The sequence below is a fragment of the Rhinolophus sinicus genome, chromosome 6, assembly GCF_057876585.1.
Source record: "Rhinolophus sinicus isolate RSI-liver-muscle chromosome 6, RSI-T2T, whole genome shotgun sequence".
Taxonomy (NCBI): Eukaryota; Metazoa; Chordata; class Mammalia; order Chiroptera; family Rhinolophidae; genus Rhinolophus; species Rhinolophus sinicus.
The window spans coordinates 4,669,789-4,958,146 of record NC_142506.1 but is presented as its reverse complement, the minus strand read 5'-3'; the positions used below and the strand labels follow the sequence as shown (position 1 = coordinate 4,958,146).

The 288,358-nt window shown below is 43.8% G+C and overlaps 2 protein-coding genes across 8 annotated transcripts in view; both read left to right on the top strand.

Annotated features, from left to right (window-relative positions):
• Positions 1–112,767, top strand: part of LOC148757826 (uncharacterized) — a 279,544-nt gene extending 166,777 nt beyond the window's left edge. Inside the window, exons 5-11 of one of the 3 annotated variants that reach the window (XM_088798938.1) lie at positions 61,359–61,477; positions 89,514–89,602; positions 107,305–107,441; positions 108,260–108,344; positions 111,470–111,749; positions 111,864–111,961; positions 112,654–112,767. In XM_088798938.1, the coding sequence (XP_088655064.1) occupies positions 61,359–61,477; positions 89,514–89,581 (187 nt within the window). In that variant the 3' untranslated portion in view covers positions 89,582–89,602; positions 107,305–107,441; positions 108,260–108,344; ... (1 more) ...; positions 111,864–111,961; positions 112,654–112,767. Of the gene's footprint in view, positions 1–61,358; positions 61,478–75,748; positions 75,871–89,513; positions 89,603–107,304; positions 107,442–108,259; positions 108,345–111,469; positions 111,750–111,863; positions 111,962–112,653 lie in introns of those variants that run through there. The other 2 variants (XM_088798939.1, XM_088798940.1) reach the window with 2 other exon arrangements.
• A 5,506-nt stretch (positions 112,768–118,273) lies between these two features.
• On the top strand, positions 118,274–283,953 carry KHDRBS3 (KH RNA binding domain containing, signal transduction associated 3). 5 transcript variants are annotated; one of them, XR_002136731.3, is made up of 11 exons: positions 132,646–133,157; positions 177,737–177,855; positions 197,552–197,668; positions 202,458–202,604; positions 206,439–206,578; positions 216,523–216,718; positions 239,011–239,093; positions 273,155–273,213; positions 275,034–275,167; positions 276,589–276,647; positions 283,481–283,953. XR_002136731.3 is itself a non-coding variant. In XM_088798937.1 (9 exons), exons 1-9 carry the CDS (start codon positions 118,289–118,291, stop codon positions 275,123–275,125), a joined length of 1,035 nt encoding a protein of 344 aa, XP_088655063.1. In that variant the 5' UTR covers positions 118,274–118,288; the 3' UTR covers positions 275,126–275,656. The 5 variants fall into 5 exon arrangements, 3 of the variants coding, with proteins under 3 accessions (XP_088655063.1, XP_019579851.2, XP_074172452.1); XR_002136730.3 differs by having other exon boundaries at positions 275,034–275,179; XM_088798937.1 differs by lacking the exons at positions 132,646–133,157; positions 276,589–276,647; positions 283,481–283,953 and adding an exon at positions 118,274–118,370 and having other exon boundaries at positions 275,034–275,656.
• Positions 283,954–288,358: the final 4,405 nt, after the last annotated feature.

Sequence of the window (288,358 nt, the reverse complement as noted above, 5' to 3'; positions counted from 1 at the left end):
CTAAATATGGAAGGCAGAACTACAAATGTAGAAAAACGTGGGACATTGTCTTCAAGATGTGGATGTGGAGAATGATTTCTTTAAAAATCCATAAAAGGTACTATAAAAGGAAAAATAAATGAATTTGATGACATCATGTAAAAGATTGCTGTTCAATGAGTGAAACCATAGCCAAAGTTAAAAAAAAAAAAAAAAGACTCGTAAGAGTGAGGGAATATATTTTCAAAGTATGTAACTGACGATTTTATTTTTAATATCTAAATTCTGAAAATCAGCAAAAAAATGTCAGGCACCCCTGACTTTTTCCTTGAATAGTGGGAAAAGAATATAAATAAGTAATTAGAAAATATAGCAACCTGAAAGGCCAGTGAATATATGATGGGTTGATTGAGTTAATCAGATAAATGCAAATTAAAATGGTAATGAGCTGTCCCTTATATATACCTACTCAGCATAAAAAGCACCAGCATCGAAACCTGCAGTATTCAAAGCTAGTCCTGTGTGGTTCAGATAAGTGTGAGATGGAGGGAGTGATTGGTTCAGTGTGATAAGAGCAGGGAGAGCCTGTCTCGAGGTGACGTGTGTGCTCAGTTTTCCAGGATATATGGAAATCAAGCAGATTCAGGAGCTGGATCAGAGAAACAGAGCTGTAAATACACCAATAGAAATGGTTATTCATGAAGCCTTTGGCAGGGAAATGCTAGTCACCAGTAGTCCCCGCCCAAAGCTCAGGGACTAGTTGGAAGGCCAGGTGTCCAAGGATGACGCCTGGAAGCAGCTAATGTATGGAAGGTAAGCCCAAGGGCAAAGCTCCGAGGACTAAAGATAGTGTGTGACTCATACAACTGGTGGTGTTGCCACCCCTGGGTCAGAATTCCTCCTCCAAGGAGTGAAGGCAAGCAGGTGCTTCATAGAATGAGTGAGGGGTGCTTAAATGGCACTCCAGCCTCCCCAAGATCCCGACGAGGTGTCCCACGCTTGTGATTTGTGCCACCATGTGTTTTGAAGGCCCTGGTGCCCTCAGCTACATAGGAACAGTACCTGCCCCGAGTAAGGTATGGGTCTGTTTTGAATTGTGATGAAAGAGGAAAGTCTGAATTTGATGGGACCTGTATCAGTGAGGCCGGGGAAAATTCTCCAGAGCAAAATTTTCACAGCTGCTGGGAACACTGGGCACAGAGCTAAAAAAATCCTACACGAGGAGTCGGGAGGCTTCTGAAACGTGTTCTGACTGAGTGACCTTGAGTGATAAATCTGCAAACTTCAGATCCCTCATTTATGTATTCATCCATTCATCTCTCAATCTATTCATTTATCAAATATTTATTGAACACTTTCTGTGTTCTAAGCAGTTTATAGGGCATCTTGACCCTGTCCACATAGAACTTACAGATAATAGATACAAGTATATATAATTAGGTATAACAATCTATTAGCTATAATCTATATATGAGGTATATCTATTATACCGTATAAAACATACATAAAATATATTTAATCATACGATTGCCATCATGAAATACATGCTTGCACCTCTGATACAAGATTGGGTTGGGGAGGTCCTTAGTCTCTTAGAGTGTGTCATGGGGAGCTTTGTCCTAACCAGGGCTAGCTGGGAAGGCTTCCATCAGGAAGTGGCAATTGAGCGGACATCTGCAGGATGGAGAAATTGACTAGGTGAAGATGGCAGGAAAGAACCTCCATGCAGAGAGACCAGCCTGTGCAAAGGTCCTGTGGCTGGAGGGAGCCTGGTGCTTACTGGGGACATAAATGAGACCAGATGGCTTGGGCAGAGAGGGTAAAGCAAACGATTGTGAAAGAGATCCAGAAGAAAAAAGGAGCCAGACCTCACTGGCGTCGTAGGCCATATTACCACATTTACAGTGATCTCAAACACGAGAAGCCACTTCAGTATTTTAAGCAGAGATGTGACATAGATAGGCTTACATCTTGAAATGATCTCACTGGCTGCTTTGTGGAGAAAAGCTAGGAGGAGGCCGAGCTGGGAGTCGGGTGAAGGGAGCATTGCGCTGTTTACCTGAGCGGTGGTCACGGTTTGAACCAAGACGGTAGCTGAAGCAGTAGCATGAGGTGGTGGACGAATGGGAGAAATACTCCAAAGGTAAAATTGCCAGGGCTTGGATCTGGCTTGGTGAGGGAAGAGAGATACCAAGGACTTGTAGATTCTGGCTTGCCCAGCCCGATGGCAGGGGTGTCATTCTCTGAGCAGGGGTCCTGGAAGAGGTCTGGTCGTCTGTACAATAGGGGGGACCCTGCCAACTCTCTCTCCTCGCAGACCTGCTGCCAAGCACCAATGAGCTAAAGTGTGTGGCAATGCTCTGAATCCTGTGACGCTGTAGACCTGCCAACTCTTATTTTCCCACCTCCTGTCGTTAATGGCTCAGCTGTGCCCTGCGACCAAATCTTCTAAGAAATCTATGTTCTCACTGAGGAACAAACAAAACAAGTTCATCCCATCTTGGCAACAATCAGAAAAATGAGACATAATGAAATCCTGGGGACAGAAAAATGTCTTTTGCCAAAACGACAGCCCACTCAAAGTTCAAGCTCCAAGTTTCCAATTCAACTGGAAGTTTTTCCATTTCTAGTTTTTCTTCCAGTTGCCAAATGGCAATGTAGTGAGTGGGAGACATGCCTCTGATTATCAGACATTCTGGACTTTGTGCTCTTGTAAAACAGGAGGGGTCATACAATAAGGGTCCAAATGCCGGCAGCTGTGATACTGCAATGTGATATTGGCCATGTATTTAACTTTAGTTTCCTTATCTGAGAAACGAAAGCCTTGGATTCAATTATTTCTGTGCTTTCCAACTCTGCCATATCATGTCTTGTAACCTGTGAACCACCCCGGTTAACCTGCCTTCACCTCCGTTCTCTAATCCCAATCCACCTAGTCCTACCAGCAATGGCGTTGACCAGGGGACACTTCCGCTTTTACACCACCCACCAAGGGCCCGAACTTGCTGAGACATGTCAGAACTAGGAACAGAAAAATCACGTTAAGTTTCAGAAGAAAAAGGTTGCTGCATCCTGAGACATAATAAAGACCACAGAGGAAGACCAATAAAAGATGTTAGACCCCTAGACCCAAGGAAAGGGAACATGCTTGAGGGGAAAGAGAAACAAACACATAAGAAAAGATGAACTCAGCTGAGGAAATGATCAAGATGCTGAAATGGAGCTTATCCCGTTCCAGATGGAAACACGGTAAATGGACTGTTGTAATCCATTTTCCCAAGTTAGGGAGCTCCGCGCCTTCAGAGAACGTGTTTCGGATACTCCAAAGGCCCCCAGCCATTACCCCATTAGTACCTCTGTGCGTGTGAGTGTGCTTGAGACGTCGTTGCAGCTGAAAGATCATTAAAACGGAGAGCTCTGTGCAGCCTGAAGATCTGAGGCAGCTCAAGTGCTTACGCGGCTCCGGCTGCGATCAGTAACCACGGAGGTGCCTGGAATCAGACACAGAATTAATTGAACGGTGGGGAATTGACGGCGAACGGAGAAGAGGCACAGAACAGGCAACCTGGAGAAACACTGACGCTTTGATGCCACTTTCCATTTGCTTGCCCCCTAAGGGCCGGGCTGTATCGTAGGTGCTTCCTTGTTTTGCCCCTCGCAGCAGCTGGCATGGTGCCAGGCACAAAGAAGCACATCTGTATGCTTGTGGGTGGAATGTGCGTGTTGGAATCGCAATGCTGAGTGTGCCTACAGGACACTGCCAGCTCTGGAGAGCCTCCCTTCGCACCTCTTTGGTCCAGCGTTGCCCTCTGGCCACCCCGGGATTCTCTAGGGTTCTCACACTGAGAAGACTTCATGTGTGCTATTGAAGTCTCAGTAGCTGGGAGAACACATTGCCAGTGAAGCTTCGTTTAACATTGGCCTTAGAAACTTCCTCAATTCTCCTTGGAAATGCTTTACTAGCTCTTGATTATCCTTGGGATAAAGTCCGAATGTCTTAGCATGGCAAGCGGTGCTCACCACACGCGGCCTGTGGCAACCCCCAGCCCCCCGGCTCAACTCGTGACACTTTTCCATTTCACATCTTGAAGGCCTTGAACCTGCCCTACTTCTTCCAGCCTCTGAACCTTGCTCATTCTGTCCCCACCTTTCCAGGAAGGCGGCCTCTCCTCCCTCACCTGCCTTATTGATTCCTTTAGGGTTCATGCTCGTCCCTCTCTGTCCTGTCAAGCTCTTCATTTATCCCTCATCACAGCACTCAACTCATCATTCTGTGCTAACATTCATCTCTTTCTTTTTTTTTTCTATGCTATACTAGAAGCTGCTTGGGGACTGGTCTGCTGTTTTATGCATCGCTATCCCCTCCGTGCCTATGACCATGCCTTGTGTGCATGAGGCATTCAATAAGTTGTGTGTTGAATGAATGAATGAGGTGATGGGCTCAAGATCAACCCAGGAAGATGGCATAAGAACCCCCCTGTGTTAAGGACCCCACTCTCTTCATTTCTTCGTTGATGGACTCCACGAATCACTATGCTTGAAGCCACACTCTAGACCTCTGAAATCCACAGCCGTTTGATCAGAGTTTATCTAGGGAAAGAATCAGAATCGACTGAGAAGAACCAGAATCAACTTGAAAGCACAACTTGAAGCTACTTAGGGAGACCACAGGGAAGCCTTGTGAGCAGATGGAGGTCCTTCTTCCATGGCTTCCTTCTTGACCCTGAGCTAAGGCCACAATATTGGTGATACTGAGAAAGAATTCAAAATACAGGAAAGAAGTAGCTGATCCTGTATTTCCTGCCAGTGCTGGCCATTGGTGATATATAAGTCAAAAACTTCACGCACTGCAGCGCTTCTCATTTTGGGAGTGGGGTGAGATTGGGGAGGGTCCTATCCCCGCCCACAGGGAAGTCATTTCTCCTATATTTTGAAGTCCAAGTCAAACATTGGCTCTCCAGGGCTTCACAGCTCGTGATGGAAGCGGTGGGAAATGGTGTGTGTGGATGAATAGATGGACGGACAGAAGGATGGGTACATGTATGCGTGAGTGCACGCATGGACACATGGGAGAGAGGGGTTGGAAGTAGGGAGGGACATGGGGCTCGAAGAATTGACTGAAGTTGGTATTTCATTATATATTGGGGACAGAGGAGGCAGAAAAATCAAATAGAATTAACAATTTTCAGCCTAGGAGACTAAGAGAATGGTGATAAAAAAAAAAAAAAAAGCGAGGGGAAACAGAAGAGTAAACTTGTTTTAAGGACACTCTATGCTTAGGAACAGAGGAGAAGTGATTTTCTTTTCCCAAAATGGAGGGATCTATTCTGATTATAGACATAAGAGAGAGTTTTATCAGAGAAGGTTACCATATGTCGCCATCGCTCCCGTAGGACCTTCAAATTTGTTTCCCACAATATTTTACTGTACTCACTAAGTTAGTAGTGTGTGTGCACATGGGTGTGTGGGCATGTAACCTGGAAACGGCTCAGGTATTCAGGAACACAAGAGGTTCTGGTATTTCACTTATATATTTCTGGTTACTGGTTACTTTCTGGCCATGGCCATAATAGGAGTGTGAAAAGTGGGTAAAATCAACCAGGAAAACCCTTTTACAGTCCAGAATTAATAGCTGTTGTTATAGCTATAGAGAGCGATATAAATGAAACACTCCCAGAGAGCAGCAGAGACAAGCGTTAATTGTGACCTAGGACAGGAGGTGAGCTAGAGAGGAGTCTGGGGGACAAGCGTCACTCATGTTGTCATCCTCCCCCTCGGCTGCCTACACAACTCGGCAGCACTCCAGCTCTTGCTAAGGAGTGTCGTGCAGTAGGGCTGTGCGTGTGAAAATCATGAAGTCATATGGCATTTGTATTCATCAGCATTCACACTCATACCCCTGGGGCATGAAGCCATCCCTGCCAACCTCCAAAGAGAGTAGCTTAAGGGCATGTTAATATTAAGTACAAATTGGGGCTGAAATCATGCCAAGAGGACAATTATCTGTAAGATGAGCCATTTGTCAAGTAAGGTGGCCCAGAGTTCAGAGAAGCAAGTAGACCCTATGGCTAGGGACTGGGAGCCCAGCAGGTGGTCTCTTCAGGCCACTGGCTGTCACTTCTTGAGTAGAGGATGGGGACATTTCTCGAGTCACCAGAAAGCACTCCTGTCATCAGCTCACCTGCCTGTAAACCCAGTGAGATGCTCAAATGTATTCATTATGGATGAGGGTTTGTTGTTCCTCTCCCCCTTGTTCTGGGGAAACCAGGATGAACAAGAGCAACCAGAAGCCCATTTTATAGAAACCAAAAGCCTTACCTTCATTCTTGACTGATCTCAACAGTTTGGGGGCAAAATCATTTGCAACTCAGGGAAATGATGGAACCTTAATTAGTGTTTTGAAATTCAACCACAAGATGGGGTGGGTGTGAAGGGCGGTTTTGAGGTTTCCAGAGACAGAGAACTGAGGTGAAAGAGAGTGTTTCTGGGGAGAAGAAAGTGGAGAAAGGACCCCGAGAGTACAAGAGCACTCTTCTGTGTGCTTGGGGAAGGCTCTGGCAGAAGAAAACGCTGCTTGGCTGAGGAACTGCCTAGGCAGAGTGGTGCTGGGGACGGGACCTAAGATGGGGTGCAAATCCCAGCAGGCCACTCGCTAACAGGATGGTGGAGGGTGGGTAGTTTATTTAACCTCTAAGCCTCACTGTCTTCATCTGTAAAAGATAGAGCTGAGTAGCCATTTTTAATTGCTTCATGACTAATTGATTGACAGAAGCAAGGGCTAACTGGATAAATGAATGAATAAAAGAGTCAAATGACTACCCAGGACCGAATGCATTGAATAAATTAATTAATGATGTGACTGAATGTTTGAAAAGTTGTTGACTGACTGACTAAGTTGTTGACTGAAAGACTGAGTCATGAATAAGTGAATGAGAGAATGAATGACTGAGGGTAGATTCAAGGATCAGATGACTTACTGAGTATGTGTGTCTGAATTAGTTGACTGATTGAATGACCAGTGTCTAAAACAAAGTGATTGATTACAATAAATGAGAGAATGAATGAATGAATGAATACGTTGGAGGCAGAGAGGGCCTCACTGGAACTCTTGTCCTTGAAGTTGCCAAGTCTGTACCTTAGCGCTGCGTCTTGCACCCGGCCGTGTGTCCCCCTCCCTGCACCTTCCCAAATACCTCAGACCCTTGGGTGCCAGAACCCAGGACCCTCCTGGTTGCCTCCCCAGCTCGCTCTTTTCATTTCATTTTGTGAATGAAACCTGGCGCCTCCCGTGTAGCCTATGCTTGTTCTTTGGATTTGTCAACCAATCTTGACTTTTTGGCTTGCTCCCCAAGGTATCTACGAACACTGAGGGAGTCTTGAGTCTCGGGTCTTCGTTCCTGGGCACCTTGGGAAGGATCCAGACCCCGGGAATGCAAATCTCTCCCCGGGTCCTTCCCAGCCTCTGGAGAAGGCTATTCAGGCCTTAGAGCCTGTTGGGTGAGACGCTCTATTGCACTAGCAGCTCTGCGGGGACCTGGAGTTGGTCCATCTCAGAGCACGTGGTCTGATGACCTGACCCATGTCTGTTCTCAGGACATCAGGGCTGAGAGTTTGGAGGGATGGCATGAACTTGCACAGCTTTCTGACCACGTTCTGTTGAGGAATTCCAGTGTTTGCCCGCTCGTCCTTTTATTGTCGACCTGCCTGGTTTTGCCCATATTTCTCAGGCTTACCGGAAATGGACTGATCCTTGAAACGGTTGTTGTTGAAACAGACTCCTTTCCGGTGACCCGTTCAGACTCAGCATCTGGGAGGGCAGCCTCCCACTCCTGCTCTCCTGCCAGCTTGGAGCTGCCTCCATGGACAGGACACTGTGCTGAAGGGGGCTCTGTGTGTCATCAAGGGCTTGCTAATTGGGAGCTCCCTGTAGGCCTCTTGGGCACCAGCTTCAAATCGCAGTGAGTCTGTTGTCTATTTGCATTTGTAAAAGGAGCCTTTCCGAAGGATATTTATTCTTGAAGGAGTGCTCAGAGGCTAGCTTGAATTTCAGAGTGAAGATCTGCCAAAAACTATGGCACAGAGGCTGAAAATAGACAGAGTGTTTACTTGTCATCAGCCTCTCTGGGCGTGTTATTATCTGGTGGCATGGAATTTGAACATCACCTGGGACTGCCAGGCTGGAATGAAGGTGGGGTGACATGGCCATGGAGACAGGGCCTGACGACTGTGTGAGACATCATCCTGCTTGGTTCAAAGCTAATAAACAAGAAGACATTCTAATTAGACATCAAGTTTTCCCTCAGGTTTTACAGAGTGGACTTAACTCCTCAAGGATTCACATGTGTGAATATTCACTGGGACCTGGATGTAGGGCGGGAAGAATTAAACCAAGTTCATCAAGAATTGAACCTCTCTGTCTAGGGGGACTTCCTGCTTCCCACCCTGCCAGTTTCCATAATCTGATGGTGTTTCATAAACACTGGTTGATAAAATCAATAAATGAATAAATGTCCAGTGCAATTCATCCTTTAAGGCTTGGTTCAAATTCCACATCATCAGCTAATCATTCCTTGAATTTGCTTATCACATGGCACCAAAGAGAAACTAACAGCCTTGGAGACAGGCCAGCGTGGTTTCACACCCCAGTTCCTTTACTAACTACTTGTGCGTTTCTCTCCAGCCTGTTTCTTCTTCACCATCATCACCATAATCCTGGTCACCACCATCACAGTGATGACTACTCTTAAGTGTTTACCATGTAGGAAGCACATGGCACGCCTCATCTTTTAATCTTCACAAAACTGCATGATGTGAGTTCTAGTATCTTCCATGCACAGATGGAGAAATCAGGGCACAGGGAAGACTGGCAGTAGTAGTAGCTACCTCTTTGTGAAACGTACCGTTTGCCATGCATCGTGCTAAGCGTTTGGAAAGCCACTCCACCATAGGCTGACCAATGTTCCAGTTTGCCTGCAGCTGGTCCGGGTTTAGCAGTGAAAGACCCTTGTTGTGGGAAAACCCTCGCTCTAAGAAACCACCTGTGTGCCAACTGATCCAACTGCCCCAAACTTTTTTTTTTTTTTTTTTTGGTTTAGCTATTTGTGTCTCTCTTTCTTATAAAAGAAATCCCGAAGGAAGAAAGGAAGGCAGGTCAAAGAAGGTTCTCCGGAGCCAGATGCCTGGGTTCAATTCCAGCTCTGGGGCTTATTAGCGACTTTCACTGGAGTCCCCTTGCTTCTCGTGCCTGTCTCTGCATCTGTGACATGGGGACCATGTAACCTGCCTCAGTGGGGGTGGTTGTGAAGATGCAGTGAGTTCGGATATGCAAAGCCTTATAATAGGTCACGGCGCATCTGCCCTTTGTAGGCACACAGACTGCCCTGTGTACACAGCCATTATGTGGCTGGTAGTTTTCCTGAAGACCTGGGCGCTGGGCTGAGACGGCGGGTGGGGGGGGGGCGTGACTGCGGAACCGAGCAGCCCAGGGTTCTTCGGCCTCCCCTGGACCCGTGATGCCCCAGCTGCGTTTCATTCACAGCTTCTCTCTCTCTCCACCTCTTCACTGATATGATGTCAGCCTGGAGGGATGTGCACTTGGGCCAGAAAACAGTTCTCTGCTTTCGGAAGAAGCCCTGGATTCTCTGTGGTCTCAGGGAGCAACAGGGAGGACTCGCCAGTATTCTTCCAGACGGGTTGCCGGAAAAACAAAAAAATACAGAATGTCCAATTAATTTGAATCTCAGAGGAACAGTCAATTACCTCTTCGTAGCATAAGTCTGTCCCAAATATTTCGTGGGGTGTACTTACACTAAAACTCATTTGCGGTTTCTCAAAAATTAAAATGTAACTGAGCAGTCTATGTTTTTGTTTGCTAAATCTGAAAACCCTATCCGTCAGGCCTTTCTGTTTTGCTTTCAACATGTCATTTGTTGATTGCTTCTTTATTTCTGACTCCCCAGCCCCACGAGGGCACTGACGGCATGCCACTCATTTTTGTATCCCCAGCATCTAAACCATCCCCAGCACTTAGTAGGCACTTTGTAATGTGTCTGCAGGACAGATGATGCAAGGGGTACCGTTTACTCTCGCTCCCACTCCACCTCCGGTGCCCACACTCACACACACATCAACAACTGTCCAAGTGCAAGGGTTTTCTTTCATTCCTTAGGCATCCCGGCGACATTTTTATAATGAGTCTTCTCTGCCCCGCCCCTTCATGGCCTCCTGTCCTCCCAGTGCCTCGGCAAGGACTTCAGGTCCTGAAAGGTCACAGCCCTCCAACCTGTGCTGATTTGGGTCCCCATTTCCTGCAGATTTCCTCTTCCTCTTCTTTGATGAAAGCTGTGTTTGCCTCACCTCCCGCTTTTTTAGCAATTACGCTAATTAAGCTAATTTTTCTTTGTTCTCTCTTTTGCAATTTGCATAAATGGCAAATTTATATATAGTGTCCCTAATTCTCCTGTAACTGCTCTGTAATTAACAGGATGCGCAGGCTAAATATAAATAAGTGCAGAAGGAAAAACAGCCTTCGCTTAAATGCCGATAAATGCTGGGGGGAAAAGAAAGGCCGAGAGAAAAACAATTCTAAGCCTTGTTCGAAGCTCATTATGCCTGATTGGGTCGCATGTGGAGGAGACTAGCTAAAGGTCAGCTGCTGCAGCAGTGTCTCTTTGAGTGCCCTACCTCCTGGAGCAATTTCAGGGCAAAATTTGGGCCATTTGCTTGTGATAATAATAATACAGTTTTTCCAGGGGGCGGAGCAGTGAGGTACGAGGGAGATGGTGGTACCACGGTCAGTGGGGCCGGGTCTGAGGTTCTGCTCTAATTTTGATCAGCTGGGTCGCCTTGAGCTAAGGAACAACAAAATCCAATACCTGGGCTCCAGGAGCTTTCCAGTCACCACATACTAGACAGACACTCAGGAACCCATTAACCCATCATTCCCCAGATGTGAAACTATCCCGATGGCGGAGATGTGCTTAAAAGATAGTACTAAACAAAGATAAAAACGTTCTCCCGCAAATATTCATTACTGTTTGGATACATGGCTTATATCATAGTACTTTGTGACTCGGTTTGGTATAATGATTAAAAAGGTGATTTTTTTTTTCATCCTGGTCTGCATTCCACATCTAGCTCTGTGACTTTGGGAAAATTGCATCATGCATCTAAGCCCAAGTTTCCTTTTTTGTAGAGTGGGGTACAACAGGCAGGTGATTCCCTAGAAGAACTCATTCCCAGGACTCAACATCTGGTCTTACTCACACCTATGACTTATTCCAGGAAAGACTACAGAGCAGAATCAACACAGGGAAAAGGTGCATGGGGCAAAGCATGAGGGAGCCAGGCACACGCTCCCATGCGGCCCCTCCCGGTGGAATCACACAGAACACGCATAATTCCTCCAGCACACGTGAAGTGTTGTCTACTGGGGAGGTTCATTAGAAGCTCAATGTCTGAGGTTTCTACTCGGGTCTGGTCACGTGGGCACCCTCAGCCTGGTGCCAAAATTCTAGACTGCCTGACGGGAAGCAGGTGTTCAGCACAAACCACATTGTTTGCACAAACCGCTTGGGCACAGTGTGTCACTCTTATCAGTTCAGGGATGGTGGGCACCTTCTCAAAACCAAGTTCCCAGACAGTAGCCAAGGGGCAACTTAGCCATGGGGATGACAGAGATAGCAGGGTCAGGCATGCGGGGTTTACTCTGTCGAGTGGTCTTCAGCGTCCTTACAAAGCAGCACCCCGCAGAAGACCTTATAAAATAGAATACACAAATGGAGTGATGAAAGCTACTCCAACTTGGGTTAGACTCCCAACCCGGCTTTCAGGAAGTCACTCCAGCTCTCCAAACATCATAATGCTGGGTTCCTTAGTGAAATGGGATCTACGGTCGTCCGCCGTATATTTGTGAGGGTGAAACGGGACAATGTATGTAAGGTGCTGGTTTGTTCTGGCCTCTGGACCCAGCACGGTGTTTGACATAGGAAAGGCTTCCAGTGAATGTTTATTGATTGGCCGAGACCCCTTTCAACAGAGGGTCAGCGGGGTGTCTTTTAAAAGACTAGAGTCAAGGCTGGCATCAGTCAGCGGAATTTCTCCACGAGTGGGTGTTTCCAAGGATCACTGGGAGAGTCTCACAGACACTTATTTCTCTGTTGGATAGAATTCAGAGAGCCTTGTTTCAACAATACATCCATGGGCAAGTACTCAATTATATTTTTTTTTAAAAGTTTTTTTTTTCTTTTTGATTGGGGAAAATATTTTCAATAATTTGGGGGAATAAGGGAAATCACTTTTACTAAATTGTTTGGTGAGAAATATTTTAATGGTGTCAGAAAGGAAATGCCTTTTGTACTGAATGTAGCTCATTACAGGCCCTCAAAGGAAGCCTTTGTTTGCACCCCCAATAGCTGACAAGTGCTACTTTAGCATGATGTAATGTACAGATTTTGTCTGAATTCTAGAGCTACTTCAAATCCTGGCCATCCTTTGTATGACTCCGGACAAGCCAATTAAACCTCTCTGAGTCCCTTCTATAAATGGGCATAGACATGCTTCCTGCATTGTTTTCTTAAGAAGGTAAGCTGAGAAAATGCATACATAGCTTCCTAGGAGAAAGGGGCACTAAATATTATTTCTCTCACTGGAGGGAAAAGTTTGATTACTTAGGATCCCAACTGAAGCAGTGGTTTCCCCCAAGACCAGTTAATTCCAAGAGACCCTCAGGAAATCTCCCTTGATATTTGGTTTAAAATCGTTGTCATTGCTTTGCCCCTGTTAAAAGGTGAAGTACTCACACTGTATTAGACAGCTTTGCTGAGTGACAAACGGCCCCCAAATCTTAGCTGCTTACGACAACAGACATTTATTTCTGGATCTCATCACGTGTTGGAAGCTGTGCTTTGACTGTGACTTCTTAGCTCTACTCCACGTGGCTTCTCGTTCTGGGATCCGGGCTAAAGGAGCAGCCCCCACGTGAACAGGTCCATCCTGAGACTGAGGAGAAGAGCAGACAAGTCCGCGCCAGACCAGACAATGGTGTTGCAAGTTCATGCTCAGAAGGGGCACGGTCCCTTCTACTCACATTCCGTCAGCCCAAGCCCAAATCCACAGAGCAGAAAGGCCAGTGCTCGCACAAGGGAGGTGGAGTGAACACCCCGAACGTTACTGTGATGTACTGTACACGCTCTGCGAAACTCCTCTCACGTCTCCTTCTCCCGATGTCCATAAACGATTGGAGCAAAGGAAACTGGACTATTTTTTGGGGTCTGAATTCAGAGTAGACTCTGGGGCCTCCAAGGCCCCACTGTGTGGCAGAGAAGCATTTCCACAGTGTTCAGTGCGATGCTATTAGTGTTTCCTGAGCTTCCTGGGCTGCAAGGTGCCCCTCTCCCTTTTTATCTCATCACCTCATTGTGACTTGGAACACACTCTAGGAGGCATTACTTTGCAGCCCTTAAGTTTTAAAAGGCTGTGAGGTGCAGAAATCCTCTCCCCCTTGGCTCTGGGGACCAGGAGGCTGGGGTCGGGGGCAGACAGACTCACAGGGCCAAGGATGAACGTGAGGAATTCCCTCTGAGCCCAGCTCAGGATGCGGGGCCTTGGCTCAGCGACTGCTGGAAAGTCAGGAGGGCAAGGACAGAGCCTGCGCAGTGTGGAGGCCAGACTCGGTCGCAGCTCTGCGCCTGGCTCCCAGCGCACCGTGAACACGTGTTTACTGAATGCCTGAATACGTGCATGAAGCTGGAATCAGTGGCAGAACTCGGGAGGGGCAGGGTTGTCGGGGCCTAAAAGGAAATCCAAGGGCACAGGAGAAGCGGAACTGAAAGGCGAGGGGGTCTTGGACCCTCTCGTCCAGCTCCTCAGCCTCAGGTGACTTCTCCTTGGCTTATGCTCCAGAAGTCGTGTTTTGTCTTCTTGGTAATTTCCCAGCACAACACTACCTGCTCCCCCACCTGATGCCCTCCCTGCCCCCGCCAGAGTGCAATGTTGGGGCTGAGACTCAGACCCAGTGGTTCTGAGCTGTGTCCTACGCTGGCTTTTGCCTAATCCCCTCCCTGTTTGATCGAGTTGCTTGCTGTTACTTCTCCAAATCATGGTCTCCGATAGAGCAGTACATTGGCAGCACGAGAGCCGGGCCTCGGGGCTACCTGGGCGGAGTCCCCGCTCTGCCAATTCCTGGCTATGAACCTGAGTAAGTTACTCAGAATCTGGGTCAAGCTCAGTTAACTGAAGCGAGTGAGGCCACGCAAGCTGGAGCCCAAACAGAAGCTACTACGAGAACTCCCCGTGGAGAGGAGGCGGCAGGAGCTTTAAGGAAAGGGACACCGAATTTCCAACTCTCGGTTGTTTGTGGTTCTGCAGGGTAAACCCCTCTGTTGATCTAACTGTCAGCAAAAGCTGGCCATGGAGCCCACCTTTTGGGGACGAAAGGAAGGGGAAGAGAACCCACAGAGAACTGTGGAAAGTTCAGCCAAGAAACCAAAGCAGGATGACGGAACCAGGAATAAGAGACAAAGAGGAGAAGCAGCCCGTACACCTCCTCCCACTGCCAGAGGAAGCAGAGATGAGAAGGATGCTGGCTTAGATGAATACAGCCGGGTTGTGAGAGGTGCGTCCTGGCAGGAAAGACAAGACACACGCACACAATGGGTGTGTGTGAGGCAGGGAAATAAAGGTTCTATTTATAGAGGTGTGGGCGGGGTGTAGGAAAACCCACAACGAATGAATGGAACAGTAGGCTAGAGATGGTAATGCTGAGGGATTACTTCCCCCAGATGGGGCGATAAGCCCAGATCCCAGGCAGAGAGAGCCATGTGGAGAGCACCACTTGGCAGGAGATGTGACTTCTGGTGGCACAGGGTCCTCTGGCCCAGGGAGCCTGGAAACACCCTGACCTCTCTCTCTAGCACCCCTTGCTGTCCTGTGTGTGGCCTACTTCTGTTTCCCTGTCTAGCACTGTCATAATACTATTCACCGCATTGTTTCACACTTGCTAAAATTTCTCCTGAAACTAGCTATGTAACTTTGTTGTTCTTAATTTTGCTTCTGTCTTCTCTTGAGCAATCTTGTCAGAGACTATACTGTGAACCTTTTCAATGAGCTACTTTTTAAAAAACAAACATTTTTATAGTGTCCTTATTTTCTATTGAATTGATTTTTTATTTTATATTGATATTATCTTTTTAAGTTTCTTTCAGTTTATTCTGCTTTTTTCCCAACTCCTCAATGAAATATGTATCATCTTAAGATTTCATTTTTTTCTGATACGTACATTCAAGACAATATATTTCTCTCTAAATATGCTTTTAGTTTTACTACTCAAGTTTTAATATGTAGTACCTTTACATCATTTGCTTCTAGGTTTATATTATGATTTCGGACTCATGAATTATTAATTGTATTTTTTTCAATTTCTAAACATATGTTGTGTTTTTCACACAATTTCACTCAACTAAGGTGGTGGCAGCCTATTCTCCTTAGAGCAATAAAGCAGAAGTTTCCCGGAAAGAACTATGAGGGACATAATAAACTCATCAGGTTTATCTCACGTACACACACAAACAGGCATAATGTTCTTATAAGTAGACAACTGCATGGAATGATGTGTAGTTCTCACTGCGTTTCATCTGATGTTTTTAATGGGCGTGTTATCATTCAACCAACATTTAGTTACCACTTAATATATGCAAGGTGCGTGGAGCAGGGGAGACAAATCTGTGAAAAAGTCTGTGCTGGGGCCTTCAGCGAGCGTGTGGAGCGAGTAGAAAAGGGGCACCTGACCCAGAGAGATGGCAGGTGAGAATGAGGAGACTCCAAGGCTCCTGGGAGGGGATGGCTGACCTGTACCTTGAAGAAGCAGCAGAAGTCAGCCAGATGGTGGAGCGTGCCTGGGACAGCCTGGGAAAATGCATGGAGAACCCCAGAGTTGGTGGATTTACCTATGAGGCAAGAATGGTTGGAGCATTGAGTCATTTTCAAACAGTGCTGAGAAATAAGGCCAGCAGAGCGACAGGATCCAGAGTAGGGCGGACTTCTTGTGATGCTTTGACAGTGGAACGTAACTTCTATCCATCGCCCTCCAGTCTCTCCAGGAAGGCTGCTTCCTTGGCTGGGAGGGCCAGGCAAGTGGTCCTTACCTCTTTCTAACAGAAAACAAGAGCTAGCCAGTGTCAAAGCAACTAAAGATCGTCCACCTTGCTCACAAGTGGAGAACAGAAATGATGGCACAGCGGAAATGGAGTTCTTGCCGCATGCCAGACTCGGTCCTTACGTGCCTCCTGCCATTCAGTTCCACTGTGAGTTAGAGTAAGCCCTGACACTTACGTGCTTCAGATTATAGCTGAGGAAATTGAGTTTCAGGATGGGAATACTTGCCCAATGTCACACACTAGAAAGTAGCTGAGATAGGATTCAGTCCCTTCAGGTCCAACAAAAGGCCTATCTTCCTTCCTCGTCGTCTCTCTGGAAAATGAGCACATCTATTTTTCCCGTGATATACAACAGAATATCACGGTGACCAAAGCAACGGTTAACTCATCAAACAGTTTAATCAATCAGTATGCTTTAGCTAAAAATAACAGACTATCCAGCTAAACATGACTTAAACAATAGGTTTTTGATTGTTTGTTTTTTTCGGTAACGAGGTATCTAGAAACAGGGGGTTCCAGCACTGATTCAGTAGCTCAACAGTTTAGCCATCCAGAACCCAGTGTTCCTCTCGCTCTGAGCTGACTTTCTCAGGGTACAAATCATATCACCACTGGTGGTCCGAAGATGGCAATGCTGGAAGGAAAAGGGGGCAGAGTGTTTTTTGTTGGTTGGTTTTGTCAGTCTATTTGTGTCATGGAATAGAAGGAGTGCTTTCTGGAAGGCTCCCCCAAACACAGCAAAGTCCTGCTTATGTCTCATTAGCCCTAACTGATTCCAGTAGACACCCCTCCCTGCAAGGAAAGCTCAGGGGAAAGGATCTAGCACTTTCATCCCCCATCAGGAGAGGCGGGCTTTGCTGGGACAAGGAAGGGGAAGGAGCATTGTCACTGGTTTGGCAGCCAGCAGTGTCTGCCACAGAAGCACGGTTTAAAAGTGTTTTATTGCTCTTTCCTGTTTCGCGTTTATCGTCTGCTGATGTACACACGTGTATGATCAGTTTAGGAAGGGGAAACAATTACTTATTACTTAGGAAATAAAATGTGTCTGCTGGAAACACTGTCAAAGCCCAGCGTCAATCACATTTCTTCCACTGAGCTTCAGCGTTCTTCGCTAAGGATTCTTCCTATTGGTCCGATTCCTACCTGGGGCCGTCCAGAGAGTCTTCATAATAACACGTTTGATTCGAGGAGCCATAGGGATGGCTAAGAGGACACGGGTTGAGGCACTAGGAGAGAGACAATTGACAGAAATATTCCCAGCATGCCCTGCTGTCCAGATGAGCTGGCAGCGCTTTGTAGGTGAGGCCAGTGCTGTGGCCCCCACCCCATCCCCCAACCTCTGTCCCCACCCCTGACCTATCGTATGTTACCCACAAGTTTCTCCTGATGAAGATTAGCTCTGACTCCAATTTTCACACCAATTTCTACATGCAGGACTGGCTGCGTGGGTGGGGTGGCAAGATGGGGTTTCACCAAGTGAAATTACGTAATAACTAGGTGACACAGTTTTTTGAAAATGTGTCCCTCATGCAAAATGCAAGAGGTGGCAACTTTCCTGCACAGAACTGCCCGAGAATTGAGTTTGTTATTGCTGAGAAAGAGATGGTTATTTTGTTTTCTGCTGGACTTTTTAATGTCTTGATGCTTGTAAGTGGATATAGATTTTTATTTGTTTATTTTTTATTGCCTCCTTTGAAGTCATTGAAGACGGATGTGCCCATTCTGAATTTATTCTTTGCCCTGTGCAGTGAAATGCCATTTAATTTTATCTCTCCGAATGTATTCTGTTTTTCCTGTCCTCTGTGCTTTCTTGAAGGTTTGCAGGGATGGTTGTCTCTGGCCCATATAATCCCAAATTATCAGGCGCTTATGGAATTCATGCCTTATCATATATACCTTTGGCAGCTGGTTTTCACTTATCGTTTGATTCCATTCCTCTAGTTAATAGCAAGGGAGCATGACTTTGAGAACGCCGAGGTGTACTTAATTCTTGATCACAACTTACACATCAGGAATAAGTTGCCGGCTTCCACTGGGTGTGGCATGATCAGGCATTTTTGATTACGGACAGGGATGTGTGTGCAGTGCTTGAGTGAGGAAGACACATAAAAGAGAGAGTGCAGCTTGTTAGCAGCGCCAGCGTCTGAGGAACTGAGAGCATTTTCATTTACTGAATTGGTAAAATTATTGGCAATATGTTGCTTTCAGAGAGGACAGAGAAGACGCAGGTATTTCTCGGGCATGTGCTATGACGGAAACTAGTTTTCCTATGAGGTCAAAGTCAGAGGGAATGGGTCCTATTTACTCTTTCCCTTTCAGGAAGCCTGTTTCTGGGGAAGCAGGAAACAGTCCTTCTGTAGCTTAGGCCCCGCTGGCCAATTCTAGGACAAGGTTACAAGGGGCCAAAACACCCAGGAAAGGAAAAGCCAGAGCAGCCATTCAGTGGTGTCCTGAAAAGAGGGAGTGGTCAAAACACCTTGGCCACAAACCTGCCTTGACCCCACCTCCACCCGTGCCCTCACCCACCACCCAAATGTACCTGGCAGTGTCTGAGACATTTCAGTGGCCCAGGGCAAGCCCAGGGGAAGCTGGTCTCTTTGTTTGGCTGAGGGAGGTACAGGGATATAGGCAGATGGGATATGGAGTGGGAAGAGGGTTCCAATGGCCAGAGACGTCAGCTGCCTTAAGAAAGGAATGTTTGAGAAAAGAAAAAGATGCTTAAAGAAATAATTCAGGTGTGGGCATGGGTATGTGTGATTTATTCCTCTTCTTTGTAACTTTGAATAGCCTTTGGAAAGAATACTTAAAGCACACAAACAAAAAAAACTACCTTTCTCTTCCAGGTTTTAATTGATTTGGCAGAGGAGGAGGTAGTTTGGGTGCTATATGTGTGATAGCTTGTTTTTTTTTTGATGCTTATGGGGTGAGAGGAGATTTAAGTGTAGATGGGGAACCAGGGTTTTAGTTAAATCCAGGTTACAGCGATAGACGGAGCTCAGAGCCCTTGAAGGTGGCTCAGGTGAAGGCGGGCAGTGGAAGAGCTGTCCTCGTGATTTTCTGACCTAGATGTGCCCCCTCCTGAATATCCTGGGGCTTTGCACGACTGAGCGCTCAGCCTTAGCTGTGTTTAGCTGCTTAGATTCGGGCGTTGTTTGTTGCTGCAGCATAATGTAACCTATGCTATCTAATACATAGGTGAAACATTTATCAAACATTTGCTATGGCTAATTTTACACAAGGCCATTAGGATAAATGATGGCAAAGATACTTGTGAGCCCTGTTTTCATTTAGCTAACTAATGATGATACATACTCAAGTACAATTTGCTCCGGGAGAATCGAGCAGGGACATTTAATATTGTCTGGGGTCAAGAAAGCCTTCCTAGAGAAAGTAACATCTAATCGGAATCTGGAGAGTGAATGCTAGTTAGGAACCACGCAGACTGGTTTTGAGGATTAGGTGATACGCTGTATGTGACGCTCCTGCCAGCTCAATAAACAACTCCATGTCTCACTTTAATTTTTCCAAGTGCTTTTACCTAGATCTAGTCACCATCTTTCCAGAATAATGCAAAAGTCACTCTCCTTAATTCTTAGCACACAAAATCGTCTCTCTATTCTGAATCGCTATTCCCTCTACCTGGAATTCTAGAATATCCAGACTTACTTTAGTATAGCCATCTGTATTTTACGGGCTTCAGTGATAGTCCAGACCAGGCATGAGTCATTCCATCTTGTGATTTAGAAAATATGTCTTAGAGACTGAGTAATAAACTCATAAATGCATGGAACATTTGGATGAGAGACCCAAAGGAGGAAAAATCAAGGTTCCTCTTGGCAAACAAATCATCTTGATACAAATCTGTAATAAGGTGTAAAAACCAAAGGCTCTGATAAGCAGCATGAAGTAATGGATGAACAACTCAAAACCAGATCCCCACGTTTGGGATTTGCAAAGGAAATGTCAGAAGACCTAGCTGAGGGCTTAGGGACCTCTTCCTCACTGAAGGATGGAAGGAGGGAAATTATCAAGGTGAATTCTTCAGAGATGCCGTTGTATTTTCGGGGCCAGCTAAGGTTTGTAAGCATCTTCAATGAAATCTTTCCAAGAGGTCTGAAGTGTGTCCCTACGGTTGAGTCTGATTCCTAGTCAGGAAATGCAGAGGTCAGAGAAAGGCTGCTGTGCTGCTTTGGGGGGAACCTGGGGGGCCCTGCTGTGTGGGGACCCTGCTATGCAGGTGTTGAGAGTGTTTCCCGTGAGTCAGTGTGGGACTCTTTGGGGTGAAGGAAAGCCAGCATGGGAATGTTCCAGTTAATAGGGCTCCCTAGGGGGGTGAGATCCCATTATCAAGAACCTGGGTTCCTGGAGTCTGCGTTGCTTCCAACTGGGTTGGGGGGGGGTCTCAAGGGGCGTTCTCAGTAATAGGGTCTCCTGGGTGATGCTTTCCTCTCTTTTCCCAAAATAGTGCATTTTACGTTTTTCAAATGAACAATAGGGAAGTCGGATTTCTTTGATAGACTTACTTCTGGCAACTCTGTTGAGTGCGCTGGAGCAAGGTAGGCGCTGGATGAGAGGAGGGCTGACAGATGGGACCAAGTCCCTGGCCTCTAGGCATTCGGGTGGGTCCCTGTGACAGTGGCCCTTGGGAAGGTAGGTGTCTGGAGTAATGTCGGTGCAGAGACGAAGCTGCTGAGGGAAAGGAGGGAAAGGGGATTGCCCTTGTCAAGGCGGTTTGCAGTAGGAGAGGCTGGGATTCAGAATCAACGACTATCGGTGTGTGATGGGTTCTGAACTCACGGCCCAGTGCTTTCTGAACTTAGCGTGGCACAATGGAGGGGGTGCTGGCTTTAGGATGCCCCAGCCTTATCCCCCACTCTGCTGCCAATCTGTTTTGTGACCGAGGACACTTTCCACTCTGAGGCTCAGCTTCCCGGGAGCTAGACACCTGGGAAGCAGGCACGGCAGGATGTATTCTCCTCACCCCGAGGACCAGTGTCAGGGGAGTGAGGAGAGAATGTTCTCATCTGAACGTTGCAGTTGCCCCACGAGATCGGTTATTGTCACCACCCTCGTTTCGCACATAAGACAACATGCTAGAAAGATTACGTTATTTCCCCAACCTGCGCCGCTGGCTTAGGTGAGAGCAGATTCCAAACCATGCCGCCAGCCTCCAGACAACGGATCTTTCCACTTCTGCTCACACATTTGCGGCACAAAAGCTTGGGTGTGATTTTCAGAAAACGTGAAACATCATCTTCACCAGAGTGAAGCCTTTTCATACTGTAAAAAACATGTAAGCCATTCTGCTTCCTGTAGCATCTGTCCAGCTGAGGCCACTTCACAAAGGGAACGCTATGCAAAAGGCCACCAGTCTTTACCTCCCCTTGCCTTTCAGGAACCAGTATCTTCCCCCCTTTCTAAAGCAAATAAAATATTCCATCAGTGTAGCATAATTGAATCAAACTGTGAGAATTCAGCTCTGCCTCTCATTAAAGTGAGACCACGCACTTACTTTGTCATCATTTGGGGACAGTTTCCCGGGACATACCGGATCCTGACCCACCCCAAAGCCTTCAATCAAAGCCATCTATTAGACTCCCAAATTCTTCTTTAAATATTATTAAGTTTATAAAATTTTGAGTGGGATGGCTTTGATCTAGTATTCCAATACAGAACAACCCCATTAACTGAGGTGGGACCAATCCACAAAAAATGGAAACCTGGGCTTGAGGTGGGCTGAAGTTGACTTTGTAGTGTGTATTTTTCTAAAAGTCAAATGTTTACAGTTACGTGAACTCATCTTACTTCTGACGTTAAGTTCTGTTGGCACTTATTCCCAGTTTTCCCTCGGCTTGGTCCCCCTTCTCTCCATCTTGACTGCTTCCTCAGGAGCTCGGTCACCATTTTGGTCCAATTGCTCTAGCCTCCGATTTTGCGATGCCCAGATCAAACCACGAGCTGTCCTTGCCTATGAATTTATCTGTGTCCCTTATGCGAGCATAAGCTCCTATGAGGTTGGAACCATCAGAAGGTGTTATCAGGAAAGTACCTGTCAGTGCAGAGTAGATTCACAGTCTGTGTCATTTGGAGGAATAAGTAAACAGCGGGACGCACCATGATGAAAGCACACGTGACGTTGGAGGAGGCTGCAGCTCAGATCATAGTGACTGTCCCAGCGAGTGGTTTCTAACGTCACGCCATGCTTGATCCAGCTCTGTGACTCCAGCACGGCTACGTGGTACCTTGGACGTGCTAAGTGCTCGGCGAATGTTTTTACACCAATAGTGAACGGTATGGGACATGCTGGGTCTGGCTATGAGCACGTGGTTTTCTAGGAGCTAGAATCAAGTGTGGCCGTGGGGCTGCAGAAGGATTGCTCGGCAAGTTCCAGTGACCTAAAAGTGAGTCCCACTGTCTCCGTTTTTGTCCTCTTCTCTAGGGTCACCTCATGCAGGATTGGGAGAGAATCAAAACAGCTGGGTGATTCCATTAACCACCAATAATCTGGGAATGCTGCTGAATGCTTTTGAAACTGAAGTAGCAATAACTCCCCATGGGTCCATTAACCTGCAGCCGAAATTTGATTATGTAGAAATACCATTAAATAAAGAGCCACAGTCCTCAGTTAATTGAAAGGCAAACTTGTGAATTATAAGATCATTCTCTTTGAAAGGCTGAATATTCCATCGCCCCAAGACCATTGGGACCACTCCTGAGTGTCCAGCTTGAGGTTCATTTTAGAGAAAACACATTTCCTATAGGGGTACTTTAGAAATCTATTTGTCCTAGAAAACAGCTTGAAATGGGAAAAATTAAAACCTTTGGAATGAGACCTGGGGAAGGCGTTTTAACTCTTGGATCTGCCACATGCTTGCTCTGTGACCGTAGGGAAGTTACTTAATGTCTCTGAGTTTCAGCAGTCGTGTCCGTTAGCCGGAGCTGGTGGCGGCGGTGGTGATAATAATACGATCTTCCAGTCTGTGAGGAAGGTGGGCACATAAATAGATTGTTGCCGCACAAGGAAGGGAGTACACTGAGGGAGAGAGTGCTGTGGGCGCATCCATGGGGACCACCTCACCTGGCCAAGGTTAGGAAGGGCTCCCCAAAGAGACACCACCTGAATTGAACCATGAAGCATGAGCAGGTGCACGTAGATTAACGGGGGGCCACCAGTACTAGCCCTGACTATATTTATTAGTACTAGTGCTGATCACTAAACAAGTGAGGGGATGGAGGTCGGGTTCCTGGTCAGAGTCCCGCCCTTCCTCTCTCCCTCCCCGACTTCTTTCCATGCTTCCATATTTATTTCCCTCCATCTTTCCTATGAAAATTCCCATAATCCTTCTCATCTTGGCATCAGTAAAGCCTGAAGCAAACTGTTGGCGGCATTTCTCGCAGGGTTGAGGGGAACAGATCTTGTTCCGTCCCTTCCGGATGGTGCCAGTTCCTGCAGAGGACAGGACATAGTCTCCATATGCCTCCGCCTCAGGCAGATGGCGGGGAGTATTGTGTGTTCCCACTGGGAGCTCACGTTCCCTCCTCCAGAGTCTCTAAGTGCCCTGTTGTGGAAGGCATCCAGCAGCCTTTGGAATACCTGCCTTTTCCAAACACAGGAGCATTCGTGAGCCACAGAATCACAAAGCTGACCCATGTCTGGGTGGGTCTGAAGCACTAGGGACCAAGGTCCTGTGACAAGTGGCTCCTGAGAATCTCTTCACCTCGTGCATTGTGGGTGGGTGGGTGGGGGTTACCACTATCTCTATGGATTAGGAAACTGAAGGGCAGAGGGGCCTGGTAATTTTCCTAAATTACACAGCAAGTATTGGGTAGACAGCGACCACAGGCTGGGTCTCCTAAGTCCAAATCCAGTGCTCTTTCATTACGATACATTGAAACATATTTACAAATATCTAGATTTTGACCAAGTGTAGATAAATAGTCCAACAATTTGATTATATTTTTACTTTCAGTGTTGACTTCACTTCTATCTAAATTAACAGCCAACCTCTTCAATACAAAATCTTCTGTCATTCTCCATCTTCGGTGGGGGCACAGCTATCAACCCATCATCCAAGCAAAAACCTAGTAATCATTTTCAACGCTTCTACTGTTCGTATCCACCCAATCCTCTGCCCACTGCTTACAAGGAGCTCCAGGTCCCGTAGCTTTGGCTTTACAAATACCTCTTGCATTAATCTCTCCTCTCCTTTTCCCTCCCCCGATCGACTGCCCTACCTTAGGTTCTTGCTTGTCCAGTAAAACACAAGGACCTGCTGACCTGGCTGCCTTTCTGGGGAGTTTCGTAAATCAGTGCTCTGTGCATCTACAAGGTGGTATTTCAACACCACAATAAACCCTTTAAATGACCACTCATTTCCTAAGAAAAGCAGCTCTTTACAGCAGAACGTCCCCGAGCCAGACATGGTGCCACCGTGTTCAGACAGATCTCGAATCTGCACAACTATACAACAAAAGTTTTGTTATCCCAAGTTCACAGTCAGAAAGTGGCAGGGCTGGACTCCGCTACAGGAGGATGTGATCTGTCCAGTACAGCACACCAGCTACCAGATAAAACCAATCTCTTTCGCATCAAACGTGGCCTTACTTCATGCCGCCAGACACCCTTGTATGCTCTGCAGACATACCTCCCTTTCCTGTAGTTCTCCAGTCTCTCCACATGGTTTCCTGTTCTGTGGCTCCCCACGTGCTGTACCTCTGCCTGCAGAGCTGTTTCTTTCCCACTGTCCTCCCCCCTCAGCAGCTAAGGTTAGAACTCAGGATTTTCCCACTCCAGGTTCTTCCCTTTTCCACCATGAAGACCTGCCTCCCTCCCACGTGGACCATTTTCACTTCCTTCTGGGTCGTGATGCTGTAACTGGCATGAATGAGAACGGAGAAGGGCTCCTGGGCACTGCTTCAATTGGTCGTTAATGTAAAGGGATAGGTCTCTGTTGGCTTCTTCTGGGAAATTATTTCAAGATTTAATTTTTAAAATGTGAAGGAAACAGGACTTGATTCCCTGGTCAGACTAATTATTGCACTCCTCAGTCACGTCAATGCAATGGCTTCAGACAAACCACGTTTCTCCCACCGAGCCCAGGTCAGAGGGGGCTCCATGTTACTTTGAAGGGGAGTCACTGCTGGGCTGTGCTGTTTCTTGAGGAATGAAGCCCTCAGAATTAATCTGTTATTTCTGTGTGGTGAGTGGGTCTTATTCCCAGCAGTGGATGACTCAGAGAAAGACAGGACATATGTGGTATGTGTGTACCATGCTGTCAGGCTTGTTGATACCAAGTTCAAGGACCAAAAAAAAAAAAAAAAAAAAAAAAGCTCAGTGAAAAATAAGTTTGTCTTTACAAAGTCATTAAAAGTGAAAATGCTGGCTGCTGACCAAGGCGCCTGAGAATTTAGAACCCAACATACTCCTGCTGTGTGATGGAGAAGGACCCTGAGTGTGGAACCCGGGTGCTGTCCCTCACATGTGAGCGGAATGTCGCGATACTGACCTACAGCGAGGGCACCTGATTCTGGTTCAGGTCTCTGCAGAGCCACTAGGGGACCTTTGGGTGGTCCCCTCTCCTCTCTGGCAACCACATTTCTGTTCTGTGAACAAAGGGGAGTGAACTGTCTTCCTAATTATCGCCGTTGAATCTACCCGCACGCTACTTGTTTTCTAATTTAATGTTTTTCTTTTAATTTAACTTAAATCAATCCGATTTAAAGGCTTTCCTATTTCCTAAGGAATAATATCCATAAAATCACTGGTTTCATTTGCTAATTACATGTTTTCACATTGTATCAGTTAGAAGGTCCATGGGGGAAAGCCATTGAAAATAATTCCAGCCGTCTTGAGCAAAGCAAGTTTTCAGTGGAGGGATACTGGGGCCTCAGGTAATTTTCAGGAGGTTGGAAGGTCGGGCTTGACGGTGGTAGAAATCAAGGAAGCGCTGATTGACCAGGCAGAAGCCCTGCAGCACAACCACCCTGGTCCCTGCAAAATGCCACCACCATACCAGGGCCATGGCGTAGATGAGACCATCAGCCACCCTCCAGCCACCACTCTGCCTCACCTGCTCAGAGTTAACAATCCTGGCGAGAGTATGTGGTTGGCCAAACCCAAGTCACATCTACACCCTACCTACGTTAGGACAGGGGTGGGGACAATGAAGGTGCAGTCCCTTCAACTTCCGGAGGTAGCCAGTGACCCCCAGACAACTCAAAATGGGAGATTCCCCGGTAGGGAGTTGCTAGTTGGAAGGGAGATTGAAAGGTGAAGAGTGGAAAAGAACACAAAGCTAAAGAAAACACCAAAAACAAATATTGATTATACTTATTAAAATAAACAAATAACTGTGAACATAAAAAGTCCATTCCTGTGTCATCACATCATAAACTTGGGTGCCAACTCACCCATGTACCAACCCTCAGGAAGCACTGTACCAGTTCCTCTCTAAGGACTGTGCAGCTTTGCCCTTTATTGTGTACAAGTGAGCACCATTGTATTAGAAAACATAGACTCTTCTGTACCTTTCTGCAAAAAAGATGACCTTTGGCTATTTCTGTGTGTTTTGTTCGGTAGCTACTCTTTATTTGCAGCTACAGAACCTGTATAGAACCTTTCGTTAACTCTCTCTTTGACCTTCCACTTCCATTGACAATTTTCTGTAAGGATCACGCCCAACCATTAGTAGTAGTTTTTTGGGGAAGGGAGTGGGTCGAAGTGGGCGAAGGCACGTTTTACCTTTTTATTTAGGTAGGATTTAAATTTCTCTATAACAACTACATACTTCTTTAGACACTTTAAAAACAATATTTTTAAATGATGGGTTGAGCTATATATGTACCAACTAGACATGTTTCTAGCTCATCTATTCTGTTGTTTTCAAATCTTATCCTCCAAGCAATGGGGAACCATGGATGGTTTCTGAGAAGGACGTTGACCTGGTTACAACTATAGGAATTCTTGACTGAACATCTACTTGTCTTGTTCTGTCTTACTTTCCTCACCTACCCTTCCTAGTGCCTTCATAGTCCTTTCTTTTCTCCCCAGCAAGCAGGGGTTTTCCTTTAATTTTCTCTTAGTCAAACACTCAACACTCAAGTTTATTTCTCTCTTAAGGTCTTTGTTGTTTTCCTCTTTTCAGACAAAAATTGTTTTCTGAAGACATATCTTCTCTGTGGCTTGCCGAGCCTCCGGAGAGGTTGCTTACAGCAACTTACAGCTAAAAAGATTTATTTCCTCCTCCCTCCCCCAAGGTGGTGAGGGTTCATGAGAAACACCAAGCCTAGAACTAGGAGAGCAGGCTCCTGGCCCTGACCTGGGGCTGGCCTGGGGTTTCACCCTCTCTGAACTCCAGTTTCCACACTGCCTATGTGGAACCGTCAAAGCAGAGATCCCGTCTAGTCGTGTTCATCTAAGATCCCAAGGCCATTATAGGACATTGCAGCCCAATTGATCATAGAGAAAGAACTGTAATTGGTGCCTCCATGTCTTTGTATATCGTATCCCTCTACCTGGGATGTAGTTCTCCTCACCTTCCACCTAGCTAATTCCTCCTCATTCATCTAATGATTCAGCAAATGCTGAGCACCTACTAAGTGCTAGGCGCTGCCCTAAGCATGGCAGTACAACACTGGACAAGACAAATACGGCTTCGTTGCAGCTTGCAATAAATATAGTGGGAAGACAGACATTACTCAAGTAACCACAGAAATATGACACTCGTGTATGTGTAGTGATGGCACTTATTTGGTACAATGAAGAAATGTAAGTGGTGCTATGAGGCAGAATCAAAGGGTGTCCTCCTCTAGGGGAATCAGGAATGTGTTCCAGGCAAAGGAGGGGCGAGTTTGACATGTCTGAGGAAGAGAAAGACAGCCATTGTGGTTGGGGCACGATGAGTAAGGGGAAGATGGTGCTAATGAGCCCGGGAGGCAGGCACGTGGGCAGGGGACTGGTCATGAAAAGCTCTGCGGGACGTGGTTCCGAATCTGGGTTTTCTGATAGTGCAGTGGGATTTTAATCAAGGAAGTGACTTATGCTGGTGCACATGTTTAAAATATCATGTCGTCTTCTATGTGATGAATGAATTGGGGGTTGCAGTAATAGGAAACGGGAAATTATTTACAACACTCTTGCTGTTGTCCCAGGAGAGGAAATGATTGCTAAGACTAAATCATGGTGGAAAAGATAAGGGAAGTGGACGGACTCAAGAGGAAACCAAGATGTACCTTGCATCTCAGGTTTTCAAAAAGCCTTTTTGAAAAATGCCCCCAGCATTTGTATACACACATATACACATACTTGTATATACACATGCCCTCTGTGCCAGACAGTGAATCCCTTGTAGAACTTGGGGCCGCCATGGCCAGAGCATCTGCTTTTTTTTCCCAAGGAAACCCATTTGTGTAAGCTATACTGTGTCTCTCTCTCTCTCTCTCTCTCTCTCTCTCTCTCTCTCTCTCTCTCTCCCTCTCTCTCTCTCTCTCATTTTATATATATATATATATTGTATATATATGGCATGACTCAGTCCATGAACCACTGGTTTATAACCCTTCACCTAGACAAGCCCCAAGAGGTCACACAGAGTCCACTGGAGAAGGAAAAAAACGGAGACCAAGGACACAGCTAAACATTCCACAACGCGCAGGATAGTCCAGAGCAAAGAGTGACCCACTACAAAATGTTGTTAGTATCCAGGTTAGGAAACAAGAAGCCCCGCCCTAGAGGTCGGCCCTGCAAAATGGCGTGGCAAACGGTGTGAATATGGATACTTGTAATACAATGACAGAGTGAGGAGTTGGGGACAATGCAGCCTGGTTTGCCACGCTCCCAGCCACTCTCCTCAGACAGAGGAAAAACTCACATGGTATCTTTCCAGCCCTCTGCTTACAAACCTTTAGTGGTTCCCCATGAGCTCCAGCCTCCAACTTGGAGACTTAAACAGATCCCATCATGAGCTTGTCTTCTTCACCAACCTCGCTTCCTGTTAGTCTCCTCATGATTTTATATTCTGGCCACACACACACACACACACACACACACACACACACACACACACTCCTTTCTTGATTTAACAACAGGCAGCTCAGATCTTCACTGGAGCTGTTCTCAGCCAGTTTCTCCCGTTTGCTCTCCCCCTTGCCTGTATGCACCTTGCCCTCGTCCTGAGACCGTTCTGTCAGGGGTCTCTTCCCCTCTGAAGCCCTGCGCGCCTCTTCCAGGCAGGTTTGTCCTCCCCTCCTACATTCGTCGTGTGTCCTTTAGTTAGTTCCTCGCTCACACTGGGCTCCAGTGCTGGTTTTCCGTCTCCATCTCCCAGGCAAGAGGGTGAGCGAGTGGAACAGAGCCTCGCCTTACACGTGTCCACAGCAACCGGCACAGAGGGAGTGCTCAGGGGACAGTTTGACATGTGCGACTTACAACCCCATACTCAGGGCCGTGGGAGCACAGAGGAGAGGATGTACCCATGGCCGGCTCCCTGCATTTGTAAATTCCCTTGGGTGTGGAATGCCTGCCTGGCGGGGGCTGAGCACCGTGCTGTGCACAGGTCATTTTTCTCCTAATGATAAATGAGGCGCTTCAGATGTAAGTTGTTTCTATCAGTCATTTACACCTTAGTATGAAGCAGACCCTTCCTGGCCTGCCTTTTGGGGATGTTGGCATCTTCAGTTTCTTTCCGTGTGAACTTAAAAGCTTGTTCAGGATCAAGCATCAATGAGCAGGAGGGGAGGGGAGGACAGGCAAAGGGGAATCAGCTTCTCTGAAAAGGTCAGGTTAGCCCCTGGGTCCATGCTGGCCTCTCTTCCCAACTCGGGGTCTTTCCTTGCACATTCTACCCCTCTGATCCTCTAGGAGACCAAGAAGCTCAGCAGGGAAGTTCCCTCACAAAGTACTCTATCCTGGGCCTGCCAGAGGCAATTTATTTAGTTGTTTATGTGCTGACACACAGCCCTTATTTGGAGGGAAGTGTGAGCAAACAGACCGGAGGCGGTTTCTTTCTTCACAGCCTCCCCCTGGAACAACTGTCACTCCTTCCCCCGCCCTCCCCCTCTCCCTCAGTGTGCTTTCGTGCCAGAACCCCAAGTGGAGATCACAATTCTGGTTCTGAGTCCTCGCTTCACTACTGGCCTGGTTTCTTCATCTGTGAACATGGGCCAGAGTCCCCGTCATCTCCTGCACTAGGCAGTAAGTTCAAGTCCATGTATCCGTTCAGATAATGAGTTCAGATAAGGCATCACAGCTTTGTTGATGGCAGGCCCTGCAGAAATGCCTACGACAGAGTTCGTGAAAAGCATGAAATGAACAACGTGGAAGAGTGATACAGGTGTGGGGTGTTATTTCAGAAGACACTGTGTTCCTGCTCTGGACCTAAACCTTGCTAGTCCATGGGGGTGGGTTAGTTTCCCGGAGAGGATTGTGGTGCAGGGGTGACATGTGTGCTTCTGCTCCAGCCAACCCCGTGGCAGACATGACTAATCAACCCCAGATGCCATCTCAGTATTCTCAACACCAGCTACCTGGGAGCCACTGACCAGCAGCCAGAAGCTGAAATCTATGTGCCATTATAGGAAGAAATATCAAGCAAATTCAGCATTTTCTTTACAACTCAGTGGCCCGTCACATCTGTAGAAAGAATATATTTTTACTGACCTCACAGATTTCCTGTGATAATTAAGTACCATTAAATGGTAAGGGGGATGGGGGGTGGGAGATGAGGGTAAGGGGGAGCAAATATATGGTGATGGAAGGAGAACTGACTCTGGGTGGTGAACACACAATGGGATTTATAGATGATGTAATACAGAATTGTACACCTGAAATCTATGTAGTTTTACTAACAATTGTCATCCTAATAAATTTAAAAAAGTATTGTAGAAACTATTACATGGCACATAGTAGGTACTTGATCAATACTCATTTTAACCCCTTCTCTTCTAGTTCTAAATAGACCTTCCTTCTGATCCTTAGTTTTACCATCTCTAAAATATCATTATGGATGCCATTCTCACAAGGTTACCTTGGGGATTCAACATGTTGCCCCCAGGTCATACTGAGGTAGGAGGTCTGAAGTCGGGACTCTGTTGTCCCAACGCCCCCCTCATAGTTTACTTTCCTCACAGCTATAGTTGTTGGGTCCCAGCTGAGAGTCCCCCCTGCATCAGTTTCCCCGCCATCCTCTGGCTTGTTTGGAGAATCAGTCAGGGTGAGTAGGGGAAGGGTCATTTTCTCCAAGCAAATGAAAGTGCTAGATCTTGGTCCAAAGTGTGTGTGTGTGTGTGTGTGTTGCTGGGCATGGAGGCCAGAATCCAGATGCTACTTTGAACTCCTAGGCGTCTGTCCTTCCATCAGCCCCCTCAGGCTCTTCCCTACCCCAGGGAGTAAATGGCCCCACTTCATGTCCCTTTGGGAGGAAAGACTGGAGAAGAGGCCAGCCGTTCTCAGCCTTCTCACCTCTCCGGTTATTTCTTCCTCCCTAATGGACCCCGCTGGGGCCAGAGCAGGGGGGTTAGCAGAGACTCCAGGGCTCCACGTTTAAGGAGGCCCTTGCTCTCGGGGCTGTGTGAGGCCCATCCTGCCTGTGGGAGTCAGCACCTCCTTAAACGGAGCACAGGCAACTCCATGCTTGTCACAGACTAGTCCCCTAGGTTCCTTCAAGTAGGGAAGGAATGTGATAAAAGCATCATCTGCCAGAGGAGAGCATTTGAGGAGTCAGGCCTTCTGTAGTCACATTCCAACCCCACCGCGAGAGTTGCGGGATTTTATATAGCTTAACGTAACTATATACATATATGTTTTTCCTCATTTGACAACTGGAGATAGTCAGAGATAGTCAGAGTGGTGTTGGTGTGAGGATTAAATGAGGGGCTGCGTGAGTGATGACCAAGGATGCGTTAGTTAAGAATAAAGGCACGGTTTTTATTAGACTGCGCGGTATTGAAAATAACAGGGACACTAAGAAAAGAGAAAGGGATCAAAATCCTATGAGATGTTGGTGCTATGTTGAGTGTCTTATATATGTTTTCCCATTTTAAGCCTCAAAACTATTCTGTAAAGCACAGTGATCCCCACTTTACATGTTAGGAAATCAAGGCTGCAGAGGGTAAGGAACATGCCCCAGGATGCTCCCTTGGTATGAAGAGGATACAGTATTTAAACCATGTCCCCCAAATTCTTTGCGCTTTCCTTCTACCCTGAAGCCATCTGTGAGTTGAAATCCATGGACTAGCTATGTGGTTCCTTCAGCTGCCTGTTCATTAGAATCAACTGTGGGGCTTCTTATACAGACACTTGCCGGAGCTCCACTGTTTGCTAGAGTTGGCTGGAAATCTGTGTTTTTAACAAGCAGCCCTGGGTTAGCATGAGCTGCCAGGTCTGGGCTCCCCGCCGGCCGGGTGACCTGGGAGGTCCCTACCACCGCACACTGCCTGACACAGCCTCAGGAGAAACTAAGATGAACGTGATGATCAAATTGCAAGAATAAAGCGCCTGGCTAAGAAAAGACTGGCACTTTCTAAGGGACATATAATTAAAGCCCAATAGATTAACATTTCTTTAAGAAATGAGTAGTACAAAGATTAAGGCACATCTGATAACGGCTTCTTGAAGGGCTGCTCAAAGATTTATAGGCAGAGGATAAATCAGCCCTGACTAGAGAGAAAGAGATGGGTCTTATCGCTCAATCTTGCAGTGGAGAGGGAAGCGTGCAGGAAAGGAGAGCTGGAGACCATCAAACAAGACACCAGAAGGGCTCTTGCAAGTGTAATCCTAACAGTGCAACAGAAAATCCCTTTCAAGGGAGCGGGGAAGCTTTGATTGTCAGTCAGGAATCGAGTGGCTCGGGGCGTCAGATCCCGTTCTTGGGCGGGCTTTTTATCACACACAGAAAATGAGCAAAGGAACTTAGAGTAATTAGGAGGTAATGAAGTTGTCAGAATAAGCTATTGACCAGAGAGCAGACAAGGGAATAGATGAAAAATTTAAACGTTTCTAATTTAGCCGACCTGGAAGCTTCGCCTCCTCTGCCCGTATGGGAATTATCCTCAGTGTCTAATGAATGAGCTTTTCTGGGCAAAGCGGGGAGCAGCCCAGAAGACAAAGGAAGAAGGAGTGAGAACCAAGGTCCAACATGGTAATAGTGATAGCAATAGAAATGATAATTAATCCCTTACATTTTTATCCATCTTTACAACGCACTTGAACACATACCTTATTCAATTTGCACAGGAACCTAAGGGAGAAACATCTACAGATGTAAGTATGGAAACTCAAGTTCAGAGAATGCTCGAAGGGTCACACACTTACATTTACTAGAGCAGGGCTGAGACTTGAATTCTGCTCCTTCCAGCACAAATCATGTGTTCCATCCAGTACAAATGAACCCAGGGTCGCAGAGGGTATTGGAATATAGCAATTGATAGACCAGTTAAATTTGACCTGTGTGGCTAAAATGTCAAGAACCATGGCTCCTTGCTTTTTCCATCTTTCCTTTCCTGCCTCCCTGGTTCCTTCTTTCCTCTCTTCATTGTTCAAGAATTTTAAACGAAGGAAGTGATTTTGTCTGAGAAGAACCTGGCTGTCCTCTGTTTATTCTGGCTGGTGCTGTTAGTGGGGAAAAGAAACCAAGAGAATAATCATTTATTCAGTCCAGGTCCTGTGCTCTCCCCAAAGGATCTCATTGAGTCTCAAAATCGCTCTGCAAGAGAGGGATACGTGTCTTCTCTGTAGCCGGTATACTAACCAAGACCCTGGAAGAGTAGGCGGTGCCCTAATACAGCCGCTAAGCTGTACAGCCCCACTGGGGCTCTCTAATATGCAAATCCTTGTTCTTTCACTGTTATTTCTACTTGCCAGACCATCGTGGCTGGAGGACAATAGGCCACAAAGATTACAACGTTTGTAAGAGGTCGCAGGAATACCCTATTATGCGCTGCTCACTGCTCACCCCCGCGTGGTATTTTCCAGGCAGAGTGTGGCCAATGGAAGCCATTGTCAGGAGATTAAAGGGCAGAAGGACAGGAGCAGGCAGAGGCTGCATCTCCTCTGTGGCTCTAGCTCTTTCCAGAAGGCTCTTCTGCACTTTCCGTTTTTTGTAAGTAGAGGCGGCTTTGCCAAGTGGGCCCAGCCGCTGTGCTGTAGTACATGCCTCCCGGCTCTGTCCCTCCAGCCAGGTGATGAGAGTGGCTTCCTGCTGTTGCCCACCAAGGTCCCAAACTTTCGTTTTCCCCAATTCTCCCATCAGTGGTGTCATTTATGCCCTACATGAAATTCCCTCTGTGGACAATAAATAAGTAATTTCTGTGATCTTGGTTGGATCCTGAGGGATACATCAGGGGTTACAGTCAGTGAATGACCCCTGTTCTCTTTTCCATGCTCATTGTTTTGCTGTGCTCTCGAGCCCCCATCAGAATACAAACATAGGCTCATCCCTGGCCGCTGGCCCCTTCTGACCTCTCTGATACCTCTCCGCACTCTCTCATCAACTCTTCACTTTGCCCCAGGGCCTTTGCACTGGCTGTTCTCTCCCCTCCTCCCATCCTCTGCTCAGGTATCACCTCAGTGAGGCTCCCCTCCATCCTGCTTAAAGCGTCAGTGCACCCCTGCATCTCCTCCTATAGTCCCATCCCCACCCCCGTTGTTTTATTCCCCATAGAGCTTATTGTTTTTGAACAGACTCTGTCATCTTCTTGTTTGTCATGTTTATTATCCATCATCTCCTCCTCCTACACCAAGTTCCATGAAGTCAAGATCTCACTTCTTCTGGTCACGGATTTATCCCAAGTACCTCGAACTGGGCTAACACACAGTGGGTGTTCACTGAATATTTGCTGAATAAACAGGTGAATGTTTTATGCAGAATCTCAACGTCCAAAGCAGAGCAAAGCTGAACCTTTCTGGCTGAAGCAGAAGACAGGCGCTGAGACCTCATACTGCTCACAGCCCACCCTTCTCTCTGGGATGCGCTGTTTTGGGCCTAATGGACTCCTTTTAAAACCCACAGCCGCAGGGGCCCCAGACAGCCCCAGGTTGTTTTTGTCTGCATTCCTACTGTGGGTTCATAACTTGTTATGATATGCTACAAAGTTTGTCTCACCAACACTTCCCCTGACTTTTAAGAGGCGATATCCCCAAAAGATGGTTTGGTGGGCAAATAAAAACATAGAAACAAACAGATTTCTTTCCTGCAGTATTTCTCAGTCTTTTAATATACTCATGGGTGTGGCGAACTTCCAGGAGCTTCTTAGAATATGTATATTTGAACACAGAACCTTCTTTCTGTGGAACGTCTGGTAGGACACACTTTGGGAATCTGCTGGCTGTTAGTAGCCTCCAACTTGTTACTGTGGTAACTTAATCTCCATAAATATTTAACTCATAATGCATAACTCAGTTTCTAATACAGTTACCGTGTTTCCCTGAAAATAGGACCTAGCCGGATATCAGCTCTAATGCGTCTTTTGGAGCAAAAATTAATATAAGACCCAACATATATTATATTATATTATATTATATTATATTATATTATATTATATTATATTATATTATATATTATTACATTAATTATATTAATTATATTATATTACATTATATTAATTATATTATATTACACTATACCTGGTCTTATGTTAAAATAAGACCGGATCTTATGTTAATTTTTGCTCCAAAAGACACATTAGAGCTGATTGTCTGGCTAGGTCTTATTTTCGGGGAAACACGGTAGTAACTTGATATTAATCTCACACCTCCATTCATGTTATCACAATTAGTAACCATCCATTATAGAATGATTGACTGTAGGTGAACCTTACCACACGTTAGTTACATTTCAGTCCTGAGAAGATGTCGAGATGCTGGACATGTGGGATGACCGTTCCGATCGGATTCAAACAATCTGCTCCTAGTCCTGGCTTTGCCACAGTCGTGTGACAGGGGACAAGTGACAGACTCCCGAGCCTCAGTTTCTTTTTGGTTAACTGAGCTGTTTAGACCCAATCTGGGTGTTGAAGCTAATAAGGTCCCTCAGACCCATAACAAGGCTGCTCAGAGACGCACCCCGAGTAGCTCTGCTGCCTTTACCTGGTTCATACCAGCTGACATGCATTGTTCTCTCGCTGTCTGCCTGGCCTTATCCTGATGACCGTCATAACACCCACAAAAACTGGTGACACATGCGCTAAGTAAATGAAACAGTAATGAAGTAGAGACTGAATGGAGATATTTTAGTCTATGTAGTTTTTAACATTCTCTATGTAGCAGCATCCCTACACCCACAAACACGCCGAATGTGTATGCGTGTGTATGCCCATGTGTGCACGCCCGTGAGAGAGAGAGAGAGAGAGAGAGAGAGAGAGAGAGAGAGAGAGAGAGAGAGAGAGAGAGAGACTGTGTGTCAGGACTGAAAACCGATATGTTACAAAAGCTTAAATGAGAGTGTGAGCGCATACAAGCTGAAGATGTTTGGAGAAAGAAGAGACGACCTTCCTAAGGAATCTCGTCAGGTCAGCGGCTTGAGGGTGTCCCCTCTTCAGCCACAGTTTTTCCATCTATAATGAGAAGCAGTTCCCAAAGGGTCAGAGGAAGTCAACAGCCCAGAGGTAAAATGTCAGTTGGATTGGCTTGGTTGTTCAGAGCTCAGACTAGAAAAGTGGCAAGAATATTTCCTTCTCCAAATTTTGCCTCGAGTCCCTGACAAATCAGATACTAGTTTAATGTCCTCACACTCTGGGTCTAGTCCTTCCATGTGGTGGCAGCTAATAGCTGAGCCCATCATTTTGTGAAGGAGAAACAGAGCACTTGAATTGAAGCAGGTCAACCCACAGTATTTCCGATCTTTGAACCTCTCTGAATCCTATAGGTGACATATCAAATACATCTAGAGATAAGAATCTAGCGTCTATACTTGACTCATCTGGAGATTATAAAGATGCTTCCACAAATATTAAATCTAATTGTGTAGATGAAACAGCATCAAATAGAGACTTGTCCAAATTCTCTTTTCAAAACCTAATGAGGTTCTGACCTAGCAAGATGGAAACCAAGATTGAGTTCCAGCACTTGAGGAGAGATTCTGAGCTAAAATCCTTAAAAATGTGCCATATGTCAAAGCCAAGGTTGTAAATCTTAGTGTAACAGGCAACTGCAGGGTCACGAATCTGAACCCCATGGTAAATGGGAATGGAGAAAATAGTACAGACAAATCAAGAAGGATCCTTTAGGCAAGATCCGGCCCTCCCACTAATTCCCCATGACATTCAACAGGTCCTTTCCACAAACTAGGCTTCTGTTTGCCATTTGTAAAGAGTTGGAACAGGATAAAACATGGTAGATGCATAGCATGGATTCCTCTTGTTGCAAAGATAGGTCGTCATCATTCAATCAAAGCACTGCCCTCCACCAAGCTCAGATTGTACCTCAGCATCTTTCTCAACACTTTGCTTCAAGAAACCATGCCAGAGGTGGCCTGGGCATCCCTGAATCAATTAAAAATTCCTTCCAGTGCAAACATGCTTTTTAATTCTATGAAAATAGGCTTCTTTGGGTTAAAGCACTCTGGTAATCGCATTTTCCTTTCACCCCATCACTGCCTCCTCCGTGTGCTTCCTTCAGGTTTAGAATTGCTGCCCCAAATGTCCTCACCATGAGCCATCCATCTCACGGCATTTTCACCTGAAGGTCACCTACAACCCAAAGTCCTCGATGCGATGAGCAGTCTTCCCGATGAAGAATACATTGTGAAGACAAAGTCATGAGTGTTGACAGGCATCTTAATGGCTAAATCGTGGCTGCTTTTACAACCAAACACATTTTTAATTGGACTTCCTTGGAGACTACCTCCTCTGTGATGTCTTGAGGAACGTTCTTGCCTGGCATCCTTGTGTGAAGGGCACATCACAGCTCTCCGTGCTAATTATCCTCTGGAGGAAAGAGGGGAGAGACCTGGCCAGCAGCTGATTTCACAATCTAGGTCACCTCTCTGGAGTTGGTATTTTGTTATTTCAATTTCCTCCAGTTCATTATCAGGAGGAACCTATAAACTCCTGATTAATCGTGCCCTCACTGAACAGAACACTTGATCGCCAGTGAACTTTTCAGAGCTCTCTGCTCAAAGGACAAGAGGCAAAGGAGAGCAAAATGAGTTGATCAGAAGGAATTCAGAACAACAAACGATGTGTAGGGAAAAAGCGTATATGACCTTATGGCATTTGTTGTGTTATTCTGTAATTTTTTTGTTTTAGTTGCATAAAACATCAGCCATGTTTTTGCCCATGCTTCTGTGGGTCAGGAGTTCAGGCTGGGCTCAGCAGAGATGGTTCATCTCTGCTCCACATGTTGTCAGCTCAGGCAGCCTGACTGGGGCTGGAGTATCCAAGATGGCCTCATTCATGTCCGGGGACTTGGTGCTGGCTGTTAGCTGGGAGCCTCACTTCATCTCTGCCAGGTGTCTCTTTCTCTCCAGATGGTCTCTCATCAATCAGGAATCTAGACCAAGCCTTTTAAATATGGCACCTGGATTCTAAGAATGCACACCATTTTCCAAGCTAGCATTTGTACTCTCCCTGAAACATCAGTCTCAGAAGGAGCATCAGGAAGTTGTGGGCACCAGTAACCATGGGAAGGAAAAAGAGTCTTTGGTCCTTACTCTTCCCATTGGGATCTGATGACTCCCACCTCTCAGGCTTCTTCCGGTTCAGAGATGCAAAGTAACTAGGATGCTTAGACAGGGAAAGTATTGCGTAGCCTTCATTAATTTGTTTTCTTTGGCATATTGTTAGAGCAGAAATCTCAATGTGTGTCAGTGTGAGCTTTCTCCAGATTTCTCCCCAGTACATAGTATTATGGGGTGTAAACCATATGTCAGTGAGAAGTCCATCCTTCAAATCCACTGCCCACATGTACTGTCTCTGAGTTTATCTCATTACCCACCTGGCTGCAGACTCCAACAGCTGTTCAATTTCCCCTAAAGAATCCACTTGTACCAAAGCATTAGTGAGCAATGTGGAGTAACTGACAATTATGGAATGGAGAAAATTTACATAGCACAACCCTCAGCAAAATTACGAAAATATATGTATCCCCTGTTATGCATTTATCTTTCCCAAATTCCCTTCTCCACAGGATCCCTGGGAGCCCTTTCCCTCTTCTGTTTCCTCCCCCTCTGCCCACGCTCCCTGGATCCTCTCTCTTCTCGGCCATATGTTACCAGGTCCTTCAAATCCATCTTACCTCTGTCATCTAGAACAATGCAGCTCTTTCCTCCTAAATCCCTTACCTTTCTCAGTAAAATATTTGTTTTTCTGTTTTGAGAGCTCAGCCCATGAAAACCATAAGGTAGAAAAGTGAAGGCCTTCTGGCCCAAGTCTACCCACCTATCCCACCACTGGAATTACCACTCACGTCACAACTAAGATGGCAGCAACATCCCGTGACACTAGGAGCTGGTTCAGTGGCCCACATCAGTTCATTTAGTCACTTAATCAACAGACATTTTTGGGGCGTCTTCCTCTGTCGGACATTGTGCTAGTCACTCATACAAAGGTGCACAGCACGTGTCTGCATGGATCTCACCTTCTGGTACATGGAAATGAACAATGAAAGCACGTAAACAGAATAATGCGTATGTGCATGTAAGTGATAGGAGCGAAACAGAGTGCTGTGATAGGAAATAGGAGACATTCTGTAAATGGGGATTAAGAAGGCCCTCATGAGGATGAGACATTGAGGCTGAAATCTGAAGGAGGAAAGGAAGCGTCCCTTCTCTTGCCAAACTCTTGTCTCCATCCTGCCGTCTTCTTCTCAATGGAACAAGCCCAAGGGATGCTCAAAAAGCATAAAAAGATAATATCAACTTGAAGGACTTTAAGCTGGAGAAGAACTTGGCGTGTTCTGAGGAAAACGGGTGGAGGGACCTGGGGAAATGGCTCAGAGTGAGGCTGGAGGCAGGCCGAGCCCCGACTCCTTGGAGCTTGGTGGGCCAGGCGTGCCTCCCCGGGTTTAGTAAGGGAAGGAGAGGCACCGCAAGGAGTATGGAAATGGGGATTTATTATAGGATTAGACCTTGCACAAGTGTGGGAGGTGCTGGCAAGTGGGTGCCTGGAAGGAGGGAGTTGAAGGATCAGAGAAACAGTCACTAAAGCGCAGGCGTGGTGGACACATCAGAGCTTGCTGGGAAACCCCAAACCACAGGCACGTCAGGTCCCAAAGTGGAACTGTGTGCGAAGTGGGAGCTCAGGAGCGGTCTCTGGAGCTGGCACCTCTGGGCAGCTGTCAAATTTGTATAACTGTTGTTCCTGTGAGCAGTAGCCAGGTAACTGGGTCATGCTCAGCTGGGAAGGTGAGCAGTTTGCAGAGGAGAGCGTGGACAGGTGGGGCCTGCCGGCCTTCTGTGTGCCTGTTCACTGCCATGTATACCCATGACCGCCCGCTGATAGTAATGGCTCTGCGTTCCGTCCCCCCTCAACTTCCTCTCTTGGCCAACTTGAAACCAGAACCACAGACCGTGTTTCCCTGAAAATAAGACCTAGCTGGACCATTAGCTCTAATGCATCTTTTGGAGCAAAAATTAATATAAGACTCGGTATTATATTATATTGCATTACATTTTATTACATTACATTAGACCTGGTACATTATATTATATTATATTATATTATATTATATTATATTATATTATATTATATTATACCCAGTCTTATGTTAAAATAAGACTGGGTCTTATATTAATTTTTGCTCCAAAGGATGCATTAGAGCTGATGGTCCAGCTAGGTCTTATTTTCGGGGAAACACGGTAGCAAAGGGGATTCTGGGAAACACAGGTGAGGGTATGGAATTCATTCTCATGGAGAGGAAAGCCCACTCACCTTTAAGATCCCAGAGCCTTTATAGAAAACATCAGTCCTTCTCTGCCACGTACCTGACCTCCCTTGTTTCTCCCCTACCACGTACATCCCTTCTACATCTGATTGTTAGTAATAAAGATCCTAAGACCCAAACCCTTTGACTCTATGGTTGGCTGTATTATAGTTCCTAGATATTGGCTACCTTCTCCGTGGAAGGATCATACCTTCTCATCCTCTTTGAAAATCGACCGGGTCATGTGACTTCCTTGGACCAATAAAGCATGAGAGAAAGTGGTGATTGCCACGACTGAGCTTTAGGGGCCATGTGTGGCTCCTCCACACTTTCTCCTCGGCTCCAAAACCAAGCTGGAGGATGCTGCTTCTGCCCATGCCCTGGGATGAACAAGACCAACGAGCAGAGACTCAGCTCGCTTGGAGCTGATAGTAACATGAACAAGAACAAGATGTTTGTTGTCAGCCACTGAAATCCGGGGGTCATTTGTTACTGCAGCTTAAGTTACCCAAGTGAAGGTGTTTTCTTTATAACCTGTGGAATAGAGTCAATGCCAGTGGGTAGAAGATGAAACATCCCCTTTCAATATGCAGAACAATTTTCTGTCAATGAAAACGGTCTAAAAACAGAAATGACTGCCTCGGTCAGTACTAAGCTCCTTAACAATTGGAGTATTCAAACAAAACTGAATAAGCACTTGTTTCCAGTATGACACAGGGTTATAATAAAGAGTCTTCTGAAAGTCAGTAATTCTTGGTATTTGGGAAGAGATGTGTTCTGGAGTCAAACAGGCTTATCAGAAAGCGTATCCCAGGCTTATCAGCTAAGTCTGGAATTCCTTTTCTGTTCTCCTATGACATGGTTTTGAACCTGTTGGAGTCTGCCTTCTCTGAATATGTGCTAGTTAATAACAACAACAACAATAGTAACAACAACTGGCAACTATAAGCACGTGGCTATGCTCCCGTTTCCCGGCACCATCTCTTACCACCCTCACAACAGCCCTGGGGCAGTTATCACTGTACCCATGTGCAGATGTACAGATGGGGAAACCGAGGCTCAGGAAGCTGAGTAACTGAGCCAAACTCACACAGCTCGTGCCTGGCAGAGGCTGTCTGGCTGTAAAGCTCAGCTCTTGACCTCGCATGCACATGCTGCCTCCCTGTGTAGCTCTGTTCCCTGGGTCCGTAGGAGAAGCTGAGCGTGAGTTGACCCCTTTCTAGTCTTAAGAACACATGCTGTGGGCCATAAATGTCCGAGAGTGAGATAGAAACTGTGGGAGTCACCATTTGAAGCAAGGATAAGACTATGTTGGCACATCTCTCAGAAGCGCCGTGTCTTCCAAGCACCTGCAGATCCAGTGTGCATTCAGTGTCTGTTAAAATCATCTGTGTATCCTTGGTGCGGTGACCAACAGCGTAATTTATGGACATGATCTGGGTCACAGATGGAAAAAGTATTTTACTTTATAGGTCAGTTCTGGTTTTTTATACGTGCCCTCCTTGCGGGCTGTGTTGAGAAGGATCCTGAGGGATCCTTAAGAAAGTGTGGCATCATCAATAGGCAACATCTGCTAAAAGAAAGTAAAAAAGAAGCTGCTCCATGCCTACTGAGCATCTGTCATCCTATCCTAGGGAAAACCACCCATACGATCCAAGGAACAGAGCTTCTTGGAAAAATACTAAACTAATATTTAATTCATAAAAAGGAACGACAAAACTAATGTTGTTCTAGCACCTACTATTGGGCATGACTTATTTCACTACTCCTTACTGCACAATGCAAATTAGTGCTCCCATTTTGTGGTCTAGAAGATGAAGCCTTGCAGATGCCAACCAGCTCTTCGTGACATCCCAGCTAGTGATGGAAGAAGCAGGGTCCCGCTTTAGGTCTGATGGACTCTTGATGCTACACCCCACCTGGAAGCATCCCACCTTCTAAAATGCTCAGAGCTCAATAAAATGTCCCACTAGTTCAAGCCGTTGCTTTGCCACCATGTGGCCCGAATCCAGGATATCCAACACCTTTCCGTTCCTGTGTTTCCTCCTTCTCACTGGCAGAAGCCTCCCTCCTCGCAGAACACAAATGGCTATGAGGCCAGACACTTGGCGTTGGGGACAAGATCGTGCCTCCCAAAGGTGGCAGGTTTGCATCACGACTTTACATATGCTCTTGGCACTGACAGCAGGAGGCAGGCAGGAGTGTGCCTCTGCCAGGTGACAGATATAGAGCTGCTGTCCTTAAAACTCTAACAAGAGACTAACCCTCCAGGGAGACGCCATGCAATAAATAATTTTTGCCATAACACATTCCTTTCCTTTGCATAAATTTAACACCCCGCTCTCTGTACAATATGTGCTCTTCCTGCTAACTCCCCATAGACAGAAATAGCTACGGTAAGATGTGATAAAAGACAAGTGGCAGAAAGGAAGGGGGACACGATGTATTGGAGAACTTGGCGTTAGTGCTGGCTTCTCTACAGTGGTTGTTATTTTTTGCATTCTTCACGATGAACGACGTACAAAGGACGACGACAATGGGGCAGATCGGCAGGCTGATGGGACACCCAAAGCATGACATGAGCCGTAGTTTGACACTCGAAGAGACTGGTTCTCTGTGTCCTCTGCCACGTGTTACCGGACTGCCAGCCTCTGCCTCCCTTCTCTCCGTCACAGCAATGGCTGTGGGCTACTCCCCTCCCCCTAAACATACAGACCTGGCACGAGCCTCAGGAGCCGATCCTGCCTCCAGGGTTCTGAGAAAGTCTAGCAAAAGTTATGATTCAGTTAGTATATCTCTGGGGTTTTTTGTTTGTTTGTTTTGTTTTTTGGGGTTTATTTGGCTCAGTTCAGGTTGTTGTGAACTTCAAAGGGGATAGACAAATATACATGGCATGCTTTCTGGAGATGAGACCACTGATGCAAAAGTCTGCCTTCTATGTTCCACATCTACCTAAACAATCCGTCCTATGTTTCCTATGCCCCAAACAGGGCCTTTTGGCACCTGGAAAACCTTTACCTGTTTGGTGGTACTCTGTGCTCCCTTTGGTCTAGGTAGCCTGGTCTAGTACGTTGGTGTTCTAATCTCTAGGGAGGTAGTACTGTGTTTGAGAACAATCCCTGGTCCCTGCAGACAAAGGCAGCTGATTGGGTAAGAGCATCTGCTCCATATTCCCTCACTGCCAGAGTCCTGGGAATGGCATCTTTGCTCTTACATTGTCCTTCTCCCGTCCCATGCCATTCAGTTTGGGAATGCCACTTATATGAGTAGTAACCCATCCTTCTCCACCTCTAAGCCTCAGTGTGAGCACATAATCTGTACACGCCATGCCCCGAAAATCAGACGACAAGGACGTCTCCAAGGGACGAGCACACGACTAAAGAGGAATCAAATCACTGGCATGGAATTGGCCAGAAGGTTTTTCAGTTTCAAGTGACAAAATCTTCAACCTGAGCTTGTTTAGCTGCAAAACAGAATATATGGGACTATGCAAATTGAAAACCAAAGGTAGATACAGTTTAGAAATCGCTAAATCAGGGCTTTCAAATGAGGACCAAGGTATCGGTCTCTCTGCATTGACTCTGCTTTTCTTCACTCCCTTGTCCAGTTCTGCATTTCCCTGTGTTGGCTTCACTCTCAGATACCCTCCCACTATGTGATACAAAAGGCACCCACCAACAGTTCCAGTCTTAGGTCCTATCACATTGGCTCTCTTTTCTCATTCCTCCACACAAAGGCACTAGCCACCTAACATGGGACATGTAGGAAGTCCTATGAAGAGTTGCCTGGCGTATTGTGTGCCTCTCTCTGGTGATGAAGTGCACATGGAGTTTGAACATGTGTAGATGTTGACTCCTGAGCCCTGAGCTTGTTACCACACTGCCTCTTACCACAATGCTGGTTGGCATCAACGGTCAAAAGAGTCTCCTGGCTACAGCTCTCATTATCTCAATAATCCAAGAGAAGCCATACATATTGATGGGTAACACTGATAATGAAGACTCTGTTGCATTCCCATGATCTGGGTCCCCATTCTTATCACGCAATTCCTGTCAAGGTCATATATGTGTGCCAGTTATGGTTGTGGCTGCCGGCCTGGTATATCAGTCCCCAAAGACTTTGTTTCTTTAGAAATTGAAGCTGTATGCTTGAGCCGCAGCCAGTGTTGGGGTTGTTGTGTGCTGGCCTCGCTGCGGGACGGTCATAGTCTGCCAGACTGGTGGGTCATTGAGTCCCAGACCCAGCTACTGAACCCCCTGTGTGACAGCTCCCCTGACCTCCCCTCTAGCTCAATGCACCCAGATCGATTACACTATACCTCTTCTCCCCTATCCACTCTTCCTCCCATGCTCTCATTTTCAGTAGCTGGCATCACCCTCTTTCCGTTTTCCCAATCCAAAAATGCAGAGGTCCCCCTGACTGTCGGCATCCCTTCACCCCCATATACAGCCCATCACCCAGTCCTGGTGATCCCACCACCAGTTGTTCTCAGGGCCACCCCCTTGTCTCCAGCCCCACGTCCAGCATTTGTGCCTAAGCTTCCATCTTTCACCCCAACTGCAGGTCTGTGTGTCTACATTCTTGCTCTGTTCCAGTCCATTTTTCACACAGCCACCAGCGCGTTCATTTCAAAGAGCAGGTTGAATTGTGTCATTCCCAAACCCTGTGTCCTCCAGTTTCCCCCCTTTGTCTCAGCCTTTGTTCATCCCCTAGGTCTTAGATTAAGTGCAACTTCCTCAGGTCACTTTTCCCTGATCAATTCCATAGCATTTAGCTTTAACCTTCATAATGTTTATCAGAACTGGGGTGTATCTGTTGTTTGTGCTGCTCCTTATTTACCACCTGCCCTTCCAGGTAAATGAGATGCTACAGAACACGGGTGTTGTGTCTAGTTTTCTCCTCCTATTCACCCAGCACCTGGTTCCCCACATAGCTGATGCTCAGCAAATATTTAGTGAATCAGTTTATGAATGGATATCACGGCACATTCAAGCAGTGTCTAAGCAGAGACTAAGTAGTTATCATTCTGGAACGTTGCAAAGAGAAATGTCTGTTTTGAAGGTTGGACTAGATAATTCCTAAAGCTCCTTCCAAGTAACCCTTTTGGGTTCTTTCTTAGAGCCTCATTGGTCCTCATGCTAAAAAGTAGTCACCACTGCTCAACGTCACAGCTGCAAATGCAGAAGATACAAGAGTAATGTCCGCATTTACTAAATTAACCCGTCATAGGAGGTACCATTAGTGGTTATATTATGTCATTCAGTCAGCCTTTTCCCATTCTGTTTTCAAGCATTTTTCTTCTGAATATGGGAGAGGGGACAAAATTCTGATTTCCCATCATCTGAAAAAAATTAAACCTACGAACCCAATAAATTAGAGGATGGTTTTAGGCCTTTTGTAAAAAGGATTCGCCAAAGAGGCTCCTTGAAACAGCAAGTTCTCTGAGGGCATTTAAAATTGGATTTGATTTACCAAAATTTGACTTGCACATAACTATTCAGGAACATATAGATTGCTTAAAAGGAGGTACATAGGGGCATAACTACCTTTAATCTTTTATAACAAAGGCAGCAATTAAAATCGCTTTTGCTAAGCAATTTTTGAAATGGAGCCTTCGATCCGTTTGCTGGCTTCCCCTCCCCAGAAGACTCCCCCTCTCCCACTCACTCTTCTCCTAATGAAATGAGGTAACCGTTTTGGATTCTTTGTAGAATGCAGTTTCTGACAGAATTGCACTCCCGTCTTATGGATACTGAAAAGACCATGCGAGGGGCTTAATTTTATTTCCATCGCTCATTGTTAATACAGTCCCTTCTTATTCTCGCTTCTCGGAAGCATTGTTAGAGAGAAATCGATTTGTTGGTTATTAAAAAATGGTCTATTACTACGGTATTAGCTGGACTGTATTCCCCAAACACAGTGTCATTTTCGTTGCCTGAAAACGTTTGCCCTTTGTGTGCGTGTCTGTTTGTCTGCTTTATTTAGCTGGTGGTGCGCAGTGCCTAATAAGGAACCCTGACGATAGTTTGTTCCATCTCCAGATTGAATTTCTTTATAGATCAGCCTCCGTAATTCATTTCCCAACTGGTTCTAATCAATACAGCTTGACTCGGCTTAAGGTTAGAGAAACTAACAAAACCACGGTACTGATTGGGTGTCTCAAAGCACCTACTTCATAACGGCTCTCTCTGAGGGTGACATGTCACACTGATCCACAGCCTCTGAGTAGAGTCGGGCCCGGAGCTCTGCCCAAGTCCCAAAGCTGTCATTGTCTTGATTTCTTTGATTTCATGAAACCAGAGGCCAGAAGGCTTTTACCAATCGGCATGGTGAGGGAGAAAGATGAGGAATGGTGCCTCACGTTGTGCTAAGAATTTGCTGTCAAGCTTCAGTGGGTGGGTCAACCATTCCGAGATTCCATTTCATATTTACAGAAGGCGACAGCGGGACCTGTTGTTATCTAAGGCCTCACTGAACTCGGAAGTGCTAAGACTCTGTGTGGAGTCAGAAAGATGTGCTGTATCCCCAAGCATATGCCTCACTTTTCGAAATGCACCCTAAAGTGACTGTCGTTTAGATAAAGGGATGGAAAACCATTGTTTCTAGATCATGGAAAAAAATCCTTGTCCTCTGCTACGAAGATTCCAAACCTAGCTCTCGTGATTTCTAGCTGTGTGGCTTTGGCCAAGTCACATTCTCTCTCTCAGGCTCTGTTTCCTTGTCTGTAAAATAGGGACATGCAATTGTGCCCTTTATCCATTCAGGGGATACCATGAGGGTCAAATGAGGTCACAGATGTGAAGCACTTTGGAAAGGAAATCAGAATGCATGCAAGAGACTATTAATTGGGTGGCCATGGAATTGGTAGGAAAGAGGCATGTACATCACCCCGGAGCGTCATAGATCTGGCTTCCACCTGCTCCTCACTCTCCCAGCCTCCCCACGATGTTGTAGTTTATGCTGGGTCAGAAATCATGGCTGTTTACAAGCAATGTGAAAGCAGAGCTCATCAGTGCAGGGAGTGACGTCATCCTGAGGGAGTGCCGCAGAAATTCAGCCAAGTCAGAGCACAGCCGGCCTGTCCACCCTGCCAGGGCGAAGCCCTAATACCCATTGGTCAACCAATGAGTCAGCCAGTCACTGCTCTGCCTGACAAACCAAGAGAGCAGGGCGCACGAATGTTCCAGGCACGGACTCAGCAGTGACGATGAGCTGACCCCACAGCTTTTATGTCAACGGTGGCATTCATAGACTATTCAGTGAGGTTCTAACATGAGGCCACTTAAGCTTTTTCCCTAAAATACTACTTATTTTTATTTCTTAAATGGGATATCTATTGTCCCTGGGACCTAGAAATATAATAATATTGAGCCATTATTTCTTTTAAGCACCTATAATGTCCTGGATCCTTACTTTGGGCCAAGTTTCGTACTGGCCATATTGCATAAATGATATAATTTACTTTTCAGAACATCTCTGTGAGGTAGGTGTTCACTTAGTAACATTTCTTGAATGAAGGATGTAATGAGTGAATAGAGTTACATTATAAACATGCCGAGTGCTTTCAAAAGCTAGGCATTGTGTTGTCATTCGAGATTCATAAATTAGCATAATAATCAAGGTAGCTGTCGTCACTGAGCATATGTTCTAAGTATTATGATCTTCGTTTTTAAATAAACAAACTGAAACACAGAAGATGAGTTAATTTGACCAAGGTCACACAGGAAGCTAATGTCAGGTCAAGAGATCAAAAGTAACACTGGCTCTGCCACAACAGAGTAATAAATATAAACTTACCTTTCTGCCCAAAATAATGATAAAACTATATAAAGTGTATGAAGCAACTGTTTTCGGGCATTGGTCACCAAGCTGCGTAGGACTGATCCCTAAGCAAAGAGAATCACACAAGATGAAACTCATGTTTGACGTGGCTCTCTGCTTGTTAGTGCTTCCCGACAAAGAGGTGGGAGCTGCAAGGGATGCATGGCAAGTTGTATGTGTGTGTGGGGGTTCCCCCTGCATGTGCAAAGCAAGACTCCACAGACTCTAAGAGGGAACAGCTGTTGTGGGCTGACAACTGAAGGATAATCGTACAGGTCATGAAGAACAGGGAGGTGTTGGACCTCACCGAGCCCCCTGAGCATCCAGTTAAGACCTCAGAAAGGCCAAGCAAGGGTCAATCCCTAAGATAAGGGAAAAAATGAAAACACACCAGCCTTCACAAAGTAGAAAACCAGGCCTGGAAAGTTGAGAGGATCTCCCATAATTTAATACCCCTGAAACAAACAAACAAAAATACTCTTTAAAAGAAGACAACGTGATCCAGATTTCCTATATCTTTTTAAATGGACAATGTATATTAAAAACTTGATTAACATGTAAAGAAGTAGGAAATCATGATCCATAATCTATAGAAAAATAGGTCAGTAGGTACTCATACATCGGAATTAGCAGACTTTATAAATACATTCAAGGATGTAAAGGGGAAGATAGACAAAATGATAAAAAAAAATATAAGGAATCTCAGTAGAGAAGTGAAAACTATTAAAAAAAGAACTGAAAATTGTAATACTTAAAAGTTACTTAATGACAACATATTAGAGACGACAGAAGAAAATATCAATAAACTTGAGATAAATCAATAGCAATGATACATTCTGAAGAATACAGGGGTGAAACATTGGAGTAGGTTAGCTCTGAAGCCCCATATGCCTCTGCCAATCTGTGTTTCTATGATCTTTGTTTCTGTGTACTGATCTAGATTAGATATACCAAAGTAGCAAGGTCTTAAACAAGATTGAGGTATATTTCTGTCCCTCCTTTATGTCTGGAGGTAAGCATTCGAAGGCCAGTAAGAATTCCCAGCTGCTAGAGACTCAACCCCCATGCTTGCTGACTAGCCGTCCCTTGGTCATGCCTCTTGTCTGAGTAGATACTTCCCTACATGGATGGATAGATGTTCCAGGCAGCAGAACTGAGACAGGGGAGAGCTAAGTAAGGGGGAATGCCTCCTATATTAAAGGACATAAGTGTAAATGTCACATGACATTCCTGTTAATTTCTTATTGGCTACATCTGGCTGAAAGAGAGGGCAAAGATACAGACTGTACTCTGGGTGGCCACGTGCTCTGCTAAAAGAGAGATTCTGATATTTTGGAAGACCAGGGTACTAAAGAGTCTGCCAAAATCAGAGATTCTACATGAGGCTTCAGTAAAGAGATGTGTCAGAGATGTCCAGTATGACAAGAGCTATGCTCTGCAAAGGGGCATCTGGCTCGTAGGCTCCTCTAATTAATAACCACAGAATATACAGAACCTGGACCATCTCACAGAATCTCAGGTTGCAAGAGAACTTAAGTGTTGTGTAATCAAGCCCTTTGTCTGCATAATTTCTATCGCGTCCATTGTGATTGCTTCCTGAATTCCATGTACTTACAGGCAGAACGGGTACCTATTGAGCACCTATGTCGAAGGCACGCACAGCCCTGTATCAAGCCCTCCATAGCCACCCTGCTCTCAGGGAGTGCACAGCCTCGTGGGAGGAAGAACAGACCTTCCCGCGCTGGTCTCATGATTGGTTCTCACAGAAAACAGTGGGAGCAGAAAGAAGGGGACCCTACTCAACCTTCTTGGGTTCAAGAAGGGCCTTTTGTAGGAGGGCCCCAAACTGAGTTTTGAAGGATGAGCACCAGGCATAGTGTCCGGCGTGGAGGAAACAAAGGCGGTAGTCACATCATCTCCAAGGGGTGATTAGGAAGGAAAGAGGGGAGGAGGGAAGGGAGGGGAAGGCAGAATGTATTGCACTGGGGAAAAAGATCACTAGAGGCTTTCAGATTGCTAATCTGGGAATAATTAAAACTGATCTTAGGCTGAAAATATATACTCTGTACCCAGTCACCTATCAAAGGACACTTTGGTTGTTTCCATGTCTTGGTCACCATAAATAATGCCGCAATGAACACAGGGGTACATATATCTTTACGGATACATGTTTTCCGATTTTGGGGGTAGATACCCAGAAGAGGGACTGTTGGGTCATTTAGTACCTCTAGTCTTAATGTTTTGAGGAACCGTCATACTGTTTTCCGTAGTGGCTGCACCAATTCACATTCCCACCAACAGTGTACGAGGGTTTCTTTTTCTCCACAACTTCTTTAACTCTTGTTATTATTTGTCTTGTTGATGATAGCCATTCTAACAGGTGTGAGGTGGTATCTCATTGTGGTTTTGATTTGCTTTTAAAATAATACCTTGATCATTAGTGCTTCATAAATGTTAACCATTGTTAATAGATGACGATGATTGATGATGATGATGGTGATGATGGTGATAGATAGATAGATAGATAGATAGATAGATAGATAGATAGATATAGATAGAGATATCTGTGTGATTAGTTGTTTATGGCATGTCTAACCCTACCACATTATAAGGAAGGGGCAGGAACACATTTTACAATTATGGAGGTAGCCTGGAAGAATGTCTGGAATGGAGAGGTGCTCAATAAACATAGATTGAAAGGGTGAAAGTGGAAGCTGTCGCTGGAGAGGGAGGCAGGAGACAGACCACCTTATCAGCTGTGCTAAGAAGCTTGAACTTTTCCTTCAGGTCTCATCTAGGCTGCTGAAGGGGAAATAAAAGTGATCTGATTTTCAGCATTGCTGAGGCTGATCTGGAGGGGAACAGCCTGTGGGAGGCCCAGGGACCTGTCATGCCAGTTGAGTGAATAGTTGATGAAAGGTGAGATTGAGGAAGGGGCAGAGTGAATAGTTGATGAGAGGTTAGATTGAGGAAGGAGCAGCCCAGAAGGAAAAAAGGCAGCACTTCCCTGCCTCCTCCTTATCATGAACACACCTTTCCAGGACCATCCCTGTCCCCCAAACACATGCACCTAAATTTCATTGACTGACATTTAGAGAAATATAGCCTGATCTTCTAACCGTAGACTCTGAAGAATGGAAGAACCCTTCAATGTCAATCAGGTCTACTCAGAGATGTTTAGAAACAGGAAAGATCTTAGATCCTAACTACTACATGCTCGTAACTTGTCACGCAGTTGAAACTGGAGCCCTGATCTTTTCTGAGTAGTAAACTGATCTTTCCACTCCCCCATGGATCTCAATCAGGGGTAAGTTTGCCCTCCCAGGGCTGTTTTGCAGTGGCTGGAGAGATTTTTGGTTGTCACCACGGGGGGTTTCTGCTGGTAGGTAGACGCCAGGGATGCTGCTAAGCATACCACCGTGCTCATGACCTGCAGAGAGTCATCCAGCCCAGAAGGGAAACCAGGTAAACCTGCTGTGTGTGAGAAGTCACGCTCTACTCAGCCAATCTCAGAAACAGTATATTTTGAAGCAAGGAGTTTGTATTGGAAATGATGTATTTATTCACTCTTCACACATTTATTATTGAGTGTCTACTAAGTTCCAAGGGCTGTTTTATTTTCCAGCTTTATTATGGTATAATTGACAAATGAAAATTGTACATATTTAAGGTATACAATGTGGTTTTGATATATGTGTACACTAGTTAACGTGTCCATCATGGCACACGATTACCATTTGTGTGTGTGTATGTGTGTGTGTGTGTGTGTGTGTGTGTGGTGAGAATACTTTGCTAAGATCTACTCTGTAGCAAATTCCAAGAATACAGCACAATATCAACAACCATCGTCACCACACTGTACCTCAGATCTCCAGCACTTACTCAGCCTGCATGACCAAAACTTTGTACCCTTTGACCACCATCTCCCCATTCCCCTCACCTCCAGCCCTGGAAATCACCCTTTCACACTCTGCTCTCACGAGTTCTGCCTTTGGAGAGTCCACATTCAAGAGAGATCATGCAGGATTTGTCTTTCTATATTTGGCTTATGTCACTTAGCATAATGTTCTCCAGGTCCATCCATGTTGTTGCAAATGACAGGGTTTCCTTATTTTTTAAGGATGAATAATAATTATATATATGTGTATATATATATATATATATATATATATATATATATATATAATCAAATATATGTATATATATTTATATATGATCAAATATTATCTATATATAATAAAAAAGACAAACAATAACAACTTAACAACTGTTGGTGGACACTATTGGGGGGAATGTAAATTGGTACAGCCATTATGGAAAACAGTATTGAGTTTCCTCAAAATATTAAAAATGGAACTACCACGCAATCCAACAATCGCATTTCTGGGGATATATTCAAAGGAAAGGAAATCCAGGCACTGTTTAGACTCCGTGGATACAGAATTGAATAGAACAGTTGAAATCTTTCCATCCTGAAATTTATTTTCTAACGACAATCCTGACTATAAGTAACATCAGCGAGAAAGTAGACACCATGCAAAGCCATCAGACTAAGTGAGCTTATCTAATAGGAAAATATACAAGGAGAAGAGTGATAAGAGCAGAAGAGTTTAGAGAAAGAACAGGAGCCAGCCATGGGTCTGGAGAGGCCATGGTATAGGAGGAGAACCAGGAGGGTGTAGGTTTCTCAGAAACCGAATAGAGAAATTATCTCAAAAAGGAGAGAGCTCTCCACTGGATCAGGAGCTGTGTTTACAGATTCTGGCTTTATTGCTGCCCTCCAGTGAGATTGGGTCACTAGGCTTCAAAGAATCTCAGTTTATCATCCAGAAGCTCCATTTGTTTGTCCTGACAATGGGACCCCTTAATGTTGTCATGACAATACAATCAGTGAATGAGGATGGAGTCTCTCTGTAAATTGCTTTATGAATGAACTAGACCATCATGCTGCTACCCAGAAAAACTGCATGTCTAGATATTGGTTTGATGTTTTGTTTTTGTTTTGTTTTTTCACTTGAAACCATAACAAAGTGAGACTACTGATGGGAACAGAAGGCAGATCTTTTCTGATATGGCCCATATGACAACATCACCAGAAACAACTGATAAAAGAGTGGAGGGGATTTTTTTTTCAAGTTCACCCAGAATGCTTTGGCCAATTATTATTTTTTAAATTTATTTTTTAACAAATTCATTTAATGATTTGTTTCCTTGACATTGGAGTAGATTCAGCGTGGTCTGCAATACTCCTCCATTGTCATGCAGGGGAAAATTTGAGGGTATTTCTCCAAAGGAACTTTGGGGGGCTGTTGGGAAAGGGCAAATGGATGCTGGGTAGGCAGCCAAAAATATCCACGAAGGTGATGACTCACCCTTCAAATCTAGGAGTAACCTTAAATAGCAAATGTTTATGTCACACTTACCATGTGCCAGGCACTGTTCTAAGCACTTTACACATATCTATACATTTAATTTTTACAACCTAATGAGATGGGTACTATGGAGATCCCCATTTGCAAATGGGAAAACAGGTTGAAAAACTTCCAGAGGTCATTGGGCTGCTAAGAAGCAGAGCTGGCATGAACGCAGAGTCCGTACTTGTGATCACTCACCTATGTCCCTTCTGATCGTAGAGATGAGCTGACAGTTATAACCTGGTGAAGGGACTTAGCCGAGCTTCATCAGCTGGTCAGTGATGGAGCAAGGACAGGCTTTCAGCTTCTCTGTCTCAGCACTCAAAATGATCAGACAATTTTTTTTTTAATTAAAGATTTTAGGAATTTTTAGGAAATACATGAAGACATCTGCGAATGGAGGAAAAGGGGAGGGATGGAGGTAGGGCTGCCACTGGAAGCTGCATAATCCTTACCCCAGCAAGCCTCGGTCGGTGTTCCTCTGCCTTACCTTGTCCCTGGGCTTCCAGCTTCCGGGGGTGAAACTGCATGGACTGGTCCGTGCCTCGGAGACCCTGTCAGCCTGGCTTTGCTGTTGTCCAAAGGCTAAGCACCCATGAAAAGTGAACGCCTCTGCCTCCAGCCACTCTGCTCATTACAATTCCCTGAGTACAGCCTCTTGGGCGATCGTGGGGAAATCAGCCACTGAACCAGACAGCCAGACAAGTGTGTTTCCCTCTGGAAACCACATAGGCTACAAAAGAATTAACGAGGACGAGTTAGAGTTGTCAGAGCTTGGGGAAGTCAAGCTATTTTCTACCCTGGAGCAATCTGTTAAGACCATAGAAATGTGGACAAGTAACTGGAAAGCACTTCTCAGGGAACAATTTCGGACCAGTGAGCAATACAGAATGATTGTATGGCTAAGCCTTGTCCAGCCTTATTACCTCCGATCCTATTTCTGGCAGGTCTCTGTAGAACCATCTAGTGAATAGCGACTCTCAACTGGGCCCTACGTGGGTTCTGCCTGGGGAGTTAATCCTCTTTTCTTTCTCTGATTCCCCGCTCCTCCCACTTTGCCCAGGAAAACTCCAAGATGAAGTGGGCCATCAGCAAGGCATTGCAATTCTGACCGACTCTGATTCATAACAAACAAGGAAATGTATGTCTATGCTCGGGCCGACGGGAATATGTAGGCAAGCGTGGAACTGTTTCTGTATCTTTGCCCTTTAAACCAGATCTTGGAACTTACATTTCACACTCAGCAAAGAGAGAGTTATTTCTTATATACATTATTTTGTGCTTAACAACTGAACAAAGAAGATCACCAGACTCACCTACTTAATAAGAGAGAGAGAGAAAAAAAAACAACTTTATTGTTGAACATTTACCAAACTATATGGATGGATGGATGGATGGATGGTCAGTATATGTATATCAAGCTTGAGGTTTATAGAAGTATTGAAGGCTTGTAGTGAAGCAGAGAGGACTTATTAGAAGGTCACTAGAATTATTGTTTAAGGTATATTGAGAACCTACTATGTGCCAGACACTATGTGTACAACTCTCAACATGACTGGTGGGCCCAGATTCCTCTTTTTGCTTAATTTCCTAATTTTCCACTCACACTAAACTACCTGTCTCTCCCTGTTCAATAAATGACAAGTGCCTGATCATCCATGGTTAGACATTGCCTTACGTTGGACACGGTCCCTTTCTTACACTCATTCATCCATTCATTCATTCAACAAATATTTATTGTGCATATACCATGTGTCAGGCCACTGGGAATAGAGCAATGAACAAAAAGATAAAAATCCCTTTCTTTTTGGAATTTACATTCAAGTGGCAGGAAACAGACAGTAAAGAGATAACCATGACAATTATAAAATAATAATAATAATAAAGCTAGGTAAGTAGAGTGGGTGAGTCCTACATTCAATCCATAAGTAGTTATGGGTGCTGACTGCGCAGGAGATGCAAAAGGAAGCTGGGACTCATCTGGATTTCAAGGGGTCAGGGGCTGGGAGGAGCGGAGACCAGGGGCTGTGTCCGTTCAAGTAAGGCCACCTAGAAAGGTGTGGTCACTTCTACTGAGAGGGCAAGGAAATGGCATAAGAAGTTAAGAATCTCGAAGAAGGTCTTTGAGATTCAGGGGATCCTTACGGTGAGTCTTGAATTCATTCTCTGAGCAGACACCGCAGGAGACTACATGCCAGGTGGTAGGATATTCTAACGTACAGCCTTGCTACTCGAAGTGTGGTCTACAGGGCAGCTGTGTCAGCGTCACCTTACAGGAAATGAAGACTCTCAGGCCAACCCCAGGCCTTCTTGTACCAGAATCTTCATTTCAATGAGCTGCTTGGGTGATCCCAGAATCTCTCTGGATGGCGGCAGACACCATTAACTTTAAAACCCCCGAGGGGAAAGTCCTCCCTTTCAAGGGTTCTTACCCCTGAGCTGTGTGGGGTCCTTAGTAAATATTCAGCTGTCACACAAACGGATTAATTTTTGACATTAGAATTTTTAACTCGAACTTGACAGATATGGCTGCCTTAGTCACAAAGCCCGGAAAGCTTAATCAGAGAAAAGAGAACTTCCAACTTGTAAGTGAGGAGGCCATGGAATGGATTTCCCCGCCGGGTGACAAGTTGGCAGGTCTGGCCTCCTGCAGATGGCTGGCTCTCACAGACACAGCACCACCTATCTCACACGTACGTGTTGGGCTTAGTGTTCTTTCCCGAGGCAGAGGAGACAGATTTGGGGAGAGAGGACAGCGGGTCTTCAGAGAGAAGGAGAGAACAGTGTCCCAAGTCCTCGTCAACACCAGGCTCTGTTCTTGAGGAGCAGCCAAAACACTTATTTCTCACCAAAATTGAGTCATACTGAAAAAGCAAGAAGTGGAGCCAAGATGCAAACTTTCCCCAAGAACTTTCTTCCCAGACCTTCAGGCGGGTGCCACGTGCCCAGGTATGTCCTGTGAGCCATTCCTCCTTAAACGCCCACCCCCAACCCTAAATCTATAGCAAGGAGCACAGTCAGAAGCCAGAGGGAGGAAGTCTCCCCGGACTGGGGTGACGGAGCCTTAGATGGAGGCCCTGAAACTGGCAGTAATTGCTCTTATGCTTTGAAAAAGTGATGTAAATCTCTGAAGCTCATCCCTCGGAACCTTGTGGAAATACCCATCCTCGGCAATGTGCACTCTTTGCTCGTTCTCCTGTTCCCTTCCTCCGCTGTTATCAGGGCTGGGGGCCCAGGATCTACTGGATCGTCTGAGGTTGCTCTAATGGACGTGATGAGGGACAGGTCAACGCCAGGAACTGGGATTCGTCACGAGTCACCCTCTCTACCTCCAGCGCTCTGTGGTCCTTGCTTCTTTATTCTCGTCTCCTCTAGTTGATCTTACCCACGCTCCTGGATCCACCTATGTCTCTATCCTGCTGACTCACAGGTTTGTGTCTCCATTCTGGGCATCAGCTGCCAATTCAGGCCACGTGATTGATTGTCTCAAATGCAGAGCATCCTCAACTAAACACGGTGGCACCTCTGTTCCATAGGTATACACACGTACATGCACACGTCTGTGCACACATCACACTCAACAGAACTGGAGGTTTGTCAGGTGTGTCAAAGCTCAGAGACGGTCATCCAGTTACTCCTGCTCCGAACTTGGCCTTCATCTGTGTGGCTTCCTTTCCTTTTTTCCCTACGAGAAATGGATTGCCAGCCCACCCTTCTCACAGCAGCCAACTGATGTATCTGGAATGAAAATCTGATCCTATCACTCCTTCCTTTGGGCATTTTGATGGCTTCCCATTGTGCCTAGGATAACTACCCCTGTCCCCTGCTTTCTTTTGCCCCACTCTGCATGCCCACACTTCTGTCCTTCTACCTTTTGGTTTACACAGCTGTCAGCCATACAGGAAAGGACCAGTGCCTGATTTCTCTTTTATCTCCAGCACTGAACACAATCCCTGGCACATGGCAGGTATTCAGTAAGTGTCTGTGGGGCGAATGAATAAGAAGTTAATGATTTCTTAGTTTTTACCAGGAGTTGAGACCTGAGATAATGGGGTACAGATAAGTGTGATTAGTAGAGATGGACAGAAAAATGATGCAGAAAAGTGGTGCTCCTGGAAGAAGGGAGGGCTTGTTTTTATCCCCATTTCACAGGTGGGAAAACCAAGGTTCAGGAGATTCAATATATGACACACATCGAAACAAGACTAATAAACGGAATAAGGATTTGAACTCAAGCCTAGTTGATTCTAAAGGCCCTGCAATTTCCTCTCTAATAATAAGATGATGCCTGGTTATTAGGCCTGGTTATTAGAGCTTGGGTTCAAACAAGTTCTAGCATGACCCAAGCCTCTGCTCTTAACTATTCCTTGAACGTTTCTTAACCAACCTCAAAATAGATGACTGTAAAGCTTTCTCTTTTACCTTCAAAATACCTTAATTCTTGGGACTATAAGCATGGTCCTGGGGCTAAATGCATTTCCTAATGAACCTTGCTGCTGGTTCATTAAGGCTCATTGAGGCTGGATGCCTTCTCAAACTCCATTTACCTTACGTGCCTGAGGATTGAAGCAGGGGCTGCAATGGGAGTTTACTGTCTTAAGTTCCTTCCTCATAAGCAGGCCTGCAGATGACCCTGGGAGAGACCAGGGGGGAAAAGTGGAGCACTTGGTTTGCACTGGTGTTGATGCCGGATGCCAGGGGAGGGAGGATCATTGGTGCAGCATTTTATTGATGCACTCTGCAAGCTACAAATAACCGTGTCTAGAAAACTGACGGCTTCTTCAGTGATTTCTACAGTGTGGAGATTTGAGGACTACCTATCAAGAGATGATGCCTCAGACAGAGCATCTTTTTCCCTGGGGGGGCCACTGACTATGGAAATGGTGTGGTTGGTCCACCATTTATGTGAGACAGATGATATCCTGTCCAGGTGGCAGAGGCTTGATCCAAAACTCCATTTACCCCCAAATGCCCTTTCCTCACCTCACCTCCTTCAGAGACATGAGGACGCTTCAGTGTTTGATCTCATGCAGAGGCTGAGAAAGTGATTGACTCACTGGTGTGATTTACCCCTTAATTTTCCCCACAGTTTTCCCACGAAACCGAAATATTGTCATTAGAGCTACAACTCGAGTTAGACAGCATTGTAAAATGGAAAGATTATGCTCTGGCATTAAATGCTTTGCAAATATGACATTTAATGAATGCATGCTATCCCACTGAATATTTAAATGATTAGAAATTAAGATTATTTCTGTTTTTCACTACTTTAATGCTGCACTAATTTAATACTTTTATATGCATATATCTCTGTCAAGGTCTATTATTATTTACTTAGGAGAATGTTCTGGAAATGGATTACTAGGTCAAAAGTCCTAAGGCTGGTAGAGATGTACATTACTTAAATTTTTGAAAAACATGTGTCCAACCTCTAAGATTTTTAATTTTTCTCAAATACTTCACATTTGAGTTGCTGTAAAACCAGGTCTCCTCTGCCCCCTTACCTGTGCCATTGATTTTTTTGTGCCTCTAATAATTCAGCACATTGGGTTACCCGTATTTCCCTATTTTAAAAATGTTTTATTGTATTTATTCGGGTGACATTGGTTAGTAAAATTATATAGATTTCAGGTGTACAATTCTATAATACATCATCTATATATTGCACTGTGAGTTCACCACCCAGAGTCAGTTCTTCCATCACCATGTATTTGACCCCCCCTTTTCCCTCTTATTTCCCTATTAAATGTAATCTTGCTAATGAGTCTATAATTACATGCTGATGTCGTCTTTTAGAATTTTGCAACTGCCACCAAACATCTGATCTGTCCCTTTCAACACTGGGTCAAAAATCAGTATGTCTTCTGAGCCTCTAGCTGGGTCACAGTTGGAGCAGACCACGTGGAGCCTCTCTCTCTCTGGGTTGAACTGAAGCAGCTAATACTCACAAGCACAAATGTTCAACCAGTTCCAAGCCTATGTCAGTGCATCATGGGTCAGGGGCTGCCCATCAGGATGTATGTGAAAATGGTGTGAGATCAACCCATTCATACTATTTCAGCAACAGTGTCCAGAATGAAAAATTACCTGACATGGGGTGGGGGGTTATGTTAGCTCCTGGGCATTCCCACTTCTTCCAGGCAACCCCCTCCAAAAAAACTCTGGAGAACACAGTGTCCTAGGATGTTTCTGGACAAGCAGTGATGTCCACTCAGAGGAGATGATATTTCAGCTGAAGACAGAATGACAAGGACGGTCCCTCAGGGAAGAGCTGTGTGGAGGACTTACAGTCTCCTGGGTGCAGGGCTGAGGGGCTGAGTGGAGAATCTGCCAGATTGCAAACAGGGCCTGGAAGCTGTGGCAGGTGGAGCTGAGGTACCAGCTGGCCGGAGCTGACAGGGAAGCAGAGTGGAAACAGCCAGCAGTGGGCGGATGCTGTTTTTATGACATTTTCTTCAAGTGGTTTTGCTTTCCGTTCTAAGATTTTGTTCGTCTTCAATCCAACTTAGAATTTGTTTTCCCATTACTGATGATGTTCTCTGTCATATATTTGTTTATCCCTTTTAGCTCATGCCAGAAGGATTCTTACCTACTACAAACATAGGGGCGTATTTGTGTATATGTGTGTGCTCTTTAAGAGCATCTGATGCTACTCAGGGTCTGGGTGGGAGATGATTTGCATGTCCATTTTGGGGCATTTCAGGAGAGCAAGGCTGTCCCTACTCCCCAATGTGTGATGCAATGATACAGAAGGGTCATGGGGGCTTTGCCAGATTTGGTCAAAAGATGCACCCTGTTACTAATGAGTGAGGCCTTAGGAGTCAGGAGTCAGGGTTCAAATCCTACCTAGCTCAGCCGCTGTGTGACCTTGGCCAACTTCCTTTAGCTCTACAGGTCTCCATTTTCTCACCTATAAAACAAAGATTCTCTAAACAAGTCCAGAAACCCACTATGATGTCCGTCCTGGTAATGGAAGCAAGCCCTCTGCTACAGCAGACATTTGAGTCATCAGGCTGAACCCCTTCTCCCACTCGTCTCCCATCCCGGTTGTCATCCTGATGAGACCCCACTCCCGCTCTCCCTGACTCTGAGCTCCGGACCTCTAACCCTGTTCTGTATGACTGCTTTCCCCCGCAGGTGTCTCCATCCTCTCGAGTTCCCAGGCAGATGTACCCATGCTTTGGAGCCAGCGTGCACGCACCTCTCTGGCAGAATCAGCCCGAGAAAGGAGCCCCGCGGTTTGAGCGCAAGTCCAGGTGGGTAGGTCAGAAAGTTTACATATACTTCCTGAATTCTGTTTCTCTGCCTGTTGCTCAACTTACTATCTTTTTGGAGCTTTGGGGAACATTCCTTTGTGACTCAGCTGAGTTCTGAGCATAAAACTGGAGTTTTATTCAGCATAAACTAAAGCATTGAAGACAGAACAGCAGTCACTTGGGACTGAAGTTGGGAACACTTACTCCCATTCTCTGAGTTTCTACTGGCGGCATCTTTCTAACTCTCCCCAACCCCAAGCCCTTCCACTAGGGCACTCAGGGAGGGAGAAGCCACTGAGCCTCCCGGCAGCCCCAGGAGACCCGTGTTTTCTGCACGTGATCAACTCAGAGAAGTAGCAGACGCCTCCCCCTGCAGAGAGGCTGGAAGCTCCAGTCCACCACGTTCAGCGTGGCAGAGGTGGTGGGGGGCGGAAGCTCAGGTTGTAGCCGCACGTCTAAATCACAATCTCCAAGCAGCCAGTACATTACAGAGGTGATAGTGTATTTCCATTTCTCTGACTCTTATGTGTCATTTCTTAATTTGTTCCAAACTCCGAGGATACACAGGTGTTATTTTTTGCGCTCCTTAAGTGCCATATATTAAAGGGTTTGCCTGGAACCTTCAGAGATGGGCACTGCAATTGTCACTAGGAGCCAACATACTGCAGAGACATTGCTTCCGCCATGGCCAGCGAAATCAGTAAGCTCTCCATTTGCCGGGTGTCCACCTGTGGTTTGGAGCATTTGCTATGGTGGCTGCTCGGATGACTGTTAAATAACACTGGACCCAGACATTAGCTAGTCCTCCTCAGGCGTTGCTGGCTGGCTCTGACTTAGCCAAGTCCAATGAGGCGACGCTCACTGGTCGAGGAGAGTCTTCTAGGCAGAGCCTCCGTTGAGGGGCTTTTTAGTCGACAGTGGGAGGAATACATTTTTCCTTCTTTGACTGTGTTTCTCAGTGAGGACTATAAGCCAGGGCTGAAACTAGGAAAAGTGACTCAGTTCCATGTGGGCTACAGAGGCACTAATGTATGAGGGTTAGACCTTAAAATGGCCCTGCTGGGCAGGGGTGGATCAGCCAGCCCACACCCTCAGAATCAGTCGCTCCCACACTGATACACGCGCCCAGTCATGACTTCCGATTGCAGAGACCCAGACTGCTGCTGCATCCACCCATGACAGGGTGGGGGAGACCTCACTGTGAATGTCAAAGGGAACCTGTCACCGTAAGCTTCCTCTTCCAGCTGCCCTCTCATTCCTCAGTTTCCCTTTCCAAGAGAGGAACAGAGACTCACCCAACCAGGGAGACTGAGGGAGGGGCCACCGGCATCCCATGCTCTTGTGCCACCCACCCTACCGTTGGGGGTGGCCAAGTTCAGTTCAAAGGGAGATGGGTCAGGAGCCCAGGTTGCTCACACAACCAGTATCCAGTCTCACACCCTGATGTCTCCATAATAAAACACATATAATTTTGTAATTTTCCAATTTGCAAGCAATTAGAGACTGAGGCGGTGGCATGGGCTATTGCTGCTTCGGACCCCAACAGTGGCTTAGCGAGTATCGGGAATTATGAAGGGACATCAGGGAAAGTGCACCTCGGGGGCCGCTGCTTGGCCCACCTGCTTCTACACCCAGAGACCACTTTTTATTCAATCCCTACAACTTGAGAAACTCTATGCTCTGAAAGGTTGAAGGGCGTTCCTCTGACATGATATAACATTATATAATAATTTAGCTTTGTGTCATATATGAGGCTACGTGCTTTATTGGCACCGTCCTATAAAAGCTTCACCCAAGTCCTACGCGAAGTTTCTATTTTATCCCCATTTTACAGATAAGGAAACTGGCTCAGAAAGGTCAAATGACTTGTCTAGGGCCACAATAAAAGGAGGCAGAGCTGAGATTTAACCTTATCTCACTCTGACTCGGAGTTCAGACCTGTACCCATTTCACCTGAGGCCTTTCCTGAAAGGCGAGTTTTAACACTACAAAGAACAAAGGATGAGGTCTCCACTCTAACACTGAAACCAAACCCACAGGACGTTCCAACCAACATTGAAAGGGTGCTGATGGCAGAAGTTAAAACAATGGAGAAGATGTGGTCCATACAGACAGTGGACTATTACTCGGCCACAAGCAAAGATGAAACACTGCCATTTGCTACAACACGGACGGATCTTGAGATTATCACGCTAAGCGAAATAAGTCAGACAGAAAAAGTCGAGAACCGTATGACTTCACTCATATGTAGGATATAAACCTGAAAGCAACAAAGGAACAAGACAAACAAACAAACAAAAACTCAGACACAGACAATAGTTTAATGGTTATCAGAGAGTAAGGAGGGAGGGGGATGGTAGAAGAGGGTAAAGGGGGTCAAATATATGGTGACGGAAGGAGAACTGACGCTGGGTAGCGAACACACAATGCGATATATACATGATGTATTACAGAATTGTACACCTGAAACCTATAGAATTTTATTAACCAATGTCACCCCAGTAAATTTTTTACAATACTATTTATGTTAACACACACACACACACAAAACCATGGAGAAACTCCATGTCGTCAAGGGCCAGGATAAACAGGAAGGAACTCATATACGTGATTATAGAAATTTAAGCACTAACTTTACAGAGCTCCATTTATTGATGTGTGGGAATTTGTACTAGGAAAATAACTATAATAGGGCACAAAGACATATGTTCGAAGCAGCTCACCAAAATATTATTTGTAACATGAAAGACATAACCCAAACAAACATAAATATCCACCCCTAGGAGGGCTGGTTAAATGCACTGGGGTAAATCTACCTGACACCCTGGGCCTCAGCCATTACAGTGATAATATGGATTTGTACATATTGACTCGGAAAAAATGTTAAATGAAAATGTCACGTTACATAGGAGTGTGCATAATGGAATCTGATTTCTCTGAAAAATGTTTAAGAAGTATGAGTCTGCTTAGGAAAAGGCTAAAAGGACCTGCCAATCAAATCTCAGGACGGTTAGGAATGAGGACCCTACAACCAGGGGCCCCAGCTCCTGTTCCGGCTCTTGCCTGAGACCTTGGACAAGTTCCTGAACCCCCCGCCCCCCATAGCCTCAGTTTCCTCACCTAAAAAGTAGAGATTTCTCCTCTTCCTTTATGGTGTTGACTTGAGCATGAAATGTGCTGCTGAATCTCCCGAGTAAGCAGAGAGCATGGCACGTGCTGGGTGCTTGGTAAATGGTAGCTATTTTGATATTTCTGCGGGTACCTGTTCCAGTTATCTAGTGAGGTGTCACTACCCCAAACATAGTGGTTTTAACAGTAGCCATTTTATTTTGTGTCATACATCCAGTGGGTCCCAAATTTGGACAGGGTGCTTGTTCTCAGTAGCATCACCTGGGGTCGTTCTTGGAACTTGACTGGTTGAAACATCGCACATAGCTCCCCTCATGTGTCGGGAACCTTGGCACGTGTGGTTGTAAAGCTAAGGTCATCTGAGACTCTTGATCGAAGTCCCACACATGGTCTCTCAGCATGGTCCCCTCAGGGTGACTGGACATTTTACATGCGACTGGCTTCCCCTAGAGCCAGTGTCCCAAGAGAAACTGGTAGAAGCTGCCTGGCTTTTCCTAACTTATCCACGGGACACACATAACTTCACTTTCTATTGCGTGAAGTAGTAATAAGCCTGTTCTGATTCAGCGGGAGAAGACATAGACCCCCTGGGTCAAAAAGAGGAGGGTCAAGGTCTCATTGCAGACAAACATATGGGTTGGGAGGTATTGCTATTGCCATCTTTGGAAAAGATAACTCTGCCACAGAACCCATATCCGTATATCTTAGTGCTTTGCAGACTTATAATATGTACCTCTATAGTCTAGTACATGTCTGTATATACAGTGCCAGAGGCACACTTTATATAACTAAACACTTGAGCACAAAAATAGATATGTGTAAATTCTGTATCGGTTTGAGGAGACAGGCCTGTTGCATGTGAAGTCTGAAATGTTTGTGCAGGAAAGCGACGGGAAGAGGGAGGAGACGCTCACTTGTATATATAGCGTAGGTTCTGGCCTTTGCAAGAAGATGATGTATTTTATTTTGCTTCCCCTGTTGCTATGGTATCTGTCACTTTATTTATAACCGTATCTGTTCAGCTGCACCCATGCACTTGAGAATCTTTCCTGCAAGAACTCCAGTAGGCACAGGAGACTCCCTCCCCCCGCCCCGTCCCGCCCCAGGTCAGGGTGGGAGGATGCAGGCCAGGGTGTTCCTGCGTGTTCTCTTTCACTGCTCTCCCTGGGTTGCCGCCCCAGTTCCCCACACCCCGCAGACAGAGAATTCTGCCCTACACTGTCTGCTGAGCCCCCCTGTGGATTGAGCCACTGTCCCCTCCTTGGGACACTGCTTGAATTCACTCATTTGCTTGGTTTCCTGCCTGTCCCTGTCCCACTGACCCATTTCCTCACCCCACCACCAGATTCCCCTGAGAATACTTGGTAATACAAATGCTCCTCTCGGGCTCAGCTTTGGGGTACCCAACCTGGCTCACTTTTGAAATGAGAACCCTCTGCAGTGTTGCCTAACTCTGTGTCCCGTTTGTTTCTAGCATGGCACATCTCCCAATTCACAACACTGATTGTTTATGAATCTCAGCCCCTCAGGCTGTCTGTTTTATGAAGACAGAGGCTCTTTCTGTCATGTGCATTGTTTTCTGTCGTAATATAGTCCTTGGAAGAGGAAATATGGTCACGAATTTTCTTAGATGAAGGAATCATTGCATGAGTATTTCTCTGTGATGCCCACATTGACAGCTTCACTTTTGCTCTTGGTGTTGCCTAAGATATCCTCCCTATCATGCTGCCATCTAAATCCATCACTTCCTGCAACCAGTAACTACATGCGTGGAAAATGGCCAACCTCACTGATTATCAAATTGAATGAACATTAAATCAAGCACATAAAGAGCTCTTGCAGTTCCCTGATGAAAAGACAAATAACCCAATCAAAAATGGGTAAAGGACCTATATAAACTTTTCTCCAAAGATATACAAATGGTCAATAAGCACGTGAAAAGATGCTCAATGTCATTAGTCCTTGGGAATATGCAGACCAATACCTCAGTGAGATGCCACTTCACACTCGCTAGGATGGCTGGATCGGAAAGTCAGATAATAACAAGTGTTGGCAAGGATGTGGAGAAAACGGAACCTTCATACACTGCTGGAGAGAAAGCAAAATGGTGCAGCCACTTTGCGAAAATGCCTGGCAGTTCCTTCAAGAAAGAAACAGAGTTAATATTTTCCCCAGCAATTTGCTCCTACATGCACACCCAAGAGAAATGAAAATGTGCCAACACATAAACTCATACACCATTATTATTTGTAGCAGTGTTGTTCATAATAGTGAAAAGGTGGAAAGAATCCAAATGTTTATCAACTGATGAATGAATAGACAAGTAAATGTGGTCTCTCCACACAATGGACGATTATCCGATCCTAAAAAAGAATGAAATGCTGATGCATGCGACACCATGGATGGTCCCTGAAAACATTATGCCGGACCAAAGAGGCCATTCACAAAGGCCACATGTTGTCTGATTCCATTTATATAAAATGTCCAGATGTTGGAATCTCCCCCTCAGTCTCAGTGTTCCAGTTACATTATGTATGCCCCTTCCCCACCCCCTGTGGACTTGTCACATGTGCAATGGAGGTCTGGACCCCCTTTAGGAGGGGGCTGCCTGAGGACAGAGACCAGAGCACATGCCAAAGGTGGATGAACCCATGAATAAACAAATGAGTGAATGAGCTTCAGAACCAACAGTCCCCAGCCATGAAACCCTCCGTGTGCCATCCAACCTCTCCAAGGCTCAGTTTCCTCGGATAATTAAGGAAGGCAACAGAATCTATGATATTGTTTTTGAATCTATGGTTTTTTTTTCACCCGGCCTCACTGGCCTCAAAGACTTTATCCCAATGTACTCATTCAACACAAGTTCATTAAGTAGCTTATGTGCGTGGTATTGGGATAGTCTGTGATCAGTGTCTCTGCTCTCATGGAACTTACCAGTCAACAAAGAAGTTACCTGGCAAAACCTGGCTCCACAGCTGTGACCGTGATGGAGCTGACATTGACTGAGAGCTTGTGTGGCTTCAGGCCCCAGGAGACGGGCTCTGCATGCAGCATCTCATCACGTCCTCCCGGGAGCCACATGCATCAAGTACCACCGCGATTCCTGTTTTCCTACTATGCAAACTGAGGGGTCAGGCCATCCGTGTAAGGCAATGGCTAGTAGCTAGTGGACCTGGGATCAGACCTGCGTCGTCTGTCTTCAGCCTATGTCCTTACCCTCTAGACTGTTTCGGGCCCCATGGGGTGAAGCCCAGGGAGCTGTGGGAACCACTCCACACAGTGCAGTGCCCCAGGGCCCAAGAGCAAAGCCCATCTGAGGACGGTCACTATAGCAGAACACCAAGTGCAAGGGGAGGACAGGCCAGAGACTGGCAGGCACTCTGCCCTGCCGTGGGTTTGGACCTGGCCTGAGTAGACCGAGAACTTCTCTGGGGCAGGCTCAGCCAGTCGGGCCTGGAGCCGTCCTAACCCATTGCCTGCAAGTACACCTTCCTTTTTACCTCCTGCCTCCTGGTCCCAAGGCCACTCTCAGCTTAGCGATTGTCCTCTCTTTAGGTTCCCCCGCCACCATTTTTATTAACCAGACCTGACAGTCACAAGAATGGAGCCATCCCTTGTTTCCATAATCGTTTGATGAGCACATAATGAGAACCGCTTATCAGATAAATATGCTGCAATTAGCCTGGAACCACAATGCCATCTGTGTGTTTTTAATGCCCAAATGCAGTTGAAATCGATGGCAGGAGCTCTCCTGATGATGTGCAGAGAGAGGCAGGATGGCACCTGGAGGGGGTCTCAGGCTAAGATGTGGCCAGGTGGTCAGGGCAGAAAGCTACAGTCTGGGACCTCTCCTGTGACTCAGTTGGGGGGGCTTTAAGGTCAGCTCTGGCTGGGGAGGAGCAGAGAAGAAATTGTCACCTATTGAAGTGTGGGGACCCTCGGGAAAGAAAGGTGGATACTGACACATCTGTTCTTTCTCTAATCACTTTGTTAATTGGCCCTTGAAGGGGAATCCATTGCATTGGATGGAAACACAGTGAGTTGTTTGTGGCAGGCACTTGATAAATATTTTTACGATTGAATTGCATAGAGGTTCCTAAATCCAGACTGGCTCTCGAGAAGTCTTGGGCAAGATGCCTGAGCTCAGAGAGTTCCTTCGAGCATCCCACATAGAGAAGAGTGGTTGGGAAGTAGAAATGATCCAAATTTGGGCGGCATGGTTTTGTTAAGCTTGATTTAGGACAATTAAGTATTAAATTGTATTGGAAGATTACTTCGATCCCTGGGCAAAACCGCGAAGCTGATGTAGTTTGTCCTTTGAGACACCCCCTCCTCTGTTCTTTACTTCCTCGCCCAGTTCCCTCTTTCTGAGTCCCAAGGTGTTTCCTGGCAAGCCAGTTAACGTGTCAAAAATGCCCCTCCCTTAGCAATGACGTTTGGCTGCATGTAATAAAACCCCAACCAGGGCGACTTTGCCAAGTGGGCATCTGGAAAGGGACACACCCTACCAGAAATCAGAGAATTGAAACTATAAAACAAGGAGATATGTTTCCCACTCAGCAGACTAGTAACGACCTAATAATTGTAGACTGTGGAGAAACGAGAACTTGCACAATCACTGTCGGCGATGTAACTTAGGGAAATCACTTAGGAAAGCGGTTGGATAATATCTGCTAGTGTTGAAGGCGAGACACTGCACAGAGCTGCTACTCCGCTGGTCAGAGTGCCCTGCGGGGAACCAGGCAAGTGAGCAGCAGCCTTCATGCCCAGGGTGGAGAAGCCAGCATCCTTTGCAACAACAAGTGAAAAGAAAGAATGAAAGAAAGGAAAGAACACACCAATCCATCAACAGATAAATGGATAAATTGTGATGTGCCTGTGAAATGAAATCACTCCCTCAACAATTAAAATGAATGAACAAGGCATTTCATCAACATCATGGTGAATGAGAAAAGAAAATTACAAAAAGAGCCATGTATGAATCCCTACAAACGTATGTAAATGCTTTATTATACACAAAGCAAATATATGGATTGTTTATGGAGCTATATATGTATAGCCAAAACCTAAAAAACGAGGTTTGATAAGCTGTGCACAATTTTTGGATCCGGATAACCTTGGGAGAAAAGGAGAATTGAATGGAGGGGCTTCCATTTTGTATTTCTTTTACTTTTTAATAATTTATGAAGAAAATATCTGGATGCAGGGCTTTCTATTTTTTAGCATGCTCTGTACTTTTCAGTACATTTCATAATTTAACCATCTGAGGGAGGTAGGCAGATGCTTTCATGTTGGCTGTAAAAGCCTGGGCAGTGGGAGAAGCTGGTGGAAACAAGACCCCCGTTGGCAGGAGGAAGTCTCCAGCCTCCTCCAAGGAGCCAGGTCTGGCCTCTCCTGGCTCATGAAGCCTTTCCCTAGGTCTCGTGTTTCAGATTTCAGATGTAATCAGCACTTCCACGTGAAATCCCACATATTTCTGATCACCTGGCACTTTCTGGAAACAAGACCAGCTTCTCTGGCGTTTAAAGATGTTGTTTTGCTTTAACTTTTACATACCAGGTGGTCTGGATTCTTAGCTAATACCTTGAAAGGATGTACAGAAGAAAAATAGCGGAGTGCAACAGAAGTGTTCTACAGCAATGATGTGGAAGGGAAAAAGAAAAAAATAGGAAAGTTTTTATGCAAGTGTCCGACCCCTTAACCTACTGTGTTTTAAGTGAAGTCAAATCTCTGACATTTGCAGTGCAGCGGGGAGGGGAGTCGCAAATACTTCCTCCCTGTCTGCATGGCTGACTCCATCCTGTTTGAAAAGTAAACTTCCATAAGCATAATCTTCTCAGGACGACTAACCTCACCTCATAGATAAACTCATCTGCATTAATATTACTAATAACGGCTGTTGATATAGTGCCGACTTGTCACGCGGTGCACTTGACATAATATACATTATCCCTTGTGATCTCCACAACCGCCCTTGGAAATGTGTATGTTTGTTCTTATTCTGTGAACGCAAAGAGGGGAAGACATGTGCCCGAGGGCACATGGCTGGTAAGGGGCAGAGCTGGGACTCAACACACAGCGCGGCTTTGCATGTCTGTTTCCCCCTTGTCCTGCTTTCTTCGTAGTAGTGACCTCCATCTGGAGTTATTGTATTGTTTCTTACATGCTTGTTATTTGAGTTCTTCTCCTAGAGGGTAAGCCCTCTGGGGAGCAAGAACTTGGTACTTATGACCAACACTGAGTAGGGACTCATGAATGTTGGGGAGGGAGGGAAGGAGACGGAGGGGAGAGAATGGACCAGCCCTAACCCAGGCCCCTCTGACGCCAGAACCCTCATTCTTATCCCAGCATCACTTGCTGTCTCCTAACGAGTCCTCCACGCTGCCCGCAGTCTGACCCCTGCCTCTCAGGAAACAGCATCAGAGAATCGTCTCTGCATTTTGTAGGTTTTTACCAGCAAGAACCTGCCCGTTCTGTGTCCCCAGATGGTGGCCTCCCTGAGCAGTGCACTGTGTGTAGTCCACCTGCTGACAGAATTCCGCTGGTAATACCACAGTCCGTCCCTGATGCGGCCTTGTGTGGGGATGAGCGACATTTCCCGCAGGCACCGCCGTCCATGTGGGTCCCATCGAGAGTCACCTGACCCCCAGGAGAAGGCCCATCATGTACCGCTCTCCCTGAAGAGTGTGCTCTGATTCCTCCGCTGATTGACAGATGAGGAATCTGATCCCTGCCCAGGCATTTCAGCTCGCTCTTCAGCAACTACGTGGAGCACAGCCGAGGTCTGGAACGCAGCATCTGATGAATACTGCTTCTCCGTGAATCACGGACCACCCGCTATAAGCAAGCACTCTGTCATGTGTGAGAAGCACCTATGACTGGGACATGGAAAGGGCTGTAATCAAAGGAAGAATGACATGCCGCAGGGTGCAAGAAGGGGCTGATTAGTTCTGCCCCAGGGGAGACATGTGAGTGGGGTCTGGGGGGTGTCTAGTGTGTGCCAAGTGGAAGGGCAGGCATCCCTGGCAGAGGGAAGAGCCATGGAAAAATCTGGAGGCTTCAACTGCCCAGGGATCTCCACAAGCGTTTTCACAACAAGCCCCTGAAATTGGCAGAGCAATTGAAATCATCCCCGATGTACAGATGAGGACACTGAGGCCCAGAGAAGTCAATTAACTTGTTCAAGGCCACACAACCATGCGTGACAGAGCCTGGCTTGCACTCCTTGTAACAAGCTTTGTCAGGTCTTCCTGCTCATCTGGAACAGGCCTACACGGGTTTGTTGGTTCCTTCTGAGGCTCTGTTCCGACTTCAGAGCTTATCATGAAATGAACTGAGCTGGAGCGGATGCTACTGCAGAGAGAGACGATAGCCAGAGGAAGAGAAGTGATTCATCTGAATCAGTGGCATCCTTAATTGGCACATAAGCAGGAGAAAGAGGTCTGAACAAGTTTAAAATTCTGGTTTGAGCCCTGGCTCTGGCACTAGCTTTTAAAGTGGTGTCTTAGGTCTATTATTTGCCCTCTGTCAGAAGGGCTGAAATCTGTTGTCTTGACTCCTCCAGCTTCTAGAGCTGCACAGTCCTGTACCCCTTGGCTCCTGGTCCCCTCCTCCCCTTTCAAAGCCAGCACGTGGCCTCTTGCTTCAGTCATCACATCGTCTTCTCCTGTGGTCACATGTCCCTCTCATTCCCTCTTAGAAGGACGCTCACGAGTACATTTCAGGCCCAGCCCAATAACACAGGATAATCTCCCCTTCTCAAGATCCCCAACTAATCATGGTTTCAAAGTCCTCTTCTGCCGTATTAGGGGACATGCACAGGTTTCAGGATTTAGAGGTGGCAATCTTCGGAGTCTACCATAAGTAACCACCAACTTTTCTGAGCTTCAGTTTACTTAAAATTGGGATAATGATGCTTACCTGATAGGGTTGTTAATATGAGTTATGTAAATGAAACTATGCACTTGAAAGCATCTAGCATGAGGTCTGGAAAAGGGGAAGTGAACAATAAACACTACTTGGATTTTTAGAATCCTCTTGTATGGCCTACGTGAATGTGCCTCCTGGGTAAACCCTCCTACAGTGCTGCTTCTTTAGGGGTTGGCCCATCTCCACCTGCTTCCGCTGGGGAAAGCCTCTCTCGGGGTCAAGAGGAGCCTTCAATTTCCAACACGCAACCCATGTGACTCTATGACAAACCAGACTCGTCTTTCTCTGGGTCTTATGTGAAATGGATCTTGTACTTTCATTTTACCAAATAGGAATTGCTTTACTCTTAACTGCTCTTTCAACCTTTAGGGAAAAGTAGTGCTATTTATTTTTTTTATCCTCAGAACCTTTTTAATATGAATCTGCCAGCAGATACCCATGGCTTCAAATAACTCTCTAACATCAGACCTTCTTCTTTGAATAGTCTCTCTCTCTCTCTCTCTCTCTCTCTCTCTCTCTCTCTCTCTCTCTGTCTGTCTCTCTCTCTGTCTCTCTCTCTGTCTCTCTCTCTCTTTGTCTCTCTCTCTCTCTCTCTCTCTCTCTCTCTCTCTCTCTCTCTCTCTCTGCAATAAATCTTCATTCCCTTCATTTATTCTTGATTCATTCCAGTAGACACACTTTTCGTACTGCATTCTTTAATCAGAATTGTGCTGTTGACCTATTTTAATTAGATCGCTGCTTAGAAATGTAGTCAGCACATTATATAACCTGTTTTCTTCTTCCAGCTGGGATTTTAGCAAATGCTGTCTGTCTGTCAAGGTTGACAAGTCAGCTGTGAGCCTCATTGCACCAGGTCTCCAGGAGCAATATCAGGTGTGGAGAATTTTCACAGAGAATTTCTCAGGACTCGGATCCACTCAGTGGTCTGGCTAATGCAGGAGGCTAATGCAGGAAGGGGGGGGAGAAGCTGTCAGAAGAGCCCCCACTTGGTGGCCCCACCAAGCTGTGCTGGCCGCTGTGTTCTAACTAACGTGCAACCTTGGACAAGCAACTCAGCTTCTTTTGTCTCAGTTTCCACATCAGTAAATGCAGGGAAATTCACTTTCCCCAATACTGCTGTGAAAATTAAACTAAATAACATACACATAGTGCCTGGCACAGTTCCAGAGATGCCTATGTATGGACACGCATCTATTTATTTATCTACTTATCTACATATTTATCTACATTTAGACCTATATATACCTATCCAGATATACTTCTAGGTCTCAACATGGGTATAGATATATGCAGATACAGATGCAGATAGATAGAGAAAGACATAGAGAAAGAAATAAAGACAGAGAAAGAGGTAGAGATAGAGAGATGGAGGTAGAAATAGACAGAGAGATAGAGAGCGCGCACACGTGAGAGAGAGAAGTAGCTGTGGCCATGGCTATAGATGTTTGCTCTCTCCCATCCTAAGAGTAGGTAAATCATCACAGGACATAGTAATATACTCATCAACCATGTATTTACTCGGTCAGTCCATAACCATTTATTGAGCGTTTATTGTGACCTAGACTCACTCTCAGGGATGTAAAGATGGGGCCACGGTCTGGCCCCCCCTTTTTTGCCAGCCCTGCTACTTGTCCGGTGTGGCCCGTGCTGTCAGAGCCCTGCCCATACCTCTGGTCTCACTTCCAACCACCAGCATCTGTATTTCTTTTCCCGACTGACGTCCCTTGTGCAGGAACCCTCTTCGCTGCTGACATGGAAGACAAAGTCTGTGTACCTGAGAGTAGCTCCCAGCTGATGATGGTCGGGAGCTGGTGTATCAACCCCAGCAGCCCTGGGCCTCCCCTTGAGTGTGAGAGCTCCCAGGTGCGTCCCTCAGGAGCTCGAGGGGTGACTTCCCCTATGGGAGGAGCTGTGTTAGGCACACTGGTGATGTGTGGACGACACTCCCTGTGTCACCCGCCTTGCCTTCCCTGTCTGCCTTCTCCACTCCCCCACGATTGTTTTCTTTGCCTCCCACATCAACTGCTGGCCGTCAGATGCTGCTGCAGGGTCTGCCATGGGCCCCTTCTCACTGGTTGACCCTCTGTGACAGTCAGCCACTCAGATACCAGTGTGCTAAGGGAAGGTGGAGCCACCGACTGGAAGGGCCCCTGAGACACCTGTGGGCCAGGCCGCCTGGTGCCCCTGGCCGGCTCACCTCACTACTGCTCTGTGAGAGAGAAACTGAGGTGTGTAATTGCGTCAGTTTGCTACAGCAGCCTAACCTTTTATTCTAATTAGCACGCACTCCAGGAACTCTCATTGAAATGTAGAGAAAAAAAAAATAATGCCAACAGTTAGTATCCAATAAATGCTAAAAGTGTGTACAGGTTCTTTCTTTCACACATTCTCTCAGATAACGTCCTAGCTCCATGAGACGGTGACTAGCTCCCCTTCACAAATGCCTGTCCGCTAAGCCCTTGCCAGCAGGCTCCTTTCAGTCCCTGAATGTACCCGAATGGACCGGCTTTCCTTGGGCTTCAGGTTTTCTATCTGCCTGAACCTTCTTCGGCCACTACCAGCCCACCTTCCCTGTCCCAGCCCGAGCTGACCTCAGGGATCCTCGGGTCTCAGCACACAGCCCTCCGAGAGCCTTCCTCATCCCCACATGACGTCTGCCCCCCTAGGACTTCAGAAAGCACGCTCTGTAAGCTTCTCGCACTTGTCTTTCCTGTCCGATGGATTACCTCTGTCTTGCTCACTGCCTGGTAGACAATAAATGCTCAAAACATGTTTTTTTTCAGTGACTAAAGCTCAGAGAGATAAAGAGATTTAGTTAAGTCACAACAGGTGAAAAGCGGAGAATGCGACCTGGCTACCTGTAGATCCAGGACTCAGTTTCATTTCCCGCTTCCCACTGATTCCCAAATTGGGCAGGATTTTCCCGGAGCAGACGGCCTCCCATCCCGTTTCCTTCCCTCTCTCTCATGGCGCTGACCATATCTGCCCCAAAGGTACTGTGTGTGCCTGTGTCTTAGTTCCTCTGCTAGATGTGAGCCCCTTGGGCCAGGGGCGGTGTCTTTTTTATCCTCCTACCCCAGGGCAGGTGCTCAGTAAATGCAGGGAGGGGGAGAGGGAAAGACGTGAGTGAGAAAGGGAGGGACGGAGGGGTTAACGAGGGACATTAGTTCCCTAGGTACCATTTCTCCAAATTAATGAATTCTCCCATTCTAGGTTTTTCATGCTCATCCTCGCTTTAACAAACGATGATGTTGCTGTCAGGCCCGCACAGTGAGGGGGGAAGGCTTTGAAGCTGACAGTTGCAGGTTCCCGTCTTGGCTGTGCCACTCCCAGAGGTATGCCCTCGGCAAAGGTTCACGCTCTCTGAGCCTCAGCGTTCACACTAGTACAAAGGAACCTCACAGGGATGAGAGACTCCCATGAGGGCCTGTAAGCGCGTGACAACATCGTATCAGAGCCCTGGGATGGGCCCTGTGTCTGTCATTCACAAACGGGGCACGTTGGGGAAAGCCCTTCTCTTAGAGCCACAATGAAACAAGAGGGTGAGACTCTGATCTCTAACTGAACTCCAGGCAACTCTGCTAAACACTCGGAGGCACTGTGAGCTGGCAGAGCGGCCTCAGCCACACCCACCATCTCAGTCCTCACCTCCCCACGGGAAGGGCGCCAACATCCTTCCCAGGCAGGGGACCTTCTTGTCCTTCTTGACCCAGGACTTTGTCAGGTTCGGCAGTGAAAGGTCTCACTTCCTGGTGAAGCCCTAGTCCCCCAACGCCTCCAGCCTGAAGGCATAGGTGACGCCCTGTAGAGTTTCTGAATCAATGAAGGAATGTCCAAACAGGCATAAGACAAGATGCTTCCCTCTGAGTGTGAACCTGGTCAATTCTAAACTTTATAAGGAACTCTCTGGGACTAATACTGGGCTGGAGTCAGCCATACCCAAGCCCAGTTAAAGAATGCAGTTGTGTGATCCCAGGAGAATCACAAAGTCCTCTGTACATCGGGAATTATGAGTTGACTGTACCTGCCTTTCTCAGAGGTTGATGCTTGAGGATCAGATACATGGGGAAATGCTTTGCAAACAGCAGAGGCTACAGAAATGGTTGTGCTGATGACTGATGGTTTCACATAACTCACGAAACACCTTTACGGGAGAGTTAGGTGTGAGATTTCAGCTCTGCATGTTCGTTCGTTTTTACATTATTGACTTTTGTTTAGGGAATGTGAGCTAAGCTGAATAAGGTTAACCAGGAAACAACAGAAGCCTGGTGACAGATATACTAATCCGGGAGAGAGGAAAAATCTAAATCTGAATGAGGAGGAAAGTGCAGTTAATGAAAAGTCTGCAGGTTATTTATTCTGGCGGTCAAGGTGGCTGATCTAAGGACCAGGGCCCGACTCTGCCTTAGAGCAAGGGTACATGCCAGTCTGTGACACACACTGGGAATGCCCTCTCTTTATTTACATAGCCAAAATGCAGCATAGGGCTCAATTGTCCTCTAACCTGAAAAGACTCGCTGATGTTATCCTGGAATCACTGAGTAAAATCTGAACAGGCCTTAGGAAACCACCTGGAGCAGATATGTGCTGCCATTTCCCCCTCTTATGGTGCTCACAGAAAATTGTTGGCCTGCTAAATTTAGATAGAGCCTCTGAATCCTTCTCAACACACCAACGTTTTATTTTTCACATGAGCAAGGGAGACCCAGTAAGTTTATGTGACAATCCAGCATAGTTTTCTCCTGTGTAAGCTTTGTGGAAAAAAAAGGATCCAAGAAAACAATTTTAAATAAGAATAATATATATTTATTTAATTGTAGTACTATATAGTTAGTCAAATTTTAAAAAATTATAGGCAAAAAAAATTAACTCTTCATCATTCCAAAATTGTCCCTAAGCTTCGTGAACATACAAATTTCTATTTTATCTAGTTGTAATCAGCGTGTAGTTTTTATTCTCCCTCCTGTCTGCTTTACTCACCATCACTCAGTGCATGCAATTGTGTGTTTCCTCTAGAGAATTTTTATTTTAATGGCTGTATATTGGTTCATTACTTTGCTGAACCAAATTTTCTCTGTGGTTATCGTTGCTAAAATCTTCTGTTGTAAATTGCATAGCTTGTGAACAACTTTGTACGATGGCTTCTGTGTTAGTTTGCTAGGGCTGCCATAACAAAGTCCCATAGATTGGGAGGCTTAAACAACAGAAATTGATTTTCTCATAGCTTTGGAACCTGGAAGTCCAAGGTCAAGATGTTGGCAAGTTCGGTTTCTTCTGAGCCCTCTCTCCTTGGCTTGAAGATGGTCGTCTCTTTCCTGTCTCTTCCCTCTGTACCCATTACTGTCCTAATCTCCTCTCAGAAGGACCCCAGTCACATTAAGGTCCCCACTTTAACATAATGGCCTCTTTAGAGACCCCATCTCCCAATGTGGTCACATTCTGAGGTACTGGGGGATTGCACTTCAACATATGAATTTGGGGGGAATAACAATTCAACCCACAGCAGCTTCTTTTTCATTTGGGGCATTTAGACCTGGAGCAGATGTCATGTGTTTCCTGTCTTGCAGCCTGTTGCCCTCCACCCATGGTGCCTCTGTGATGTGACTGGAATATAGGGAAATTGATACCCAGTGGGCAGCGCTTACAGAAGGAGTGATGGGAGATGGGGCAGTGCTAGCAAAGAAACCCTTCTTTTTCCCTCCCCAGTAAGCGGTTCCCATCTGCAGTGTCTGAAAATCAATCCAGCTGCACTTTTTTGTGAAAATATAGCTGCCTCAGTAATGTGCCACTTTGCACTTCCCTCTCCATCTTTCTTACCTTATTTCCCATGTTCTTGCTGTATTATTAACCGTGTGTTTCTGATGCTTTGACATCTGGGAGCTTGTTGACCCTGGATGGTCGGCCAATTTCTAGACATACAAGTAAATGACTCATCTGTAGTGAACATGTCTTTCATATGCAAACCAACCAATCCTGAGCCCACACGCACCCCCTTCTCCACTCTGTTGGATTCTTACACTCAAGTCCATTATCCACCTGCCAGAATCGCCCCAGGGCCCGGTGCTAGACAAGCAGAGGCAGCCCTGATGCCCCAGAGCCCAGGGAAATTATTCAGACTAGCCAATCCTAAACCTGCATACCCTACCTCACCTGCTCCTTCCCATAGAAACCACAATAAAGACTTCTGTCCCCACGTCCCCCCACTCCTTCTGTATCCTGACCAACACTGGTGCTTCCCTGTGTGGCCCTACATTGCATGGTGTGGTCACCCCTGCCCCCCACCTTCTTGGGAACTGTGAGTAACAAACCATGGCAGTCATCTCCTGATCTGTTGGCCTCATCATACCTGAATAATAATAAAACTTACATTTTCAAACACCTGCCTCTCACTATTCTGGTATTCTTTTCCCCCATAAACCATTTGCCCCCAGGCTGTGCCTCAGCTGTTTTTCTAGGAAGACTGAGCTTAGGCATTACCCAAAGGGAAGAAGACATAGTTTCCTTGCTGGCCTACTAAGTGCCAAGCAATGTACTCAGACTTTTATTGGTTTAATTTCATTTGAAGCAATCCCAAGTAACAAAAACCAAAGAAAATAGTTTTACAGATCTGGTTGCATATCGCCTTTCTCCAGGATAATTGAGCGATATAAGATTGTGTTTCTTTCCATTCTTGACAACCTTTGTTTGTTGCTGTTTATCCAATAGGTGTTTAGTGTTCAATTGGAAATTAGAAGTTACTTTTATTTAATGTTACCTTAATTGCTAATGAAGCTATGCATTTTAAATAGGATTTATTTTGTTTGTTTGTTTGTTTTACTGCCCATGTGACACATTAGGCATTCACTTCTGCCCCCACCTCAGGTCTTGGGACACGGCACTCTTATGGGGACTTACCTTGCTGGTGTACTGGAGTCAGGCTCTAGGCACTGGCCTCCCAGAAATAGTAGGGGCCCAAATCCTGACCTTTGTGCAGCCAGAATGTCATGCCTGAGTGTCTCTGATCCTGGGACCTGCCCCCCAGCCTCCAGGCCCTTTAGCAAGGTGAAGCTGATAGAATCTCACCACCTGCTCCACCTGAGTGCCTCACTCAGGACCAGGATCTCCTTTACCCACCACTGACTTCATCCTTAACCTGGGATGTGAGCACCTACACCTGGGGTCCTTTGAGCTCCCCCCCTCCTGAAAAATAATGCTGTCAGTAAAACGCTTTGAGATTCTTCCAAGAATCCTAGATTTTCGGCACAAGGTGTTATTATTTAGTTGATGAGAAACAAATATCCACCTAATAACCATAATTATATTGTCAAAACTCCTTAAAATATCCACTCTGCTGGGACCACAGGGATGTCAGGAGTTGTGTGACTTGTAAATTGGAACATTACGGTGAAATTAAAAAACAAAAGTTATGTTACCAAGTAATTCATTGGAATGATCTGATATTTCAGCGATAACCACCAAGCAATTTCAGGAACATGCAATTATTTGTTCACTTGCTACTCTATGGTGCGTTACTCAGTAGCTGCGTGGTTGACTGGGCTTTTGTAAATGGAAGAATCGCGAATAACAAGTCATTAACAGATCAAAGTCTAGTGGGACTTCAACTTGCTTTGTCTGGATCCTCTCCTGCCTTTGGAATCAAAAAACTCAACTTGACAACTGGCCCTCTGCACGTCTGATGGCTGAGGCCGCTGGAGTGTGCCAGGCACGTAACGGAGGCTCAGTAACACTGATGGGCGAGTGGTTCCCTTGTTATCTGATGTTGTCGCAAGCCTCTGTTTTTGTACGTTTACCTCTGTTGCTGAAATCCCACTTTTCCTTCTGGCAAACCTTTAGTTATCCATCAAATCAGTCCAAGCGTGACCTCGTCTGCAAAGCCCTTTCTTACCTCCCAGGCAGATTTCAGTGTCCATTCCACAGTGCGCTGCTATCCCAGATACAACCCTCGCTTTAACTGAATAGAAGTTGACCGCTCCCATTCCGTTTCCTTACCGTATAGGAAGCTCTCTGAGGGCAGACATCACCTGCCTGCCTGCCTTCTTTCCTGTCTCCCATGAACAGATATTGACTAAGGCCCTTCATGGGTCAGGCTCTGTACTGGTCTCTGAGGATAGTGGCAAACAAGCTAGACTTGGCTCCCGCCCCCATGGACTTCTGGTTTAATGAAATGTTATTGGACATTGCAGTGTGAATTCCTGGTACAGACTCTGCTTGGTTAAGTCAATATTTGAGGAAGGACTGATAGAAAGATGGAAGAAAGGATGGTCGGGAGGGTGGAGGAAGGGGCAGGAGGCCTGGACGGAAGGATCTGCACAGTGATGCTGGCAGAACACGACATTTTACTTCACATTCTGCAGGTGGTTATATGGTGGCAGAACGAGGACCAATGGCTGAGAGTTACAGGAAAGCAAATATGCCCATTGTTCTGTATCAAGGAATATAGAAACAAGAAGCTGAATAGTATCCCATTGAAGATGTAAATGCTAGAAGGTTGCTTATGCTAATGCCTGTCCATAGCAGGTTCCAGAAGAAAGGAAAAGATGGAGGAGAAAGTGAGTCCCAGAATGTGATTGTAAAGCTAGTGCAGCTAGAACTTAGAAGAAGTACGTAAAAAAACAACTCTAGTTTTTAGTTTACTTCATGTTCACTTAGTAAGGAAGACAACTCAATCGGCACAGGCATCCCTGTGGTCTCTGCCTGCCTTGAGAGTTTCTGGCCATTGTCCAGGGAGGTGACGTGACTACAACACTGAAATCACAGGCATCTTACGACAATAACTGACTAAGAGTAAAGACTCAACGAGATTTCCCAAGGTCAACGTGGGGATCCTGCTGCCTCTGAAGCTGCACTTCTCCCACAGCCAGTCCCCTGGGTTCCAGGCTACGGGAGCCATGACGCAGGACGCCACAGCATTAAACCCGCCCAGAGGCTACACAGCTGTCAATCAAGACACCCTGAGCAGCTTTACAGGAAGTTTCATATCACTGCTTTGCTTGTCTTTTCACACACGGCCTGATTCTAGCCCAGTCAGAGCAGTGATCCTGCTGTCATATTTGCCCATCTTCAGCTTCAGCATGCACACAGGATGGCTCCTTTAAGAGCTCCAACTGTGCGTCCCCTCCCCGCCCCCCACCAAATTCATATGTTGAATTTCTAACCCTGGCACCTCAGAATGTGGCTGTATTTTGAGATAGGATCTTCAAAAGTAATTAAAATTAAATGAGGTCACTGGGGTGGGCCCTGATCCAATGTGACTAGTGTCTTTATAAGAAGAGGTTAGGACGCAGACATACCCGGAGGAAAGGTCATGTGAGGACACATCTCCAAGCCAAGGAGAAAAGCCTCAGAAGAAACCCGACGTGCCACCATCATAGACTTCTCTCCTCCAGAACTGTGAGGAAATGCATTTCTATTGTTTAAACTGCCCAGTTTGTGCTATTTTGTAACTGCAGCCCTGGCAGATTAACACAGGCAGCGGTGCTGCGGAACACACTTAGTCATCGAGCATACGTGTCCCCTATTATCTGCTTCACTGGAAATCCCTTGCTATTGGATTTTCATTAATGACTTCATTTGAAAACACTACCACTTCTTGCCAAAGGTTGTACCAGGAATCAGCTATGACCAATTCCCAGGAGAAATACGGTTTCTAGAAAACAGGCGCAGGGATTGCCTCCTTCTCTGGCCTGTAGAGTCTCCTTGTGTTCTAACACGTCTTTCTGGTACTCAGTTCCTATTGACGTGTTTATCTCCCCCACTGGACCACGGCTACCTATAATGCAAGTGTTCTGCTTTTACTATCCTGGTGTGTGCTATATCACACACACACGCACACACACACACACACACACACACACACACACACACACACTACAGAGTTCCCACTGCAATAAACATTGGCTGAATGGATGAATGTCCACCAAACAAGTTCCTGAGAATAATTTATTTTCCAGTGATCATCTTCTTCCTGGAGAGAGAAAGTAAAAAAGGCCAGGGCCCACAAATCTACCTGTAGTCTGGATTCCTGGACTGGAAGCAAGTTTTCTCCTATATCTGAATCCGTTGGTCTTTGGTTTTCGCTGTGCTTTGTGTCGTGCCCGTCAGTCCCCTCTAAGACTGGATGAGCTCTGTGTAGACTGCATTTTAAAAGGGAGCCTCTGAGAAGTTTAAGGAGGAGCTAGCCTGAGACCAGACCTTGATGTGTGGTGGTCGCAGCCCAGGTACTCTGTCCCCACCAGCCTCCCCAACCAGCGTCTCTCATTTCTGTCTCTTTTGTTGCTGTAATGTCTGAGTCTATTCCCGCTGCTATAACAAAAACGCCACCAACGGGGGAGGTTATACACCGGAAACACTTGTTTCTCACAGTTCTGCAGGCTGAGAAGTCCAAGAAAATGGCTCCAGCACCTTCAGTGTCTGGTGAGGGAAGATCCACTTCCTGGTTCATAGATGGCCACCTTCTCACTCTGTCCCCGTGTGGCAGAAGGGGCGAGGGAGCTCTCTGGGGTCCCTTTTATAAGGACACTCATCCCATTCCTGAGGGCTCCCCCCTCATGACCTAATCACCCCCCAAAGGCCTCACCTCCTAAGACTGTCACATTAGGCGTTAGGTTTCCACGTACCAATGTTGAGGGATACAAACCGCACAGTCATCTGGGGCTGGACCGCTGACGGCCGGCGCTTGCTCCAGTCCAGTTCAGAGAGCCCTGCCATGCACATCTGTTTCTGCTCAAAACCCTCAGTGGGTCTCCAAACAATTGTTTTCAAAACAATGTCTGAAATCAAAACCATGCTTCGCACAGTTGCTTCCATTTTATTTTAGTAACAATGCATAATTTATCTTGCAATTTTCAACAGCGTTAGAGGTAGACATGCCATTTTAATGTTTGTGGGTATAAAGGAGGTTAAAAAAGCCAGTCCTGTTTCACAAAGTTCCCATTTCTTGGGATGCCTCCCAGCCCATACGACCTCGTTTCTGCCTTCCTGTCTCAGCCTCAGCCAGGACACTCACGTTCCCCAAGCCTGTGAGTGCAGTTCCCTCTACCTGGAACGCCCTTCCACCCCTCTCTCTTTGGTCAATCCTGGTTATTCTTCAAGGCATTACCCTCATCACCCAAGCAAAGCTTGCCAGGTTTCTCTACCAGCATCTCTATCGTGTCCCTGTGATACGACCAGGTTTGGTCTTTGCTTCTCCAGCTGTGCCGCCCGCCAGGCCTCGTACAGAATCAAATACAGGGTGGGCTCTCCATGGGTGTTTGGTGCATGGAGGCCCGGGAGCCAGAGTGAATGGGGGACACGTTGGAGCTGAGCGTCCCCCTGGCACTCCTTGAACCATGCAGTTCCACTTGCCTCACAAGTCTTCTGAGGCCTCTGGAAGTTCCCTGACCCGTGTTTTATCTTCCAGGCGGGATGGCCCATCAGGGACTCCCTGTTGTGAGACATATGCCTAATTCACTTACGTCAGCTCAAATGACTTCCCTGGGCGTGCTCCGCTCACCGAGCCTTTGTGCTTGCTGTTTGCTTGCCACGTCTATCAATAGTGTCTGTGATTTAATCAAGATATATGGGCTATAAAAGAATTTACAGTATTGGCGCGTGTATGTGCTGGGTACAGAGCAGAGCCATCAATCGTGCCTGAAAACTTGTCAACACGGTGAAATGACCAGAGGTCTTATTTTCACAACTTTGTAATTCTCTTTGAACAACCATCAGAAAAGTGCTCCATCCAGAAAATATGTTTCTCTTCTAATGTCAACTCCAACTACTACTATCTACATAATAAAATTCACCAACCAGGTGCCCTCGGGAACAATCCCTGCTAGTGTGGACCCAAGCAATGGGACACAGGGAAATGGAAGGGATGGAGACAACATCGGATGGAAGCGGGAGTAGCACAGTCATGACACAGAAAGCACAGTCTGTCATATGCAAATGGATAAGTCGTAGCTGCATATTTTGTGTACTTTGTGTACTCCATGGCGATCATGTTCCTGGATCTGGTCTTCCACGCTTGACCCAGAGACTCCACTGTTGGGGTTCCTTTCAACGTGAGGAACTTCCGAATGGTGCAGTACAAAACAGTGGACGAAGAGATATGGTTTGGATTCAGAGATGACCTTGGGCAAGTGACTCAAACTCCCTGACCTTCAGTGTTTTCATCTATTAAATTTGGCTCATCATAGCACTTATCTCCTAGAGCCGCCATGGGAATCTAGAAGAATACTTCCGGGAAACACAAAACGAAGGGCCTGGCATGTAGTCAACACATTGTGATCATAACCCACGTGTGTAGATGCAATAAACAACAAAACAATTGTTTATAGTAGGAGAAAGATCAACAATGTCCTATAGTGGTTCTCGGTAATGGTCAAACTATAATTAGTAAGTTAAAAAAGACTTTCCGGATGAAAAGTAGAATATGCAAGATTCTGCAGACAAGCAGACCTGAGTCCCAGACTCGCTACATTCTAGTTTTGCAAACGTCTTCCCACCTGTAGACTTAATCTTTCAAATGGTGTAATACACTTCTCCTCATGGGCTTCCTGTGAGAATTAGAGTAATGACATACAGAAAGCGCTGGGCTTCACGGCTGGCACATGCTCAGTAACGGGCTGTTGGGAGCACTATGCATCCTATTAATATATTAATAATATTGGTTTTTGCTAAAGGCACAGAAGGAAGAACACTGCACGAAAAGGAGACCCCGAGTTGGAATCCCGCTACTTTTGCTACTACAGTTAGATAATTATTTAATGTTTTAGCGTCTTCAATTTCCTTGAGGAAAAGCCAACATAAGAGTGAGCTATTGGGTCTGCTGCTGTGGGCATCTGTGGCTGCGTCCTGCCTGGGCACTTCTGAAGGGTGCACAGAATATCCCTTCTCACCCAAAGACCAACTAGGAGAAACAGGATCCCCCACTGTAGAGAGCTGCGCCTCTGGGCATTGACACCCTGGATTTCCAGGTTGCCCATGGGAGCTCGCTGAGTAGAACCACCCCAGCCTCGGGGCATCAGAGTCCACGAGAAAGATGCATGACATGAGTTGACAGAAGCACCAGCAGGAGGGGCATTCATTCTGTATGGCACCATCCCCCTCCCCGGGGCCGGGACGAGGGACGAGGGCAGGAGGACGTGACCAGAGCACAAGGGGGTCTGACCCTTTCTATGGAGCAAGGAATCTTGAATTGACTCAATGGGTTAGAACCAAAATGTTCCCTCCCAGTTCTACAAATTTGGTTTGTCTTACCCTGAGTGCTTACAGCAACGAAGACCAGGTGTTAGGCGAAAATGTCTTTCAATCAAGAATGTGATGACAGATTTCTGAAAACATCTGGATGCTTGATGAAATTTATATTCAGTTTGCTCGCCTTCACAGACACAGTTACATACATATACAGAGAGAAAGAGAATGGGATGGAAGACAGAGGGAGAGAGAGAACCCCTGAGTAATATCAACTAGGGATGCTTGTGTCCCCCTAAAATCCATATGTTGAAGCCCTAATCCCCAATGCAATGGTATTTGGCGGTGGGGTCTTTGGGAGGCAATTAAGTTGATATGAGGGAACTGGGGCTCTTGGAAGAGGATGAAAGAGACCGGCCAGTGTTCCCTCTCTCCCCACACCATGTGGGGACACAAAAACAGGTGGTCATCAGTAAACCAGGAAGAGGCATTCCCTAAGAAGCCGACCATACTGGTACCCTGAGCTCAGACTCCAGCCTCTGGAACTGTGAGAAATAGGTATTTGTTGCTTAAGCCCCCCAGTCTATGGTATTCTGTTACGGCGCCTGAACTGACTGGGGCAGGGGAAGCCCAACCTCCACCTGCCTCCTCCCACCTGGCAGAGTGGAACTCCCGCTTTTAGGCTGGTGGCGGGAGGAAGCCCCATGTTACAGACGCTGTGGTATAAGGGTCGGGAGAAGAGACGTCTGTCTATTTATTGATCTTCAACTAAATCATCATCCAAAGGTCTTTGAAGTCTCTCATTTCAAAGCTTTGAGAAACCCTCTCTGTTAGAATAGGCGCACAATTGATTTCACCTTCGGAGCAGTCTGAACTTTTGTCGTAGGAATATCCCCTTTCAGGTGGAAAAAGAGGAGCGCTGCCCTTCAACTCACCCCTTCCTTTCTCGCTGCCCAGATCTACGCACACTTAGAGCAAAGACCTTCTTCTCCAGTTGAGAATTTTAAGCTGCTCTTGATCCTGGAAACTCGCTGACTCTTCATGAAAAGCTGCTTGTATCATGAGCAGAGCTAAGTGTCTGCAACTTGCATTTCCTAGAGAAAGGTTTCTTTCTTTGTGTATATTAGAATTTAACATTTTTCATTTGTTCTATGGTATGTGTATATGGGGTCCGTGTGATCATTTTCTCACTGATTATCAGGAACTAAGACCCTGGAGCTTCAGAGATGACATGGGATCCTGACCACCATCTCGGGCTGTAAGAGAACCTACAGTTAACCCATAGCAGATCGCCAATGTCCCACACATAGTAAAACAGACTCAGGCAATCCGAGAACACGCTCACCGGCCGAGCATTGTGCGTGGTGTTTGGACATTCTGTTCTGATGGGATTGTCCTGCTGGCAGACACAGCACAAGGCCAAGGCATATGAGACATGGGAGGCACCTCTAGGGAGTACTGGGCTTTCTCTGTAAAGAGCAAATCTGAAATCAGAGGGGACGCCTCCGCAGTTAGGACACAGAGGGGACTCTGTGCCATAGAGGGAGAGGTACTCAGCGTCTCACCCGGCTGTTGTGGACAGGAAGGCTGACATCTGCTTAGTGAAAGGGCCCAGGAATGTCCACAGGCCACTGAAGCTGGGGCCAGTCCCTGGGGAGATGTTCTTCCTGCAGAATATGAAGGTGGGTTGATCCTCTTTTCAGAAAGGCAGTGACCCAGAAAGGTCGGTGCTTCCCGAGTTAAGTACCCAGTAGAGACATGTCCAGTGAAAACCTAGGTAAGTGAGAGGTTCCACCCCAGCATGGGATGGGATAGCGCTCCACTGGGAACCCCCAGGCGGCCTCACACATACAGGAGGGAAGGACCCAGGATGGCAGATGGGGCAGGGGAACCCGGCGGTCACCCCAGCGGGGCTCACAGGCAGGCAGCCGTGATTAGGATTTCCTTCTTTTCTTTCAAAGTACTTACCAGTCCCACTCCTTTCATTTGCACACTGACCTCTCCTTAGGAAGCTGCCAGAATACTGAGGGCCAGGGTCTTCCACTGCAGGCCGATGTGTGGTGTGTTAGCCTTTTAGTTGAAAAGGGAATAGTTAATGAAACCCGTATCTCCGTAAACATAAGTCATCTTTTTCATCCTTCCCATCTTCCTCTACGCCATTTAATAGAGAAATTGAATCTGAGATAAGCTTTTAATTAAAAATCTCATAATAATATACAAAATCCAGGAGATAAAGAAATTAAATACTAAATATGGATTTCCCCCCTTTCTCCCTTCCTCTCCACGTTTCCTGCTTTTGGGCATGTACAAAGTTTATGAGAATAAGAAGAAACAGAGGAACTTTTAGCTCATAAAGGTCAATGCTGGGGAGGGTTAGTGTTGTGGGGTGAATGTCTCATGACCTTTGAACTCCAGTCCAGGACCAGGCCCAACTGAGGGGTAAAGAGGCAGACCTGCCGCTTATTCTCGGGGATCATCCACCATCCCAAAGCCCACCCACACCTCCCACCACACCCACCTGGCCTAGGTGTCCTCTTGGGAAGTTGGTGCAGCACCCTGCTCTGCTTACCATTTTCATGGTCATCCCCACCCAGCTAGCAATACCCAAGACCGCTCTGAAGGCAAAATCTGCCCCTTCTAGCGCTCCCTTCCCAGCCCCAAGCACATTCCACAGTAAGCTTTCAACTAGCATGTGTTGCATGAATGGAATGCATGCACGAATGAATGCAACATATCTGGGTAGGTAAACCTAAGTGCACCAAAGGCCGAGAGCAGGAGTTGGCAAACTTGCACTGCGGAAGGCCAGATAGTAAATATTTCAGGCTTTGCAAGCCATATGGTGTGTGCCGTAGACACTGCATGTGTGGGTGGGTGTGCTGGGTCTCCATGGCACCGTTTACAAAACTGGCTGTGAGTCAGGTTTGGTCCAAGGGCTATAGTTTACCGACCCTGAGGCCTAAAGAATTGCCTTTTTAATTTGGACGAAGGATCAAGTTTGGTTATTTGTGTTTTATGTTTTTTAGAGTGACAACCAGTTGTTTTGCTGACTTATATCAGGTCTGCAAGGAGTACTGGGTAGAGGGCTACTTTACTTAATCCTCTGGAAAATGAGGATGAGATCCGTCCACTTCACATTTCTTGATTCAGCCTCTCACCCTCCCACCTGAAGAGCAGTGCCCTTCTGCCAGAAACCAAAACTGAGACCAGCTTGCCGTGCAGACTTGACGTTGGTTCACCCGCCCAGCTCTTAACTTTCTCCTTGGCTCAGGAAGCAACCCTAGGCCAGGGCCCCAGCTCAGAGAAACCTAATTTCCCTTTGGGCTCGTTAGCGCAGGCCCAGCCCACTCTCACTGGCCAGGTGGCTCAGGTGGCTGTAGTCAAGAGGGGCTGACAGGAAAGAAAACTCGCTGGTAGAGCAGTGGACGCCCCCGATGTTCTTGGGGTAGGGGAGGCAATCTGTCCGCGCTCCTTCCTCGCCATCCTCCTGTCGTCCCCTGTTAGAACACCTCATCTGCCTGGAAGATGCACTGACGAGCGAAGTGACGTGACGGCTGCTAGGCAAGGTCCCTTGGCTTCCCTGAGAGAGTGGCAAGAAGCTTAACAGGCTCACAGATCGTACCTTCTCGTCCAACTGTTCCCAACAGATTGGCTCCTCAGGTGGAAGGATTTCGCCGCAGGCGGCACGGGACAGACGCCTCCCCGTTTTAGTGCCAACAACTTCAGTCGAAACCCTACATTCTCATCTAACACTTGTCACTTCGCACGTTTCTCATGGGGCCTTTTCACCTACCCTACTGTTTCCCAGATCCGGACCAGGGCAGATGGGTGAAGTTGTCACCTGTCCGAGGTGAAATGAGGAAAAGAGGCATCTGAGAGCACTCTCTTCTTACCACCGTAAGTGCAGCCTCCATTGTTCCTATTTCTCAGAGCGCGTACCAAAATCTTAAGGATAGAATGATGTGTATGTCTCCCTAGAAGCCTGTCTTTTCCATGAGGAAAGGACCATGTTTATTTTGTTCACCTCTGAACGCCCAGCGTGAGGGATAAGTTTCAAAATATGCCCCAGCTGGCAAGGCACAGGGGGTCCCCGCCACTCAGAGCTGATGATGGTCAGACATTGTACCAGTGGGTCTGTGCTGATGGTTGGCCTGCCAAAGTCAGGTGCGGGGCCAGAGGGAGGCGAAACTGTCCGTCAGCATTTTTGGGAGGGATGAATGGATGCCATGTGTTCTTCATAAAGCTAATTAAGGTTAGTCAATTTAAAGAATTGAGTTTTGTTCTAAATGTATGTCCTCTGCATTTTCTGATGTGGGAAATCACTTCAAAAAAATTATGGTGGAAGTAGAGAGGTTTTTATTTTATTTTATTAATTTAACATCTTAATTAGCAACGTTTAAAAAAAAATTGGAAAACTATGTTAGTCCAAAATGATTTTGAAACATTGAAAGTTTACCAAAGCCAGGATTTAAGGAAACTCTGTCCTACATTATCCTTATTATTAGAATAATTATCATTATTAAGATATAATTCACATGCCATGAAATTCATCCTTTTAAAACGTACAATTCACTGGCTTTTAGTATATTCATAGACTTATGCAGCCATCACCACTATCTAATTCTAAAGCATTTCCACCCCTCTTAAAGAAACTTGTTACCTCCTCTTAGCAGCCAGTCCCAATTTCTCCTTCTCCCCAGCCCCTGACAATCACTCGTCTGCCTGAGAGCTCTATATGTTTACTATTTGGGGCATGATGTATAAATGGAATCATAAACTATGTGGCCTTCTGTGTCTGGCTTCTTCTAATTAGCGTAACGTTTATGAAGTTTATCTATATGATACCATTGCTCACTCCTTTCTATGGCTGAATGTAATGTGTTTGTATGGATGTAGCACATTTGTTTATCCATTCATCGATTGTGTTGTTTCCACTTTTTGGCTGTTATGGACAATACGGCTGTGAACATTCATGTATTTGTTTTCAATTCTTTTGATTATATAAAGAAGAGTACCATTGCTGAGTCATATGCTAACTCTATGTTTAACTATTTGAAGAACCGCCAAACTGTTTTACAAAGTGAATGCACCATTTTGCATTCCCACCAGCGATGTCTGAGGGTTCCCATTTTTCCAGATCCTCACCAGCGCTTGCTAGTGTCTGTGTATTATAGCATCCGTATTAGTCAGTTAGGGCTGCTACGACAAAAGCACCATAGACTTGGGGGCTTAAACAACAGACATTTCTTTCTCCCAGTTCTGGTGGCTGCAAAGTCCAAGGTCAAGGTGCCAGCAGATTCCGTGTCTGGTGAGGGTCCTCTTCTTGGTTTGCAGGTAGCTGTCTTCTTGATATGTCTTCACATGGAGGGAAGAGAGCGATCAGCTTGTCAATATCTGCACTGTACTATCTCACTGTGGCTTTACCACAATTCTAATGTCTCTGAACAGAGATGGCAACACAGGTCAGGATAGTGCATGACAGGGTATTCAAGCATATTCCAAGACCAGCTCTTTGTCTGGCAAAATGACAGAAGAGCTGGAGACGCACACTGACAATGGGGCTCCTCACCTTGAATTCTACTTGTTACAGAGCTTCTGGTCCCCAAGTTTCCAGGGCCCTGCATTCCTGGTCCCTCTGTCCAAGGAGCAATACCAGTGATTGCCAAAGGATCGTGCTCCCATGGGTGCCGGAGCACCCTGGGGTTGCCATCGTGGTCCTCCTTGCACTGTCATCACTGGGTAGTCTTTTTGTCATTTACCGTAAGCCCCACAGAGCAGAGTCCACATCCTGTGCCCTCTGGACTGTTTCTGGCCTCTACCCCAGGTTGATTCCCCACTTGCTCCAACAATCACTGGCCTGCAAAGTAGAAACAGTGTTCTTGTCCCAAATCTCTAGCCAGTCGCTGATGAGCTTCTATATTTAAACCTAAACTCATGACGGTGCAATCACAGGCTAGATCCTCAACTCTGACAGCTCCCTCTCCCTATCTCCAAAAAAATCATTTTGAGTCTGTGCTCCCCGAAACTCCAGACTGCACCTCTTCCAGCTTCCCCTGGACCCAGCCAAGCTCAGACAGAGCAAGTCTCCTTTCCAGCTCTTCAGAGTGTCTGGCTAGACCAGCCACAGTCCACCCCACCTCGCCATCAAAGGGTCACAGGTGATTGTCCTGGGGGTGGTGGTAGACTGGAGTAAGTAGAGGGCCAGTGGGAGAGTGATGGGTGCATTTGGGAGGTAGCCACAAGGGGGAGCTAATGAAAAGTACAGGGAAGGAGTGAGTGGGTCATGGGATCTGAGTAGGAAGAGCACAGAAAGGTGCCGTAACTCACAGAAGACATTCGTTAACCACCTAATTTTGGCCATGCACTGCACTTGCAAGTGTGTGAATGAGGAGGCTGAGTATCCAGTATTTTAAAAACTAACACAAATCATCTCTAAATGCAGCAGAGAAAAAGCTCAGATGCTATTAGAGCTCATATGGCAGGCATTGTAGTCTGGTTAGCCCCATGGCTGTTCCCACCGCACCCCGTTTTTCCTCACCACCTTCCATTGTGGAGACTGGAGTGCCAGCTACACCCCCAGACTCCCTTCTAGCTAGGAGTGACAATGAGGTGTGCCGGCCAGTAGGATGTAAGGGGAAGACTGCTAGGGGTGTTTGAAAAAGCTTTGCTTTCCTAATAAAAGGAACATCACCATTTGGGATTTCTTCTGGTCCCTTAAATATGTCTATGACTGGAACTGTGCCCTCCACGTTGCAACCATGGAGTGACAAGCACGGACATGAAAAGATTGATGGTGGAATGGAAAGATAACAGAGCACAGAGTTTCTGACGGCTTCTTTGAGCGACCAATCAGCAATCACCAACCTCGAGAAATAATCGAACTGATCTATGAGTCCTACTGGGAGGACTTATGCGGAGATGGTCTCATCTGTGCATCCACCGGCATTCTGTAATGGCTGGCATGTCAGAGGGATTTGGTGACAGTGTGATCCACTGGTTAGCAACCCCTTGCACCTCATACAGCTCCCAGCACTCAGTTAAAACAGAAACTGGCTGACGTGCCCAGGCTCGGAGAGGTGAGGACCTGCCCAGCAGAGTAACAGCGGATTGGTTACCGACAGCCGGCCACAGAGGTGCTTTTGTTCGTCATGACTGCCCTTCAGAAACTGTCCTTCTCTGGGCTCAGGCAAACAGCATCGCTCTTAACGTACAGCTGCATCCTTGCGAGGTCCCGGGATGCTGTGCCTCCTCCCAGCATGCACGGCAGTTCTGCGGCAGGGAGGAGATGATAAATTCACAGGATATCAGTGTGCAGAGATGTCCTACACTCCTCCTGGCTCGGGACTATAAATTGGTGTGACCAGCTTTGCAGAGCCCCTGGGCCACCTCTAATAGAGTGTGTGCATAAACCGTTCCCAGCCATCCACTCGGACGCTCAGTGTGGGCAGAGAAGACGTGCACGTATAGGCTCACTGTTATGGGCTTTGGGAAAGCGAACACCTAGGAAACTCGCTACCTGTCCTTCCATAAGGGACCGTGTCAATGAAATACCACACAGAAGATAAAGCAAATGTCCTGACAGACAAGTGGGGACGCAGGCTCGTCTCCGAGCGTGCTGCTGGGAGAATAAAGCGAGTTATAGGAAGACAAGAGAGGCTGGACTGCTTCTTTAGCCCACTCGGGCATAACGGTTTACCAGGGACTGGGGGCTTACACAACCAAAATGTATTTTCTCCCAGTTCTGGAGGCTGGGAGTGTGTAATCAGGGTGCCAGTATGGTCGGGTTCTAGTGAGGACTCTCTGCCTGGCTCGTAGACCTCCTCCTGCCTGCCTTCTGTATGCATGGCCTTTCCGTGGGCGTTAATCCCAGCAAACCAGGGCTCTGCCCCCACGATCTACTCACCTCCTAAAGGCCCACCTCCAAATACCATCACATTGCTGATTAAGCTTTCAACTTGTAAATTTGGGGGAGACAAATAATCAGTCCATATCAACTGCCAGCTCCTGTCCCCCACTTGGCAGATGGGGGGACTCGAGTATGCAGGAAGTCATAGCTGGCCTACGGCCACCCAGCTGGTGACAGTGGAGCAGCCCTGTGTTCTCCCCACACCGTGTTGGTCTTCAACGTCCATTCCTTTCTGCCTCCATGCTTGTACGAATGTGTATTATTATTACTTCTTCCACAGCAGTGCCGCTGCTCTCCCCATGCCACCCCCCATGCTTGGGACTCAACTGGGACATTTTTACTCTGCATCCCTCTTCTATCCTTGGGAGGAACTTTTTCTGGTCCATTAGGTGTGCCTGTGCCTTCTTCCTAGAGTTGTTTGCTCACGTATTCATTCGGTCTACAAATGTTTACTGAGCATCTACTATGTGCCAGTCACTATATCAGCAGTGGGGATTCGAAAATAAGATATGGTCCCAGGTCTAAAGGTGTTTGGAGTTTAGGTGTAAAATCCTTACTATGTGCCAGGCACTGTTCTAAGTGCTTTACTGAAATGGATTCATTTAATCCTTACAACATCATCAGCCCCAACTTACAGATTTACAAATAAACTGAGGCAAAGAGGTTTAGGTCAACCTCGCAAGGTCACACAGCTGGTAAGCTGCAGAACCAGGATTCAATTTCAGGGAGTCTGGCTCTAGAGTCTAGTCGTGACAAAATGCCCCCAGACAAAGACAGAGTACTGTGGGGAGGCATGAAACACAAAGCTCAGGAGGCTGTGGGAACTCGGAGGAGGAAGTGTTCATGGAAGGCTGCCTGGAGGAAGGGACCTTTGAGCTGAGCCCTGAGGGTGATTAGAATGTATCCAGGCAAAATTGAACAGGTGTTCTCCAGACAAAGGGAAAAGCACATGCAGAGACCCCGGGTGAAGTGGGTAAGTGCGTTCAGGGCACAGTGAGACGTGATGAGGCAGGGCTAGGAGGATTGAGAGGGCATTACACTTGATCCATTTCAGAATCCTTCACCTTTTTTTTATGAGGCATCATAATGTAGTTAGTGGGTGAAGTGCCCACTGTTGGACTCAAGGACGCTTCTTAGCATCTGAACTTGATCTCATGGTATCTCATTTCCTCATCTGTAAAGCAGGGGTAATGATGTCTCTGCCTCATAGAGTCAGGGTAAAATGAAAGAAGTTAATGCAGACCCTTAGCGCTGAGCTTGGGACATGGTAAGTGGGCTTTGTCACTATCGCCCTTTGGTTCATTCATTTGTTTGGCATCGTTTTTATGTCTCAGGGCCGTGTGATGGAGGAGGGAGCTATGAGGGGCAATGCCTGCGGCTCATGTTTAGAGCTGTTCTCACCAGAAAGTGAACCCAAGGCCAGTGAGGGGAGGGACGCCCTTCTAGGCTGTCACTTGAAGTAATGCGAAACGTCCCCACATGTCCCTTTCCGATGACAGCAGAGAAGGCCACTGCTGAAAGACAAGGACTTCTATTAACGAGGAGCACAAAGGAGCCAGGCGTATTACCATTTGACTTTGAAGGGGGACAGCCAAGGGCGCTGAGTGGGTCTCAGAGGCAGACATGGCCCAATCACAGACCCTGCTCACGGTCAGCAGAGAGCTGCTCCCCAGGGGCCTCCCGCAGCAGGTGACCCCGGAGTCTGAAGGAAGGACCCAAAGAGTGACGATCTCAACGTTATCATCATCATTGCTGTTTTTGACAGTTGGGTCCTAACTTACATTTCTAGGATGCTTTGCTTTCAGTGGGCATTAGTTTCAATTCATCAGTGTCTTTGAACCTCAGCAGATGCTTGTGAGTCAGCAGAGGCTGGTCTTTTTCTTGCTATTTAGCTTGTACACTGAGGGCCAGTTGTGTGACCTACTTAGTCTAGAATCAGAATCAAGACTCTCCCCCATTCAGGGTCAAGATCTTTTTACAATAAATGCATCCCACCCCTTCTCCAATTGGTCCTGAAGTGCAGTCAAGAACCAGGCTGGTTTCTGCTCATCGTAACGGGTAGAATTAACTCGCTGTCTATGCCGAGAAAGCTGCTGAGCCTGATTGCCCTGCATCGGGGATGCTGAGTGAAGGGAGGAGTTACATCCCACCCAGGGGTTCCCAAACTTTGGAATTTGATGTACCAGTGAAAATTTGAAGACTATTTTGAAGATAAGCAGAGGGTGGTCAATTTTGTGTTTTGCAAAGTGAGAACATAAAAAAAAAAGAAAAACTACCGTATAATATCACAAAGAAAGGGTATTTCAGCATTCCCTCAAACCACCATCACTACCGCCCCCTCTCCCCCACAAGGAGGAAGAACTCAACATCAGATCAAGGACTCTCCCTGTAAAACAGGCAAGGTGGGGACCTTAGACAAATGCACAGCCCATTCAGGACTGCTGTGAACAATTGCCCAGGTTGTGCACTGCACAACTCCAGGGTTGGGAGTGCCATTCACAACAACTATTCTGCTTTTGCCCTTCTTTCTCATCTCCCCACAGACGAGGAGAATTTTTTTAGGAGGTACTGTCAGATCAGAGTCCCTTCTAGCATGTCAGTTCTATAATTCACGATATTCTAAGGGAATAGAGACACCATCTGGTCCACAAACTTCCAGGTGTGCTTTGAGGATCACGATGGAGCCCACCACGTCTTCTCAATGTCCTCTTAGTCTAAGCAGAATGATGCTCTAATTCCCTGGTATGGAGTGTCCTTCCATGCAAGCATTTGTCAAACACCATGATTGCAGTGAACAAAAGTTGGGAAGCCTCTGGTCCTATCCGTGCACCTCATTTTACAGAGTAAAACTAAGTCCCTGAGATGTCATATGACTTGCAAAGAATATGCAGTCTGTTAATGGCAAAACCTGTTTGCAAGTGGCTGGAGGTGGGGAACCCCTTTGGGCACTAAGAGCTGACGCTTCAGTCTAACCCCCTTCGTACACCCATCTCAGCACCTAGGGAGCTGCCATTTACTCCTGGGTGTTTCTTTCAGGAGTGTCTCAAAAAAGAGTTTGATCCCAAAACAGATCCCATTTAGACTCCGCCTGAAGCACAAGTCATACACATTTACGTATTCCTGACTCCGTAGCATGCACTGGGCTCGGGACAAAAGCCTCATTGTTTAGAGCTGCCTGATAATCAGAGATGGACTCGTTCTTCGCTCTGATTCTGTGAATCCTTGGGTGCAGTTTCCAGGAGTCTCTTGTTCATGTCGCTTCAATGGCTCTATTTAATGACCTCCCTGTATCCGTGACTTTTGCCTTGTAACTCGTGGTTCCCTCCCATTCTCACGATGAGCTCAGCCGTGTGACTTACTGTGTCCATCGGGAATTGGAAGGCTTTATGCAGAGTTTTACTTACAGCCAGCTTTCTGGGGGGATGCGAGACACAGGAAGATTGCCAGCCAGTCTACCTGAGGACATGGTAGATTCGGGCTGCATGGGACAAATAATTGTGTGGGACATAACTTATATGACAAATTATTTGTTGCTTATCTGAAATTCAAACTTACCTGAGCATCCTGTATTTTTATTTGCTAAATCTGGCTACTCTATCCTTGACATAAAGCCTCCAGATGACTTGTCACCTGACTGAAGACTCATGCGTGAGCCCAGGCACCTGGGTCAGCTCAGCACCGCTGCCCAGCTGATTCACGGGCTCATGAGAAAATGAAATGTGTGTTGTTTTAAGCCCCAGCATTCCGGGACGGTTTATTATGCAGCATTCGCTGACTAATACATCCAGCACAGCCCCTTAGAAGAATCTCTGTTAATACAATCAGCTGTAACAGCAGGAAGCCAGTGTAACAACATCACCAACAAAACAGAACAAACTTGTATGTGCACACACAAGACTTGCCTCAAAAACAACCTTCCGATAACTGTGGCTTTTCTGAAACCTGACACTCCATCGTGGTTTGTGTTACCATTGCCAGCAGCACATTGAGGCGTGCAATGTGTGGTGTGCGAGCTCCCACATACACAAATCTCCAGATCCGGGGAGATGTTGTCATTTTAAATAAGTGTTCACTACTGGTCTCTGAAATATACTTTTGAAGCCGAACGGTCAAACGTTCTAGTAAACCATAATAACAAAAGTCAATTGTGCTTCAGACCCTTATGACTTGTAAAACCTTGGCTGGAAAGGGCTGATTGAATGAGAGTCTCTGGGATGACTCTGTTCGGGGAGAATGAAATGCACAGTGACCTGGCCCGCCTTCCATCCTTCCTTCTACGGTAGTTTACTTTTTTCCTTAATATCACAAAGTATATGAGTACATTTTCACTGGGAAAAAAATTCCAGAAATACCAGAATATATAGAAAAAGGCAAGAAAGTCCCGCTTATCCTTCCCCCCCCCAAAAAAAAATGGATCTGACCTATTGTTGTGTGCATGTTCCACCAGTTCTTTTTCTAAGCCCTTAAACACATATGAATCTGTGTATACACACACAGGAGAAAATAACATAATCATGGTTGTGAAAACTGCTGTTTTCTCTTAAAATATTTCTTAGGAATAGTTCCACGCAGTGCCTAACCCCTTTTGAATGGATGGACACTTTTTCTCCAATGTGCTGAGAATTGTTTAATCACTTCCGTTTTAGTGGGCATGTAGGTTGTTTCTACTTTTCAATGTTAAAAATAAATTTCTAGCTAATATCCTAGCATAAACATGCTTGTGAGACCAAGAATGAATATTTATTTTGGATTTTTCAGAGCAGTAGAACTCTTGGGCCAAGCATACATTTTAAATTTTGATAGCTATTGTCAAATTTCCTTTTAAAAACTCTTTGCCAGTTTACTTCCCATCAACGTTGTATGAAAGTTCACATTACCACACGTCTCCTTGGCTCAGGATTATCAGTATTTAATCTTTGCCAAACTAGGAGGTGAAAAATGTTAATATATTTTTATTTGAATTTCTTTAGTAATTGGAGAAGTTGAGTATTTTTCCATGTTTATTGGCCATATATGTTTCTTCTGTGACTTAGCCCATTTTTCTATTGTACTTCTTGACATTCTTAATGATTAAAAAAAAGGTTGTTTATATATTCTTGATAAAAATATTTATAATCACTTATTCCAATAATTTTATCACTTCAACATTATTTATTGTGTTGAAACATAAGCTATTTTTGTCACTTTTTAATTGAACGTCTAACTTTAGAGTTTTAGATTTATGGAAAAATTGTAAAGAAACACAGAGAATTCCCATATGCCCCACACCTGATTTCCCTTAGTACTAATATCTCACATTAGTATAGTTCATTATTACAATTAAAGCAATATTGTAACATTATCATTAACTAAAGTCCATACTTTATTAACATTCCCTTACTCTTTACCTAGTGACCTTTTTCTCTTCTAGAATCCCACCCAGGACATCACATCACTCTTAGTCTTCATGGCCCCTTAGACTTCTCTTGGCTGTGACAGTTTCTTGCTTTTGATGACCATGGCAGTTTTGATGAGTGCTGTTGAGGTATTTTGTAGAATGTCTTTTAACTGCAATTTGATATTTTTCTCACGGTCAGACTAGGGGTATTGATTTTGGGCTGGAAACCCAGAGAGGAAAAGGTCCATATTCATCAGATTGTATCAAGAGGACATGAAATCAACATGACTCATGACTGTCGCTGTCAACTTAATGCCCTGGCCGAGATAGTTCTTGTAAGGTTTCTCCACTGAAAAGTTACTCTTTTCTGTCCCCTTTCCATATTGTCCTTTTAACAAGACAGTCACCTAGGCACAACCCACACTTAAGGAGTAGAGGCACAAAATTATTTATCTATATCAATTATTGGGAATTCTTCTGCACTGAAAAATGGTCTGTTCTCCCCCACTTATTAACTTATTCAACTATTTATTTATATCAGTATGGACCCATAAATATGTACTTTATATTTTGGGTTATAATCCAGTAGTACTTTATTTTTTTTTGCTTGAATTGTTCCTGCTTTGTCTATTGAGAGTTCTTTTGTTTGGCTCTTGTGTCCCATTGATAGATTCACCTCCATCACTGTGGCTTTTTTTTTTTTTTTTTTTTTTTAACACTTCCTTACTTTCTGACATTATAAGGCTCATTTTGTATATTTTGTGTCACTGTCTTAGAATCATCTATTTCTCCAAGAAATTGTGGTTCTTTTGTGGGAGAACGGTATTAGCAACCAAGATCTGGGTGGTAGATATGCTTGCTGCCAGAACTTGATATTGTTAGGTTTTTATTGGATTTTAACCACTCTAATAGGTATGTAGTAGCATCTGTTGATTGAGTTTGAAATTCCCTAATAATGAATGACATTGATCATTGTTCCACATGTGTGTTTGCCATCTGTATATCTTCTTTGGTGAGGTATCTGTTGAGATCTTTTGTCCATTTTTTAAAAAAATTGTGGTAAAATATACATAACATAAAAATTAGCATTTTAACCAGTCTTAAGTATACAGTCACATTCGTGTGCAACAATCAAATAATACTTATCTCCTAATTTTTTTTTCATTTTCCAAAACTTAAACTCTACACCCATTTAACAATATCTCCCCATTTCTTCTTCCCTGCAGCCTCTGATAACCACCAGATCATACTAGGTTGCCCAGCTGTACAATCTTAGGGTACTCCAGAACTTCTGCTTATGTAATTTGCATCATCATTTTAAATAAGTAAACACAGTTATAATTCAACGTCTAATTCCCCTTCTGAGGGGCTGGATGAGGGTACAGTGGATTCCTTGACTTTTCCTCCCCTGCACTTTCAATGACTAAGCAAGATTCCAATTGCCTGTACTAAATCCCTTCCTGCTCAGACCTGGAGGGATTTCTCTTTTCCTGAAACACATCCTCTTTAGTGTATTCAGAAGCATATCAGTATTCAGTACAGGGATGGATTCAAGAAACAGGACATCTGATGTGGGTTCAAGTTCGATCTGAAGGTGGTAATGGCCTCATCTCCGGTGGAAAATCGAATATTGGGAGTGCTTGGCAAATACTGGCTGTTTGACAAGGCATTACAAAAACAAGATGCACCCAGGGGGCCATTAGCTGGCTTATTAGCAAGAATGGAAGGGAATAGAGAGAATCCAGAAATGTGGACCCTTGAAGTATCAGAAAAACTGACTGATTCTAGACTCCAGATGGTAGAAAATAAAATTTAGGAAGTTTTTATTTAAATAAGCAAACAAACCTTGCAACAGAGATCTGATTAAGAATGTGGTCTTCCCACTTAACTCCTGCAGAGTCACATACCACACAGTTGAGAGAAAAAGGCATGGAGGTGAGGAAGCAAAGAAATAAAGTCGATGTGAAAACTATATCCAGGAAACATCTTTGGGTATGGCTATTGGCTCATAGAACTGTCTGGAAGCAAAAAGATCAAAAGTCTACTAAGGTTTTAGGAGAACTGTGTTACCCAAGAAACCACAATTTCAGACTAAAAAGATCCTGGATGACTTGAGACTCAAAGCAACTGTTGGTCCTACGACTTTCCATAAGCAAACAGCAGGCCCCAAAATCTGTACAGCCCCCCAGGAGAGCTTCTACCCCACACCTACTTCAGATGTGGTCTTAGAAGAGAATGAGCAAGGAAAAATCCCCCAGAGGCTAAAGCCAGGACCACTGAGGGAAATGGGTGCTGTAGTTCTGCCCAAAGAGCAGAATGAAAATCCAGGGATGACCCCTGTGGTAGGGCCAGGAAGCCTCACAATGCCTGCACTGCAGGATCCCCACCTTACTTTGGATCAGCAACTATTATGTGCCTTCTTTTCTCTCCTTTCGTGAATGGCAGGTTCTACTGTGGAATCCCTGTCCCTGCCCCTCCACTGTACATCAGGGAAAAGAGATAATGTATCATTTTAGTTTACAAGTCCCCAGACCCCTAGTGTCCCCTGTGGTCCTCCACACCCTTTCTCTCTTTCCCACCTCCAGGTTGGACGCTAATACCTAAGGTGATGTTGAGAATCATGTGCTAAATAATGGCAGTATGTCCATTAGCCTGGGTCCCTGAATGATTACGTGGAGCAGAGCCCGCTGCTGACCCACACTGCATGGTGATGCCAGAGAGAAATAAACACTTAATGTGTTAGGATACCAACATTAGGGAGTTATTTGTTACAGCACCTTGAGTTAATTATCTAACTAATAACTTGAGTGCTTATCTCAGGCCACACAGTGACTCAGGAAAAAGTAGACCCAGAGCCCAGGTCTCTTGACCCTAGTCCAGTAAGTTTTCTACTCTTGGGATATGTCTGGTGACGAATATAAAATGGCAGGTCACTCCCCCAAAGCCCACCTGTATTCACTAGAATAATGACACGGCCCTGTTGTTTTTCAGCCGACCGATCTTGTCTAGGTTAGCAGGCATGATGGAGGCATTGTCGGCTGACTCAATTTCTCTCCTTCTCCTGTGTTGACAGATTTTATGAAGGACTGTAACTACACAATCGCCCTCCTCCTTCGTGAGCTCAGATATTTCCCCTGCTTTTATTACATGTACTGTCCTTGCTTGCCAAGGCACTTTTATGACAGTGGGAACGATTGCCTCACTCTTGAGAAACTCAGGAATATCCCTCAGTGCTCCATATAACGTGTCACAATATTTTTAACAGCAGTTCTTCTTGTGTTTTTCCTTGAGAGCCTCTCACCAGCAGCTCCCCTGATGACACTGTGAGGGACTGGAGTGCTCAGACAGTGGGAATCGTCCTTCGCGGAGAAACAGCAGCGATTTCCCAGGGCTGTGCCCATGGCTAGCTTCTCCACTCTTTATACCCACGACTCACAGTCTCCTCGTGAATGTAGAGGCTTGAGGTTAGGGTCTGAAGGTTCGGTGTTTGAAACAAACCTTCCTGACATAGGCTCTGGGCTCAGAGGAGCAAGGGCAGATGTACAGCCTTATACAGAGGGTATTAGCAACAGTGCTAAGTAGTCTCAAGCATTTGTTTACAGCACACTGTCACGTGTGATCCATTTGGACCTGCTATGGCAGTTTGGAGAGGCACTGTGATTTGGTATGTGATCCTTGAGATTCAGGTCTTTTGGGCCACCCTGGGAAGACTCTGGCACCCCCCACCATCACCCCATTTTATGAGGATGCCTTTGTCTTTCCTTTGTCCTCCCATAATATTCTAAGCTTATTCCTTTTATAATATCTATCAGTTTTGAGAACGGAAGAGCCATTCATCTCTGAATCTCAGACCCCTTAACCCATACCCGGCACATGGGAACAACCCACATGCATTAAGCCAGCATGAAGCCCCTCTAGTCCGGGACCTGTACTACGCTCTGGTGACACAAGGGTGGCCAGTACACACAGGGCACCTGATCTCAGAGAGGTCAAGGGCACAGACCAGAAACAAGGTAAAATTACAAAAAAGGGGAGCCAGGAAAGATCTGGGTAAAGAAAGGAGCAGGCAGAGGGGACAGCCAAGTCCTTGATGTGCAAGAAGAACAGCAAGGAAGACGATGCTGTTGGTCGGGATGAGAGGAGGGTAGGGCAGCGGAAGATGAGGTTGGGTGGGTAGCCGGGGACCTGGCCAGGGAGGGACCACGGACTCACTCTGAGAACAGTGGAAACTTATTGGAGGGTTCCAGCAGGTGGGCAGCATGATTTAGGCCATCTTTTAGGAAGACACCTGCAGACTGCTGGCAGGGATGGGATGGCAGTGTTGAGTACGGGGACATCTGGGGGTGTTCACTGCTCCCAGCGGGGGCTGAGGGTTTGGACAAAGGTGTATCAGTGGGGCTGGGCTGTACTTTCCAGGTAGAGCTGCGGGGAGCAGAGTTACCCATTGAGATGTGACATTTTTAAAGCAAGTGCTTGACGTGTGTTACCTCATCCCTGCATTCAGGCAGTGTTTCCGGATCATCCTGTGGCCCTGGCACTAGAAGGAGATGGTAGTAGCTCCATTTCAATACGTGGGAAACTCGATGGCAGAAAGATAAAGGGATCTAGCTAAGGTCTCAGAACTGGGAACATGATACCAGTGTAAGTCCCATGTCCGTGCCATTGCTATTACACGGAATTATCTTCCTCCCGCAGTTCTCAGAGAGAAGAGAGCGTCCAGGGCTTTTTCTGCTTCTTCAAAGTACTGTCACTACGAATACTCATCACCCCTGACATTTCTTGAACTTGTACTATGCCCTGGTCGCTGTGACCAGAGAATGACGTATGTCATCTCATTGAACTCTTGACGACCCTGTGAGGCATCGAATGAAAGTGAGGCTCAGAGAGCTGATGAGCCCAAATGAGTGCAAGTAATACAGAATGCTTACAAGTGTGAGCAAGCAGCGCAGCCAGGTTTTAAAACCCAGCTCTGTTGAACTCTTTCCCACCACGGTTCTCGGTCTCCAGTGAAACACAAAGGCACTTTTCTTTATAGTCTGTGGAGCCCCTTCAGAAATCACATCAACTCTTGTAGGATTTAAACTGCGGGCCAATTCAGGCTCCCGTGACCAAATGACCCAGAGACGGAAGGAGGTGGTGCAGACCCCGTGTGTGCTAAGTTCCTGTTATGCTTCCTTGTTTTCTGGGAGGAGATCAGTCTCCCAGCCCAGCATTCACTCCTGGGGGCCAACGTCCAATAGGCACATACAAGCACCTGGAAATATAGCCCAGACTGGTCTTTTCAGGGTGACACAGGAGAAGCACCCCAGAAGGTTATTGAAAACATTGCCCATAAAAGAGAAGAACCATGTTTGCAAGTGACCCAAGACTAAACTTTCTTCCTTTCTTGCCCAGAACGGCGTCCCCTTCATCTGTCTTATATTGTAATCAGATACAACCTTGATAGAATGAAAGCGGACGTCACCCTGAACAAACTGTCACTTTACGTGCTTGGAAAAAGCTTCCTTTGTAAAAGGGAAATTACAGCCTTTCTATAGAGGATTTTTCTTAAAAGGACAGGCTGCTTTGTTCCAATGGTGCTGATCTCAGCGCTCTGAGCAGAGGGCTCTTGTAGACGGATGACCTGCTGAAATCTGTGGGGTGTCTTTTGTTTGTAGAAACCTGCATATATTACAGGGAGTGTGTTAAACCTGAAATTGTAAACCATTCCTAGGCAATGTTTCGATTGTCCAAAAATATCAGACAAAATGTCAAATGGCCCCACTTTACATATTGCTTATACACGGTCAGATGTCAGCTGAGCGCTGTGTAAAACACGGTCCCCCAGCTCTTCGTGGGCCCTGAGTTATGCTTCCTGCCCCTGAGCATGGGGATTGTGTTGGGAAGAGTGCTGACATTTTTAGATGGGTATTCCAAATCATACTATTAGACTTGCGTTTAAAAGGAGGAATAGCAGCAAAACAAAATTCTTGAGTTAGGTAATGTACTGTAACTTGGACCCGTGGTATTCCGCGATCAGCTGGAGCCTGGCCAAACTTCAGGCAATCAGATTGCAAAGCCGAGTGTGAAAGTATGAAACGTGTTTGAGCAGAAAAACAAGGTTTTGTGTCAATCGAAATACCAGGCATGTCATGTCTCAACATGTAATGTTATCAAAAATTAAGCAAAGTGTTTCATTTTCCTGGTGTCAATTTTAACACTTAACAATATTTTTTGGCGTCGTAATTACTGTTTTCATTCCATCAGGCCTTCTGTGTGCAGGACTGTTTGTCCGCTGTTTTAATGATCACTTATACTTTTGTAGGAGCAGATGGATTGCTTCATTAAACCTGATTGTTTATAGCTAATAATACAAGTTTTACCAAACCTACTAAACCACATATTTGTTTTTCAAGCATTTCTTTCTCACCCTCTTAACATGTCATGAATGAAATCCGTATTGTTATTTTTCATGAAACAGCTATATTTGTGGTGGGGTGAAATGAGACTTCTAAGCTCTCCTCAGTAATAAAAAGAGAGGAATTCCAGTGTGATTTTCTTTAATTTCATTCACAGTGTAGGATGCTTTGTAATCTAGGTTCCCTTGGCATCATGGGGCCACTGTATTGTTTTCTATGAACTAGAATAAAAGTTTCATTAATAGGAAAACTAGGAGTGTCTTCTGTTTTCTTGACCCTAAATAAGGAAGAAAGAATCAATCCTAGAGGTAGCAAGCTGAGTTTGATATTGGCTTAGTAGGAGAGACTTAACTACAGCCAAGAGACTGAAGACCCCGTAATGCGTCTGCTTTGCAGTCCAGCCAGGATTTGCATGACCCATAAACTTGCATTATGAGAAGCTGCTGAGATTTCAAGGTTTATGCCTTCCTGTAGCAGAGACTCACTATTCTAATAGATACTCGCTTCCCAGGGTCGTCAGGAGGATGGGTGAGAGATGTGTGGGGAATGCCTGGGGCGGCACCTAACATCTGGCTTGGCAGCCCCTCCCTCACCCAACCTTCACCCACACCTAAATTGGGTCACTAGCAAAGATGAGAAATGAAAGGCTCACCTGTGGCCCAAGTGGCACGTTGTTCTTGCCTCACTTCTCTGAATGTCACCAGCCTAGAAAATGTTACAGAGCCTAGGTGGGCAATGAGGTGTGGACTGCCAGGTTTCTAGAACGTTGGTAATGGAGCTGCTGGGCTAACAAAGGCAGCTCTGGGGTAAAAGGCTGGAGTGCATTTTGATGCAAATGTATGAAGAGGTGTTTTTCTCTCCCTGTCAAGCCTTCTTTGGCTGAGATAATGAACAATTGAAGCAGCCAGGTCCTGTCCTGAAGCTGCTAATCAGATATGGCATCAGCGGAGATGGGGTGGCAAGTCCTTCCTGGCTCTGGTGACTTGCTCTGCCTCAGGAAACACCTCCATTGCCACAGGGGGAAACAGATTCTTACGGGAGTGGACCCATCACCTTATTCCCTTCTGGGCGCTAAGGGCCGGTGCCAGGTTCAAGGCCCTTTTCCGCCTCAAACCAGCTGTGTGCTTTGGGGTGTTTGCTCTCTTGAGGGAGGGCTTCCTTGCCTCCCCTGCACACAGGCGGATCGGAGCAGACCTGTGCTTAGCAAGTTTCATGCAGCAACAGCAGACCCCACTTTTCAAGCACAATCTTATGCAGAAATCCGACACAAAAAATGCAAAAGTCGATTTCACTCATATGTGGGATATAAAACTGAAAGCAGCAAACGAACAGACAAACAAAAGCTCATAGACACAGACAACCGTTTAGTGGTCACCAGAGGGTAAGAGGGAACGGAGGTGGTAGAAGAGAGTAAAGGGGGTCAAATATATGGTGACGGAAGGAGAACTGACTCTGGGTGGTGAACACACAATGGGATTTATAGATGATGTATTATAGAATTGTACACTTGAAGCCTATGTAATTTTATTAACTAATGTCAACCCAACAAACATTTTTTTTTTTAAAAAGAAACACTCCCTAATAAATAAGGCTAAATTTCTAAATTAGTTAAAACCTGTAGAAGTAGACATGTTTAGGTTGTAATAGAAGCGAGGACTGAGAGATGGCCAGAGCCACCACACCAGGCAGCCCCATGTCACCCCTTGTTCTGGGGGATTCAGTTTGAAAACTTGGGGCACAGATCACCTTGTAGGTCCTTTTGAGCTCTGATATTCTGCGACTCCCACCATTTCTTCAACATGTAATTTCCCATCCCGCAGCGGGGCTGAGCTGCCTCCTCTCACGGCTCTGGCTTTCCAACAGTCAGTTTTGTGTCTGGCTTTTCTCAGATCTTAAGATGTGATTCTTTTCTTTGAAGGATCCAGAAAGAAGTTCTTTAACAACTGGAAACCAGCCTCCTTTCCTGAGGATCTGGCTCTCTCCTTTGTTCCACTTTGGAGGAACAAGATAATAATATGAACCATTTCCTGTGTTGTTACAGTACTCAGAGTTTGTGTAAGTACTTTTAAAGCTTTTACTCAGTAAAAAAAAAAAATGCAGAAAAGGGTGAGAGGAAGTGAGGCCACCCCCTTCACCTACAAGAAGGTCCCCAGTTATGGCCCAAAGAATGACCCTGAACTCAGTGAGGTGTGAGGCCACTCTCCCAGCCCCACCACTGAGCTTGTTCTCTGAACCCCTCTTGCCTGCATCTCTACTACCTTCCTCCTGTCTAAGGTCTGACTTTCCTCTCTCTGAATGCTGCTTTCAGCTGCAGAATCTCCTTGACTCTCACTTGTGCCCTGGACACTGGCTCTGGTGTCTGTGGGGTAATCCCAACCCACTCCCACAGAAAGCAGCCCAAATCTGGTGTCCTGTTCATCTTGAGAGAATAGGAGGCCCCCTGCCCCCCATACTCATCCTGGGCACCATGTACATTAGATTCTGCTTCATCCTTACAGGCACAGCCTACGTCCCAAACCCCCTAGCTCTATCCTGCTCCAAGCTCTCCCAGTGACTGAGGCACTGCCCCACCCTCCTTTCTAGTAGGACAACCCTATTGCATCCACAACTATGACCTTAATTTCCAAACAGTCTTTGTCATTTGCTACTCTTGAAATAAGCCTTGGAGAGTGTCAGTTATCTGTCAGTTATCCTCCTCCAGTGTCAACCTGCAGATGAAGCGCTCAGCTGGTTCTCCCTGATTCTGTCAAGAAGAAAGTGGGAGAATAGAAGTCAAGAGAGGCAGTTAAAAAGAAAAGAAAAAAGGTGATTTTTTTTTAAGTGTCCTGTAGCCTTTGAGATGTGAATCTCATTTGTCCCTATTCTTTTAAAAGGAAACTGGAATCTATGAAGAGGACAGTAGGACACACACATTGGTGACCCGGTATGGGACCAAACTGACCACAGCAGCAACATCAGGTCAGGAAGTACACAGAGGCTACCTTCTCCCAATATAGGAGAAGACAAAAGCGTCCCTGCCTACCTAGACAGTATCTGGGAAAATGAATGGTGAGAGGAGAATAATGAAACATGGGAGGAATAGTTCTGAGAGAGTTTGGACTTAGAATGGATGGAGTATTTTCCCAAGAGAGACTGAATTTAACCGAAATAGGCTGTTTTAGATTGTTTTAGTTAGGAAGGGACTGAATTTATATTCTCCCCACCACCCACTACCCCTTACTGTCTCCAACAGCTGGAACAAGGAGGGCTCTAGAGCAAGATGAAATCATCTGCAGAGAAAAAAATTAAGCTCTCATTTTTGCACTTCTGACTTGTCACATGTACATTTCAATCCAACTACATAAACAACAGCAAGAATGAGATGCTGAGGGAGAGAATTATGGGAAGGGGAGGTTGACATTCTTAGCAGCTAGTGTGCTCAGGGCAGGTCTTACTAAGATGGTGACATTTAAGCCCTGAACCTAAAGGGCAAGAAGGAGACATACACACAAAGACCCTAGAAGGAAAAAAAATAAATAAATAAATAAAAAGAAAGAAAGAAAGGAAGAAAGAAAAGTAAAGGATTCCTGGCAAAGAAAACAATATGCAAAATGGCCCTGGGGTGGGAAAGAGCTTGTCATGAACATCAGGAGGTGGAGGAGGAGAGGGACATGACATGGGATCAGAGATGGAAGCAAGGAACAGAGGCAATACGTCCTTGTAGCTACAGTGGAAAGTCACTGAAAGTCTGATGGCATCCAATTCATATATATATTTTTAAAGATCCCTCTGGTGATATGTGGAGGATATTGTATAGGAACAAGGGAGGAACAGAGGTTCTGTCCAGAAGCTGTGGACATACCCCATGCAAGAGATGGTGATGGCTCTGACTAGTGCAGTGGGGGGGTGGGGGGGGAGAGAGAGAGAGAGAGAGAGAGAGAGAGAGAGAGAGATGGATTTGCAAATATTTTGGAGGAAGACTCACCCAGATTTGCTGATTGCTGGTGGGTGGGATATGGAGGTGAGGAAGAGGGAGGGATGAAGAATGAGTTCCAGATTTGTGGCTTGAGCAGCTGGGTATAGAAGCAGCTGTCATTTGTCAAGATGATGAACACTGGCTGTGGAGGTATTAAAAATATGGCTGCAAATTGTTACCCCCCTGCCATCAAGAAATGACTTCTATATCCTCTCCCCTGGAATGTCCTAATGGCACTGAGCAAAAGATTACAGCAGATGTGGATATGTTGTCCAAGGCCAGACTATAGAAGAACAGGAAGTGACCTTCTTCTTAATTGGTGCACACATGCTCTTAAGTCCCTGGATTGCTACTATTCCAATTATTATGGCTGCAAAACAAGTTACACAAAATTTTTGTGGTGTAAAGCAGCCACTGATTATGCTCATGGATCCTGAAGAAATTTTACAAGACAGTGTGAAGAATTCTCATAATGCTCGTTTCCACTTGGCCATGCTGGTGATTCAAAGGTTAGTGGCTGGACTGACCCGAAGCTTCTCTCCCTCACAGATCGGGTGCCTTGGCTGGAAAAAGACATCCAGGGACTGGAGCAGCCAGGCCCTTGGGATATCCCTAGCTCTGTGTAACCTACCTGTTCTCGCTAGATGACAGCATCAGAGTTGCGAGGCTAGTATGTATTTGCTCAGTACTTCAAGGCCCTTCCTGAGAGAATGAGCCAAGTAAAAACGGTATCACCTTGTCTAACCTAGCCCCAGATGTCACACAGCGTCACTTCCACTCATTAGAAGCAAGGCACTAAAGCCAGCCCATATTCAAGGAGAGGGAATTCGACTCAACCCTTTGGGGAATCTATGTGAGGAGACCATAGCTATGACCAGGTAAGAAGTTTGACTGTCTTAAGACCACCATCCTGGAGAGGTCACGTATGGATGCACTCCAGCCAACAGTCCCGTTGAACTCAGGGTTCCCGCTATGCCCACCAAGCACCGGACATATGACGGGCCCTCCAGATCTGCCAACTAAATGCCGACTAGCAATGGAAATCAAAGACACATGGAAGAGCAGTGTCCTTCACCTGAAACCTGCTCGAATTCCTGAGCCCCAAATCATAAGATATAATAAAACGATAGCTGTTTTACAGCATTAAATTTCGAGATAGTTTGTTCCACAGCAGTAAATAACTGTAGCACTGGGGGAGCATCTATTTTTGGACTCAGAGATGATCAGGGATTGAGAATCAAAAGTTTCCTTGTAAACCTGTTGAGCTTGGGTTACTGTTGTGAAAGGCAGTTAGAGAAGTGAGACTGGAGCTGCCGGGCGGCTGTGAGGAGGTTCTCAGTAGACTGAGCCAGGGCAGCTGCGATTCTGGGGGAAGTGCTGACGTGCACACTGGACAGAGCATGCGTAGACCCAGTTCATTCATTCACTCAGTCATTCATTCAGGGTTTCAGCCTGGGTGAGGTGTTTACCCTCTCTGAGCCTCACTTTCCTCATTTAGAAAATGGACAGTTCTTGTACACATGTGAACCAATATTGCCAGCACCAAGACATTCAACAACCTCTGTGCCTCCACCTTCCCACTGAGACTAAAGAAACAGCATAAACTGAGGCCCAGTATGAAAATGGAAACCCTCCTACCCCCGTGTGATCTTAAGGAAGTAGGAAAGATGGCTATATTATAATTATCTGGTATAATACCTTGAAAAGAACAGTGTCCAAAAACAAAATGTAATTTCTAAATAAAATTTAAAATATCCAGGTCTCAGGTGACTTCATCCCCTCCCCCACCTCCTGTCTTACATTAAAAAAAAACACAACAAAACAAAAACAAACAAACAAAAAAAAAACAACAAAAAAAAAAACTAGGAAGCTCAAGTTATTTATTTATTTATTTATTTATTTATTTATTTATTTATTATTCCAAACATCTGAGAGAGAAAAATCATTTTCTTCTTTTTTACTCCTGAACCCTATTCGCATGCCTCCTGACCCACTGAGACTTTTTTTTTCAGTTGCCATTGACAAATCTGAAAAGATCTCCCCTCCCACCAGAGACTTTGTTTCGGAATAAGGAGGAATGGGGGCCCTGCTGTGTCCTCCTGTCTGTGTCTTCATTTCTCTCCTGCAGGCAACACAGGAAGAGAGGGAGGGAAATGACACATCAGGAAAGGCCCCAGCACGAAACAGCAAACACGCACACTGAAATAAAGTGGGGACAGCGACCTTCTTTCCAAGTTGGGTCCTTGATGGAGAGTGAAAAGCGAGGGCGCTCTGTATTGAAATTTGCTGTGGCTTCTGGGGAGTACCACATGTGCCATTATCACCACCAGCTCCCTCCTTCCACCCCAGAAAAGAACTTCTCTTAGAGAAAAACAAGATCGTAAGGCCAGGATTGTTATTTTCCAGAGGTAAGTCAAAGATGATAAATGCATTACAGGCATTTTGGGGAAAGGGGGAGTTGGCCAGGGCCCCTGAAGGGTGGAGGTGGATGCTAATTTCACATTCTCTGTGAAACCCTCCAGGTCCTAAACATTGCCTGCTCCCTGGCAGAAACACCACAGAGTTTTCCAGGCTGATTTGAGGCTCTTCAGAGGTGGGGAGACACGTTTTTGGAGCCCAGGTACAATGATCAGAGTTTTGTCCCAGCCCCACAGTAACTGGGCCACAGTGAGCCTTTTTTCTATAAAAGAGAAAGGTAGGGACTGGGGCAGCAGGGTGAAGGAGCCGCAGGAGGCCCTGGCGGCTGCCCTGCCAGCCGGATCTGAAGCTCACAGAGGGCTGCTCACAAATGAGCTCAGCCCTGTGAGGTGCCTTTCACCCAACAGCCACTGACGGAGTGTCGGGCATTTTGAAGTAAGATGAATTTATCTCCCAACAGCCTGGAATGGAGGGGGGGAAGGTACAAAGACTGGAGTGACAAAGCAAGACATTGAAAGCTGCTCCTGCTGGTTTGGCAAAAGGGAGGGTGGGGCGGTTCAGGGGAAGAGACAAGTTAAACTTTACAGGCGCCGTTGGGGAGCGTGACCTTCCCACACCACATTCACCAAAGCAGGGAGCTCAGGGTTGGAAGGGACCTTGCTGCCAGCTTGGGCAAGTCTCCTCCCTGAGGGTGGCACCCAACCAGTCTCTGCTGGAGTTCCTTTGCAAAAGATAATGTGTGTGCCACATTTCCAGGGTTCTGAACCCTTTTATCTGCCACCTGCCACCCTTCGGACAGAGGAAGGCAGTGTCTGAATCGTCCCCACCCTGCCCCCCATCACCCTGTCCTCTTCAGGGAATCACTGTCATGTTGCACTGTGATTGGCTTTGCAGAGTGAGCTGCCCATGGGCATGAACCTGGTTTGTGCTGCTTCCAGAAAGAAGGCGCTCTCATCTGGTGTCGGGAGACTGGGGTCTAGTCAAGTTCCCCTCTGCTCTGCACTTCAGGCAAGTTTCCCCCGTCTTTCAACTTTAGTCCCCACCTGTCACACGAAGGGAGGGACTGGGTGACTTCTGCTGTCCTTCCTCCTCCCCTACCCAGTGAATCTTCCTGGGCTCCATGACCAGAAACTGCACATGGGCTGGTGGGTTGGACCCGCGTGGCTCCTCTGATGCCTGTGGCATTGGTGTTGAAGGGGAATGAAAATGCTTACTCTAGAGGGGCTCAGGGAAAATGAGAGCACAGGGAAGAGGAGACAGGAAGGAATTCCACAGGAACAGAAGGCTCTGGAGAGCGAGAGAGCTGTATGAGTTTCCGATTGCTGCTGGAACATGTTACCACAAACCTAGTGGCTTAAAACAATGCAAACTTATTATCTTATAGTGCTGGAGGGTCAGGAGTCTGAAATGGGTCCCACCGGGCAAAAATCAAGGTGTCAGCAGGACTGCGTCCCTTTGGAGAGGCTAGAGGGGAGAATCCATCCCCTTGTCTTTATAGCTGCGAGAGCAGCTGCGTTCCTTGGCTTCCAGCCACTTCCCTCATCTTCAAAGCCAGCATCATCGCCTCTTCCAATCTTTCTCTCACTCTGACAGTCACACTTGGCCCCGCCTCTTCCACGTCAAAGGACCCTATCATTGCTTTGTATCCCTCTGACAATCCAGGATGATTTCTTTCTTTTAAGGTATGCTAAGTATCAATCTTAATTCTATCGGCAATCTTAATTCTCCTTGCTGTATAACATATGTAGTCACAGATTCTGGGGGATTGGGCATCTTTGAGAGGCTATTCTTTTACCTACCACACCCCAGCTCTTAGACAAGAAACTGTGTAGGCCTGCAGCCTCATTTGTGGCTATTGACCCCATAAGTGGGCTGAGGTCTCCTGCTATAAACTCCCGTAGCCCCTCCCCTGCCCATCAGGGATCCTTGACCAATATATTGTAAATACTTGTGTAATAGCTCTGTTTCTCCTCGGGTTGCAACTTCCATGAGGCAGGAAACAGTGTCTGTCTCCTTCAATTTTCTCCCCCAAGCACATTGTGTATTAGTCAGTGTTTGCTGTGTTAACAAACAAACCCCCTACCACAAAACCTCTATGAGTTAGCAATGATTTATTCACTGCTACAGATTGAATTCAGGTTCATTCCATGTGTTTTCATATTCAAACATCCAGGCAATAGTGAGGACGTATTATCTTCTTACAGGGGAAAAAAGCAAATGATTGAGAAAAATAATACGTTCTATGCCATCTAGGATCCAACAAAAATATTATTTAGCATATTGACTAAATATGATAAGTGAGCTGCATCTGTAAAAGAGGGAATGGGCACTGACTGAGCTGTTCCTATATATTACTATCTCTCTTACTTTTCATAACACATTTACCAGGAGGTCTTATAATTTCTATCTTCAGATAAAACAACTTTGTGCTGGAGTAAGAATTAAATCTGGTTCTCTCTCTGTGACCCTAACGTCCGTCCCTTCATTTGACTTATGCTCCTTGAAGAATTGTGTGGAAAATAAGGCATGCTAAAATGTTGTCTTAAAGGACTGACATTGAGCATCTGAGCATAAATTATTGTTAGTGGTGGGGAGTTTGATCAAGATGAGTATGCACTGTGAAAACACGAAGGAGCTGGTTTGTAAAAACTCTCAAGTCCTGTCTTACAAGCGATGCTTGTAGCAGGAGCTCGAATCCAGGTTTCTCATCCGTTCAGATCCGTCCCCACTCCAGCTCTTTGGGACAAAGCTTCTTTTCCCTGGCAACATGGAGTTGTTGACACGTAACTGGCAAAAATTTCATTTGCTTTTCACCATCTACCAGGATGTGAGAGTCAACGATTCGGTAATCCGATTGTCTGGTGCCGATTTCATTTGAAATAATTGCTGATAAAATCAGAACGAAAACTTCAGCAGATCTGAAAACAGATTATGGCAGAACTCAGTGGCACGATGGGCCCACATGAAATATTGTTTCAGTGCTTGAGATCAGACTTCATATTGAATCTAGATGAACACTGGGTCATGGGATTTGGATTCAAGCCAGGTAGAGTCAAGTCTCCCATTATTCATGGTGCTTGGGAGCTGCTTCCTGAAGCAACTTACCTGTCTTCACCTACAATTCATATTGATTAAAGATTTGGATTCAAGGATGACATCACCTGAAATTAGAGTAATCCTACTGAATACGCCACTTACATACACACGCCATCAGTCATAAACCTCACATCCTAGCAAGTGGGTATTAACTTGCTATAACAGAATAATTTGATTCTTGTTCAAGTTCACAGAATTAGCGAGGGAAAGAGCTAGGATTCAAACTTAGGGGTTTGTCCGGGGAACCTGATCGTCTCATTGGACCATGCCATCTCTTAATCTGTCCTGAATAGCGGTAACCATATCACACAAGTGAGGCTCAACGTCTACCTTGGATAAGCCTATCTGGCTTTCGACACTGATTAGTTTAATTATATTACTGCCACAGTCCACTTCATAAATGCCACACAGAAAAGGCGGAATGTAATTAAAATAACCAGCTATTCAAACAGATGCGCATCTATAAAGCTGCGCACAAATTGAATTTTTAAGCAACATATCATGTTTTATATGCAAAAACATCTCCATTAATTTGTTCGCTCAACAAACATTTGTTAGTCCCTTGGTGCCAGCAGGCACTATAATAGACGCTGGGAACTCAGAGATGGATGTGAGCCAGCATCTATTTTGAGAAGCAGGTAACCTAATGAGGGGCGATGGACCAAGGGAATCAGTGTTATAAGGAGGCGCCCCTCTGCCTCTCCTCTCCTCCCCACCCTAGACCCTCCTTCTCACCCTACAGGAAGCCTCTGACCCCTTAGGATGGAATATTCAACAGCTGCTTCACATGATGCTTATATAGTTTTTAATGACGCAGGAAAATGCTTAGATTTCCATAAAGGATCCCAGAGCAGTAGTACGTGGTGGCAGTGACAATACTCTCACTGATTGCAAACATGCCTTGGACACCTACCATGGGTCCGACCCCGTAGGAGACCCAATTATGATCTTATCTATGATCCTCCCAGGATTCCGATGAAGTATTATTATCCCTCTTTTAAGATGAAGAAAGGGCGGCGATGAGAGTTAGATGATTTGCCCAAAATCCTACCACCGCCCTGAGTCAAAGTCAGGATTTGAACCCATGTCTCCCCAACACTTTTCATCGACCACGAAAAGAAAAACCTTATTGCCACTTGACTTAATATTTCCTCGTTGGCCAGCAGAGCATGGTAGAACCAGATTCAAGTTCCCTAATTCTCAGCCAGCCGGTCTCGATTTAATTCAGTTCAGTTAGCTTAGTTGTTGGAGCCATCAAAGGGCCTCAGGCACTGTTCCATACCCGTGCAGGGGTGAGGAAAATGCCCACTGCCATGTCTGTCCTATTGTCTGGTGACTGGGGGTCCCAGAGTCATCCTGAGCCTACAGGTGCTTTGCTGGCCCTGAGTAGACAAGAGACGGGCGAGGGTGCCACTGGTCCCTAGTCCTACTTCAACCAGAAATGTTGAGATCTTTTAGTATTTCAGGGCAGAGGGAGATAGGGACTGAAGAATGAAGGGATGAAAGGAAAGGAAGAAGAGAGGGAGGAAGGGATAGAAAATGTGTTGCTTCCACCAAGAATTTCTGTTCACTTTAAAGCAAAGCCTTGGCTAGAAAGAATGAAACCACGTGGTGGAATCTCAGAGAACCGAATTTGGGGACCTGTGACACATTCCATACATAACTAAATTTCTGTGATGAGGACTCTGCCTATTTAAAGAATTTCTTTGTAATCAAGTACTAAGGAAGGAAAAAAAGAGGGGTCAGATGCATTATGGGAAAAGCACTTTGTATTAGAAAAATAATGGTGTTGATATCCTTTCGACAGATCTTTAAATATAATTTGTCCCTTTGCTTAATTAATTGCAGATTGCAGTGAACATATACTGTGACAAGACTTTTTTCAATTGACACTACGATCTAATGAAATATAGATTATTTTGGACTATTTCAGAAAATGTCTTTTGCATATAGATTCTGATTACACGGGTATTAAAACAAGCCTGGATTATCTGGGTATATTTCTCTTTCCCCCCAATTTCACCCCCGTGGATTTTCAATCTTTTTGTGTCTGTACATGTTAACACATAGTTCCACTTCAGAGTTAAATTATGTAAGAAGAAAGCAGTTTTCAGACATTACGAGAAACATTTAAAAAAGGAGGTGGTGATAATAATCCCCCTAATGGAATTACTATAATTGGTTTCGTCAATGATTCATAACAGAATCAGAAAACAGAAAGAAACATTCAAAGGGTGTCTATTTGAGCAGATTTAATCAAATAAGATCAGACTGTGAGAGATAGAAAGGTAGAAAGACCTTAGCAATAAGTGAGCCTTATTCCACATTCGTAAAGATGAACCAATTATGCGTGGGAATGCTGTGACCTGTACACGTTGAGCTAGTGGGGAAAACTCGGGCTTTGGACAGAGAAGGCCTGAGTTCTGCCTCCAGTCGGCCCTTGGCCTTCGACAAGACTTTTAAACGCTAGGACTCCATCTCCGCACCTGTAAAACTCAGCACAAAGTGACCTAGTCTAGCCTGTCACTTTCCTGACCACCCGCCCACTGTTGTTCATTCACAGCATGTATCGCCATTTGTAATTTCCATATTGGTGTCTGAGCATATTTGTTTAATATATGTCTTCCCCAGGGGAGCAGCAGACACCATAGCCCCCTGAGGCCACAGCCACCTCGCTGTCGCCCCCAGTGCCCTGCACGCGGCGCTCAGCCATTTGCTGAGTGGGTGAAAGAGTGAACGACTGGAACACAGTCTGATCCTCGTGGAGGTAGAGACCATGACCTGGATTTTGTGAATACCAGTCACGGGAATAAATCCAACAACAACACAAAAATGTACAGAAGCTTTTTTGGTTCATACAGATTTCAATTTTATTGAAATGGATGTGGATTTTTTTTTAATAAATTTTATGTAATTGGCTTTTTAGACCTGATATGTGACAAACTATTAAGTAATTTAACACTTTTTTTCACACTCTTAGCTGCTAAAACCCAGAAACTTGATGCTTTTCATTAGGACAGGAAAAGAATGTTCTATATCTGAAGCCCTCCCTCCTCCAAATTCTCTAGATAATATCTCTAAGTAATTCTCCAAATAATAGTTATAGACATTTTTTTCCCCCTAAATGCTGAACCTGGTTCTCTATAACCAGTATTTTTAATTTTTTTATTTTCTATAACCAGAAGCTGTCACATCTCAGAACAAAGCAGCCCAGTATAAATGCGTTGGATATGAAATGTATGCAGATGGCTTAAGTAGCACATATTAAAATGTATTTTTCTAAACTGATTACATGGAATAACTTGTTACAAATTCATAGCTGCAACAGAGATGAGTCATTTGTTCATCTCTCCAGCTAAAATTGACTGAGCACCTACGGCCTCAGGAAAACACAGCCCCCAGGGGAGATGGGTGCCCAGCTGGCTGCCGTACCATGAAGAAGGCCGGTGCTTGGAGTCCAGTGGAGGGGCACCTGTCTGGTCCAGGAAGGGCGTGTCATCAGGATGAGTTCTCCGGTATGAATTGGGGAGCCCTCGGAGGGAGGACGGTTGGGGAACAGGAAACATGAGCCTTTGCAACGTAGAACACTCGTGAAACAGACAAGGTGTCATGCAGCTCACAGCTCTGGGGGCCAGGGACGTGTACATAGGCAATTTCATTATCATAAGATGAGTATTTTGACAGCAGAGGTTCAGAGTATGAGAGGGCGCCTGAAATATGACAGGGGTAAGTCGTGGCCATATGCAGACCGAAGCTCAAATGATCAGTTATGTAGACCATGGGAGGCTTGTGATGGATCTGGGAAGACAAGATATAAACACATACAGTGATGATTCTCAGGAGAAAAGGGTGTCACCATTTAGTTCAGCGTCTCCAGTGGCTTAGAAGCTGAATGACCTTTGGCCTCAATCTCTTTATCTGTGAAATAGGAATGATAATATCCTTTGGTAGACTCTGCAAAAAAATCTAATTTCAACTACCACCCCAGTCCTAACAATTCCAATACGATGGCCTTTTCACATCTCCTCAACTTCCTTCTCAGAATGTGTCCTAATTCTTAGTCCAGAAAATATGGCTTCCTCAAGAAAAGTGCTGTCTTAATTCAGAGATAATTCAGACAGCACTTGCAGCTGGGAAGACACAGCGCAGTTCACTCATGCCACGATCACTGGAATCACTTTTTCTCCTCAGTCTCCCATCCCTCTTGGCCAATGTTGTCAGGACCTGCAGATTTAGCAAGTTCCCAGACCTGTGCAATGGACAGAGGAGAGGAAAGATAAAGAATGGAAGAGGAGGAAGGATGGAGAGAAGAAAAGAAGGAAGAAAATGAGGGAGAGAAAGAGGCAGGCACAAGTTCAGCCTCTTGAAGAGGTAAATCTGTCACAAACTAGCAAGAGGGGATCTAGGACTAAAGGTGGCCGAGGTCCTGTTTTTTCCAGATCAGTTCATATCAGATCACTATGGCCTGGAACAATCCAGAACCTTCCTGAAAGAGGTGAACACTAACCAAGAGCAGGATTGAACCTGACAGATGGAGGGATCCTGAGAACACAGGAGAATCCCTCCGCCCCAAAGGAAGCCCATGCATGGGGCAGGGGCCTGGGGACAGGCTGAGGACATCTGGGCCACCTCCTCCTGGACACGCTGGACACGCGGCCACATCCTTACGTTCCCTCTTCCCTGTAAAATGAGGGGAAAGAATAGAATCCTCTTTACTGAAATACCATGAGGACTAAAGAGAAAATTCATGAGAAAGGCCTGGGTTAGAATAAGTGTTCCACCCATGTGTTAGCTCCATGATGATTCTGGATTTGACGGAGCGGGTGAAAAGGGAGGGACCCAGGGTTTGCAGTTACCTTAGCATGGCTTTGACGCCTGACTTACTGGTTATGTGAACGGTCCAGGAGGTAATTATTAATTTTGGAAGATACTTAGCGTAGGGGAGCAGGGACACCGTGGTACTTGCTACCTGCCTGCTCTGCATGAACCTCTCTGCGTGGTGACTTACATGTTACTGAAAATCTCCGGCACAGACAGTACCTTCTTCCTTGGGTTTCCCTTCAGTCTCTTCATTATGGACACTGTGATTTTTGTTCTGTAGATGAGAAAGCTGAGCCTCAGGGAGGGGCTGTGGCTCACCTGAGACTCACGGAGTGGCAGAGAAGGCATGTGGACCAGGTCCACGTGGCTAGAGGACCCGTGTTGGTTCTGGCCTTCCACTCGGCCTGGCCCGCCCTGCCTCTGTGATGCTCATTACTGACTCCTTTATGTCCTAACAGGTACCTCTTCGGAGGGGTGTCCCCTGACCACTCCACCAGGTGCGTCCCCTGCGTCATTCCTTACCACAGCAGAAGCCCTTTTCCCTTCGGAGAACTAGTTCCTATCCACAATTCCCACTCCCTGTTCACGTCGGAATGGTACAAAGCTGTCATTTCTTGAATACATATTAGCCTGATCGTGTTCAAGCCCTTTTCTTAGATGATCTCATTGTATCTCATGTCAGTCTTACAAAGTCAGCTCGAGCAATTGACATACGCTATATTTCATTAACAGCACTGTGAAGGTGTTTTCATCTTATAGATGATAATGGAACTAGGACACAGGGAGGTTAGTTAACCAACTCACGGTCACAGCGCTGGAAGGTGGCATGTTTGTCTCCTCTTCTAGATCCTAGGCCTTCTGAGGGCAGGGACCCTGTTCCCAAACCGGAAAGAGTAACTGACACATTATATACATACACTCACTAAACACTGAGTCAATAAGGAGATGAATACCAAGAACAAAGAACACAAAAGGGTCATGACCTGGTGATGAAATGTTTCCTCTGTGTTTAGAAACAGCTGCTGTGTCTCTGACCACAAGTATTTATTGATTGACAGTCCAGGTACTGGCTTAGGTGCTATAGTTTGGGAGCAGTGAGTGAGTGTGTGTGTGTGTGTGTGTGTGTGTGTGTGTGTGTGTGTGTGTGATAGGCTGTTGGATTGAGACTGTAAAAGGTCAGTGGATTCTTTCCTACTTCCCCACCGTGAAGTTCTGGTGGAAGGACCAGAACTTAAACCACCTCTTGCACCCCATGGAGACAGGCCAGCCGCAGAAGAGGTGTTGGGCTCTGAGTGCAAAGAGGAGGAGAGGAAATGATAGAAAAGGGGTAAAAAACAAACAAACAAAAAAGACCAAAAAAATGAGTAAATGGGTTAGTAGTCCGAGTCAGAGGAATGTTAAACTCTGATGCTAGAGCAAAGGGGACCATTGGAGGTTATGGAGCACCCACTCAATGAATTTATGGTACATTTTCCCAAACCCCAAGATCAGTTTGGCTGGAGTGAGAAGTGACTGGCAAATTGGACAGGGACAAATGGAACTGGTCTTGTTGGCTGGATGAAGGATTTTAGCCTTGGTCTGACCCAGTGGCAGTGGAGACCATGGACGGGTTCCCAGCCAGGAAGAAGGGAGCAGGCATGCGTCGTTTGAGATGAGTCTGGGTGCAGTGCAGATCGTGGACAAGAGGGAGACCAGAGGGCAGAAGAGTGTGGAGAAGACAGGGAAAGGAGGGAGAAGTGGGGACTTTGAGATATTTAGGACGGAAATCAATAGGAATTCTGGCAGCGTCACGGTGGGGCTGAAGGAGAGGGTGGTGGTATCCAGGTCTGTGGAATAATGGAGAGGTCGCTCAATGAGAGAGAACAATGAAGGGGAAGGAGAACAGGGGGCTGCGGGAAGAAGAAGAAAATTAAAGCTGATTGGAAGACAATAGACAACTATTTTATGAAAGTCAAAGACGCACATGTAAAATAAGGCCACAACAATCCTTTACTCAGAGATTCATTTGTTATAAGGGCTCTTAGGCTAATCCGAGGGTCCTGTTATAAAAGCAAAGTTGACATCTTGGAGAAACTGTTCAATGTCTAACACAGCTGGTGCCCACGCAGCCTCAGATTCTCAGTTAATTTTAAAGACCTCTTGAGATGCAACTTCTTAGCATTAAGCATCTGCATAGACTTTCCTTGACGTGAATTGTCCTCGTGTCGTTACAACTTAGCTTCTTCAGCAGAAGTGGCATTATTTCTTGGAGCATAATATTCTGTCCTTCCTTACATTTTAGGAAATCTGGAAAATAAACCATCAGAGAAAGAGGCAATTTCTGTGGATTTGTTTTTGTTTGATTGGATGAGAACCTTAATTTTATTTGAAGAGGGACATTAACTTACTGTAACAGTTACCATTTACTGAGCCCCTACCTAGTGTGCCAGCCAATTTACGTATGTAATATTAATCAATCTCAATATTTCTGAAAGGTAGGTATCTACAATTGAGGAACCTGAGGCTAAGAGAACTTAAGTCAGTGGTCTTGACTCTTCAGAAACTAAAAACACTTTAATATTAAAAAAGAAAGAAAGAAAAGACAAAATTTAAGTCACTTGCTAAAGACTATCACACATCTTGGCGTTGAAAAGCTGGTTCCAAAGTCTATGTTCTTTCCATCACGCTTCTGAGGTCTCCCCCCTTCTTTCATTCAAAGTAAAACAACAAAGCCTCCTTTTGATTAGCACAGGCGAGAAGCATCACTGTGTATTACTTAGTTAAAAACAACCCAAAAAACAAAAAGACAAACTGTTACACATTGGTTTCAAATTCCTTAAAGCTTAAGTAACCGATGCCATCTGTGAAATTCAGCCTTCCAAGGTTATCTCCCAGACTTCCTCGTTGTCCATAGACTTTCAAAGATAAAACGTAGAAGGAAATCACTTCCATTTACTAAGTAACTATTGTGTGCCTGAAGGGATATTTTCCGTAGACATTATTATCCCCATTTCACAGATGAGAAAATGGAGGCTCTAAGAAAGGGGAAAAGACTTGACCAAGTCACACATACGAGCTAGTAAGGGAAGGAGTAAAGATTTCATTTCCCATCTGCTAGTTCTGTTGTTGGTGATGGGGAAATATTGGCAGAGCTTTCTTTTGTTCAAAAGGGGAAAAGAAAATCATTCTTAGGCTGTCGCATGCTGAACAGCGGAGCTCAATGACTTGTGTCCGTGAATGGACCTCTCGATTTTGCTGACTTAAGCATTTTCTGTCTTTTTTTCATGGACAGATAAACACAGTTTCGATTTGCTCTCAGTCCCAAGGGAGGGCAATGTCTCAGACCAGTACCCAACACTGAGGAAATCGACTGGTCAGAATTTATTTATGGGACTGAGATGATTCTATTTATTCAAGAAATGTATATAAAATACCTGCTATATGTCTGGCCCTGTTCTAAGTACTTTCAAATATTAACTGATTTCATCCTCATAACAACTCAATGATGTAGATGCTACTATATAATCCCATTTTTTTATATTAAAGTTTATTGGGGTGACAATTGTTAGTAAAGTTACATAGATTTCAGGTTATAATCCCATTTTTACAAGTGAGGCAACTGAGGCTCAGAGCGGTTGAGTAACTAGCCCAAGGTCACACAGCTAGAGAGAAGCTGGCTTTTTAGATTGTTATGATCTTAACCACTGTACTTAGCAGCCCTATACATGAGCTAAGTCTAGGTATTTCCTGGGCAGAAGCGTGGGGTGGTGGCTTCTGTGCTGATATTCCTTTTCCTGGGGACAGGGATCCACCACTCATAAGCCTTGTTATAGATTTTGTTCCTGCTTAGATGCCCAAAACGATAGCCTCTGTTACTACTAGGTTTGCAGGGTAAAGGAAGAAGTCCCGCCCTCCCTCGTCTCAGTGCAGCGAGGGCGCTGTCCACGCTCTTGGTGCTGATCTTCCTTGAGCTTCTGTTGCTGGAAGGATGAGGCCGGGAGTTCGTTCATGATGGAGGGAGCACACAGTCTCATCTTGATGCTTTACTTACAACAGGCTGTGGGCAAGTGCCGCACAGTGTTCTGGTCACGTTTCATGGAACAGATCATTTAATTCTCACAACAACCTTGTGTGGTGGGGACAATTTTCCTTCGTTTTGTGGATGAGAATTCTGAGACACTAAACAGTTGAGGACCTAGTCCAAGGACATGGGGTTTAAAGTGGCAGAGCTGAGGTCTGAATCCGTACGTTCCATGTCTAGAACCTGCGCTCTCAGCCGCTGTGTCTTCAGCTTCCACAGGGTAGCAAAGGCATAGGGAACGTGTGGCATTTCAGACGGTCGCAACTAGGCAGTGAGACAAGCGTGGGTCCTCCCGTGATACAGATTAGAAAGCGTGGTTCAGGGTGCCCTCTTAGCTTGTGCTGGGTCACTGGCTAGTGAGTGGGAGAAGCCTGATGTGAAATTCTGAGTAAGTGACTCCAGAACGTGTGGAGTCAACGTGATGGAGCAGACTCTGAACCAGAAGCCATGTGTACACGTAACCTGAACGCGGATCCCAGACACCCCACGCAGAAAACAGAATTAACCACAGTGGAAATCCAGTAGGTCTGATCCACACATTTAAGGTGAAATCCTTTTCTCTAGTGCATTGCAAAGGGGTTTGGTCATGCTTCTGTTGCCCACTGGGCCCACTCCCCATCGCTTTCAACACCGTTCTCTACTCTGGGAGGTTGACCTCTAGGAATCGCATCAATTGGGCTTCCCCAACCTCTGGCTTCTGTTTGGACTCAGCCCGTGGAGATGGAGAAGGGAGGGTGGAAAAGTCAAGGTGTTTAGTGCCCTGGCTCGCTCTGTGTCCCACTGCTGTTTGGTAGTGGCTGCGTTCTCTACCTGCAGCCACAGCCGCTGTTGTAAGTTTTCCCCTACCCTTCATCTCGGGCAGGTTCTGGGCCTGCTCTCCCCCTTGCCTCTTCAGACTGGCAAGGCTTCCCACTCTTGCTCCACACTGCGTCAGTTCCTTTTGTTTCCCTTTGCCTCACACATACCTTGTAAATAGCCCCTTCATGAAACCCTGTCATGACTCCTGTCCAGTGCACCATTTGTTTCCTGACAGGATTCTGAGCAATGTGTTAACAGATAGGGTGGACAAAGGAAAACACGACAAGCACTCCAGCATGAGAAAAGAAACCCCAGAATAAAAAGTGTTTGAGCCCTTTCTCTGTGTCTGCATGCATTAGCTCAGCTCACCCTCACAAGTGGCCTAGCAAGGGTTGCTGTGATTGCCCCATTGATGATGAAAGGGAGGCTTAGACTTTAAGCCACTCTCCAAGAACAAACAAGGTTGTCACTGTGATGGGTGATTTTGACCTTGGTAGTACATCTGTTCCTGCACCATGACGAGCAGGGACAGACTAAGGAGACCAGACAGTGGAAGTCAGCGTCCCAGGAAAGATCTCCAAGCTGTAGCTGAACCCAAAGAAACATCTTTTGTGCCTGTAAGAAGAAGGGGGCTCTGCCCGGTGCAGATAAGGGTGACCGTGTGTGACTCAGCTCTGCTCCATGACACTTAAGCAGAAGCCATTAGATGGGGCTTCCATGCAAACTCCCTCAGAGTTGAGCAGACCAAGCCAGTGGTGAACATTTCCCCTTTAACCCCTCCCCTCTCACCTTTCTCCGACCTACCTGGAGTGAGGTCGGATGCCCAGTGTGGAATGGGGAGAACCTTTCCTGTCACTCTAAGGTTGATGAAGCAGCAAGATTGAAGGAGCCTGTCACTCTGGTGACATCCTGTAGCCACTGCACCCACCCTGGGCAGCCTGTTTTGGACTCCACGTGGGGTAGGACCAGGAGACAACTGTCTGGGAAGTCATTGACAGCTGGGTTTTCTATTCTATGTCCCCAGATCTCTTCTTCTGACACTGTACGGCCCGATACCATAGCCACTAGCCCCATGTGTCTAGTGGGCACTTGAATTGGGGCTAGCACTAGTGAAGAACCATTTTAATGTATTTAATTTTAATCAACTGATTTAAATCTAAAAAATGGAAGCAGTGTAAGCTTTTTTCCATTAGATGCAACTTTGTCGTTTTATAATTTGGGTAGGACCACATTTTACTTGAACCGTTGAAGTTTTGGCATCTGGATTGAGATGGGCTGTGGGTACAAAACATACATAACAGATTTCAAAGATTCCGTATTTTAAAAAAAAGAGAGAAGGAATGTAAACTATGTTATTAATATTTTTAAGTTATTGATGGCAGGTTGACGTACCCTTCTGGATATATAGGGTTAAATAAGCAATCTTACTAAAAGGAACTTCACCTGTCTCTTTTCACCTCGTTAATGTGGCTACTAGAAAATTTAAAATCCACATGTAGCTCACACATGCCTGTGGTCTGTGGCCACCCCACCCATTCCGTGGGCTCTGTGCTTCATGTTTTACGTCTGTTTATCTCATGGGGCTCTTAAATGACCCGTTTGTGGGGAGTGGTGTTGCCTTCATTCTACAGGTGGGGAGAGAAAGGCCGGAAGAGGCTGCTTTGCACAAAGCACCCAGCTGATCCGGGACAGGCCCACAGCTATTTGGTGCTTCAGCTTGTGCTTCAGGCAGCATGTGCTCCGGGGAAACTTAACACGTAGAACTGAGCACCGATCATTTGTGTGTGTAAGTTGCTGCAGCTTTGCAGACCTGTTACCAGCAGAGGGTGGCTTGGACGACTGGGAGATAATTGATTTAAAGGATAAGATTTGACAGAGGAAGTGGGAACTTCCCCACGTACCAGCTGCCATCTGTGGCTGGATCCTGTCCATCAAGAATACCTGAGTGTCCCTGGGACTCTACCCCATCCCCATCAACAGCAAGCACGGGATTGTGAGGTGTGATATGTCCCCTGGCATAAATCCACACAGGGTAGTGCTGAGGGCTCAGGGTGTGGGAAGGCTAGTGTCGTATTATACAGAACCCAAAGAAGGAAATCCATGGGAGACCACAGGTGGGTTACCGACAAAAGTTCCTTTTGTTTGGAGAAGAAATGTTTCCTCATGTAACTCACTGTCCGTGACACACAACTTCCACGTCAGGTCCATGCTTCTTTCACAGCCATTTCTGTTAAGATGATCTCTTCATTGTCTAACTCCAGAAAAACACAAGCTGGCATTTTTATATGTGACCTGGATGTGTTTACATTTGCAGTAGATTCTAAAAATGCCATCACCCCCCTGGGTAGCTGTTTGGACACTAAGGTAACTTGGCACTTCCAAAACGATTTTGTTTGTGACCGTTCTGCCAAACTCAGACATGTGCAGTTTTATTGTAGAGCATGCTGCTAATGTGGGCGGAATTGTTTTGTGCCTCTGTGCATACTGACAAGAATGACGGGGTGAGGAGATGGGCATGGACCTCCCGACTGCTGTGGCAATCATGTTTTACATTGCAACAGCACCTTTCAAATCACAGCATCTTACAAAGCACCAGAGGTCATGACAACTTGATGCATTGTTGAAATATATCAAGTCTTTTGGCAGCCCAGCGTCACATATCACCTTTTAGTCTGGGAAGCAGAGGATGGAGGGCTGCTGCATATAGGAAAATAATAAAACACATTTCGATGATGGTGTTACATCTGGGAACTCAGAGCACTTTCCAGCGTTTCCTCAATAAAATAGGAAGAGAACAACTGCTGTTAGCTATCCTTTTACAAGCTCAGAAATAGAGATCCAGGAAGATTGAGGTTCTGGAAGGATTACCAAGTCATGGGGTCAACTGTGGGTTCCCTGCCCCCCATCCTCCCTGGCTTACCTGTACCCACAAGATTGCTACAGCGCGGCCAGCCAACCATGGGCCTGTCAGTTCTTATTATTTTCCATTACTGTTATCTTGAGTGTTTGTCTTTGAAATAGAGACAGACTTAGCATAGAGAAGCAGCCCACTTCTTTATGCTTCCCTTATTCTCTTGCTCTGTCTTCTTAGTCTATATGTATTTTTTTTCTCTTCCTTTTCTTTTGTTCTCTTTGTTTTCCTCCCTCCCTCACATTCTTCCTTTTTCCCCTTTTATTCACCTTCTACCTTTTTCACTCTCTCTTACCTAAGATCATACTTTACGATCCTCTTTCCTGGGAAGGAGTTGAAATCATAATTGAGATTCCCTTTTGGTGGCAACCAGGTCCAACCCAAGCGGTTATCAGTCTGGTTCAACATGAACTTTTGGGGGCATGCATTTCCACAAGTGGCCACGAGGGGGTGTATGCGCAATATCTGTGGTTTTATTAGCTGCTAGTGCCAGGATGGCTCCCTTCTTGGTGAAAGACGAGTTGGCTAGAAGGCCTGGAGTTTCTATCCTTAATAACGAGACGAGGGAATAAACTTGTAGGGAACATGGATACAGAGACAGGATAGGTGCCTTCAGGTATGTGAGTGACCGGGCTGAAAGGTCGGCTTCCATCCATCCTTAGACATGGGAGGAGTGTGTGTGTGTGTGTGTGTGTGTGTGTGTGTGTGTGTGTGTGTGTGTTTGCACGTCGGCACGCACACACATGCAATTATACAGTTACTACCTTTGGGTCGCTTAAGTGTCTTGAGCAACAGTTTCTTCACCTCTAAAAACTAGTGACGTGTGAGCTAGCTGATCTCTGTGCTGCCTTCCAGCTGTATTTCCTTCCGTGTGTTGAATGCAGGAGGTGTTTGGAGGTTGGTTGAGTGAAACAGAAGAGAACCACTAACAGACCAACTGGTCCTCAGTGAAGGCTCCCAACTTTGAAGCGTTTCTCTGTGTCCTCTTCCACCTGTTACGCCTTTCCAGTCAGACCGAAGGTGGGAAAATGCATTTCCTGCCGTCACTGACTGGAGCCAGGCTTCAGTCTGAACCTCTTGGTATCTTTCTCCCTGACACAGAAATGACTAATTTCCAGGTCAGGCTGTGCCATCTTTTTGTGCTTGTCTTACATGACAAACTCATTTGTCTCTGGTACCTGGGAAGCTGTGCTATTGGGGGACAGCAGTTTGGGAGAAATGGACTTGAACGAGTGCTGAGTGCTTTCTGTTAACTGACTGCCTGGCTGGGCACTGGGGCTGTGGCGGTGAGCAGGCTCTGAGAACATTCTGGAGGCAGTGGGGTCCACAGATGCCCAGACCCCGTTGTGCTAAGTGTGAAAAGGAGCACAAACAATGTGTGGAGCCCAGAGTGGGGAGGGAGAGTCAGCAGCTTTAAATGCAGTCACTTGATGCTGATGATGAGCTCAACGCTTCAGTTTAAACCTGGCAATGACCGTGGGAGGCAGGTATTTTCTCTCTCCACTCTCAGAAACATCACGTAGCTGACTCAAGATCACATAGCTAGGAAGTAGGCGAACCAGGGGCCAAGCAGAGGTCTCTCTGGCCCTCGGTCCAGTCATATTGGCACTTCACCCCCCATGACACTGCAGGGTCTGGGGTAACTGGGGTGGGGCTCCCCTTTCTCAACAAAAGGAATAGGAAGCTTGTAATGTGAGCAGCAATTTGTACAAACATGACAACTGCCTCAGAGACACACCCCCTCCACATTGGTATATTCTGATGACACTGAGTTTTTGCAGGAGGGTCTGACCTACTGTAGTTAGTGTGACGAAGGCGGAAGGGGGAAGGGATGAGTTTGTCCTCTCTTCCGGGCAGGGCGGGTGGTAAGAGGAGACAGGTGGGATTCTGACAGACAGTGCCATGCTGGTACTGGGCTGGGGCTAAGGGACTTGCTGTGCGGCAGAGTGGTTCCTGAGAGAGCCGCGTGACACCGAGTGAGGTTGCTTTGGGAAGTGTCCTCTGCCTCTGGTGTTCGAGTTGAATCCCTGACCTGTGGATCTCAGGAGGAAGGACAGCCACTTTCTTATTGCAGCTGAGGACCTCCCATCCAGGGCAGGTGCAAAACATGCAGTGGCCCAGTGGCCCTGGGCAGGAGTGGCTGTAAAGAAGCCTGTTTTGTCTATGATTTGCCCCTCGTACGTACCCAGGGCAGCCCCTGCATGTGGTTGTGTGCTCAGTGAGTACTGGTATGTACCTCTGGTCTGGAAGTCAGAAGACCTGAGTGGGAGTGCTGCTTGTAGGAAAATGACCACCTTTCCCCAACCCAATTTGCTCATCTTCAAAGGGCTCACAGGGTGGCCATGGCATGAAGATCAGAAAGTCTGCAGGAAGGCGTGGAGGTGCCCCCCAGCCAGCAGCTCAGCCAGGTTGGTGGGTGGGGACATTGCCTGAGCATCTCACAGAGACATTCATCTCCTTCCTCCCTGGGGGCCCACATGGGCGCTCACGGTGCTGGGTACCTGCCCTCTTGGAAGGTTCTGTGAGAAGGAGGGGAGAACAGAAGATTCAGTGCCTTTGCTGTTGACATCCTGGTGCACAGCCCTCCTCCCCAGCTGTTGGCGAGACGTCTCTGCCAACTGTTTAGATGAAGGCAGGGGATAGAGCCAGTCACCAGTGTCACAGATTGCTACCTGGGAGGGCAGAACTCAGGAGGCGAGTCCGTGGGCCTGGGATCCTTTGCTGACAGCTGTGGGCCTTAAGTAAAGTATCACACTGCTCTGAGCCTCGGTTTCCTCATTGGTAAGTGGTGATGAATAATACCTTCCCTACAAGGTGTGGAGAAAACGGAAAATCGTGAATGAAAGCCCCTGGCATCATGCCTGGCACTTAGTAAATGCTTAATTAAAACAGTGATTACTCAAGGTTTGGACTGTCACTGGGACCGAAGTTCCGAATGGAAAGGAGAGTGTAAGATCAAGTGGAGGGGGGTACACCTGAGCATCTGGTCCCCAGTCTTGTCTCCTGGGGCTCATCCACGTCCCAGACACTGTCCTCTCTTCTTCTTTTTACAAGGTGCTGTCAGAAACTCAAATCCTAGAATGTAAGTCCTGTAATGTAGGCATATAAGCCAGAGGTATATGCATTCCATTCTGAAGTGACGGGAGGAAACGTTTCCCCACACATCCTTCCAACTGCCCTCCAGGACTGCTGGCGTAACCCTGGTTTTGAAGATGAGGCTCCAAAGCTCAGACAGGTTAAGTAGCTGAGGTCGCACAGGGAGTCAGAGAGGAACTGGAACTGCAGCCATCCAGGTTGCTGTCCAAGCAGCCCCACTTGGGGCCCCACGTCAGAAACAGAGTCATGTTGTCCCAGGCCCTTCATCAGTCCGCTGGGGCAACACAGACTGTCCAGCAGTGAGGACCCCAAGGGGTAGGGTTTGCTAAGGGCCCTGGAAGCTACAACCCAGGGGAAGGAGAGGTTCGAGAGACCTGGAAAGCAGCCATGCAGGGGTGAGGGGTGGGGAGGGGTGAGAGGGGAGGAACCCAACAAAGACCACCAAGCATTTACAACGTGCTGGAGACTGTTTGGGGGATTTCATTGCGCGTTGATGTGTTCAATTTTCACGATTCTCTTATGAAATGGGTTCTACTATCATCCCCACTTTCAGATGAGGAAACCGAGGCACAGAAAAGTAATTTGCCCAAGACACACAGCTAGTGAGCAGCAGAGCCGTGATTTCACATTCAGACTGTCTGTCCCAGAGGCCACACATTTAACTTCCCGATTTGACTGCCTCTTGCACGTTTAGACCAAAGACAGACAGAGAGAAAATTCTTACTGGGGACTCTGAAATGGCACCTTAGGTGGGAGCCAGGTCAGTCTAGGGGTGGAGCAGGGCATGGGGTGTCTGAGAGTGAGGGCAGCTGGGGACTGGGGACTGGGACTCAGAGCAGCTTAGAGCGCCTTGATCTCCACTCTCAGCATCTTTGTTTGAAGAGTGGTCTCTATTTGCATCATTGAGTTGCCTGGGGGACTGGGAGGAAGGCTCAGCCCAGGCAGCTGGCCAGAGTGGCATGCCACTGGCTTATTGTTTCAGCAGACATTTCTGGTGCCCCCATACCTGCCCCAATGCACAGGTGCTGAAGATCCTCCCTGCAAAACAAAATTCCAGCCCTGCCCCGAGATGCCCATGGTCTGATGAAAACAGAATGACAGCTTTCTGTAAGTGAGGGCTTACCAGCCCTGGTGGGTGGATAGAGCCCTGACCAGCTTTGTTGGCTGGGGGGGGGGGGGGGGGGTCCGTGGGGATCTTGGAAGGCTGTCCAGGGAAGGTGACATTGAAGCCAGGACTTGATGTGGGGGTTTGGTAGGGGAAAGAAGGACAGCCTCAGAGACCTTGGCCTGCTGGGGGATGGTTACTCCACAAGCTCAGGAAGTCTGAAGACGGCCTGAGAGCGGGGGAGGAGAGGGACAGAGTACATCAGCGTACACGTGCTTCCAAGGGACTCTCCCCGCGAGGGGCTGCGCTGTGGTGTCCCCAATCCAGGCACAGCCGCCTTATGGACGAAGAGAATGACAACCCGGTCGCAACTCAGGATGACAAAGACGCCCTGAAGGACACGCGCTTTTATGTAATCGACCTCGGCACCGAGGGTCTGGGGTAGGCGCTCACAGCCCGGCGCCCAGCGGGGATCGCGAGCCTGCGTTTTTTCCTTGCAAACAGGAGGGGACAGCAAAGCGAAATAAGTTAGGCAAGTCCTGGGAGCCTTAAAGGGCAGGGCGGTTCGCCCGGCTGCCTTTCCCCTGAGCGCGCTGGGCCGAGCCTGGGCTCCCCTCCCTGTCTTCTGCTCCATTCTGACCCCTGACCCGCGGGTACCACTGCACAGCGCTCCCATTGAGGTTGCTCGCTGAGTGACCTTGGACCGGCCGCTTGACCTCTCTGGGCCTCAGTTTCTCGGTCTCTGCCCCTGGCAATGCTGTAACAGCATCGCGGGGCTCTCCCAACGTCCCCAGGGCTGGAGGAGAGCGCGGGTCAGGCGGGAGGCGGCCCGGACGTCCCCTCCCCGTGGACCGGCCGCGCAGCCGGGAGCTGTCCCATCAGGCGGCCGCGGAGCACAGGGGGCCCAGGGCGGGGGCTCAGCGCGCAGGCGCGGCGGGCTGGGCCGGCGGGGCGGGGCGGGGCCGCCGGGTGGGAGGGGCCGGGCGCTCGGCGCGGCGGCTCAGAGCGCGGGGCGGCGCGCAGAGTGCGGGTCGCGTCTGAGCCGGCGGCGGCTGGCGGGGCTCGCCCGGGACTGCCTGAGGCTAGCTGAGCGCGCCGCCGGTCCGCCCGAGGGCCCGCTTGATAGCCCGCCCGCGCCCGCTCCCCCTCTGCCCGGTGCGGGAGCGCGGGGGCCGCATCCGGGAGGAGCGGCCGCCAGCGCGGGGCACTCAGCGGGCGCCCCCCCCCCCGGGGAGCCGGGCTGCGCGATCGGTTCCCACCCCGTGCCGCCTCCGCCAGGCCGACCGCCGGGCTTGGCTCGGCCGCGGCGTCCGGCTCGGGTTCCGCGCCGCTGGGGCGCGGGCGCGGGCGCGGTCGCGGGTTGCGGGGCCGCCGCTGCCCGCCCGCCTCGAGTCCGCGTCCGGGGCCCGGGCGGCCCGCGAGCATGGAGGAGAAGTACCTGCCGGAGCTGATGGCGGAGAAGGACTCCCTGGACCCCTCCTTCACACACGCTCTGCGGCTGGTGAGCCAAGGTGAGGGTGCGCGCCGCCGGTCGTTAACTGCCGCCCGAGGCCATTGGGGGCCGGGAAGTGGCGATGGGAGGGTCAGCACCGGGTGGGGATGCGGCGGGCTCGGGAGGCAGCACTGTGAGGATGGCTGGGAATAGACCTCGGGGAGGGTGGAGGGCCCAGGTAGCAATCGGGGGGCATTTGGGTGGGGAGCTGGGGGATACGGGACACCTGGGGAAAGCCAGAGATGTGAATTCGGGAGACTTGGGGAGGAGAGGGCTGGGGCATTGGGATGACACTTGAAGGCAATCCTTGGGGACTGGAGGATACCCAAGGGAAACTTCTGGGTGGGGGACAGCGGACATCTGGGGACTTTGTGGGGCGGGGGTTGCATTATCTCATCGGAGGGGAAGATTGGGGGTAGCTCTGGAAACTAGTGTGGTTAGTCTCAAGAACTGGAGAAAGAGCTGGATGAAAATGGAAGGATTTGAGGAGACCAAATGCAGAAGATGCAAAGGGAACAGGTGCTGGATTGTTAGTGAAGTTTGAGGAGCCTGGAGGAGGTCTGGGGGCAGACCCCAAGCCCGGGAGGGCAGGACCCAGCTGCCCTAGTGGCGGAGCCCAGATCCCTCTCTCATGTCTGTATTTCTTCCATGCCCAGGCTCTAGCAGCCCTGGTGGGGCAGTCTGCCCTCCCTGGGGGGTGAACAAGTCATGCCAAGCCTTGCAGGCTGGCTGTTGGAGGGATCCGTAGGGGAGAAGAGGTGACACAAGTGCCCCTTTTTGGCTTGCCTGTCCTCATTTTGGGAAGAGCTGAGTGGGCGACCCTCATTGGTGGCTGGCTCAGGGTTCAGAACACTGGCCACGGAGTCTGCTGCCCATGCCATTTTAGCACTAGTCCAGCCAGCTCAGGGTTTGAACAGTCCTGGGAATTACAGGACAGGGGCACACGGGGGCGAATGGAGGCGTGCCTGCCTGGGACAGCGTCCACTGGCTTGTTCATCCTCCAGCTTCCTGAATAATCTTCTGGGATGGAAGGTAAATGAAGTCTTCTTTCCCGGGAGCAGTCCTGTTCTCATCCTGTGTCTGGAATTCATGTTGCAGATAATGATGGGTCTGGGGCCCACTTGTCTGCTTTTCTTCTGGGTTATGGCAGAAACATTATCTGGTCAGATGTGTTACCTTTTGCATGGCTCACTCTGTGCAGTGACAGTTTGTCGTCCCCGAGATGAATCGGGTCTGCTGGTCTCAATGCTGGCCCTGGCTCTTTCACTGTCGAAAGTGAACAATGAGGCAGACATATTCTATTTGTACATAGATATCTATATTTTAAAACAGCAATCTCCGGTATTTGCCTATTACAACCAGTTCCTCAGACTGATGGTGGTGGAGAGACTCACTGTCTCCAAGAATTGAAGCATGATATTTGAATTGTTCAGCAGGCATCAGTTTAGAGAGCTTTCCCATTTTGTTTTAATTTTAGGCTCATCTTGCTTTCTTTAATAAAACGGGCTTGTGGAAAGGTAATGGACATGTATTCTTAAATTGTATTCCCGGGCTCTTCTGAACAGTCCTGCAGTTAGGTTTGTACTTCTTGCTCTTTATGATTTACATAGATCTTTTGTTGCCTGCTGGGCTGTCATCTCTGTGAAAGAAATTTCTTTGTACGTTGTGTGAGATGAGTGGCATTAGAAGTATTCTGGACTGTAGAATCGAGTGAATTTTTCTTCGTAGAGAAGCTGAATCAAACTTACGTTGTACCCAGTTAAGGAAACAGTTTAACTAAAAGTTTAATGAGTTATTTTAAAAGTCAGATTTTTTTGTGTGTGCCATAGTATTGTGTTGCTAATACATTTAAAGTTCTTTTGGTGTCTATGTTTTTACTAGTGTTAATGGCCTCCCGTTATTTGAAATAGATAGTGGACAATATTGCTATTTAATGGTTTTTTAGATGTTAAACCTGATTACCTTACTTTTCCATCAAAAATGTAATTCTTGTAAGAAGTGCATTTCTCTCTCCTTCCTTATGTGAAGGAATAAAAGTGCTACTCATGTGCTCTTATTAATGTCAATTTAGATTATTTCTGACTGAAACGTTTTTCCCTTAAGTCAGGGGCTGATATCCAGGATGCAAAGTCCTATCGTTTACAATATTAATGACGCTATTATATAACTCCAAAATTACAAGTGCATTTCTAAAAGTGTCTTAAATCTGAATTTGGATGGTTATTAGGAAGCTTTGATTTTAAATCTGATAACCATCTTATTATTGACTTGAGGAAAGCTTTTTTATTCTTAGCTATGTTTTTTGACTCTGCCTCTAAAGGAAACTGGATTTTTTTAGAGGTTATTCTGAATCTCGATACTAGAATTGGTATTCCTGCGCTAACTTGTACAGAGATGATGGTTCTGCAATGCAAATCTTCATTGTATTGTGGAATGGGTGACATGTCCAAATGCTAACACTACCTTATGTCTGCATAGTATTTTAAAGTTTCCAAGGCTCTTTAAGGCGCCTGCTATCCAGTTCTGTTCTCATGCTTGTATCCTTGGGAGGCTCACATAGATGTCTCCATTTCTCAGGAGAGGGAGCTTTGACTCAGCTATGCAAGCTGTGGGCAACTGACATGGATTGCCTTTGAACTCAGGTCTGTTATTGCTACCTGTGACTCCCCCAAAAGGTGGAACAAAACACTTTGCACGTGCTAATTTAAAACCCTGCAGAAACCAGGATAATTAATATGCTTGCTTCTGGGTGACTTGATTTTCTAAATAAAGTTTCTTCATGTGTTTCTCCAGAGGTCTTCCTTGCAGAAGTAACCATTCGTGGTAGATTTAGCCTACAGGATTTTAATGCTCAGGCCACAAGGCACGTTTGAATTAAAGCCCTCCTGTGACCACTGTATTACTTTAGTAATCAACACATTATGATAATGAAACAGTTTATAAATGAGGTGTTGCCACTATTAAAAAAAAATAAGCATTTGTTCATGTCGATCAACATCCTAGCTGAATTACTTTTTTTCTAATAATCTGTAAATAAGAACTTGAGCTGGTGTGACATCAACACAGGCTCCCACACTAATATAGGTTGGCGTTTTATAGGTTTCCAGGCTTGAGTTTTATGGTGGGCATTAGTTGCTGACTTTTATTTTTATTTTCTCAGGATAACTGGTTCTCCTTCCCTCCACCCCTGAAATATTGAATACTTTTGTTTCTTTACCAAAAGTAATGGGTAATGTTTACTTGATGTGAAATCAAATCAAAGAAAATAGGCTTTGGTATATCCCCCAGCCCCCCTATACGCAAGTGCTTATGGAGTGAGTGAATTGACATTGTAGTTTCTTGCCAAGGAGGTTAATTGGAGATGAAAGTACCGTTCCATGTTTCATATTATATTTGCTAGTAGGGGATGTGCTGACTCCTACTAAAAACCATCTTCAGAAATGTCTTACGCATTATAATTTAATCCCGCACTCTGGTATTGCTTTGGATGGTTTTCAGTACAAGCCAAGTAACCATTAAATAAGATTACATAACCCTGTATTTTTAATTATCTGATATAATATATGGATTGGTGGCTGGTTCGCTGCCAAGTTATATTTAGTGATCGGTTACAAGAGGAAGGTCTATTTGTCTCCAATTGATAAAGTTTTTGTTGTTGTTGTTGTTGGTATTTTAAAATGTAATACTCATATTACATCAATTTCTCTAATATTAGGACTCTTAGCGTTACTCAGGTTATACGTGAGGGGTAAAAATGTATAATGTGAGCATCGTCACTTTGTCCTATGTGCAACTCTGTTCAACAAAACCTGATGGCTTCAAGTTTCCCTTTTGGGGAACTCCTTTTGGAAAATATTTCTAATTTGCTTGAATGTTGTCAGATGTATAAAGTAAGAGAGACAAATGAGACTGAAAATTGCAGAATTATATTACGGGGGGGGGGGGGTACCTTCACACTATAATGTGAGATTCTCTGCTTTATCCAGAGGAAGGTGTGGTTATTTAGATTGTAATTGTATTTCTTAGTGTTACCAGTTTTTGGTTTTGGTGGGGGAATGGATGTGATGACTCACACTTTTAGAGAAACTGTTTCTAAATTTTCTTTAGTGTGTTACAATTCAAAGTGGTCTGTGAGTTACAGTGTTTCGGTATCTGGACGTTAGTTACCAAGTTTAGAGACCCTACCTGCCAGGTCTCAGTGCTGAGTCCTCAGGTGGGGTGGGGAAAACATGGTCTCTGTTCCAGAGAAACTCGTGCGCCCATGTGTGTTAGAGAGTGAGTTTTAAGTTTACAGACGCCCTTTTCTTTCCTAAGGAATGTCTCATTATCCTTCAACTCTCCTTTTGAAATATTTAGTTACTCGATGGTTCAGATTTAACTAAGTCAGCCTAGGAACATTTTCGAGCCGCTTCTCTGCCTGGTCATGTCTGTAACGTCAATACTGGTAACAGACCAGAAATGTAGAGGTTATTAGCGTAATTTTTTAGTTGTAGACACCGAGACGCCAACAACTAAAGTGACTTACCAAGGTGACATTCTTATAAAATGTCCAGGTGGAGGTTCAAACCCATTGTTCTTTCTTCACGTCATACTGACCCTCGGAGGGCTAGAAGGTCAGACTGGGATGGGACAGCCCGTTAATGACAGAAGGAGAATGAAAACGCGGGCCTCGTGTGTGCTGTGTGTTCTTTTCTCTCCAGCCTGTGATGGAATTGAAAGAAAAGTTTCATAGCATCCAATGTTATACTTCCTCCTTCCAATGTCTGCTCTATGAGGTATCTCCTCTGACCACTTTTCTCCCCGCCATGGGCTCCATTGCCCAGTTTCTAGTCTCCCAGTGGCCAGTTTTCCCTCTGATGGTGTGGTGCCCATCCCTCTGGGGTGCTTGGATGTCTGTCCTCCCTGGGAGAGAGCTTCTTGGGAGGCAGGGCCTGGTCTTACATCTCTTTGTGTCTTCCTCACCCCTCATAATTCTTGGTATGTAGCTCTTTCGAACTCCGATCTTCGACTCCCCCCATCCTTTCAGTATTATGTTTTAATTATCATAAAGGAAGAGGAAGAAATGTATTTGGAGTCCAACAGTCAGAAAGAGCCTAGCTCATTACCAGGTTAGAGCACTCAGACTGGGGGTGGGGCAGAAGTCTCTAACAGCTTTGTAACCAAATATACAAACGAAAGCTTGTTCCGAGTGAAATGCAGTGTTCAACCAGCGGGAGGACATCCCATGTTCTTTACATGTGGTGGAACAGTTGTGGCCTTTCTCGGGGAGCTAATGAGAAGGTGATGTCAGATCTGCTGTAAATAAGATGTTTATTTACTTTCGTTCTTTCTTGAAGAACTTACCAAGCCAGTGAACTCTAATGCAATTAGCTCTCCTTCCCTACACTCCTAATGGGATTTCTTATGACAGATCAAACCCAGAAATTCAGAGGCCAGTGTCACAAGCCAGATAAGCCTTCTTACCTGAAGGACTTGGTCTGCTGTCTCAGGTGCCAGGCAGATACCCAAAGCCAGAGGCGCAATTGAGGTGGCAGAGCAGATGCCAGCTGCCATTGGATGTCACAAGGCCCTTTGGCTTGTTGCCATCATTCCTACTGAGTGAAGATGGATAGGTTTGCATTTTTGTTTTTTTACCAGAAAATAGACATAGAGTGTTCCTTGGTATTGGGGGTAACGAATATACTAAAAACTGCCAAGTTTGGGCCTCTTCTGCACCACAGGCATCTGGTGCGTTATCTCTGCCCCCCACCCACCCCATGATCTGGCCAGGTAAGGGTTTTAGTCCCCTGCATGCCACCTTTGCTTTTTCAAATGAGGTCTCTCAAGCTCACAAAGGGAAGGTGACTTGCCCATCAGGTGTGCAGCTCGAAGCAGTCAGGCCGAAGTTTTCAACCAAGCCTGCCACGCTTTGACGGGGACACTAAGAAAAGAGATCCCAGGACAGAAATGGACATTGCCGTTCGTTCCGAATAAAAGGTCCACTGTAGCAGAAGCTGGGTAGGAATTTCCACTGGTGATGATGGGTTTTTAAAAGAGGTCCCGAAAATGCGTTTTACCAGAAATGCAAGCTCGCCTTTCCCCTGTGCTCTCCAGCAATACTTCTCAGTCTTGAGCAAGCATTCAGGGCAAGGAGTGTTAACTGTGTGCATTTCAGTGTCAAGGAGGAAATAGGAAGACGGGCTGTATAGGAAGTTAATAAGTCAGATTCCTGGTAGAGGTCTGTCTTCGTAGATGTATGTTTCACGATTCTCAATCTTCTAAAAATAGGCTTAAAAAAGAGTAGTAAGAGCATACAAAACACACACAGCAGTGTTGACTCTGAAGTGGTAGGTGTATTTGAATAAACTACTTAGCTTGCAATTGCTAATAGTACTAGTTACCATTTATCAAGAGCATTTTCGGGGTTAGATGCTTTATGTTGATTATTTCATTTAATTCTTCTAATAGTCTTAAAAGAGTAAACCATTTTACCTTATTTTACAGGTGAGAAAACTGAGGACAAGAAGGTCAAATAATTTGCCTAAGGTCAGACTGCTAATAAGCGGAAAGCCAGGATTCAGACTCTTACCTGCCCACCTCCAGGACACTGCACACTTCACCTGTGAGCCGTAGGTAGAGGTGGAAGCTTTCAGGGTGGCTGCATTTTCGTGTTTGACTTTGTGGAAATTCTCTGCCATGCAGCTCTTACAATTAATTGCCTGGTATTGGACAGGTGACCTGTGACCAGGGCAGCCTGCATACTGCAGAGAGGGGCGCAGATGATGGTATGACAAGATGGAGAAGAAGCTTGGTGACCAAACACAGCATGAAAGTCTGGTGGATGGCACTTACACGGCAAATGGCCTTACTTAACAAGTGACAAGCGGGTGCGGAAAGGGCCACATGATGATAGGGAGCGACAACTATCTAGTCTGTAATCCTGTATAGGTCCATTTCTCAGAGCCTCAGTTTCCCCATCTGTAAAATTGGGGGCCTTACACCTCCTTTGTAGGGTTGTTTTACATGTGAGATAAGTACAGAGTCTAACACACTGTACGTCGGTAAACATTGGGTGCTTAATAAACGTTACCTGCCCTCTTTACAGAGTGGCCTGAGACAGATGTGTGTGTATTAGCGTCACTTTCCAGACTTTAACACGTAAATCGTCTACTTTCATTTCTTGGGAGTAATTTTATGTTACTAGAATGATTTTGGTTTTCCAATCCTGGAACTATGGAAGGACAAACTCATTCTTTAGGAAGCTTGTTTTCGTGAATACCGTGTGTAGAGTTAGCAGCAGCTCTGACTGATTTTTATTATGCTATTCAAGAAGCGGCCCCTGAAGCTTACTTACATTAACAAATGGAGCTTCCACAAACAGTTTTACGACTGTGCCTCTTAAAGCATGTCTGGACATCCAGCAGCCTCTCTTCACAAGCACAAGGTATTTTACTCTGCATTCGTAAGCTTTAAATTTCCATAATTTTTTTACATTTCCATAATTTTTCACCAATCGGCCCCTACTGCTAGAATACCCTTTCTGATCTCTCTTTTTGATGTAAATCTTACATTTGGGGTCACTGTTGGTTCAAGCGCCCGTGGAGAAGTTATAAGGGAGAGGAGAAGGGGCACTTTCGTTCTCCTGGTTTTTTCCTAGTTCTTCATCTATTTCAGGATTTACGCCGTTTGTACTCTGCTCTTTGTCCACTAGATGGCGCTCCGCATAGCTACGTTAGCCTCTGTCCACACTGCCAGCTAGCTAACTACTCCTGAACCAATGTTGGTCGTGATCAGTCAACAAGCTTGCATTGCTTTAGATTTTCAGGCAGTGACATTAATTTTTCATAATTCTGATATTTTAAGAGGAATACTCTCTGATGAGTATTTGCAGAAAATCTTGACTCGTTTTCGTTTTGTAGCCATCATGTCTTGAGTGTCTAAGGCGTGCCAGGCGCTGTGGCTGGGTTCTTTTTCACATTTTGCATCCTTTAATCATGGTGACCGCCCTGTGACATTGCTTTGTTGTTCTCATATTACTATTGTTCTCATACTACTGATAGAGAGGTGCAGGTTAGAGGGAGATAAAACTTCTTCAGGGACGCGCAGCTAACGGGATAGGGCTGACTGTGCCCTAAAGAAAAAATATTCCAAAAGCATCGAATTGCAAAACTTTTCTCAAGGAAAGTGTTAGGATAGTCTGGCTTCTGGCTACTGGCTGTTGTAATCTGTTTATTTTGTTGGGGAAGATTATAATCCTGACAAGTTTTTGCATTGGCATATGACGGTCTGACAAGTAAGTTGGCGAACTTGTTGCAACAATGTTACTAACCTTTTCTGATATCAGAGGGATCATTCATTATGAATTTGTACCAACTGGACAAACAGTTAACAAAGTTTACTATTTGCAAGTGCTAAAAAGGCTGCGTGAAAAAGTTAAACGACGTGGATTTTTCGCCAATTCATGGTGGCTTTTGCATCACGACATTGCACCAGCTCACATGGCACTGTCTGTGAGGGAGTTTTTAGCCAGGAAACAAATAACTGTATTGGAACACCCTCCCTACTCACCTGACCTGGACCCCAGTGACTTCTTTCTTTACCCGAAGATAAAGGAAACTGAAAGGAAGACGTGTTATGACATTCAGGACATCAAGGGTAATATGATGACAGCTCTGAGGGCCACTCCAGAAAAAGAGTTCCAAAATTGCTTTGATGGGTGGACTAGGTGACCGTAGTGATATTCAGCAATGAGGTATGTAGCACTTTTTCTAGGATGAGTTAGCGAACTTAGTTGTCAGGCCTCATGTAAGTCAGGTTCTCTGATTTATGTGAGGAAGCGAACGACAGTCACAAAAGCTACTGTGGTCCTGCTTCCTCCTGCCTTCCATAGTCCTTTGACTCGGGTGGGTGAAGGGACTTGATGAGGACCAGATACAAAGCCTGGGAGAGATTGTGGACAGAGCCATGCTTCCGTTTGTAGTCATTTCAGCAGGGCTGACTATGGGATGGGGCCCGTAAGACTCTAGACATTTATATTGAGGTGTCTCATTTCATTCATTTATTGAATTAATATTTGTTGAGTATCTTCACTGCTAAATTGAACTGTTTGCTCGGGGCCAGCTGCTTCTCTGAGCCCGTGTTCCCTTATCTGCATGTGATGGTAATGCCTGCCTCTTAGGTTGTCGTGGGTGAAATGACCGGGATTCATATTTGTTTCGTTTCACTCTAAGTTTTTAACATATAGAATATAATTGTCATCTCTAATATGAGATCATTACACATTTATGTCTTTCTTCCTCGTATGTTATCTTTGATATTTGAATTTCATACATTAGCTCTTGGTTATCTTTAGTGTGGGTGTCGTCAGTGAATGTAAAGAGAAGCAAAACACTTAGAAAATTCCCTCTCATCTTTTGTTAACCTACCACGTGCAAGCCACAGTAATCTAAAAATGATACTGAAATTAGATTGACTGTTGGCTAAAAAAAATAATAATAAAAGAGTCGTTAGGGACACACATTTTCATGTCAGGTGAACTTGAGTTCACATCTCAGTTCGGCCACTTCTTTGCAATGTGACGTTGGGTGTGTGAACCCCTCTGAGCCTCAGTTCCCATGTCCACAAAATGGTAATTAAAAGACAAGCCCCTTTGGAGTTTTTGTAGTGTTCAAATGAGATACGTACAGAGAGTTATTTCGTGTCATGCCTGGCACGTACTAAGTACGGGGTAAATAGTTGCCTTTCTCCATCATCTTGAGCGGCATCCTCTTTTATCAAGGAATTTGTAATCCAGTGTGGGAGATAAACACGCAGAGGGAACAATTGTAACGGTGTGCTAAGAGAAGAATGCCTCGAGTGTTTAGGGGCTCAGAGAATGACCCCTGGTTTATCTCAGGACCAGGAAGGGCTTTCTTGAGTCTGTTCCAAGAGGAATTAGCTGAAGGCAGAAATCCTTGCAGGCGGGGAAAGGACTGGGGCAGGGACGTTTCACTTCTGATCCCTCCCGATTGTTAATTCCAGTCTCCCATATGTTTCTGTAACGTCTTCATATTCCGACTTGTCCTGGTGTATTGTGGTTATTTGTTTTTCTGTCTTCCCCTTTCCAGCCTCCCCCCTCCCCCGCCTCTCCCATTATAAGACCTTTATTGCTTCTTCCATTAAAATACTTATTCGGAAAATGTTTAAACTTAGAGAAGAGCTAAAAGAACAGAGCTAAGAGCCCCTATATGCCCATTTGTCTGGATTCTCCAATTGTTAACATTTTCCCTCATTGGCTCTACCATTCTCTCTGTGCACGTGTGTGTTTTCATGACTCATTTGAGAGAATGGTGTGTGTGTGTTATCTCCCTCCCCTTACTCCTAAATGCTTACATGTCTTGATGTATGTTTTCTAAGAATAAGAGACTTCTCTTACATAACTGCAATTATAGACAACAAGGGTCAAAATTAGGAAACTCATGATTGTTTTGGTCGTGTTACCTAATCCACAGTGCCCTTGCTAATCGTGCCCATTGTTCCAGCCTTGTCCTTTGTAGGGTCCAGTTCAAGGGCACACATTGCACGTGGTGGTCAGGTGTCTTCAGTCTCTTCGTTGGGAAGAGTTGCCTCTGTACCCCTTTGCCTTTCTTGACATGCAGTTATGAATACTACACAGGCCAGTTGTTTGTAGAATATCGTTCCATTTGCGTTGTCTAATGTTTTCCCTGAAATTCTGTTCCGCTCCCTTTTTGGCAGGAATCCCACTAAGGAGTTGGTGTGTCGTCCTCTGTGCATCCATCGGGAGGCACACAGCCTCAGTGTCACTTTGTTCTGTGACTGGTGACGTCATTTGATCGCTTAGTTAAGGGGGTGATGGTTATTTCCACTGTAAAGTTACCATTTTCCTTTTGTAATAAATTCATACTTTTGTGGGGAGATACCTTGGTACTGTGTAAATACTCTGTTCCTCATTACACTTTCCCCCACACATTTTAGTACCCAGTAACATTCCTTAACCTGAATTAGTCATTACATGATGGTTGTAAAATGGTAATTTTCCACCTCAGTCATTCTGTCTACATTTAGTGTTTGACATTCTACTGAAAAAGGAGCATTTTCATTTTTTTTTTTTGCTTTCTTTCCTGCTTCTTCTCTCCCTCCCTCCCTCCTGCTACCTACCACCTGTCTGTATAAGTTCAGGGATTCTTCTTTAATTCAATTATTTGTTCTAATCCTTTACTGTCATTATAGAAGTTAATGCTTAACTTGTCCCAGGTTTGTCCATTGGGAGCCCCTTCACCCTGGGTCTGGGGTCCTCTTGGCACGCTTATACTATATGCTTTTAGAGTTCTTTTTACTTTCTGACAGGATTTCGTTCCAGGCCCATCCTGCGCTGGCTTTGCCCAGCCCTGGAATCAGCCATTTCTTCCCAGGTGCCTGGCTTCTTTCAGGATGGAATGGCGTTTAGAAACCAGGAGGTGGGCTGCTGTGTGCCACTGCTGCTAGGCCCTTTCATCACAGAGCTGGGACGTGACTGGATGTCTGTGTTGTGTGGCCCCTGTTTTCGTGTTAAACTCTAAGCTGAGGGCCAGCCTTTTTTTTTTTTTTTAATGAAAGGTCAAATAGTAAATATTTTGTGGGCTGTACATTCTATTCTACTCAACTGTACTGTTGTGGCCAGAAAGCAGTTCCAGATGATATGTAAACGAATGATCATCCCCAAAGAACTGTTTAGAAACAGCCAGTCTGCCTGCCCTGCCCTGCTCCCAGCTTCTGGACAGCAGGGACCAGGCCTTAGCTCTGCCCCCCAATCCCTCCCACACTGGGACACGATCACAGTTATTTGGATGAATGACTTAATGACAACTGTTAGCTGTTTCTACTGCAGACCATTCATTTCTCTTAAGTGGATCTTTTAGGTATTGACTTCTTGTGACTTGCCGATTTGTTGAGGTCCTTATTGGCAAGTCAAGAGCCCTTTAAAAGCATGACGTGCACAATATACAAAGCAATACTGAGAAAAAATAATTTCATAAAGCTCCCGAGAGTGTTTTTCTTGTCGTGATAAAATGGCTACCTTTTTCTTGATCAAGACAGAGCTGTCATGTGCTGCCATCAGCACGGCCCCTGCCCTGGGCCAGCATAACTCATTCCATGTGGTCTCAGCTGAGAGGCACCACTCCAGTGCCAATCGACTGGGTGAACAATCTCAAAATTATACTCCTTTTAGTGTCTCAGAATAGATTTGTTTTCTCACAATATTTTTAGTGTAATGTATTGCTCTGATTTACTCAAAAAAGGGCTTCATTACAGCAGGGAGTGAGCCTGTTGTCAGAGGAAGCACATCACCTGTTGGTGAGGCACGTGGCTGTGACCAAGGTCACCTTGGATGCTGAAACAGACCAGGCGCCTGAGTGATCACGGCAAAGAGCAGGAGCTGAAGCGCAGGTGCATGCAGAGCCGATTTCAAGCGGCTCCGATGACTTGGAAGCAAATCCGACTTTGATTGCTTACATTTTTTTTAATTCCCAAAATTCATCAATTGTAAACTTGTTGCTGAGCAGTTGTCCTGTTTGGAAACAGGCCGGCCATCTGATTGTCTGTCAGAAGCTGCATGGAGTTTCGCTCGGTCCTTTGTCTAGAATCCAAACGAGTGGTTTTCAAGTTATGTGTTCCAGAGAGGCCAGCGTTCTGTGGAAAGTCCTCATCTGGCAGTAAAGGAAATGGAGCAGGCTGCCTCCTTCCCCACCCAGCTTTTATCTCCAGGTCCTGAGGTGCCTGTAAGGTTTGCATTTGCTTACTGAGTTTTCCTGTTTATTGCTTTGTTGTTAAGTATGAAAAGTACTGTGATAAGGAAATTACACTTCGGTGTCTGTCTGTCTCTGACTCCCTCAGAAACACACACGGAGAAAGGAATTTCTCCACTTATTGACACGTGGTCCGTCATTTACTATAGCATCAATCTAGAGCAAATAGGGAACCATCAGTCCCTGCCCTATATTTACATGGTCTACAATGATTGAGAAGCACAAGGGGCCAAGAAAAAAAAAAAGCCACGTTACTTAACAGCCTGTTCATTATATTCTGTCTTGTACTGTCTTCTAGCTCCTTGAATGGATCAGTGGATGTGTTACTTGGCTAATCGTAAGCTGTATGAGCTTCAGGGCCTTCAGCTATGGAGTGCTCATGAGCGGATCTGTGTAAAGTGCCTGCAGTATTGCATGTTGTCAAGAGGTTTGTGACCTCTTGCTCCAAAGTTCTGGAGGTAAACACACCACTTTCCTTCTCCTGGAGCCCCGCACAAAACACTCGGCCTGGAGCGGTCCTCCTAATTCTTACTGAAGCATTTATTTAGCAAACTGTCCGTGAAGTCTTGGCTCACCAGTCGTTGTTAAGTACCACATGACTTCCAATAAAGGATGCAGAGCCGGAAGTCATCTTTAGGCTTGGGAGTCAACAGTGTGGCGTAGGAATAGCGAAATTGACAAGTCAGATTTCAGACTTTTAGACCCTTTCAGGAAATCGCTATCTAGACTTCTGGGCAAAAGCCTTTAGAGAAGACTGTCAGGGTGTGTATGTCTCCATGGTCTTTCCCGCTGGACGGGAGCGTGTTCAGTTCCATTCAGTGAGGATCCCTGGGACACCGAGCTGGGTAATACTTGATTTCTGCTTAAAGGGTTTTCAGCTCAGTAGGGAAGCGGCCCCATTAAAAGGCATTTCTACTCGGGGTGGTAAGTGCTGTGATGAAGACCAGCATACAGGGTGCCATGGCCCCGCGTGGGGCTGCTGCGTCATCCCGGAAGAGGTGCCGAGGTGTGACTCTTGGTGTACTCCCAGGGACATCCTGGGCTGCAGAGTGAGCCAGCGCACGTCGCGGAGTCTCCTTCCCCAGCGTGAGATCGGGGGCGTCTGCAGACTGCGGGGCTCTGTCTGGCGCCCACTGTGTGAGGAGTTGAGTCCTGTGTCCTCCCCTCTGTGTTCCCAGCACTTCCTGTAGCCCATCCTCCTGCGTCCGTCACCATTGATCACACTGTCGACGATAATGATTTGTTGGGAGTCATTTCTCCCTCTAGAATCCCAGGTCCTTGCAGACAGGAAATCTGGCCTGTCTTGGATTTCTTCTCCAGCGCCCAGCACAGGGCCAAGGAGACAGCAGGTCCTCAGTAAATGTTTGTCGAATGACCAGCCAGTGGCTCTGGTTTTTGTCCTGTGGGTTAGAGCAATGCATTCCCAACCTCAGGATGCTTTCGTGAAGGAAGAGTGAGTTTCCAGCTCCTGGTTTTAGGGAGAGACCTGCCATTTCTCAGGCAGGCGTGCCAGGCCTGTGCACCTGGCCACATGGGCACAGGCCTTGGGTCTGGGACTCAGACCTGAGGGTCTCCCTCTGCCATTGAAGAATTTTCGGATCTGCCGCACGCCTTCACTTCTCTAAACTCCAGTGCTTTAGTTTGTGATGACGGGAATAATACTACCTACTTCCCAGACTTGTTGGGAAGGTTCCAGGACTACCTGGAGACTGTATATAACCAAATGCCAGCTTTTGAGACCTGGGGCTCTCATTCCCTTCCTGCTGAAGCTCTAGTGCCCAGAATTGTGTCTGATACACAGTAGGCACTCAGTGCTTGTTGAATGAATGATAGACGTGAAAGCACCTCCTGTCCGTCTGTCTGGAGTGTAAGGTAAAAGCAGGACTGGATTGAGAAGCGGGGCTAGAGGGGTAGGCAGGGGTCAGGGCATGGGGGGGCCTACAGATGGCTAAGGAGCGTGAACGTATTTTAGGCTCCTGGAGCACAACCGAGGGAGGTGATGCAGGAGACTGACGTGGTTAGCTGTGTGTTTTAGAAAGATCGTGTGAGATGTGAACAGTGCAGGTTGAAAAGTTTTTGAGTTAGGCACTTCAGGGTTATATGTGGTCTTTCCAGACACGTGCTTTCACTAAAAATGCATCCCCTTGTGTCAAGCCATGGTCAAGGATGGGATCCCCCAGGGAGAGTGTGCAGAATCGAGCGAGAGGAGGGCAAAGGGCGGACACGGTTCTTCATGGCTGTGTGCTACTCCACGGGACGCCTGTCATCACAGACCTCGCGGGTTCTGCACTAACGGGCATTGCCAGTGTGTGCGGTTAACAGTCGCGATTTGTCCAGCCTGTGTCCTCACACTATGTCCGTTTCTGCCCAATAGTCTGAATTTGTTTCTTTGCCACCAGTGTTCTCTTCTCGTTCAAGATGTGTATTTTAAAAGTAAGCAGTGCCAAATGCAGGTCTTTCTAAAGATGCAAATCCAGTCAAGTCATTCCTTTGCTTACAGCTTTTCAGTGGTGCATCATTTCCTCAGGCTGAAGTCGTGTTTCTCAGGATGGTATTCACTGCCTTCCTTACCTGGCCACTCTCATTCCTGTCGCTCCCTCTTTGGTCCTGAGGTTATAACCACACTGGGTTTCTTGTCTGATTCATGAGAGCCACACGCTCTTTTCTGTAAGGCATTCTCTGTGCTGTGTTTTGTTTTGTTCTGTTGTTTTGCTTTTTTTAAAAATGGAAACACCCTTCTCTCTCTTATGTGATTAACTCGTGTATTCTTAGGGATTCAGCTGAGGTTTTACCACCTGAGTAAACCACTTATCTGCCCACTCTCGATTCTGGATTGGATCCTCTGTCTGTCCTTCTCTGATCTCTCAGAGCACTGTGTGTACCTCTGCTGTAGCCTTTATCACCCTGGATTGCAGTCTCCTTCTTCCCTAGGTGCCCTCCCCCCTCCCGCCCACACACACACACACACACACACACACACACACACACACGGGGTAAGCTCCTCGCAGGCAGGGCAGGCAGGGACACAGTAGGTATTCAGTAAGTGTTTACTCAGAGTGCTGCAGGGAACCCTTTCAGTTACTCCCTGTGGGACCGTCTCCCAGAAGTTGGATGATTGGTCCCGGTTCCTGCACACCTGAGGGCCCTCTCACCCACATGGTCAGGTTGACTTCTGCCAGCAGCTTATGTGAATGCGCTTAGGTGGGCCTTCGAGATCACCTTGTGAGCTAATATCTGTTAGGATCATTTGCGTTGTCTCTGTGTAGGCGTGGCTGTTTTGGGAGAGACCGAGTAGAAAGCATTGATTTGCTGGACGCTCAGCAGGTCACCGATTCTGAGTGCTTGGCAATGGGCGCGTAATGTACTGAACCAGAAAACTGGGTACTTGGGTTCCGTTTCCCAGTCTGCTGCACGGTCCCTTTCAGGTGGGATTTGTCGTTCCTTGATGTCGCAGCTGGGCAGAGAGCCACTCTGACACTCGGCATCATGATCCAAACAGGAAAGGCACGCTGCCAGAACAAATGTTTTTTTTCAGAACCTGGAGAAGCTCTTGGAAGAGCACTTTTGTCTGGTCTCCTGACGGTTTTACCAAGTTAAGAAAAAAAGATGTCATAATGCCATTGAGTATTACATTAGGTTGGTGCAAAAGTCATTGTGGTTTTTGCAATTGTTTTGACCTTTGAAACCGCAATGACTTTTGCACCAACCTAATATTAATATACAAGTTCAGAGTTGCTGGTCGGATTGGTGAATGTACAGTGGCTGAAGTCGTCCAGAGGACTAGAGAAAATTAATTAGCAACTGCAGCATTTGGATTTGCATCTACAGCCTATAATCAAATTACAAAGCACTGCACAGGCTGCCCTGGGAAGTAGGAACTGGTTGGATTTATACGGCGTAATATAGAGACGAGGGGAGATAGAAGTGAGCTTTCGGTTACCAGGCCCATTTCTGCAAGAGAATTCTCTGTTATAATGCCTGGTTGTCCTGAGCTTCCAGAGTCTCCAGTGCATCTCTCGCTCTCTCTCGCTCTCCCTCTCTCCCTCCCTCCCCCTCTGTCTCTGTGTGTGTGTGTGTGTGTGTGTGTGAGTCTGTGTGTGTGTGTGAGTGTGTGTGTGTGGTGTGTTGGGATGGGTGAGAAGTGGCGTTAGGCCCTGGCAAAAGCCTGCTGGTTGAGATTCCGATTGTGTGGACACGTGGTGTGGCTTAGTAGCTATCAGAGCTCTCTAGGTAAGCCGTCAGCTGTGAGGCCCTGGGCAAGTACATCCGCTCTGGAGCACTTTCCTCATCTGTAAAGTGGGCTAACACTGCCTGGAGTTGCAGTGAGGTGAACGTGGAGGTTGGGCAATAAAAGAAATATTTGTGAAAAGTTGGTGCCCCATCAATGTTTATTCCTTTCGCTTTCATAAGGCTCTTCCGATCAGAACACGTAGAAAAGAATTTTGTGCATTAAATGACAGGTGTTGCTTTGTTGCTGTCCTAGTGCTTATGCTTGTGGATGATATTTTTTCCTTCTCTCATAGCATTTCTAGACGTCCTTGGTTTTCTTCCTCTCTTCCCCTCTCTGACTTTCTCTGTATCCCCTTTCCATCAAAAAGAAAGATCAACACTGATGACTTTTCTCTTTTGAGTTGTTGTGTTTACTAATTAAATCCTCTGTGCACCTGGCTCATGTTTGAAAGTTGCTGATTATATTTTATGGACCCTTTTCCCCTCCACATTAAACATGTGGTACAATGGTTGGACCTGCCTGGAAGCATCTTCTTCTCAAACCAGTAATTATTATGGTTGCGTTGTTGTACAGACCAAACCCGAAGCGTGATGGATTGTGGCGAGTCCACGCCTTCAGCTGCCATTAGTGCATGTGTTGTGGTCGCAGCTGCCCACACTGGCTGGTAATTGCTGTCAGACTGTGGTGCAGTGAAACCCCGTTGTCATGGCTGCTGGGGGACAGAGAGGAGGGCGTTTTCTGTACTTTAGAGTCTTGGAAGCTAATTAGTCTTTGGAACAAAATAGTATAAAGTGTGTGCATCAGATTCAAGCTCTGAATTTGCATGACTTTGAACTTCTCCTTTATCCTTCAGAGTGCCTTGCTGTGGAGGCATCCTGTTCCGGTGCCTGGCTGCCACCGCCCTGGGTCCCTGAGCTCACCTGCTGTCCTGCGAGCTGCGCTCAAGTCTCATCCCAGAGGCAGAGAGCTGCAGCCTTTGAACCCAGCAGAGACCTCCGCATTGGTGTCCCTATCCGGGGCTGCTGCCGCTCTGTTTCTGGGTCAGGACAGGATATTTTTACACACGCTGTAGAACACAGATGTACAATTCCAGTTTGGTCTGATGTAAGATGACTTTGAGTGTTCCGTATTTTGGAAGACAGTATTGGGTAGTGATTAAGACTGAGGTCTCTGGAGTCAGATTGCTTGGATTTAAATTCCTCCTGTCACTCCTGCTTGCTAGCTGGATGCCCTGGGGCAAGTGGTTTAACCCCTCACTACCTAAATTTTCCAAGTTGAGGCAAAATGTTGACTACAGTAAAAATACTACCGCAAAGGTTTTGTTTTGAAGATGAAATATGCAGACATATGTAAAGCATTCGTTACCTGGTAGGTAGTTGCATTCAGTTAGTGTTAGCTGTTATTATTTTGCTGTTTGGATTTGTCAGGTGCTGTGCTGACAGCTGGGGGTGGGTGTGCGGATGAGTGAGAAGTAGTCCCTGAGCTAAGAAACTGCAGTCTCCTGGGTTTCCAGTGGGACTGTATACAGTGTGACATGCTTTGCATGCAGCATGCCCTGCCCCCGCCCCCGGTTATGCTCAGTTTTGTTCAGAGCGCTCCTTTGCTGTCTGGTATATGATCCATGTATCACCCGTCTTTCCCTACTGGAGTGTGAATCCAGGTAAGCAGCGTGCTGTCTGCTCACTGCTGTACCCTCAGCACATGTAACAGGACCAACGTGTGGTACGTGTTCAATAAAAGATCCTGGATGAATGGATGCTGAAAGTGCTATGGGAGCACTGAAGAGAGAACAATGAATTAGACTGGATGGGACAAGGAAAGACATGGAGGTGGTGGTACTCTTTACTTTGGACTTTGCAGGATGAGTAAGAGTTTGCCAGCTGTTTACCAGGTGGACAAGGGCATTTCAGCCAGAAAAGCAGCGGTTTAGTGATATGAAAGTCTACAGTGTGAATGAGGGGAATGGGTTACCTGTTGTCACATAAGATAATCTGATGGGTAGTGCACATGGAGATTAGAAGGATTCACTTTCTGTTTGGTTACTTACTTAGTGGTCAATACCATGTTCTCATCTAAACTCTTGCTTTGCCTATTGCAGGAAATTAAATTTTTTGTAAGATTTCGTATGGTAGCTTCATCTTTTTTGGTGAAGTTAATTTCAGTGACTTTTCATTGGCATAATCAATACAGATACAACTAAATAATGATGGAGAAGATGATGATGATGATGGTGGTGGTGGTGGTGATGATGGTGGTGGTGATGGTGATGATGGTGATGATGGTGATGGTGGTGATGATGGTGGTGGTGATGGTGATGATGGTGATGATGGTGATGATTGTGATGGTGATGTGATGGTGGCGTTGGTGATGATGGTGGTGATGATGGCGATGGTGATGATGATGGTGGTGATGATGGTGATGATTGTGATGGCAGTGATGATGGCATTTGCAAATCACTTTCAGTGCTTTTACCAAAGATTTTCACTTGTTACTTCACTTGAGACTCTTCATAGCACTGTAAGGTACATAGAATTGATTGACATCCTGGTTTCTGTATTTGTTCACTTGCCTAGGCCCTCAAAATATGTAATTTACAAAGATACACCAGCCAAGGATCCTTCTATTACTACCAAAGGCCTTGGCTTCTGAGGCCTACCTGGTCTCTTTGTCCTTGACCTGTGCTGAGCAGTCAAGCAGCCCTGGACCCTGCCGGGCCCGGAGAGGAAAGAGTGACATTCCCGAGAAATGTGGTTCGTGCACCCCATTTTGGTTCCCACTTAACTTTCCAAGGGTGGCGATACTTACAGTCCAGAGGCCTCCTTGGCCCATCGTCACATGTGACCTCAGGGTTTGAGAAGCAGAGCAGAAGAAAAGATCAGTGTGACAGTGGTTGGTGAGCCCAAGTACCTCTCCAGTACCATTTATAATCCTTTACTTTTCTCTCTAAAGGCATCATCCTTCTGCAGAACATAAGCTCAGTGAGGGCAGGGTCTTTGTGGTATTCTCTCCTGATACCCAACAGTCAGAGCGGTGCTTGGCACCTAGAAAATGCTCAGTGGACCTTTTGGATAAATGGTTATTAAATGGGTGGTAGTCTCATTTTGTCTACAAGAAGTCCCTTTGCCCTAGGCCCTTATCTGAACTCCTGTTTGTGGGTGAAGGGGAAAGTAGGGAAGTTTACGCTCCTCCCAGAAATTAGAGGTTTGCTAGTAGGTGGGGTGGATGTTATCTCCATTTTTTAAAACAGGTTAAATAACTTGCCTAGGGTTATGTGGTAGGTAAGTAAGTGGCAGAAACACATTGAAACCCAGGTCTTTCCAGTGCAGTTGAATGACTTTCTGAGCTCCATTAGAAAGAAATATTAATAGTTATTTATATGTAATTTGTGCATATTTAGATATGTTCATCTTGTGTATTGTCTCCCTGATGTTTTCAATATATGAACACAATTTGAATAAAAACAATGACGTTTACCTATGTAACAAAACCCATTCTTATTTGATGTGTATTCATTATAAATGGGCATGCTTAATTGTGGCAGAAAGTGATTTGCAGAAATACTGTTATCAAATCTGATCAAACATGAATCATACTGCACACAAATCTTGTTGTCAAAAGCATCTCTGATGAAAGAGCAATTTGATTCTTTTATTTTCTCTCTCTTTGTAGAAGAGGATGGTTTGAGTTAATCCGTTTGGATGGCATGATTTTTTTTCTTCTCTCTAGTATTTTCACCTCGAACCTTTAGACCTGTGGGGGGAACGATTCTTCCTATATTCTTTCCTTTATGTTTCTCTTGAATGTTTCAACATTTTAAATCATTTAAATATTTGCAGGCAGTGTCTCAGTATATTTATATTTGACCTCATCTGTCAGTGGTGGTTAGTGTATTTAACATTAACTACAGTAAAAGGTCCAAGAGGCCATGTGACGTGTCTCCTTCTGCTCATTGTTGATTTCCTAGCACATAGCGGGTTTCAAATGTTTGTACAATAAGTGAACTTATTAAATACCTGTGGTATTAGATACTTCCTAGAGCTGGACAGAGGAGAGCGGGGAATAAAGACAGTACTCTGCTTTCATGGGGTACATAGGTATGAAAGAGACATGACGAAAATAAAGTGTTACCCACTGTCACACGATCACGTGGGGCCCGAGTGCTGGAAGAGCCTGACTCCTAGGGACGGTTGGAACACCTGCATTCACGGGGACGGTGCAATGGAGACCGGATTTAAAGCTTAAATGGGATTGAAGGAGAGGAGAGGGAAAGCTAGGAGCACATACAAAGTCACAGAGCCCTGACAGACGGCAGTAGTTCTGGAATGGTGAGGAATGCTGGGTGCACGGTTACTGCAAGGAAGGCGGACAGACGGAGGCAGAAGAATCAGCTTGCCTTACTTAGTTGCATCTGAGTATCTGTACTGATCGATGGAATATGGATGCTGCCCCAACAGTAATTGGAAGAATGTTTATTACCCTTTAATGTTAGGCTTAAAGGATTGTTTTAACGTTGTTGGACCTTGTGACACAGAAGAAATAAATACATGTATTTATATGTAATGTATGTTTTTATTAACATATAGTTTTATATAAAGATATGTATTTATATAATTATATATATTTGACTGACTTGTACACTTGCTAATACTTTCATGCTTTTACCATTTTGATCTCAAAAACAGAACTAAGGAGGGAGTGAATTTTTCAGATCCTTTAATTGTTATTGCCAAACTCTCAGATATTCGGCTTCATTAGGTACATGCTGGCTTGTAGGAGGGATCGTGTTTCTCTCAGTTACTGAGCTATGAAAACATTCTCTTACTGGGACTAGATCCTGCCGCCTGGCAGAGACAAGTGGTTGGGAGACCCATTCTAAATTCAGCTGACTAGGAAAAACGCTTCCAAAAAGGATTACATTATTTGGATGCAACATCTGGAGATTAGAGAAAGTTAAGGATATCAAATGTCAGGCTACTGCCAGGCATCGTCTTGAAAAATGATGCCCTCCTCAACCGTAGAGAGAAATGGAGCAAATGAGGAAGCAGGGCTGCTGAGCCACAGAGTGATTTTGTGTGCAAGTGGGAGTCTGGCCGTCACCAGGAGCACAGAAAGAGCCCATGTTCCGTTGAGGCCCCTGGGCAGCACTGTGGTCTGACTGTGTGCATGGCAGGCCACTTAGTGGGACAACGTGGGCTCGACTCGGCCTGTGGGCGGTTCTTCCTCGTGCTTAGGAACTGTCTTCTGAGTGGAAGTGGTTGAGTGATTTTGCCCTGCTCATCCTGGGTTAAAAACCCAGCCGTGCCGATTGTTAGCTGTGCATTAGGTAAGTTACTGAGCGTCTTTGAGTGTTCTCCATTGTGCTGACAATTAAAGGAGATACCTGTGTAGAGGCCCCGTAAAGTTCCTGCAGATAGTGGGCTGCTCAGCCAGTGGACGGAAGCGGCTACTGTTATGATGGTTAATGTTTTAAAATGATCATGATCACATTGTAGCTAGTAATGCAGTGAAAGGACTGCTTATATTCTGTGGTCATTCTGTCCACCCCTCCCCGCCCAACCCCTTTACAAAGTCTGTCTCCCTGGCTAGACTGTACTCCCCAAGCAGTCAGGGACTGTTTTTGTTTTATTGCCCACCGCGTCTCTCCGCACGCTGGCCAGGTAGCAGGCAGGTGTAGGGACGGTGGACGCACTGACTCCCTGGCGTGTGGTGGTGACACCCTTGCGGTTCCTTCTCGGGACTCCCCACCGCTGTCTTTTCGCCTCCGTGCTGTCTGCTCCGGGAGTTTGAAGGCTGAGTGCATTCACCACTCTTCGGGGAGAAGAGCTTTCAGTCATAGTTGAGAAGTGTCCCGGCACCAGTCACCTGCTGACGTGCTCCTTCGCCGGCACACCTCCTCCCTGGGGCAGCCAGACTGCTCTTGTGGCCGCCAGACCCGAGCACACAGGGCTTGTGTGGAAAACTTTTCAACAAGTCTTAGCCTGCAGACCTCGTCTTTGACCCGGCGGTGGGAGCCGTCTGCTAATGTCTTTCGTAGCCTGTGTGCCCGCCTGGCAGAACGCTCGCCACCCTTCGCTCTGATTATCTTCCCAGTGCCTGCCTTCCCTTCTCTACTTTAAGTGTCTCAGTCACCAAAACTTCCTCTGCTGTTTCTGGAAGAACTCTGCAGCCAGCGTAGTCCCTGCCAGGTAAAAGGTATTCAATTAGGAGATGAATGGCAATGATTTGGAAGTAACGGGTAAAAGTTCGCTGTTTACTTCTTCTGCTTTTTTAATATAATCAGTACACATACGTTAATCATCTTTCCATTTGTTCGTCTAAAGTATATTGAGCATTTACTCTGAGGTATGGAGGATTTGGAGTCAGAAAGACATCAACCTGCCTTCAGGCTCACAGTCTGGAGGGGGCGGAAACCGGCAGTGACACTTGTGTACCTGCCGTCAGTGCAGTGTCTCTAGCGCTCCTGGGTCCTCTGTCTGGGACAGCTCTGGAGATCGTTATAACTTTGGGACAGACCTAGCACATTGTGCTTTCACTTAAAATGGGCTTGCTTTACTATTTCTCTTGCCCTATAAGCACAGGTCCGTTTTGGTACCTGCTCTAGTGGGCAGCCCCTGATGGTATAGGTGAAAGGGGGGGCTAGCACAGACCACTGGCGATTTCAGTGGATGGGAAGTGTGGGCATTTTCAGTGTCTTCTGGGGGGGGTGGGTGTTTCTCTTAGAAGTACACAGATGAACTGTAATGACAGTATTAAAAGGTAATGTAAGTATCTACTGGCCGTGAGGCATTGTTCATATTTATTTTCTGTTTTAGTTGCTTACAATAGTCGTGTATATTAGATGTGATTACTACATTTTGCCAATAAAGAAATAGCATATCAGAGATTTGACCAAAGTCATCCAGCTTCTAAGTGTTGGAAATGTAATTTAAAATCCACTTCTGCCTATTTTTAAATCAGTCGTTCTTCTGATCCACCTTGATGCTCTTAGACCTAATGCACTTGTCTCTGTGTGTATGTGTCCCTTTACGTGTACAAAATGGGAGCTGAAACTCTTACCTGGGACTTGGTCTTTCATTATAATTTCCTCTTTTTGAAGATATAAAATCTTAGGTACAGGATTTAGGCACAAGTCATGTTTTTGTTCTGACACAATATCCACGCAATCTTAGTTTTTTAGTTTCATTGCATTTTAAAAAATTATTATTAATTTTTACTTTAGGGAACATCCAAGTCTTTTCACTTGATCTTAGTCAAAAGGCCGAGAAGCGATACGTCCAAGTCTTTTAAACTCCTTTATCTTCCTTTCTCTTCCCGAGTTTTTATCCAGGGAGGGGACTTACTCTGGATTTCTATTTCATCAGGCAGACTTTGTGTATTAGGTGGCAGTGAGAAATACTTTTAAACAGTTTCCTTTCATATGGTCTCCTCCTGTGCTGGAGTTTTTATCCCCCTTACACTGTCACAAAGTTAAAATATTTGTTACATTGAAAATAAAGTTTACCTTTGTTAGTTTTGTGGTGGAGTTAAAACTGCTATAGAATGCCTACAATTCCCTCAGGATTTTTTTTTAATAGGAAGTCATGTTTTCGTATTTAATGATTCTGCCTCTTTGCTTAATTGAGGAAAATCAGTTCAGCCGCCGAGGTAGGTCAGACTTAGTCCTAAAAACATGGACAAAGGATTTCAAGAAGAGATAACAGTTCAGTGAGAAGTGGTACAGTAGCCAGCGGGAGAAATGCAGTTCATTGTTGAGGATCTGGTAGTAGATTGGTTATAATCCATTTTTTTTTTCTTTTTTAAGTAAAAGGTTAGATGAAAAGAGGTAATATTGGAACACTTACTATGTGGGGGAGACTGCATTTCACACTGTGTCACTCACAGTCCTTTGTTTCCAAAGAATAGAAACAGACCCTGAGTAACCAACAAAACTTGAATTTGTCAGAAGAATTTGAGGAGCTCATGGGTTGATGGAAGATTCTAGAAGTCGGTTTTGAAATGGGCAGGAAGAAAGGCCAATCTGAAGAAGAATTGTTTGGAAAGGAAACAGAAGTCACCCCACACTCTTCTTAAAAGGCAGTTAGTTCCCAATTATAGGCCTTGGCTGCGGTGAGAAGAAGTAAAGAGCTCAGGAAATAGTTCCTCGAAGAAATGAAAAACTTGTATCATTGGTCAAAGTCACTTAACTAGTTCATGGCAAAAACCAGCAGGGAACTCAGATTTTATGATTGTTTGAGACTCTTTTTTTTTGGGTATTCATTTTTTCGTTCAATACTTGCTATAAGCAAGGCCCTATCCTGAGTGTAGGCGTTGGGCCATGATTAAGACAGATGGATGCAGTTATGGTACAGGCGACAGAGTAGCGGTGAATCAGTGATTCACCAGGAATTGGTGGGGGCTGATATTAAGTATATTGCATTTGGATTGAATATTCCCCCTGAGAAATGGAATACGGTGGCTGTACCCAAAACACAGACTTACAACCAGAGGTGGGTTCAGTACCTCTTACTTGCCAGCAGAGACCGTCCTGTGTTTGTCGACCTCCCTGGAAGAATAATTAAGACAGCATGTTTAAAAGTGCCTAAAAGATGAATGCATTTGGCTGATATTCAGTAGGTACTCAATAAATGCTGACTCCCATCTGCTTCTCTCCTTCAGCTGTATCCAGCATAGCTTATGGCCAGACAGATGTTTAATTTATAAGACAAACAAAACCAAAGCAGCACTGGCTGAATTCTGAGTTCCTTTTCCTTTATTTTGTACTGTTTTCTTTCTTAGAATTGAGGGCCTCTGCACACACACCTCATAGGTGACTCATGAGCGTGTATAAGGGCGTGATGCCCTGACATTTAGACTCTTAAAGATCCACATAAACTATCAGCCACGACCTGGTGCTTGTTTTCAGCAAAATTTTTTGTCTTAATATATCATTTCTATCAGTTGTAAAAATTATTTCTGGAAAAATCAAATATAGCTATTGAGCAAGAAACTTAAAAGGTATAGAGACTATTTAAGAGATCTGAATGCATCTGAAGGCAATGGGAAAAAATTCAACAGATGTGAGATGGAAGTAGATTAGGGGAAAATAAATAGGAAATCATACATTTGTACCCATCCTTCAGGAAGATATGTATCTATTTTACCAGTTGTCCAAAAATGTAGCTTATCAGTCCTTTTGCTGTCTCATAGAAAAGTTGTATTGTAGGAATGTTTTTATTCTTTCACAAATATCATGTAACAGAATTTTCTTTAATGTCCTATTTTTCGTCTCAGAGTAAAATGACCTTGTGCTCACACGAAGACATTTTGGGGTACTTTTGTGTTGTAATTCCTCACCGTTTGATGTCTTCAGCCTCTGGCCTGAGACTGAACATGGAACGTGAGTCTTTTCATTGAAATTCTTCCCAGCACACCTTGCACACTTGACGTGACTGAACTTCATATCACTTCACTCTTCTGATGTGGGTAGTTACAAGGGCCTGTGGGGGGTCTCAGGAACCACTTTCTGGATCATATATTAATTCCTGGGTAGCCTTCTGTGGCATCTTGGTTTATTAAAGCAGTTTCACCTTACTGCCAATAGCAGCGCAAGAGAAGAGGCCGGGGCAGGGCTCTCCTGCGTTGTGAGTCTCCCTGTCCCCTGCCTGGGCGTTCCAGGCCTGTGTACAGGACTGCCAATTTAGTGAGTCCTTCCAGCCTTCTCCAGTCTGCCCACCTCTTCAGCCTTGTCCCCAGGTCCTCCCCGTGCACCTTATGCTTTTGCACACTGTTGCTCTGTATTCTTTGCAGACACTCCCATGGATATGTCTAGAAGCTTTGTCTGAGCTGCTCCCATACACATATCCAAGCCCATTCATTTAGCCTCAGCTAAAACGCACTTATTTTGAAGTTCCCCTTGAGTTTTTGACCGAGAAGTGTTTACTGCCTCCTTTAAATTTCATAACACTGCGTTTGTACGTTTCTTAAAGTGCTTCAAATATATACGTTGCATTGTGACCACCCGCGTGCAGTCTTTCCTGAAGTGTGTGTATTTCTTGAGAACTGGGTCAGTGTCATTGTACTAGGCAGGAACGTACCCACCATTTACTGAACCCAGGTTGACTGTCTCCAGAGCCCACGTGTGGCTGTCTGGCCCGTGAAACTCCTGCTCAGAGCCGTCAGCTGTGTCAGGGAGCGTGGACAGCATGTCTCAGGCACTCAGTGAATTGTTGTTGAATGAAAAAACAAGTGTTTGAGCTTCAGGGCCTCTCTTTCTGCTGGTCCCAATCCTTTTCACTTCTTAGTTTTTGGCTGTATTCTAGATCTGTGAGGTGGTAGCTTCTAGCCACTTGAAGCCATTTAATTTTCAGTCTTAATTAATTAGTTAAAATGAAATAAAACTAAACATTGAGTTCTTCAGTCACACCAGCCACATTTCAGATGCTCAGAAGCCATGGGGCGAGTGGCTGCTGTATTGGATGGCGCAGACATTTCCATCAGCACAGAAAGTTCCACTGGCCAGTATTGGCCCCGGTGGTGTTGGCTGCCTTCTGGGTTATCCTTGTGCACATGTGGCGTGACTGTGAGACGTACGGTGGGGACAGGACTACCCTAGAGGATATACAGTGCCATGGAAACCTACTTGTATGTACTGTAATGAAACACTATCCAATTCGGTGTTTCCCTCGGAGATCATCCCAGAAGCAGTTTTCTGTGGATATCGTGCCTCTGCACAGTCTGCTAGCTGTTCTGGGGAAACTCTCCTTTATCCAGTGAACTGCCTTCACTGCTCTTTGGAGGGACACAGACATGTTTTTCCTCAGAAGCCCTGAGCCTGGAGAGCTCGCCAAGGCCCCGCCCGTGGCTCCCAGGTAACTGCAGCCGTCACACTCCTCGTAGGTAGTGACGTGTGGTTCTGAGGCTTCCGTCTGCTGCCTGGATGGTGTCTCCCACCTCCCAGATGGGAGCCGCGTTGGGGCACTTGCTGTGGCTCCGCTGATGTTTGGGTAGCTCCTTCAGACTGTGAATGGTTTCTTCTGCAGGGTCTCAAGTGATTCCGCCTCAGCTAAGTGAGGTCGGGTAATGCCCCCGAGTTTCAGAGAGGATAAGTATCAGGTCGGTGCAAAAGTAGTTGCGGTTAAAAGGTTAAAAATAATTGCAAAAACCACGGTTACTTTTGCACCAACCTAATAACTTACCCACATAAACCATTATCAAGGGGTGAGTTAGGACAGAAGCATCTGAGAACCTCCAACTTGATGCTCCAACTGTCCTAGTTGAACCACACCCGGGTCCTTCCGATGGTGGCACTGCCACAGCTGATCATTTTTCTAACCTCAAGAGGATCGGGAGTTATTATACTATGACTTTTGGTGATCTTTATCTTTAATTCTAATTACATTAATATTTAAAATTGTCATTAAATTTTTATTAGCCTTCTCTTCATTATGTGTGTCTGCTGGCATTAATATGCAGAAATATCGCGGCTTGGCACTTGAGGTCGCTCATTAATCCTACGACTAGGAGTGGTCTCAATATGCCTAATTGTTAGTCACGGGGGCTGAGAGGCCTCTGACCTGCTTTTTGTTCTCTAGCATCATACTAGAAGGAAGAGCTGGGCTGGAATTTGAACCCATGTTTTTATTTCCATTACTGCACATCTCACTAATTAAACTCTTCTTACCATGTTGTCACTAATTTATACTCTTGTATTGCCGGTGTCAAAAAGCTAGACAGTTGTGCTTGTCTGGGGGCTATAGGTTAATATGCTGTTCTGGGAGTGCCGTGAGCGAAAACAGGTGACCAAATAACCCAGTTAAGCATTCACTTAGGGCTATTTTTGAATTTTCCTCTAAGCAACTCAATTTTACATTCATTTTATGCTTATGTTTTGGCTTCATTTGTTCCCAAGCTTGAGATCATGGAATTTAAAGGACTTGGCTGGCTGTAGTATTTGCACGTAATACCTGTAATGCACTTTCTTTGTCAGAGGCATAATTAACAATATGATTTGTACATTTACTGCCTTCTGGTATTCACAACACAGTTTGTAAACTTAATTAGTTCTTGGAATAGCAAATGTTTTAAGATGATAAACACTTTCCCTCTGAATAATGCGTTGAATGGTTATATATTCATAGACAGTTACTCTGTGCTACTCAAATTAGAATGCCGGTTGGTCGGTTTGCCTCTCAAGGTAAACATCACCTGTGGTTGCCTGTTCCCAGATTATATTGTCTTCCTGTCCTTTCACAGGGGAAATCAGAAATTTAGCTCAGGCAGTTCAGCCTCCGGGATATTCATTATGGTTCCATTGTATAGCAAGCACCTATGCTAATGTCATTTCACAGGGGCGTTTTTTGCACAGTCCCGGTGGGGTGGGCTGCCCCAGGCACAGCACTGCAGCCTTGCTCCAGGTACCCCCTCCCCACTACCCAAGCACCTCTGGGGCTGAGGGAGCCAGACAGTACACTCAGCAGGTCAGAGACTCTGTCTGCCCAGGAAAGCTGGCCTGGCCTTTTCCTTAGAGCCTTATGACCATTCATAAATCATGGCTCTAACACAGTGTAATTATTTGGGTTTCCAAGCAACATTGCACTAGAAAAATCAAATCAGAAGTGGCCGATGCCGTTAGTTTCGTGGCTCCCAACCTCGAGTCTGGGCTGAGTCACACAGCTGGGCTTCCCCCCACTTTTACACATGAAGAAATGAGGGCTCAGTGGGGCTAAGTGACTTGCCAGAGGCTCCCTAGCAGAGGTCAAGCTCGCCCCCCCACCCCATGACACCCATCCCCCCCATGCCCTTTACTGCCCTGTTGTGGCTGGGACCCGCAGGCGCCCTCCCTGAGGCCTAGCCTGGTCCCCGGTTCACAGTGCTTACCACTTGCAGCCTGTTGGTTCCCTGGTACTTTCCAGCCGACTGCCAGGGGATTGCCAAGGTGGCCTGTCAGTCGGGGCGAGTCAGGTAAAGGAGATCACAGCAGTTGTTAGCAGGGGACGTCATGTAAAGAATGTGTTACACGGGTGCTGGGTGACTGAGAAGCCAATGGGGACTAGGAAGTGACACAGAGACAGTGACAGTAGGAGCCATCGCCCTCAGGGCTGCAGGAACAGGGAAGGGACCTACAGGACATTCTCCATGGAGCCGGGACCCAGGCCTGTCAGCATGGGCGCTCGGGGAGGGGCTCAGGGCTCTGGGGAGGGGTCCTGGCTTGCTGTGGATGTTCAGTGAGTGTGGGTCTGGGCGTGGGGGGGGTGGTCACTGTCACTGCCAGAATGTGGAAACCCCAGTTTGGTTTGCTGCCAGGGACCGGACACAAAATGGGAGGAGCAAGCCCCCATCAGTCTCCCAGTGCTCCCCAGTGCAGAAGCCATTAGGGACCGACCGGCAGAGGGGATGCATGGCTTGCAGAAGCCTGCCAGCATGTATGGAGCTGAGAGACAATAGCTTAGTAACTGGCATGGACGGTCTGTTTGCGGAAATGAGAGAGAGATGACTTCCGCTTTGATTAATTGAAACGTTGGGTATTCTTAAAAGTCTACCAAGTCTTACTGTGCCTTTCCATGAAGAATATCATCCTTCACTCAACAAATAATTTCTGAATGCATGGCATATATATTCGTGGTGCTGAGCTCGGTCCTGGGGGTGTGGTGGTGAATAACATGGTTTTATGTATGTAGGAGCTCACTGTAACATTCTGCCACCTGAGGCCATCCTGCTCCGCACAGGACGCTACAAATGAACTGAAACGCTCTTTAAGGGAGCTCGTTCCATCTTGGGAAAATGCTGTTGTTGGCATCTTTAGCTCCGTCATTTGAGTGGGAACTCCTTTCTCTAGAATCTCTACCTTTTAGTCCTAATTCTGTCATTGGCCTTTTTACTGACAAAATTGAATCTGGGTTTTTTATGACATACAAAAGTATTTGCATACGAGTTTTATTCTCTTCTGAATCATTCATCCTTTAGGATAAGACTTTTCAGCTGGTTTTCTTAGACTGCTTTTTAGCTTTGTTTCACATTATTTCCTCCCTTACAGAACCTTGTTAGACATTTTTTTTTACCCCAATCATCTTCCCCGGCCTCCAGCCTCCCATGAATAGCGATACTTCAGTTATACTGCATCTCTCTGTGTTGGGCTCCTCGGTGGGCCAGCAACCATTGCTGCTGTAAACATTGGTAATTTCTGGAAACTGGTCTAAGGGGACAGTTCTCTGGGTTCCAGGCCATGTGATTAGTCTTGGTGTTCTCATCTGGGTTTGTTACTCGTGCGTAGAATTGAACGACAAATTATCCTACCTCCTATGAGTATGTTAAGACAAGCGAGGAGAAGACGCTCAGACATCAACCTAAGATACTTCTCATTAGTTTTGGTCAAAGTAAAGCTCTGTATTTATCCTTGGACTTGGTCTCATTTGCCCCACGTGGCACATTTCTGTAAAGTAACCCGTCATCGGTACATTCAGCCTCAGAGTAGATCAGCCAGTTGTCAGCACATCTGACAAGTGGAATCCACTAGAGTGCATAGTTGTTTAAGTAACTTCTTTATGATAGGAGGACAAAATGAAAACAAACGCATGCTGTTGACTGGCCCTCGTGCAGTTACTTTTTTGTAAGATCCCTGGATGATTTGAATGCACAGCTTGACCTAGAATGTGAAGCTCTGTACCTAACTTGACAGATCCCGTTCAGAAAACCCCAGTGGGAACGTCCACTGTGGACACTGACTCAGAAGGAGAAGCAATGTGTACAGTGACCTGGGATGGGTAACTCTGCCTGGCTTTAAATAGATGGGAAGTTGTCCTCATTTTCAGTGATTGTATGTGTTGAGATGTTTCCTGTCCTCAAAGGCTGTGATGATTAAAGTGTGTTCAGATTATTTTCTGTCACTGTCTTAACTTTCTATGGTGATTAAATCTGAGTGACAAAATCTACGTTTCTGTTGTAATTGTATTTTGTTTTTTTAAAAAAGTGCTTTATGCTTATTTGGCAGTTTTCAGGTAGCTTAGAAGAACATTGAGTTATGAGGGAAATATGGTATTTTTAGGCATTGTGTATGGTTTGTACTGATATTAACTTGCATATTTGTTTTTTTAAGCCACATTTATTATTCTAGCATATCTCTTATGGTTTTGTTGATATGCCTTTTAAGCAGCAACAGAACAGATCTGTTCTTTGGGATCTAGTTGCAATCCTTGATCATGCTATTTATTTTTAGATTATTTGTATAAAAATGACCCTCTAGATAATCATGATATGAAAAATATGCTTTACTGTCTTCAGGATTATTTCCCCTGATTACTCTGACTCTTTGCTGTATAATGACGGATTATAGTTATGGAACTGACCTATAAATATATACCCATTGCATGATTGTGTCCTGCTTTGAAATCATTTTGAATGGTCTGTCACACTGAGTATGTATTGTTGTATACCTAAGCAATAGAAAATACACATTGGTAATCTTATTAGAGCAAAATGCTCATGTTATATGGTTGTTATAGAATATCATTAGTACAGTCGTATTTCTATCTCAAAAGTGTGATAATGCCAGCGGGATAAATGAGAAAGACATTGACTCTTCCCACAAAGGAAGTGGGTTTTATAATGAGTGCAGTCTACCCAAAACTAATCTCTGTCTTGGATCATTACTTCAACTAATCATAAAACTTTTCTTAATTCAAATCCTTGCAGGGTTCTAATTGGTGACCTCTGGAGTCTGATAATTGTTGAAGATAGCTGGTCTTTTGCTGTATGCTTAATCATGTTTGCAATTAAAAGTGAGAAATGTGGTTTAACTCTTAGGCAGGTATAACTAAAAATTCGATTTTTCTTCTTTCAATCCTTAGTGGTTATTCTCAGGCTACTTTCCAATAGTTACTCAAGTCATTCTTACCTTTTTTTTTTTTTTTACTAATATTCTCTCTTTTCACTGATTTGTGATAGTATACATATTTTTTCTTTTTTTTTTAAATTTATTGGGGTGACAATTGTTAGTAAAATTACATAGATTTCAGGTGTACAATTCTGTATTACATCATCTATAAATCCCATTGTATGTTCACCACTGAGAGTCAATTCTCCTTCCATCACCATGTATTTGATCCCTTTTACCCTCATCTACCACCCCCCACCCCCCTTACCCTCTGGTAACCACTAAACTATTATCTGTGTCTATTAATTTTTGTTTCTCATTTGTTTGTCTTGTTATTTTGTTGTTTTTGATTTATATATCACATATCAGTGAAGTCATATGGTTCTCTGCTTTTTCTGTCTGACTTATGCAAATGAAAACCACAATGAGATATCACCTCACCACAGTCAGAACGGCTATCATCAACAAGACAAATAGTAACAAGTGTTGGAGAGGCTGTGGAGAAAAAGGAACCCTCATGGGTTGGTGGGAATGCAGACTGGTGCAGCCGTTATGGAAGGCAGTGTGGAGGTTCCTCAAAGAATTACGGATAGAATTACCATATGACCCAGCAATCCCTCTCCTGGGTATCTACCCCCAAAATCTGAAAACATTTATATATAAAGACACGTGTGCTCCAATGTTTATTGCAGCTTTGTTTATGGTGGCCAAGACATGGAAACAACCAAAATATCCTTCGATAGATGAATGGATAAAGAAGTTGTGGTATATATACACAATGGAATACTATTCGGTGGTAAGAAAAGATGATATAGGAACATTTGTGACAACATGGATGGATCTTGAGAGTATGATGCTAAGCGAAATAAGTCATTCTTATCTTGAATTAACCTAAGTTACTGTTTTCTTATTTAGTTTTTGGGTTCACCAAATCTTCATTTGACAAATGCTTTGGGTTTTGTTAAGAACAACCTTGAGTTATTTTGAATAGCCAAGGGATTGATTGGTCTGTCTGGAAAGGCAAGAACTCCTAGCCTCATTTTCTCTGTCCTCTAGGTCTGTCTTCCTGCCCATCTTTTTTTGGGTGATTTATGTAGAAGCTGAGGCATTCTTTGCAACCAGTTTCAACTGGTTTCGGAACCTTCCTTACTACCAGAGGAATTTACCAGTATTCACCCTTAGGACTGGTAACAGTAGGTGAGCCTGAGCCCCCATGATGGTTGGTCTGCTTCACCACTGTGCCTAACCGCTGGCTAGAACGTAGTTTGCATTGTTGTACATTTATTATACTTCCTCTTTTGCTTCTGCTACATCCCTCAGTAAATAGCAGATACTCAGTGAAGGCAGGTGACTGATTAGTCCTATAAAATTCTATTGATTTATTGGAAGTGGAATTTAATCTGTTAGGTTTGCCTGTTGAGCTGGAAGGTTTTGTTTTGTTTTGAAGCCAGTTGTTTGGTATTTTGGAGAAGCAAAACCCTTGAGTGTCAGACAGTCTCGCAATCAAACTTTAGCCCTGCCACTTGTTAGGAAGAAGGAAAAAGGGGGATGACAGGTCCTCTCGTAACACTCTTGAGAATTTCTGAGGACCGAATGTGTGGAAAGCCTCCTGTAGAGTGTCTGGCATAGACTGGTCAATATTCAACTTGCTAGAGTCCTTCTTCTCCTTTTAAGGAACATTTCATCTCTGATTTCCATTATTTGGTCTTTATGGTTTTAAAGTTGTAAAAAAAATATTTTGCAACTAGAGTTTATTTTGAAAATTGTTAGAATTTTGTACTAAAATTCAGTAACCTACTCATTTCTCAAGATCTTTGCTCAATTCTCTTGGTTTAAATGATACGATGTTTCCCCGAAAATAAGACCTAGCCGGACCATCAGTTCTAATGAATCTTGGAGCAAAAATTAATATAAGACCCGGTCTTATATAATATAGTATATATTACTAATATATCATATTATATTATACATTATAATATTATTGTATATGTATTATATTATCACATTATATATAATTTATTACTATATATTATATTATAACACATATAGTATATATAATATAATATAATATAATATAATATAATATAATATAATATAATAATGATAGATATTCTCACAATGAACTCATCTCCCCCTAGGTTGTCTGTGTCCCAGGAGAGGGTCTCAAAATCTTTCTGCATTCTGGTTTCCCTCCTCTGGAGGAACTAAATTTGTGTTGTCCTTAATGTGATGCCTGAAATGGATCTGGTCTGTTTCAGGTATAATGGGGCTACTTCATCTCATGGTATTTGTTATACTTCTAATGAATTATACAAAAGTATGTGCTTTTGTAGCATCTGTGGGACTTATGACTTATATTATACGTGAAGCCAACTAAAGCCCCAGATCTTACTGCTACAGCCATCATCCTGGCCCGGGAAGAGGGTGTGTCATGGGAAGGCACAGAGGGAGAGGGAGAGCCAAGCAAGGAAATGCCTCTTTGGCTAGGGAGTTCTCCAGAACAGAATCTGGGCCTGTGGACAGAGGCGTGGTCCTGGGTTTGGGGGCCCAGGGTAAGGAGAAAATAAAAAGGGAGTCCTAGATGAGGGCAGGCCGGAAAGTTAGAAGTGTAACACCTAAGGAGCAAGTCGAGCTAAAAATAAATCATAATATAACGTAATATACGACCGGGTCTTATATTAGTTTTTGCTCCAAAACACACATTAAAGCTGATGGTCTGGCTAGCTCTTATTTTCAGGGAAACATAGTACACTTTTATTTCATCGAGGCAGTGAACAATCACGTCTTATCTTTGTGTTTCTTTTTTGCCATGATGCCTTTTGTTTGGTGAATGGCATATTTAAGGAGAAACTAAGGTACCAGCACACTAGAAGCGCTTTTTTTTTTTTTGAAGAATTTGACAAAATTTTTACAGTAATTCTGAGTAGCGCTCAAAATTTTTTTATTATCTGGATTTTATTCTCTAGAATCATATTGCTTTCAAAAATTCTTGAAATTCATTCTACAATGAGATATCATACATATAAATAAGTCATCACAAATTAGGCATTGTATTAAGAAAATGATGACCTATATTTGCATTATGTTACAGTTTTCAAAGAACTTTGACAAACGTTTTTTTTTTGAAACTTGCAATAACTTGGTTAGTTTCCCCCAAATGAAATAATGATCCAAAGCATCTTTTTCCCCCCACTCAAGATCAAATCCCTTTACTATAGTAATACTAAGACAATGGAGGGAGCGGGTTTATGAGTCAGATAACCTGGGGTTAGAATCCTGAATCTGGGGCTGTGGGGTCTCAGCCAAGTCACCGGATGTCTCTAAGCAGCTGTTTCCTTCTGAACGTATCTACTTGGCTGCAGAGTTACAGGGATGAGACACCTGGAAGATAGTAAATCAACTCCAGCTGTCAATATTATTGTTAAAATTCTGTTAATTATCCATGATGGGTAGAATTAATGCCTTCCTTCTCCTTTTCCTCTTTATCAACCCTTCTTCCTTCCTGAAGGAATTTGACTGTCATTTCCTTGTGTGTATGTTTTAATCTTACGTGTTGTATATATAGTTAAGGGTATTTTGTGCACAAATATTTGCTCTGCCTTTATAAAAACAGTTCACTTGCAATCGTTCTTAATATTTAGAGTATTGCTTGTTCTTGCTTCCTAGATGGTACATTTGTGTGTATTTATGATGAGTATGTTTGTTCTTATTAGACAATGATATGCATTTCTATTCTGCTGTCCCATTTATTTCTGTTTATGGAAGATTATTTGCAAGATCATGAGCTGTATGAATCAATCTAGTCTGGGCAGGTTTTAGTGTATTCAGCTCTGGTTTGAATCTAATAGGTGTTCAGTTAGATTTGGATTGCTTAAATAAAATAATTCCTTAGTGAAAACATTTGTCATGTTAGAGGTTAAAAAATTTCTTTTCGGGCCAGCAGCCGCAGTAACATTTTAGTAATCTGTCAAATAGAATTTACAATGGCTGTGAACACTATTTATATATCTTTTAAAATCAATTTAAATCCTCCAACTGGGCTGTTGTATTATTTTGAGATAGATTTCTGAATGTTGAGCATGTAGGTATTACCATTGTGACATGGGCTTCTCATTTCATTATGGATCCGGGCTGAGTCCTGTGCTTTAATAAGTTTGTACAGAGTTAAGGTGCCTGGAGAAGGGGGGTTCTGTTTACTGTGTCACTATCCACCCTGGTACTGTATTGTGCAGGCTGATTGGCAGTATTCAGTTATACTTTTCTATCCCTTTTATGAATTTTTATTAAATAGCTCTGAACAGCTAATGAGATGGGCTTTGATGTTGATACAGTTCCGTGTGAACCCCGACTGCTTATTACTACCTGCCTGAGCTTTGGCAAGCGGCTGCCATCCACGTCTTCAGGGTCTCACTTTGCAAAGTGGAGGTGAGAGAGCATAGATTTATTAGAATACAGAGAGATTTGAAGTCAAACACGCAGTCCTATACTTGGTGAATCATTGTCAACAAAATAATAATAGTAATTACTTAGCACTGGTGTAATAAGTGGTCTCTAACACAACGTGCATTACTTTTCAGTATTTTGCTGTGTAATATCATGTGAGATAAGCTCCAAGGGAAGCTCCTGGATGTAAAGGAGGCATCAGAAACTCTTTAAAAAAAATCACCTTACAAGTCATGGGGCTGTGATATACAGCATGGGGAATATAGTCAGTAATATTGTGATAGCGTGGAACCTGGAACCGTGTCAGATGGTCAGATAAGTTGCTGGACTTATTATGGTGATCACTTCTTTAGGTCTATAAATGTTGAATAACTATGGTGTACGCCTGAAACTCACTTAATAGTGTATGTTACCTATATTTTAATAAAAATCTTGAAGAAAAAAGAATCAGGTTACCAAAGGTGCAGGGCTGCAGAGCTGCGTTTTACCTGGCCGGCTCCTCTTTCTAACCTCTCTACGCTGCCCTGAGCCCAGGATGCTGACAGGGACGACCCAGGACTGGATCAGCAGACACCCCCACCCCCTGGCTGCTAGGTGGGTCAGTGCCTACCCAGTGGGGTCACCAGCAGAAGGTTGGCAGGACGGGAGACGTTCCTTCTGTTTGGCTTCCTCCGTTAGGTCACCACAGACTGGCTCCTTCCCTCTGGGGATGTCTGTGACCTCTCTCCTGGCCAGCAGCCTTGCTTCTCCATTCCTGTGTCTTCATTCTTCAGGCCTTGGGGCCGTAACCCCTCCCTTTCTAAGTAACCCCAGAGCAGTTCACCGTTCTTTGTTGCTATTGTTTTAGGCTATCCATACCTTTATATGAGGCCCTTCATTAAACTCCTTTCAGATTACCCAGTTTGAATATCATCTGTCTCCTTCCGGAATCCCCTTCCTTGGATCATTCACCCAGGGAAAGAGCAGACTGTGTGTTAGTTACCCCCTTTTAATTCCTTCCATAGAAGCTCCAGGAATAGGCGGAGTGGCAGAGTATCAGGGTTCCCAGCTGACAGTTTCTGATACTAAAGGATACATTCCTTATGGGCTCAGTTAGGGATTCACTGGCTCGTTAATACATTCTTTCCTGGACCTGTTTTGTCCAGGACATTTATTTTCCCTTACAGAAGCACTGTGTAGTGCAGGCTTGATTGGGTTGTTAGCTAGACAAAGTATTCTATGTCTTTCGGTGGAAAGTGCTGGGAAAGTTGGGAATGTGTTGGAATTGGAGTCCCGAGTTGGACTCTTGAGCGTGTGCATGTGTGTTGTTGGTGATGGTGAGTCATTTCCATCATTCGTTCTTCCAGCATGTGCTTGTGGAGCCCTCACCACGTGCCAGGCACTGGCAAAGGAATTAAAGGGGGTAACTAACCATCTGTTGGAGAAGACAGACATTAAGTAGGAAGTTACACCTGTGGTGAGTTTCATACTATGTAGAATGCTGCGGTTTTTGGTTGGTTAGTCTGGGGATGCAAAGACAGCCTTTCTAGGAAGTGAAATTTAGGAAGAGACACCAAGGAGAAGGAAGGATATTGATTGCTAAGCAAAAAGTCCACAGATGTGTTTGATCTTGGAGAACAAGTTCAAAAGCCTCAGGCAGGTGAGGATGGTGGTTTAGAGCCCATCAAAGGTCAGGGTTATGGGATGGAGAGTGAAGGAGGGAGAGGGACACAGGTGTGCCCCTCTGCGTGCGCTCTCATTGGGTATCAGCAGCAGCCGACGCTTTCTCTTCACCCGTGTGTGACGGGCTTGCATCTTTATAGCTTTCTCATGCATCTTCTTTCCATTTCCAATACAGATAAACCCTCTAGTTTAGGGCCTCGCTGGTTGTTCGTCTGGATTGTTTTATTATCCAGCTGTGTTTTAATCTGCTTTCTCTACTTTCTGTCCACTTCATTTTCTGCTCAGCTGCCAGACTACCTTTCCTTAAGGTTCTCCCTCGTCACGTCACGCCCCTGCTCATGGCTCTGGGTTACCTTCCTGTTAGTACCTTACTGAACTTAGTATCTCAGTTTTGACATTAAGCCCCTGGCCTGCCTTTTCATGTTCTGTCCTCATTTCTTCTCTGCATTGGCCAGAGAGAACCACGTCTTTCTCACCTATCACCTTGAACCTGTTCAGTCTTTCTGCTAGAACCTAGGACTTAGGGTCAGGTCCTATGTAGAGAAAGCGGCAAACCTGTTGACCACCCAATGGTAGCGCATGTCTACGCTTGTTCACTGACTGACTCTGTGATCGCAGGATTTGCCATCATTACTTGTCTGGTTTATTTCATTGTGTTTGGTTAAAAGGGAAAAGGAACAAATCGGTTATGACATCTTAATAAAACCCCATGTATCAGCTGTACAGTCTCATCAGAGGAATGAATGTGAACTCGTGTTCCACAGGGTTACTTCACTGCAGAATTAGTTCCTCATTTCTTTGCCTGGCAAACTTCATTCTTTACCCTTCAAGAATTCAGCACGTATTTGCTAGCTTTTTGAATCCTTTTCTAAACTCCAAAGCTATTAGTCCCTCTTCTGTAGCACTGTGTACAGTGTATTAAATTTATCTGTTTATATGCCCCAAATCCCCTGTATTCTAGTCGCAGCACCTAGTAGGATTTCTTCAGTGTATCATAACGCAATCATAGATTTTTGGATAGAATCTAGTCCTCCCTTCCCCGCCAAGTGAACCCTATTGCATTTAAAATATCACTGCATTCTCAAAATAAACCATTTTACATGGAATTTTTAGAAACACATCTGTTGCTTCGAGTGAGGTAAGCAGTGCAGGTAAATTCCCCCTCTCAGTTTCGGTGAAAGAACAGTGTAATGAAGAACTTAAAATGGATGATCGAGAGAGAATAAAGTTCTGGGTTTTTCAGCCAAGATGCAGAATGTAAGCATGCACTCATTTTTATTTTATTCTGTTTCAAAAAAAAAAAAAAATCTTCGTAACTGTTTAAAAATTGAATTTTTTGTAAATTTAAAGGGTAAAATATTCACATAGTTCAAAAACTTAAAACAACGTAAAGAGAGACACAGCGAAAATTCTTCTATTCCTGTTTCATATCCACTGCATTCCCCCCCAGGCCAATTAGACAACCACTGTTATTAGTTTCATATATGTAATTAGGGAGATATTTTCTGTGCATATTCAAGTGACTATGAATATATATTCTTATACTGTTTAACACTGTGTATGTGTGTGAACGGAACAGTATATTTGGTGGAGACCTTTTCCTATCAGACCATGGTTTCCTGATCCAGTAAAGTGCTCTCTTACTGTGTGGATGATGGACATTTAGAGATTTCCAGCGTTTTGCTGTTAAAGACCATGTTGTAAACGGGTAACTTTGTACGTATTTCACATCTATCCAGGTACTTCATCTGTAGGGTAAATTCGCAGAAATGGTGTGGCTCGGACAAAGGAAAAATGTCAGTCTAGATGTGCTTGATTCTGTGAGAGAATTTTAGCAGGTTTAATGAAAATTGACACATTAAAATGTTTTATGTTGGAAATTTAATTCATTTAAATCCAAAGATTATTTGGCTGCCTTGCGAGTATTAGTAGATTTTAATATAGTCAGTAGGCTAAAAATGTAAGTGGCCTTTGCTTAGAAGGCTCTGTACTGGACCAAGGCAAAAACAAAAAAGAAAGGGAAAAACAAAAGCCAAAAAAGACATTGTAACTGACACTAGATTTCTGAGCTGACAGGAATTTGGTGTCTGTGGTTTGGAAACATAGCATTTTGATCCCCTTCATTATCTAAAACCTAACCACCCATTTGCTTATTATTTCTGAGCTGAGGGATGGCATTGGTACATTAAACTGTCTGGTAACAAACATAATCTGGGGATTAGTGAGTCCAATTCCCTATGTGTTTGCCCTTGAAAATCTGATTGGAGTTTTTCTCAGGTTGGCTTTCATTTGCTAACCCCATTAGCTAAAGGGTTATATCCACCTTGGTGGGTGTCAGGTTCCTTCCCCCTTCCCTAGAGAAGGTCAGAGCTGTGGGTTTTGGAAGAGGAAACTCCCTGTTAGAGACAGGCATAAAAATTAGAAACCTATTTCCAGATTTCATAGGTCATACTGTACAGTTCCCCCTTTTTTTTTGCATTGCCGTTTATTGCAATTCATGGAAACATCAAACTACTTAAAATCCTCAGTCAAGTAGAAAATACAAAATTGTCGATTGAACAGCACCTAGAAAAATAAAAGTTTTGACCAGTTTTGAATTTTACAGCTGGAGGGCACAGAGGCCATGATTGAAACCAGCTCTGTTTGACTCCAGTGACAGAATTTGGGACCCCTTCCAGTTCCTGTGGTGTGTTAGGGCCAGTGCACGAAGGAAGACCCACCTACATTTAATGTGACTTCAGGCTTAAAAAATAAATAAATAAGTAAATAAATAAATCTTAAACAGTGAAATACTATATTTCAGCATAATTCAAAGTGCATTTAAGGTAACAACAAGGTATTTTAGAACGTACGATTTGCAAAGTTGACTGTTTATCTAGAAAGGAAATTCATTTTTTATATATAGTTTCTTTTAATTTTTATTTTCCCCTTTAAAAATCATAAACATAGCTAAAACTTTAATGTAATATATGGTAAAATACAGATTTTTTTCTAATTTTTTAAATCTTATCTTTGTGACTGTACGTGTTACTTCAAATGTTAAATGTCACTGATGCAAGGAATAACATCTTGAATTCTGATTATGGAATTGAGTATTAAATTGTGCATATGTTATAAGTTCTCAAAAATCATAAAATGCTTGTTACTTGAGAAGAAAATAGGTAGTTAAATTTTGACAAACATATACGTTCATCAAAATTCCTTTCTTTTTTTCTAGGAAGTTTCAGTATACCAAATTTTGTTGAATCTTCTAACTATGCTAAAGGTATTTCCAGAAGCTATTTCAACTCTGCTTTTTACTTTTTTTTTTTATGGAGTTTTCATTGTGTGGATATAGTTGATGAAATCATTATTCACTGATGATTTGAACTCCGTATCTAGCTTCTCCTCTTCCCGGAGATGGTGGAAGTACCAGGTGCTGAAACTTGCAACCTTCTAATTACAGGGTTGATTTTTCTGGCACCCAGACCCCCACTTCTCCAGGAGTCACTCTGTGAACATAAACTCTGATGTGGGTCAAAGGGGCTTATTATGAATAACAAAAGGGACTCCTATCACTCAGGAAATCCCAAAGGTTTTAGGGGCGCTGTTCCAGGAACTGGGGATAAAGACCTAAAATATGTATTTTTCATTACATCCTACCTATATACTGACTTTCAACCATGCATTGTTAAAGACAAAATTATTCTGGGACTTGGTAAGTAAGACTTTTTTCAGCACTATTATGATGTATGCCAAGATTATCACTACAGGGGAAAGAAATCAGGCTCACATTTGAATATAGGAAAGGAGGTTGGGGATTCAGAGCTAATGCGCATAATGAGGGGGTCCGTGGATGGGAAAGACACATCAAAGCCCACCCAATTCTTCAGTGGTGACTGAAGCCCAATGTCAGAAGCCTCCAGCTTTAAACATACTCTCCATTTATCCTAAGATGCTATGAAAATCTTATTTTCTGTTTGATGTGACATTAAAAAAAAAAAAAAACAAAGCAAAAAACAACCCCAAAACGGTGGAAGAGACTCCAGTGTCCCACTATATTTAGAGTCAGACAAACCTGGGGGTAAATCCTACCTTTGCCATTTATTAGCAAAGGGTTATTATCTATGGGATTTATATATCTGTATATCTCTATATACCTATAAGCATCTATCTGTCTGTCTATGTATCTGTCTGTCGTCTTTCAGGGATAACTGGAGAATTCAAGAGTTTAAGTTCTCAGGCTAGTTAAAACAAGAATGGAATCATTTTTTCATGCCTCAGCCTACCTGATTTTAGTAATTTAGCAGCTTGACCATAGCAACTCCATTTTATTTCTTCACTCTTCTCCTCAGAACTTAGGTACCTTGTGGTCAGGCTATGGAGGGGTCAGTCCATGACGCATTCTTTCAGTCACCTATTTGTTTACCTCTTGTACAGCCAAATGCTATAGGCGATAATGTGAGGAAACAGTATACTAATGTTTTCCAAGATCTGGAACTTGCACACAGTCGGTGCTTAGTAGATGTTTTTTGAATGAAGAAACAGATGTTACCTAAGAGAACAATTTATGTTCCGGTGAGAGAGTATCTCAGCCCACTCAGGCTGCTGTAACCATGCCATAAACTGCGTGGTTTATAGACAACAGAAATGTATTTCTGGCAGTTCTGGAGGCTGGAAGCCCAAGGTCAATATACCTGTAGACTTGGTGTCAGGTGAGGGCCCACTTCCTGGTTCATGGATGGCAGTCTGCCCGCTGTAGCCTCACATGGCAGAAGGGGTGAACATGCTCTGTGGGGTCTCCTTTACACGGGCAGTAATCCCATTGTTAGGGCTCCAACTTTATGATCCAGTTACCTTCCTGAAGTCCTGTCTCTTAATCCCATAGCGTTGGGGGTTAGGATTTCAGTATACAATGTGCTGCGGACACAAGCATTGTGTAGCAGAGTTCCAGTAGAGTTGTGCGTAAGTGCTGCGTGTCTCAGGGTGGCAGGGATCGATTCTCCCATGCCTGCTGACCCCATCGAGGAAAGGGACAGTCGCACGTAAAGAGTGGCATTTAATGTGGTTGAATCTTAGAGATGTATACAATTGAAATCATCAAAATAATGTCACAGGTAGAGAAAAGTGCATTAGCCAAGACATGGACCTATGGTTGATCCCTGTCACTTGTGAGGAGGGAAGATGTGGTTGGGAGGTCATCTAGCGCTTTTAATGGCATCCTGAAGCATCCATTCTTGATGGGATAAGCCTTGGAGAGCAAGGCAGGGTGATGAATAGAGATGCCAGTGCTTTGTAACACTGAGCTGACAATCCATTCTGCCTTTTCTTTGCTCTTTGGTCAGCCTTTCTCGGGGATTCCAGAAGGCCCCAGGGAACTTATTTTTATGTTCTTGTGTGTTTGTTAGCTAGTTCATTCCCCGTCATTAGCATGGGCACTTGAGACTTGACTTTGTAGAGACGTGGTACATGCATTTCCCCCACTGAACTGGTGAAGAATTATTGATGAAATGGGAAATATGTCATTACTTGAAAAAAATTGTAGCAATCTAGTAGTCCGTATTTTCTATATTTGATTTCATGCCATAATAGAACTACCGAAAATTCCCAACCTCTGGAGTTGTAAGTCATACACTTCCTGGTTATCTTTTTTTTTTTTTTTTCCTCCACAGAAATAGAAAAGTTTCAAAAAGGAGAAGGAAAGGACGAAGAAAAGTACATTGACGTGGTGATTAATAAGAACATGAAGCTGGGACAGAAGGTGTTAATTCCTGTGAAACAGTTTCCTAAGGTAAGACGGGCCGCTCGCCACTGCAGGTGCTGCCGGCTTAGTCACAGTGGAGTCCATGTTTCATTTATGTTCCGTTGCTATTTTCTTGAGGGGTTTTGCCTTAGCGCAGCTCCCCCCCCCCAACACCCAGACTTTTACAGTTAATGGAAAGCTTAGTTAGTGATTCTGTTTTTTCTGTTTGACTTTAGTGTGAGTTATGGAGCCCTAAAAAGTTATGCTTACGATGTCAACTATAATTTCATATATATATAGTCACAGGATGTGGAGCACAGCATAGGGAATAGAGTCAATGGAACTGTAACAGATAGATAGGATATCAGAGGGGTAGTAGATTGGGCGAGGGGGTTAGCACTTTGTGAGCGGTGTACATGTCGAGTGCATTGTTCTGTACACCTGAAACTAATAAAAAAATGAAAAAATAAAAAGTTGTGCTTACAAATCATACTAGCAGTGTGACTTTGGACAACATTTTTAACTTCTTTTTCTTTAGGGTCTTCATTTGTAAGAAAGATTGGATTAAGAATTAAATAAGATTATCTACGTTAAATGCTTAGCACAGGGTTTAGCACATACATGTTCAAAATATTATTTCGCCTAATTATTCTACATAAAGAGTTGTATTTTTCATTCATTGCACATATTATTTTGTGTCACGGCGCACAATTACAAAAGGTGCTTTAAAGCCTCTAATTTTAAAATCTTGCTCACCTGAGGTTTGGCGTGAATTGATACTCCTTTTACCGTATTTTTCTTTTTTCTTTCTTTTGAGTGTCCATCTACATGATCCATTCATACTGTTGCATGTATCAGTAGTTCATGCCTTTTGATTGCTGAGTAATAATCCGTTACCTGAATATACCACAGTATATCCATTGCCTGGCAGTTGTGGGTTATTATAAGTTAAATTGCTGTGAATATTTTCAAGCAGGTCGTTGCTTGACCATGTTTTCATTTCTTCTGAGTAAATACCTAGGATTTCAATTGCTGTGTATTTAGTTTTACAAGAAATTGCCATATGATTTCCCCAAAGTGGCCGTACCTTGTGACGTTTCCCGGAACAGTGCGTGCGAGTTGTGGTTGGTCCCTGTTTTCATCATTTGACGTCGTCAGTATCTTTAATTTTAGCCATTCTGCTAGTGTATTGGTATTTCCTGTGGTGTTAATTTGCATTTTCCTGATGATTAAGGACTTTGTGTCCTTTTTCAGGTACTTCTTGGCCATTAGTCTTCTGTTGTGAAGTGTCTTTTTAGATCTTCTGCCTGTTTCTAAATGGGTTTTATGTCTTCTTATCATTGAGTTGTAGAAGCTTTTTTGTATACCCTGGATACAAATCTTTTGTGAAAGATGTGTTTTGTGAGTATTTGGCTCAGTCTATGGCAGGGGTGTCCAAACTGCGGCCCGTGGGCCAACTGCGGCCCACGATCCATTTTTTATTGGCCCGCAGCAAATTCCAAAAATGTATTTAGTTTACTTAAATAAACCAAGTGAGGCAATACGTACTTCACCTTGAGTGAGTGGCCCGGCTGTTTGTGTATTTTACCGCATATGGCCCTTGGTGAGAAACCTTGAAAAAAGTTTGACACCCCTGGTCTGTGGCTTGCCTACTATTTTCTTAACAGAGTCTATGATAAGCAGAAGATTTTACATTTGATGATGTCTAAAGTATCAGGTTTTTCTTTTATGATTACTACTTTTTACCAATTAAGAAACCTTTGCCAACCTCAAGGAAATGTTAGAGTCCTTTATAAAATACAAAATTAGTCTCCTGTGTTTCGTCTAAAAGCTTTATCATTACAGTTTTTACTCTTAGGTCTATGATGCATCTCAAAGTAATTTTTTTGTGTGTTCTGAGATAGAGGGTCAAAATTCATTTTTTTTCTCCATACGAATATTCAGTTTTTCCAGTACCATTTGTTGAAAGATGTCTCCTTCTCACTGATTGTGCCAGCACCTTTGATGAAAATCAGATGACTATGCAAGTAAGGGTCTATTGCTGCACTTTCTCTTTCATTGCACTTGATCAATACTTCTGTGGATCCTTATGCTGGTATAGTACTGTCTTTATTCCTGTAGCTTTTTACAGTAAAACGTGAAGTTAAGCAATGTAGTACCTTCGACTTTACCCTTCTTTCTCAGGATTTCTTTGATATACGTCCTTTGCAATTCCGTATAAATTTAAGAATTATTCTATTAATTTTCCCAAAACCTTGTGCCCGGATTATGATTGCCATTGCATTGAATCTTTTGATCAATTTAGGGAGATTTGACATCTTAACAAGATTGAGTCTTCCCTTCCTTGAACATGGTATATCTTTCCATCTATTTAGATTTTAAGTTTCTATCAGCAACATTTTGTACTTTTCAGGGTAAAGGTCTTATTTGTCTTCTGACAAACTTATTCCTAAGTATTTTGTTTTCAACATTGCTGTAAAATGAATATTTTAGTTTTTTTCCTATTTTTTCTTCTACTATAAAGTTTTGTGCGTTGACCTTGTATTCTGCTACCTTGCTAAATTCACTTGTTCTAGTAAGTTGTTTTATAATCTTTAGGATACGCTATGCACATAATCGTATCATCTGCATAAATAGTTTACTTCTTCCACTCCAATTTGTATGCTTTTTATTTATTTGGCCTGCATTACTGTATTGACAGAGATCTTAAGTATAAAACTCAAATACAAGTGGAGAGATTAGGCATTCTTCCCTTGTTCCCAATCAATGTGGAAAACATTCAGTATTTTACCATTAGGAATGGTAAGAGCCATAGGATTTTTTTGTAGATGCCCTTTATTAGGTCGAGGAATTTCTCTTCTATTTCAGTTTTGCTGCTTTGATCCCAATGGGGTGGTGATGTTTATTAAATGTTGTTTTATCTGTTGAAATAAACACAGGGTGTTACTCCTTTATACTGTTAATACAGTGAATTTTATTAATTGATTTGTCTAAATTAAGCCAACTTTGCGTTCCTGGATTAAACCCTACTTGGTAATGACGTATTATTATTATTATTATATATTTTTTGATTCAGATGCATCTATGTTCATGCATAATACTGGCTGTAATACCTTTGTCAGATTTTGGTATTAGTGTTATGTTTTAGTTTCATAAAATTAATAGAGTGTTTCTTTCCTGTTTTATCTTTCAAGGAATTTGTGTCAGTTTGGTGCCATTTCTTCTTCAACATTTGATAGAATTCACCAGTGACGCTATCAGGGCCTGGGATTTGATAATGAGTTCAGTGTGTTTAATTGAAATGTCACTAATTAGATTTTCTATTTCATCTTCTTTGAAATTTTTGTCTGTATGTGTTTTGCAAGGGATTTGTCCGTGTCATCATAATATTTCAGCTATTGCTTTTTCAGATGTTTTTTTGGACCTTATCTCTCCCCATCTTTTGAGGCTTCTATTACACATATGTTCAACCTTTTGATATTCTCAAAAAGGTTCCGATGGCTCTGTTCACTTTTGTTATTAGTTGTTGGATTTTTCTCCCCTTATTTTTCAGATTGGATAATTTCTACTGCTGTATCTTAACTTTATTGATTCTTTCTTATGCTGTCTTTATTCTCTGTTAAGCCCATCAGATAAAGATTTTCTATCTGGTGTCGTAATGATCTGTTGAAGAATTTGTATTTGATTTATGTATAAATATGTGTATGTGAAATTAAAAAAAAATACTTTTTTCTCTGCTGGAACTTTCTAGTTTTTATTCATTGCAGGTATTGTCATTGGCCAAAGTTAAAATAGATGCTTTAAGCCTCTAATTCAAAATCTTAATCACCTTAGACTTGACCTGAATTGATAATCCTTTATCTTGATAATGAGTCATTTTCCAATTTTTTTGTCTGTTGAGTAATTTTGAATTGTGTACCAGACATTGTGAGTGTTATATTGTAGAAACTCTGGGTTCCGTTCTGTTTCTCTGAGGAATGTTGATATTATTGCATTCAGACTGCACACTTTGTCTGTAGTTTGTAGGTCTCAGTTCAGTTCTTAGTTTGACTTTTGCATGTATTTTTTGGCATACCTGTTTCAAAAGTCAGCCAGAGATTTTGGCAGATTTTACTCACAAAATTTTGGGCTCCCAACTCTAACTTCGTCTTTCCTAGTATTCCTTCCTTACATTTCAGCACTATGATTTCCCCAACTCTGCTACTCAGGCTAAAAGCTCTAAAATCAGCAAATTCACCCAGGTCATTGCCTTTTTCCAAGTCTTGACTCCCTTCCAGAATCTCCTTGTTTTTGGTAATTCTCCACAGGCTTGGTTTTTATATTTTGTTCAGAGTTTAAGAGTTCATAATTGCTATCTATAGACACTCAGCGTGTTAGAAGCTTACTCAACCGTACTTGCAGAATTCAGGATATACTTTTTTAGTAACAGAAAACTATGTTGTGAACATTTCATAGAGTCACTACTAAACAAAGGATGGCTTATGGAAACCTCAGTACACTGTATGCTCAATATGCACTAGATAGAAAGATGAGCAGACCCTGCCCGTCTTCAAATAGTTCATAATCTAGTACATGATTAATCTATAATTAATAGCCTATTGTGTGTAAGTATGTGAAATAAAATCTCAAATATTGTTTGTTAGTGTCAGCTGTGATGAGAGTAGGGGAAGACAAATTAAAATTTCTGTGTCTAACAGAGAACAAAGTCCATTTCAAGTACTTATAATGTCTGAAGGAGGCTACTTAGAAATCTACTGCTTTCCGAATGCTGAAAAAGGATATTTCTGCTTAGCATAATTGAGCATGCAAGTTTCAAGCCAGCCTTGTATAAAAGGCTAATATAGCACTTCCATCAGTTCTAAGAAAAAGCTTTCATGCTGGTGTCAGTTAATAGACTGAGCGGAAGAAGCTGGCAATGCTTGGCCCTGGGAAGAGCAGTGGGCAGAGGGCAGCTTGATGTGGATTGATGCTGACTGTCTTCTTTCAGCTTCTGGGGCGAGACAGAGTGCTGTTTGTGAAACTGCATCCAATAAAATGATCGCCATTAATTGAATAATTGCTCTGCCCTTCTTTCAGCACTCTATGAAAGGCACACCATTGAACGAGTGTTTTAGCATTCAGACCTAAAGTAGATTCACTCTCTCGAGTTGTATGTCTGAGCTTGTAAAGTGTGAGACTCAAAGTAAACACTGTTTTATGGTGTGTTTTTTAAAAAAAGATTTGAAGCTGTGGACATTGTTCTCCATCGTTTTCCTTGGCCCTGAGCAGTGACTAGATACAATGGAGTTAATATCAATGGCAACTCAGTGTTGGAACAAGGTGCTCTGTCTTTGAGGCCTTGTGGTTTAGGTTGAATATTCATTCATCTTTTCATTCACTGGTTCATTCTTCAGCGAATCTATCCATCCGCTCACATACCTCACATTTATTGAGGGACTTCTCTGAGCTCGGCATTGTGCTGGGAAAACAAACGTGCTGAAGACAGGTTGTTTTGTCCTAAGAAGCTCTCAGTTTTGTGGGGCCTGCAGATGAATAAAGTAATTAATGTGTATACTGCAGCGTGAGAAGTTCCGTGTTGGAGTGCTCTAAGAAGATGGGAGGAGGAGGAAGGCTTTCCCGAGGTGGCCATCTTGAAGGAGCTGGCTGGGTAAGGGTCAGAAGTAAGACAGGGTGAGGTCAACGTGGTCATGACAGGGCAGCAGTGTGTGTGGGGGACAGAGAGCATTTGAGAAATTAGGGGCCATCTTGTGTGGCTAAACAGGTTCATTTCAATAAGATGTGCAGATTTTTATGAGGATTTCTAAAGTGATAAGGGCGCAGAGGAAGGGGTAGGGTTGGCCAATGGGTCTGTGAGCTTGGAGTAGGAAGTGGTATTTGAGCTATTTTAGAGCTTGTGTTTAATGACTGGGAACTGTTTCAGGAGAGGCAACGCCATGTGTATACTCAGGCGAGGGTGAAGAAAGAATGCTTCTGCACCATTAGAAAGGGAGTTGTAATAGGAAATTCAATAAGTTTGGTCTCTGTATCGTTATACATACATGCTCTACTGCTGTGGTAAAATGTCTATATTATATCGTTAAATAAAATAGAAAAACCAACGTGTAGAACAGATAGGATCCCAGTTAGACGATTATTTGGGGGAAAAAAAACAAAACGAACGAGAATCTTAACAGTAGTCATTTTCTGGAGGGTAGGATTATGTCTTTTTTTTTTTTTCCTACTTTACATGTTTCTGTACTTTATTGTTTCAGCAATAACTGAGTATAACTTTTATAATTAGGATAAAAAAAGATTTATATTTTGAGGGAAAAAGGTGCCTGCGAAAGTTAATTTATGAGATATCTTTATACTGTAGTTATGTGTGGTTTTTTTGTTTGTTTCAAGATTTATTGTACTGAGTTAAATTCTATAGGTTTAGATTAGATTTATTGAATTTCTTAATTTGGTCATTGTTTTTCATCTCTAAGCATTCTAATGTGTACATACTATTTTCAGTAACCTTATATTAATCAACATGGTTTCTTACATTAAGTGTTTTCCTATTATGTGCATATTTTAAATTTATATATATTTGCTGTCTCACAGACGCTCTTCGATTAAGGGTCTTGGAGAGAGAGAAGAACTTACAATACATGTTCTTGCCTGGAATGTGATTTAAAGCTCAGGGAAAACTTCAAACTTGGCTTGCATTTTTCCCTTGTAGTGTGTTGCAGACCATTCAAAACCCATGAATTTACTGCTTAGGTAGAAGCCTATTCCATAGAAATCATCACAACTTTAAAATTTTCCTCAAGTAGTAACTATTTGACAGTCATATCAGTATGTTACAAATGGCCTTTTCTGCGATTCCTAATTTATTTTCAGAGGCACATAATATTTTTTCCAGAGGATTTGTGTGAAAATAATTTTTATTTTTTGTGTTCAATTGACAGTTTACCTGTAGATATAAAGTGCTGATGTAGTTGTATGTCAGTTTTTTAAAATATATGTAAGTGGCATTACCAAAATTAACATGGCTGTCTGGTGAGTATTTTGAAACTTGTTGACGTCAAGGAAGTCTGGTATTAAATATAACTCCTTGAAGACACATGTGTTTATTATAGGTCACTATGCGTGTCCGTCCCTCCTGGCGTTCATTAAATCGTGGGACCCTGTGATGAGGTAGAAAATCCGCTCAGAATCACAGGCCCTGAGGAAAGCGTGTGGGCCCATTGTTCACAGTGCACAGCTGCCTTCTGGGTCATCCCCTCCCATCACTTAGAGTGGAAAGAGGAGGGAAGTGAAATGATGAGTGGAAAGGAGAGGAACGCATCTTTTGTTCTGTTCTCAGAGGTCTTCTCTGGCTCTCGGGATCCTGTGTCACACAGTCCCGCTGTCATTACATTAAGTTGGTATTTGCAAATACGACAGCATTCAAACTACTGTGAAGGGATTTCACATCTTATGCTGTGACTTTTTCCTTATTCTCTTAAACATGCTGATTTGGGACCCAAAAAGTAGCACTTGAACTTAGATTTATTAAGGTGACTCCAAAAACAGCCAGGTATATATTGAAGGGTTCCTGAAATAATTTACTCATGTTGTTTTGGGGGGTTTGTTGTTATTACTACTATTTTATTTACCCAAATGAATAATTATAAAATTTGGGTACGTGTAGACCCCCCCACAATCTCATTTCATTCAGAAGACTAGAAGTGGTACTGTATATGTACTTTGGTCATAGAGCAGTGAATTTGGAAATTAACGTCTGTGATGAATATTGTTATATAGAAATCTTTTATCACATTACTGCTTAGTTTCTGAGGGGTGATGAAAGATAGATCTGTAAGTGTATTTCTGAGCCAAAAGGTAGAAACATTTTTAGTGCCTTGAACATATTGCTGGCTTAGATATCTTGACTATTACGGGACCGATTACTGGTCCCCTGGAGGACCACCAAGTTGCATCGATAAAAACTGCATGACTATACTGATATTAGACATAGGGAATAAAGGATTAAAACTTAATCCTTCTCTTCTAGGACTCCCAGCCTAGTGGACTAGAACAGCGGAAATTCATACACTGGACCAAACTATGAGCTGTTATCAAAACAAGTTATTGACCTAATTCCATGAAACCAGGGACACGTAACACACATTGGTCCTGAGAAGCAGCGTTATGGAAGGGGAGGAAGTCAGGGTTAGGAGCTCCCCCACTTGTGTTATGCCCAGCTCTGCCTGCTGGACAGCTCCCCTGGGGCAGCCCACCCACATCTGAGCTTTGAGGTGCCCATCAGTGAACTCATCCCTCCTCTCCTGGGCAAACCTGGCCCTTCGCCTGGGTTCCTTATTTCGGTGAGTGACACACGGCGTGTGCCCTAAGTGCCCATGTCTGAAACCAGTGCCTCATTTTTGTCTACTAGCTTCTCCTCCATTGTGCAGCCACTATGATTTATACATTTTATCCCTTCTATTCCTAAATGTTCATCCATCTCTGTCTCTGCATCCCGTGGCCACCCCTTAATGTAGACTGCTGTCACCCCTCACCCAGGCTACCGTAACAGCCTCTCGTCCAGATCAGTTTCCTGCCTCAGTTTCAAATCCCCAATTCTGTTCTCCACGCTTGTGGCCAAGCTGTCGCAGTCTGGGATTTTCTAGTTAACAATTTCAAACTCGTTTCTATGTGGGCTACATTGCTTGTCTTATTTGTTTTGCCATCTACCCCGCCCCACCTTGCAAGGATATAATCCAGCCTTGAGCAAACAGAGCTAGAAAGTGCATAAGGTAGATTCTTTCAGGTTGTTTATTACTTTTGTACACCTGTGTGTATTTATTTTGCTTATACCCTCTCCTGGAAAAGTTACTGTATACTTCATTGATTTTTAGAGTTGCTAATATCTCAATAAATTGGGCTGTTTACCATTTAGAAGTAGATACTGCGCTAAATTACAATCAATGGACCAACACCAAATAATCTCCACCACTACTAATAATACTTAGTGATTTGTGGTTGACATCCTACTAAATTTAGATAATAGTCTTTTATCTATAGTTTTAATATGTTGCAATAATTTCTGCAGCTAAGAAAATCAATAAAAACTGTGTTGACTAGTGGCATTTGATTTGGGGTAAAATAAACTTCAATTCCACAAGTATTTATTGAGAAGCCGTTATGTAGGGAAAATGATGAATCAAATATGTGTCCTAATCACTCTCTAGGGAGATTCATAACCCAACAGGAGAAACAGTAAATTTCACTAAGTCATATGGAGTACAGACTGAATTAACACAAGAGAGGTGGAGGGACTCCACACAAAGTTAAGGGTGGGAGGGAGAGTAATTTCTGGAAAAAGAATTATAGGTGGCATTAAATTTCGTCCTTAAGAGTAAGTCCAGGCTGTGAACAAGCAGAGATCAGGGAAAGGAAGAGTAATTATTGGGCTAGGAATGATTTAATTATGGGGAATAGTAGATGGTAGCGTTCATTGGAACGGTGGTGACGAGCCTGGAAAGGCTTCGGTGCTATACTTGGGCATTAGAATTTTATATAGCCAGGCAGGAGCCCTGAAAAACTTATGACATAGCGATAAATAAACAATTAGAATATATAGGAGGAGGTCTTCTGCCTTATAAAAGATCTTTTATTTTTCTGAAGTCCTTTTAAAATTTAGGAATGATTGATTTAAATGACTTTTTGGAATGACTTTCATTCCTGGGAAATTCAATGTGCCATGTAAAAGTGATTGTTATTTTTAGAGATGAGTGTCAGAACCATAAAAATTATTGTCACTTACGCAGAGGTTGATTCAATCACCAACTACCCAGGAAACAGGTGTCTTATTTCTGAGGAGGCTGCTCCATTTCACGTGAATGTCATGGTCCCAAGCTGGCTCTTAAGTTTCCTGCTGCTTGGAGTTTGGCATTTGTGACATTGCTGTAATTCACATGACATCGGTATTCTGAATAGCAACTAAAATGTGGATTTATTCAACTAATCACTGTGTTAGTGGTGAAATTACTGGAACCTGAAATGTCCCGTGGAGCTGATAAAAGTAGTGATCTGGCCTTTCCTTTACAGAGAAGGTCAAACAGACCTTCACATTTTTGCCCTTGGGCAGGCGTTAGATGAGGGTGCAGATTATAAACCAAAGCCATTCCTTGAAAGTTTAATTATTTCTCCCCAGTAAAGTCTAGAAAGCAAATGATTGATGGATGTTTTCCAAAGACGAATGTATGCACAACAGTACATCCGGGTGCTAGAAGAATATGCTGGAACGTCTGTTTCAATGTGTACATGTAGCATGTGCTGTTCTGCGTGTCAGGCACCATGCTAAGCACCTTACGTGTATTCATTGATTTAATCTTTAGAACTTTAGGAGGAGGGTGTGTTTATGTCCTGTTCACATATGAACAAACTAAAGAACAGAAGTTAAATAACTTGCTTAGAGGTCTACACGATTATTAAGTAACAGGTATTTGCATCCCAGAAATCTGGCCCCACAGACCGTGCTTATTCAAGAAACTAAACTTTATCAATATTTAGTACGTTGATTAACGCTAGTACCTTTACGGGGTTCACGTAAGTGCCATGCAATTGTGAGCACGTTGCAATAGTGTCCTTAAATAAAGGGGAATGAATTCACAGTGCGGAAGGTGTCACCAGGTTTTAATGACTCATTTGCTCTCAGTATTTGGGGGCACATAGCTGTTGCATGTGCCAGGTTATGGGGTCACGGACTACATTACCTACTTTTCGTGAAACTTACCTAAAGCAGCTGCACTGAAGGTCTGCTACAAACGCCGTGGACATGAGCGAGAACACAGTGGGGCTGCCCCTTCCCTGGGCCCGGGGCCGGCTCAGCCTCCTAACCCGGGAAGAGCGACCGTGGTCCATTCGGGGGTGGCGAGATGAATAATCTTCCCCAGCTGCACCTGTGTCTGTACATGTGGTATTGTTAATGATGAATTTCTCCCCCTAAGTAAATATTCAAATATTAACCAGTGATAGGACGGGTGTAGAATTTTAAAATCAATCAATGTACACCTGCAAACACACATACACACATCTATATAGACACACGTATTATAGTTTATGTATATATGTTATGTGCATACGGTGCGAGTGAGGGCCTGAGCGTGGGGATGCTTCTTCACGGCCTAATTTCAGGTCCTGGGACATTGGCCATCGTAGCCCCAGGGAGCCGTCCCGTTCGCCGTCACCGTGGGGTGCCCTGGGGGAGCTGCTTGCCTCTAGCCCGTTCTTTCTTCCTCACAGTTTCTTAGCTCTTAAGATACATACTCTTAAGTTCATACTGTATCAAAACATATTTCTTTTGAATTCTTTTTATCCTCTCTTTTGTTTCTCACATCCTATTTCAGAAACCTTGATACAAATACATTTTCATTGTTTATCTCATACAGAACTGCATTGTTTTCCAGTCTTTCTCAGATGTCTTTTTAAGCATTTTTGATAAACATTTAGCTTTTATAAGGTGCTCAATTACAAGATGCTGTTGACCAGTGAGGACCCAGATGTCCAAAATCTGCTTCCTTCCTCTGTGCCTGTGTTGTATATTCAAGGCTTTGTTTTAATTGACAACTTAGGTAGTGACTGAGATGATTTGGACATTGATTTTGGTTGGCTTTTGTCGTTCACTTTTTGATGCATGAAACCTCGCTTGCCTGTGAAAGCTAGGTGCTGTTGTAGGCAGCTGTTGAGGTACACTGATGGATAAGTGGGGGTCTCTGCCCCCAGATCTCTATGCCTGCCTCCACGTGGGAGAGAGAAGCCAGGCAGGTAGATAGCCGGAACTAGAAAAGACTGTGATGTTTGAGGCTATTGAAACGTAATCTTTTGAAAACGGTTACTTGTAGTTTTTGTCTGCAGTAGAGAATTATATTGCACCCCCCACGTCCCCAGTGACCACTTCCTCGTGCATTTATGCGTGAGAAGTGCCCTTCCCTGGAGTGTGTCCTGACCCTGCCGCCCCCTTAACTGAGAGCATGCAGCAGGGCTGACAAGGGGCCAGGCCCGAGCTTTAGGAAGAACTGGCAGTTTCTGCTTTGCTGATCTTGGAAGCCATGCCATGCAAACACCCTATCACCCTGAGGCCAACCATGGCAGGAGGAAGCCCCGGATACCCAGGGACAAGAGAATCAATGAAACCAGCAAGAACTGAGGTCCCCAGCTGACAGCAGCCTCCAACTTAAGAGACATGGGCATATGCCATCTCTGAAGTGGGACCTGCAGCCCCAGGCCATCTGGCTGTTGCCATGTGGAATTCCCCCCAGGGCTCAAATTGCTGAATTGTGAGCAAATATGTTAAATAGTTATTATTCAGGACCGTAAGTTTTGGGTTAGTGTGTTACGCAGCCATAGTTAACCAAGATAGCATTCAAGCCTAGCTCTAATTTTCTAATTGCCAAGTGGGGGAGGGGGCTGTGTGAAAATGATGTAACATGCCTATGTTGGCTGCAGGCTAGGGTTTTAGGGGGTGGGGGAGGCAATGAAAACGAGAAGGGACCATAATGGACCAAAGGGAATTGCTTTTAGCAAGTATGAGATTTATCCCAGGATTTGATTTTGTCTATGAAATCATAAAGTGCATTGAAAGAAATAATATATAAAAGGAATATTAAGCAGGCCGTGTGATAATTGAGGAAGTCACCGTAACCCTTCTGAGCATGGGGACGCCACCAGTGAAAGGACTTCATGCTTTGAAATTCTTTTCCTCTTGTGCCAGAGAGTGTTTTATATTTTATGATACTGCTGATACAGCTGTGGCTTTCTCAAAATAAAGCAACAATAGACAGGACACCAGGTCCCTGGACCCACAGTTGAGTAATTTATTCTTTTGCTTTTGTTGATTCAGTACATTTTTTTTTCTTCTTCTTTCTTTCTTTTTTTCTTTTTATTTTTTTATTTTTTTTGAGCATTACTGCGTGCCATGCAGTGTATTAAGAATGGAGAAGGGGATTAAGACGTGAAGGAAGATTTCAGCGTAGCGTATTCACATTCCCTTTGATTCTCAGGAACCCAACATGAAAGGAAATGGCTTAAAATACCACTTGGTACGCGTAACAAGAGAAAGCAGGAGAAGCACAGAGACTGGAGGGCGGTGCCTGGAGGAGAAACCCACTGGGCCTCTTAGACTGATGAGAAAGGCCTGGCCCTGCGTGTCCTTTGTACCTTTGAGTTTGTTCTTTTTCAGTGTAAATTAACTCAGACTTAAATCCAAATCTGGATGATGACCTGTGCGGCCCAGATGGACATGTCTGTCTTCTCTGACCTGACGTAATGTCCTTCCCAGAGTCTGGCTGGCCAGCTGCCTTTTCCTCAGAAGCCCCTTGGTGCCCGAGGGCTTTTGCACTCACTGTTCACATTGCAAGAAATTGTCCGATTCCAGATCCTGGCAGAGGACACAGCTCACGGGTAACCATCACAGAGGCCAAACTTGCCTGCTGTTGACCACTCCCTCTGTGAATACCCATGCTCTGCGTTGTCACTTTCTGTCCCCCTCACTGGATGCTTGCTGCAGTGATCAGACATCAATTATCCTGTATGTTTTACCTGTTTGTCATCTGGCTCTTATTAGTAAACCGTGAAACTCCGCAGGCACTGGTCATTGTTAGTTTCTGTTTTCCACCCGGCACCTGGACCACGCATGCACCTCCCTCACTGTTGTAATGGGACCGAGGGCTAGACGCAGAGCTAAGTACATGCTGCGTTCATTTTGTCAGTATTTAAAAAGCAGAGCAGAGTGGTTTTGTTTTCCTCCCTCCTGCAGGCTTTTGTTCAGAATGGGAGATGGTGGGGTTGATCTGGGCAGATTTCATCGGTGGCTGCTTTCCTGCCCTCCTCTTGCACCTGGCAAAGCAGAGATTTCAGGACTCTTCCTGGATCTTCTGTGTGAGCACCTGGGGGTGGGGAGGTGCATTGGATTCCTGCAGAAAAAGCCTTTCTGAAGGGACCACCTCTCTTAGTTCTGGGCCTTCCAAGGCTTCCTGCTAGCCAGCCCCAGGAAGCAGTCTGTTTCTCTGCAGGTGCCTGAGCCCTCACCAGGTGTGTGCTCAGTGTTGGCCCTGGGACGTCAGCATTAACTTGCATTCCATCCAGCTTTCTTTTTGTTTTAAGAGTGAGAGGGGTATCATTTTTCCCTGCTCTGCGTCTGAGCTCAAATGGGTAGTTCTTGAAACATGGCGGTTTTAAGAAACCTAACTAAGTCCAGAGTCATAAAATCGGAAGCAGGAGAGAGTGGCGAGGCTGGAGATGTGGGCAAGGGCTGGATCAAAGTGGCCCTTTCACAGCAGGTCATTCTCAGACGGCTGGACAGTTGTAGTTTAAACAGAGATGTTACAAGGTCACCTTTGTGTTAAGACCTCTCTGCTGATGGAAAGAGGTAGCCTTCTGCAGAGGGCTAGGTGAGAGATGAGGACGGCCTTGGAACTACAGTTGGGGGGCAGGGGGGGGGACCGGAGAAAGGTCTGTGAGATATTTAGGAGATAAAATTGTTAGGATGCAATTCGTTGAACATTTACTAAATGCCCTCTGTGCACAGGTGTTGGAGCAGTGGATAAGAAAGGCCTCATCACTGCCCCCATGGAATGAATGTCAGGTTTCTGCTTGAGTCCCTGCATGGATGGCAGTGCCATTGCTGGGCTGAGACACTCTGAATGAGTAACATTCGAAGCTATGGAGGAAGAGGTTACAAGTTCAGTTTCGGTGTGAGTTAGAGGTCAACAGAACGTCTCTTTGTTAGACTGAACAACTTTTTGGTGAGCACCCAATTAAGGGAAACCTTTTAATGGAGACAGTGCCATGTTCCGGACGCTTAGTTGTTTATGAAATGACAGCTTAACTTTAATTGTTCCCCAAGGAACAGTGTCATGTCACAAATATAGTTTAGATCAATTATACACAGCTAGTTCAGAAGGCACTGGGTCTTTACCAACAAAGAACGTAGTTATTGGATCTTATACATTATGCAGTGGAACTCAGATATACTTATTTTATGTTGCTTTACTGTCTTCATAATCATTTGAAAGTTTTCTATTTACAATAGTAACATTTGTAATATAATATATTTGTAATACGATAATTGGCACCTGGAGAAAAATCATTAGTCTTACAAGTAACACTTTCACCTTCTATGCAAATTTATGCACAAGTGAAATGATGAATAAAAATGAAAGTTAAAATGTATTAAGTTCTTACTATCTTGCAATCACAGTTATCAAATAAAAACCAAATCCTGACTTAAGTCAAGAGAGACTCTATTTGAAAGGGTTATGGGAAGAGCAGGGATTGGGCTCTTGTGACAGGAGGCTGCCTCTGAGCGTGAGCTCTCGCAGTGGCCGAGGTCACACAGCAAAGGGCTTTTCTTTCATGGGGAAATGTGAACAAGGCCAGAAAGGTGTGGGGAAGTGAGAGGAATGGGTGGAGGTGGAATGATGGGGCAGTGAACCGGAGAATGTTTTACCCCGAGGCTGGTCCCTGGAAACACGTGCCTTTCCGGAGAGTTGCATGCTGACCCAGGTTGCAGGTGTCACTGAGGCAGGGAGAAACTTAACTGAAGTTTGATCAAGTCAGGTTAAGGGGTACCTTGTGATGGATAGTGGGGACAAACAGGTCAGCTGATCTTTATTGGAGCAAAGAATGGGAATTTGGAGGGCCTCTGGCTGGCCTCCTTGCAGGTAAACAAGGGGGTCATCCGCACCCCGAGGTCTTACCCGAGTCTCATGGGGAAGATTAGTTCTTTGCAGGAAGCCCTTTCCAGGAATGCCAAAGGGTGTGAGGATTTCTCATGGTGTTTCCAGAGCTGATGGCTCAGGTGAAATGCAGCATTGCCACTGTGCTCAGCACTTTATCTGTTTCATCTTCATGATAACCCTGCAGTGGACTTACTTACTCTTACAAGCCGCATCGTGGGACATACAGTGACGTCGAGGACTGGACATGCTGCTGGCATGGGGGGGGTAGCACCTGAGACACCCCCTCAGCAACTCCACAACGAGTGGACCATCAGCATCTCACAGAACTGGTGGCACCTCAGAGAACTATGCTGCCTAAGCCGCTTATTTTTTATATCACCTAGAGTCCAAACTATCTACTGAGCTCATGCGTTCCATAAGCCTTTTCTTGTTGCAAGTACCGGCCACTAGGGAGTGCTAGAGAATCCATGGAGGAACCGAACTTGAAAACTGAGAGGACAGGAAAAAGGACTTCAAGCCTAAGAAATAGTAACCAAAGTCTGTGGCCCCTCTTCTTACAAGGGTTTCCTAACAGGGGCACACCTGGTATTTTACAGAACACTTCTGCACTGTGAAGGGCAGTCCCATCCGTTGGTGATGAGTGACACCCTAGACTTTTGCCCACCAAATGCCAGGAGGGACCCACAATCATGTGACCACCAAACATGCTTCATATTTCCACATCCCCCCCAACCCGCAGGGAGGTGATGTGATCTGCCTTTGAGGACCCGACCCCTTGAACACACTGCCATTGCTGAGTCAGCTCTGAGGGCATTCGGTTGTCCCCACGCTCAGTTCTAAACCTCAGGCTCTCCTGACTTCCAGGTGAAGTTCAACTCCCTGACCAGCCTGGGGCCCTGGGCATGGTCATGTTGTCTCAGTGTGGTGACTCCCGTGGGAGCCTCATGGATGAAGGGAGTCGGTTCTCGGTAAACCCTGGGTATTGCTCTCATAAAATTATATATCTCCACAATAGTCAAGTTGATCGATGTGTTATTTACTAATTTGGCCTAGAGTTTGCACAGTCGACGGGCTGCTCTGGTAGGTGATTTTTATGCATTTTTGTATTTGATACGACAGGCACCCCCAATAGGTAGCAGGATCCCTGTGTTGTAGATGAGGGCCAGACTCATGAGGGTTCACTTGACTAGGGAGCTACAACTAACACGTGATACATGGTGGAACAAAGAAGGGGATTAAAAGGGCTTCTGATTGTCAAAATGTTTCATATGCTTTTTGTGAACAAAATACTAAGAGAAGTGAAATGGAGAAAGGAAACTAAAAGCATATAAAATTACATAAAATGTTCTTCTTTCTTATGTAGAATCCTGCGTTTTTAGATTTTATCAAGTGACCTTGAGTAAATCATATCACTCTGTGGACTTCAGTTTCCTCTGAATAAAATAGGACGTTCGGACTGGATGACTTCTAAGGTCTCTTAAGAGTTATTAATTGGGGGAATGTGTAACTATTAAAGATATTATGTAAATGTGACTGTTTGATCACGTAAATTCATTTTTATGCTATCCTGGAAACCCACTAAAATGAATACAAATTAATTTAAAAGTCACAAATCCATGAAGCTAAGAATGAGAGTGTGAGATAACAATAGGCATATGATGTCAGTAAAATTTTGGTAGCTGCAAAATAAATGGGTCAATGGTGATGCCGTAGGAAATCAGAGAAAGCCACGTCCTGAGCTTAAACGGGGAGAGAAAATCAACCAGGACCGTGCTCCTTAGTGCGGGGAGACCTTGGGGAGACTCGGGAATTTGCTAAAAAGGTGGGTTTACGGGGTAGAACTGAAAAGAGGGGACTTGGAGGAAAGGTTGTGTGGGAAGTAGTTAAGACCACCGGCCGGATGTTCTTCCCAGCTGATAAAACCAGGCGTCTGCCTTTCTTAACCTCGCAACAGACTAAAGGATTCCTGCAGAGGCCGAATCAGAGAAGCCTCTGGCTCTGAGACCCAGGTAGATACAGCCGAGGGCTGCAGTGCGATTCCACACTAGATGAGGGAATTACTTCCTTTATAAATAAAGGTGTGCGTGCTTACTGATGGGTTCTCAGAATCCTGGCAGCCAGCCTTCTCCCTCCTCTTAGGAGACTGGGAATTCCTCTTCCGGAAGATGCCTCCTCGCCCGAGAGAAAAGAAATACGGATACTGGGGTTTGAGCAGGTATTGATGGAAAAACTGGTCTGCCATATTGTAGTGAGTTGTCGGATCTGATTGTTACATCCTATGTATGAAAGCAGAACTTCCAGTCAGCATTTCAGAGCCTCAGTCTAAATTTTTAAGAACATGTAGCAGAGGATGACCAGTCGTCTGAGGAATGCCAACTGCTGTAGAAAGGGACCAAGTCTCAAACATGGGGGGTAAGGCCGTTATCATTAGTAAGTATCCTCAGAAAGAGAAGAACTTATATTGCTTCCATACGTTTCTTTAAAAGGCCATTAAAATGAATAAATGTAAGAAAATACTATTAGTAGTTAAACAGCTGGTAGCAGAAATGAAAGAATCAATAGCTATGGATGCTTAATGTAATCAAAGCTCCCAGGAAGTAGAGAGAGAAGATGAAAGAAAAAGAGAAGAAAAATGAGAGACGCTTAGAGACCCAACTCAGGGGGTCCGATATCCAAATAGAAATTCCAAAATGATGAAGGAGAGAAAATGGGGAACAAGAATAAGGTAGGGGTGGGTGGGCTGAGACACTGATTATTTTCCCCCCACTTTGTAGTAGTATTTGGCATTTTCAATTGTGTATTCTTTTCATATTTTTAAAAGTAATTTATTTAACATTAAATTTTCAAAAGCAAAAGTATAACTGTATGTGAAGGTTAAAAATATATACTTGAGTATTGTCGAAGACCAATAAAATTAAAAGTGGGCAAGGAAAAAAATATCATTTTGGTTTTTTTTAAAGTACATGTTTCAGGAAAATTACTTCAATTATCATAGTTAGACAAATAAGAACATTTTTTCTCTTAAAAACAGCAACAACACATCAGTGGCATAGATCGTGAAAGATAGCTGATGTCAAAACAGCAACTTCACAAGTTTGTAATCAAGAATTTTGCCTCGGAGAAGTTTGTGTAATAAACAATGCTGTCTTTCTATTTGATAGCAAGAAGTATTCTCGGTTTACCTTAATTATAGTAAGGCTTTTAAAAGTTATGTGAAATTTCTAATAATAATTTTCTCATTCAAGATACATTGATTGAGTTTCTATTTTGTGCCAAGCATCGTTCTAAATTATTGATTTCTATGGCCCATTTCATCCTCAGAGCAGCCCCACGAGGGTAGTCGTATAGTCGTTTCTCATTCCCATTTTTTAGATGAGGATGCTGAAGTGTGGAGAGGTTAGGGGGTCACCAGCTGGCCAATGGAAAAGCCAGGTTTTAAATCCATGGCTGTCTAGCCTCAGAGTCCATACTCTTAATTAATTCACTTCTGCTCTGCTTGTTAAATAAAGAACCCTCAGCATCTAAGCTGAATAAAGTATCCACGTTCCCATAGCTAGTTCTTTAGAAGAAGATAGATGGGATTTTGCTGGAAAGCTTTTGTCAGCCACTGAATGTGTAAGAACACATCTAGGTCAGTGCTCATTGGTTGACCATCCAAGGCTTAAGTGCTGACCCCAAGAACCCAGATGCTCCATGATGACCAGGCGAGTGCACAGTGTAGGACACCCAACGTCGTTTTTCTCACCTGTATTCTAATCCTGGCACTGTTCACGGTTGGTATTGATTGTATGGAAATTGTCAAGGAAATTAACCACATTTACAGCTGAAATACAGCCATCACTGAAGTGATTGGTATAAATATCTTTTTTTTTTAAACTTTACAATTTTTAGCCTTGTTTTTATTATGTTTTTTGGTTCATGTAGCAGGAACTTAACTATTTGTCATTAATCAATGATGTGTAGTGTATGCTACAGTGTTTCCTAATAGTCAAGGTTAAGAAATGACTTTCAGATATGAATGTTACAAATCTGGTTGATTTGTTTGTTTTTCCTAGTTCAACTTTGTGGGGAAACTTTTGGGTCCTCGTGGAAATTCTCTGAAGCGTTTACAAGAAGAAACCTTGACAAAAATGTCCATCCTTGGAAAAGGGTCCATGAGAGACAAGGCAAAGGTAATACAATTGGCAGTGGCTGCTTTTTCAGTCATTACATGATGTACTTTTAGATCACCCATTTTATTAATACATATTGCATAAAGGCTAACTAGAATCTCAAATTATAGTAGAAGATGATATATTTATGATACTGTTTAGAAAATTGGGGCACTCTGGCCAAATTCAGAATAGGTAGTATTTTAAACCTACATCTATAACTCTTATATTTGTTTATTAAATAAAATAGTAGTACCCGTGGTTTTGATTCTAGAAGCAATATGTTACCTTGTAGAAAGTTCAGTGATACTGAAATTATCATGAAAAGAAATAAAAGCTATCTGTAGTCTCAGCATCATTGCCTGCATGTTAGTGTAGTGCCTTGAGGTCTTTTTCTATGCCTGTGTTTCACATAGTTGAATGCATAAAGTACATAATTGTATTTGCCCTTTCTGCCCCTCATTTGATATTCTATGTGTTGTATCAAGTTAAAATTGATTGGGAATTTTTAAATAATTGCTTACACATAGTTCTACTTGGATGTAGTCACATTAACTGCTTCCTTTTTTAATAAGCTGAAATTACTGAGTTTATTTTTATTGATCACTTTTTTAAATATGCCAATTCTGAAGGAAATTTTCACATTTCATAATGTGTTGTCACTTATGTTGTTCTCTGTTATCACTTTGCTGTTCTTTTATTGCTAAAAGATTTGTATTACTAAGAACCAAATTTACATTTAATGATCACGCACCGTGAAATGTTGAACAATGAGTGTGTCAGACAAGAAAGTTATTTAGACAAAATTCAGCCTCCTCACAAAAAAATATACATATATATATAAATAAAAAAATAGTCTATCTAAATAATAGCTTTCATAATAAAAGTAGCCATTATTTGTTTATTGAACAGCCACTGTGACTCAGGCAGCATGTGAGACATTTTACATGCATTGCTCTGTATTATCATTGGAAAAATGATGGAAGATAAACATAATTTTAAATGAAATTTTTATATGTAGGAAAACAGATTCAGAGAACTTAAGTGTATTTTCCGGGTTAATTAGTGAGGTTCATAATATTATTTGATTAAAACATGGCTTTGTATCAGACTCACATGGGATGCTGTTTAAAAATACAGATTCCCAGGCCCCAACCTATTTGGGGTGGAGCCTTAAAATGAATTTTTAATCGGTGTTTGAAATGGTTCTAATTCACGGCTAGGTTAGCACTAAGCATTGCTGTCTCAAATGATGTCACTTTGATTCCCTGCCTCATCTGTTCTGGTAGTCGGAGAAAATGCAACCTTATATTGGTCAGTTGGTCAGAAATGATGTGTGTCTTGTAGGAGAGCCCCCCACCCTTACCCATATTTTGATGAAGTAAAAAGGCCGTCAGGCGATGGGGTCCCTGATACGACCAATGAAACTCATGGACACTGTGCTACTTAGTTTGCTTGTTGTTAATGGAGTTGGTCGGTCGGAAGCATGTTTGGTGGCACTCGGTGGCAGTGATCCGGGCATCCACAGACAGTTTTACAGGAAGGCAGGAAGTGGCGAAGGCACGTCGTTACCTGGGTGACATGTCCAAGTAACAGCAAGTGCCCGGCTGTCCGTATAAAGAAAGGGAACCTAAATATTGTCAGCTTGCCATCAGCGCTTGGTGGTCCTTCCAGATCAATCACGTTGTCATTTCAAGGGCTGGTGGTAGTTCTCTGCTGTGGCACATCGGACACTCAGTAGTGGCAGTAGCCAGTCCTCCTTTTTGAGAGACGTCTCTTGGGAAGTAACGCATAAGCTCTCCCCATCACCACGGGCACTTTGTTGATGAGTCCCCTGAGTAGCACAGAGGTGGCTGGGGAATGAGGTGCTTTGGATCTGCTACAGTCGGTCCTCTTGGCTACCTGGTCCCTGAGTGCCTGCTTCGCGTTACCTGGGGCACCCTGTTCGTACACATGTGGGCCTCTTTCCCGGACCACTTACCACCCAGTCACTCATGCGCTCATTTCTAATGTCCTTGCCCACATCAGTCAGTGAATCGCTGTGGGGATTCCAAGTGGCTGATCACTTATATTCCATCAAGACAACCGGGAACTGGGGGAATAGCATACACTGGGGGTTACAGTCCACTGAACCCACTGTCAGTGGACAAGACCCCAGAAGCCCCGCCCCCGGATGGCCTTCAGCAGATACTACTGGTGTCCCATCTGCTGTGCTGTAATCAGACCCTCACTGCCTGACTACACTTGAGCCTTTTTACTAGTTTAATTTTTGTCTACAGAAATTCTCAGTTAATAATGTGCTTATTTCTAAAGCGATTCCATTACTTTGTATTAAAATCTCATCCTTTTAGGTTTTTAAAGTGTTCACTATTTAAAGTCTAATGTGAACATAATTCACTTTCTTCTTGTATTTGCTACACTGATAAAATTATGGGAGTCATGACTGATGTGTGCTAGGTGGTTACATGGCATAATAAGCACCAGAGTGCTATGGTTTGCTGAGTCCTCAGTTTGTGCCAAACATCATGCTGCGTGTTTTACCCACGTCCTCTATGTTACAGAGTACTCGAAGAATCAATACTATCCTCGTTTAATAGTAATTATCATTATTATGATAATTATGGCTGTATTCATCATTGACCGAGTGCTTATTGTATGTCAGACATAAACCTAAAGACTTTTTCTGTCTTTATTATTACAATTCCTTTATCACTAATCTCTCCTAATTACTGTTACAGTAACTCCTTTCTCACTACGACAGCCCTGTGAGCAGTAGGTGCTGTTCATTTAAAATCACCCCTGCCAGGTGAGGAGGAATTAAGCTGCCCAAAGTTATACAGTCCGGGTTGGATTTCAGATTTGAATGCAGGACGTCAAAGTCTGTGTTCTTCCCCACACACCACATCGCGTCTCCTCATTCACCATGAAATGGACTGGGAACAACGGCTCCCTCTGTGGAATCATGTCACACCTGTGGTTTTGAGAAGAAAGCCTCCCTGTTCTGTCCTAAGTTTGTGATAGAAATGAAAACGCTTGACTAGGAATCAACGATTATGATCTCATTAAAATTATTATTTTGGTACATATTAGAAAAAGATAAGAAGTGTTTCAGTAGTCCATGCTTTCAAAGATGAACTGAAAAAAAAAAAAAAAAGATGAATTCCTGTGCGTAGAATCCAGTTTATAAAGCTTCAGCTATAAAAGGCAGAGTATCGGACCAAATGATTGAAAATGTTCTGATGAGAACAATGAATGAATGGTCTACAGTTGGCATAAAAGAATGGTACTTTCTATACTCAGGACGAATTTCAAAGAAACTGCATAGGATATTACGGTAGCATATATTTGTTCTGTCTTTAATTATTTTTCTTGTTTTCTTTCACTTTCTGACCCACTTTCCATACATGTGAAGGAAACTAGCATTTATTGAGTGCCTACCAAGTGTCCGACAGTGTACAGGGCGGTATATCCACTATCTCTTTCGCTGGGTGTGTACATAAAGCTGGTCCTTTCGTTTTCTCACTGGCCCTGCATTAATAGCACCCAACTGATTTTGCAAATGAAATGTTTGATTACATATAATCTGTCTAAACTCACACACCTGGTGATCAGCATAGATTAGATTCAGGTGTTTCTGACTCAGAATCCCATTCCCTTTTCATGTTGATATCTGTTTTCTTTGTAAGAATTCAAATTAGTTAAGTAACAAAAGTTGAAGCCTTAAAGGGTGAAGTCAGGGGTTTTTATGCCTCCTCGGCCTTTAGGCCAATGCTGGAATTAAACGATGTTGCCAGCAGTTTCGGGCTTCTCTCTCATGAGGTAGGTGTTTCTGGAGAGGCTAGGAAGATTCCCTACATTTTGGGCATCACTTTAGATGTAGGTCCCTACTCATCTTAATGTGTCTGATTTGAATGTTGGAAACAAAGGCTGTTCAAAGACCCAGATTCGGTAACTGCCGCCCTAATGGAAGCTAGTTAGGAAAAGATAATGGAGCAAAACCAGTAGTCCTTTAATTATCTGGGTGTTGTTTCCTCGTAATTTCCCCCTGAATTTCATGGTATAAACAACAACAAAAAAGTTTAAAATGTTTATCATAATTATGTAAAATCATGCAGTAAAGTCTGTCATTCATATTGTTCATTGTTTTATCCTCAGATAGAGTCTAGTGTCTGGCATGTAGAAATACTTTTTGAATGATATATGAGTAGCAAACCAACATAGAAGTGAATGAATGATGTTTAGTCATTCATTCAATAAGTGTCTGTTGAGCACCTTCTCTGTACCACGCGCTTTGCTAGACTAGTGGAATGCCGCACGGAGTGACAGTCGTGGTGTGAGTTCCACGCTCATCACCTCAGTGAGACAAAATGGAAAATGGGCAAGTAACCAATGAGGTCCTTTAGATATTTTAGATTGTGGTAAGTACTTTCTAATAGCGCCGCAGGCACACAGCAAACCAGTGCACAAGGGAGCTTGGTGGCTTAGCCAGTCCGAGACTCCCAGAGGTCTGTGCAGCACTCTTGGGGGCGTTGATTGAGGGAGACCCCTAGGAGGAAAGGGAGCCAGAGCGAAGGGCAGAGAGCAGATGGCTAGACACCCAGGCCAGAGGCAGCAGGAAGCCTTTTGAGTTTTCATAAAGGCCTGGGAGTGGCGGGATCAGATTTATATTTTAAACTTTCTTCCTTAGGTGGTGTTTGCTGTTGATTGACTCTTCTGTGACAACCAAATGCCAGATAAGCTGGGGTAGTTTCTATTTTCTTTTCCTCTTCTTATAAGGACACATTCTTAAACATGGCTTTGCTTTCTGCAGGAAGAAGAGTTGAGGAAAAGTGGAGAAGCAAAGTACTTCCACCTCAATGACGACCTCCATGTTCTCATTGAGGTTTTTGCCCCGCCAGCGGAAGCGTATGCCCGGATGGGGCATGCCTTGGAAGAAATCAAGAAGTTCCTCATTCCTGTGAGTACAGCTTTTCCTGATAATTCATTTGTACTTTAAAGTCTTTCCTTTATTTTAATTCTTGGTCATTCTGATCAGGAATTGTGACTTACATAGCACGTTATCTAGTGAAGCGCTTCATGGACGCCATTGCAAGTAGACCTCACCGTGTCCCTGTGAATTACTTGGCATTATTCCTTCTTTATGTATGAGGTGACAGATTTTTAAAGAGACTGAATACTACTGCTGAGGATACATGGCTAAGAACATTGAAGAGCACCGTCACTTGTCCAAGTTGTGGGACTCCGAGCCCTAAACCCATTGGTGACACTAAAATCACCTCATGAATCCATTGTTCTCCAACACAAACTCAGTAGTGCTCTCTGCGAATTTTTGAATAGGGCCTCAGTTCAGTTATTTTCCCATGAATCTGTTTTGAACTGCATACAATTTTGTGTCACACCTCCTACCACTTTTCAACAGGGCAGATATTTGGCATTTATGTAGCACATTTTATTTGGAATGTGCTTTACAAATAATCTATTAATCTTCACACATTTTTTAGTAAAATGGTAGGGAACATATGTATCAGTTTTGTTTTTTGTTTTTTTCATTTTTTTTTTTTTTAATTAAAATTTATTTGGATGACAATGGTCAACAAAACTACACAGGTTTCAAGTGTACAATTCTATAACACATCATCTATATATTGCATTATGTGTTTACCACCCAGAGTCAGTTCTCCTTCCATCACCATATATTTGACCTCCTTTTCCCTCTTCTCCCATTTCCCTCCCCCCTTTAACATCTACTAACAACTAAACTGTTGTCTGTGTCTATGAGTTGTTGTTCCTTTATTTGTTTGTCTTGTTCTTTTGTCACTTCCAGCTTTATATCCCACATATGAGTGAAATCATATGGTTCTCGACTTTTTCTGTCTGACTTATTTTGCTTAGTATGATAATCTCACGGTTCATCCATGTGGTTGCAAATGGCAGTGTTTCATCTTTTCTTATGGCTGACTCGTATTCCATTGTATATATGTGCCACATCTTCTTTATCCAATCATCTACCGAAGGACACTTGGGTTGTTTTCATGTCTTGGCCACTGTAAATAATGCTGCAAGGAACATTGGAGCAATAGGCTGAAATAATGAGAGACTCAGATGACTCTTCTGAGGTCACAATACCCTAAATAAGTTAGAGGAAGAATCTGTATTTACAGTCAAACCTAGACTCCTCATCTTGAGCCTCTCCTGTTGGTCCTAGTGACTCGAAGTTGTCTCCATTTTCCTTTCCTTCCTCCTACTCTGCGAGTGTTGGGTCATTAGGATTTCAGCGTCATTCGTGATTGGTGTTCCTATTATTTTTCTTACTCTACTAGTAAGCTTCAAGTCATGTTTTTGCATTCTGCTTTTGAAAAGTAAGGAAGAGACGGTATATTTTTAAAATGAATTTACTAAACTTATTTCATATTTTTAAATTCTAAACAACTCAGGAAATCTTTTATTCAAACTCAGATACGCTTCTGTTTTCTAAATCTTTTATTCAAACTCAGATACGCTTCTGTTTCTTCTGTCATAAAATCACCCTTTTCTCTCTCAAACTCCAGTCCTTCTCTCTGCATCTTTGCAAGAAGCTGCCTGCCTTTACTGTATCTGCGACTTACTCAGAGTTACTCTTCATCCCACAGAAATGCATTCCAGAACCACCCTTCTTTTGCCTAAATTACTAGTTCTGAAATCAGTAATGCCTTTGTTGTTAGTGAATCCCATGGAATTAGGACTTGGCTCCTTGACAGAGTGAATGCAACACTGATTTCCTGTGGCTTTCAGATTACGATTGCTCCCTTATCCTTCTCAGGTTCTTGTACGCTTTTTGGTCCCCTTCGTGGAGCCTTTGTCCTCCTGCTGTTAACGTTATGTCCCTGTTCACAGCCATGTGCCTCGCTCTAGCAATGTCTTGCCCCCAGCAATCCTGCTCGTTGCTGGCCTTCGTGTACAAATAAATTTTTGGGCTAGGGGTTCCCACAGCCACCTTCAAGCCTAACAATTCTCTAAAAGGACTCACAGGACTCAGGAAATTCTATTATACTCTATGATTATGGCTTATTTCAGCAAAAGGATACGAATCAGAATCTGGGAAATTCATAAATATGTAGAAATGAAAGAACATAATCAAACTAATCATTAGATCAAAATAGAAATCCACACGGAAAATCAGAAAATGCCCTGAGATGAATTAAAATGGAAACACAACACACCAGTATTTCCAGGATGCATGTAGGTCAGTGCTTAGAGGAAAATGTATAGTTTTAAATGCCTATATTAAAAAAAAATAATAAAGGATTTCAAATACATAAACAAAACTTTCATCTTTAGGGGAAAAGAAAAACAAAGCAAGAAGAAAAATAATAATAAACATTAGACCAGAAATAAGTGAAACAGAGAACAGAAAATAGAGAAGAATCAATGAAATCAAAAGCTGGTTAAGATCAACAAAACTGAAAGCTTTCATTTCTACGTATTTATGAACTTCCCTGATTTCCTTCTTTAATGGATTTCTAATTCATTCCATTGTGGTCAAAGAATGTCCTTTGTTTGATTTTGGTGCTTGAAACATTTTTGAGGCTTGTGTTAGTGCCCAGCGTGTGGTGGTCTAGCCTAGAGAATATTCCGTGTGCACTTGAGAAGCGTGTGTTTTGGGGTGTGGTGTTTTCTCAGTCTCTGCTTCCAGTCTTTGCTACCCAGGTACACTAACGCTAGCGTGATCTTTCCAGAACACAAGCCTAAATATGCAACTCCCCTCTTTAAAACAATGAAATGCTTTTTAGTGCCCTTAATTTTGAACATTTCACGATGTATTTAAAAAATGACTTAAGGCTTTGCGTGATTTGACCTTGGCTTTCCCTCCACTTTGACGCCCCCATCCCCACCTCGAATTGTTTTTGTAATTCAACCATGTAGCACTCCTTTCTTTTTCCCCGACACACCATCTCTGTGGTCTTATTCTATGCTTTTCCCTCTGTCTGGAATACTTTGCTGCCCCTCCCCTAGCTGTTAGTTCTCTCATCCCTAGATGACACTTCTTGTACAGACACTTCTTGTACTCCCCACAGCTGAGTTAGATGACTTTCCTTTTTGAACATTTAGACCTAAACTTTCCTTTTATTACAAAACGTCACACTTTTGTTTATTCATTACACATCTTTCTTGACTCAAGCAGAAAGATGGGGTATGAAGAAAAGGGGAGGACTCAAATATAACTTCCAAAGTTTCTCAGTTGGGTATTTGGATGAGATGATGTATTCCATTTTGTAACTGTTGAATTCCGTTACTTGTGTCGTTAGCCAAATAGAAATGTACAGAAATAATGTGACCACATGGTTCTTGATTTCAGTCAATCTGTCATGGTATGTGTATGTCTTCTTCCTTTGTTAGATTGTGAGTTCTTTAGTTATAGAGACCATGGCTGGCTCCTCTCTTTTTTCTGTGACTTGGTACATCATAGATGTTCAGTAACTACTAACTGAGTTATAAATAGCAATGCCCATATATCTGTTATATGGTATTTTAATTGTATTATAAATGTTTCACTTGGAAAAATCATGCCTGGGGAAAGGAGTTATGGCTGATGATAGAAAATTTTAGTTTTGGGGAAAAAGTACTATGTGTTTTCTCCTTTTTACAATAATTTATTGATGCGTTTTTGTTTTAACAAACTCAGATCTTGTTTTACGAATTCAACTATTGTCATAACCTTTTTTATTTCTATTAAAAGAGTTTGCTTCTTGTTCTAAATACTTTTGTATTTTTGACATGAGGTGAATTACGCCATCTTCCGTCTTCTCTGTAGGACTATAATGATGAAATCAGGCAAGCACAGCTCCAGGAATTAACATATTTGAATGGTGGTTCAGAAAATGCAGATGTACCGGTTGTCCGAGGGAAATCCACCTTACGTACAAGAGGTGTACCAACCCAAACAATAACCAGGTAGGCGTAATTAATTGACTTATTTTGTTGTTAGAGTAGGATACCGGGACAACAATTTTAATGTTTTCTCGATTTATAGTCAGACAGCTCTATCAGTGTATTAGTGGTTTTCTTTAATCACCTCTTCCATCCTTCGTAATCTAATCCGTACCACTCTTCCAGTTTTTATTTACAATCTTAATGATCTTTTAAAATTAAATTAGATTTTATCTTCTCCCTGCCTACAATCCTTCAGTGTAAGGTAATCATGTATAGTTTCCTTTGCAGCTAGAAGAAAACCCACACTTTCTGACACACACTTCCGCCACCTGGCACTGTCTACCCCTTTCTCACTTTCTACCTTGCACTCCAGCCAGCCTGGTCCAAAGGCTTTCTGTCCTTAAACAGGCAGAACCCATTTCTTCCCTCATCCTTTGCAGCCACTCTTCCTTCTCCTGGGAACGCCTTGTGTCTAGTCATCTAGCTAAGTGGTACCCTCTCAGCCCTGCTTTCTCAGGACACACAGGCACCTTTCCTGACGGCTCTGTTGAAAGCAGCCATCTCCAAGGCCAGGACTGGGCCACGACACTCTGTCTTCATTACTTTGTAGCACTCATCAAACTGAATTTACCTTTGTTATTTGTTCACTTTTTCACGGGTTTCTCCTCATTATAACGTAAACTCATGAAGGTCCTCGTATGCGTCCCCAATACCTGGCATATAGTAGTCACTCAGTAAAAAACTGTTGAGTGAATGTAGTACCATAGCAAATCCTTGAGGCTCTTTCTGATCAAGTGTTGAACATTTACGGTATTTTTTGTTAATGTAGTTCTTGTCTGTCACATGATTGAATTAGCTCTGTGGTCACAAGGATGTCACCACTTTGGAATTTCACAGTGGAACAAGTTATTCCTGGAATCTTCATGAATGTCACCCACTGTTACCCCTTCAGGATACCTTTCTGCTAAAACTAAATCCTGCATAATAACGGCCTCAATAAAATCTTTTCAGTTTCAAATGAGGGAACTAAACTTAGACTTTTTTTTAATTTTTTTTTTATTTAGGAGACGAGGACACACGTTTTGTTTTGTTTCTCTCAGTAGGTCTTCCCCTCATGCTTTGCCTGCTGCTCTGATCTGGGCCAGACAGTTTTGAACCCTCAGGGGTGCTCCCTTCAAAGCAGCTGGCTCGTTCTGTGTCATTTGTCCCCTGGCCTTTCTCTGGCCCTTTCTCCTACGTACCAGGCCATCCTCTGTCCCTGAGTTTGACACCAGAAACAGCAGGAAGAAAAGTGAACATAGCAGATGAAATCTGCCTTTCGAAGTAGTAAATAAATGTGTCTGCACCAGAATTGGGTGCTGAATGTGGTGGTTTTGTTTTAGCTTAGGACGTGAGGCCAGCCCGCTCACTCAAGGCCTTTTCTCAGCTTTCACCCAACTGGGGGCATTGTTAGCTACAGTTTCTTTACATAGTTTGCCTGCCCCTTTCTCGCTTCTCTTTCTTGGACTACGATCCCACATGTTGGATCTTATGATTGCACGTCCCGCACTGTGTCAAGGTGCTGGGGAGCTGCAGCAAACTCACAGGGTTGCCCCCAGACAGGTTCATGTTTCATGGGACTTGCAGGAACTGGCAGGGGGAGGTAGTCATTCATAGTTTCAACATTAGATTGTGCCCTGCTGGTTTTCATGACGTCGCATCTTTGTGAAACTGGTATTTCGGCTTGCGCTGTGAGAGGCAATGAGTAGCCACAGTTAACTCTGCCTGTTGGGCACTACATGGGAGAACATGGGACCCTGGCACCCTCCTTCCCTCCTCCACATTGATTTGCACGTGGTACTTACTCTCTTTGAAATGCAGTGTGAATGATAGCATAGATGCCAGCGGTTGCTTCTGGGACTGAAATATTTTCCTTCAGAGTGTGTGAAGTTATGAGAAATGTGATCAGGAAAACTGAATAGTTAGTATATGGGTCATAAATACAGACGGTGCCAAAAAAATGTATACACATTTTAAAAAAGGAAAACTATTAAAATTGTCATACTCAATATACACCGATAACAAAGGATGAATACAAGTCCCGTTTGACTTCTGCAATGACAAGAGGTGCTCAAAGTGGTTACCATCAGCGTCCAGACACTTCTGATGATGGCGAACTACTGCTTGAGAAACGTTGACCGAAGTGTTAAATCTCTTTAAATGTATATATATAAATTTGGCACCCCCGGTGTTTCACACAGCTATATTGAAAGATCTTTTTTTTTTATTAAGGTAAAGGTGGATATAGGAGAACGATAACATATTTCTTCTCCTACTAGACACATTTTCAATTAAAAAGCATTTTATTAGGATGCTATTTAAATTGTGTGACTCCCTCCCAGACTTACCTTCTCAGGACGTTCTACCTCCTAAACCGTCAGAACCGTTGGCCTCCTGTGCTTCTTTCTCATTCTGTGTCAGCGGCACGTGCCTTTCCTGAAAACCTAGGGGCTGACACCTGGCACGTATGCCCTACGCCGCGGGCAGAATACTGGAGGGCTTCCCTGGGAAATGAGCTGCTCTTGCCTTGAGGTCCCCAGTCCTCAGCATCCAGTTACTCTTTACCCAGTGCTCTTGGATGGTGTATTAGCGAGCGGCCGCATTGGAGTTAAGGGGAGACAAAAGGAGAAAAATATGTGGTTTGTTTTAAAAGCACCTTAATAGGCTTTAGGAAGACAACAACCGAGGCAAATAATGTTGCAGATGGTGTGAGAGCTTCTGACCGGAACTTGTAATTTAAATGCCAGCCAGGGATGGACAAATAAGAGAAGCACTTAGACATACAATGTCAAGTGCAGCATAAAGCTGGACAGATGTACCAGGCCCTCCTGTAGACTTCAGTGCCAGCTAGGGGCAAGTTTTTGACACCTGGCATGCCAGCCGATTTCTTCCTTGGCTAGTATGAGACAAGACCCACCAATAAGCTGAGACAGATGCAGTGGGACTCTCTCCCCACCACACCCTGGGATTTCAGAAGTTTGAATGTTTTGTTTCCTCTTGAAAATCCATCAGCCTATTTCTGATGTTAAGTCATTTAATGTCACACATTTTCCTTGAGCTCATTCTGTGACAGGAATTGAAGTTGCAGAGATGCTTAAGTCATTGATCGTCCCTATGTCAGGGAGTTTTAGAGGGAAATTGAGAGAAATCAGTAATTACGATGGAATGGTTTAAATAGGGGGCGAGGGGTGTGAGAAGAAATTGAAAGGGAAATAGAAACAAGGGTGCAAATAGATGTGAGTGGGGTCTGTGGGTACAAACAGGCTTAGGATGAAGGTGAGAAATGATGCCAGAGGGAGGTCATCACAGGTAGAGAGGCTCAACCGCAGAAAGGGTGGGGACTGTTTATGGCTTGAAATTAGGGTGTGACACTGGCAACATCAGGGGGTCTAGAGTCACCTGGCTCTGACTGTCTGGCCTCAGGGAACTTCCCTCCTAAGCCACAGTTTCCTCATCTATTACACAGAGATAGAAAATTGAACTCATCCAAAGTCTACTTAATTTTTTTAATGTCTCATTCCAAGTCCAAGCAGTGACGTGATTCATTTACAGATTACTCAAAGTGATCCTACCCTCAGAGTTGAATTCTTACAGCACAGGTATTGGATCAGGCCCTCGATATAGGACCTCATGCCAATCACACATCTCTCTTAAACTCCTTTGGTGTCAGTTTCATTGTTATCAGAGAGGAAGACCTGTGCTTCATAGGCCCTAAAGGAAGAAATAGGGCTGATAGTTAGACTGATAAAGATTTTGCTAGTTTTGTTTTTGAATAAAAAAAAAAAAAAGTAAAAGTATGCTATCAGCCAGAACCGTAAGTCCATGACGATTAAAATTTCACTGGATGAAAAGAGAAGTCTTTTGCGCTTTATAAGAGGTTGTACTTTCTCGCACTGTCTTATAGTGTCAACAGTTTCACTGCTCACTACTTTGTAAGTTGTTAGAGAGAAAACAAATTGCCTTGGATCTATTTTATACTCTGTGTCGTGTAAACAGTTGCTCACTAATTTTTTAAAAAAATTACACTGAATATTGGATGGTTCCCAGAATAAAGAAAAGAGATAAGCAACGGGTTGCAGAGCAGGTCTGTAACCTCTGGGTCTAAACCACCAGCAGCAGCCCTTGAGAGCTTGTTGGCAGTGCAGAATCTCAGTCTCCCGCTACACGCAAACACCTTCTGACTCAGACTCGGCCCCATGCAAGGTCCCCACATGGTGAGGATACATACGGAAGTGTGAGAGGCACTGCCCTAGAACCACATTTCACGTGGGCCCTACAGGTGCCGGGAGCAGTTGCTGCCAGAGACATCTGTTCCCAAGTTTCGGTCTTCATCCACTCTGACAGTTTCTTACGTGTGTTCTGAGGGTTTATAACTTTGGGCTGGGTTTGCCTTTCCTTTTGTCGGGCCTCTCATTCACCTGTCAGCCTCTGGCAAGAAAAAAAGTCTCAAAATGATGAAGCTTCACTCCCTGAAAAACACAGAGATGAAGAAAAGTTGTCAGATGCATTAGGGATTCTCTAGGGAAAATAAATGACCCCTCAGGCCGTTACTGCCTCAGACGCAGACCTCACATCGATCCCAGTATACGTGTACTCTTACTCTGCGAGACTGCGTTACTGGTGCTAAATGTATAAAATACATATAAATGTGCTGTTGCTACAGGTATAACGTGAGGACTGATGTGAGCTGTACCTTCTGTCTGCTGCCTGTCCGCATTCTTCAGCAAGCAGCCGAAAGGAAGGTATCAGGACAGCATCGAAGAAGTCTACATAGTAATTCCCACATACCTAGTGCCTGTTCTAGGTTAGGTGTGTTTCTATCCTGTGTGCAAACCCCACAACTATTTTGCAAGAGCTAGATGTCATTAGCCCCATTTTACAGCCATACTAACACTGCTGATTAACACCATTCCTGTGGAATTTCAAACACTTAAACATGAATCGTCAAAGGAGCTTTTATAGGTAAGTGTCAGGAGCTATCTATACGACTTGTCTAAAATTCTATAGCAGATACTTTGGTATGATTCCATTGATCACATAATCTAATAATGTGGAGGATGATGGAAAGAATTGTGGGCTTCTTGAATATATAAATGTATATCTTTCAATTTGGTGAAACACATAAGTTGATATATTCAAAGGACATATTGACTATTGTGTGGCCCATGTAGCACCTTGGATGGCCCCGATGGGACATAGATAAGGAAGCAGGGGCCTTAATGAGTTTGAATATACATAGATCAACTGAAATGCCATGAATGAGTTAGAGGCACTATCAGTGGAAACTACTTTATCCCTCTAATCACATTGAAGATTTTTCTAGGTATATACTGGAGGTTAAAAGGATGAATAAGACAGTACAGTTCAGAGTGATGGGCATTTGTGTAAATTGTTGATTTGCATTGAGTAGGAAATGTGAGAAACACTTGATATATCCTATGTCGTTTTTTTTTCCTTCACAATAACACTAAGAAGTGGGTTGTATATCCCATTTCACAACTGAGAAGACTGGCTTGGAAAGTTCAGACTTTTGATTAGTTTGAATGTTGACAGGAAGGCAGAAGTTAAGCTATAGGCACAGCCAGGAATTGAATTCAGATCTGACCCCAGTGTTCTTGGTTTTGACCACCATGTTTTTTGTACCAATTTTTATGGGCTTGCATGAAAAAAAACAAAACAAAAACAAAAAAATGAAACTTAATTTGTAATACTTCTAAAAGGAATAAAACAAGTTATCTAAGGGTGAAAGTCTTATTAGATTTTGCTTCTTTTTGATGATCTTGACAGTTTTGAGAAGTGCTAGTCAGTTTTTTTTATAAGATGTCCATCATTTGGGATTTCTCTAATATTTTTGTCATGATTAGCCTGAGGTTATGTGTTTGAGGAACTCAAAATGTCATTTTCATCACATGATATCAACGTCACATTATCCACATGACTCATCACTGTTGCTATTGCCTTGGTAGACTGACTGGGGTCAGTATTTGTCAGGTTTCCCTGCTGTAAAGTTACTTCCCCACCCAGGATGGAATGTCTACATACACTCTTTGGGAGATTTTTCTCTTCTCTCCCATTTATTAATTATCTCATTTATATGTATCAGGATGGGCTCATGCATATATATTTTCTGCGTTGGGTTAAAATCCGATAGGAATTGTTCAGAGTGTTTCAGCATGGCCATTGGGAGTTCTTTCTATGGCCACTTTGCTCAATTGACATGCCCCCATAATTTGTTTTTAAGGTTTTTGAGTACTTTCCTATTTTCTGGCACTACAAGTTGCTCCAGTACTATCTTGTATGTTTTCTACTCTATTCCTAGAATCAGCCATTTCTCCAAGTAACCTGGTTCCTCCTGTTGGGTAACAGTGTTAGAAACCGAGACCTGGATCCTAGTTCTGCTTGTTACTCCTGGTGTGTTCTGGCTTCGAGGCCCCCTCCTTTAACAGAGCAAAGACATATATAGATATGAGTGTACACTAACCCATGTATAATCACATGTCTGCATATTTCTATGTTTAACCATCTGCAACTGTAGTAAACTAATCATGAGTTTGTATTGATGTCTCTAGTTCCATCCATCACCATATTGATTATTCTGGCCTCTTCCCCTTGCTTATCGATATCCTTCGCTCCAACATGAGAGGTGTGGCTCCCACCAACCGCCATCCATTGGTGATTTAGTAGCAGCATACACATGTAGTGCTGTCAGAATCGTTCGCTTGCACCCACCCCCTGTCTATGGGAAATAACAGTATCAACTAGAACAATGCTTACGTACGGGTGTGTTGGCCTTTAGTCTTACAAACTTCACTCATCCCTAAATTTACTTACTTTTCCTCCCGACTCCTTCAGTAAAGTTGTTTCATACATTTTTTAATGTAGTTGAAATGTTTTGTCACATTTAGCATTTCATCCTAGGAGACCTCAATTTCCTAAACAATGCATAATTTTTTAGTTTGCGTACATTCAAGTTCACTCTTTGTGTTTTAAAAATTCTGTGGGTTTTGACAAATGCTATGTGTAATGTAGCCACCATTTCAATTTTGTCCCCCTAAAATATTCCTACTGCTTCATCTATTCAACTTTCCCTTCTCCCCTGAACTTGTGTCAATCACAGGTTTTTTTGTTTTTTTTTTGTTTTTTAACACATCTCTGTCATTTTTTTTCTTTTCTTATATGTCTTGTAATTGGGGTTACACAGTTTGTAGCCTTTTCAGACCAGCTTCTTTCACTTAGAAGCATGCGTTTAGATTTATCCACACCGTTTCGTGGATTGTTAACCCATTTCTTTTTATTGCTGAGTAATATTCCATTGTATGGATGTCCCCCAGCTTGCTTGTCCATTCACCTATGGAAGGATTACTTTAGCTGCTATTAAAGCTGCTGTAAACATTTATGTGTAGGTTTTTGAGTGGAAGTAAGTTTTGAAATCATTGGTTAAATACCTAGGAATACAGTTGCTGGATTTTATGGTAAGACCATGTTCAGCTCTGTAAGAAACTGCCAAACAGTTTCAGAAGTGGCTGTGCAATTTTGAATGTCTACTGGCAATGAATGAGAATACCTATTTCTCCACCTATTTCTCCTATCGATTGGTATATTTTGTTAGTTTTGATTTTAGTCATTCTAATAAGTATGTTTTAATTTGCATTTCCCTAGTGACAAATGATGTTGAGCATCTTCTCATTTGATTATTTGCCACCTGTGTGTCTTCTTTGGTGCACTGTCTGTTCAAATCTGTTGCCCGTTTTTAATTAGGTTTGTTTTATTATTGAGTTCTAAAAGTTCTTTGTATGTTTTTATCACATAACGTGTTTTGCAAATATGTTCTCCCTTTTTGTGGCATGTCTCTTTATCTCTTGCATCTCTTAACAGTGTCCTTCTCAGTGTAGAAGTCTTTAATTTTAATAAAATCCAACTTTTCAAGGTCACGTAGATTTCTCCTATATTTTCTTCTTTAACTTTTATATTTTACATTTAGGTCTAAAATCCATTTTTGAGTTAATTTTTGTGAAAGATGTAAGTTCTATGTCTAGGTTCTTCATAGCTTTCTTCCTTTTTTTTTTGCATACGGATATCATTTATTCCAGCTCCGTCTGTTGAAAAGACTATCATTTCTCCATTGAACTGTCTTTGCTCGTTTGTCAGAGATCACTTGACTATATTTCTGTGGATCAATTTCTGGGCTCTCTATTTTGTTCCATTGATCTGTGTGTCCAGTCTTTCACTAGTACTCACTGTTTTGATTACTGTAGCTTAAAAGTAAGTCTCGAAATCAGATATTCTGAGTTCGCCAGCATTTTTCTTCTTCACTATTGTATTGTCTCTTCTGGGTCTTTTACCTTTTTATGTATTCTTTATGTTTGTCCATCTATAAAATGGCTTGGTAGGATTTTGATTTGGGTTGCATTGAGTCTATACATCAAGTTTGGTAGCATTGGCAACTTAACAATATTGATACTTAAAACCATGAGCATGGAATAGTTCTCCTTTGATTTATTTAATCAGGTTTGTACTTTTTTTTTACATAGAGTTTCTGTACAGTACATATTTTCTTAGATTTGTACCAAAACATTTCTTTAGCTGTTTCAGTAAAAGTTATTGTGTGTGTTCTGTGAAAAAGACACACAGAATGAGTTAGGAAGTGATCCCTCTGATTGGGTTGTCTAGAAGAAATTGTGGAGACCAGATATCATTTCTTCCTGTAACATTCAACAGAATTCACCAGTGAAACCATTTGGGCCCAGTGCTTTCTTTTTTGGAAGATTATTAATTATTGACTACATTTCTTTTATAAACATATTTATTCAGATAACTTAATTCTCCTTGTGTGAGATTTGGTCATTTGTGTATTTCAAAGACTTAGTCCAGTTCATCTAAGTTAACAAATTTGTGAGTCTGGAGTTGTCCGTCATCTTCCTTCATTATCCTTTAATGTCCTTGAGATCAGTAATGATGACCCCTCTTTCATTTTATTTTTCTTTTCTTTTTTAGCATGCCTAAAGGTTTAGCAATTTTATTGCTATTTTCAGAGAACCAGCTTTTACTTTGTTAATTTTCTCTTGTTTTTGGAAATCGACTTTTTTGCTGTGTACCTGCTCTCCCGATTAAACTAAAGAAGAGGGAGATAACTGATATGTAGGCAGCATGTTATCTGCTGCCACTGACCTTATTTAGAGGACGTTGTCCATGGCAGATGGATCAGGCTGAGCCTTTGTTCTCTGGTAAAGCTGAATTGTCTGCCCTCATTTTTTCATAGGACTTACACATTTTCTCCAGCTTTTTTCTTAACTTGAGCCATTCTTGATAGAGCTGCCTGCTTCCTTCCTCTCTGTCTTGGAGTCTGTTTTATGTTAGAAATACATGGATAGAAAACGTTTTGTTTATTTAGCTTAAGAATGGTGTTTTCCATTACTGGGTCATAGATCTGTCCTGTAAAATGTATTTGATTCTCTCACGGAGTGGTGGCGTGTAGTTTGGTTCTGGCTGTGCCAGCTATGTGTTCTCAGACAGTTTTAAGGTCTCTCTTGTTCCTCAGTTTCCTTGTTTATAGACGAGCAAAATAAGGCCCACTTCATTGTGTTGGAGTGAAAGTTGGATGTGACCCGGCATGGCACCTTCCCAGGTGTCGTAGCTTCCTGCTCCGTGTCCTAGCCAGGAACTCGTCTTGGGGCTTCTCTGATGTGACCATACTTATTGTTGCTGGACTAGCTGCCTAAATGACTTCACTTTATTTATTTATTTTTTTTGGTGGATACCTATTTCTTCTTTTGCTTCAGTTTTTCCTTTGTGTATAGGTTCCTTATTATTATTATATATTTTTACAGAAATATGGAACATTTATTTTTCTGAGGTATAAACGCATGTGAACAATGGACTGTTAGAAAAGATGATGAATATCGCTAATTTGACCCTCTTGCTTGCAGGGGAAGGGGAGGAGTCACAGCCCGGCCAATTGGAGTTGGGGTACCAAGAGGGACGCCGACATCCAGGGGCGTGCTTTCCACCCGAGGGCCAGTGAGTCGGGGAAGAGGACTTCTTACTCCCAGAGCAAGAGGAGTCCCCCCAACGGGATACAGACCGCCACCGCCACCCCCAACACCAGAGACCTATGGAGATTATGTAAGTGACGGTACCAGGCATCGACTTTGGTGATCTGATTGACTCAGTCCAGATATACCACTGGATGCTGTAACCAAGCGTCCGCTCTTACCTTGCTTTAGTTCCTGAATCCACCCTAGGTCAGCAGCCTTTATTGAGTACTAAATAAGTATCCGGTACTAGAGGTACAAAAAATGAAAAAGAAATAGCCTCTTTCATCAAATAGCTTAAATCTAAGATATGAAAGATGAATTTGGACGGTGGAAAGGTTCAAGATTAGGAGCAAGGAGACATGTTATCCCGCCCTTAGAGGATTTTAATGTAACGTTCTTTCATGCTCCCTCCAGGTTGCCTGTTAGTAATTCAATCATTTAAAAAATAATTGCCTACCTATACCAAGCTATTTTTACCCTGAAGTGTTTTTTCCTCTCAAGCTCTGCTGCTGAATATGGATTCTTAGTGGAAAATCTTTTCAGTGAAGAAAACAAAAAGTTCACAATTTTTAAAATGAATGCAAATCAGCTTTTCATTTTACCATCAATAGTTCTTTGATATGGCTCATAGACTTACTTAACATAAGAGAAAGGAAATATAACAGTGAAACTGAGTGGGGGGGGGTGAGGGGAAAAGGGATTTTTTAATAAGAGTACAACCCCCCTCGGATTCTTACTAGTTTCCCATAAAGGAAGAACATTAATATCGGATAGATGTTTTGTGTTAGTAATTGAAAGTATTGAAGAAAGAGGACACGACTTTTATCAAAGAAAGGGAAGCAGTGACAGGGCTAAAATGCAGGAACCAATAGTTTTTCATGTTTTACTTCAGTGAAGGTCTCTTCCTCGGTGCTTAGCACCTCTCTGCACAGTATCCAGATGGTTTCAGACATCACCTGGGCCTCAGATGGCCTCTTCTGCTTCACCTGCAGCCACTGGGAAAATCAAAGTCTTTGTCCTGGACAAACTAAGCTCTTTGTAATTCCTTGATTCTGCTGTGTCCTTTCAGGGCTTCCAGACCTTTGGTCATGCTGCTTTCTCTGCCTACTGTGCTCTTCTCTCTTCATCTGACTCTGTCCTATGCATCCTTCTCAACCGAGGTCAGCTTTCACTAGGAAATTCAGGGGAGATAATAGCTGACCTATTGAGGATCGCTACAGTCGCTGCATCTCTCTCTCCCCCACCTAGACTGTGACCTCTGGAAGGACGAGGATGGATAGCTTTGATCTCTTTAGTCTTGGCAGAGAGTGCATACTGGGAGCTCAGTGAATTGTACTTAACAAATCTCATAATAACTCACTTTCATCATTTTGCTGTCCAGTTGGGGAAGGATGTGGCCTCTAGCTCTTCTCTTGCATTTCTTACAGTTGGAGGTGTTTCTATGTACGAATGTTGGTACCAGACGGACAATGTAGTCATGGTTTAAGCTCTTCCACAAATGCCGAGTCTCTTAATACTAGCAGGACTGGGAAGCAAAGGAAATGTTGCTGGATTCCTTTTAGGCAGGCCCAGTGTCTGTTTACTTCCACCCCGTCGTACTTGGAATTCTCTTACGTTTGGATTGATGAAGACGTGGCTGGATGATGTCGCCATAATTATCAGCAAGGGGATAGGGTGGCATGGATCGAGGCCATGCTGTGCTGTAAATAGGGTCTGATCAGGCCATTTAACTTTTGTGGCTTCATATCCACCTATTTCAAAAAGCTGTTTATTGCCTTCTTTCCATGCATTCCTTTATCTTTCCACTCAACAAAGACGGATAGAATTCCCACCATGCGAACATGACACACATGTTCTCTTTCTCAGTGTGTACGTTTTAATGAGGCTAGCATGCAGTTAGATGAACACAAAAACTTCTTGAAAGCTTAAAGTCCGGGAAGTAAAGGAAATTCAAGGCACTTGTTTTTCCTATTTGTAGCTCTGATTTTTATTGATAAACGATGGGAAAGGCATTAAAACAATTGATTCACAAGTATTGTGTTGAGTTAATTTACTTCCCTTTCTGCCCATTGCAATGGGTAGTGGATGGCGGCCATGGGGAAGGCCTGTGTCCTTTCTGGAGCAGACAGGTTTGAAAGCTTTGAAGGAGAAAGGCAGCCTTCATTATGTGAGCCCCACGCTCACACCTGGCGCTCTTCCAGGTGCTAGTCATCCCTGTGGCCGCAGTTCCAACACACGTCAGCACTTCTGCCTAGTCAGCGTTGCCTTTAAACAAAGATGGCCGCATTTACCATCTTCATTTTAATTTGGCAGCAGTGTGGCAGTTTCATCAACTAGAACAACAACGCTCGCACACACAAAATGATTATTTGCTTTCTGAGTATGCTTTAGGTGGGAATAGTCAGAAAGCTGTCGTGGATACATCGTCCCCTTCCCCAAGTTGAAGTACTGTCATGAAGAGTTTAGATCACAGGTGCTATAATTCTCCCTCTTAATTTTGTGTATGGTATGTCTGGGAACATTTATTAAAATTAATAGCCAAGAACAGGAATTTTCCCTGCTTGGCCGAGCGTTTTGTCAGCCCTCTACACAGTTACAGGGAGAGCCTCGGTAGTTCAACACTGCCTAACAAACCTTGATGGCAGCTGGTAGGAGGAGGAGACAAGCCCCCTCACTGTCCTCAGCTCTTCACCATCAGTAGCTCTGCCTCTCAGGTAGGCGCTTTTGACCTCACCTGCCTCCACTGACCCAACTTGAATTGAATTTCCTACTTCTAGCCCCTCTAACACAGCTTTGCAGTCTCTGGCATATCCCCAGTCCCTGGCCATTGGTCCTAACTGTTTGGAATCCTGAAGATTACTCTGCCTAGGAAGGGGAAAACCCACACTTTAAAAAAATATATTTATTTGCTTGCTTGTTTCTAGGATTTTTGATCAGGTGCTTGCTCTATAAGATATCTAACTTAGAAAGCCTAGGGTCCTAAACTCAAAAAATGGGTTTCCATTCATGTGACAAGTGGGAAAATTGACATTGGTCTTCTTAAAATATACCAAAATAATTATTTCATTGAACTGGAATAATCATAAATTAGATTCTAAACTCTATGAGAGTAGGGACACCCCCTCCCCGTTCACCTTTATATTAGCACCTAGCATACTGTGTGGTACATAGTAGGTCTTTGGTAAATATTTGCTGAGTGAATGAATGAATGCTCTCATGTAACATTAATGTATAACTTAATTATTAGCATGTATCTGTGTAGTGCAATCATTAGTTATGATTGCATTAGTATATATCTGGTTCTTAAGATTAGAAACTTCTAGGGAAAAGCACTGTGTCTCCTCACTCATCTCTAGCCACTGGCATCGTGGTTGGCACATTGTAAGCATCTAGTGAATGTTTCCTGGACTGGACCTCCCCGCACGGAGACCTGGTCAGTTTTCCTGGTGAAGGTCACCCTGCATCTTTTCCAAGCCATCGTTACTGGAACCGTCTGGTGGGAAGAAATAGGATAGTTGGCATTGGAAAAAAATGTCTTCCCTTAGTTAGCCTTGCCTGCTAGCACTCCAAGGGCAGTTTCAGGTTGTTACAGAGATCAAAGACTGATCCTGTGCAGCTCGAAGGACACAGAGAAACCGATTGTCAATCTCATCTCAGTATACGAATGACCTTTTGAGAAGGATGTGCTATTGCACGAGAAGCTCCTCTCCACAAGACCCTCTCCTCTATGTTATGTCACATTCTCCCAGCCACATGGTACAACAGGTATCGTGATCCTAGTGTACCATGGCAGCTGAGGGCTGGGAAGTCAGTGTCTTGCCTAAAGTCTCATGGGTGGTGAAGAAGGAGCAGACGGGAGATTCAAAATTCCAGGCCTGTGTTCTCTCTTGAACAAACTGTGCTTTATTAAAAACAACAAAATCCCCAGTGCTCTGCTAGCTGGGATGATAAGCTCTCCATCCTCGGAGAGAACGCAGCAGGTATTGCCCTCGTCAGGAGCGCTGGCAGGTAGCAGCGCTCTGCGTTAAGTAACCTCTCAGATCCCTGGCGATTCGATAATTCTCTGCTTTCAAGCTACCTTCAGTGGCTAAGTGGAAATTGAGAACGGTTAAGAAGAATGGGATGAGGTTAAGATTTAAACAATATAATAAACAGAGCACTAATACCACATTTATTGGCAAAAATAAAAATAGTATTTTCACTATTTTAAGGATTTCAGAGCATCTCTATCTTTTACAAAGACTTGTCATTGCTTTGGAACTCAGAAATGTAATTTTTAAAGATCTTGAAATACATTCATAGTGATAAAGGTTTTATTTCTGTAGAAGTTGTTTGGTTATATAGAACCAATTCGATTTACTTTTCATTTTCGCTTTCCTTTAACATTGAGTACCTGAGGCCATTATTTCCAGAATGAGAAATGAAAAGAAATCATATCAGTTGTCTATTTAAACAAAAAAAAAAATGGGATAAATCCTATTCTTTTAAATCCTGCCACAACTCCTGCTTTTTTTGAGAAAGTAACATATTTCAGTCCTTAAGGTGCTCAATATTCTTCTGATTGTGTGTATTAAAATGAAAGTATTCTAATACATTTTAGGCCCAAGAATAAAATTAATGGTATACATTAAAATTATTTTTAGTAAATAGTTGTTGTATGTCCATTGTAAGAATGTACTTTATTAGCTCAAGTGAGAAAGCCTGATAATTTGCAGGTATTTTCTTGTCAAAACGTGCCTATTGAAATTTGACTAATTTTTCTCGAGGTGAGTTGTAAAGGTATGTGATCATTTATGACGTCATCTGAGCCAGCTGTCTTCCTTGAGTCACTGTCGCACAATATTTTCTGTGTGTGTGTCATGGAGAAGAACCCCGGTTAGTAAATGAATCTTTTTGATTCTGAGAAGATCGTTATTATAAGGGTACATTCGACATACGCAGTAGCTATTTGAGCAGAACAGGCTAGCCCTTGGTGAGACCAACTCGTTCTTTCCATGAATTCTTATCTTTCAAGAATAACTCTAAGAAAACAAAGCAATTCAGCATGATGAACTTCCTTCCAAAAATGAAAAGAGATAGTGATGTGTTTTCAACCATTTGAGTATAAATCAGGACCTTTTCCATTTTTAACTTAGAAAAATTAGACATAATTACAGTACTTTTCATTTCTTTTTTGAGAACAAGAAGTACCTCTTTCCCAAAATGACATCGATTCATTACTTTATGAACAAATAATTAAGTAACTGACAAATTAGTCAGTGTAACCCAGGCTGCAGTCAATGAGAGCACTTTAACAATTCAAAATGTTGGTGTAATTACACAGAAAGACATGTTTGATGCTTCCTGGCAGAGCCCAATTTACATATGAATTTCAAAAGTAAAACCGTATTTGATAAATTGCTTTCGACTCCACACACAAAAAGCCCGTGCAATCTGAATAGATGCATGCTCCTCAGACACTCAATTTGGTAGTTTTATTTGTTATCTCTGAAAAATCGTGTTCGTTTTCATCGTTTCACCTAACATATGTTAATAACGATGAGATCTAAATCTCTGTCTGAGCTCTCTGGTATCAGCTTCCTGTGTTCATCTCTCCCTAAATGCCCTGCAGGCCTGTGAAAGCTGTGGATCAGGCCGGCACACAGGGCCTCATTCTCCCCCAGAGCCCCGCTTAAGGTGAATGGGACTGCCACATCCCAGGCTCCCAGGGTCTCATTCATTCATCTTCGTTCCATGTGTTCAAACAGTAGCCCACATCTTCTCACTGCTCCATAAGTAAGTTGCATCTCCACTTCAGCTGCATTGTAACTGCATTAGTTATGATGCTTGTCCTCAGGAAACATTCTCACCAACCTCCCAGTGTTCAAGTTGTGTGCTCTGATCACATCCTCATAGCCCCTGTACTTGTCACAATTTGCAGTTATTTGTTTGTATATTCGTTTTCATGTCTGACGCCACCCTAACTTTAAGTCTGTTTACTTTTATTCCTACTACCTAACATATAGTAGTTATTTAATAAGTACTGGTTGTTTGGATGGATGGGTGGGTGGATGGATGGGTGGATGGATGGATGGATGGATGGATGGATGGATGGATGGATAGATGGGCAGACATATAGAAAATTGCCATAGCCTACTTAGTCACACTTCTACTGTTAGTCTGACTTTAGCCCGGGTTCCTTCCTTTAAATAGTGTATCATTCACATTCTGGTGTCTAATGTCTGATAATGCTACTGTCCCCACCCCCTTGAGCCCGAGAACAGAAGAACTCAGTGTGGACTTTTAGAAGGATCTCAGTCTCTTCAGGGTAAAGTTGAGATTCTTCTACGTGACATCTGAAGATCTTCATGACTGTTCTGCTATCTCATGAGCCTCCGTCTCCACACTTTATCACTTTACATTCCATCAGCACCGATTGCAGTTCCTTAAACATACCAGGGAGTGAACCCCGTGTCCCTTTGCACGTGCTGTTGGTTCTCTTCACATGCCTTTTTTGTTTTGTCTGTGCCAGCTCTTTCTACCATCGATCCTTTCAGTGGGAAGCCTTCCTGGCCCGAATCAGGCATGGCTAGTCGCATCTTTGGCGCACTTGGCACTTACCTGTATGTCCACTGACTTGTCTTGGTCCCCAGTGGACTGTGGATTCCTTTAGGGCAGGAACTATGTCTTTTTTTACTTAATTCTTAGTTTTCCCAGCACCTCTCACAGGGCCTGATATCTTGGAGATACTAAATAAACATGCGGAGGGTGGCCTAACTAATTCTGTCCTTCCATGTTTCATGTGCACTGTTGTTAACCGTATTGAAATAATGTTAGGGATCTTCAGCCAAGTTTCGCAGACATAATATGGCTCATTTAGGGACCTAATAAATATGAAAGGCAATACAAATTAGTAAAGAGAGCATTATTCTGAAAGGCATAATACTTGGTTTCTAATCCCACTTCTTGTCAGTATCACCACCTATTTCTTTTTTGTGTAAATTATTTAACCTGTTTGGGCCTTAATTTCTAAATGAGCAAAATAGAGATGATGGCATGCTTTACCTGCCACACCTGTGGGTTAGACCACATGTTGTCCTAGTCTCATTTCCAGCTTGAAAATGTGATAGTGGATTGAGGTTTTCTGAAACCTACTCAGTTTCCCCTATCAGCCTAAAAATGATTTTTCTAATAAGGAACTTTATTTTCATCAAGTTGAAACCTTGATATTAAAAAGAAAGTCACAGAATAAATAAAACAAACATTTCAATGAGTGGAAACAAGCTAAAATGATTGGGTGTGAATCTTTTGAATTATAACAAGTTTTGAAAACTTTTAAAAAATGCTATTTTTAAAAAAAAGTGCACTTACTATTCAAGATGTGTGAACTAAAATTGTCTTAGAAATTCTAATCATTATTTTCTAACTCATTTAATTATGACTGCATCAGCCGTCTATTCATAGGAGTATTTACCATTCACCAGTATCACTTGATATCATAATGTTGTGTAATGGTTCTAAGCTTTTGAGGCTGAGCTGATGACTCAATCACCTTTAAACATACGTACAAGTGTTAGGACATTCGAGATGAAGTCATACAAGCTCATCAGAATATGAAAGGTTTTTCAGTTACAACAGGTCTTCGAATAATGTTTTTTTTGTTCAAGGTCATTTCATTGTAATGTTCATGAGAAGAAAAAAAGAATCTGTCCGGGGCCACTGTCTGTGGCATGTGCACATTCTCCCTACATTAGGTGGGTTTTCCTGGGGTGCTCGAATTTCCCCCCCCACACCCACAAATACCCCAAAGATGTGCACGTGAGGTGAATTGTGTCTAAATGTTCCCGGTCTGAGTGTGTGTGGGCGTGTGGGTGTATGACCCCTGCGATGGAAGGGCGTCCTGTCCAGGATGGGAGCCCACCTTGCACCCTGAGCTGCCAGGTCAGGCACCATCCACCGTGACCTTGAACTGGAATGAGGGGAATGGAAACGCATTCTCGTACTTGTTTTTATGACTCTTCCTTAAATGTATGCATAGCTCAAATTTATTTCAGTGTTGACTTTTAGAAGTGTTTTGAGTCTTTCTTTAGAAGTTTGGTGGTGTTTTGTGACCTAAAAATCTGTGACCTGGGGACTTCCTCACAAACACTTTTCTCAGCTCTTTACACAGATCTGTATTTGAAAGTAACACCATGAGGTCAGTACACGTTTCAGAGTCACGTGGCTGACTAAGGCAGAGCTAGCGTTCAAAAGCCCGGATCCCATCGACCTGGCTCCAGATCCCATGTTCTTAACCAAGACCTGGTGTTACAAGGACAAGTCAGTTTCAACGAAATCAAAACCCTGTATTTGCAAACGGAGAAACTGACAAATGAGTGGGAAAAATTATTTAATCACTTCAGACATAGAGGCTGCTATACCAACTTAGAGCAAGAGGCACATGATTGAGGGTGACTGGTTTTACCAATCCTTCTGCAACTACTGGAGGGTATTTCCTCACAGGACAGCTACCATCGCTTAACTTAATCCAGGTTTGAAGAGTCAAAGAGATAATTTAGAACAGGAGCAGAAATCTAAACCTTGGCTTCTGCATGTCTTTTCTGCCTGTTCTCTTGCATCATGGCTCAGTAAAGCTACAAAAAATGAAACTTGCCTTAAAAGCAATGCTACTGTTGCCCTAAGTGGTATCCTCGTCTGTAACATGGCAGTACAGGGACCACCACTTCCTCCTCTGGCATAAGAATGAATTCTTCTGAAATTCTGACAACTAGGAACAGCAGGGATGGCCTTTACGGAAAACCAAATATGTTTTTTAAATGGACGTGCAATTCTTCAATCTAGATGTCGCTTAAAGATTCAGTGAAGTCATACTTCTCCTTTTGAGTGCTCACCTGAAGTTTTAATTATATGACGAGTTTGGGGATTTAGTGCAGATAAGGGCTGTACTGATGGCAGAATTTCCCAACACAGCGACTACTGGCATAATTTTTTGACAGTTAACTAATCTCTAAACTGCTTCAATTATCTTGTTTTCCATAGTGAGAAATTAAATTAAAACAGAGTACAGATTGTGAAAAGGTTATTTATGAAAATGCATTTTAAATGTGAACTGAAAAGCCTAGGGACACCTTTTTATTTTAGATAAAAAGATGAAGGTTCTATAATTTTTTACATCCATTTTACCAGAAGCAAAAATAAGTGCCGTGTGCAATTTACTTGAAATGTCTATCAGACGCTTCACAAGTCATTCTCGTCTCTAAATACTTGAAAGATTGACCTACTTTAGAAATGTAAAACTTGAGGAAATAATTTCAGATTTTAAATTTATGAATATGGAGTTTTTCTGTGTGTGTGTGGGGGGGGGGGTTCCCTTCTCCTTACTTTAAACAAAATAACCAAGCAAAGTGGTTTATTAAGGGAGCGGAGGTCTCTGAGTCTGTGTCATTAAGGCTGGGGAAGCAAACTGCCTTCCTAATGAGGCCAGCCCACGCAAGGTGGCTGAGCCAGGTGGTTGTATCTGAGCCAATGTGACAGGCATGTCATATCCCTCAGGCGAATGAGCCTAAGGCAGGGAGGGGAACTTGAGAACCGATGGATTCATTCTCTCTTACAATGGATTTCCTACAAGAACCCGCCGTCTTATTTTTGGCGTTTTCCTCGAGCATTTAATGAGCATTCATAGAACTCAGCCATTGCCTTCAAACAGATCAGAGCCTAGGAAAGAATACTCACCGTCCCCACTTTGGGTCCTTCCATAATCTCCTGTGTATTTCAGGTGGTCATTCTCTGTTACCTGGATCGGGGTGCACATAGCCTATTTAGGGGACTTATCTTAGTGCAATCTGATCGCTCCTTTATTTGTCTTGTTTCCCATGACATTTGAAATTATTGATGATAGGGGCCCATGCCTTTTTATCCATAGGGTCCAGCATATAATAAGTAACCAATGTTTGATTTCTTGATATGGAAACAAAGCACAAGTACTGTTCAGAGTAAGAACACCTGCAACTGACTTATATACAGAATAGTCAGGAAGGACAAAGGCTAAGTGCTCGATGGGATGTGGAAAGACTTTCTAGAGGAGACAGTGTTTAACCCAAACAGCGGAAGGGCCTCGCGGACTCAGGCAGGAGGAGCTGGAAGGTTCTCCGCGGAGACTGCAGTGATAGGTACAGGCGTTGACACAGGGGCGGTGTCCGTGTGTGCAGGGGAGGCCGCAGGAGGTTTGCGGGTGGTGTGTCATTGACACGGCGTATTATCATCTTTATACTTTTATTTTGATTCTATTCACTTTGTTTATAGGTAGAATAGAGTGTGAGGTACATAACAGGACATGGAATCTTGAAAGATACTTGAGGTCAGGGCTACAGCAGTATCAGGCTGGGTGAGGACTGAGGCAGTGGAGTAAGTGGCTGGTCCGGTCGCGGCCATCTGGCCATGTCCTCACAGTGTGGCGTTATCCTGGGGAGGCCACCACACTGCAGGGCCTGACTCTCAGGTGTATAGGGACAAGCGACATATCACACTGGTTACAAGCAAAGTCAGGAGCCAGGCTGACTGGTTTCAGATCCTCGCTGTGCCTTTAGTTGCTGTGTGACCTTAGGTAAGTTGCTCAATGGCTCTTTGCCTTAGCTCCTAACCCGTAAATGGAAATAATTAGGGTTTATCACATGAGTTTGTTATAAAGTTTAGATAAATTAGCATATGGAAAGTATTTTAAAAAATAGTGCCTGGCACGTAAAAAGTGACACAGAAGTATGTTAATAGTTGGCTCAGAAGCCTGACTCTGCAGTTTACCAGCGTGGCTCTTTCAGAACAGACTCTTGTTAACCGTGCCCCAGATATTACTACAGAAAGAGCATAACACCCAGTCCTATGCACACCCTCCAGGATGATTAAAATTAAAAGTATAAATTCAAGTGCTAGCTGGAATGCGGTTCAGTCGGAATTCTCATCTGCTGTTGCGGGAATGTTAATTGGCACAGCTACTTTGGGAAAAATGTTTGGTGCCACCTGTTAAAGCTGAGCACATGTCTCTGCCAAACCCCAGCGATTCTGCTCCTGGGAACTACTCAACAGAGGTGCGTGCACAGCTGCACCAAAAGGCTCACGGGAGGGCCATGCAGGCAAAACCAGGGAGAAGCATGCTGTCTTCCGGCGCCAGAGTGGGTACGTAAGCAAGTTGTCGTTTGATCAGACAAACTGATACGTTCAAGCAGCGACGAGGGGCAGATTATTAGGAGACACGGACGAGTCAGCGTAATCGAGTGAAGTGGGAACTACTCTGATCGCATTTATAGAAAACGCAAAAGGAAGGAAGTGTCGCCGATCCTGTTGAAAGTCAGACTAGTGGGTACTTTGGGGAGGACACCCCCAAGGGAGCTCCCGGGGGACCACTGATGGTCCCTTTCTCGTTCTGGGTTCTGGTTACAGAGCTGTGCTTACTTGGTGAACATACCTTAAGCTGTGAACTTAGGGTTTGTACCTTCCTATGCATTATTTTGTGTTTGACTAAGAAGATCAAACATATGATGAAAAGCAAATATAAATTCTCCCTGGAGAAATGTGTCAGCATAGGCCTTAAATTATTTCTGGAATTTTCCTTCTATAATTGCAAGTACTCAATCAAAAATTGCAGGCATGCAAGAAGGCACCATAAGAAGAAATTAAGAAAACTGTAGAAACAGACCACACATTCAGATAGCAGACAAACTTGAACTAAGCTCGTTATAGTCAAGGATGAGATTGATGATTAAGCAGAGAAGATAAGATTGATGATTTAAACAGAGAACTGGAAAATATAGAAACCATAGGTATTCTAGAACTGAAAAATATAAAAAAGAACTAAATAAATGGTTTTAATAGCAGCTTAGACACCGATAAAGGAAGAGCTAGTGTACTGGAAATTAGATCAGTGAAGCAGAAAGACAGAAACCTGGGCAACAGAGAAATTCCATGAGGCACAGAGGTCTCCAATGGCCACCTCGTTTCCCTTAAGTCCCAAAGCCCCATGTCATCTGGCTCCCGTGCTTCTCTTGCTGGCTCCCTCCCGTCACCTCTCCCCTCGTGACCTTTGTACTTGCTGTGCATTCTGCCTGAAATGCCCTCCTCCGAATTGTATACAGCCAGCCCTTTCAGGTGTGTGTGCAGTCTCTGTTCTCTAAGGACCCCTCTGGCCACTCTAAGATCTCAAGCCCCCCACGCTCCGACTGTGTTACATACTGTATTTATATGTGATTGGTTTGTCCTTCTGCTTCCCCACTGGAATGTCAGCCCCATGAGGACAACACTGTTTATTCTGTATGTATCTGCTTAGAACAGTGAGTGCCTGGCACAAAGTCGGGGTTCAACATGCCTCTGTCCCAGGGGAGGTGGAAAAATTAATGTAAAAATATTTAGCGTGATGTACATAACATGGGCTTAATAAAATTTACTTATCCCCGCTTTTCCCCATCTCTGTGGGATTGTTGGTTAAATTTTATTTCCTGTTTACAGTTTTCCCTTCCCTTGTTTGTGGGGTTTCTGGGTTAACTTGTTTGTTATTTTATTTTCCTTTATTATATTTTTGAACACCTTGTCAAATCCAAACAAATCTAATTCTATCGCAGATACAAACTGAGAGAGAAAAGGCATTCTATGAATAATTGACACAGACGTGTTTTTAAAAGCTGCGTTTGGATGTGGATGGGATCACCACTAACCTTGGTCGGCCGTTTCTGTATCTAAAAACCACAGTAGTTAATACCGGTATTTGCCGACCATGGAAATGCAGACATCGCAGTTTAGACAGTTTTAAGAATGTATCACATTCTGCAGAAGACAAAAGCCTGGGTAGCTCTCATGTTTCTCTGGCCTAATAGCATGAAAATGTTAAATGGATGAGATCTTTAAATAAAATGAAACTGTCTTTATTGGGCAAGAACTGTGCCAAACTACAGCTTTCATACATTGTTTCACTTAATTCGCCCACAATCATTGGAAATAGTAGCCAGATATGGATTATAATTCCCATTGGCATATTATCAAATGGAGGTTCAAGGAGGTTAGGTGACTTCCCCAGAGCCACACAGCTGCTAAGAGGCAGAGCTGGAATTTGAACGCAGGTGTCAGAATCCAAAGACTGACACAAATGTATTTGTCACAGCCATCAGTAAACACCTGGGGGTGTGATTTGATAGTTGAAGTAATGATGTTTTATTTAAGTGCTTATGAGAATGATTCTTATTTAGAATGATCAGTAATACTGTGGTTTTGTCTTTAATTAGAAAATAACTTGTGATGTGTTCATGTCCTTGGTGATGAACTTGACAAAGGTGTTATTACTCCAAACCCCAGCCAAAAATGAATTTCTCCAAAGCCTGTTTTTAGCTAATATCTTTGTTTTATAAACTCAAAACAATCATTCTAAAACTAGAATTAAGTAAGCCTTTAACAGTGTTATATATGAAAACTTTCTGCATTTTGAAAAGACCAGATAGCACCCTAATTAAAGTGAGGTGTTTATGTAGGGTAACTGTCTCTTTTTAAAAGGACCTAAAACTGAAACATTGTTTTGTAAAATCACTATCTTTTGTAAATTCTTCTGTTTGTTTAAAGTGGCTCTTCCCAGCTTAAATGTTATGCTTGATTTTACTTGTGACAGAAATAGAATTAAATAGGTCATGCTGCTTCCTTTATTCTGTAAAATCTCTTCTTTTCAAAGCAAGATTTCCCTGGTATTTGGCCATGTGTCGGTTGGAGCTTGTAGGTCAGGAATAGCCAATGAAGACTCTCTACCTGTGTTAGAATGGTTCCCCTTACTGAAGCTCTCGTGTCTTCCAAGTGTCCAGGTCACCCTGTCACTTAAATTCCATTTAGACATCTTCTTTATCAAAGACCAAAAACTCAGAGGTATAGCGTGATGAATTAACAAGTCTTTTTTAATGAGGCAGGAATGTGTATTAATATACATTTATTTCTTGTGCATCTTTGTTCATTGTTTTTAACAATGTTGCTCTGGCTTTCAGAAACAGAATATACAGGGTTCTAAAGGGAAATTTCTTGCTGAGGGCAGGGAACGTAAGACGGATAAGTAATGTTTGACAAAAGAATTCAGGTGAGGTCTCATTATCAAAATGTGTACTGTGTTAATAAATACTGCATTTTATTCTATGATGTCTCATTGATTAGCATTCATCTTAAAGAAGCTATGCTCTGTTTCCTGCCGCTTATCCTTTAATTAGTTCTGTCATTCATTCATGCATTCATCCATTAAGCAAACATTACTGCATGCCTCCTATGTGCCAGGCAGTCAGCATCCAAGAGGGCAAGGCCTGGTCCTACCCTTAGGGACCTGGCAGACCAGTGGGAGAGAAAGCAGGTGGGGAAGTAACTGCAGGCACCGTGGATGCAAGTTATCAGTTGTTACAGAAGCTCAAAGGAGGGCGTGATAATTAAGCCTGAAGTCCTCTGGTGAAGACCTAAAAGGTGATGGCGAACAACATGTGTGGAGAAATTCCAGCCTGCATCAGAAGCTGCTTCACGGCCCCTAGCAGGGTGCTGAAGCATGCGATGCAGTGTCCCCGGGTACCTTGCAAAGGGCGAGACGGAGAGGTTGGGGCTGCGCTCTTATCCCCAGGAACCCAGAGAGGAGTGGAGAGCAGAGGTGTGCAAGCAGGGAAGCAAGGGGCTCAGAAGTGCACGTTAGTGGATAACTGGGGAGGAAGCTCCCGTAAGGAACTCGTAAGAAGCCAGGGCAGTGAGTCAGGAGAGGGTGCTCGTCTGGCTGAGAATGTCGGAGTGATTGTACTGCGCTCACGTTGGGACTGTAGAGGAAGGGCAGGTACGACAGAGATTGAGGAGATAAAAAATAGAGATGGACTGGCCACGCGGAAGGACAGTGGCTGGCGAAGCCCGTGGCATTGATGGTGCAGACAAAAGTGCCTTCAGAGGTTTGTGTAGAAACGGTTTCTTAACATTTTATTAGCGATGTGTATCTCCACCACCGCCTCACTCACAGGTACAGGATCTGTTTTAAAAGTGCAACAGAGGGGATAATGACATCTTTGCGGGGCATTTTAATAACATCAGGGAGGCCTGTCAGGCATCTTCCAGAGGAAACTGAGCGGGTGGCTTGGAATGAACCAGTTTCGACTGCCCAGTCTCCTCACGTGGGGTCCTCTGAGGAATGTCTGGGGAGGTGTCTAGACGAGCCACCCACACTCAGGGCAGGTGACAGGACTGAGTGGAAGCGGGACGTGGCGAGCTTTTCCTCTGGAGGCTTTCAGCCCAGCAATCGAACCAACATGGATTCGTCCCCACGGTGCCCAGGCGCTGTGATGAAGTGTATAAAAGAGTAAGTGAGGCACAGTCCATGCTCTTCATCCGTCATGCCAGTCGTTTCTGTACAGCACCCGAGGTGTGTGGATTAGGTCCAGGGCTGGCATAGCGGTGGGTGATACACTCTGGTCCTGTGTGTGTCCCAGAAGAGGAGACGCATTTGCGTTCCGTATGTGCCGGCACAGAGACTTGTAGGGCGCAGCGCATGACCTGAAATAATCATTGCATTTGAGGCACAGGACACAGGGCAGAAAAGCGAGGCCGGCATGTACCCTGGGGCCATGTCACAAAGTGGAATTCTCTGGAAGAAAATATAGAAATGTGAGAAAACACCCAGAGATTTCAAGTGTGAAGAAAATCGTTCACCGTCTCCGCCCCGCTGGTAGTGAGGTGGTGAGCTCGCGTCCCGGGTCCTGGCAAACTCGCATCCTAAGCCCCACTTTGTGCTTGAACTAAGTCTCTACCATCCTCTTCTGTACTAGGCTTAGGAGTCCACTCAAATAATGCAATTACAATGTTTTTAAAGTTTCTTCTGTAGCCACAGGAACATCTAAAGAGAAATTTCATAATGTCAAATTATGGGAAGAAGAAAAACAAATAACCAGTAGTTGGGAACACTGGCAGATAAGAACGCTAAGGGGAAAAAAACAAAAGGGGGCTGCTAAACCCCAGGTCACCTGCCCTCAGCCAGAAAAGCCTCGTGTTCAGAGGCCCTTACCCAGCTTTGCCACTCTCTACCCTTCATGTTCACCATCTGTTGAGTCCCTTACTAGTTAACTTCCCCCGTTGTTCTCAGCCAATAACCTCTTCTCCTACCTGGAAATGAAATAGCAGCTGATCAACAGGAATTTCCTCCTAACTTATACATGTATTCGCAGTCACACTCCTGTTTTCCTCCTTTTCTCCTGTCGCAATTTTCCTCTTCCATACATTCTTCAACTGTTGTCCATTGAACAAATAATGCTTGTGATAAGAAGGGGTACACCCCCAAAGCCAAATCCAACTGTGAAATCGTCGTGAAAGAAATCCTGTGAGAATTGCAAGTTCAGTCTTTTAAAATCTTTAATGTGAAAATACGGAAGTCAATAATTCAGTAACCTAACCAATTTGAAAATTCAAATTGCTAGCATTGTAACATCTGACAGAATAATTGAGCGAGGGATGAGTGACATATCTAAGTGTAGAGTTAAAACAGTACAGTACTTAAAAACATTTCAGTTATTTAAGAGAGTTCCAGTCATTTACAATTTTGATTCCTTTAAATAAGCATAGAACTAGGATTCTTCACTTGGTAACTTCGTAAAGCCACATGCTTTTCAAGCCACTCACAAATTACTGAAGAAACCATGAGCCCCACATCTGGTAAGAACGGGCAGTGCAGTGACGTAGGCACAGGTTTAACCCTCCAGGTTCACCCTCTCTGTTCCAGACGCAGTTCCCCGGACGAGTTCTAAAGCGCAGAGTGGACCATGCCAATCAAATCCAAATCCACATCCTCACCTGGCTCATCCAGGATCTGGTTTGCAGGTTTCTCAGGGTCATTGCTCCCCCCTCCTCCCTTTGCACCCGGCAGTGTACCCCCAACAAGCTGTGTGCTTCCTGGGATGAGATGCGTTCTCATGTCTCTACGCCATCGTTTTGAACCTGCTGTGCGTTCTGCCTAATTTTTGTCTTTAATGAATGTTTTCCAGCTGCTTTTGCTTTTCTCTGCTTATGAAACTGAGATCTAACAGCGATACTTCTGGGAAGTTTCCCTCTGCTTTTCCTTCCCTTATCGGGCGATCCCATGCCCCCTGAAGGCCCTCCTTTGCCCACAGCACTTCTCCCTGTAGTTGTGTGTCACCTGCCACTTCACCGCAGGCCACTCCCTTCTCCATCTGTGAGATCAGCAGTGTGCCAGGCACAGTGCAAATTATTAAATTATCATTTTATTAAATTATTATTTTATTAACATACAATACAATTATTATTTATAAATTAAAATTATTAACACAATTTATTAAAATAAAAGTTATTTTAATTTAATAAGTTTACTTGTTTCATTAGGAACAGCGGCTCCTTTTAATTTCTTAATTTTCTAGAATTATTAGTGATGTCTGCATTATGCTACTTATAACTAAAATCATCTCAATTTTGTTTCGTTGTTTTTTCCTTTGTATCTTGTCTGACAGCTTTCTCCGACCTTGCATTAGTCGTTGGAAGACCAAATTAGTTATCGCCTTTAGTGAACGACAAGAAACCCAGTGGCTTGCATGTTGTGTTCTAACTGTTCTTGACTTTTATTCTTCCTCTATCCCTATTTAATGAGTATTCATTTTATATTCTGTCCTATCTTGTGTCCCAAGTACTGGATACATAGCTCTTCAACAAATACCCAGTTTCTTCTTTGTGGAAAATTATTTTAAAAAATGAGGTCATCATTCATAAATTGTGTAAGCTTTACTCCTACAAAGACAGTGCTATTTCTTCATATTAATGTTTGTTTTACAAAACTGAAAGCATTACAATCTAACTTCTTTTTTAGATCTTTGTGTGCTCCTAAGTCAAATAAATTGTACTCTACTATTGAGCAGATGCCCTTTGAAAAAGAGAATCAGGTAATTACATTAAAACTAGTCCCTGGGCTCACACCTTCGCATGTGATGGCTTTTAGTGTTCTTCATTGTGTATCATTTTAGAGATCTAGGAGGAAGGTGTGTGGGTAATGCTTTACTGTAATAGTTAATAATATAAGCTATCTTTCATAAAGTTCTTAATGTCAGCCATTTTGCCGGGAAACCTACACACATATGTATATGTCGTTTCTCACCCCTTCAGGATACTTACAAGGACTCACATTTTACAGGTAAAGAAGCAGATTCTGATACGTGAGTGGGCCTGCCTAAAATCACTGATCGTAAATTATGGAAGCCCTTCTAAGTCTAGACCTTTTATCTTACCCCTTAACCACATTTCTCTACTTCAAGAGGTCTGGTGGTAATTATTAACTTGATTAGCATTGATGATACTGATGTTCCAAGCTACTTAGATGTGATTTCTAAGCTCATTTATATATTAAATACCAGTAAGTCCAAAGTCACTATGTAATCGACTAACCCCAGAAACTTAGAAATCAGTGTTAGGGTAGGATTCACACTTTCACGGATGTAAATGTCATTGAGTAACATACCTTATTTGCTCTTCTAGAGTGATTATTTCTCTGGACTTTTTTTGAATTCTACAATACTTTTAAAATAACCATAGTGTGTGTGTTATCATAACTGCAGAGCGTCCTCAGTTTGAAGTCTGTCCACAGAAGTAGGAGGATGGCTTTTGCTCTTGCTGGATTTCCTTTTTATTGTTGAGTTGTAAGAGTTATTTAAATGTCCTGAATACTAGACCATTATCAGATATGTGATTTGCAAATATTTTCTCCATCCTATGGATTGTTTTTTAACTTTCTTACTAGTGTCCTTTGATGCATAAGTTTTAAATTTCGATGAAATCCACTTAATCTATATTTTCTTTGGTGGTTTGTGCTTTTGCTGGCGTATCTAAGAAACTAATAACTAATCCAAGATCACAAAGATTTACACCTGTGTTTTCTTCTTAGAGTTTTATAGTTTTAGCTTGTATACTTAGATGTATGATGCATTTTGTACAAATTTATGTATATGGTGTGAGGTAACAGTCCAACTTCATTCCTTTGCATGTAGATATCCATTTATTCCCACAACATATACTGACGAGATTTTTTCCGTCTACCACTGAATTGTCTTGGAACCCTTGTTGAAAGTCAATTGACCATGAATGTAAGGATTTATTTCTGTATTCTCAGTTCTGGTTTTCTAGATCTGTATCTCTCTGCTAGTACCTCACTGTTTTGCTTACTTAGCTTTGAAGTAAATTTTGAGTTGGGAAGATAGATATATGTTCTATCCTGGAGAATGTTCCATGTGTAATTGAGAAGAATATGTATTCTTACTTTTGGGTAGAGTATTTTGTAAATGTCTCTTAGGTGTAATTGGTTAGTGTTGTTGTTCAAATCTTCTATTTTTGATATTTTTTAGTTGTTTTTTTATTATTGGAAGTGTGACTTTGAAGTCCCTAAATATTATTGTTGAATTATCTGTTTCTCCGTTTAGTTCAGTTTTTGCTTCATGCATGTTGAGCTCTGTTGTTATAAATGTTTATACATATGCATATATTTATATAATGATTTTATCTTCTTGACAGATTGGCCCTTTTATTACTATAAATAAATGTCCTTTTTTCTCAGGTATCAATTTTTGTCTTAAGTCTATTTTGTCTGATATTAGTATAGCTCTGGTAGTTCTCTTTTGATTGGTATTTCCATGATATATCTTCTTCTATCCTTTTTCTTTCAACTTATTTTTTATCTTTGAATCTAAAGTGTGTCTTGTAGATAGCATATGGTTGTATCATGTTTTTTAACATGATGCCAATTTCTGCCTTTTAATTGGTATGTTTAATCAATTTATATTTAGTCTAATTACTGATAAGTTAGGACTTACATCTGTCATTTTGCTATTTGTTTTCTGTATGTCTTAATCTCTTTTTTATACCTTTCTACCTCCTTTTGTGGTAAACAGATATATTTCACTGGACCACTTTAATTCCATTGTCATCTCTTTTTCTACCTTTTTTATATTATAAAATATTTTCTTAGCCTGCTCTGGAGCTTGCAGTTTATATATTAGCTTATATTGGTCTTTTGCAGATTTATACAAGTTAATGTCAACAGTACACAAAATTTTTGCTTCGCTATAGGTCCATTCTCACCCCTTCCTACCTTTGTGTTGTTACTGTTGTACAAATTACAGTTTTATACATTCTGTGCCCATCAACACAGATTTATAATTATTTGTTCATTAGTTGTCTTTTAAGTAAAATAGGAGAAAAAAAGCGTTAAAACAGAAAATACATTTATTCTGTCTTTTATATTTACCTAAGTATCACTGTTCATTATTTTTTCATGTAGATTCAAGTTACTGTCTAATGACCTTTTACTTTACCTGAAGAACTCCTTTTAGTATTTCTTGTAGCACATATCTGCTATTGATGTATTCTCTCCATTTTTGTTTACCTGGGAATATCATAATTTTTCCATTTTTGAAGGATAGTTTGCTGGATATAGAATCCTTAGTTGACAGTCTTTTTATTTTGGCATTTGGAATATAGAATCCCATTGTCCTTTGGCCTTCATGGTCTCTCTTGAGAAATCAGCTTTTGGTTTTATTGAGAATCTCTTGCACATGATAAGTGTTTTCTCTCTTGCTGTGTTTTTCTCTTTGTCTTTCAACATTTTGCAGATGTTGTATCTCAGTGTGGGCTTCTTTGAGTTTATCCTACTTGGATTTGTGGAGCTTCTTGGATACGTAGATTAAAGTTTTTCATCATATTTGGGAAGCTTTTAGCCATTATTTCTTCAAATAATCTTTCTGGTCTTTTCTCTCCCCTCCTTGTGGGTATCTGATTACGTATATGTTCATGTTTAATGGTGTCCCACAAATCTGTGAAACGCTGTTCATTTTCTTCTTTTTCCCCCCCTCTTTCTCAGACTGGATGATCAATTTTCCTATCTTCAGGAGCACTGATTCTTTCTTCTATCTAGTTATATCTGCTATTGAAACTCTCTGGTAGATTTTTAATTTTTAACTTTGAAATTCAAGCATTTCTTTGTATTTAAAAAAATTATTTTCTATGCCTATATTAATATCCTTTATTTGGTAAGGCATTGTTCTCATACTTTTCATTAGTTCTTTAGATACCGGTTATCCTTGAGTTCCTTGAACATATTTCAAATAACTGATTTAAAGACTTTGCCTAGTAAGTCCAATGTCTCAGATTCCTAATGGATAGCTGCTATGGATTCCTTTTTTCCTTGTGTATGGATCATACTTTCATTTTTCTTTGCATGTCACTTTTTTGTTGTTGTTGCTGTTGTTTAAAATAGGACACTTCATATAGTATGTCAACTGTGAAAACCAGATTCTCCTTTTTTCCCCAGGATTTCTGTTTTCATTTTGGTTCAGTGACTTTTTCAAACTAATTTTGTAAGGTCTGTATTTATCATGTGTTGCCACTTAAGCGTCTCCTCTCTGTTACTTTAGTGATCAGCTAAAGATTGGGCAGAGAAGGTCCTAGTCTTTGTCTAGAGCCTACGGGTGTCTATTGGAGCCAGTCAACTACAACCAACTCTGCCTTAGGTTTGCCTTTCCTTCTTGTACTGAACCTCCAGGTCAGCCCAGGGAAAGAGCGCAGGGCCTTCTTAGGTCTCCTGGGCATGTACCTGACACTGTGCACGCATATACTCTTTTAGATTCCCAGGATCGTGTCAGAGCTTTTCAAAGGCCATATGGACATCTCATTCCCCTATTTTTTTCTTATTAGCCTGTTGTTTGCTCTAGTTTTTTTCCCCACCACCTCAGGTAGCAGAAATCTTAAATAATTGCCTCTGATTATTTTTTTCGAATACCCCTAGAGCAAAAGGGTTTTGCACGGGATGAGCTCCAAATCAGGTCAAATAAAGACATCCCTCTGGGAGTGGGGTTTTGATATGGCTCCACCCTGCTCTGCCCCCTCCAGTGGCCTCTAGCTTGCTGGTTTCCATAATGATTGTGGATGTTGGATTTCAAGGTTCATGCAGAGCTGGGACTGAGGGGTGAGAATAGAACAAGTTAAAACATCGCAAAGCTTGCTGTTCATACCAACATTCTGCCTTTCTTTCTTTCTTTCTTTCTTTCTTTCTTTCTTTCTTTCTTTCTTTCTTTCTTTCTTTATTTTTATTTTTATTTTTATTTTTATTAAATAAATGTTCCCTAGATCTCTGCAAGCCATTGGTTAATTTCCAGAACTGTAAAAATGTTGATTCTGACAGTTTTTGCTAGTTTCTCTTTGCATTTCGCTTTTGGAGGTTCTTACTCCATCATTTTCACTGATGTCACTCTTATGTTTTTCTTTACACTATAATTAGATATATAGTTAAGTGCTAGCTGAATTAATAAAGATTCACTAAAACAAGAATGCTTCTTTCTTTCTAGAAACTTCTCTGAATGTTTTTATTCTTCTGTTATATTATAGGACTATGATGATGGATATGGCACTGCTTATGATGAACAGAGTTACGATTCCTATGATAACAGCTATAGCACCCCAGCCCAAAGGTAAGAGTCAATCTTTATGACCAGACCCCATAACAGACATTTGTGCCCTTCCGTGTTTATATACTCTGGGGAAAGGATAATGATAATCAGCTAGGGAGGGTAATTTGACTTGGTCTGCTTTGCTGTTTGTTTTCTTTAATTGTGGAAATACTGTCTGTTCTACCAAGTAGCATGTATTACTCTTCCCAGATTCACTGCAGTTTTAATAAGGCTTGGGAAATAAAAATTGCAATTTTATTTACTCTTACAATTTAAGTGTTCAGCATGTTCTGAGGGGGAATAATGTCTAAAAGTCTGTGGTTCTTCAGGTCCTAAGGTCCAAAATCCCATCTGAAATGTGTAAATATCCTACACAGTCAGTACCTGGGGAAGGAAACTCCAAAAGTTTTGTTTCGTATTCGTAGGAGATTTCCTTTTCCTACGCAGGAGCAGCAATGCTCCTGTTTGTTAACAACTTCCAATTCCTATTCGTGAATAATGAGTTAGTTCCCATTCATTTTCTAAATAAATATTTACCCAGAAATAAATGTGTTCTCAGAGGCAAAAGAGAGTTTTATAGTTACTGCTTCTGATAATATACCTTGATGTTCATTGGTGTATGAAATCAGTGTTTATTCTGTTCAGAATGTTTTCCTAAAAGCCTATGAACCTATTGCTTTATGTTTACTTCTTAGTGGAGGACAAAGGTAGACGTACACCAAATAAATTATTAGCTTTATGAAGCATAAGAAAGATGGACTATGTAGTTATTTTGATGAAACATAAATTCACCTTTGAACTCAGACAATACCAGGCAAGCTTTGAGCAGATGCTCTTATGTGTTAACTCTCATACTGAGGTTGACAGAGATATAAAATTTTATTTTCATTCTGCTCGTGTCAATTTTTTTTTCTTATGTAACTTGTAACAATTACGTGGTCTTTAAAGGCTGACTCTCAACTGGTCGTTTTTGTTGGAAGCTTTGTGCACGGAACAGTAAGTGATGTCTGAGAATTCCACGTTGTTTTGTAGAAATCAAGGGTGTGATGCACAGGAGAGAGATGAGGCAGTAGAAGGAATGACCACATATTCCTGACTCAGGGACCTGGGGCAGCATCAGGGGAGCCATCGAAGAGTTACATGCAAGGGCATGACATGTTTCGACTTGGATTCAGAGAAATTAACTAGATGGCAGTATGGAGGTAGATTGACGGATGTGAACCTAGAGGCAGAGACCAATTTAGAGGTTGATACATTATAAATTATAAGCCCTATAAATGTCAGGGGAGACTCACTTACAGAAACATCTTGTATGACAGCCAACTTACCTTCTTTGAAGTGAGCTTTTCAATGCTATAACTCATTTTACTGAATGAGTAGAGATAGTATGAAAGTTGCCCACATTGGCAAACATAGAAACCACTGCCAGGAATTCTGAATATTTATTTAATTCTCATGACCTGTGAAATAGACATCAGTCCTTTTAAAGGCAAAGAACACGGTGGTTCACAAAAATGAGGTAATTTGCCTAAGATCGTGTAACTTAGAAGCGAAGGAGCCAAACTTGGATCCCAGGTCTGGGTGACTGCGTGTGTCGCCCTCCACTGCGCTCGCAGCTGCTCTGTTGTAAATCCAAGTGAAGCAGCTACGTTGTGGAGTCGCGGGAGGAAATGGTGTTAAGCACTGTTAGCTGGCGTTGCCATGACAGAAAGCCACAGGCGGTGGCGCAAGCAAAGAAATGTATCTTCTCACAGCTATAGAGGTTGGGAGTCCAAGATCAAGGCGTTGGCAGGTTTCTCTTGAGGCCTCTCCTGGCCTTGCAGGTGGGCGGGGCCCCTGTGTGTGTTTTCCTGTGCACGCATCCCTGCTGACTCTGTGTATCCACATGTCTTTGCTTATAAGGACACCAGGCAGATTGGATCAGGGCCCTCACAAGGCCTCATTTTAACTTAATCCCCCTTTAAGGCCTGTCTCCAAATGAAGTCACATCCTGAGGTGCTGGGGCTTAGCGCGTCAACATACGATTTTTACGGGAGGGACCACAATTCAGCTCGTAACATGCACAGTTCTAGCATTGGTTGAAGCACAACACCATATTCTCATAATTAGAAATCTAGTATAAACTGGTTAGGGCAGCAAATATTCAAATCATCCCTGGGATCAAATAGTGGGCATTAGCAAGGATATTACAGTCACCGTCATCTGCAGTTACTGAGTCTTTCCTGTGTGCTTGGTACCGCTTCAGGGACTTCATATAAATTCTCCTATCTCTCCGCATGCCCTGAAATATTGCAAAAGTCAAGTTTAAGCATGGCAGTCCCTCGCATACAGGTTCAGAGAGGTCAAATCGCTTACGCAAACTCGGAAGGCTGAGCAGGGGTCAAGTCCACCTTAGTCCGAAGCACCCTCTTTGTGCCCTGCTCCATCCTCTTTCAGCTCCCCTTTGTCATGTTTTTAATTTCAGTTGCTACAACTAATTCCTATTAGTATGTGCTGTTTACAGTTTTCAAAAACCTGATACTTGGTGATGCTTTCGAATCCCTTAGGAATCATGCTTCCATCTGAACTGGGTGTGTGTTGCCTTAGCAGACCTGGCCTACCTTAATTAAACCTAAGAAAGTCATCTGTGCTGCATATTGGTGTTGTAGACCGAGACTAACGAAATCAAGAACTTTGTTTTTCCAATTTTACATTAGATTCTTCCAGCAAATAGCACTTACTGCCACTATGCTCAAGGAGCACTAATCGTCGCTAATGATAATACCATGTAACACGTATTGTTCTGCAGTCTAAAATTCCATGATTTTCACATTTCAGGTTTTATAAAATTAATTCCGTACTTCAATAATTCTCTCAATTCAAAATTGGAAAGTACATTCCATGCTATCGTTATACGAGGTCTGACAATTAAGTTCACAAACTTTGTTGCAAGGATGTTGCTAACCTTTTTTTCTCTCAGAGGGATACTCATTATGAATAATTACCAGCTGGACAAACAGTTAACCAAGTTTACTATTTGAAAGGGCTGCAAAGTCTGCGTGAAAAAGTTAAACGACCTGAACTTTTCACCAACAATTCATGGCTCTTGCATCACGACAATGCACCAGCTCACACGGCACTGTCTGTGAGGGAGTTTTTAGCCAGGAAACAAATAACTGTATTGGATCACCCTCCCTACTCACCTGATCTGACCCCAATGACTTCTTTCTTTAACCAAAGATAAAGGAAATCTTGAAAGGAAGACATTTTGATGACATTCAGGACATCAAGGGACATAGGATGACAGCTCTGATGGCCATTCCAGAAAAAGAGTTCCAAAATTGCTTTGAAGGGTGGACTAGGTGCTGGGATCGGTGCATAGCTTCCCAAGGGGAGTACTTGGAAGGTGACCGTAGTGATATTCAGCAATGAGGGATGTAGCACTTTTTCTAGGATGAGTTCACAAACTTAATTGTCAGACCTCATATAGTTCTGTATTACTGCAGAATTCTTTACTTGGCATTTTTTTAATGTTACAAAGCTGTTCTGAGAATGTTCTTTGACACGTCTTGATGTAGTAGAAGGAGGCCCGAGCAGAAGTTAAAACCGCACTGTCCACTGTGGCAGGCCCCTGCCCATGTGGCCGTTGAACACTTGCAATGTATCGACTCCAAACTTAGTATGAAATAAAGAGTCTAAAACACACATCTCATTACAATGAATATCACTTCTTTTTTCTTACTTTTTTTTAATGTATGTAGCTATTACAGACCTTTAACTTACAAATTTGTCTGGGGAAACGCATAGTTAGAAGCCTGGCTGTGTGGTGTCTCGGATCAGGGCACAGACGCCCTCAGGGAGGCCAGTTGACACACTAGACACAGAAAGAAAACGAGAGAGCGTCAGTGGTGTGCATCGTTTTTAAATTTCTGTTTTGATATCTCGTGATGTGTGTAGGATATAACTTAATACTATATAGTATACATTATACATAAACAATTGCAGTTACAAGCTCAAAAATGGTTCTCTTTCTGATGGACGTGTGTCATCAGAAACGCTTGGAGACCTGGGCCATAGTGGTTACAGGTCTGACCAGACCTGTGTTTGGGTCCCACCTTTAACATGTACTGGTTATATGACTTTGGGCAGGCTGTTTTGCCTTCTAAGCTTCAGTTTGTAAAATGTGTAACCTCGTTTTTTCTTTAAAGGGTCGACCCGAAGGTTGAATGAGATGGGAACGCCCACAGTCAGTGTGAATCAGGTGGGGGAGGTGTGTCGTCCACCAGGTCTTCTCTGCAGGGAACTACCTGAGATGACTTATGTGAGGCAGTTAGCACATTATTTAAGGGAGTCAGCACTGAGGAAACCCTCGTTCCCACCCTCCGCCCTGCAGCTCTAAATTACTTCTGCTTCTCCTTTCAGGAACTAGGAAATCGGGAAGGACTGTGTGAGGAAAGGATTTACAGGGAGAATGGGAAGAGAGATGTGGGGGGACATTCTCCCCACAGAGATGGTCAGTGTGGATATTATCCATGAACTTGGATTAGCCAGACCTCCTTGAAAAGAAAATAGAACAAGATAGTAGGTGGTGTGGCTGGCCATTGGGGTAGTTACCATCTGCTGTGTGTGACAGGTTCCTTGTAACGACTAGTAAACTTCATAAACCATAATCATTTTATGAAAGCGTTGTTGCGGAGACCATGGACTCTCTCAGGAGGCTTTTCAGTTTAGGATTTTTTTTCTCCCAATTTTCATACATCCTGTGTTAAAATTAGAGTACCAATGAGAATCCCTACAGACTGATAGAGAATTTGGTATAGTTCATTTCCCCATCGATTTTTGTAATGACCTCGATAGTGCTGGTATTGTAGTGTAAAACAAAGCGTTGTTTATCTAACTTCACACATTTACGGAGTAACAAGCTGTCAACGCAGTGCCTGTGCAAAGAAATAGGAACTATTCTTTACAATATTGGAATTTTCCTAACAGACACTGGCTCAAAATAGTTATTGATTAATTCCTGTGGACACTCAGCTCCTGAGTAGCTCTCGGGAGTAAGAAAGAGCAAGTGATAAATGGCCTCCGCCCTCAGGGACCTGCCCCTCCCCTGAAATGACTTGAGCTTTGGCAGAAATCATGGTTTTGACTCCTGGAAATTCATTGTAAACATATCCGTCTCATTCTAAACTATGTGGAATTAATTTTCATTTGCCGCCTTGTTTATCATTCTAATAGCAATCACAGCTCACAGTATGATGACTGTAGTTAGTATAATAGTGCATTGACTTCTAGAAATTTGCCGAGAGAGTGGGTTTCGGGTGCTCTCATCACACAGAAACAGGTAACTGTGAGGGGAAGGCAGCGAGCTTGATGGTAATAACCATGTCAAATCATTGTGTTTACACCTTACATACAATTTTTATTTAAAATATCATAATGTTGTGGTCTGTGTTTCTGAATAGCTGTAAGTTCTCCAAAGAGATATTTGATTCCTGTAGTGATAACAAAGAAAGAACAAAAAAGATTTCAAAAGTGTGCTGATAGCCCCCTGAGCGTAAGTGGATGATTATGTGGGAAAAATACTGAGTTTCTAGATGGGTTTGATATTGACATACTAATTTCCCATAGCACTTTGTGGTTTGACTGTACTTTCAAGTACATATTTAATTTCATCCTCCAAAATCGCTATGATTTTCAGGAAAACACTTAAAATTGCTGAAAAAGGAATTAGGAATAATAGCTGCCAATTTTGGAGAATCTATTAAGTCTAGCACTCCGCTGTCTGTGTTCATTATACGTATTATCTCATATTTTCATAATGACCATACATTCTGAGTTTTCCTTGTATGGAAATTGAGGGTTGTGATGTTTAGCAACTTACTCAAGAATGCACAGCTGCAAAGTGCTTGAGCCGAGGCTTTGTCAGACTCTATTAGGTCGGTGCAAAAGTAATTGCAGTTTTTGCAATGATTTTTAACCTTTTAAACCACAATTTTGCACCACTCTAATAAAAACTGTTATCCAGCTAAGAAATTAAAAAAAAATTATTAATTTATTGGGGTGACAGTGGTTAGTAACATTATATAGGTTTCAAGTGTACAATTCTATAGTACATCATCTCTATGTCACATTGTGTGTTCACCACCAAGAGTCAGTTCTCCTTCCATCACCATATATTTGACCCCCCAGTACCCTCTTTTACCCCCCCTTATCCCCCCTTACCCTTTGGTAACCACCATACTGTTGTCTGTGTCTATGAGTTTTGTTTGTTTGTTTGTTTGTTGCTTGCAGTTTTATATCCCACATGTGAGTGAAATCATATGGTTCTCAGTTTTTTCTGACTTATTTCACTTCACGTAATAATCTCGAGATCCATCCATGTTGTTGCAAATGATAGTATTTCATGTTATGGTGGAGTAATAATCCATTGTATATATAAAATCATTAATTTGCTTTTGTGACAAAGCAACACCCAAGCCTCTTTAACCCAACAGGCAGAGTAATGGAAGGTGTCAGAAGCTGTGAGTATTCTTGGGGTGTTTTCAAGTGCCAATTCCAAGGAAAGCAACGAGACCAAAATTAATGTTGCCAAATGCCTGTTCTGTGGTTTGCTGTTGCTTCTGTCGGAAGCTTTAGCATTATATGTCCAATAATGTCTTCTGAAGAGCCAACCTACCACGGGCTGAAAATAATTTGGAATTTTCTCTTTGGAAACAGTGGCCTGTTGTTCCGTTTAAGATGTAACCCTTTAAACATCAGTATGACTGTCTCTTGGAAGATACTGCTGTGTTGTACCAGGGCTAGTGGTTTTGGAGTTTAAAAAGCAGTAAAGGTTTGGCCTGGGTTAAGAGTTTATTAACCATGCCTTAATTAAAATTGTGGTCAAATATACTTTTACCTACTTTTTGGCTACTTGCTGCAGGAACCTCTTAGCACAAATAGTATAAAGTATTGACATACGCATACTTCTAACACAGTGTTATGTAAACACTGACAAAAAAAAGAAGAAGAAGAAGAAAAAAGGTGAGGGCTATAGCAAAAAGGTGAAGCTCCAACCTAAAAGGGAAAAAGGATGGAAGAAGCCGAGGCCGACGCATTCACATGCACAAGTACCTCTGATAATAATTGTTGTTATTGACCATCTACTGTTGTGTGTTGGTTGCATTAGGATAGATATGTATGGGGTATGGGCACGCACACACACACCCTCTCTTCTTAATTTTAACCTTCAAAGGCGGATAATCCCCATTTTACTCTTGAGAAAACAGACACAGAGAGGCTCAGTGAGTGCCCCAGTCACACACTCAGTGACACTGCTGACCCCAGTCCATTTGCTTTGCAGTATGCATTGTTTTTCAGAGAGCACACCTGTCACTGCTGTTTCGCAGCATGGTTTCAGGTGGCTCAAGGGCTGACTTTTTACAGTAGTAATGTTGCGTTTTTAAAGTGATTGTAAAAGATAGCATATCAAGCACACAGTTGTATGAATAGTATGGCTGTAACTCAGTTACAATGAATGCATTCCAGTTACAATCAGTACAGAGTGACGGTAAGTCATGACCAGGCAGATGGGGTTCCCAGGTGGTAGAAGTCCTGAATGTGGGTCCTGAAGGGCTGAGGTTGGGCCACCACTGTGCCTGGCGTCTGTTTCTCTAGTACGTGAATCAGCCGTTGTGTGTCACGGTGGAAACCAAAAGCTGACACAGTGAATCTGTGAACCGTGACTGGGCTTCACCCTGACTTACAGCGCCCTCCTACCAAACTTGACCCCTCGACTGTATTGAAAATAAGTGAAGAAGTTTTATAGTTTCATCAGGAAATTCCTTAGAATTAAACTAATAGAAAGAAAATAAAGGTTCATTAATTTAATAAACTTGGAAGGAATAAAATATCTGCTGGGTACATATCAAGCCCCAGCTACCACTCCGTTAGATGATATGTATCATAGTTACCGATCCACGTAATTGCCACGACCCTCTCTAAGGTTGTCAGTCCTTAATTTCACAAAGACGGAAACCAATCCTCAGAGAATGTGAGCTTGACCAGCGTCACAAAGCTAATAAGTCAGGCCTGACACCCAGTTCTCTGTAAGGTCCATGCCCTTTTGCTTAACTTGAAAGCATACGGTAAGAAACAAAACCTATTCCTGTGCATGTAGAGTACCAGACGCCCGTAGTCCCCACGTGACACCTTCACGCATGCTCTCCGCCTGTGTGGAAGCACACGGCACGGCAGAAGCATGCCACTGTCAGCTCACTCTTTAATGTTCTTGAGAGTATGTGAGATTTATCGCTGAGGAATTGCAGAATAATGGCTGTATGTGCAAACAAAGTCCGCCGGGGACTTGTACTACATCATTTAGACTTAGTGCTGCCATCTGCTTAATAGCATGGAGAAGACTGCAGCAGTGTTATGATCAGCCATTCAGAGCGGTGACAGATGCCGCACTGAACATACCAGGCCATGCGGCTCGTTACTAAAACATACAGTATGTGACAGGGTTCCGGAAAAGTGAATATGTTGGCTATCAGACCCCCAGTTTTAAATCTTTATACAGAATCGTAAGGTCTGTTAGGTAAAGATCTATTCCATGAATCTCCTTGTGTGTTTTTTCCCTGTGTTTCATAAACTCTTAAAATGTATCTTTATTGATGTTTAGAAGAATTTTGTTAACAAATCCTGCACTCTTTTTAGTGAAAGAAAATGACATCCCTTTTGTATAATTACCAACTCTTAAAATTAGGTGGCATGATTTAATGAAAAGACTGTGGGCTGTGAAACCCCACAGACCTAGATTTGAATCCCAGCTCCATCACTTCCTCAGCTGTATGATTTGGGCCAAGTTACTTCACTTCTCTGATTCTTCTTGTGTCGTCTGTAAAACGATGGCAGAGCTATTTGACTTGTAAGAGTATGATTATCTGAGACAGCAGGTGTAAGTTCCGCGGTGGAAGATCAAGAAATGTAACTGAGGTCACATGTCCTGGGTGCCACATGCTGTTCTCGGCATTTGACAGCCTTATAACGGTACCTCCCTATTGTTACCGTTTTATAGACGAGGACATTGAGGCACAGATATTTTGGAACTTTCCGGAAGTCCACGGAGAGGAAGTGCGAGAGCCAGCACGTGAACCCCGGCAACCTGAGCCCTGGGCATCACTGCCTGTCTGTACCTCCTCTTGTGACCTTATTTACGGCCACGAGAAACTTTAATATAATATAAATATTATATTATATATATATGTGTGTGTGTGTATATATAATATATTTTATATATATATATATATATATATATATATATATATATATATATATATATATATATATATAAATATAATATAATATAAATTAACATAAGATCCAGTCTTATTTTCGGGGAAACACAGTATATAATGAATGAGTGTTTGACAGTGTAAATACACTAAGGATAGGCAGTTCCCAGCAAATTTAGGGAAAGACATAAGACATTTTAGATATGAAACAAACAAAAAACTCTATGCATACCAACTTGGCCAAAGTAATATAGATGAAACAGTACGTTGGGTAAGGCTAGTCACAACTCAGTGAGAATGAAGTGGGTTGCCCTTGACTGAGCCAGACTGCCTGGCTTTGGGGCACAGCTCGGCTGTTTGCTAGTAGTGTGAATGCAGTCGAGTTATTTAACCTGGGCTTTTGGGGGTACTGATCACAGTGACTACCTCACAGCGTTGTCATCAAGTTAAATGAGTGAATATACGGAAAGCACTTTGAACCGTGCCTGGCATGTTGTAAGCGCCATCATAGCACCCACTCAAGTTCTGTAACCCTTTACCTAAAACCTTTGGGGCTCAGTGTCTCAGATTCAAATTTTTTGAATTTTGAAAAGACGTATGTAACGTACGGTTACATCCCATACATTATGTGACTGCAGTGCTTCTCCAGGATAGTGATTGCCCCTTGGACGGTTCCAAGTTTCTGATCAAGAAAAATGTGATTACAGAGGGATGAGAGCATGTCCAGCAAATTGAAAACCAAGGGGATTTTTGAGAGTGGCAGGGGGTAGTGTTCAGCCTTGGCAGTTTGTAATCCTACCAAGTATAACAATTCACGTTGAACTAGAATGAGTCAAAGGATTAATACAGAACCGTTCTGTCAGTTAGAAACCATCACATTCGCGAAACCTCTCTCGACCTGGCCTCATGTCCAGTCACCTCTCCTACAGTCTAACCTTCTATTGAATTGTCCAGTTGTGGTTCATTTGTAATTTACTCAGTTACACCTTAACTAGATCTCATAGCATGAATTATGAGAGTAAATTTAGTGCCATCAAATTTTCCATGGCTCCTTCAATTATTTTCTTCACATATACTTTTTAAAGGCATGCAGTTAGTTGGCATACTTCTATAAAAAATGCCACGTAGTTTTTTACGGTAGACTTTTCCAAAATGGTGCAAATAGGATTGTTGGCTTTTCTTTACATTTTCCTCCTTGCCAGATGGCTTGCATCAGCACAGCAGTTCCCTGAGTCGGTAATCAGTAGTGATTTCCTCCAAGAGGCTTTCCTGATCTCTCCTTACATCACACCCCCCTCCTTCCATGTTGTGTCAAGTACTAAGCCAATCTTCTGTGTTGCCAAAATTCTCTCTTTCTGCCTCTGTTCTCCGGTAGTACCTCCTAGACTACTGACAAACTGTCTCCTTTTCATACTGAGAGCCCCTCAATGCCCGGGTCCCTTTTGTCACCATCTTTATACCTCCAGCACCTAGTACAGTACCGAACAGAAAAGTGATCTGTCTGTGTTTCTCAGTTAAATTGATTGCACTTAAGAAGTCTGCATCTGTTTAAAAGTTTCTTTATTGGGAACATGGTAAGAAGTCTGGTGCCCCTAAAAGTCTAATGTGATGATGGACATGGTTCTCAATTCTGGCAGCATGGAAGTCATTTATACAGCATTAAAAAGAGAAAAAGAAAAAGAAAAAAAGGTAGGTGCTCACCTCAGTCTCCTGTTTGCTGATTATTTTAATCTGGGTCTTGGTGTAGCGCAGCTACCTGAAAAAATTTTAAACTCTGCAGACACTTTGGATGAGCAGCCATGGTTGAGAACTGCTGTTCTTGATTAGTAATTAGTATACAAATGAGGTGTTATATATGAAGCCCTTTTCACAGTGCCTAGCATCAGGTAGTTGCTAAGTAAATGTTTGTTTCCCAAAGAAATAAATTATTGGCATGTCTGTAATGTCTTCATTGATTTGTTCAGCAAACTATTGAGTATCTACTGTATATCAAGAACTGTCCTAGGTACTTGATAAGTATTGGTGAACAGAAAGGATACAGATCTCTGCCCTCGTAGAGCTTAAATTCTAGTGGTAGTCATAACTAAACATGACAGTCATGTTCAGCTTCATGGAGCAAATACCGTGTTTCCCTAAAAATAAGACCTAGCCGGACAAGCATTTCTTACGCGTCTTTTGGAGCAACAATTAATATAAGACCCGGTCTTATTTTAATATAATATAAGACTGGGTCTTATATAATATAAAGCCGGGTCTTATGTTAATTGTTGCTCCAAAAGACGTGTTAGAGCTGATTGTCTGGCTAGGTCTTATTTTCGGGGAAACGCAGTAGATGGTTTAAGCTTGGAGTTTGCCTAGGGGGATATCTGTGGGAGCAGTGGTCTGTGCAGAAGCCGTCTGATGGCAGTCTCAGGTATTCTGGCATCCTTAAAGTTACAGTTTCCTTCCATTTGAATTTATAATTTCAAATTCTTCTAATAGAAAACTTCATATTTCTCTTTGGAATATATTTTTTAAATTTTTTATTGGGTAATATTGAGGAACAGTGTGTTTTTCCAGGCCCATCAGCTCCATGTCAGGTCGTTGTTTTCAGTCTAATTGTGGGGGATGCAGCTCAACTCCAAGTCATTGTTTTGAATCTAGTTGTGGAGGGCACAGCTCACTGGCCCATGTGGGAATTCAACCGGCGACCTTGGTGTTATGAGCACCGTGCTCCAACCACGGAGCCAACTGGCTGCCCTGGAATAAAACATTTTTGAATAATTTGGAACAGAACATTTTAACTTTTCAAGAATGTGTTGTCATAACTTCTTCCTCTCTAAAAGTTATCCCAGTATGATTAAAGGAGCTTGCAAACTTAAAACTATGAAGTTAGCAGGAGAAGACTTGCCCGGACACACTGATACCTTGTTCTATAAGCATCTTTGGTAGGCAAAATTATGGTTCTCGAAAATATCCACAACGTAATCCCCAGAACCTATGCCTATGTTCCCTTACATGGCAAAACGGGCTTTACAGATGTGATTCAATTAAGAACCTTGATGTGGGGTGATTATCCTCGAGTATCTGGGTGGGCGCATGGTAATCACAAGCGTCCTTTAGAAAAATCACACAGGAGGCAGTCAGAAGAGTATGTAGCAATGAAAGGAAGACACTGAAAGATGCAATGTTGCCAGCGTGGAAGATGGAGGAAGGGGGCCACACGCCCGAGAATGTGGGCTCCTCTAGAAGCTGGAAAGGGCCAGGAAACAGCTTCTCCCCTAGAGCCTCCAGAAAGGAATGCGGCCCTGCCACTACCTCAATTTTAACCCAGTGAGCCTTCTGTCCTATAGAATACAGCATAAGAAATGTGTGTTATTTGACTTGCTAGATTTGTAGTAATTTGTTACAACAGAAATAGAAAACTAATACAGCAACTAGCACCTTGACACAAGAAGAGGTATGTCCTTTGCATATGTAAATCTTATTTATCTTATTCTCTCTGTTCTTCTTCATAAACATCCATCATTTAATAAAAAGTTATGAGATAAGAAAATATGACCCAGAGTCAAGAGAGTAAATAGTCAAAGGGAACAGAAAGCCCAGGTATTAGAACTGCCAGACATGATCTTAAAAATGTATCTGATAAGTAGGCTGAAGGATATTGTGCAAAGCATAGAGAAAGTGGGTGAACAAATAGGAATTCAGCAGGTGGAAACTGAAGAAAGAGCCAAGTAGAAATTCCAGAAATGAAAAATTACAATATTAGAGATGAATAATAATTTCAGTGGGCTTATTAGATTGTACAAAATAGAGGAAATTATAAGAGACCTTGAAGAGAAATGATCCAAACATGCACACAGACACACACACACACACACACACACACACACACAGGAGTAAAAGGAATTTAAAAAAGAAGCTGTAAAATCAATCACATGTCATCCTAAGAGCTACCGAGGAAGAACAAATTGAACCGGAGGTAGTAGAGAAAGGGAAAGAATAAAGATAAGACTAGAAATTAATGAGATTGAAAACTGACAATGAAGAAAATCAGTGAAGCAAATGTTGTTTCTTTGATCAAATTGTTAAAATTGATAAACTGAGTATGACTGATCGAGTGAGAAAAAAGAACTAGAAAACTGAAATTACGATTAGGAATTAAAGCGGGAACATTGCTCCAGATTCTGGTCACAAGAAAAGGACAGCGAGAGGATGGCCAACTTTATTCCAATGTATTTTACAACTCAGAAAAAGTGGACAAATACTTTTCAAAAACCCAATTTGTGAAAATTTACACACGAAGGAATAGAAAACTTGTATCGTCCGGTATCCATTAATGAAATGGAAATATCCGTAAAAAACCTTTCCCAGAAATAAAACTCTGTGCTTAAATGGCTTTCTTAATGAATCCTGTCAGACTTTTAAGGAAGAATAATAACAGTATCACACAAAGTCGAGATGAGACCACTTCCATTGCCTTTAATGTGGCTACAGTAACTAACCCTCACACCCAAACTAGAGAAGGACATTACGAGAGAAAAACTACAGACCAAGAGCCTTCATGACACAGATGCAAATTCTTTTACCAACTTATATTAGCCAACCAAAAATAATAATGTATAAAAGGTTAATTTATCATAACCAAGTAGAGTTTATCTCAGCAATGCAAGATTTATATAATGTATGAAAATAAATCAATATAATTCACATTGAATAAGTAATGGAGAAAAATTATGACTTCTATAAATGCAGGAAAAAATTTGACAAAATTTAGCGCGCGTGCACGCGCGCACACACACACACACACACACACACACACTCTAACATCATACTTAATTGAAACATTTAATGCCTTCCTGCTAAGACTGGGAATAGACAAGTTTGCCCACACTCACATTCAGCTTTGTACCGGAAGACCTATTCAATGCAGTAAGGCAAGTAAAAATGAATCATAGGCATACAGATTGAAAAGGAAGAAATAAAACTATCTTTATTCACAGATGATATAATTATATAATCAAAAATCCTAAAAGATGCACTTAAAAAAAACACTCAAACTGATGTCAGTTCCTCAGTTGTAATACAGTCAGTCTACATATCATGTATTTTCATACATTAACAATTGGAAGATAATGTCTTAGAAAGATCATGTAACAATTGGAAGATAATGTCTTAGAAAGAGCATTAAAAATATAAAATACTTAGATCATTTTTAAACCACTTACTGATATATATTTTATATGCCATAAAATTCACTCTTTAAATGAATATTTGAAGGATCCCATTTTGGAGCGTTTTCATCATTCTGTTCAGTTTCCTCATACCTGTTACAATGGTACCCTTTCCTCGCCCCAGCCCTAGGGAACCGTTGGTCTCATTTTCATTTTTATAGATTTCCCTTTTCTGGATATTTCATATACATGTAATTAAAGTGTATTTTACATCAGATATTTTTCACTTTGCAGAACGTTTTTGAAATACATCCACAGTGTAGCATTCATTAGTATTCCATTCCTTTTTATTGCTGGATGGTATTGCGTTTGTGGGTGTACCCCATTTTGTTTACACATGTCCTAGGTGGTGGGTAACTGGGGTTGTTTTCACCTCTTAGCTGCTGAGAATAATGCCGCTGTGAACGTTTACGTGCTGGTCTTTGTGTGGACTTGTTCTCAGCCCCCTTGGGTAGATATCTAGAGGTGGAATTGCTGGGTCCAATGGTAACTTTATGCTTAACTTTTTAAGAAACTGCCCCACTGTTTTTTGGTGTGGCTTTACCATTTTCAATTCCCACCAGTGATGTGTGAGGATTCTTAGGGATAATTTTAACAAAAAATGTGCAAGACCTCTAGACTGACAACTGTTAGTGACACATTGCTTGTAGAAAGTAGTGAATACCGATCTGAATGGAGATGCCCCGTGTTTGTGCATTGGGAGACTCAATATTGATAAAGTTGTCGATTCTTCCCAAAATTATCTGTAAATGTAGTCTAATTCCAATCAAGACCCCATGCAGGCTTTCTTTTCTTTTTTCTTTTTTTGTACAAAATGACAATCTTGTTCTAAAATATATTTTATGTCAGAGAACATAGAATAACATTTTATGTCAGAGAACATAGAATAACACAGAAAACAATCTTAATAATGAAGAACATTTTGGAATTCTCTACTGACTTCCAGATTTATAAAACCACTGTAATGAAGACATTGTGGTCATGTGAAAGGATCTATGACAGATCAATGAATATCCAGAAATAGACCTACACATAATTGCTTTCAAGGGCATGAAAGCGATTCAGTGAGTAAAGAATTGTCTTTTCAGTGAGTAATGCTGTAACAATTAGATGTAAGTGTAGGTGGGGATAGCGTTGATCCCCCCCCCACCCCCAACCCACCCACACACACCTCTCATTCTTTACCAATGTTAATTTGAGATGGTTTATAACTTCAGATTGAAAGTTAAATTTATAAAGCTCCTAGCAGGAAAAATTGAAATAAATGCAAATCATAGCAGAAAAAAATTCTAAATTTGACTGTATCAAAATTTAAAGCATCTCTTAATCAGAGGACATCATTAAAAAGAAATGGATAAGCCAGTCAGGCAAAACATTTATAACACGTATATCTGAGGAAAGAGTTTATCTAAACTACATAAAGAAACTGTACAACTCAATAAGAAAAGTATAAGCAACCCAGTTTTTACAATAGGCAAAAACCTAGATCAGAAAGTTCATTAACGTATATATTCAAATAGGCAGGAAGAATATTTGAAGTACTCAAAGTCATTGGTCATAATGCAGATGACATATTGAAACCTCAGTGGGGTACCATTCCCCTCCCTCTCCAGTGGCACCAAATGTTGACAAAGTCCTAAGGCAACTAGAACTCAGATTTGTATACAATGGCACAACTATGGGAAACCTGGCAGTCTCTTTTTAAAAGTTAAACGTCTATCTACTCTAGAAACCAGTAATTCCACCCCTAATAATTTTATACAAGAGAAATGAGAATACGTATCCAGGAAAATCTTTATGTAACAGTCTTCAGAGTAGCTTTCTGTCTTTTTTTTTTTTTAATTTATTGGGAAAACATTGGTTAGTAAAATTACATAGGTTTTAAGTGTACATTTCTATATTGTCCATATATCACATTGTGTGTTCACCACCCAGAGTCAGTTCTCCTTCCATCACCATATATTTGATCCCCTTTACCCTCATCTACCACCCCCTTTTGGCCCCCTTTTCCCTTTTCTACCACTCCCCTCCCCCCTTACCCTCTGGTAACCACTGAACTGTAGTCTCTGTCTGTGAGTTTTTGTTTCTTTATTTCTTTGTCTTGTTCCTTTGTTGCTTTCAGTTTTATATCCCACCTATGAGTGAAGCCATATGGTTCTTGACTTTTTCTGTCTGACTTACTTCGTTTAGCATGATAATTTCAAGATCCATCCATGTTGTCACAAATGGCCTTATTTCCTTATTTATGGTGGCCAAGACATGGAAACACCCAAAGGATCCTTCAGTAGACGAGTGGATAAAGAAAACTTCTTAAAAAGTGCATCCAATCTAATGAGTGAGTTATTGTTTAGAAGTCACCTGCTTCTAGTGTCACTAAATAGTAGATGAGCATGTTACCAGGCAAACCAGAGGAGAAGAAGGTAACAAATGCTGTGTGAAGGGTCCTGTGAAGGGAAATGACGTGGCGCGTGCTGGGAATAACTAGTTCCTTGTGAGGCTAAGGCCTGGAATCCAGCCCAAGGAGGGGGCACGAAGTGTCCAGAGAAAGATCAGTAGAGGCCATTTTGTGGTGGAACTGAATAGGAGGCTCAGGAGTTTTTCTAGATTTCCTGGCGCTCAGAGACAAGATGGTCTCGTACCCATGGCCACCATGATCCAAGCTAACGTCATCTTGCTTCTGGAGAAGCAGTAGCACTCTTGCTGCTTGCCCCACCCCCACTTGTGACCTCTGACCTATCACTTCTCCATACTGCAGCTGGAGTGATTTTTTTTTCAAATGTGCTATAATTATTTGTTCTCATAATACCAAGCAATTTCCCTTCATAACTGCAATTTTATAGCGAAGTAATTCTCTGATCAGTGTCTTTTGCTTTAAATTTCTTGACTGTCATGTCCCCCAGTTCCTAGCACAATGCCCAAAATATAGAAAATACTCAATTACTATTTACTGAATAACTATGGAGAGCTGCAATTTTACTTCACATCAGTAATTTTAAAACAAAGTAGGTATTGCTATCTGAATTTCTTGAGGTTGACTTTGAATTTAAATACAATTGCTATGGGTAGTTTAAAGTATTTTAATTCTACATTTTTAAAGAATGAGACTGAATAATTTGATACGCAAATTGATGCAAGTTAATGTGCGACCAGATTTTCCAAAAATACTGAAAACCATTTGCTAGCTTAACATTGCCTCACATGGTTGCTGACAATCCCATAAAAAGTCAAATGAGGTTCCTCCCAGTCTCACATACACAAATATTTCACATCACAGTCACATTTTCTTAAAGGGGAATAGATAGTGACTTTGAAGTCCAACTGTCAAATGTACCCATCATAAATCTCCCCCCAAAAATTCCTCAGTATAGCAGATGGAAGTATTGGTTGCAAAAACAAGTTCAAGATCCCACGAACAAATCCCATTAACAAATGACCTCACAAAACACTGGGAACTGCTCATAAATATTGATAGACCATTCCGGATGCTGTTGGAAGAGCCAGAGACCCCAGTACCAGAAAATGGCAGGCCTTGGCACCTGGCATAGTCGGACCTGGTCTCACAGAGGGAAATACAAATAAATCGGTCATGAACCCAACCTTTATTCTGTTCTCGGTTTCAGAATCATCTTATATTTTTTAAACTTGTAGGTACATATTTTATTTTTTCAAAATTACTTCTCAGCAGCCTTCCCAGCCTCCTCCTCACTTGGGGACCCTTTTCTTACTCTCAGTGCTTCCCTGCAACCCCAGTCTATGGTGACAATGTTGTCCTGTCACATTCTAATGTGTAGTTTTAATGCTTTATGCAAAGAATTTTCATTAAAAATCTCTTGGCATATCTGTTGATGGTATATGTAATTGATAAAAATTTTAAATCATCTTTTGCCAGAAAAGTGAAGTTATAAAAAAATAGTTGTTGCCTTGTGTTTCTTGGTAAGAAATCTTAGTTTTAAATGTCAGTGTTTCTGAGAAATTAATTTGATGTTGAAATTAACAGCCACGATAGAAATACTAAAGCTTGAGTCCAAAGTCAGGTCTCACTCTGAATCCAGCTTTGTCATTTATTGTGTGACCTTGAGCAAGCCAAACACAAACCTTATGAAACCTTATGTTTAGTTAATAAAGTGAACGGACAAAATAGTACTTAGCTTCCTGAAAGTTAAATAAAATTGTAAAATTGCAGAGTAGTGGCAAATACAAGAAAGCTATGAGTTATCGTTGCATTTTATGTTAGACTTGTATCACTCTTGCTAAGCAAAAATAGCATCAAATACAACATCAAATTAAGCACTCTGGGAAAAATATCACTTATTTAGAAAGAACCTCTGCTTTAATAATATTGATAACAGCTGTTCTTGAATAAGAGCTTAATATATGCAGGTAACATTATCTTACTTAAAAACCTCACAACATTCTATGGACATTTTATTTTTGAAACTATTGTACAGAAAAATTGAATTAATTTTTGCCTCCACTTACACGCAGAGCAAATGTGGGAGCCTAGATTCTGATAATATGTTTGACTCCAAAGCCTGGTTCTTAACTATTAACTCTGTACTGTCTTCTCAACTGATTACAATAAGATGAGAAACCCGCTGAGAAGTGAAAGTGTGAGCATATCAACAAAGTAAACTCGGCTCTGCACAGACATCACAGCACCAGCGTCAGGTTGTTGCTGTGAAACTGACACAGCGAGCCTCACTGAGACGTCTTTGCGTGAGAGACTCAGGTGTGTCAGAGGAAGGGAAAGGGGCACAGAGCGAACGAAAGAGACGCGGAAATAAAACTCTTCTTTTCACTCTTTCCTTTTCCTTGGAATCTAATCAGAAATCTAAGTTTTTAATTTGGTAGAACCCTCTGTAACCTCTTCAGCAACGTTTTGATAGAGAGGAGTAACAACAGAGGTGTTTTCTGTTAAAATAACGAGGCATAGTTGGATGTCTCTGCATCAGAAAAACAGAGCTACTCAGCGTCCTTTATTTCCGAATCCAGTGCTCTGTCTTTTAGGATAGGATAAGGTCTCAATCAACCATAAAATAATTTAAAAAAAAATTAGAGGTTCATTTTTCTCTTATGTAAGAATGTAAGCAGCTACAGACAAAGTGACAATTCCTTATGGTTACTAAGGACACAGGCCTCTTCCTTCCTTTCTCACCATCCTTAACCCCTTGCTTTGTATCCTAGGGCTTGTCTTAGTCTCTAGGTGGCTGTTGTAGTTCCAGCCACCAAGCGGGGGTTCAGCAGGAAGGGAGAAGAGTAAAAACCCTTACCTCCTGGGTGGGTCCTCCTTCTGTTTGGAAATTTCCTGGAAGCTTTACTACCAGAAGCTTTTGCTCCTGTCTTTCTGGCGACTTCATCTGCAGAGGTGGCAAAGAGGTGGCGTTTTTTGGATTGATACACTGTTTCTAGCACCTCACTCTTACAAGGAGTCTTTTGATAAGAAAGAAAGGGGAAGTACATGCTAAATAGGCAACATTGTGTCTTCCCCTTTAATATATAAATTATTTTCTGAGACATAATGTACAGACAGCAAAGAGCATAAGTTCACACCTACCTGAAGTGTATAGTTCAGTGAGTGTGTGCATATGTGTACACCCGTGTAACCAACAGAACATTTTCTCCTGTGGCATTTTCTTTTGACTATGGGATATCTTACTTCCAGTCCTCTCGTTTTGTCTCCCTGAACTACATGGCTTTTTGAAACAGTACCCCAACACCTTTCCTAATCTTTTGAGAATGTAGTGATTGATAGTCAAATGAGATCATAGTGAAAAGCCTGTGGTGTGGAAAGAATCTACACTTAGAGGGCAGAGCACCTGGATGTCTGTCCTGACGCCACAGCGTTCTAGCCACTTGACTTTAGAGAAACTGCTTGACGTCTCTGATTCGCTCGCTGCTATGCTCTCTCATCACCAAGGCAGACTGAATATTGTTCTTGTGCTTGGAATGCGTCTTTCCTTCCTTTGTGTCTGGATCTTCTCTCAGTTGTGAGTTTAGACCTTTCTTCTTCCAGGAAGCATTCCCAGTCACCCCAGCTCTGCGTCCCCCAGAACTCTGGCTTCCCAGTTCCACCCTGCTCCGTTGGCCTGTTTGCATGTGTCTAACTTGCACACTGAACTCACCATGTTTTATCACAAAGACCAGATCTTGTTCACTGTGGCATCACCCATGCCTAGCACGTAGTAGGTGTTCCATAAATGTCTGTTGAATAGATGTTGAATGAAGAAGGTGGTGTCTGGGCCTTGGGGCTTACGGGCATCTTCGTGTGAATGTCAATGTGCCCAGGCCCATCCCCAGGCAGGAGTGGGTGCAGTGGGTCCTCCGTGGAATTAGGCTCACCCAGGACTCCCAGGGCACACGCCCCCCTTCTGCTCCCTGTGTGACCTTTTTCACTCTCAAACTCTGTGCAGAACAGAATAAGACAAAAAGGATTCTGAGTGTCTCATGAGAGCTTAAGGTCAAATATAAAACAAGAACTTGCTGGCAGGCCTGCTCAGGTGTGTTACTGTGACAGGGGATTCAGGCTTCATTCCTGGAAGTCTTTGAAAGTGGAAAGAGAATCATCTCTCTCAGATAATGAAGACAATTTAGCCTGAAGGCCAGGGGCTGGGTCAATGACCTCTCAAGGTCAATTTCTTCCCTTTGGTGCAAGCAAAGTACCAGTAAGTTCCCGTACTGTGTAGTGAGGTCAGATTAGAAGTGTTTCACAGTAGAGAGGCAGATCAGCTGTGAATGGCAAGCTGTGTCTCTGACTCTCCGGCAAACTTATGTTAGAATTGAAAACCTTTTTATTTGGCAAAGTAATTGTTTCGTCTGAAATGAGGCTTTGCAAACTTAATGACAACAATAGGGTTAAGAATCATGATCACCATTTATTTTGTACTAAGTGGCAGGCCAGTGAAAAGCCTTTTGTGTATGTGAACTAATTTAATAATTACTCATTCACTCTCACCCTATCATACAAGACACATCTGCAGTTGACACTTACTGAGCGGTAACTGTAGCCAGATACTTCATTCATTCCTTCTTTCAGGGTTTTTATTGAGCACTGTTTATGTGTCAGACGTTTCTACAAGCTGGAACTCAAAAAGATTAAGCTTCCTGACTGCACTGCTTGTAAATGGAAGAACAGGATTCAAAACAAAGTGAGATAGTTGGATAAAGAAGATGTGGTTTATATACACAATGGACTACTACTCGGCCATAAGATGAAATAGTGCCATTTGCAACAGCACGGATGGATTTTGAGATTATCATGCTGAGCGAAGTAAGTCAGAAAAAGTCAAGAACCATATGACTTCACTCATATGTGGGATATAAAACTGAAAGCAACAAACAAACAAGACAAACAAACAAAGAAACAAAAACTCATAGACACAGACAATAGTTTAGTGGTTACCAGAGGGTAAGAAGAGAGGGTAAAGGGGGTCAAATATATGGTGATGGAAGGAGAACTAATTCTGGGTGATGATCGCACAATGTGATATACACATGACATATTATAGAATTATACACTGAAATGTATATAATTTTGCTCCTCAATGTCACCCCAATAAGTTTAATTAAAAAAGAAAGCAAACGAAAAGAACTGACGTCAACCTTTAATCCGAAAGCCTGAGCTCTCTCCATCTGTGCGTATTCTCTGAGTGATCTCACGCCGTCCCATGGTCAGAAGTACCTTTTATGTGATGATGGTTCCAGATCTGTGTCCCCAGTTCAGCCCTCTCCCCTGACTTCTGGATTTCTCCTCCCAGCGGCCTCGCTGAGAGGCCTCTCAAACCTAACACGTCCCCAACTGAACTCCTGACCGCTCCCTGCCCAGAGAGCTCTTTCTGCCCCATGTTCTTCCCCTCTCGGTAAGTGGCAGCACTCTTGTTTCCTTGGAGCCATGGAAACATCTAGTAACTCCCCATTTCACTCAGCAGAAAAACTAACAAACAAGAAACCAAAGCCTTTCTGTGGCCCTGTGACCCTACGTGATCCACCTCTGCCTTCTCACTGCCACCTCCTGCTCGTCCCCTCTGCTCCAGCTGCACTGCCTTTCTGATCCACAAACAGGCAAGAATGTCCCCACCTTTGGACTTGGGCCTGTGACAGTCCCTCCTCCCAGAATACTGTTCCCTCAGAGTGTCTCTACAGCTCCAGTCTCGGCCTGTACGGCGCCTTATTAGAGAGGGTTCTCTGACTAGGTTATAAAATGACAACTTCATTCTGCTTCTTTCAGTCTCTCTCAGCTGCTCTTCCCCTTTGCAGTCCTCCTTCTTACCAAGTATTTAGGTGTAAACAGTTCATTGTCTGTCTCTGCCATTACAATATACGTTTTATGAAGGTAGTGAATTTGTTTTGTTTCTTAAATATTTTTCAGTAAATTATATCCATGAGTGAATAAATATACGAATGAATGAATAAATGCATGAGTGAATGAATGCACGAGTCAATGAATGAACATCTGAGTGAATGAATGCATGAAATGCTTGGCTCATACTCTTTGGCTCAGTAAATGGCTACAATAGTTGAAAGTGGTGGAGCCCAGACTCACTGAGTCCACAGTTCTCTCTGTGCTATGTAGTCAGGCCTTTGCACTTACAGCAAGGTGGGCCTCAGTTTGCACATCAATGGCAGAGGGAAATGTGTAGCTAGAACAAAGACAAGACTTCCATTAAGTTACATGAATGTATTTCTCTTATAAAATCTATAGAGATATAAACTATTATTAATGTCATAGTAAAATTCTGATTTTAATAGCCTGTGTTTTACAAAAGAAGATGATTATGAAATATTTAAATACAACAGTTTCATTGATTCTTTTTACTTTCCAGTCTATCATTTTAAAATCCTGTTCGACCCTGAAAATAAAGTGGGAGAAGAATTTTCAATTGCAATTTTAAAACTGTTTTTATGGTGTCTGTACTTGACATGGACACATCTCTTAAAATAGGATTCCGTGTAAGCTGAAACTTTTGTTAACTCTTGTTTGAATCGGGACCAGGGATAATTCCCCAAATTGTTTTAAGCCCTGTTTTTCATTTACTCTTTTTAACCAAATCTTATTTCCGAGCTTAAGAAACATTGGAACATAAATTTTAAATTTGCCTGTTTTCCCTCCCCTGTGAACCTCGTTCTCCTCAGCAAGGGAATGTCTAGTGGTCAGGTTACTAGTATGGACTCTGAAAGGTCTGTAAACCCAAAATCAGACCTTCAGTTTTTGCGAGCTGTCAGAATTATTCAACCTTTTTCTCATCTCAGAAAGAGGGATTCTCTGACTAAAGTGTATCTGGCCCTTTAAATTGAATTTTTAAATGTTCCAATTATTGGCAAATGTATATAATTTTTAATTCTTAAAGAAAGTTATTTATTTCAAATCTAAGTATATGTTTCTGTTTTCTTACATTCCTGGCGCTAGAAAATGGCATACAGTTTGAGGGAACTGAAGCTATTTCCATGTTAAAACTGTTCCTAATGGCTTCAGGGGAGTCTACATATTTGTCTTGTTTACAAGAAGTTTCTCTTTCTCCCATTTTTTTTTTTTTTTTTTTGCCTACCTGACCCAGAAGACCTAGGATTTTTAATGATGGAATAGTGTGAGATGTGAGGCTAAGCAGTTGTGACATTGGGCTCTGTCCCCCGGGCTAACTCTGTGAGTGAGCGCGTCCTCTCTCATCACCAAATGGACAAGGAGACAGTTTTCCAGATGAAAGAATCATTCTTCAGGCGAGTGCATAGTACTGACTCTGCCCTCCTCAGACTTGCTGCGGTCAAGCGACCTATGTCCATGGTTAAAGTTTTTAGTCTCACGACTCCTTTTCACAGCTTCAAAAATGAGTGAGGGCCAGAGTGCTTCACTCTATCTCGTTGATAACTGTTAAAATATGCCATATTCAAAATTAAAGAGAATATTTAAAAATATGTATTAATCATGAAATATATAATCAACCCATTACATGTTAATATAAATAATTTATTTTTATGGGAGATCACTATTTTCATAAACAAAAAATAATTATTAAGAATTGTGGCATGGCTTTAATGTCTGGCTTAATAGAAGCTGGATTTTTATATCTGCTTCTGCATTCAGTCTGATGTGATAGGTTGTTTTCGTTGAAGTATTTGAAATGAAAAATATGTAGTGGGAAAAGGGGAAAACATTTTGATAGCCTTGCACATAATTGTGGATATTCTTTGAAACTCCACCAAAACTTGGCACGTGGTAGTTTCTTAAAGGTTAGTTGCAGTGTAGATCTGAAATCATATCATATCAGTAAAGTTTTCATACTCCATTACGTTAAAATCACTTGGTCTTTGTTACACTTGATGGGTTTCGTAATATCATACATGGGTCATTGGAAAAATATGGGTTTACTGAGTTAGGCATATTTTTCCCATGCTGCGACACATTTCACTATGTAATGTTAAAATATCAGATTTGTTGTTATCACCACCAGGCTGAACAGAGAAGTCTGTAGGTATTGGCTTGCTGTCAGTTTACTGTGGTAAACACTAGTGTTCCAAAATTCTAGTTCATACTTGAAACCTTGAATTTTGTCATTGGGAACATACTGTCAGTTGTTTTTCTTCAAGTGACAGGTTCACTTCATTCATTTTTGAGAAAACATCTGCCAAATATCTGAGCCCAAATAACCATAGTTTGCCTGCCGTTCAATCTTTCACGTAAAAATGATATTCTGGGGCAGAAGCAGCTGGGTGGGCTCCCGCGTCAGCGGTTGCCCAGCTACTTCCCCTGAGGCTCCCATTATACTGCGGCGGCCAGCAGGGCTGCTGTAAGCGTACCTGTTATTTCATCATGCAGTCATTTAACGGTGATGCGTCATAACTGAGATTGATTAAAAGGGGTAATTTTCACTACTTCATCAAGGACATTTTTAAAAGAAACTACCTAAAAACAAACAAACGAACAAACAAAACCCAAAACCCTACTCGTATGATTTGGTGCTACTGCCTTGATTCTTGCCAAGCTCTAACAGTTTTACGCACCACCTTTGGTACAAATGTCAGCACAGAGACACGGACAAATGACGTCTTATTATTATTGTGAAAATAGTTTGACTTGGTGCGTGCTCTGTAGTGTCTCGGGGACTGAAAACCACTGCTCTAGGCCTTTTTGAAGAGGAGTATGTATCAATGCTCTGAGGGAGAGAGATGGATTAGAGATGGATCCAGCCACAGAGGAGAATAAAGCAAGTTATCTAAAATGTTCTAAACCTCCCGCAGCCTTGCCAGCAAATGAATGGCAGTTCACAGGGTTCAATGAATGGCAGTTCACACGGTAAGCTCCTCGAGGGCATAAGTCTCCTAATTGTGTGCCTGCCACGCAGTAGACACTTCGAATGCCCAGTGTGCCTACGAAGAGGCGGCTCCCCTGCCTCACACATCAGAGCTGTCCTGTTTAACTGTGGGATGCCTGGGTGAAGGGGGGCAAATGATTATTGATAACTCTATATTTAGTCTGAGCACACTCAGAAAACACAGAAGACAGGAGTGAATGAAGTTGTCGCCATCTCTTTTCCCAGATGAGATGATAGTAGCTCAGTTAGTAGAATAGCTCCTAGTAGGAGCTCTCGCGAACAAATATCCAGGAGGGACCACAGTGAAGCAACACGTGCTCAGATGATGAGACTTTGTAACTCTTCTTCCATCCAACTCGTCCATCCTGATTCTGAAACTCGCTGTTTGGTATCTTCCTGCAGAAATATTATTAAATGTTTTGAAAGCACTATTAGATAAGTAAGACTTATTGAAAGCAGATTGGATTTTTTTTTTTTTTAGCCAATTACCCTGAAGCAATTTCATCTTTCAGCTATCTATGATAATAGGAAAATAAGAGTAGTCCCAATGTGTCATTTTAAATATTGCTTTTCATTTATTCTGCTTTATCTATAAAAAAATTTTAATGGTTATATAAGCATTAAAGCCTTCTGAGTAGAAAGCCAGTATGAAGCTATTATCTGGGTTATGGGTGTTCAGTCCTTCAATTTTTCCTGTCATATAATAAGAATTTGTTCAATGTTTGCTAAAATATTCATTTTTATCATAATGATTACAGATAAGATTTTTCTTAAAGGAATGAGCCAAAATAATCAGGAAAAATGTCAACCCTTTTTATGTTAAATTCAAACAGCATAGAAGTTACGAATTTAACTTATGAAGGGATTCACTACCCCTCCCACCCAAAACAATTGTCACAGCCATTGCAACAAAGCATTGTTATTACAACTATCCATTGAGTCATGAGCACTCAGTCCTTGGGTTCCTATTGCTCTTTCTTTTATTGCCTTGTTTTTGGAATGCTACTGTGTGCCAGGAATAATTACTGTAGAGACAAATATTAATTAGCCATAGTTCCCAAATCCTGGCCTTATTTTTCTTGCCTGTGAAATTAAACAATATGTCAACTTCAGATGGGTTTTGAGGATTAAAAGATTGTCTAAATGCAGTGTAAACTAAAAAGGACTTAAAAAAAGAAAAGAAGATTGAATCAAGAAGATGAACTCAAAACATCTGCCTCACCTACCGCCCTTCTTAAAATCCCATAACATGACAGCAAAAAGTTTTGAAAGTTTCCCGAGAAAGAGGAAGCAAATGAAACCAGATCTATGAAAAAAACAAACAAAACCCCAGTTAGAAGGGTACCGTAACGTTACAGTGTTTTAGGGGAGACCGAACCCCTCCACCCATGGCTGTAAGCAAGAAGCACGCTGAGGCTTGGGGTATTTATGTCATAACCCAGCTCGGCCAATTTAGCCTCTAACCCATTAGGGCTCACTCAGCAGTGTTTATTCCCAGAGTAAAGCTGTAACCATGCGAAGCCACACCTCAGGTAGTACCACCCAGAGGGGAAGCCCCAAACACAGGAGACACATTGCTTGCATATCCCACCCGATATTCTATCCCTTTTCCACAACCACCTAAAGAAAGCTGTTTTAAACAAGGGGTAGCACCCACAGAGCAGCAGACTGAGAATCTCAAATTGAACATATATCCAAAATTTACTAAGAATTTAAAAAACAGATTCAACAAACTGAAAAACTAACTTGAGAGAACAAACTCAAAGAATAGAAGGTGATTATAAAATAAATAATTTGTCATATGGACAAGAAGACATCACATCCATAAAGCCATAAAGACCAAATGAGTTAAGGAATTGAGAATCAAAAAGTCCATAAATGGCTAAATAAGCTGCTCAACAGCACCAAAGCATGAAGAGCTGTCAAGTACGGTAGAAAAATGGAAAGATACAGAAGGTAGAGCCCAGTACATCAAAAGTAACCAAGCTGGGGTTACCAGAATGGAAAACAAAGAGAATTAAGGGGGGAGGGGGAAGGAGGAGAGAGAACTTTTACAAAGAAGAAAAACACTCAGAAGTTCAAGAAAAACACAAGTTGTTATTCACACCCAAAGGGCATAGCAAGTGCCCAAACAAATGTGAACGTAACAGGAGATAAGGAGAACATTAGTGCTGTGAGTGAACAGACGGGGGTAACTTTCTCGCTGAAAGGATAAACCCCAGCTCCTTAGAGTTACAGGTAAGAGGAGGCAGCATAGCGTGGGAAGAAGCATCAATTGTGACATCACACAGACCTGACTTACACGTGGTCCTTCTTGTTCAAGTTCATCCTTGGACAGTTTAGTTAACCTTCCAGAGCTTCAATTTCCTTGTATATAAAGGAGATAGAATAATACCTAATTTATCAGGTCATCGTGAATTTAAATGAAAAAAATATACACACATACTGTATGTAGCTTTATATCTGTATCCACCCATCCATCCATCCATCCATCCATCCATCCATCCATCCATCCATCCATCCATGCTAGTAGTGCCATGTGTATACCTGGTGAACTAGCAGAGTAATTGCCCTTCTTCAAGAGTTAATGAACTACTTGCAGTCTGACCCGCACTCGTGTATTATTTCTTCCTTCCTCTTCCAGTCCCTCGGCCATTCATGTGCTATGCTCCTCCTTACCTTCTTCTCACCTCCCAGTAAAGTTAGGTTCTGACCCCAAGGTATTCTGGACAGTCCTACACTCACACTTGTCACCTGTTCTGTTGAAATTGACGTGTTCAGCTGGGGTAGCTTCTTGAGAGCGCAGGTCACATCTCATTCATTTCTGCATCTCCATTTTTCAGAATGGTATCTTTCCCATAGTAAGTGCTCAAAAATGTTTGCTGAGTACATGACCACACTTAGGCTAAGTACTTCATTTAATGATTTTTTTCAAGTTTGTTCTGTATTCAAAATATGGAAGGAAACCATGGTGTATAATATCCTGGAAGCCAAGGAAGGACAGAACATCATGGAACAGGCAGCGATCGGCTATGTCAGAGACTACTGATGAGTCACGTGACATGAGGACTGAGAATTGACCATTCAGTTTAGCAACTTGGAATTCACTTGTTATCTTGACAAGGGATGAAAAATTTAGGAAGAGTAGTGGGGATGACTGTAATTATTTGAAAGGCTAGTCAGCATAATACTAGAGGGAAGGAGTGAAACTAAAGAGGAAATCATGGAGTGGGATGTATAAAACTGAAGCAAGGTGGGGAAATTTAAGTTGTTGATGATGGCAAGATGTAGGGTGTGACATGGAAGTGTCCACACCCTGTAGAAGTGTCCACATCCCTGTAGGGTGTGACATTGGAAGTGTCCAATGGCTGAAGGAGACTAGAGGTGAGATCAGTGGACAAGCGTTGCCCAGGGAATTGAGAGACTAGCTTGCGGGCAGGATCCTCTTCCCACATCCTGATATCACCTAGACTTAGGACGGTGATTCTGGTGGGAGATTCCAAGCTGGGTGTTAGTACAGAAGAATGAAGCACCATGGTCTTCAAGCGTAACCACAATAGTGGCTGTGGTGTGTGTGGATTGGGGGAGAAAGGGGTTAGCAAAGAGAGTACTCACCCTTCCCCTAGGCCCCATGGTACAGGGGCTGTGGGAGGTAGAGAAAAAACTGGAGAGGGCTGTGAGAAAGAGTCATCATTTGAGGAGAACCAAGTTCCCATCGAGGAAGCAGGTAAGAGACTGCCCAAAGGTGAGGTTGAGAATATATAGGGGTTTTGTCAGTGATGAGCCATAAATTCCAGAGGGCATAGTCTAAGACTTGCTGAGTCGGGTGGGAGCTGAGGTGGGCAGAATTTTACGAGGCTGGGGATGAAGCATAATGGAGAAATCTAGAGCTTCCTGAGATGGACGTAATATAAGCAAAGGGCCTCATGACACTAGTTCTGGTGACTTCCAGGTAGAAATCTGTGGAGAGGCTTGGAGAGATTGGAGGGATAGGGGACAGATAAATGTCCGAAGTTCCTTCTTAAATCCTGTTCATAGGGACAGTGTCATCTGGGGACTCTGAGTTGTTGTCCTCCTCTTAAAGCCCTGTTTATTGAAGGGTAGAAGGCCTAGCGATGGACTTGGACTTGGTCCCAGTGTTACAGTTTGCTCCTTAAGCCCGGTCTTGGGGGATATTGACTCTGGTTGATGGAATCGAGGACCTCTGGGAAAACCAGGAATCATGCTGAACGTGTAGACTCCTTCAACCCCTGACATGCGTTGGAACATGGAGGAAGGATAGAAGAAGGCCTGGGGGACCCTCATGCCAGTGAGAGATGTCTGCTCCTGATCTACGGAGGGAGGGGCTTCCCTGGAGCCCCTCTGATGGAGGTGAGGTGTATTCGGCCTATTATTAATATTAAAGGTTGTACCCATCAATGGAGAGTTTCGTAGTGTTTTTTCCCCTTTGCCGTATGTTGGGTTTTCAGTTTATCCTTGGGAAATAGGACATGTCTTTGGTTAATAGACATTTGAGGTACCCGAAATGAAATGCTGTGAAAGCAATTCAGATGGGACTGACAGGTATGACAATGGGGGCTCAGCTGCTCCCAGCTTCTCGGCTTGATGACAGTCTTGCAAGAAATAATCAGAAACTGGGTGAAATGATAGAAAATGTCAGTTTAAAGTTTTCACTTGTCAGAACTAAGATTGTCTTATCACCAGACCGCTGCTGGACCAAATTATGCTGCCTTTTATCCTCGTGTTCATTGGAGAGCATTCTTCACCCCAGTTTTTTTTTTTTTTTTTAGGCTGAACTATGTTGGAGCACTTCACAGACAAATTTCCCATCTATACTGATGTTCATTACCGCTCAGTTCATTTAGTAAAGGAGACTGCGTTTGGGCAGAAAGCAGTTGTTCAACTCTTCTGGTGGTTAGTCTCAATGCCTGTCATAGACAGCCTCACGTTCAACAGTGCGGACCTGTCTCAGTGCAGGAAATTATTTTCAGTTTTATGAAGAGGTTACTCTCATTTTATCTGTGCAACAAAGATAAAATTCTCAAGAACATCAGGTTTTTATTTGTCTAAGCAGCCATCACGATATAACTGCTGACCTTTGGAAAGAAGACTGAGATTCATTTAATTTAGTGCTGAGTTTCTAAAAAGCATTAGCCAGTTTATTTTCAACAAAATGAGAAGATGCTGTGGATGAGCCATTGAGAGCGTTAGGCCCCGGGGTCTGAGCAGCATCTGACAGATAAGCCACCAGGACTCCGTGAGCGGACGGCTCTCCCAGGGTCACCCAAGTTTAGACTCAGATGTCTTGACCAATCTTTGACACTGATGTTTTATCAAAAGGTTTGTTTCTAAATTTCCATCCTCAAGATGAGAAAGATAATCGATTTTAGTAGCAATTCACCTATTTAAAGCTGTGAAATCTTAAGACGTAGGAAAGCCATATTGTTTCCTTCGTTGTTGCTTATTTTTGCTGAATTTTTTTTCTTTTTGAATATGAAAATTTCTCTGCACCTTTTTCAGCTAGTCCCTCTTCTTTTCTCCTCATAAATGTGTGTTATGTCTTGAGAGAAAATTAGGACTACGGAAAGGGAAGGGAGGAATTTGAGACCAGAGAGGGAATTGGAGCAGTTATCACTTGTCATGATCATGTGGCGGGGGTTTCGTGTGGACCCTGACCTCTGTTTCTGAGTATGATGAGGGCCCATGGAAGCCCCAGGCGGAGCAAGTAGGACGTTCGGGAAGAGAGAGGGAGCAGCAGGGCAGGTCAGAGTACAGCGGGTGCCAGCACAGTCCGCCTCTGGCACAGGTTTCAGCACGTGGCAATGGCATCCCGAGCTTTGAGTCGAGATGCCGCCACTTACAAGCTGTGTGACCCTGGGCAGGTGGCTCACCCGCACTGAGCCTCAGCTGCCTCGTTAGTAAAAGCAGAGATTTGATGTAGATTAAGTGAGACCAGCACATAGAGAAGCTATCTGCACGGCAGGGGGCTAGCTCACAAGGGTTCCATTCCTCTCACCCTTCCTTTCTTGCAGGTTCTCTAGGAATGCCAGTTCTCAAACTGAAGACTTTTTTAAAAAAACACACCATGTGGCTGCATGTGCCTCCTTGGAAACATGGCACACTGCCCCTTGGTGTAGTCGGTCAGCTGTGGGAGTGACTGTTCTGTTCTCCGCAGCGTTTAAAGGAGCCCGTGGAGCTTAACACAGCGCCTTCCAGACAGCTTCTGTCTTGTCTCCACGCCAGGAAGCCCACATCATAACCGGTGTGCACACCGTAGTTAGTTCACAGTGAGGACGTGATTAAACCAGGATAACCAGGTCTGGCCTATAGATAGCACATGAAGGGAGCATTTTGTGCTGAGGAATATTCTCGTCCAGGCACTTTATCAATACTTATTAACTGTATGTGATGGACGTATTTGTAGACACACAAGTTTTTCAGCCCGTTTCCTGCATCTGTGCCTCACATACACTGTTCCCTCCTCCTGGAGGTCCCTGAGGCTCTGCCCAAGGCTCTGTCCATTCCTTGTCCCCTCCCCAGTTTAGCTCCCCTGTCCCCGTCTTTCAGAACGTTGCTCAAGCATCACATTCTCCAAGAAGCCTGCATGACACACCAGTGTGAGGGACGTGCCACTTCTCTAGGGTCCTAGTCACTCAGTTCATGTTTGAGTGACAGTCAGCAGAGGGATGAGAAAGGAGGAAAGTGTGACGTCATGGGGAACTGGGCCAGCCGCGGGACATGGGGAGCAGTCTCTGAGGAAGCAGCATTTAGGCTGAAGACTAAATGGGAGGTAGCGTGAAAGGAGAGGAGAGAACATTTCCGGCAGAAGGAGGAGCAGACGTGAAGACACATCCCCACACGCTCGAGGAAAAGGGAACAGATCCCATTGCCTGCCTCTCTCTCATAGGAATTGTCGTTCTGCGCTTAGTCGTTGGAGTTGGTGGTTAGCCTGCTGTCGTTTACTGAGAAGGAAACTGGGAAAGAGAGCCAGGGGTGGGCTGAACCCACGAGTGTGTCACCTTATGCTATTTTCTGTGAGGCTTTAGGTGCCGTCCTAGCTTTTCTGATCTGCAGCATGTTCCTCTGTAAAATGGGATGACAGTTGGACTTAGCTCAGGCCTGTTGTGATGGCTGCGTGGGGTCTCGGCCGCCGGCAGACAGCGACACTCGCAGTGTGGCTCTTACTAGTCACATGGTAACTCCCTCAGGTGTTAAACAGCTGAGCTAGGTCAGTTTCCATTTCGATTAGAACCCCTGACTGATTGCATGAAGTTGGAATAATGAGAATGTTTATTTCCATGACAATCCAAGGTAACACATTTCCCTACAAAGTAAGGTCGCGTGGCGAAGGGAAGGCCTGAGCGGGTGAATGGAAGCTCTTCCTTCGACATTCAAAATAGCATCACAAAGTAATTACATCAGCTATGCTTCAGTAATCTAGATTTTCCACAGATTTGTTCCTGCGAACACTTATGCCTAATTCAAGTACGCTGTGTGTACGTTGCCTGTTCTGCGCTGTCTGCAGAATGGCCCTGGTCCCAGGACCCCTTTCCCGGGTATTTCAAGGATGCATGCGCCTTGCAGAGCTCACAGCCCGAGAGGGTGCTGGCCGGGACTGGGCCGCAGGGAGCCTTTCGCCCTCTCTCCTGTGACAATCCTCATGGACGCCAAATCCAGTGTGGCAGCCCCTTCCTGATGCTGATGTGCTCGTGCTGGGGAAACGAAGCATTTCATCTTGGTACTTGTTACTGTGTTACAAAGGGAAGTGCCCACAGTTCGTACAGCATCGCGTTTTCTGGTAGGTGAGGGCTGAAGAGGAAATACAGGCCTGGCCTCCCGGAAGCGTTCCATCTGTTGGAGAGAAGCTATGGTTGTCCTCCCCTCTCCGCTCCCACAGTTCCCTGCAGGAGCCCAGCTTTTGTTCTTGGCACAGGGTGCTGTCATTGGACCCTGCACATCTGTCTGTGCTCCAGACTCAGTCCTTCCAGGACAGGTCCCATCGTCGTGTCCCCCGTCCACACAGTAGGCTCTTCTCTGTGCTGACTGGCCGGTTGCTGTGGTTAAGGTGCCAACACACTTACTATGTATTAAAGTTGGGGGGCTAAGAAAGGGGCCTTGGTAACCGTGAAGTCTGTGGCCTCTGTGTTAGAGATTTGTCAGCTCAGTGGGGACTCCTGTCAGTTTTTAGCCCTGCCCTGTATTCGTTTTCTTTAAGTTGTAGGTACTTCCTTGCACGTGATTTAAACTCATGGCCGAGTAACATTGTCCTGTGTTCTCACCTGTTTCCTTGATGTGTTTTGTTTCATTCACTGCAGTGGCGCTGATTACTATGATTATGGGCATGGACTCAGTGAGGAGACGTACGATTCCTACGGTGAGTGAGAGGCCGCGTGGTCTGTCAACACAGGGGACGTGCTTGTGGAAGCACCTCCGCTCCCTTAATTGAGGGGAACGCATACAGACACTCAGACTGATGTAGCAGCTTCCATTCAGGTCATCTGTGCCTATCTAGCTATTTTCAGAAGCTCCCTTAAGATTTAAATTTACTGTTTAAAGAGGACTAAAGACACAGACAATTGCAGGAATTCAGATTCGGAACCTCGGTTTTCTGTTTGAGTTGATTGCCGTGTGTGCTGATTTTCTCATTTATAGAATCATTTGCCAAACTGCTGCCACTTGATAGCATGGGTCGTTTTGAAGTGTCTGCTTCTTGGCAGTAAAGGAAAATGAAGCAGTTGAGACTCCAGATCTAAAGTGATTCTCTCACCCCCACCTTTATCTTTTAATTCCTCACCAATCTCAGATCCTCTGAAAACATTACAGTGGGTGTCATCCCATAAAGGTTACATAAGCACTGAGCCTGGGGGCAGCTGGCAAGGTCTCCATGGCTTACGGGGAGACCGCCCAGCCCTTCTCAGTTCAGTGAGGAATCCATGTCCAAAGTCTCAGAATGCAGGATGACGGGTTTAATTAAAAGAATTGGTGGCAGCAACATAATGACTGCAAGAAGCTCTTTTGCCGCAGGGCAAGGAGCTCAGAGGACAGGATGCTTCAATCAATTGCAAAGCAGATCCCATGCAAGTGAATCAGGATTCTGGTTAATGGATGTTGTGACATTTCTCTGAGCATAACTGAAAAACCATTTGCCAATGTTCCTTTTGAAGTGCATTTTGTTATGTCACCTGCCCCAAGCTGTGATGACCGCACTGTGGATTTTGTTGTTGTTGTTATTCAAAGCAGACACTTAAGAGAAGCAAGTTGGTTTGTTGACTGCTGTACACTTAAATTGATGCCCGTTAGTGTGAGGGGATGACGTTGATTGCATGTTTGTGTCAAAAGAAGAGGTCATTTTAAGCATTTTTCCTTCGCAGCTTTTTTAAATTGGTCTCTGTGGACACATGACTTTCAAATTGCTATGTGTTGCAGCAGAGGTGTTAACTGCTTGTTGTCACAGACCTTCCATCACTTGGAAGTCCTGAGGTTGAACCTGTTTTAATTTCAGGACATAAAGATGATAGAATGCCCTTGGTTATGAACGCCATTGTCCGGTGTGGATTTAGTGTTATGAGTGAAACGTGGGTGACAGTATGTCATTAATTTTCTTTCTTATTCATGAATTGCTATTGAGGTATAAATTTCCACCCACTACAACTCTGACCTAGCGTTTCTAGGGAAGGACTTAAACAATACCGCATTTCTCTTCCCCAATCTTCCCATTCCCATTTTGTTCTCTTGTTTGTCTCTTTTTGCCTTCACAGATTTGTATCTGTGTTTTCTTTGCTTTTGCTGTTAGAAGAAATCTAAGTGATTCTTTTCCATTCTCTTTTCCATTTGTAAATGCCTTAATGTTTAGCAAAGGCAGTTCAATTTGCTACCTGAGATGTGAGCTTTTGTCAAACGAATGACCAAAAGGAACGTTCTCAGGAAGTTGGCTGCCATTTAAGATACAAAACAATCATTTTTCTTCCCATGTTGATGGTGCGAATGAGATGACCATTTCCCATTGTCTTCGTAATTTGTTTTAAAGTAAATTTCCTTGTGTGTGTGTTTTTTGTTTTTTTTGCCCCAGTACATCCAGGCTATGTATCTTCAATATGAAATCTACTGCTGGTTCAGGGCTAAGTTAGATTCTGAAAAATGGCACCAGTGGGAACCCTGGCAATGATCTCATTGTGATTCATCTTATGATTTTAGGGCAAGAAGAGTGGACTAACTCAAGACACAAGGCACCTTCAGCCAGGACCGCCAAGGGCGTCTACAGAGAGCAGCCGTACGGCCGATACTGATTGTACTGTCGTTGTGACATAGCCAATCTCCACCCGTCCTGTGTACTGTTCAAAGTAATTTTTTTCTACGAACAATCCCTTTTTAAATAAATCCAAATGCTTAAAATCTGAATGGATGGAACTTAAAACTACTTTGTTGAAACATCAACTTGGGCAGAAAAAAAAGAAAGATATGTAAACTTTTGTTATTTCCAGTCTGTATATGAAAAAATAGGTCATCAAAAGGAAAAAAAAAAATAACTTTGATTAACTAGTGTTAAACAAACAAACAAAAAATAGGTTTACTAAATATGTTAATCCATCCTTTAACATAAGCCTCACCTTTCATTTTAAAGGTTTCCATAGAATTTAGTTATTTTATCTTTCAGCCATATGCTAGTTTTTTTTTTCTTCTTGCCAACATGCGTAAAAAGAGAAGCCAATTACAAGTGCAAATAATGTGGTATTCTTTTGTAACTCAAGTCTTGAAATGTTCTGTAGTGTTAAGCAAAGTTTCCTCTTGCTTGATACTAAATAAACTTTTGAAAGAAATTTCGTGTGTGTGAGCTAACAATTTCATGTTTTTCTTATTTAAAAAGGCCTTCATAAATAGTTGTAAACAGGGAAAGAATTCATTTAACAATGCTTGTCATAAAAGGGTCACACTAAACATTGTACAACTTATTTTAAAAATGGTATAAAATTAAATGTACCATTCTATACTCACCGTAGATATAAATGCTGTCTAAAGAGTCCAAATGGTATCAATCTGCTTGAGTGGCACGTTAAAACGACGCAAAACCCAATCTTGTTTAAAAACTGGTTTTAAAATAACGACTGATTTTTCTGAAAAAGATGTGATCAGTTTTCATCTTGTTGAGCGTTTTTTCACTAGTGCAACTTTGGATTTTTTATGAGAATTTTGGTACCTTAATGAACACCTCGCTCCATGCTGGAAGCAATAAGCACAAAGCTTTAAAAGACATTCTGACTAATTGAGGTCGCACTCGCCAAGGCTGAGGATGTGTAACCCTTAAACGGTCTTCATTTTCAAAGGTAAATAAATCAAATAAGATTTTAATCTCACTTAATTTATCTTAATATAACTAATAAAACCAGGGAGATTACAACTTAGCAAGTTTCATTATCCATTTTAGAAAGGTTTTAAGATCACCTAAATTCTCATTTTAAAAAGTTTAATTTGTTTCAGTAATCTAAAAAGCCTTAGTTTAGTCAGTTTAATTGGGGCCAATTATTCCCTATTAAACAAATGTAAAACCTCATAACTAGTTGTTTGTAATACGTTATTTGGTCAGTAATTGAGGGCACGTCTTAAAACTGACAACTATTTAATAAAGTTATTCTTTAATCATTTGGCTTTAAGTTTTTGTTTTTTTTTAAACTGTAGATTATGTAAAATGTTTAATTTTTATTTCTTCAGGGAGTTCCTTCTCTTTGAGTAAACAGGTCTTTTCTTTTGGTAGGAAACGTCAGCCATCTTGGAAAGCTGAAGGAGCTGGTTGTATCCCTGGAGCAGACACAGGTAAGTAAGTGCCTTTGCGCCAATTATTTTGATGTGCTATGGAAGATGAAGGCAATTTCATGCTTATCTAAAGTCGGGTGGAAAACGTCCCATGCTGGTTCCTATTACCAGCACTTGTGATTATGGCAAATTAACTCCTCCAGTCAGAAAAGAAGCTTCCTGAATGTAAACAAGTCAGATCCAGTCAGCTTTGTTTAAGCTGCAGAGATGGGAGGCTCAGGTCATCACAATATTTAAATACTGGATTACTTTCTTCTATAAAAAATCTAACAGTCTCGTCAACAACATGGAAAAAATTTCCAAATTATTAAGGAAAAGAGTAGTTTACCAAACCTAATGTGTATGTAATATGACCCCCATTTTATTTTTTAAAAATGGACTGTATACCCTGTATCTTCATAGGCAAGAAATTACACGGGTATGTGGGAAATTTTTTACAGCAATTATCTTAGGCTTGTGGAAGTATGATTTTATGTGTGTGTGTGATTTTCTATCCTTTCTGAAATTTGGAAAACAAAGTATTACTTTTATAAGATAAATATTATGAAACGTGTTTTATAAAATTATTTTATATATATATTTTTTAATCTAGGTATCTGTGAAGGAAAGGTATCATTCATTTAGTCTCACTTTTCAGATAGTTGGTTGTTTTTTTTTTTCCTCTCTCTATTCCATCAGAAACACTGCTTTGGCCATGACATTCCAGAGTCTTGCTTTTTAAAGTATTTGTACTTGAGCTGTGCTCCTTACTGAGTGATTTTTGGGCAAGTCTCACTTTGCACATCAGCACAGTAAGAATGAAGCTTATCTCAGGTAGTTGTTCTTAAGAATTAAGTGAGATAATATTGCCAGAGCCTTTTGTAACCTGGGAAGTGACCCAATAATGTGAAGTTGAATTGTCAAAGTTGAATACATATATTTAATATGTGTGGGAAATATGAGCTTTCCTTTTTTCATAATAGCCAAAACTAGCCTGAAACATTTAAACTACTGTGAGGAAGAAAATAGTTATCTTCCCTGTGATAGACTGAAATAAGTTCATCGCCTTTTGTTTTTTGAGGTTTTTTTTGGTTTTTGATTTTTGTTTTTGCTTCTTTTCTTGCACAGAAAGGGACTGTGGCATTTAATGCTTTTTTCAATGTGTGATGTTATTCCCTGTTTCCCCAAGAATAAGACCTAGCTGGACAATCAGTTCTAATGGTGTCTTTTGGAGCAAAAATTAATATAAGACCCAGTATTATATTATACTATATTATATTATATTAGGCTGGGTCTTATATTAATTTTTACTTCAAAAGACACATTAGAGCTGATTGTCTGGCTAGGTCTTTTCGGGGAAACAGTATTGAAAAATTTCACTATTTTCTTTCTTTCATATATATATACATATACATATACATATACATATACATATACATATACATATACATATACATATATATATGCATTTAGGAATTGGTATGTTGAATAATAAATAAATGTAGGTTTCTTAAATCAGAAATTAAGGATTGGTCCCTAGAAGGTCAACTCCCAGGTCGTCTTTAGAGCTGACTCATAGGAATTGTGCAATTTTATGTTTATTTTCATTTTTTAAAAGCCTCCCTAGCTTCACTGGAGTATAAAACGGGGTGGTGAGCCCGAAAGCTCGCAGGAACCCCCAGGAACACTAGTGAACAGGAATCCTCCTTGTTGGCTTCCAAGGGCTTCCCTCAGCTGCCGTCTACCCTACCAAGCCTTACATTTTCCTGTTTCAGCAGGAAGACTCTGCCGGGACAAGCAGTCTTCTGTCCGTATGAGCATATTGCATCGTTCCCACATCTTTCCCCTCGCCTGTGTCTGCCCCCTTGACATTTATATTTTCTCACTTGACAACCTTTCCTGAGCATGAGTTCTATGCTGGGTGCAAAGGAGGCGTGGGATGCGTAGATGTGTAAGCTGTGGACCTTACATTCACGTGATTCCCGTAGCGGAGTGAGGAGCTGACAAACCAGTACAGCTGCCCCGTGTCTTGGCCCCTGGAAACCTGGCCCGTCTGCCAGGGCCTGGCTCAGTGCCCTCTTCCATGGTGTCTCCTCCAGTCAAGTCGAACCATCGTCCCTCTGTGCTCTCTGAAAGAGTATGCTTAGTTTATACTTCCTCATTTCGTATTGATATTATGTGACTTACCGTGGTTACAAGTTGTCAGTATGCCCGCGCTTATTGCTTTCTACACATGATTTCATTGAATCCTCGCAACTATAAGAAGGTAAGTGTCACCTCCATTTACAAAGGATGACACTTAAGCTTCAAGAGGTGAAATCACTTAGTTTGTAACTGGTAGAGCCAAGATTGGAACCATCCACATTAACCCAGAGTCTTTGGTGTTTAAGGGGGTTCTGACTTGTTTCCACCCCCTCTGCCCCCACCCCTGCCCAGATTCCTCCCTGGTGAGTCTTTGACTGCATGTAGGTTCCGAATCTTATATTCAAGGTTCTGAGTTGAATCAGTATCAGTATTCTTCCACGTACACTGACTGAGCCTCAGCTGTGCTGCAGGCAGTAGAAATGTGTGATGAATGACCGAGTCTCGTCCTTGAAGACACCACAGTCTCCTGGCGAAACGGGCAGGGAAGGCACCGCTAGGGCTCTGACAGACATAGACTAATGGAAGAGAGACATGTATGCCAGGCGGGGTGGTTAGAGGCAGCTGAAGGTGCCAGCAGGGCCATTAGCGAGAGCAGAAGATAACCACACAGGGAGGGTTTTCTTGGAAGCATTCATATCCCAGCTCCATCATTCATCAGCTCTGTAACCTTGGGTGAGTTACTCACCCTCTCTGAACTGCAGTCTACACTGCAGATTCCCCATCCATAAAATGGGCACAACTATATCTTCCTCAGGATTGCTGTGAAGATTAGAAGCCTTCCTGGCACAAATAGAGGTGTTTGCTCTTATTGGTTGCTTTATATAAATATTTGGAATTATAAGAAAACATGGTCGTGGAGAAGCTTCAGTTATATTAGGTACTGTGTTTCCCCGAAAATAAGACCCAGCCAGACAATCAGCTCCAATGCGTCTTTTGGAGCAAAAATTAATATAAGACCCAGTCTTATATTGTATAATATAATATTACATTATATTATATTATATTATATTATATTAGCCCCCGTCTTATATTGTAGTAAAATAAGACCAGGTCTTATGTGAATCTTTGCTCCAACAGACACATTAGATAGAGCTGATTGTCCGGCTAGGTCTTATTTTCAGGGAAGCAGGGTAATTCAAGAAAGTGGGAGATGCTGCTGTCTGGGTAGGCCAGGGCATCGAATGAAGGCTCTCGGGGTCCTGCTCAGAAGCTGGATTCCACTGTCAAGTGCAGTCTCCTCTTCACTTTGACGCTGGCCGTACCCCACTCCCGACAGACAGATAGAGCCTTTCTCAGTCTGCGTTTCAACAAGAGCTTTACACAAACCTCTGTTTGCATGGGTTATTGATCCAATAGCCTGAAAATACAGGGGCGCTAACCTCCTCATCATCTCGTCCCATCTCTTGGCACAGTGTTCGGTAGGGTAAAGGTTTAGCAAGTCAATGACTATGAAAGAATGACATTGTCAGTGTAATCGATATGGCTCCTAACAGGCAGTGTTAGGAATAGTTAGCAGAGATTGAAAAAAAAAAAAGAAGAAGAAAACCAAAATATGTCCTTTATTTAGTAGGTTATACATGTGCTTGGTACAAAATCCAAACTTCCAGAAGAGAACACAGTGCAGGGTTGGTCTAAATTCCCACCCCTGTCCCCAGCCACCACCCAGAGGCAGCTGTTTGTATTAGTTTTGTATATTTTTCTAGAAATCATCTATGCATAGGCAGACCACAGACTAATAACTAATTATTACTATTTTTATTCTAATTATTACTGCTTTTAGTTACAAAACATTACATGGTTTTCCAGTCACTTTAGAGTATATCTTAGAGTTCATTGTCTATCTTCACTATAAATCTACCTTTTTATTGGCTGAATAATATTTATATGAATGAACCCTAATTTAAACAACTGTTGATAGGCATGTAGCTGGCTTCTGATATTTTTCACTCATTAAAGACAATGCTAGAAAGCATAGCCTTGAATCTCTGTTATTGCACACATTTGTGTAAATATGTGTAGAATAAATTTGTAAAGTAGATTTATTGAGTCATTGCATTTTTCAGTAGATATTACTATATTGTTCCCCCTAACGCTAATGGTGTATCTTAGCATGCTTTTCTGAAGGAAAGTTGAGCCCTAAATGCTGTGTGTCTTCATTACTCTGTACAGCCGTTAGCACTTAGGGCCCCACGGTAAATTCATCTGCTCAAAGTGGGTGTAAAATGCCTTTACACCACACGGAGGCTGGCATGTGGTAGGCTACACCCTGTACAAATGAATGTGGCAGCGTGGGTGCGTGGGGTCCTGCACAGACCTCTCCAGGGCGCTCGGCTGTGTCTTAAGGGACAGCTAAGTGGTACAAATCCCATAAGCTTTCCTCAAACTCCTATTGGTCTCCTCTCTCCACTGGAGGCTGTTTGCATTAGCAGTTGTGGTCTGAGGGCCGGACCTTCACTTGACAGGCTTTGTGCTAAGCACGTTGGAGGAACCGGGGTGAATGAGATGGGACCTGCCCTTGAGGGGGCCCTGGTCTCTGAGGAAACAGGACCCCAGCGGGCACCTCATTCCACAGAGTCTGCCCGCCTTTTCCTCTTCTCTCGCCATCCAGAGCCTGCCAGTTCTTCAAAATCTTCCCTCTCTCCTTATGCCAAAAGGACCTTGTTTTCCCTTCACTCTGAAAGTACTGGTTGATACCGTGTTTCCCCGAAAATAAGACCTAGTCAGACCATCAGCTCTAATGCATCTTTTGGAGCAAAAATTAATATAGGATCCGGTATTATATGTATTTTACATTATATTACTATATTATGTTTTATTATATATTATATTATATTGTATTATATTATATTATACCAGGTCTTATATTATAGTAAAATAAGACTGGGTCTTATATTAAGTTTTGCTCCAAAAGACGCATTAGAGCTGATAATTCCACTAGGTCTTATTTTCGGGGAAACACGGTAACACTAGATTGGCAAACAACTGATTCTGAACTGTCCTTAATGTCTTGTGGCCATCCTCCATCCCCCAGAAGCACCTCCAAGGTCAGAAATAAGTTCGTCCCACTGCCTATACCTTATAGCACTGGGTCATCAACCCATTCAAGAAATATTCCTTGACTACTTAAAACAAAGCCCTGATCAATAGATTTACTCTATTAGATGTTTACCTTTCTAAAGTATTTGCCTTTAAAACAATAGCTTGCGTCTGACTCATCCCTGCACACTGACACTTTGTGCAGGTGACACCGAGGCTCACTGTGCTTGCCCTGTGCATGATACAAGGCGCGGTGAAGGACAGGTGATTGAACCCTGTCTGAGAGACGGCTTGGAGGGAAAGGCTCCACACAGAAACCTGACTGGGTTCTACAGTTAAGTTGAGGTTTGAAGCAGGGAGGAGAAAACAGTCAGATGTAACAGGCTGATTGATGCCGGTGGGAGCCCGCGTTGACCAAGGCACGCAAACTCATCATGTGTTTGGGGACACGTGAGCAGTTGCCGGGACATAAGGTGCGGGTGTCTGGAGAGGCAGGAAGGGCTGGGTCACACGCAGGTGCGAACGGTGTACTGATTGCTTCAGGTCACACTTTGTGTTGTCAGGTCTCCTGGGGACAAGCATGTGTGACCAGAGCTGTGAGGAGTAAGCGTGGTGAGGGCCACATCACCACTGTCATTGGGTTTTGTTTTTCTTTTCCTTCCGATTGCCACTTGGGTTTAGAAAAACAGTTTTGTTGTATATGAGATCTGACAATTAAGTTGGCAAACTTGTTGCAATGATATTGCTAACCTTTTTTGATATCAGAGGGATTATTCATTATGAATTTGTACCAACTGGACAGACAGGTAAGCAAGTGTACTATTTGGAAGTGCTGAAAAGGCTGCGTGAAAAAGTTAGATGGAAATGACCTGAACTTTTCACCAACAATTCATGGCTCTTGCATCACAACAATGCACCAGCTCACACAGCACTGTCTATGAGGGAGTTTTTAGCCAGGAAACAAATAACTGTATTGGAACACCCTCCCTACTCACCTGATCTGGCCCCCAATGACTTCTTTCTTTACCCGGAGATAAAGGAAATATTGAAAGGAAGACATTGTGATGACATTCAGGACATCAAGGATAATACGATGACAGCTCTGATGGCCATTCCAGAAAAAGAGTTCCAAAATTGCTTTGAAGGGTGGACTAGGCGCTGGCATCAGTGCACAGCTTCCCAAGGGGAATACTTCAAGGGTGACCATAGTGTTATTCAGCAATGAGGTGTGTAGCACGTTTCCTAGGATGAGTTCACAAACTTAATTGTCCAGCCTCATATAGCACATCAAAGTACCTTGTTAGGTCTTAGTAAAAAATAAAAATAAATATATCTAGAAGTTGAGTCTCTTAGATGAAACTATGCGAGGGTGTGCCAGCGTGTATCCATTGGAACTCATTTCACACGGTAATACTTGAAGGTCCATGTCCAATAAATGCCATAATAGGTCCAGTTTTGACCATCATACTATTTTAATCATTCATCTGCCTTACAGAACACAAATATTTTATGCCTTAATTTCTACAGTTCTCGTTCGCATTGTTCTATAATATCCTTGTTCCTATTAAACTTCCACTTGCCTGCTTCCTCTGCCTAAATCCTGCCATTCCCAATAGAGCTTAAATATTAGTTTCTTGATGTGTACAAATATATTTCATTTTCCTCTCTTTCAGGAACTTTTCTCTAATAATGGACTGCTTAAGAATAGTCAACTCACCAACGTGCCTAGTCAGTAAATGAATTCACTTGGGAACTTGAAAATCATCTTAGTTTTTTTTTTTGTTTTTTTTTCAAAATTTTGTGTTCTGTGAAATGCTTTATAAAATGGTATGCTTTTTCATTTGGAAAGCCTATTAAACAAAAAAAAAAAAAAGGAAAGAAAATCAATCTTATTTTGTTGTCTCCTAATAAACACACCCAATGCTTTGTGTATTACGTAATAAAGGCTGCCCATTCAAATCTCTTCTTCTTTACTATTAACCAAGGAAAACAAAGTCCGGTGATTTCAGCGCAGCTCTAAATTTGCACACTTGGTAAGTGTGCATGGCTGCAACTCACTGCAGGAAGTCAAGACTCTATGCATATTTTGGATTGAGAATGATTTATCTGTGTCAGTTATGGACCAATAAATAAGAAAGTGTTATGCTACGTATTTTTGCATGTGCAAGGTTAATTATAAAGGCTTCTGTGGGGAGCAGAGTGGTACAGCCAGAAGAGGAAGCTGGTTTTCATGCCTCTGTGTAATTTGTTATGGAACAGAAAGGTCATAATCCCTGTGGAAGTGTTATTATTCTGTTCATTCTCTCATCACCCTTTACTGGAGCATTGTGATTTTAATTCAGTGCGCCCCGGGAGGATGTGTTTTATTCCTTCTGCTAGGAGCGCACACAACATGTTTCCTAGTCTTGGAATTTCAAGAACAGTCTCGTGCATTGTTAAATTGTCACTTTCTTACCTCAAAGGCATCTTTCCTCAAGGCATCCGCTTTCTACAGTGTGCGTGATGGGAACATTGTGTTAAGCACAGAACAGCTTCTAATAGGTTCGCTTTTCCTCATCCTCTCAGTGGTGCATCCTGAAAACATGGTTTTCTACTCCTGCAGTCTGTACCTTTACGTTTGTCACACACATTTCTCCATCTCAGAAGTGCAGGGAACAAAACCTGTGTGTTGGGGAGAGGGCAGAGTGGCACTGCCCTGAGCCGGCGGGGGAGGGGGAAGGGTGTGAGTCCCGAACCCACGGAGCGCACATGTGGGAAGGTGGGTGCAGATGAGGTCAGCTCAGTGTGCCCTTCTGTTTGGAATTCATTTTAAACAAATGGGAACTCGAACATACGCGTATACCAGACTGTTGTCAACGGAAAAGAATTTGAGCTCCCTTTTGCTTACAGCCTTTTCAACTCACAAGTCATAAGCCTGGAAGTAAAATGCCATCGATTCCAACTTTGCGACTCCTGATCCCTGTCTCACTACCTTAACTTTGGCCTCTGGTGTTACTGCCCGCGTTACTGAATCCATTCAACACATGAATGGAGATTTCAGATGCTGGGCTCTGTCCTAAGTACTCTGGAGTGAGCACAGAACAAAGCAGAGGGAGTCTCCGCCTCCAGGAGCTTACATTCTGGTGGGAGGAGACAGACCATCACCCAGGAAACCCACCTGACCCTGGCCCCCAGGGCAGACTTCACCTTAGGGGACTGTAGCTTTGCCCACAACCCTACCCATAGGAGCGCTCAGTGATGTCTGCAAGGTAACTCCTCGGGTTTGGGGAAAAAGCAAAACGGAGTTGTTCAGAACAACTCAACAGAAACGCAACTTTCCTTTTCTCCGGCTGAGCTCATTTTGGTCCATCTCAGACACCCGGGTTCCTCCTTACTTCTGTCTTGTTAGCAGCAGCTTTTCAACCATGGCAGGCTGAAATAACCATTCTAGCATTTGATTTTAAAGGATCTGAGCGACTTCCTGTGGTTTTAAAAATAACAGCTGATGGCTTTCCCAATGTGCATTTAACTTTATTAGACCCTAAGGCTGCTTTCTAAAGGGTTGTCTTCATGGAGTTGTCAAAATTACAGTTGCTACCTTGCCGAAAAGTGTTCTACTTCCTGGTAATCTGAGGCTTCTGCCCTCCGTGTGACTAAAATCTGCAAAGTGACCCAGGCCAGGTGCTTTTGCATCGATCGGTGGCAAGCTCCAGCAAACGTATGCTCTTGTGCAGAAGCTAACAGTTCCTTGTCTGTGCTCTTGCTCAGTGGGGATTCTAGAGTTTTCACTCACTGCCCACCCTGCCCCAGCTGTCTAACTCTGACCTCTTCCCGACGCCCACTTCTGCACCCACCTAACTGCCTTTAGACCACTCCCAAAAGTGTGTGTCGGCACATCCCATGCAGCCTGCGCCACGTGGCTGTTCCCGTTGCTCTGCCCTAGCCCCAAATGCTCTTCTCAGACTGCTCCTTGTTTTGGCCCATGGACTTCATGACACAGCACAGTCAGAGCCGTGCTAACAAGAGTGGGTACCTCCGTGGATTTGTTAGCATTTGCTGCATAACAAATGGTCCCAGAACTTAACAGTTTGAAAGAACAGACATCTACGGTTCACACATTTCCTGAGGGTTAGGAATCTGGACGCATTCTGGCTCACAGTGTCTCACAAGGGTGCAGGCTGTCAGCTGGAGCCTCAATCACCTCCAGGCTCCACTGGGCTGGGGATTCTGTGTGTCTGTCACAGAGTCACTCATGGGGCCATTGGCCAGAGGTCTCCACAGGCTGCCCGAGCATCCTCACGAGCATGACCCCTGGCCTCCCCCAGAGCAAGCAGCCCCAGAGGGACAGTCGGTGAGTGAGAGAGCACGCACGAGACAGAGCCATAGACTCATATCCTAATTCCAGAAGGAATCACATTGCTTCCTCCACAGTTACTGGTCAAACACCAGCCCTGGGACAGTGTGGGACATGACGACACAGTGTGTAAATACCAGAAGGCAGGGATCTCGTGGGCCCTCTTGGAGGCTGGTTCCCAGAACATGTTGGGGGTGACAAGCAGCTTCTCTGAGAAAAATAGGACCTTGTATCCCTGCCCGGCCTGGACACACCAAAGGGGAAGCAGTGCGAACGGACTCAGAGACTTACGAGTGGCATCAGACCAGCCACTGGCTAGACTGTCCCAGGGGAGTTATTTTCCCTCTGAATCCAGGTTTGTAGTGCCTACAGTGGGATGTTTCTAGAACACAGTAGGTCCTCAGATCCCAGTAATTGTTACTGGGAAGAAGGGGAAGAGGCTGGGAGGAGGGAGAGCTGTGAAAGGATGAGTAAGGGTCAGGACCCTTGGTGTAATTCAGATCCGGACACTCACCCCCAAACCTGACGGCACATTCCAGGTGGTCATCTCACCAGGCGCTGTCCTCTCTGTGAGGGTGGGGCCACAGCTGCACAGGGGAGCAACCCAGACGGTCCGAGCCACCTGGGGGGCGGGGGCAGGTCTCCGTGGGCTGGCTTCCTGGGAGAGGGACAGGAAGATGTGTCACTTCAAGATGCCAGGACATGTGGCACTTGTCTTCAGAGATGACGCTCGTCATGGACACGATGGGCAACGCTGTGTGGACACCCCCCCACCCCAGACAGACTGCCGCTCCTCTGAGCTCTACCACCTCCTGGCTTTGTGGTTTGGGGACAATCCCACAATACTATGAGCCTCAGCTTCTTCAGTTGACAAACTAGAGTGACAGCACCAGCCTCCTGGGGTTTGTTGAAAGAATCCCAGGGAAGCCTGGGTACAGCTGGCCCAGGTCCCTGCAGGAGCAGGTCAGGCTGAGCTGGGGACCAGGGAGAAGGAAGTGCTGGCCCACCTCAAAGGGCCTGTGGGCAGTGAGGGGAGGGGCCCAGCTGGCGGGCAGAGAAGCAGAAAGGGGCAAAAGAAGGAAAGCAGGAGCTGTGACAGCCCTCCCAGGACTAGTGCAGACACTCATCTGCTCTGTAATGACTTTCTATTTTTAGATGGCAGCACTCTGTTTGTGACCTGCTTTGTAAATAGATGCCTTACTGCCCAGATCGGGCCATCCTGGGGACTGCGGGGGAGGGGAGGAGAGGCGGGAGGGGCACTGGGGCTGACCTCCCTCTGTCTCCACAACCGGCCTTGAGCACAGAGCTGCAAGAAAGTCAGTCTGTGGGAGAGTTACAGAGTGATACGCCAGGCTTCACCCCCTTTTCTGGGACTGTTTCCAGGGTATTCACTGCACAATAGTTGTTTGCTCAATTTTATTAAATTTGCGGTAAATGCAACCAAAAAGGTATGAAAGAGGGGTCAGCTGGTCTCAGCCAGTCAAGCATGTTGAAAAGGGTCACACCAGGACCCCTCCTGATCCCGATAGGATGCGTGTCCCAGCTCCTGGCATCTGGCTCTCATTGATGACAAGCAAGGGGCGGTGACAAGGGCCAGCTCTGGGTCAAGGTGCTTAAGGACAGATGTGCCTTTTCTGCCCTAGAAGAGACCGTTGTGCTTCCAGCTGCAGTGAGGGGGGTGGGTGTGAAGAGGCAGGGAAGGTGGGGTGGCCGGTTCAGCTGGGGCTGGTTCCACCCCACTCTGCAGGGACCAGCGACTCCCATGCCCCCTCCTCCCTGCATTCCACGTCCTCCCCTGCTCCACTTCCACAACCTCTAACAACAGTCACTGAACCTCTCCAGCCTCAGTTTCCCCATTGTGAATCTCGGAAACACGGACACTGTCGCTGCCCCATCTGTTGTTCCTCCAGCCACCAGGGCCACAAGGGCTTCTGTGAACCACTCCCTCAGACGTGGGTGGCCTCCTGCCTCCAGGACCAAGGCTTTCTGTACCTCAAGTGTGTGTCCACAGAGCTGATGCCCCAGGAGCGATCCTCAGACAGAGAGGGATGGCATTTGCTGGGTAGACTCACCAACTTCCTTGCTTCCCAGAATGAAAATTCGGAGGTGTGTTTCCCCAGTTTCTCAGAGGAATGTGGGGGTTGGGCCCCAGATGCCCCTGGCAGTGACCGCTCATTAGCACACCCTCTCCTGGTCTTTCTTCCTTCTCTTGCTCTCC

Excerpts from the sequence above, each read along its gene's own strand:
- KHDRBS3 (XM_019724292.3), top strand. The coding sequence starts at position 133,070 with ATGGAGGAGAAGTACCTGCCGGAGCTGATGGCGGAGAAGGACTCCCTG. Across the intron at positions 133,158-177,736 it reads TCTGCGGCTGGTGAGCCAAG|AAATAGAAAAGTTTCAAAAA; the intron begins GTGAGGGTGCGC and ends TTTCCTCCACAG. Across the intron at positions 197,669-202,457 it reads CCATGAGAGACAAGGCAAAG|GAAGAAGAGTTGAGGAAAAG; the intron begins GTAATACAATTG and ends TGCTTTCTGCAG.